The following is a 243,793-nucleotide window of genomic DNA, read 5'->3' as shown; positions in this document are numbered from 1 at the left end:
CTTGTTTTATAATGGGTAGAATCTTATTCCTCTTCTTTGAGGTAGACCTGTCCTGTTATTAGTATGTTCAGTTGAGGGTTGTAGATCCCTGTTCTGCCGCAGTTTGTGCCTTAGTTTGTGGCGCAATGGGTACTCTATGAGGTGTGGCGGTATTGTACCCGCAGTTTGGGGGGGGTGTTATGGTGGATAGTATCCACTGTTTTTAAGTTTTTAAGAATGTATTTCTTTAACTTGCATTCTTTGTTGTTTATGATCATTATAAGGGGGAGATGAGTATAGTAATTTTGTTGTTTTATGCATCCTCCTTTACACTCATTCGTATGTTTCACAATCTCCATGCATTTGATTGTTATGATCATTATAGCAGGCGGGGTGATGTATATTATTTTGTTGTTAATGCATCCTCCTTTGCTGAGATGTGTGTTTTATCACCATCACACATTTTGAATGTTTTCGATCACTATAAGGGGGGAGATGTGTTGTAATGTACTAATTACTCAATGCACTCTCCCTACAGAAGTTCTCTGCCTTGCTGCTCTGCCTATGATGAGGTCATATAGAATGTTGAGTGTGTTTGTATTGGAAGGGAGAATCAGTTGGTGTGGAAGGGCTGAGCAGTGAGGAGGCTGCTCCTGGTGGGGCACTTTAAAGGATCTGACTGACATCTTGTAAGCTGTAACCAAGACGTGATCTCATGAATAAAGCTGTGATCCCATTCTACATCACTTGTTCTACGTATCATTCATCCTTGCAACATAATACAAAGGCAATTTTTGATATACCCTTGTGTGCAGTTTCTTTTGTGGTGTGCCTAGTGTGTCGCTGCTGTATGTGTGTGTGTGTGTGTGCTGCGCAAAACGCATTACACATTGTCTCTGGGATAAGCCTGCTCTGCCAAGCTACCAAGGGGGTGAGCAGGGGTTATCTTCTTGCCCTGACTAGAATGGTGGTTTCAACCTAGCTTAGGCGCATGCCCTAGCCAACCAGAAACCCATTTCTGACACCTGCATTACCCATCTAATAGGCCCCTGCAAACAAAAAAAGAGAGGCCTCCACAAAGCCTAGACGGCGATGTTATCCTACCAGCCTTTCGGCTCTAACTGGGTACACTTGCACTTTGTCTTGTTTTCCCATCTAAAAATGACCTCCATGCTTACATGCATCTTTTTGTGTCTTGTTGGGTTTCCAAAGCGACCAGATATAGAACTAGTCACTCCCATAGCTCAACCAAACCTTATGTGAGAAAGTCTCATCACCTCCATAGCCTTCTGAAGAATGTCCCCACATAGGGTCTTCACCGCATTACAGTTGCTGGAAGAGAAGAATATGACCTGAGAATTCTTTCTCCATTCAGGCTTCTGACACTAAACTTCCTCCCTCGGTGATCATTCAGTAATATTCTCCAGGACCAACCTCAGCAGAGACAGCGGATTCTCTAGACTAGATCTACATGATATCCATCATCCATCGCCGGTGAAGATCCCCATATACAGGGAGCATCCACCTCTAAACACACACTAAGCAACAGACTGGAAAGCAAAATACAGCCTAAGTGAGTGATCCCTAGTCCTCAATGGTCAATAGGTGTCTGTCCAGGAGTCAAGCAAATCGGGAGGCATTTGTGGGATAGCTTTTATGGGGAAGGGTGTTTAAATTACATCTTTTTTTCTATTTTAAGACGATGGGTTGCCTTTCAGAAAAGGTGGAACTGCCCCCTCGATTAATTATATTTTGAACGTGGAGAGAAAGCTAGTAAGGAAGTAATAGCTACTATCTATTCACCTACTCTTCTTACAACACTATCTGTATGTAATAGAAAAGTAATGGAAACAGAAAATACGAGTGTTTGGTAGTTCCAGGTAACACAATAACAGGGAATTACCATTTAATAGATCAGAAACTCCTTACACAAAGTTAATGAAGTTCTAGAAAATGAACACATTTCCCTCAGCAAATCAAACATTTTGGGGCAGATTTACAAGGCCCTTGCCCCACTTTTGCGCCATTTTTAACATAGGAAAAGTGACGCAAAAGTGGCGCAACGGCCTTGTAAATCTGCCCCTTTGTATTTAAATTTAATCAGTGTGAGCCAAAGGAAGAAAATAATAGAACAGGGTTTTACAACAAATGAGGAAAGTGTGAAGTAAGACAAAAGAAAAAGTGAGAAACAGATAAACAAATTTAAGCAAGTGTGACATCGAACTAAAGGGTGAAATGGAAAAGGAGGGAAGAAAGAGAGAAAAAAGAAAGAAACAAAAAAACAACGAAAGAGAAAGCAAAAAGAAAGGAAGGATTAATAAATGAATGGAAAGATGGATGGAAGGGAGGGATAGAGGGTGGAAAGAAAAAGGAAGGACGTTGGTCGTGAGTCAGTCAGAGGGAAAGGAATTTTGGAAAAATATATAAATAAAAGGGAAGAAAAATAGAAAAGAACAAAGAGAGAAAGAAAAAAACTAAAGCAAACAAAGTACGCCTATAAAAAAACAATAGGGACAGAAAGGAGAGTAAAAGTGGGATGGCAAAAGAAAAGAAGTGAATAGCTGATGACCGTAAAGAAGAAAATATATCATTCAGGCATGCGGTGCTGTACCTAGGAAGCCCCTGAGTTCCATATCGACTGTTCCCAAACATTAATTCAATAACAATCGAGCTGTTCATAAGTTTCGAAGAACGAACTAAACAATGGTCCTTCTTTAGCGGGATGCACAATGTTTTTAGAAGTACATTTCATTAGAACTTGGCTCAAACCGCTCTCGACGTGCAAGGTGTTGTCAGACTGGAAATTCTAGGTATGAGTAGAATTTGGCTTTCGATCACGGAGCTCAGTCCTGTTCTCGCATGTTTACCCAGCCTCGCTCCCCGTCTGCCTGCGAGCTACGCCGCTGACCACTCCTTCCATGAAACTTTGACCTAGTGTACCGTGAAAACATTAGCATAGCTGCTAATGTAGTCACACGGAAGTGAGGAGGCGCTCTGCGGATAATACCGAGGGTACTCCCTGTTACTCACAGACAGGAGCTGGAAATGAACTGGAATGTGCTTCATTCATCTCCTACCCGTTTAAAAGAGTTTAATTAATCCGTGCCCTCTGCGGAATACAAGGATCAAACTGAAGAGACCTTTTAATTATTACGTGATTTTTTGTTGCTTAGAAATGGGATCTACTGGAAGTGAAAATATTGAACTTTTTCAGCACAGCGAAGAAAACTCCGAGGCCAAATGTGATGTCACCGATTCCATACTTCCCGGAGATGAGGTAGGACGCGGAACCTGCTCTTTAAATAGCGAAATGTATGTTTACGTAGAAGCGCCGGCGGAAAATTGTCTTTCCTTTCCCTCAATGGATTTTAAAAGAACACGTTCTGGACGCTTCAGGTGCTTTTTCACCGGTCGTTAATTGCGCGACGACGTGCAAATGACGCGAGAATACAATGCTTACTAGCTCTCTTCTGATTGAAGTCTCACTCCTATTTTATCCCCCTCACCTGCATTTGATTTTTATAGGAGCCAGCCATTCCATGAATGATGTCACAATATGTTTCCAAACTCAGGCAGGCGTCATTTAGCAAAGGAACATTCTTGAATGCTTATTGTTGGTGATACTTTTTGCTGTTTGGCCAGTTGAATACAACTATAACTTTCTCTTCTATGTAGAGGAGCCCTTTTAGGTTGATGTGTTTTGGGACATTTTCCCTACCATGTTCAAATGTAAATTTCTGACACTTTCCTTAAGGTACACACAGTCCATGTGTGTGTGTGCTGGGGGGGGGGGGGTGGAGGGGCGGTAGGAGGGTGTGATTCATTATTTCCCTGCTGTAAAAGAGCGTTAGCACATATGATTTATTTTTCTTCTTTCCTGTCTAGAAAGCCTGTCCTCTACACCCCTTTAAAAATTCGGGCGATGCTGCCCCTTTTTCTACCGCAAAAACAGGCTTTATTTATTTATTTATTTATCTACGTGATCAAATTACATGTATTCTACTGTTGGGAAACTGCCTGCAAGAGATGTTGGAATGCCCACCAGCCATCAGCTGTCAGAACTACCTACTCACTGCCGAAATCGGCTCCGGCAGTGAGTGGATAGGTCTGATGGCGTACTTGCCTCTAAGCAAGCGACACTAGGTCATTCCCACTGTCCTCCCTGCCGAGAGTTGTTGTTGATTATTGCCAACCCCAAAGGGGTCAGTCATCCAAATTCAAGTACCACACTGTAGGTTGTAGGTTTGGTTAATCAGGGTCACATTACCAGACAATCAACCACTGTGTAGATAGTTTTTTAGAACTTTGGTCCTGACAAATTGCTACTAGATATGAGGACTATTTAGACAAGAAACATGTTGACCATTTGACTTTGCGCCATCCCTGAAACATTATTTCTGCAGTGCGCCACCCTGTTTTTAATTGGGTTGGAAGACTTGTGGATTAAATACATTTTTGGGAGAACTTCCATGTCAGTTTTTAAATCACCACTAGGAGCACTCACTTGCATCACATTACCCCCAGGTCCCTCTAGTCCTCGTCCCATTCCTAACAAAGTGGAGATCACTATCTCCGCGACAGCAAAAAAGAACAAGAGCATGCTGGGATACCTACCCCATTCCCTCCTGCTGGGAGTACATAATCGGTACCAGCCCAGCAAGCAGCCTGTTCTTTTTTTCTGTCTTCCGACAGAATGGGACGTGTTTGCTGTCTTACCTGTGAATTTCTTCCATGGATGTCTCGTCGGGCTGCTGGGTTGTCCTCGACATCCTGTTCCACGTCTCCTGGCCTGCTGGGCTTGCTGGGAGTCGCGTTGATGGGTGCCCGGCCCTTTGCGGCTGGGGCACAGTTTCTCCGGATTTCTTCCAGGTTACAGCGTGCGTCTTCCTAAGGCTTGACCGGACTGGAAGACGCGCTGATGAGGCTGTTTTGGGGGTCCAGGGGCTAAGCTGGGCGGTGCTCCTGGTCTCCCTGCCTGGCTTGTTGGAGTACTGCTGGCCTTCTTACCTGCCTGTTGCCCCTGCTGTTCGTGATGTCGGTGCAGGGGCGGGCCGAGATGGGAGCCGGTGTTAGGACGGTTGCTGCAGTCCTCTTCCCCGCCTGGCGCTGGTGTCCTGGAGTGCGCCTGGGCTGGCTCTTGGGGGCAGGGCGCTTGTGGTGGGCTCTTCCTGCCCGCCCCTGTGGTGAATACCGCATAGCGATTCCGCTTTTCTTCGCAGTTGCCTCACAATTTCATGTTCCTCTGGCTTTGTGGTCTGTGCTTTGCCTGGCTGGGTCAGGCTGTGCGCTGTGCGGCTGCTTCGGCTGTCTTGGCTGGGGGACCTGCTCGGCTGCTTCGGTGCTATTCTCACCTTGCTTACTGCTGGCGCTCTCATTTTTCCTCGTGGGTTCTTTGGGTTGTTGCTGGTGCTCTGGGACCCGGTGTCCTCTGGTCTCTCCATCTGCTGGTTGATTCCTGTTAGGGCCTTTCTGTGCTGGCTTGTGGCGCTCCCTGTCCCTGCGTGCTGGGTTGGGGCTTTGCGTGGCTTTCTGCGCTGTGTCTCTGCCTTGCTTCCCGGTGCCGTGGAGGGGGCTGCCTCTGCAGGTTGTGGTTTCCCAGGCCTCCTGGCTTTCCGCTTGCTCTGCGCTTGTTGCCGGGTGGCGTCTGGGCGGGGGGTTGGGGGACGGTCTCTGTTTGGTGGTGTTGGCCTGTCCCCATGGTAAGTGCCGCATAGCGTGTTTCATTCTTCCCTGTGCTGTGCTCTTCTGCTGTGCTGTGCTGCGCCCATGGCCCCCTGTTTTCCACTGCTGGGGGTGTGCCGGGGCTGGCAGGTGCTGTGGGCTTCTGCCCGTTCCCCTGTGTGCGCGTCTGCTCTCGTGGGCTTTTTGTTTTTGGGCAGGGTTCGGCCTGGTTCGTTCCTCTGGCCTTTGGGCTTCCATCCTTCCTGCCCTGCGTGCTTCTGTTCCCCCTGGTCGGGCATGGTTGGTGCACTGGTTGGGTGTCCGCCTTGGTTGCCTGTTGCCCGGCTTCTTCCGCCTTCTGCTTGTCCGCCCTGTTGGTTCCTGCCTGTTCTTGTGGGTTCGGGCCTGGTGCATGCCTGTCTGGGTACCTGCCTGCGGCTCCTGGTGCTGGGCGCTCCTTGCATCCTCCCGGGGGTGTTGGCTTGGCCCGTACTCGGGGTGCCTTGTTTCTTCCTGCCCCCCTGTGCCTGGCCGGTGCCTTGGGCTTCGCTGTGTGGGGTTTCCTTGCCTGTGGCCTTTCCTCCCTGCTGGCGCCTGGTCGTGCCGGCTGGGCCCGCTGGTTCTCTTGTGTTCGCTCCTCTTCTCCCCTCCAGTGTGCCCTCCTGCCCGGGCTGGTGGGCTCCTTCCCCAGCAGGTTCCCTGTGGGTGGGGTTCGTGCTGGTAGCTGGTCGGGTTTTGGTGGGCGACCGGCCCCCCGATCCCACCCCATCTGCGGGTGCGGCGCATCTGCTCTTGGGCTTGGCCCCTGCTTGGGTTTGACTGGGTCACTTCTTGCGTCCTGCGTCGGGCCCTTGGTGCTTCCGGACTCCCTGTTTCTTGGGTTCCGTTGTTTTTCCGGGAGGGGGGGGGCTGTTCTGCCCTCCCTCTGTCCTGGCAGGCCTTGGCCTTGGTTGGCTGTTGGCTCCAGGGCTGTCCTGGTGGGGCCCCTGGTGGGCTTTCTGGCTGGGGTTGCTGCTTGCCTCTTGCCTGGTGCTGTGTTGTGTTGCACTTGGTTGGCTGGTGGGGTTTGGTTTCCTGTTGTGGTTTCCTTTTCCCCTCTTGTGTCTCTTTTTGTGGCTTGGTGCGCTTTGGGGTCATTTCCTCTCGCTGCAGTTCCCTTTGCTGCCTGTGGTGGCTGGGTGTTGTGGGTCTTCCTTGGCTTCTGCCTGGGTGGCTCCTTGGTTTCTTGGGTGCACTGCTTCTGTGCCCCTCCCTGTCTGTGGGTTCGGGCTGCCCTGTGCCCTTCTTTCTTGCTTTGTGGTTGCTGTTCCTGGTGTCCTCCTCGCCGGGCCTTCTATTGGTCTTGGCCGGCGGGTTTGTTGGTGGAGCTGCCGGTTGTGGTCTGGTGTCGGATTGCCCTCTCCCGTGCGGACTGCTTTCGGCCTGTGGTGTCTCTGGCCGTTGCTCTTGCTGGCTCTACGGGGTTGGTTTTTCCCTTTTTGGGTCTGTTCCCATGCCCCCTGGTGGGTTGTGCGCCTTTGGTTTCTCCGGGCTCCTCTCCTTTGGTTTGTGGCTGCCTGGGGTGTTCCGGGGTGCTGTTGGGGCCTCGACTCTGCCTCTGTTGGGTTGGTCCCCTTGCGGTCCCTGTTTTTGGCCTCCCTTTGCAGGGTCCCTGCCTGGGTCCTTCCCTGGCCGCTCGTTCTCTGGTGCATTTGGGCCTCTTTTTTGGCCTCTTGGTGGCCGGTGGTTCTGGCCCTGGTGGTCTGGGTACTGGGTTGGTCCTGTGTCCTTTCCTGTGTCACTCCTTTGCGCCTGGCTGGTGCGCTGGGGCCTTTGTGTTGGTTGACGGTTGTGGCTTGCCGGTCTCCCTCTCTGTCTTCCTGCTGCTTCTCCTCTTTTGGTGGCGTGGCGTTAGCTAGCTTCGGTGCCATTCCCTGGGCCCCTTCTTGGTTGTGGGTTTTTGGGCTCTACTGGCGCCGTTTTGGGGTCCTCCTGGCTGGCTGGCCTGTCGGTTGTCCGGTTGGCTTCTTGGGTCTTTCTGGGCCGCCTGCGTTGTTGGGCTGTTGGCCTCCTTGCTGGTCCTACCTGTTTTCCCTTCTTGGAGTTCGGCTTGGGTGGTTCCTTGGTGTCCTCCTGGCCTGTGGGTCGGTTCTTAGTTGGTGGCGGTTCCTCCTTCCCGGTTCTGGGGTTTGTTTCCCCGGTTCCGTGTTTGGCCCTTGGTTGTTCTCTCTTGGCTGTGCCCTGGCCGTGTATGGAGTCTGCTTCAGGTGGCGCTTGTTGCTGTCCCTGGCCTTGTTTGGGCGGGTTCCTGGGTTTGTGCCCCTGTGTCTCCTGCTATTGTGGGTTTGCCTCGGGCCTGGCTGCTGGCGGGTTCCTGTGCCCCGGGTTTCTTCTCCCGGTGTGGCGGCCCTTGCTGCTGCCGTCCAGTGTCTCTGCTGGGGTCGTAGGGTGGTCTTTCCTGCCTTTTGGCCTGCGCCTTCTATTGGATTTCTGTGCCTCTGGTTCCCTGTTGCTGCGGTTGTCAGCTGTTGGTGGGGAGGTGGCCTTGCTTGGGTTCCTTGGCCCCTTTCTTCCTGGTTGTTGCTCTGGGTCGGTGCCTGTTTTCTTGTCTGGTTCCTCCCTCTTTGGTCTTTGCGGCTCTGCTGGTGGCTTCCCCTGGTGTGTTGAGGTTGGTCCTGTCGTTGGTCACGTTCGTTGTTTCTCTGGCTTTGGCGTGCCTCTTCTGTCTCCTCTTCCTTTCCCTCGCCTTTTGGTGTGATCGTTTGTGGGTTGGTCTGGCTGTCGGTCGCCTTCTTCCCTGCTCTGGGGGTTCGCTCTGTCTTGCCCTGCTGTGTTCCTTCCTGGGCCTTTGGCCGTGTCGCCCTTTGCAGCCTGCTCTCATACGCTCTTGAGCGTTGGGCCGGGATGTCCTGTTTTGTCCCTGATGGGGCAGCTGCTTGGTGGTGCCTGGGGCTGTGGGCTTCTCCCTTGGTGGTTTTTCTCCGTGGTGGTTTTCCCTTCCTGGCTGGGTTGCCCCGTTGGGGCGCTTCCGCTTCTCCGGGGCTCCCTTCCCCTGGTGGCTCAGGGGGGGGGGTTGTCTTTCTGCCCATCTGGGTGTTCCCTTGGGGCTTAGCTGTGGGTGCGGGGCCTCGTTTGGGCTTGCCTGGGGGATCTTGTGCTCGTTTGCGGTCCTTTCTTGGTCGTCCCCCGCTTGTTTTGGGGTCTTGGCTCTGTCGGCTTGGTTGGGGGCGTGGCTGGTTGTGTGCTCCTGCCTGCGTTTTCTTGTGGGCTGCCTTCTGCTTCGGTTGGGTGCCGTTTTTCTCGGTCTGGTGCCCCTGGCTTTGGTGGGGTTCCGGAAGACCGGGTTCTCTGCTTTGGTATTCTCCACTTTGTTAGGAATGGTACAAGGACTAGAGGGGCCTGGGGGTAATGTCCTATTACTTACCGGTAATCTTCATTACTCCTGGTCCCATTGTCCTCGTCCCATTCCTTACTTCCCTTCCTCCCTCCCTGGCGGCCGGCCTTCCGGTTGTTGGCTTAGTATTTTCAGGCTGCATGCTGGGCTGGTACCGCTTATGTACTCCCAGCGGGAGGGAATGGGGTAGGTATCCCAGCATGCTCCTGTTCTTTTTTTCTGTCGCGGAGATAGTGATCTCCACTTTGTTAGGAATGGGACGAGGACAACGGGACCAGGAGTAATGAAGATTACCGGTAAGTAATAGGACATCCATCTACACACCAAGGCCCCATACCCACAAGGCACCCAACTGCAATATAGAATAAAAGATCTCCGGCAAAGAGACCCTCATAGGGAGCCCGTCAGGTATTGCAGCACCGACCTGACAAGGAGCCCTATGATGAAGCATGACACCCTGCCGGGTGTGTGAGGGCCTTAATTCCAATAGGAGGAATTCCCCATTCCTCCTATAACTTTTGGACTGTGGATCACCCAGTCCTGTTGTCCTCTCCCTCTCCCCTTCTTAGGAACTGCATACCTTCTTGTATTGAGTAATAAAACAATCACATGTCTTAAGACCACCAATCTGTTTTGATTATTTTACAGAGTATCAGTAAAATCATTGATATCTACTGTATCACTCAATATTTGTCAGATTTAGTGTTCAAGTTGCATCAACGCGTTTCGGTGGATTCCCAATATTTAGAGACACCTTCTTAAGGATGAATACGTTACTCCCTCAATTCAGTTTAAACCAACAACAATATCTACACGGAAAAACAGAAGAATAAAAATCAGCCCAATACATTTCTATCAAAATGTGTGTGCACCCATTTTATAATTATCTTAAATCTTACAAATTACTGTCTTTTGGTCTTACAACCTTAATAATAACTGATATGGATAAAAATCGACCATCAGTTACATAGTGCGAAGAAACCACTTAGGATGAAGATGTGCTAAACACAGATGCTGTGTTAAATTATGGAAGCAAGTTAGATTATGAGAACTCATTACCGGTGGGCACCACCGAATCAATTCTTAATAAACTTCAGGTGACCAAATCTAAGTTGCTAGGGAATTCCTAACCTGGCAAAAGGAGCTTACATTTCCAGAGGTGCCAGAACTCAGTGTGCCACTAGTTAACCTGGAGAGAGGTCAGCAGAAGAATCAGCACTCAAGATTACCTTTGAATTGATTTCCTTACAGCAATTACTGTGTGGTCAGAATCAGGCTGTCTAATTCCATGCATCCATTAAACCGACTGTTAATGCTTCCGAAACTGTTGCCCTACAAACCTAACAACCCACTATTGCATTATAAATAAGGCTTCCAGTTTTCAGTTTTTACTGATTTTTACAGATAAATACAGACAGAAAACAGTGTATTTCCTGTCTGTAAGAAGCGGAAAAATACAGAAAATTGTGCTTCTTGTGAGTGACTTGCCTTGTTGTCCTTAATAAATTCCAGACCATCTGCTAAGCAGATAGACACCATGGAGATTTAAAAACAGAAAAAGATTCCCTTAAATACAGGCATATTTTAACATATATTTGTATATAATGTTAATAGTTAGCTGTTGGTGTACTGTTTTGTTATTTTTGGCTACTTAAGCTGCTAGAACGTAACAGGCATCTAAGTATGAGTGCATCTCTATCAGTGAAATAAATGTGGAAATATACAATTTTATCATTCCATTTATTCTGAAAACATAAAATAAATCTGGATAAATACTAATAAAATGGCGAAAAAATAAATATGGATAAATACAGACTGAATTGTGAAAAAAAAAATACCATAAAACCAGGAGCCATAATTATAAATTAATAACAATTCAAAAAATAAACATTTTAACTTATAAACTATAGTACAAAAAAATTATATGATATAGACTAACAGTACTGTTATAACCTGTTGTGTTGTGTGCATCTTCCTTATTACTATTCTGTCCCTTGCTGCTCAGCCATGAGTGATGTCACTTAGAATGTTGGGTGTGAGGGACTGGTGGAGTTGGCAGTTGGAAGAGATGGGCTGAGCAGCAGGGAGGCTGCTCCTGGTGGGGTTTCACAGAGGGCTTCACAGAGGGTTTTACCTGGGCTCTACTGATGATTTACTTGAGGCTTTACTTGAGATCTACCATCATATTTGATCCTGTAACCTGCCTAATAAATATACAACCTGTTCTACGTTACCTGGCTACCTGATTGATGCTTCATTATTACACTGGCGACGACTGGAAAGAACCTACTTCAATGGACTATGGTTTCTGATGCTTGAAGGATTTTCAGGAGAAAAGGAAAAAAACTTCAAGAGAACTTTCAAGCTGGTTTTTGAGAAAACAGATGTTGCTGATGGAAACTGTAATGGAACTGGGAGTAAAGAAATGTAACTTGCTGTGTATTTTCAGGAAGCTGACACTCAAGCCCCACCAGTGACCACTCCATCGGTCGCCCGAATATGTAAGTGTCAGTTTCTTTCTTCTGTACCGTGTGTGATGATCAAGAGATTCTGATACAGACACTCCTAGTCATTTGTGACAAGCTTGAGGAATGAGACTGTGTTTAAAAGAGCTAAGGAACTATTGGAATATATTAAAGTACCTGGAAAAAAGGAAAAGGAAATGTAACGGAAACGCTCTACCAGTGACCATCATGCTCGTCCTACTGTTCAGGTGCTAGTTCCTGTTGCCTGCCTGCGAGAACCCTAAGGATTGATGAGGTGTTTGACAGTAGTAATCTGAGGCTAGTCGTGCCTCGAAATCTGCAGCCAGCGTGTACATCGATGTCTTTCATATTTCAAAAGTTGGGGTTTGATTTTGTTTCTCAATACGTTTGCCTGGGGTGTTTGACGACTTTAATCTGAGCACAAGATTGACAGCAAGCATGGAAATCTACAGTGTGAAAGGCGGTGTACAGTGTTGCTGCCTGAGGAGACTTGCAGACATAGACATAGAGGTACACCCTGGTGAAGTGTTTTTGGCATTTTTCACATCTTTATTTGGGGTTTGAGTTAAGCCTGTGCGAGACTGTGGCCATTACGAGCACGCACACCTCTTTCATTCTTATGCAAATATAGCGCGATCAGCGTTTACTGTTGGTACGGTTGGTTCGTTTAACTTCTCTTTTAAAAAGCTGGGGCGCATGCTTCAATCAGCGCGTGGACACTTACCGACATCTGGGAGATCGCGCTGTCTCTTCGCTGACGTCCTTGACTTCCATGATGATGGTGGAATCTTCTATTGTGCTTCCTAACGGTGTGTGCACTGCATGCACAGACGAGCCGTGAGCCATCCAGCCCAGCGTCATGTGCGTGCCGCCATCTTTGGTTTACCTACATTGTACAGTTGGTTCTTACTTGCGTGTGAGATCGTCGTGGGATCATCGCGCAATCTTCTGTGGCCAACCATGGTGTTCCTTGCAAATTCACTTCGTCGAGGGGCTGAAGAGGGGGCTGACGAGGTTATCTGCCGTTGGAATTGCTGAACTGTATCTTTGTGATTTCATGCTCATTGCTCTTTGTTTTGATCGACTATTGAGGTACTGTGTCAGAGATATACTCACTTCCAACGTTGTACGAAGTTGCTGGTAGTACATAGTGCACAGTTGAGGTGCGGTTTTTGACACTGATTGGGTTAAACTTGCTGCACACCAGTGTTTTGGAGGGCGGCGGTTGCATGTAAAAGATCGTTATTTTTATTCCTGCAATATTGTTTTGTGGGGGTGTGAATGAGTGCCTCTATCCTGTGGGGTTGGTGTGTGTCTCCGTTCTTGTTCAAGGGTGTTGTGTCATGTTAGTGGCTGGTGAGTACCCATTGTTTTGGTAGGGTTGTGGAGCTGTGTGGAGCGATGTGTTCAATTTTGAGGTGTTTTGGGGGCTAATTGCCCAGTTCTGGATCATAGGGGGTTGTTCCCCTATTTCTGAGTTTAAGGGAGGTGTTTTTCCCCTATAGGGTGACGTTGTTCCCCTATTTCTGTGTTGTGTGATGGTGTATCATAGGGAGGTTTATTTTCCCTATTTCTGAGTTTAAGGGAGGTGTTTTTTCCCCTGTAGGGTGACGTTGTTCCCCTATTTCTGTGTTGTGTGATGGTGTATCATAGGGAGGTTTATTTTCCCTATTTCTGAGTTTAAGGGAGGTGTTTTTCCCCTATAGGGTGACGTTGTTCCCCTATTTCTGTGATTTGTATCATAGGGAGGTTTATTTTCCCTATTTCTGAGTTTAAGGGAGGTGATTTTCCCCTATAGGGTGACGTTGTTCCCCTATTTCTGTGATTTGTATCATTGGGAGGTTTATTTTCCCTATTTCTGAGTTTAAGGGAGGTGATTTTCCCCTATAGGGTGACGTTGTTCCCCTATTTCTGTGATTTGTATCATTGGGAGGTTTATTTTCCCTATTTCTGAGTCTTTGGGAGGTGTTTTCCCTTTTACGTTGTTCCAAGTTTCTTAGGGTGGTGAGTTCCCCTATTGCAATTACAATGTTCTGTGTGTCTAAGGGAGGTGTATTCCCCTATAGGGAGGTCTGATTCCCCTATTACGCTGTTTTGGATTCTAAGGGAGGTGGTTTCCCCTATGGGGTGGTGTGTTTACCCCATTGCTGTTCATTTGTTGGTGGTGTTTTCCCATCTAATTAGTTTCCCTAGGGAGGGGGATGGGGTTCATTATTGATGATTTGATATATATTTACTTGCATAATGAATTTTCTGTTTAGTATTTTGGTGATATCTTGATTTTATGCATTTGTATCTTTATGCTTAGTTTTCGTAAGGAAGGGAGATGTGTTATAACCTGTTGTGTTGTGTGCATCTTCCTTATTACTATTCTGTCCCTTGCTGCTCAGCCATGAGTGATGTCACTTAGAATGTTGGGTGTGAGGGACTGGTGGAGTTGGCAGTTGGAAGAGATGGGCTGAGCAGCAGGGAGGCTGCTCCTGGTGGGGTTTCACAGAGGGCTTCACAGAGGGTTTTACCTGGGCTCTACTGATGATTTACTTGAGGCTTTACTTGAGATCTACCATCATATTTGATCCTGTAACCTGCCTAATAAATATACAACCTGTTCTACGTTACCTGGCTACCTGATTGATGCTTCATTATTACAAGTACTAACACCTAAAATGAATATTTAAATTAAAATATATTAACCGGTTCGCTGCATTCGTCGGCCAACGGCCGTCGTGAGCACTACCTCCGTAGTGCTGCGGACGTCCGTTGGCCGACGCGGCCCCGCCCGCGCACAGAAATGCCCGCACCGCGGCGGATTTTTCACCGCAGTTAACGGGTTAAACTAAAAGCAATATTTTTAAGTTAACAATAATAAATAAAACAATTCTATTTGAAGTATTGTATAACAAAAAACAATATTCTTAATGACAGCATTCTGTGACAAAATGTTTCTGTACTAACAATATTTTTTACACAATATTTATGTATCACAATATTTAAAATTCCAATTTTTGTCCAAACACCCCAACAATCAATGAAAAAAAGCTTCAGGACCATATAGATTGAGCAGGCTTGTATGCTGACCTAAATTTGTACCGACATATAAGCATTTCAGATATGCCAAGCACCAGACATTGAGTGGTGATAATCCCACCTCCCCATGGAGTAGAGACCGGCAGTATGGGTGTTAGTTGGGCCTTGGAGTCTGGCCAGACCGCTGAAGGCCAAGGAATTTATATATGGGTGAACCTCTCGACAGGCGAGGGCTGATTGGGGCATCTGTTGGATGCTGTGTTTTTATATGTGTGTATCTCAGATAATGCTGCAATGTTCTGTTCTTTTTATGCTTCTTGTATTCTACATAACAAATGCTAATAAAGAAAAGTTTTACAAAAAGAAAAGAGATGCTGAGCATGGACTATACATTTAGGACCCGGCTGTAGTACTACTTGTAATTCTATCACAGACGCAAGCAATTGAATGGCGTGGAGACTAATTAGCAACATTACTTTAAGGTGTTCATTCACCAGAGTGGAAAGATTGACTGAGAACTCTCATTACGTGCTAGAGTTCATACCTCCAGCAATTGGCAAATATTTGAGTAGGCACAGTGACTGCCTTTCAATGATTCAATTTTCTGATCATACAAGAGGGGCCATGGACTAAAGTAGTGCAAAGACTGGTCATCAGTGTTACTTGTATGTAACCTTACCAAAAATGCCAGAGACCGAACTGGCACATAGACTGACCTAAAGTATAGTCTATATGTGATCAAACAAAAGGCCAATTACTGGATGGCCATGGACACTGCACTGCAGGAGTATACACATGTAATGATTACCAAAGAGACCAAGGACCAAATGATGTTGCAGGAACTGGATTGCAGTCCTACATAGATGAGATGATATGAAAAGGTCAGTGACTGAATGCACATGCAAAATGCAGTGCACTGTTATGTATAGTTGCTCATTCACAAGTTGACAAAGAGTGCATTAACATGGACGTTAACGCTTATCATCACCCTCTAGAAAGAGGCTAATGATTCACGTACTACAATTCTTTAAGCCTCAAAGGCAGTAGAAGCTCAGCATTCAGTGAAAAAAATGGCTGCATCTCATTAGAACCATTCATATACTAATTTGTATTGATGAAGAGATAGGTGCTTAATTCAACAATCCAGAGCCCTGTTATGCCGCCAAAGACTTCCCATGGTATCATAGAGAGGCACCCACGGGCTGTGTTGCAGATAATTTGCACTAGTGCAAAGAGCAGTACAAAATCAGTTTGCTCTATTTTCCACATGCTGGAAGTAGGTGTGTGGGGATGCTGCAGAGTCCACATAATAAACATGCCTAAATTCAGAAGGTGACTAAGCAATAAAGATGCCTTTGAATGTTATTTTCATCCTCTCATATTTTCTATGCATTCAAAGACAGACATCACATGTCAGGCTATTTCTTCTAACAAACGGCTGCTTATTCTGTCAACATGTAGTTTGCTGTTTACTCTGCTGTTTTTTTCTGTCAGCAAAGTCCAAGGATTTTGTAAAGTGAACTATCTGACAATCTTGCTTGGGTAAAGGAAGAGTGAAACGAAAGGCTGTAGGATGTCAGTTTTTCCTCTAACATACATTTAAAAACCTGTAAATGAACAGTGTAAATATTTCGAAGCAGTTAGGAAAGCACAAATTAAACATTTTTTTTAATAATTTTGTAAGTGTGATAAAAACAATGTTTTTAATATGATCAAGTCAAGATGCTTTATTTGGTGATGTGCGAATCATAAATATTTTCTGAAGCCCAATTTCCACACATTATTCTTTGTTAGTTATATAGCTTTATCAGTACAACTACATGCCAGTGTGAATTCTGTTGCCACTGCAATGAAAAATGTGCTGTTTATAAATGACTCTGCACTACTACATATTTGTGACAGTGAGCTCCAAAATGCACCACCGGCTGCATGCCATTTATGACAATCTCTGAATTCAGTCATTTAACTTTAATGATATCGCGCCCAATCCGAAAATTGTTCCAGCATCACTGCCCCAGTCCATATTAAACGACATTTTTTCACTACAGCAAATGTATAAAATAGAGGAGCCCGTGAAAAATAGGAACTATCTGGAGTTGTTTCACATTCTAGGGTATAAACAATCTGGCTGTCGCCTAATTAGAAGCACAAAACCTGCCCTTTTAACATTTTATTTAAAACGTGGCTTTCTGGGAATCCTAATCTATTAATGAATCCTATTAAAGAATCATAATCTATTAATGATGCTATTAATGATGCTGGACATGTCTGAAGCACCTCATCTATACCACTCTGTTGAAAGAGTGAGCGAGGTGGGGTTGGTGTTTGATGTTTAAGATGGCTAACTTATTTTGGTGCGTTGCAGGGCAAGGATTAACTACTGAGAACATGCATATTCATGTGGAACCCTTTCACCACCTCCTGATAGAACTTGAGGTAGATTTCAAAATCAGAAATCTAAACTGGCTCAGACTCAATGAAGCAAAACCAATTGGGATGATGGACGGAGTGCTGAACATTGCAAGCACTCACCACCAGTCAACTGATCTGGGTTTAATCCATCATCATTCTTTAGCTCACTCTGCCACCCCAGTTCAGACATGGCCATATGCAAATCAGTCTGACCCTGTGCCTCATGGGAACAGTCCAGCCCGAACTGCCAAGCCATGTCTTCCCTGGACCGGAAACAATTATCCTGGGACCGGTTTCTGGCTAATCAGCCGTCATCAGCCAGGCTAGCTTGAATCCAGTGGCAAAGTGAGCAAGGGACCCACGTCTGGGAATACCCTGCCAACTTAGGGCAGCAAAGCAAAACCAATGGGGATGATGGACGGAGTGCTGAACATTGCAAGCACTCACCCCCAGTTATCTGATCTGGGTTTAATCCATCATCATTCTTTAGCTCACTCTGCCACCCCAGTTCAGGCTTGGCCATATGCAAATCAGTCTGACCCTGTGCCTCATGGGAACAGTCCAGCCCGAACTGCCAAGCCATGTCTTCCCTGGACCGGAAACAAGCATCCTGGGACCGGTTTCTGGCTAATCAGACGTCATCAGCCAGGCTAGCTTGAATCCAGTGGCAAAGTGAGCAAGGGACCCACGTCTGGGCATACCCTGCCAACTTAGGGTGAACAAAGCAAAAACAATGGGGATGATGGACGGAGTGCTGAACATTGCAAGCACTCACTCCCAGTCAACTGATCTGGGTTTAATCCATCATCATTCTTTAGCTCACTCTGCCACCCCAGTTCAGACATGTCCAGATGCAAATCAGTCTGACCCTGTGCCTCATGGGAACAGTCCAGCCCGAACTGCCAAGCCATGTCTTCCCTGGACCAGAAACAAGCATCCTGGGACCGGTTTCTGGCAAATCAGCCGTCATCAGGCAGGCTAGCTTGAATCCAGTGGCAAAGTGAGCAAGGGACCCACGTCTGGGCATACCCTGCCAACTTAGGGTGAACAAAGCAAAACCAATGGGGATGATGGACAGAGTGCTGAACATTGCAAGCACTCACCCCCAGTCAGCTGATCTGGGTTTAATCCATCATCATTCTTTAGCTCACTTTGCCACCCCAGCTCAGACATGGCCATATGCAAATCAGTCTGACCCTGTGCCTCATGGGAACAGTCCAGCCCGAACTGCCAAGCCATGTCTTCCCTGGACCGGAAACAAGCATCCTGGGACCGGTTTCTGGCTAATCAGCCGTCATCAGCCAGGCTAGCTGAATCCAGTGGCAAAGTGAGCAAGAGACCCACGTCTGGACATACCCTGCCAACTTAGGGCGAACAAAGCAAAACCAATGGGGATGATGGACGGAGTGCTGAACATTGCAAGCACTCACCCCCAGTCAGCTGATCTGGGTTTAATCCATCATCATTTTTTAGCTCACTTTGCCACCCCAGTTCAGACATGGCCATATGCACATCAGTCTGACCCTGTGCCTCATGGGAACAGTCCAGCCCGAACTGCCAAGCCATGTCTTCACTGGACCAGAAACAAGCATCCTGGGCCAGTTCAGACATGGCCATATGCAAATCAGTCTGACCCTGTGCCTCATGGTAACAGTCCAGCCCGAACTGCCAAGCCATGTCTTCCCTGGACCGGAAACAAGCATCCTGGGACCGGTTTCTGGCTAATCAGCCGTCATCAGCCAGGCTAGCTTGAATCCAGTGGTAAAGTGAGCAAGGGACTCACGTCTGGACATACCCTGCCAACTTAGGGCGAACAAAGCAAAACCAATGGGGATGATGGACGGAGTGCTGAACATTGCAAGCACTCACTCCCAGTCAACTGATCTGGGTTTAATCCATCATCATTCTTTAGCTCACTCTGCCACCCCAGTTCAGACATGTCCAGATGCAAATCAGTCTGACCCTGTGCCTCATGGGAACAGTCCAGCCCGAACTGCCAAGCCATGTCTTCCCTGGATCGGAAACAAGCATCCTGGGACCGGTTTCTGGCAAATCAGCTGTCATCAGCCAGGCTAGCTTGAATCCAGTGGCAAAGTGAGCAAGGGACCCACATCTTGGCATACCCTGCCAACTCAATGAAACCAAGACAGAGTTTTAGATTGGGGTTATCACTTATGCCTAAAACAGGGAAGATTTCCATATGACCCTTTCAGAGTAGTTTTAATGGAGATTCCCATGAAGAGCAGACTTTAAAAAAAAGTTGGAGTGACATTGGGATATCACCTGTCCATGAGAGGCTGCAGAAGAGCCAGAGGTGTCATAGGAGCAAAATCGGATTATAGGCACTACTTGATTGCAGCCACCAGTCAGCAAGAGCATAGTCAATCTACTTAAACATGTTGATACTCGCAAAAGCTTGTAGAAGATAATTTTTTTTTTTACAGAGTTTTATATAGCGCGAACTTGACCCGAAGGTATCGGATATCAGAGCGCTTTACAAGAGCACCAGTTGCGTTACATGGGGACACATTCATTTTTGTTAGGCACAGGGAGATTGAGTGATTTGCCCAGAATCACAGGATGTTCAGCATCGTTGCCAAGACTCACACCCGGTTCCCCAGATTCGAGGTCGACCGCCCTAGCCGTTAGGCCACCTCTCCGGTATCATGTAGAATCCATTCTTTTAGAGTTCAAACTGTTGCTCATACAAGTGGGGAAGCTCTGCACTTTGCCACCCATGGCGGTCCCTGCCTGTTTCGCCCCGCAGCTGAGCTGAAGAGCGGGCGGATGGTGGAGGGGGGTGCTGGCAATGTTTCCTGCGGCGTTTGCTACCCCCAAAGAAAACTCTGGAAAGAGCATTTGCCGCCCCCAAAACTAGTGCAGCAGGTGGCGGACCGCACCCCCCCCCCCCCCTTGCTACTCCACTGCTCATAAAGTAAAGTACAGAAATGTTGCCAATTACTTAAAAACAATTTCAAATATGCCAACCTATAAGGTCCTTGAGATCCACAGATAAAATACTGTCCATTCTTCGGAAAACCTTGAGAACAAAAGCAAGTGGTAGCTTGTTCTGTACCAACGCTTTGGAATGGCTTCCGGGTAGGCTAAGCAGAACAGAACAATTTCTTCACTATAAGAAGCACAACTTTTCTGGAGGTATTTCTTTTACTTCACTGTGCTTCGCCACAAGTGCTGTGTTGCCTCTTCCGGTGTACTGTGCTGTAAAAATGTTTTAATGATGAGACCCCATTGCTCCACATACATAGTACACTTTTTTATTCATTAATGATTTTAGCCGAGTCATAGATATTGTAGGTAGCAAACAAAAACTGTAATCCTTGATCAGCTCTTTCCTAATAAAAATATAGCAAAGACTTGTTGCATTCTTTTTGATACTTATGTTAGGAAACAATGAAATAAACTGATTTTGCTTCAACTATAGACCCATTTTTCATATATGAAAAATGGATACAATGTAATTGTTTTACATCTTGCTAAATAAACAGTGTACGTTTCTGCAATATGTGCCCTCGTTCAAATGCAATGTAATGTAATGTAATGTCCCTATTTCCAAAGAAGTAACAATGGTGCAAATGGATTATCCTACCATGTTGAACCTTTTCAAAATGTATATTATATGGCGCCTTAAGTCTGCCGGCATAGAGCCAGTAAGCTCTCATGAGCATGCCCAGTAGAAAAACGTCACTGTTTCTTCTGAGACGCTGAGAATTACACCCCAACCTACTTGTATGTTCTGCTCACGAAGTCACTTTGACAACTGTCTCCTTAAAAAAAACTTCTTCAGTATAAGAGAGTGGGCTGCAGACCAGTGAGGAGGCATAGCAAGTATTAATTGTAGGATAATGATATTGGTGGGAGACAGTGTTTACAACGCTGGCAGTACCATGCAGGTTCATAACAACGGGGTCGTTATAACAACTGCGTTGGTACTACACGTGCCTTTACATCGCAAGACGTTTCAACGACTTGCGCTAAGTGGCGTGCAACACAAGGGAATGTGTTGGATTTTAAATCCAATACCTTCCCTGCTGTTGCGCTAACTGGAGTAGGAATAGTAATTTATACTATTCCTAAGTCCAACGCGCTACCTAGCACAAGTCATTGAAGCGACTTGCGATGTAATGCCACGCGTGGTAACAACGCGGTCGCTGTAACGACCGCGGTATTACCTACCGCGTGGTAAAAGGACACTTAGTAACGTCATACATTCATATTGGTTTTATTTCTGATGTCCACCCTGGACAATGTCGCAAACCCACGACCTGATTCACAAAGCCTTTTCTAGGATGAGTAAGCATGTCTTACTCCTGGAAATTAATGAGCACAGCACGCCTAAGGAGGTGTAATACACCACTACTCATAGAGAGAGCTTTGAAATCAAGGCCGACCTCTCTCAGTTATGACGGTGAGCGTGAGATAAAAGGCAAGAGTAGAAACCTAACAGGGATGTGGTGAGATTACTTACCACCCACACCCTTTCCACCAAATCTCTGAATTCATCAACCCACAACCATGCAGCTACCCATTTATGCAATAGTAAATAAGCATTCCACATCCTGACACCAACGCAGCCATCCAGCTCCGCGCATTCTCATCTCTTCATCCACCACGCATGCACTCATAAACGAATGCATTTATCAATACACTCACCCACACTCGTACATTAATCTGTCCCTGCATTCAGACCAGTGCGTTCATCCATCCACCTATTTACTCCATACACTGATCTATCGAACCACATTAATTTATTCAACAGCCTATGCAGCTTTTCACCCAAATCATGTATGCATCCATCCATTCATCAACACATACAACCAAATCCATCACTCTACTCATTCATCTATGTACTCATCTGCACTCATATATTCACTAATATATCCCCATCCATTTGTTAGTTCTTGTATGAATGTTTGTGTTTTGAATGCAACTGTGTATGTGTCTCTTTGGGTATTTACTATGTTTATTATTAGATTGGTTTGTTTGCTTGTAGCTGTATTTTGTTGTGAGCCTCTTTTTTCATGCATTCACAGCAAACGTATTGACTTTGGCAGTGCAAGTTCAAATCTAAATTTATTTTCTTTGTGCGAACAGCACTAGCTCTGTAGACATGTTCCAGGAATGTACGATCAATAATGCAGTCAGTGTTTAAACATTTTTAAAAATATAGAAGGGTATACAAAGATAACAGTGTCTCTTCCTGTATTGATAGCCAAACCTGTACGTTTGTGATAATCACTTCAAGAAATGCAAGATTTGATATTTTATCAACAGTAAAAACATCTGCACCATCTCAACAATGTGGCAAGGAATTGTTTTCATCCTCAAACAAGAACAGGCTAGCGCAGCGCTTCCCAAACTTTTTAGCACCATGAGCTAATTTTTGAGCAACAAACTTTTGCAAACCTCATAGCTTTAATGAACATGAGAGGATGTGCTGTTTTAATGTAATTATAGCAATTCTTTGTACCGGGCACAACCTTGACCACGCCCTTAGATATCGAACTATGGGCAAGATATTGATCTGTCCATAAAATTTGCAGATGTTGAATTGCACTGGAACATATTTCAGAGTGGGATGCTGGCCTGTGGCATCAGTTCTACAAAATCTTCTGAAAAATCCTAGTGTTAACAACAGTGATTGTAGCAAATAAAAAAAAAACCTTCTGAAATTAGTTTTATATACATTACACAAGGTTAGATTTATTTTATTTTAGGCACAGAAGAATGAGTGATTTATCTAACACCAGGATTCAAACCTGGTTCCCCAGATCCAAAGTCGGCAGCTCTGGCCATTAAGCCATATCCATGTCTTTCGATTTATGTGTGAAAGTTATACACACGTGGTATGGTTGTGTATGATCAACCATAGTGAGAACATTCTCTGTTGAAATGGCTTTGTGAAGTAAAAAAACAGCAGCACAAAATATTGGAAGGTTCACGCGGCGTCTTGCTTGGGAATACTTGCAGGGGTTTGTTTTAAAACTGAACGAAGAGACGTAGTTCAGCACCTTTGCACGGTGCACAAACAGGGCTAATCATTTTAAATATTACATATAGCTTACATACAGACAAAGACCCAAAAAGAAATCCGCTTGTGATCCACCGGTGCGTCACGACCCATAGTTTGAAAAATGCTGGGCTAATGTGATTTCTACTTGGGTTCACATGCCTTAAAAAGATAGAAGAAATATCTTCTGCTCCACCATTCCTTGCAAAGCTTTGTGAAATCTCTAATAGTTTAGGCTCTGCCTAAATGCAAAGTATTGATAAATAAAATTGTATCTCACATATTTAAATATCTCACTGTTTTCCAGTTGAAGTGTGCACTGTGGACATGGGTGAAATAAATACCTGTGCGCCAATGCCATGCAATGTCTTTGATCAAAGTTCCACCATATGTTTAGTTTGTACAAGCAAATGAATGTACAAAACAGTTTTTGAAAAATATTGGTTGAAATTTGCAACCATATTGTTGCAACCACTGTGGAATTTTCCAAACCGACCATGGAACACCAGAAAATGCGGAGAATAAATGGCCTGTCCATCCAACCATAGAGGTTGCCTTGAAGAGGCTGGCATTGTGTTCAATTTGCAAATTGTGACTCTGGTCCCAAAATATTGGTATCAATTTGCAACCAGTATATTTGCGAGCAGTGTGGAATTTTGTGAACCATCAGGAAACTCGAGAAAATGCTGAGAATGAAAGGCCCACCCATCCACCGATATTGGGTGCCAAAATAAGGCTGACATTCCCAACACCCCTTCTTAGGTCTCGCTGAACCAGCGCGCATGCGCTGCTCGGGGAGACATTTACTATATGTGTTTTCAAAGTGCTACCCACATGATTTTGCAGGCCTGAAGCTTGAGTGCACGATGGCGTGCACGTGCACAGCTGCTGCTCGCACTCCCTCCTCCCTTTTCGTCAGCTTTAATCAGGCTCCTCTGCTGCTGGCATTCCCCCCTCCCTTCTCGCCCAGCCCTTCTTGTCACCTCGGCTTGCACTCACCCCTCCTTTTCTCCCCTTTCGGCCGCTTTCGGGCCCTTTGATGTTCTCAGTGAGCCACGCGGCCAATGCTTGTTATTATAGGACTTGTTTTTAAAACCGAATAGGTGGTATTGAACTACAGTGTTGTATTTTGGTACTGTTGTAGGCATGCTACTCCATTATAAGCTGTGATCAACTTATATTTTGGTACTCAGATCTGTATTTTACTGCACTTCAAAACCCATAGCTCTGTCTTCTTGAATAGTGGCTTGAAAGTGACACGGTAAAGCAGTCTGTTACAGTTGATGCTTGTACTTGTGGTTTGCGCAGACCTGTTCTGGTTTCACGTCTCTTCTGGAATTTTTTTTCTTCCGTGAAGTGTATTGTGAAAGACAAAAGGTGTTTATCAACTGTGCCTGGGAGAGCTGCAATCTGAGCCTGGCACATCTCGCCACATGCAATTTCCCAGATATAAAAAATGCGTTAGGCTGAAATTCAACACTTCTCTTCAACCCCTCCCTTTGTGTACATTTTAAATGTCTGTGCTGCCGTCGTACGGCTAGAGCAGCCAATTTAAAAGGGAGCATCAGAACATGTGCTTTTGAGAGATTTCAGGTGCGGATATTTCTTTTTTAGTAAAAGGCGACAATATTTTTTTTGCAAATTCTTTAAAAGGCAACATGGCATGCTGTACTGTAAATGTCACATTGATGGAGCAAGTACTTGGACGTAACTGTATATAGATCTGTGCAGACGGGTAACAACATGGGTGGCACACGAAATTGCTACAATATATTGAGTTGTCCAAACCTCCCCTTCTATTCCAGAACGCACCCTTCCCATCAAGTACCTTATTAATGCAGCGCTCTCTGCGTGCTTATAATCATTTTGTTGGCCGTATTGGTTAGAGGTGCGTGCATAGTTAAGTCTTACATCCCCAGTCTCCTGGTGCTAAAGTTCTTGATATTTAATACATACACACCTTCCGTTTTCAGAATCCATGGCTGGTGTTTCCTGTGTCAAACAATCATTTTGTGATGTAACTGTGAGTCGGTCGTGAGCACGGACTTGTGAATTTCTCTTATCTCCACCTTGATGAAGGACTTTGATGAAGGAGTTTGGTGGAACATTTCGCCATATACTTTGAAGTATATGGCTTCCTCCCCATGAGTCATGCATGGGTAACTGTAATTACTGGTGCTGGATGGGTATGATACTTTGTGATTTCAACTCTTGACCATTTTTATGGAGTTCCTGGTAAACCTGTTTCAAGGTTCGGGAACCTCTGCTCACACCAGGAACTTCGGGTTTCGAAGTGCAGGCTTAATACTCAGAACCATATGTTAGCGATCCAATGTTTAAGTGCGCTTCACAGAGGCTCATAAACGTTTTGGGGTCGGTTGAGGAAGGGGTCATTGCTAGATGTTTACTTGTCAGGTATCACCTCGTCAGTTGTTGCAGTATCTCATCCATCAGAAAATGACACTGTTTCTGATAGCTGATGATGCTCAGGAACGATCTTTTGACATGGCTACTTTATTGCTTTTTGTAGGGCGCTTGCACTCATTAGTAGCATTTTACAGTGACTGCGATGTAACATGTAATTTGCATCCACCGCCCCATCCTTTACAGTGATTGCTCTAAGTCACACATAGTGTAGTTAATAGCCACTGCAAAGAAATTGTTCACAAGTTGCTTTACACAAAGTGTTATTTTTAGCTTTTGCCTACACAGAGCTTGCAAAATCTCTTGTGGCAGCAACAACAACAAAGCAAGCATTGGCATAGCCAATAGGTCTCGCCTTTGGGACCTTATAAGTGTTTAGTTATCCAGCACAATATCCTTGGTGCAGCAACATCAAGTGTTGCATGGATAAACACTTATAAGGTCCCAAAGGTGAGACCTATTGGCTATGCCAATGCTTGTTTTCTCCTATTCTGAGACGAGGACTTCAGGAAAGAGGAGGCCCCTGCCTGGTTTCGCAAAATGGCACAAAATCTTTTTTTCCTAATTAACTTTCCAGCGCTAAACTTGTTTTGGGCTGGAAATAACATTTGCGCTGCTTCGCATTACTTTGCGCCATAGGGGCATACCAAGGGTGGAGCATGGGCATCCCCATGCCACCACCCAAGGTTTCTCGTGCTAAACCCAATTTACTAAAAACAGATTGGGTTCAGCATGAGAAAACTGAGCCCTTTTCAACAAGGCGCAAGGAAGGAGAAATGCTTTCATTTCTCCTTCCTTTTCCGACTTTGCATGCGTGCTGCACTGTGCAGCACAAATGCAAAGTGGGAAAAGCTCTGCATTGTGCCTAGAATAGTACTTTGTACAGGAAGGCTACCCTTCCTGTACAAAACCTATGCTACACTCATCCTAGCGCTGCGACGCCAAGGTGTGTGCCTGGCGCACGGCAGCTGAAATCAGCGCCAGCGCAAGCGAAAGGGAAGGACAGAGCCTTATCTTTAAAAATATGGCGCTCTCCTGCTCCCTCCCTGTCACGCAACGCAGCGCAGCCTTGCGGGGGGCTACGCTGCGTTTCGCTACTTTTTTGTAAATCTCCCCCAAATGTCCATCCCAATATAATTTCTTTTTTTCCCCTTCGGGAACTAATTCCTCTTTCCCACTCTCTGGGAAGCCTCAACATCAGACTTATGGTCTTCTAAATCATCTCTTTGATTACGGCCTACAAGGCTGGATTTATCAAGCATGGCGGCTATAGTCTCTAAAATTAGCTGCCTTGGTCTTTTGTCAGCCAGAGGCTTTGGTGGGAATTTCTTTCTTATCTCAACGGGAGAAGGAGCTGTCAATCTGGAGGCAGAGAAGGAGAAGGAGGGATTCATGACGACACCTCTTTCTATGGTGCCTCCCCAGTTTTGCCGAAATTCAACAAAGCAGCATACACAGTGTTAGCATGAGCGGTAAACAACACATGGAAAATGCAACTTACCTGTGACCTTTTAAATATGAGAGGCTTCCTTCTGTGCTGCCCATCTGACCCGAAGTGGAACTGCATGCATGTGCGATTTAGTAAAGCCATGGCTTATGGGTTAGAATGTGACACTATTGCTACCAAGCACCTCTCCTCTTTGCTAGCAATCTTAATCAACACCAAACACTGCCTCTACTCTAAATCGGAGGCCCCACACCTTGTAAATAATGATGCAAAAAAATTTGTTGAAACGCATTCAAGAATCTATAAATGTAAACCTTCCACAAAGATTTACCAGTGGGATCGCTCCCATAATCCCCCCTAGGCAAATCCCACAAAGCATGTCCTCTAAAGGAAACAGCAGAGGTTCGAGACAGGCATGGGCCTCTTTCTTCCTGGAGTCCTCATCTCAGAATGACACTTGAAAAAAAGGAGGATGATGGGAATTACAGACTCTGTATGGAACCCAGGATGGGTGGAAGGGTGAGGCTTTCATTCTTTGTATTTCCTGGAACTTCCTGTCTCAGGGAGGCAGATTCACCTCGCAAGCAATGGCTGTGATCAGGACGAAGAAGGAAGAGTAAATGGAGTCAATTGCTCCCAAAAGCAAGGCGGGTGTAGATGGGAAGAATTCCAATAGCAAGGGGGGGGAGGGATGGCTGGCAAGTTAGCGGGTGGTGCAAGAGCCCCTGGGTGGATGGGAGGTATATCTGCACTTCTACATCGGCCCCCAGTAGTTTCTGATTGATCTTGATGGCCACTGCAAAAGTGGCAGCTTTGAAGATGTGTGTTACAAGTGCACAAGGTTAGCACATCATGGGAGGTGCCCCAGTCCATAGTGAAAGGATTAATTTTAAAGCACTATGCCTGGAGCACAAAGCTCTTCGTTTGACCTGAATATTTTCGAAAACTCTTTTCCTGGCATTCACCTGGTCCCGCTTAGATCAAGCTCTGCTAAACTAGTGGTCGGCATCGAAACTCCTTCTCTTCGTCCAAACTTTGGAACTCCTTGCTGTAAAATCTAAGATCTCAATCTAATTTACTGCATTTCAGGAAAATGTTAAAAACCTAGCTTTTCACACATGCTTATAAATAATGTTTCTATCTCTGGTTAGCATTGTTTTGGTTTTTGGTTTGGAATGCTAGCGCCAAGACGCCCTCCGGTAATTGCGCTATATAAGCTTTATTTACATTACATTATGATAGCGCTACATGTGCGCCAGCGCTATCAGTATTACAGAAGGCGACGCGCAATAGTCTGCAGCCCCTTCTGTAATCCCATTGTGCCGCAGGGCACACAAAGCAGGCAATCACACCTGTTGTGCCCCCGGGGGACAATGTATAATACGGCCCCCAGAATTGTTCAAGTCAAGTAGCCACTGTGCTAAGCATAAAACTGCTGTTAAACATACCTACTTTTAGAGGAATCTACTGCCAAAGACTGGGTAATCTTGTACAGTGTACCCAGCAAGCTGTATCACTTCTAGGTGCTTTCTACATGAGGAAGTGGTGATGGTTAGAAGTGAAGAACCTTCATTTTCTTTCAGCCTGCGAGGAAGTTTCCCTCCATATAGATATAAACAAAAAAGTTTCTTCCATTGTCTGTGTGTGAAAATTACCACGCAGCATCCACTTGTGTAGATTTTGGTTAGCGGGAACATCCAGGCCTGTGGTGGTATATTTTTCTGCTGAGATATTTAAGAATTTGGCCATACATTTGCTTGTGATAGAGGAAGAGACTTTAAAAGGCTAAAGTGAGCTCAGGTGAGAATATACAGGTTAGGTAATGAGAAAGTGGATTAAATTCACCTCACCATACAGAGTAAAATGCACCTCTCCTTTTCTGAGTATGCTGAGTTTCTGAATAAAATATGATCAATGCTTATTTACTTTTTAAAATGTATTCATATTGTCTAAAAGTCTCTTCGGGGCAACAAAGTGAGGCAATTCATAGCCCAAGACTACTGCCAGGTATCTGAGAATGTCCTCTTATTATTTTAGAAAAACAAACCCAGGAAACAATTCATGGATCTGATCAAACAACGCCTGCTGAGCAGTGTGCTACCTTTAAAATGGGATGAGGCAAAAGTTAATTACTCCCTAAACTGCCATATGTCTCCCATTGTGCTGTTGTCTTAGCTGCTGTCCGTACAACGCCACATAGGATGCTTTCAAGCCAGGGTGTCACATGGCCTCTCTCTTTTAGGGATTAAAACGTAGATCCATTTCTCCTTGTTGATGGCAGATACATCTAACAAAATGTGAATGGTATTTGTAATTAGAGTGGGACCTAGATTTGGAATTTATGCTGCAAATCGTAGAGTGATATGGACATATGTGCCATGATGTTGGTCATCTTAATGTTAGTCTGGTTTTAGGGTAATGGTGAACATCGTTTGGATACTGTGAATAACTAAAGCATGATGGTACCCATTTCTGGCAAAATGATGGTCCTGGCATAATGGCAGTAACAAAGCACAAAGGTGGTAATTCTTGGCACAATGAGGACACCCATGTCATGATGGTGCCTACCCCTAGCAAAAGCTGGCTATGGAAAATAAGGGACTCTCCAGCGCAATGTGGACACCCATGCAAAGGTGGTACCCGTGTCTCTGTCATACGACTGTCACTATCATAATGGTGGCAATTCTACGCATACTGTGGGCATCCAGGACATAATGGTGCCCATCCCTGGCTTAATACGGCATGTGGAATAATGGCATTATTTTTTGGCATAATGTGGAGATCTGCTGCAAGATGGTTCCCGCTTTGCTCTAATGCAGTTTCTATCATTGTGATATTCCTTGGCATCTTGTGGGAATGCACTCATGCCCACTGCCACTTAGATGGATATAAAGCTATAATTGGCTGTTATTAACAATATTTGAAAGATTGAGAAACAGAGGCCCCTCACATCTTCCGAAGTTGATGGTAAGCCACAGGGGGAGGCTTTGCAACCATTTCTATCTCATCTATTAACGTGTCCACCCACACATTGATTCATCACTCCCTTCACACTCATTCATTCATCCATCCATGTATTCACTCCTCCAACCATTCATCCAGCCCTTGAGTTATTCTTGCATTTGTCCTCCCATTAGCTCGCAGAACCTTACCCAAAATCTCACCAATCAATAAAGAGGCATTTTTAATTTAAAAAAAACACTGCAGATTTGAGAATAGTGCTCTTTTCCCTAGAGGTAAAGATCTTAGCAATTGCAAGTCTACAGGAGGGGTTCTGGGACCCAAGGAACAGTGAGCCCTCTCTACGCTGGCATTGGCTGTGAAATACTTGCAGTTTCTTTTTTTAAAGGATTTTAATATATTTTACCTGCTGCCAAGCTCAAATATATTTCTAATTCCGGTTAGGCTAATATTGTGACATGGTCGCCCTCATTCTGATCCTCCTCTCTTGCTGGTTCTGTTTGATATAATTTTGAATCACATACTGCTGACCGTGTCTTTCAAGCACACAGTTCTCTGCCTCCATTACATGAACCGCAGTAAATATAATTTGTTGCTGCCTACATTTGAATTGTGCTCCCAGAGCATCCATCTTCCCAGCTACTTTATGTCTAGGCCGTTCTTTACTAGTATGACAAAGCTCAGAACTGACCTGCCACCTTCCTTTTGTGGCAGCCAATTAACCTGGACTGGTTTTAGCACACAGATAGGGAAACAGACAAAATAACTAACATAGCAAACACAACAAGATGATGTACAGAGGGATGAAACTTTTCAAACACTCAACCCCAGTCAAGAGATCTGGGTTAAATTTATCATTCTTTTGCTCACCATGCCACCCCGTTTGGATCCAGCCATATGCAAATCAGTATTGACCCCGCTCCCCATGGGAACAGTCCAGCCCAAAGTGCCAGGCCAGATTCTGTCCGGTTCCGAGGTATCGCCCCTAATAAGCCAGGCTAGCTTAAATCCAGTGTCACAGCGAGCAAGGGACCCACGTCCGGGCATACCCATGGCCACTTGCGGCGAACATAGAAAACACAAGAAGGTGATGGGCGGAGAGCTGTCACCCCAGTTTGGACCCAGCCATATGGGGAACAGACAAAATAACTAACACTCACAGTCACGGTCAAACGGGGCGTTCTTCGATTCTGTGGATGTGTGAAGGGGCTTTCATATGTAAGAATGACTATGTATTATCTTGCATGCATTATTCATTAGGAAACAGCTTGGCTGGTGTTATTATATGGATCACATCCCAAAATGTATGGCTGTCTGGTTCTAATCAGTGAAAGCAGTTTGACCGCTAGAATAAATTATATTCATTTCTGTAATTGTTGAGATCATAAATGTCAATAAGGTGTTTGCTAACACGTGCTTTAACAGCAATGTAACTGTTATTCTTCTGATCATTGGCCCTAACATTCTCTATAGGCGCTTGCTGTGTGTTTAGAGTCATTGTATACACTATGATTCATACGAACCAGAATGTCCCCACATCAGGCAAGATCCTAAAGGGGTTCTATGAACTCTACCAGGTTATGTGAAGACTTGACTAATGCTGCAACCCACATTCAGGGATTTTACCAAGCTAGCTCACTCAATCACAAGCTTACAGTGCTAAAACATTTGGGTGTTGTCCTCCTAATCTGCCACATGCTGAAACTAAAGGTAAATCTACTGCTATTGTTAGACAAGTTACTTTTTTGTGAGTCAAGTAAGAAAACTAATTGGGCTTATCCATTTCTTAAATATGTGTCCATATATGATATTCTCGGCAGACTATAACATCCTCACTGCTCCTTAAGACGGTTCTTCCTGATACATCATTATATAATTTCATCAACATTATCAAACCCTCAATTTAGATCCAATATTGTATTATCATATGTTTTCATCCAAAATAAATGTTATGCAATTAGAATTCAATTGGAGAGCATCCTGTGGAATTCTTGAATCACGAAAATTCACTGCCTAGACAAAAAGAAAGCTGTGAATTCCTAATGAAAGCTAAAACAATTTGGTTATTCAGAGTAATTAGTGGAGCAGATACTATTATGTATTTTCCAAAAGAAATATTTTGTTAAAAAAAAAGTGCGAAATAAAGGTTTCTGAAATTTTGGGGCCGATTCTCGCTCGGAAGGGCTCCGATTGCGATCCGGCCATCAAAAATACGAGCCGTACTCGTGTTTACAGACCGACTCGTACATCTGTACAAGAGAGCAAGTACGATGCGAGAAACGCGAAATCGCTGACCGACTGGTTTCCGGGTCTGAACCGCTCTGTACGCTTCGTCCGTAAGCAAACCGTGCCGTGCAATGGAGGCGAATTCTGACCGAACCAGTATGATGCACGCGTCCGACAGCCGGATCGAGATGAAGTTTCCGGCTCGCAAAACGTCCGTGTAACGGCCTTTGGGGGTCCGCGTCGGATCCCCCGTCACCCGCAGCCGTACGACTCAGACACAGGAGGAGACCCAAGGGTCTCCCCAACACAGGCATGTACGGTATGGATGACACCGACGCGTACCCACTGTAGGGGGCACCCTTGTGCGAGACGTACCCATTCAGTCAATGGGAGCCCATGTACGCGTCGTACAACTGGCTCCCATTGACTTCTATGGGAGTCCGACCGAATCGAGTCCGGCAGCATACATCAATTGCAATCATCTCCTGCTCAGAACCTTGAACAGGATACTGTCCTTGAACTACCAGAAGCCCCCTACAAACAAGAGATGGGGGACCTATCGTCATAGTTTCCACAAAATATAGAAACCAAAATCAAACAAACTTTGGAGCTAACCCCACAGCTGTTTAGATCTCTTAGCGGAATCAACCAGCTCGATTCTGGCACCCAAAACACATATAATTCTTACACTAGGCAGCCTCAGAATCCCCAAAACTAAGAAATCTTCAATACATAACTGCCAAAGCCCTACTATGCCAATCATCTAAAATGGAACTCCAAATAGATTTACTTCAATCAAAAGCCTGCGCCTGGCGGATCTGAACAAAAAAATGGACCACATCAAGAATATGTATCTCACCACTGTTCTTGGTCCTTTGCAGCAATTATTATTATTATTATTTTTTTTTTTTTTTTTAAACCTTTATTCTGTAAAATCATTGACACAGCTATTCAGCCGACAACCCGGAGGTACGGCAGCTTTAAAAACACAACACATGCTAGCGTCAACATTCCAATGACAGAAGAATCAAAGGTTCTGTTTTAAATAAACACAAATCCAAACCTAAACACAAGCAAGGCGATGAGTACCGTAAGCACCAGAAGGGGTTCTCATCAGGGGAGGCGAGCCCCATTTCGTCTAACAGGCACAGGTCTGTAGTAAGGGAAGGGAGGAGAAGTCAGAGACTCAAGAAAACATACACATATCAGCAAGAAGTTCAAAGCCGGAAAGAAAGCTAAGGGAAAAGCTGCTCCTCGGGCGGATCCGGGTCCGGGGGCAGGCATATGCCCCCTCTGTACTGGTTCCAGCGCCCCCATACAGAATGCCATTTCCGAGGGTGCCCTCGAGCACAATACACTGTCTTCTCCCTAAACATGCTCCAATCCATGTTTTCCATCCATGCTGTCAATGTAGGAGGCCCAGTAGAGCCCCACAGACGAGCAATGTCGCGCTTGGCAATCATGTTACCCAGGGTCACCCACTGAGTCTGTGCCGTGTCGTGGTCAGTAGGACCCCAAACATTCAGAAGACAACACCGCGCCTCAGGCTGCATGACGATGCCCGTCACCTCCCCCATCACCTTGTGGATGCGCCTCCAAAACTCCATAATCGCACCGCATTCCCAAATAATATGTAGGAAGGTGCCCACCATACCACAGCCTCTCTTACATAAGCCCTCCTCAGAGAAACCCATATGGACCAGCCTGGGCCCCGTCACGTAGTACCTATGGAGTATTTTAAGCTGCACCAACCGCAGGCGCGCGGGGATCGCGACCTCTTTGGGAGAGGAAACTGCGTACTGGCAGTCCTCGTCATCTAGTTCAAGTCCATCCCTGGTCCATTGAGCACGTAACCCTAGAAGAAGATCTGCCCGAATATTAATAAGTTTCTTATAAATGAGCGAGATCGTACTCTCTGGCATATGGCCATCCAGGATCCGGTCCTCCAACGGGGAGGACTCGGGCACCTTCTCCCCGTCTACAAGAACTGACCGCAAGGCGTGGAACACTTGAGCGTATCGGAAGAACTCCTTGCTCCCCAGCTCATACTCCTTCTGCAGCTCCTCGAATGATTTTATCCTACCCTTAACCAAGAGGTCTCCAACCCTGGATATGCCGATCAGGTCCCATTTCTCAAACCCTTTTGTGTGCCAAAGCTTACCCAGAATATCGGAGTCAAATAGAGGGGTGGCGAGGGTAAGCTTACCCTTCCAACCCAGCGAATCCGTCGCAACCTTCCATACATGCACAGCAACCCTAGTGGGCCCCGTTAGGGTTAAGTCTGACGACTTCGAATACAGCGCTCTGGAGTAGTTACCCCCACGTAGCAACCATCGGTCCATGGCGAAACCAGGGCTCAGCGCCGGACCATATACACCATGGTTAATCGCACTCAACTGGGTAGCCCAATAATAACGTCGGATGTCCGGAAGCGCAATACCCCCGTCGTACCACGGAAGCGTCAACTTAGCAATCGCTATACGCGGACGCCCTTCCCACAATAGCGCGCGCTGGTGGCTTTCAACCTCGCGGAAGTAACTGGCCGGGACCCAGTCAAGAGTATTCTGCAGGGCATAGAGGAAACGGGGAAGAGACATCATCTTGAACAGAGCTGCACGGCCAAGGAGGGAAAGCGGCAACCGCCGCCAGCCCGCCACGTCCCGCCGCAGACGCGCCAAGGGAGGGAGCAAGTTCTTCTCGTACCGCAAGATGGGATCGATGGAAATATAGATCCCCAAATACAAAAAGCCCTGCTGGGCTATCTGGAGCGGGCAGTTGCGCGGGACAGGCGGGACATCACCACACAGGACATACAAGTAGGACTTCCCCCAATTAATGACAAGACCAGAGTTTCTACCAAAAGAAGTCAAGACGTCACAAACCACAATCAGAGATTTCTTAGGCGAGGCGAGGTATAGCAGAATGTCGTCGGCGTAAAGTGAAATACGGTCTTCGTGGTCAGGCGACCAGCGAATCCCACGTATGTCCGGGTGCCATCGTATCCACGCCGCCAGCGGCTCAAGAGCAAGAGCGAACAATAACGGCGACAGGGGACAACCCTGCTGGGTGCCTCTCCGAGCTCAAACGGTGCCGACGCCCGCCCGTTCACCACGACGCTGGCGAGAGGTCCCTCATAGAGCAACCTCACCCAGCCCACAAATCCAGGCCCAAAGCCGAACTTGGCTAGCACAGCCCACAGGTACACCCACTCCACCGTATCAAAGGCCATCGTGGCATCGAGGGACGCCACCACAGCCGGCTCCCGCATCGTGCCCGTCCTGGCAATCACACCATGAAGGCGTCGAAGATTCAGTGCAGTGTTACGGTGCGGGATAAAGCCCGACTGATCCGGGTGGATCAAGTCGCCAAGCACCCGGACCAGGCGGTTAGCAAGGAGCTTAGCAAGGATTTTCGGCTCGGCATTGAGAAGTGATATCGGCCGATAGGAGCCACACTTGTCACGGGGCTTACCATCTTTATGTATTACCACGATCGTCGCCAGCCGCTGGTCGAGCGGAAGAAACCCATTCACCCGCGCCTCCACGAACATGGCGCGCAGGTGAGGAGCCAACTTATCCAGATGAAGCTTATACAGCTCAACCGGCAAACCATTTGGGCCCGAGGCCTTACCGGAGCGCAACGCGCGGATGGCACCAGCCACTTCGTCGACAGTTATATCACCATCGAGGTCATCCCTATCAATGGCAGAAAGGCAGGGCAGAGCGATATCCCGCAACAGGTCACACGAATCCTCAGTCGGCCTATCCGAGACCGAGGTGTATACCGTGCGAAAATGGTCCGAGAAACACTGAACTATACCGTCAGGGTCAGTAACAACCTCTCCCCCATCCGTAGACAACTCCGGCACCACTCGATTGACACGCTCTTTTTTGTCCAGCCACGCCAGCAATTTCCCGGCCTTATCGCCGACATCATACAGTCGACCCTGCTGTTCCCTATGAAGGGTCTGAGCAGCGTTCGTCACCAGATCCCTATATTCCCGTTGCTTCAGACTCAAATTATGCAGTGTGGCCGGTGTAACATCCTCTTCCAAGGCCACTTCCAAGGCCGCTATCTCGTCCTCTACTTGCGTCACCTCGGCATCTCTCCGCCGCTTGGCAGCCACTACCAGGGAAAGGGCCTCCCCTCTCAACACAGTCTTAAAAGCTTCCCACAAGGACACCGCAGATTCGACTGAACCCTGATTCTCTTGAAAATAACGGTCAACTGACTTCAGCAACGCACTGCGCAGCTTGGGGTCACGAAAATATCAGGGGTTTATGGGAGCCACCCTGCCCCCCGCCACCCGGACAATATTCAAGCGGACCCACACCGGTGAATGATCAGAAATGCCCCGGGCCAGGTGCCTAGCCTCAGATACCAAGGAGGCATGCGCAGCCAGAGTGAGCAAGTAATCAATCCGGGAGAGACTCCCGTGGGCCCCGGAATGGAAGGTATATTGTCTCTGAGTGGGGTGCCGTAGCCTCCAACAGTCTACCAGACCAAAAGTGTCTATAAAATCGGGAAGCCACTTCTGAGCACCCCCGGTGTCCCTGGGCGGACACCTATCAAGCATTCCAGAACCAACCGCATTGAAGTCTCCTCCCACCACCAGCGTCCCTTCGGGGAGTTCCAACAAGGCCTTGCCCAGATCAGCAAACGTGGAGGCCTCCAGGGCAGGAGGGACATAAACAGAAACCAATACCAACGTTCTGCCCTCCCACCTCCCCGCCACAGCCACAAAGCGCCCCCTGTCATCAGCAATGGTGGAATCAACCTCGAATGGTAGGGAAGCTCTAACAAGTATGCCCGCACCCCTGGAGCCCGAGGAGAACCCCGAGTGAGCAATGAATTTATAGCCCTTTCTGTTGAGTGCATAACACGTATTCCCTATAAGATGGGTCTCCTGCAGGAGGACCACATCTGGCGAGGTCCGTTTCAAGAATTGCAGGACTATCCCCCATTTAATACGGTCCCCTAAGCCATTAACATTCCAGCTGATTATGCTTAAGCCCCTATCCCCCATCCCCGAACACAAAGAGACCTCCACCCCCCCCGGAGAACCATGATCGGACAATGCTGACAACAATTGCTACGCCTTGCAAGAAAAGAAACACACCCCCCAACAACAACCCCAACATCCCAAATCCCCCCCCCTCCCTGCACCCCTGCGTCAGCTTACAAAGCCCCCCCAACTTGCAGTGTGCCTGTCGCCCTATCAAAAACAAATCTACAAAAAGTACCCCAAGGGAGGAAAGAGCTCCTATCTCCCCCCCGCCGCCCTCTCATTACTGCAGGAAGGTGCGAGTCACTGTCCGGGGCTGAGTCAATACGTGCCAACACCGGAGGTATCACTTCTGTCCATCACGATCGCCTTCCGCTCCGTCCACGCTGTCCCGGCCGGGCCGCCTCCGAGGGAGCGCATCCAACCAGTCCCCTGCCATGTCCGGTGATTCGAAGAAGAAAGTCCGGTCCTCATACACCACACGTAACCTGGCGGGGAAAAGCATGGCATACTTCAGGTCCATATCCCTGAGCCGCCGCTTCACCCCCAGGAAACTCTGCCTCTGTTTCTGCACCATCTGGGTGAAGTCAGGATAAAAACTCACAGAGGCGTTCTGAAAAGGGACCGGGCCTGTCACCCTCGATGCTTGCAGGATAGCGTCTCGATCCCGAAAATTAAAGATCCGGGCTACAATCGGTCTCGGGGGGGCTCCCACCTTAGGCCGTCCTCCAGGCACTCGGTGAGCCCGCTCCACCGCAAAGAACTTGCTGAGGCCCTTAGGCGCGAGATGATTCACCACCAAATCCTCGACGAGTAAATCCACAGAGACATCCTCTGAGGTTTCCGGGACCCCAATAAGGTGCACATTATTGCGCCGGGCCCGACCTTCGAAGTCCTCGAGCCGGCGGGCGGAGAGGTCACTCGCGGTTCGCAACTTACGAACCTCAGCCTGAAGTTCCGAGACATCGTCCGCTAGACCAGTGGTCTTGAGGCCCAGGGACTTGACCCGCTCGTTGGTTTTGCCCAGGTCCGCGCGAATCAAGTTGACATCGATCAGAATCATGTCCACCTTGTGCGCCAGGGTCTCAAACTGTCGCCCAATCGAAGATTGCATCCCATCTATCGCCCCTTTGATATCCTGCAGCGATAGCTCCGAGGCAGGGGGTGAATCGGCCTTCTGCGCTTCCAGCGACTGTCCTGATCCACCGGGCGACCCCTTCTGCTGGGCATAACGATCCATATTGTTGGATTGGGTATAGCCTCCCCGCCGGGTAGTCTTAGACTTCGACCTGTCCGCCTCCGATTTGGTCGACATCCCGAACAGTAGGACAATCAAGTGCCAAAGGCCGTCCCTCACGCAGCTAGAGGCAACAGGGTCAAATAGGACTACCACAGTCAATCAGGACCGAATGGAGGTCCTCCAGTCAGAGGAGGATATGCGTGAAGCGCTCCCAAGCCAGAGCAAACAAAGGGCGAGAAAGCGAAAGCGAAAGTGCAGCGGCATCCGTCCGTCAGTTCACACCTCCTAGGGCCGCTGTTGTTCAATTAGTGGCCGGGCATCCTGCCAACGCAAGCCCCTGGCATCCTTCGGAGGTAGGCCGCAGTCTTCCGCCACGCACAACTTCGGTCCCCGGTGGGCGATCCTCGCCCGGACAGCGTCAGTCGCCCCAGCTGTGACTCATCTGCAAGATTCCGTGCATGAAAATCAGGATTTAGGACAGGATAAGTGCCGGAGGGCGCGAGGGTAGCGGGAGCTCCGGGCTCACGTGGCCATCTTGGTCAAGCGCTAGGCTCCTCCCCTTTGCAGCAATTATTGACCAGTGGGCAACCTTAATGGCGCTTCTAACAGCTTTTGCGGATTTAATCGTAGACACCAGCGGACCTCCTCCAGCAAGACCTTATTCAAAACTTATCTGCCCTGAATCAGCTACTGAACCCTCTGACCATCGAACCAACCTACCAGACAGTCCCCTAAAAACAACAATCTCTCAACCACCTACTACCGAAAACTCTGACTTCACCCCTAGACACCAGGCACAGAACTTCCACCCGGCCACTGGCAGAGGACGGGTCAGAAGGCTCATCGAGTCCCAAGTGGACAGAAGGGACACTCTCCCCCCGAAGTTAGAGCATGGCGTTGTTGAGGTGGCTCTCACATCAAGAAATTATGTCAAAGGCCACCACAACATTTCGATTAGGGGCAACATACTACACCTACTGACACACACACCCTCACTGGCCCACATAAGATTGGCGGATCTCGCCTGGGTCAGATTTCAGTGTCTACCAGGAGACACCCATGGCGAGTCCATCCTGGTCAGGTTGTTCCAGCAGCCACGCCAGACAGCAATGCTACCGGAAGTTAACCAAATGGCAGATTGAATTGAATTGAATTGAAAAGAGATTTGTATAGCGCAGACTGCCACCCTACGGGTATCCTGGCGCTTCGATTGAGGGAGTACTTCACTTCATTGGGGGACTGAAATCAAGCACTGGCCTCAAGACAGTTACCCTCATGTCCTAAATACTGAAGCCCAAAAGCCGCCAACTTACTCCATCCTAAAGGGCACCGAAAGCACCCGCACAGGCAGCTACCTCTCCGATAAACCTCCCCAACACGTTTACTTGAGAATTACATGCTCTTCAGACCGTTCTCTCTGGCAAACCTGATTTTCAAAATCACTTCGGACTTGTAATCCTTTCAAGGCTACCATCTCTCTCGATGGCATCCTCAAAGCGTCTAGACACAGCTTTGGTAGCTTCCAGAAAGGCTAAAACACATCTAACCACTATTTCCTGGAACGTGGCAGGCATCCAGAAACTTGCTAAGACAAATTCAGTACTTAATTACCTTTATAATAGCGACATAGTTTCCCTGCAGGGGACCTGGGCAACGGATGCAACAAAACTGCCAGGATGCTTTGAAACACTTACCTCGGCCACCAGGCATAACATTTTTGGGCGAACAACTGGGGTCCTCTCCATTTTCATCAAACACACTTGAAGGGTGGATGCCACAGTAATTTTATTATCTTCACCCAGAATACAAGCCCTTCTTAGCAATGTAATAAAAAATAAAAATCAGTCGTCGCAACTGCTTTTAGTTAACTGCTATGTAAATCCTGTATTGCACCAGAAGAATCAGTTCAGGCCTAAATGACCTGGCTGACATCATCGCTAAATTTGACCAACCAAAGCATTTCTGTGCCAATGTGGAAAAAGACAGTAAATTTACCGAAGCCTCATATGTAAGAGACATTGAAAGGCTCTAACACAAACCTCACTTTACACATCTGGACGCTTCTTACATCAAGGGGAAAGCTCAACCACATTTTAAATATCCCCTACGTCCTCAGTCTCGAAATAAAATCACATTTATGAGGTTTTAGTTCTCACTGACTTTAACACACTTTGGGCACGCAGGGATGAGCAATTATCTCGCAGGTTATGTGATTACCACCTTGAATCTTGGCAACGTTTGTTGTGTTGCTGTCCCCACTTCACCAACGATCGACGCCACCTACTAATTCCTCTCTGCAAGGCAACGACCTCAGACGCTGCAGGGAAGCATCTGAATTGTGCTTCACCAATAACACTGCTCAAACACTCGCAAGGCTAGGGAAACATCATTAGAGCCGCCCTGTATTCAGCCCAGTCCAGTGAGCAGAAAACCAACAGGAAGGGCAACAACTTTGGGGAAGACTAACTAAGTCCTGACTAACCATCCCCGAAAAAGGAAACTTCTCTATTAGAACCACATGTGATTTCCTTCTAGGGACCACGTCCAAGGGCCTTACAACAGGCCTGTCTTGAACTATCCATCATCCTTTGCCATCTCTTCAGGGCTATGGCAGAGCCAAGTCACCAACCCAGTCAACAGGCATACCAGGATGCACACAGTCCAGCATAGAGAGCAGAAAATGAACTGTGACATCCAAGGTGAAGAACATCGAAGCATTGACTGGAAATCGTCATTGAAAGAGCCATATGTGAATTCCTCTCAGGTTCTCGCACTACAGTTCCATAACAGGACTGCTCCGATTACTCACCACCCTGAACCATCTTTGTGTGCCCACAGCGACATTAGGACACTGGAACAGTTGAGAGGCATACCCTGACGTACTTTCTCGCTAAGCATCTCGAGCCTCACAATCGCACAGGGGCCGACCAGTCTGCACATTGCACTTTCCACCCTATCCCTTTTGTGATTTTAGACGTGTTTTTTGGAGCACAAACCCGCTAATATTTTATGGTCTTATTTTATTCTCCTATCTTAAAATATTATCTGAAATATTGTTAACAGGATAATGTGCTCTTTTAAAAAAATATATATACTATTGATTGTTTGCTATATTCATTTACAAAGTCATTATTAAGATTGTTGGTGAATTAGTATTGATGGGCAACCGTCTAACCCGACCGCCCACATGTAATGATTTTAATTAATCAAACATTAATAAAAAAATAGCAGACAATTATAGCAAAAAGTTTATAAAATTAAATATTTAGAAATATTTTTATGGCAATTTAAAATTGTTGAAAACTTAGATTAAAAAAATATTGCAATTGTATTTGTTAGAAATGGGGGTCTCTAGTTCACAAGGGCTTGCACCTTTGTCCAAATAGGGACCCGTGTTCCTAGTCAGGGTAAGGGAGTTACACTCCTAAAATAACCCCTGCTCACCCCCTTGGTAGCTTGGCACGAGCAGTCAGGCTTTTCTTAGAGGCAGTGTGTAAAGCATTTGCACATAACCAACAGTAATACAGTGTAAGCACTACAAAAGGACACCACACCAGTTTAGAAAAATATCCAATATTTTTATATACTTAAGACAAGACCAAAACGATAATAAATCCACAATACAGTACCAAAAATCTTCAGTTATCAAAATAACCTTGTAAAACAGTTAGTTGAAGTCGATAGCTCCATCCGGGGCTATCACCGAGTCGTGAGTAAACAAATCCAAACAGTTCTGGCTGACCACGGTGTCGTGGGCCAGCTATGGCATCGGGAAGACCCTCAAACAGTACCTTTCAGAAATGCAGGGCGTCGATGACCTTTCGCTGAGCTTCCGAACACCCGGTGTCGGTATGCGTCAGTTCCGAAGGTCGGTGCAGGAGTCGTCGGGCCTTCGAAGTCACACGCGTTGCAGATCGAACTCCTCTTTGCTGAAGTCAGGAGCCCTGGCGTCGGAAGGCGTCGGGTGCTGCGGTACGAAGTGCAGCGGTGCGGCGTGCGGAGCCCTCAGGTCGCGGTGCGAGCAGCAGCTCGGTGGCGGCATCAGGAGGCATCGTCAGTGAGACCAGGGTCACGGTGCTGGCAGGTCGTCGTCGCTGCTGAAGTGCTGTAGTCGGCTGACGAACTGCAGTCGATGACACCGGCGTCGGAAGGCCAAGGCTGCGGTGTGGGATGAGGGCGGTGCGTCGTGTAACTTTACTAGTGGTGCCCTCGAACCACGGTGCAAGCAGCGGCGTCGATTCCGGCGTGGAGCGGCATTGTCGGGGATACCAAGGCATTGTCGTGAAGCGAGGCGGTGCGGCGTGCGGTGCCCACAGGTCGCGGTGCGAGCAGCGGCTCGGTAGCGGCATCAGCAGGCATCGTCGGTGAGACCAGGGTCGCGGTGCGGCACAGCGGCGGTGCCCTCCGCGGCGCCTTCAGGACACAGAGTCGGCAGCGGCGTCGTAGACGGCATCGAGCTCTTTAGTCTTTGCTGTTCCTGAGACTTCTTGAACAGGAGGTAAGCTCTACCTCAAGCCCTTGGAGAAACTCACAAAAGTAGATTGCAGAAAGTTCAGTCCAGTCCTTTCACTGCCCAAAACAGAAGCAGCCACTGTAGGCGAAGATAGCAAGAGCTTCTCCAGCTCTTCTTCTTGGCAGTCTTCTTGATCCAAAAGAGTTCTGAAATCTTGGGGTCTGGGTCCCAATATTTATACTAGCAAATCCTTTGTCCTCTGAAGGCAGAGGGTCCTGTACCTAGTTCAAACCAGTTCTGGGTGCATTCTGCCAGTGTGCACCTTCTTCCTTTGTCAGTGTGGGCCAGGGTCCTCAGACACACCACAGGAGGTGGAGCCAGCATTGTGGAAGGCAGGCACAGCCCTATTCAGACCCAGGTGCTACTCCTCCCACCCATTTTCATGCAGATAGGTCTGTTCAGCCCTGTGCTGACTGGAGTCTCCCCCAGCCCCTGTCACTCACAAACCAGATAGACAATACACAAGCTAGTAGAGGCAGGCTGGATGGTTAGGTAAGAAAATACCTACTTTCTAAAAGTGGTATTTTCAAACACAGAATGTTAAAATCATCTTCACTAAAAGATGTATTTCATCATTCTAAGTTCAGGCATACTAAACTCGAACTTCTACCATGTTCCCTGGGTCAGTTAGGATTATAGGATGATAATCAAACTGCCCATTCTGGCCTATGGGAAACAGGTAGCCTTGCAATAGTGAAAAACGAAGTAGGCTGTAATTCACTATTAGGACATGCCACACACACCAGGGCATGTCCTACCTTTCACGTACAATGCACCCTGCCAACAGGGGTACCTTGGGCCTACCTTAGGGGTGACTAACATGTAGAAAAGGGAAGGCTTAGTGACTGGCATGTGGGTGCACTTTCCAAGTCGACATGGCAGTCCCAGACTGCACACAGACTCTGCAATGGCAGGCCAGAGTTACACTTTATGGGCTAGTTGCGTGGGTGGCACAATCCAGTGCTACAGCCCACCAAAAACATTTGATTTTATGGGCCCTGGCACGCGCAGTGCACTTTACTAGGGACTGACACATAAATCAAATAGGCCAATCATAGAAACACCAATTCATAACACATTTTACACAGAGAGCGTATGCACTTTAGCACTGATCAGCAGTGGTAAAGTGCCCAGAGTCCTAAATCCAACAACAGCAGGTCAGGAAAAAATAGGAGGAAGAAGCAAAAGGTTTAGGGATAACCTTGCAAAAAGGGCCATCTCCAACAGTATTTAAAAAATGTATTTTAAGTTTATAAAATTGATTTAATTATTGTTTATTTTATGGGTGTTAATTTTAGAATAATAGTTTTCATTTTATGGTTCGTAGTTTAGGAATGGTATTAAAAAAATGACAAACATTTTAACTAATAATATTGATAAAAATATTTTATTTTCTATATATAGGTTTGCAGTTTAGGTTAGTTTGCTTTTAAATAAAACATATTTAATTGTATAGTTAAAAAATGTGTATAAATATGGGGTACTGATTGAGTATTTTAATTGATTAAATTGTAATAATGTGTTTGAAATGTTTTATACTGAAGAGGATATTGTAAATTTCACCTCTTTAGCGCCCAACACCTTTTTCAAATAGACTTAGATTTGAGTGGGTCTCCTTTTAGGGTCCAAGACCTTTCCCAGATTGGTTTAGATTGGAGTGGGGTTAGTAAATGTCACCCCTTTAGTGTTCAACACCTTTCTCAAACTGGTAAAGAATGGAGAGGGAATAGTACATGTCACCCCTTTAGTGTACAAAACCTTCCTCAAAATGGCTGGATTGGAGTGGGAATAGTAAATGTCAACCCTTTGGTGTCCAACTGTTCCAGAGTCTGGTTCTACCTGTGAAAAAGCTTCTTCTACCCCAGTTAAAATTCTAAAGTATGGAAGTTGTGAGAGTTTGGGCACCCGATCAGCACAGAGCTGCTAGGGGTGTTTTGTTGAAAACTATGTCTGAGAAACTCAGGGGCAGGGGCATAATTGTGTAGTGCCTTATAGGCAATGCAAAGTGAGTTTAATATGACCGCTCACAGGAAGCTAGTAAAGCTTCCAGATTCCAGGGAAAATTGAAAGGGTATTTAGGCAAACCTAGAGTCATTCTGGCTGCAGCGTTTTGTACTGTCTGAAGTTTGTTAGTATGTTTTTCCAGCAGGTTCATGTAAAGGCCATTACCATAGTCTAGCTTAGATAGCACCAGGGCTGTGATAACTGTATTTGTGGTGTGTGCAGGGAAGACTTTTCCTGATCATCCTGAGGGTGTGAAAGGAGGAGGAAACTACAACCGACACCTGAGTGCCATAGTTGCTTGTTATCAATGAGTATGCCCAATTTTTTAGGCTTGGGCACTGAAGTTGGGGGAAGTCCTAACTCAGCCGGCCACCAGGAAAGGGACCAGGCATGAGAAAGATTGCCAAAGGTTATCACCTCCATTCTTCCTGAGCTAAGCTTCAAACAATGTCCTCTCATCCATGAACTGATTGCTCTCTGACAGTCCTGGAAGGAAGAAGACTAGTATCGTCGCTGAAGGCTGACACTACTAGTTGAGTGTCATATGTGTAGGAGCAGAAGTAGGAGGACGTGGAAAGTCAAAACTGTTGTTTAGAGTAGACATAAATGTTAAAAAGTGTAGGACTTAGCAAGTATCCCTGAGAGACCCCGCAAGGAAGTGGAAAAAGGGAGGACCTCAAAGCAGCCTAACGTCACAGATTGATTCCTATTGGACAGGAAAGAAGTCAGGAGGGACAAGGCATTGTATTTAACACCTAATTCAGCCAGATGATTGATTAGGATCTTATGATCAACCGCATCAAAGGCTGTTGACAGGTCGAGGAGGATAGGAGCTGCAGAGCCTCCTTTATCTAAAGCAGCTCTTATCTCCTCTGTGGCTTTGATAAGGGCTGTTTCTGTGCAATGCCAGGTCTGAACCCGAACTGAGTCGGGTCCAGGCGATGGTTTTCGTGAATTAATTGGTCAAGCTGCATGTTCAATATTTTCTCCACAATTTTAGCTGGGAGGGGAATGTGGGAGATGGGCCGGTAATTGTTAGGGTCTGTTGAATTCAGGCTGGGTTTCTTTATTAATGGGAGAATAGAGGCTTTTTTCCAGATTGAAGGAAAAATTATTTGGGAGAACATGGATTTAAATATGGCTGAGAGGTTGGTTGCTATTACTTCCGGTGACAGTTTGAGTATGTAGGGGGGCAAGTGTTTTGTAGAGAGCCAGATTTTGAGCTGTTAAGGACTTTGGCAATGAAATCAGGGGTTATACGGATGAATTTGGTGAGAGAAGCATAGGATGGTTTTTCATAAGGGTTACGGTAGTTGACCTCTACCTTAAAGGAGTTATTGAAGTTCTGAAAAATGGTGTTGTCTCTGAAGCTGAAAGCCAAGCTGTCACAGAAATCTTGGCTTGGAGCAACCAAATTGTTGCTGGGGTGAGAGGAGAGTTAAGTAACTACTTGAAATAGCTTCTTGGTAAACTTTGAGTCTGATTCTATTTGCTGGGTATAGTAGTTGCTTTGTTCTTTAATTAAGACATTTTTGTACGTTTGTCGGTGAGTTTCTCTTGCATATTGTAATGCCTGCGCCAGCATCTTTCCTGTCTCCAGCAGGCTTGTTTCTGTAGTCTAAGCACCTTGGAAAACCAGGATGCTGAGGGTACCATTCTGTTTGAGTGAGAAATTTTAGGTGGGGCAACTTTAGAAAATGTGGAGGTGATCTAGTCCACATTTAGGAGGGAGCGATAGATATTCAACATGCCACCATTGCTAGTGGTGCCCAACAGCAAGCGCGCCTCCATGAATTATATTCAGGTAGGTCTGAGCGGCCCGAACAGTGGGTGGCAAGTGCATGCCTGACCTGCAGGTACTTATGGAACAGTGTATGTTGAAGCTATAAAGTAGTCTGTAGTTCGGAAAAGGAATAAATGTGGGCTCCCCTCCAAATGTCGTCCAAGGACGAGATGCCAATCCTGTCCCATTGACCGAAACCCTCCAGCTGGGCAGTGTGGCGCAGTCAATGTCCGCTCTACAGGGGGTCTGCTGCATAAACTTGTAGTCCCAATTTGTGAACCGGAGCGCCGCCCACTAGTAGAAAAACTGCATTCGTGGGCTCAAGCATGCACGCGGGACAGAGGCTCCCGTAGAGCTATCCTAGGACCCTGTTCAGGCCCAATGAGGCCAATGTCACACAGCAAGCTGAGTCACTCCAACCCCCGATGTCTTCCAACTACATCGCCCCATCAAAAGTTGCCTGACAGCATTTGTCCCGAGCGATACACGGGGCCTGCCCCCACCAAAGGAAGGTCCATTGAGTAACACGTTGTGTTGCTGGAACCCAGAATTGGGACTTGGAAGGGGTTGTTTTGCTGGGCATAGAGGTGTTTTGGAAGCAGCATCATCTTAAAGAGGGCCACACTGCCCAGGATGTTAAGCGGGAGACCGGACCAGTTTTGAAGCGCTCTCCTTGCATCTGCGAGCAGGAGAGTCAAATTAAGGGTGTGTGTAAGCTCCTGCAGGATTGATATGTAGACCCCCAAATATTTAAAACTCAGGCGCTGGGTGGAGATAGTGTACAGCCAGCTGACCAATTCCATGTTCCCCCACAGCGGGATTAGGAAAGACTTTTGCAAATCAGTACGGAGGCCGGTCGCCCCCTCTAAGACCCCCAAATTATGAAGGACCCAATGCCCTGACAGCTTCGGAAGTGACAAAAAGAGGAGCACGTCATCGGCATACAGAGCTATCTTGTCCTCAGTGCCCTCTCCCCACCTCTACCCCCATGCCAGTGCATTCTGACAGATAATTTGGGCCAAGGGTTCTATCACCAAGGCGGAGAGAAACGGGGAGTGCAGACATCCCTGCTGTGTGCCTCTATGTATTGGAAAGGGGGCAGACAGATCTCCATTAGTGAGGACCTTAGCGGAGGGCTTCTTGTAAAATCACTACTTTGTGATATCCTGGGCCGAAACCCATGTAATGCAGAACCAGGTCCAGATAAGACCAATCCACTGTGTCAAATGCTTTCTTGAAATCGACTAGCAAGAGTGCACAAGGATCAGATAGTTTATGACGGTGATCGAGCGCCACATCAACATGTTGGATGCAGTGGGGGTGCTGGTGTTGGGAATAAAGCTGCATTGATCTGCATGAATGACCTTGGGCAGTACATGCTGCAGCCTAATGGCCAGGTTTATTTTTAACACCTTCAGTAAGCATTTACAAGCAAAATGGGCCGCAAGGAGGCACAAGTGCCAGAGGGCTCCCCCTTCTTGGGGAGGACCTCTATGGTGGCCACGTCTAGCTCAGGAGGAAATAAACTGCACTGTTCCCCTTTGGCATAAAGGTTCATCAAATGGGGCGTAAGCAGGGAATGATAACATTGATAATATTCCATTGGGAAGCCATCTGACCCCGGGGTTCTACCGGTGTTCAAATCTTGTATAGCCGCCTCTATCTTGTCTACCCCCTGGAACACCAGGAGTATGTATAAGTGTATGCCCTGAAGGAGTGGGTCGGTGCGCTCCAGCTTCGGTCGTGTGTGGTGGGCATACACTGCCTGAAAATAGGCAGCGAAAACCTCTGTTATACCCTCCCCACTGATGGCAAACTGCCGAACCCCCATCCCTTATGCCAGGAATTATCCATGATCACATACCCCAGTAGCCAACCAATGCAGTAGTTTTCCATGTTTGTGGCCATATTCGTACACCCACTGGGTGGACGCCTACCTATACTGTCTAGCCTCATCCAGCACCAGTTGGCACAAAGAGGCTTTATCAATGTTGAGTTCCTTTGTGAACCCCCTCAGGGGTATTAGTATTCGGGTTTGCAGATGGAGCAACTCCTTGTTCTTAAGTCTGTCTGCCCTGCAGAGATAAGATCTAGGTTTATGTTTGCCCGCTATTTGGGTGAGTTTATAGCTTTGTATTAATCTATGTATGCTAACTTTCTTATATCTTTTTGCTGGTTTGTGATAGTTGTTATTTTCTCTCAGTTTATCGCTTTCAGGACCTGAGTTTTTCTTGTAGAAAGTCTATATACAGATATAGAAGTTGGGCGAGTATTTTATTAAATGTTTGCTATTTAAAGTTTTTAAGTTTAATTAGAATTATGTTTTAGTTTAAATATAAGTTCTACTCATGGGGTTAGGTAGTTTTTGAAACATGTACATTTCTTCTGTAATGGTCTGGTGGAAGCATTCGGCAGAGTTTCCTCATGATGCAGAGTTTGTCATTTTTGAAGTAATTAGTGGTATAAATTAGTGTGCCTTTTATATTGTTGTTTAATTCTTTGTTTGATATTATTGGCTAAAGTGGTTTCTAGTTAAATTTTATTGGTTAGTTTAGTTTAAGTTTGAATATTTTTGGGGGCGTGACTTGTGAGTGGACGTGTGAGCCCTGAGCTCAGCGCTAGCCTGGCCATTTCTCCGGGGAAAAAAGGTGATCCCGATCAAACCTGGGGGCGCACGAAGAGGACCTGCCCCCATGAGACCGTGGGGCTCCTGGATCTCCCACTGGGACACCTCAGGAGTGACGCCGAACGCCAGCTGTGGAGGAGTGGACGGGCCGGGTCGGCCCAAGATGGCGGCTCCTGTTGCCGATGCGTAACTCGGTAGCGAGTACACGACTGCAGCCTTGAGTTAGGGGTCATCGCCCCGGGCGGAGGCGGATCGTCCCCGCTGGTTGCAGACAGTCACGCGAATGAGGGAACCCCACTGGGAGGCACCTGAGGTGGCTGGACGGGATCCGTATTTGGGCCTACGGATCGGGAGTATGCAGATGCAGCCCTGAGTTGGGGGTCGTTGCCCCGGACTGAACACTGACCCGCGACCAGGGAGCCCTGCCGTGAGGTGCCTGAGTTCCGCTGGGCATGCTCCGTGAGTGGGTCTCTGGACCGGCGCGGGATGCTCCCTGTTCGGCGGCGGGTGCGGAGATACAGGTGCTGCTGCGCCGCGAAGGTAGGTGCTGCCGGTGAGATCCGAAGAAGGGGACAAGGACAGGACTAGTGGAGCAGAAGCTGCTGCAACTCCGGGGGTCAGCGGCGGGCTGCTGGGTCACTCATAGCTCAGCACTGGTTCCCTGGCTGGGCGCGGGGACTCCTACGTTTGCCCGATCCCAAGGTGGGGCAGATCGCGGACAGCGCCCGCCTGCAGATGGACTAGGCTGGCGGACAGCCCCGGGAGCGGTACCGCCCACACTGCCTGGAAAAGTGTCCTTGGCCCCGGTGCTTGGGAGCGGGTGCAGGCGGGCCCCCTTCATTGCTGGGAGGAGACTGTGTGATTGTGGTGGCCTGTCAACAACACCATTGTTGGCCCTGAGAGTGGAGTGGGCCATTCTGGGCTCTGGCCTGAACTGTGAATACCGGAAGGGTGCCAGTGGGACCCGTGGGATGGTGTGCGACCCTGGAGTGGTGGGTACCAGCTGGGCAACAGACAGTTTCCTTCTCACCTAAGATCCGCCGCACCCGAGCCCAGGCAGGGGGAAGAGGGATACCAGTCATGGGGAAACCACGGGGAAAGCAGATTGGTCCCCCCCCAGATCTAGAGGGCGGCACGATGGACATAGTGGACACCAAGGTGACCCTACATCAAGACATTAGCACGGTGGTGGCTGGTCTTGGTTTGTTTCACGCCGAACATGCTAAGCTTTCTGAGCGGGTGAAGCAGACGGAATCATCCCTAGAGGTGTTTGCACTGGCCCAGCAGGTTCTGTCGGTTCAGGTGGACGAGCTGACCAACAGGGTAGGTCAACTTGAGAAACGGGCAGAAGACTCAGAAGGGCGCAATCGCCGAAACAACGTGCGAGTGGTGGGCCTTCCGGAAGGGGTGGAAGGACAAGACATGGTCAGTTATCTGGAAGCATGGCTGAGGGATGTCGTGGCGCCTCAGGGCCTTTCTCCCTTCTACACCCTGGAAAGGGCTCATCGTGTCCCTGCTCGGCCACCGGTGCCTGGCCGACCGCCATGTGCAGTGGTGGCCCGGCTGCTCCATTTCCGGGACAGAGATTTGCTACTTAGGAGAACGCGGGAGGCTGGTCCTTTTCTCGTTGAGAACAGTAGAGTCACGCTGTTCCCGGACTACACGTTGGAGGTTCAGCGACGCCGCTCCTCCTTCTTAGAAGTTAAATAAGCTTTGCGGGAAGAGGGGGTCCAATACTCGCTGATGTTCCCTGCACGGCTCAAGATCATGCTCGATGGGATGACCCACTTCTTCAAGGAGCCGTAGGCAGCCTGGGACTGGGTTGAGGCCTACCACACAGGGGGTCCTTCACAGCCTCGTCAGGAGCGTAGGCCGTCAGGGGCAGACCGCCCGGGGAGACGATTGCGTAAACGTCAAAAGAAGACGGAACTCAAGAAGCCGAGTCCGTCCCAGACGGCAATGGAAAGAGCCGTGGCGCTGGAAGATGTCTCCCTCGTGGTGCGATCTGGGGCCTCCTCTGTGGGAACGGGCTCAGAAACAAAGTATGGTGAAGACGAAACTGACTCGGATGCCTCCCGGACCACTGACGGCACGCTGCCTATAGTGACTCCACAGCTTTCGAATGACATGTAGGGCTGTTGGTTTTAGAGAGTGAGAGACAGTTTCCTTCCTGCTTCCTCTCTCCTGCCTGTTTACATTGTGGTTTTATATCCTTTAAGATTTGACTGGGCAGGATCGAGATTTGAGATCACTCGGGCTTCTACTAGATGTTGGGGGTGACTTGGGGAGGGGGGGTTTCTCTGGGAGGGCGCTCCCGGTTATGGGTTGGAACAGACTAATAAGGCTGCTGCCCCGTGAAGATAGTCTTTTGGTCGCTTTGTTGGTTCCCCAGCACGCTGCACCCCTCGCAGGTCCTAGCGCAGTTAGCCTTGGATCTTTCCGATTTGGTGTGAGTTTTTCACTATGCGATTTGCTTGTGTGTTTGGGCAGCTGACCGTTGTCAGTCCGCTCTTGGGATGAGGAGATGTTTTGATGGGATTTGTTGTTCTATGCCAGGAGGGTGTTTACAGTTTGGGGAGGGGATGGGAGGTGGGGGGTTTTACATACGGGATTGATGGCTGCATCCACGGATAGCCCAGACGGGATTAAGGTTATGACCTGGAACATTAGGGTCATGGGATCTCCAGCTGAGTGTTATAATGTCTTTAATTATATCAAGAGACGGGGGTGCAAGTTATTTTGCTCCAGGAGACCCATCTCACTGACAGGGAGTTCTCCAGCTTGAGGTGTAGGTGGCGGGGCCAACTCTTCGCTACGACGTACTCGACATTCTCCCGGGGAGTACTGATAAGGATTAGGCCAGGGGTGCCCTTTCAGCTTACCTGGAAAGTAGTGGACCCTGAGGGGAGGTATGTCGTTGTTTTGGGCACTCTGAGGGGCAGGAGATCACATTGGGCAGTGTGTACAGCCCCAACCGAGAACAGCTCCCCTTTCTAAATCTGCTGTCCGGGGTGCTGGCTGGGTTTTCCCATGAGACTTTCCTACTGGGAGGCGACTTTAACTGTGTTTACGATATTCAGTGGGATAGATCCACCCCTCTTCTGCGGGGCGCCTTGGTGGCTGCCACCGCTAAAGGGTTAAGAACCTGGGCCACGGGTTGGGACCTTCATGAGGTATGGCGACTACATAACGATGAGCGTATAGAATATTCCTATTATTCTTCTCTTTATGACCTACACACACGCCTGGACATGTTCTTTTGTTCTGCCACTTTGTCACCCATGATGACTGGCGCCGAATATCTTGGCAGATCCCTTTCCGACCATAGCCTTTTACTTGTTGGATTTAGCCCGATCCTGGAGAGAGCCCCATCACTGCTAGATGGCGAGGGGTTCCGTCAGGGTCTTTCCGAGGCCCTAGCTGACTATTTCTCCGTCAACCAGGGAACTGCAAGCTCTCCCCTGATAGAATGGGAAGCATTTAAAGTAGTGACACGGGGGTACTGCTTGGGCAAGACTGTTGGCATTCGACGATTGGTCACCCAGGAATTGACAAATTTAGAGGCCCAAATCCTGACACTGGATAGGGAAACTGCGGCGACGGTCCAGAACCTTGAGAAATTAGTGGAAGTGAAGAGCCTTAACAGTGCTACCTGGGATAGATTGAGAGCCCTTGACTTTAAACAGTTTCAGGTCACACAGGGGGGCAGAGCTGGTAAACTACTGGCTTGGTTGATCAGACCTGAGGGTAGGGGCTCACCCATAGTCAGCGTCACAAACCTCCGAGGTCAAATTCCCTCCTCCCCTACTATGAGTCCCTGTACGGCCATCCCAGGGGGAAGAGTTACAAGCCTATTTAGACAAGCAAAGACTGGTACAATTAGACCAAGATGACCAGGATCAGTTAGCCTCACCTACCAAGGCGGGCGAGATCAGGGCAGCTATTTGGGAAATGGCAAGGGGGAAAACACTCATGCCGGATGGCCTCCCAGCAGAATTTTAGTACCTATATGGATATTCTTGCTCCGCAGTTGGAGCACATGTATGCCACTGCACTCTGTGATGTGCGCCTACCACCCTCACTTCGGTAGGCGTTAGTGATCCCTCTGCCCAAGTCTAAATTGGCTCATCCTGGATTAACGGAATTCAGGCCGCTATCTATGTTGAATACTGACATAAAAATTTTGAGTAAAGTCTTCACCCTGAGACTCCTACCCTACATGGGCCGACTGGTACATGTAGACCAGAGTGGTTTTATCCCCTCCCGTTCCACGTCCAGTAATCTGAGAAGATTATATCATGTTATGTTTCATCCTGACTTGCGAGATTATCCTGATGCAGTGGTAGTGGCGATCGATTTGGAAAAAGCTTTTGACACCCTACGCTGGGACTTTTTATTTGCAGTAATGGGCGTTTTCCAGCTGGGAGATGGATGATTGCAGTGGATTTGTCTGCTCTATGGAAACCCCACGGCATGTGTGCGAACGGGGACCACGATCTCGGCATAATATCCCATTCATAGGGGGACCCGGCAGGGATGCCCCTTGTCGCTGCTGATTTTCGCTCTTGCTATGGAGCCTTTGGCGGCGAGAATGCGGAGGGAATGCGAGGGGTTGGGGATAACGCTCAGTGGGTTTCCCCACATAATTTCGCTTTACGCAGATAATGTGCTGATCTATCTACGGGACGGGACTTCAGGGGTCTGCCAAGTGCTAGCCATCCTTAATGAGTTTGCCGCTATGTCCGGTCTACGGGTGAATGGGAAAAAAGTTTGTATTCCCGTTGCACCACGCCATGCCTAGACCACTGAGCCTACCGGCTACCCTGGCAAGGGCACCTGTGTCTGTTAAATATCTGGGGATTCATGTATACCATACGCAGGCAGACCTGTTTGATGGAAATCTCGGAGGCACCCTGAGGGCTTTGCGATCACAAGTGGCATTCTGGCGCACTATCAAATTGCCATTCATGGCTCGGCTGGCGTTATCGAAAATGATTGTTCTTCCCCGCCTCCTGTATTATTTTGTTACTCTTCCAGTATTAATACCGAAATGGTGGTTTAGGGCGTTGGATGGGCTTCTCAGAGATCTCATATGGGATGGCGGCCGCAATAGAGTGTCGTTGCGGACCCTATGCCTCCCACCTACGGACAGAGGTTTGGGGGCCCCAGACTTCAAAGCGTACTATTTGGCAGCCCAACTCCAATGGTTGGCAAGATGGTTAGAGGGTAGAGACTTAACTACGCTCTCTCCTTCTGCTGGGGCATTGCATATAAGGTTATTCCCCAGGCTTCTCAACCGCTGCCAGAAGATATCTAGTATGGGAACGCTGCTATTGGTAGCAGTGAAGTGCTGGGACAAATGTGTGTCCCGTTCTCGGGAGAGACAGCTGTATGTCCCGGGCCTTCCGCTTGTGGGCATTCCTCAGGCAGGGCTGGGTCCCCCCCTTACCCTTACGCAGCGGCAACTACTGGGCTGGGAGGAGGCAGGAATTCGTACGGTGGGCGAATGCTATAGAGATAAGGAGTGGCTCCCGTTGGCTGATTTTCTTACTTATCATGAACTTCCCCTGTGCCAATTCCTGAACTACCATAAACTCCAAGGGGCGGTGTCGGAACTTTGGGGTGCTGCCACTGGCGAGCCGGATACCGACCCGGCACTGGAAGCGGTGGCGACTCTGGGCTCCGCGGGGCACCTGGTACGTTGGCTTTATAAAGCCATAAGAGACCTGGTGCCTAGGTCGTTGCCGGGTTTACGGGAAAGATGGGTGGGACTGCTGTTGCGATCCTTGACAGATAGAGAATGGCAGAGAGTCTTAGCAAGCCCGAAGAAGGTGTCGAGGAATACGGCCTTTAAGGTCCTTCAGTTCAACATCCTTCACGGGACCTACCTTTCACCACATCGGTTGAATGTGGTTTACAATAAAGACGACCAAGCCTGTGCTAGGTGTTCATTGGGGAACACGGACTTTGACCATATGATCTGGTCCTGTCCGATGCTCTCAAACTACTGGAACAAGATTGTAGATCTGGTTAATGTAGTGCTGAATCGCACTTTGCTGTGCAGCCCGGAGGTCTGTCTTTTGGGCCTATTTCCGAAACCTAAATCCCATAAGTTGGGGCACAGGTTTGTAGATCTGGCCTTCCTCCTGGCCAAGGAGAGGACTGCACTTCATTGGAAAGCTAAGACACCGCCCCTGGTTACCACATGGGAAGCGGATGTCACTTGTTGGGTCCGTGCGGAGGAACGGGTACTAATTTCTGAGGATAAGATTACTAAACGGCGTAAGCCATATGCGGAGCTGTGGGGTGATATCGCCAGGTCGTGGGACACTCGTCATGGATCAGACCGGGACCGGGGCCCCTAGGGTGATGGGACGGAGACTAACAAATAGGTACACACATAAAGGTTGCCCCGAAAGCTCTGCACCACCTGCTCTAGGCGGTGGACTGGATTGAACCCCCTCCAAAGTCCCCCCCCCACTACAATGTCGGCACTTAACTCGTTTCATACAATTGAACCACATGCACTCCTGGCAGCTATAGACTATTGATTTATTTTTTCTTTCTTGTACTATCTTTAGTTAAGTTTATTTTCGAGTTCGCGTTCAGACAGATTCTCTTGGCTTGTAATGTGGCGATCAAGGATTACACATGCTATTGATTGCAATGGAAATGATCACACAAACATTGTAAGATCTACATTGCGACACTTGGTATGGCGACACCCCGTCCCTTGGGCGACGACAATATCTGTGCACTGTGTTATGGTCTTATGTAAAAGTGTATGGTGATTACTTCATCCTGATGGAAATGTATCTAAGTAAATGGGGTTCGCTGACATGCTTTTCGACAAAATTTTATAAATAGATTTTCAAAAACAAAAAAAGTTTGAATATTTTTAATTTGTTCATTCCTTCTTTGGTAAACGCTAATTTATGTATTATTTTGTATGCATGATATATTTAGGTTGTAGTTTAAATGTTTGTAGTTCATGTTATTATTTTTGGGGTGATACTGTTGTTATTTTTGTTGTATATGTTTTGGGGGTGAATATTTAAGATTTTGTTAATGTGAAATATTTTCATTCAATTTAAGTATTTGTATAACAAATTTTGGTTTTATTTGATGTAATTGTTTCATGTAAAAAAGTGTTTTTTATATATTTATTAGTGATTCATTAATTAGGTTTTTTTTTACAAAAAATAATGGGGTGACCCGGTGTCCCTCAGAACCTGGGTATACGTATTATATGAATACAATGGTTCTGTCGGGGAAGTTTCAATTGCTTTAGGGTGTTCACAGTATAAATACATTACATGTAACACATATCCATAAGTAAATATAACAAAACACACCCAAGCTGAATTTTTCAATCGGTATTATTTTTAGAAAAAAGGAAATGACAAATAAACAAGGCTACAGTTATACAATTGACAAATTTGTGAAGAAAGAGTGACATGTAGTGGTAAGTACAGACGATACACTGTAGTATGACAGATAGAGAAATCACAAAAAGGTTATTTTAGGGGGGATACAAATTTTGATTATGTCCATATGATTGATCACATATGCTTCATCATCATGTGTAAGTTAATTTTTGAACTGAAGCGTTGTGTAGACTCATAGTATGCGTCAACGTTTCGACCCTATGTAAAGCGCAATATTTAATACGCGTCACGGCGGGTCTTCCTCGGGACAGGGGGGTAGGTGTGTAGCCTATGGAATAAAATGAAAAGCTGATTTGGGGGTGTGTGTTTAAAAGAACAGAAAATAAATGGATGTTCCATTAGGTAGTGGTGCTTACCCTGAGCAGAGGGTCATGAATCACTGCGCATGCGTTGGGTTTCTTAGTCCAGCAAAAAACGATTTAGACCTATGGGGTGATAATATAGTTTATAGAACTCCCAAGGTTGTGATAGCTTAAAGCGCAAGTTAATCACGGAGCTGTGAAACATGGTATTTATTGAGACAAGCCTTAAATGAAAGCAAGTCACAACGGTAAACAATTCTGGCATTTATTTAACCAAACCAACAAGGAATGGAAATATATAATTAATCATTCACTGAAAATGCCAAGGTTAAGTCTAATTAGAGGTGAAGACCTCCGCGCATAGGCAATGCTATTCAAAGTTATTTAAACATGTTGAAAATCCTGGGGCAAGCCTTAAAATGAAAGCAAGTCACAGCGATAAACACTTCTGGCATTTATATAGCCAAACCATAAAATAAGGAAAGCTAATTAATCATTACTACAGAAGCGGAGGTTAAAGAGGAGGTCAGTCTATTTAAAAGTGAAAATTCGAGCATAGACAGTGCTTTTCAAAGTTAATGAAACGTACCTCAAAAGATATAAGAATCTTGGAGGTCTGGGAATAATTTCCAAGGGTTAATCTTTATGAGCCAGTCGGATGATTTACTGCAACATAAGTGAAAAGGAAGGTTTTAAGAAGCGAAGAGCTTCTAGAGGTGGGCTAATCAAAAGATAAGAGCACTTTAAAATGTGAGCTTACCACGATCTGGTGGATGCACGTCTCTTCCAGTTCTCAGTCTGATGCAGTACTGAGGCTGGAGACAAAGGCCTGTATTTAATGACAGATTGACGTGCCTGCAACGTGCACGTTATCCCGTGACGGTGAGAGCAGGGAAAGACAACACCTGTGCTCTGTTACCCTGGAGTCAAGGGATGTGGTGTAAATTCTGAATGGTGCATGTGAAATGCTCACACATACTCAATTAAGCAGGAGTCAAGGGATGTTGTGTAAATTAAATAGTGTATGTGAAAGTGCAGGCATGATAATCAACGTCAAGCTCACTGTTCAATATCACAATGACATGTGTTTAACAATGGTCTAACACGGATGAAAATTATGTCAACAATTTAAATACAGTCCTGCCAAACATTGAGAATAACATCATTGTTCAATATATGAGTAAAACATTTAGCATAGTGACATGTTTAAACAGATGAGAAAACATTTCAACAACTTAAATAGAGTTCTGCCAAACATTGGACATAATTAATCTAAAAAAAAAAAAAAAAAAAAAAAAAACAATTCAATTAAGTAGTTCAGCGGAATGTGTGATTACATGGCAATTCTATTTCGTGACAACAGTCTAAGGCAATTACGTAGAGGAATTGCGTATATGTACATCATGGCACATGGAAAGTGGACTAGAGACCTTAGTTGAGATTGCGCAATTTACAAAAATGAATCAGATTCGCCTGTTGTTTTCTAGAGAGCTAGCGTGTTGGTAGATAGAGTGAACCCGGTTGGATATAAGGTTCTACAGTCTTATCATTTGCTTGTATGTCTCCTCCTGTTCGTTCAACCCGGTTTTGACTGAGTCTAGCAGGTGGATCCATCTGCATTCTTTGAAATTAAGTTGTTGGAGTATGCTGCCACCCCTGGGATGTACTGTGGCCTTTTCAATTACCCACCATTGTAGGTCATCTGCAGTGTGGTCATTTGTGGTGAAATGGTCAACCAGGGGAGCTCCCTGGACATTGCATCGGATTCTACTTTGATGCTGCAGGATCCTGGTCTTTACTTTTTGAGTTGTTTGACCCACGTAAATTTTTTCACAGGGGCATTTAATGGCATAAATCACATTGTGACTATTACAGTTACTGTGATGTCGCAAGTGATATGTCTTTCCCAGGTGTTGAAAGGCAGTACCCGTTCGTGTAAATTCACAGGCCTTGCAAGCACTACACTTGAAATGTCCGATTAGTGGTGGTAGATTAAGTTGTTGTCTCAGGTCTCGTGGTTTCTCGGTTTCAAGAAAGGAACTTACTACATAGTCTTTGATGTTTTTGGCTCTTTTAAAAGCAAACATGGGCTTCTCCTGTATCCCAATTTCCGTGCTTACCAAATTCCAGTATTTTAGTAGCACCTTCTTTATTTCATGACTGCGTGTGTTGAAGGTGGTCACACATACCAATTTCTGAGTATCTTCTGTGTGTGGTTGTATTTCTAGGAGAGTTTCTCTGGGTCGATACCAGGCTCTTTTCCGCGAACGATTTAGAAGGCCCTTGGGGTAACCACGGTCCCTTAGTTTCTTTATGAGAATGTCTGTTTCTTTGTAGAAGTCGCTTCTTTTGGAACAATTCCGCCGTAGTCTCAGGAATTGACCATATGGTAAGTTGTCCCTGAGGCATCTGGGATGGTGTGAATCGTATTTCAGGGTGGTGTTTCGCGCAGTAGGTTTGGTGTAAAGTGTGGTGAATAGTCTTCCATCCTCATTTTGTATTGTTAAATCCAAGAAATCGATGGCCTGTTTGTTATGGGTCATGGTGAATTGTATATCAGTTGTACGCGCGTTGAGCCAGGTCTTGAATTCCATTAAGCTTTGTTCATTTCCTGTCCAAACCAAGAGCACGTCATCAATATAACGCTTCCATATAGAAATGTTATTTAGGTAGGGGTTGGTTAAATCGTACAGGTAAGTGTCCTCGTAGTCGTCCATGTATAGATTTGCCAGGCTTGGCGCGAATCCAGCTCCCATAGCTACGCCTTTGCATTGCAGGTAGTAGGTGTTTTGAAAAATGAAGTAATTTCTTTTCATTGCGATTTTAAGTAGATCTACCAAGAATTCAGTAGGAATCCAGACAGGCGATGGTCGTTTGTCAAGCGTTCTTCTTATGACCTGGATGGCATGCTCTTGGGGGATGCTTGTATAGAGTGACGACACATCGAGTGTGGCCAGGATTTGAGTTTCTTTATCGTAAGGCTGATTTTCCATTATCTGTATAGTATGCATTGTGTCACGAAGAAAGGAGCGTGTCTCTATTACAAATGGTTGAAGAAAGCTGTCCAAGAACTGATTGAGGGGCTCGAGGATAGAACCACAGCCTGATACAATCGGTCGGCCAGGTGGATTCTGTAGGTCTTTATGAATTTTAGGAAGAGTGTAGATGGTAGGTATTCTGGGATCGGTTTTGTTCAAAAAGTTATATTCGTGTTGTGACAGAAAGCCTTCTGTCAATCCTTGCTGAGTGAGTGTTTGAATGAGAGCGCTAATTTCCAGGGTTGGGTTTTTTGTTATTCTTTGATAGCTTTCAGAGCAGCTCAATTGTTTGTTGATTTCAGTAATGTAGGCTTGGGTGTTTTGTATTACTACAGCACCGCCCTTGTCGGCTGCTTTGACTACAATTGAAGTGTTTTTATTCAGTGAATGTAGTGCTTGTCTCTCATCTTTGGATATGTTGTGTTTGATGTATTTTTTCTTGTTGAGGAGATCCATTATTTCTTCCATTACGATCTTTTCATATGCAAGGATCTTTTCACTCATTTGGTGCGTGGCAGGAAGGAACGTCGAGGCTGGCCTAAATTCGGTAGCTGATGTACGTTTGGTCCAATTATCATTATTCTTGAAGTAGTATTTAAGGCGTATTTTACGGAAGAATTGCTGGAGTTCGAGTTTGATATTAAAGTTGTTCGGAAAGGTGGTTGGAATAAATGATAGACCTTTACAGAGTATATCGTATTCACTTTGTGTCAATATGTGGTTAGAGATGTTAATTATGGGATCTTTTGGATTAATTTGAGTTGATGGTCGGTGTCTAGTTATTTCAGGTGTTACGTTTCTTGTATTAGTGTTTCCTGGTATTGGTGAGTCTTCGCAGTCATCAATGTTGTGTCCTAAATATTCAAAGTTGGCATAATCTTCATCTTCAGTTTGTTGCATGTCTTGTAATTCTGTTTCGTCTATGGTTATATCCACTAGAGATTCTTCCGGTCCGTTGGTGTCGATGGTCGCTAAGGGTCCAGCTGGTCGAGTGACGGCCAAGGTACTGATCTCGCCCAGAGGTGGTAAGGATTCTTGTATAGCTTTGGTAGTTATGGTAGTTGTAGTGTTGTGTTCAATGCGAGTAATCCGTTCATGTTCTTGGATATAGGAGTTCTTTGTAAGTTGGTGATTGTCTTTAACAGTGACTGGTGACTTGTGTAGTATATCAAATTGAGGAAGTACAAGTTCAAGTTCTAAAATGGTCTCTCCCTCTATCACCACCTGTAGGTCTGTCTTCTTGTGTTGATCTCGCCATGGTTGTCGTTCCTCTGGAACCTTACTCTTGTGTTCCCACGTGGTCTGTTCTGTCCTCGGTTCCATCTTGCTGGTCTGTCCCAGTTGGTGTCCCTGTTCATCCATGTTTGCTCTCCTAAAAAAGGAACACTGCCTTGTGGGTCGTGGAAGCGTTGTCCCTGTTGGTCCTGGAAACGTTGTTCTTGCTGGTAGGGTCTGCTGTTTGTACTTGTGTTCAGTCTTTCACTTCCACTATCAGATCCGCTTCCAAACGATGAGTTGGAGAGATTTGCGTATCTGCGGTATCCTTGCCTTCCCCGGGTGGTGTAAAAACCTTGTGCGTCCTGCTCGTAGTGGTTCTCACTTAGGTATGGATAGGTCAATTTTTTGTCATATGCTCTGATGTCTTTGCTGAGTTTGTCAAGTTTTTTGTTGAGAGTGATGGAATTGAATTCTACCAGTGTTTTTTCTGCGCGTTCTAGGGCTTCTTTCGCGTTTGTGACTGTTCTGTCTTCCAAGATCTCTCTTTTGAGTTCCGCGATTTCCTGTGCAAGTTTTTTAGCGTACTCAAGGGCGGTCTCAACCCCCAACACCATCCAGTGTCGGGAGCAGTTATTCGCAACAAATGAGAAACCCTCTCGGAACTTTGGGATTTCTATGAAGATTGCGGGTTCGTTTCTGACCTGCAAGCCTTTTGGAATAATGTTAGCTTGTAGATATTTAGTTAGAAGGTGACCATGTAGGCGAGTGCGAATTAGTTTCTTCTCTAGCCTCTCTAGTTTTGAAATTTTTTCATTTAGTGTTGTGTCGAGTGGCCCAGTTCCTATTCCTAAGGGATTGAACTCGCTCTGTTCTTGGATTAGTTTAGCTATATAATCCTCACTGTATGTAAGCGTTTCCCTGTCTGACATATTATGACAATTTAAGACAGGGTATACTAGTTTTGAATATATAGAAAAATTATTTTAGAAAAACCCTCGCAGGTAAAGACCTGCACTGGTATATTTACAAAAAATAATGGGGTGACCCGGTGTCCCTCAGAACCTGGGTATACGTATTATATGAATACAATGGTTCTGTCGGGGAAGTTTCAATTGCTTTAGGGTGTTCACAGTATAAATACATTACATGTAACACATATCCATAAGTAAATATAACAAAACACACCCAAGCTGAATTTTTCAATCGGTATTATTTTTAGAAAAAAGGAAATGACAAATAAACAAGGCTACAGTTATACAATTGACAAATTTGTGAAGAAAGAGTGACATGTAGTGGTAAGTACAGACGATACACTGTAGTATGACAGATAGAGAAATCACAAAAAGGTTATTTTAGGGGGGATACAAATTTTGATTATGTCCATATGATTGATCACATATGCTTCATCATCATGTGTAAGTTAATTTTTGAACTGAAGCGTTGTGTAGACTCATAGTATGCGTCAACGTTTCGACCCTATGTAAAGCGCAATATTTAATACGCGTCACGGCGGGTCTTCCTCGGGACAGGGGGGTAGGTGTGTAGCCTATGGAATAAAATGAAAAGCTGATTTGGGGGTGTGTGTTTAAAAGAACAGAAAATAAATGGATGTTCCATTAGGTAGTGGTGCTTACCCTGAGCAGAGGGTCATGAATCACTGCGCATGCGTTGGGTTTCTTAGTCCAGCAAAAAACGATTTAGACCTATGGGGTGATAATATAGTTTATAGAACTCCCAAGGTTGTGATAGCTTAAAGCGCAAGGTTGTGATAGCTTAAAGTGTGTTTTGTTATATTTACTTATGGATATGTGTTACATGTAATGTATTTATACTGTGAACACCCTAAAGCAATTGAAACTTCCCCGACAGAACCATTGTATTCATATAATACGTATACCCAGGTTCTGAGGGACACCGGGTCACCCCATTATTTTTTGTAAATATACCAGTGCAGGTCTTTACCTGCGAGGGTTTTTCTAAAATCATTTTTCTATATATTCAAAACTAGTATACCCTGTCTTAAATTGTCATAATATGTCAGACAGGGAAACGCTTACATACAGTGAGGATTATATAGCTAAACTAATCCAAGAACAGAGCGAGTTCAATCCCTTAGGAATAGGAACTGGGCCACTCGACACAACACTAAATGAAAAAATTTCAAAACTAGAGAGGCTAGAGAAGAAACTAATTCGCACTCGCCTACATGGTCACCTTCTAACTAAATATCTACAAGCTAACATTATTCCAAAAGGCTTGCAGGTCAGAAACGAACCCGCAATCTTCATAGAAATCCCAAAGTTCCGAGAGGGTTTCTCATTTGTTGCGAATAACTGCTCCCGACACTGGATGGTGTTGGGGGTTGAGACCGCCCTTGAGTACGCTAAAAAACTTGCACAGGAAATCGCGGAACTCAAAAGAGAGATCTTGGAAGACAGAACAGTCACAAACGCGAAAGAAGCCCTAGAACGCGCAGAAAAAACACTGGTAGAATTCAATTCCATCACTCTCAACAAAAAACTTGACAAACTCAGCAAAGACATCAGAGCATATGACAAAAAATTGACCTATCCATACCTAAGTGAGAACCACTACGAGCAGGACGCACAAGGTTTTTACACCACCCGGGGAAGGCAAGGATACCGCAGATACGCAAATCTCTCCAACTCATCGTTTGGAAGCGGATCTGATAGTGGAAGTGAAAGACTGAACACAAGTACAAACAGCAGACCCTACCAGCAAGAACAACGTTTCCAGGACCAACAGGGACAACGCTTCCACGACCCACAAGGCAGTGTTCCTTTTTTAGGAGAGCAAACATGGATGAACAGGGACACCAACTGGGACAGACCAGCAAGATGGAACCGAGGACAGAACAGACCACGTGGGAACACAAGAGTAAGGTTCCAGAGGAACGACAACCATGGCGAGATCAACACAAGAAGACAGACCTACAGGTGGTGATAGAGGGAGAGACCATTTTAGAACTTGAACTTGTACTTCCTCAATTTGATATACTACACAAGTCACCAGTCACTGTTAAAGACAATCACCAACTTACAAAGAACTCCTATATCCAAGAACATGAACGGATTACTCGCATTGAACACAACACTACAACTACCATAACTACCAAAGCTATACAAGAATCCTTACCACCTCTGGGCGAGATCAGTACCTTGGCCGTCACTCGACCAGCTGGACCCTTAGCGACCATCGACACCAACGGACCGGAAGAATCTCTAGTGGATATAACCATAGACGAAACAGAATTACAAGACATGCAACAAACTGAAGATGAAGATTATGCCAACTTTGAATATTTAGGACACAACATTGATGACTGCGAAGACTCACCAATACCAGGAAACACTAATACAAGAAACGTAACACCTGAAATAACTAGACACCGACCATCAACTCAAATTAATCCAAAAGATCCCATAATTAACATCTCTAACCACATATTGACACAAAGTGAATACGATATACTCTGTAAAGGTCTATCATTTATTCCAACCACCTTTCCGAACAACTTTAATATCAAACTCGAACTCCAGCAATTCTTCCGTAAAATACGCCTTAAATACTACTTCAAGAATAATGATAATTGGACCAAACGTACATCAGCTACCGAATTTAGGCCAGCCTCGACGTTCCTTCCTGCCACGCACCAAATGAGTGAAAAGATCCTTGCATATGAAAAGATCGTAATGGAAGAAATAATGGATCTCCTCAACAAGAAAAAATACATCAAACACAACATATCCAAAGATGAGAGACAAGCACTACATTCACTGAATAAAAACACTTCAATTGTAGTCAAAGCAGCCGACAAGGGCGGTGCTGTAGTAATACAAAACACCCAAGCCTACATTACTGAAATCAACAAACAATTGAGCTGCTCTGAAAGCTATCAAAGAATAACAAAAAACCCAACCCTGGAAATTAGCGCTCTCATTCAAACACTCACTCAGCAAGGATTGACAGAAGGCTTTCTGTCACAACACGAATATAACTTTTTGAACAAAACCGATCCCAGAATACCTACCATCTACACTCTTCCTAAAATTCATAAAGACCTACAGAATCCACCTGGCCGACCGATTGTATCAGGCTGTGGTTCTATCCTCGAGCCCCTCAATCAGTTCTTGGACAGCTTTCTTCAACCATTTGTAATAGAGACACGCTCCTTTCTTCGTGACACAATGCATACTATACAGATAATGGAAAATCAGCCTTACGATAAAGAAACTCAAATCCTGGCCACACTCGATGTGTCGTCACTCTATACAAGCATCCCCCAAGAGCATGCCATCCAGGTCATAAGAAGAACACTTGACAAACGACCATCGCCTGTCTGGATTCCTACTGAATTCTTGGTAGATCTACTTAAAATCGCAATGAAAAGAAATTACTTCATTTTTCAAAACACCTACTACCTGCAATGCAAAGGCGTAGCTATGGGAGCTGGATTCGCGCCAAGCCTGGCAAATCTATACATGGACGACTACGAGGACACTTACCTGTACGATTTAACCAACCCCTACCTAAATAACATTTCTATATGGAAGCGTTATATTGATGACGTGCTCTTGGTTTGGACAGGAAATGAACAAAGCTTAATGGAATTCAAGACCTGGCTCAACGCGCGTACAACTGATATACAATTCACCATGACCCATAACAAACAGGCCATCGATTTCTTGGATTTAACAATACAAAATGAGGATGGAAGACTATTCACCACACTTTACACCAAACCTACTGCGCGAAACACCACCCTGAAATACGATTCACACCATCCCAGATGCCTCAGGGACAACTTACCATATGGTCAATTCCTGAGACTACGGCGGAATTGTTCCAAAAGAAGCGACTTCTACAAAGAAACAGACATTCTCATAAAGAAACTAAGGGACCGTGGTTACCCCAAGGGCCTTCTAAATCGTTCGCGGAAAAGAGCCTGGTATCGACCCAGAGAAACTCTCCTAGAAATACAACCACACACAGAAGATACTCAGAAATTGGTATGTGTGACCACCTTCAACACACGCAGTCATGAAATAAAGAAGGTGCTACTAAAATACTGGAATTTGGTAAGCACGGAAATTGGGATACAGGAGAAGCCCATGTTTGCTTTTAAAAGAGCCAAAAACATCAAAGACTATGTAGTAAGTTCCTTTCTTGAAACCGAGAAACCACGAGACCTGAGACAACAACTTAATCTACCACCACTAATCGGACATTTCAAGTGTAGTGCTTGCAAGGCCTGTGAATTTACACGAACGGGTACTGCCTTTCAACACCTGGGAAAGACATATCACTTGCGACATCACAGTAACTGTAATAGTCACAATGTGATTTATGCCATTAAATGCCCCTGTGAAAAAATTTACGTGGGTCAAACAACTCAAAAAGTAAAGACCAGGATCCTGCAGCATCAAAGTAGAATCCGATGCAATGTCCAGGGAGCTCCCCTGGTTGACCATTTCACCACAAATGACCACACTGCAGATGACCTACAATGGTGGGTAATTGAAAAGGCCACAGTACATCCCAGGGGTGGCAGCATACTCCAACAACTTAATTTCAAAGAATGCAGATGGATCCACCTGCTAGACTCAGTCAAAACCGGGTTGAACGAACAGGAGGAGACATACAAGCAAATGATAAGACTGTAGAACCTTATATCCAACCGGGTTCACTCTATCTACCAACACGCTAGCTCTCTAGAAAACAACAGGCGAATCTGATTCATTTTTGTAAATTGCGCAATCTCAACTAAGGTCTCTAGTCCACTTTCCATGTGCCATGATGTACATATACGCAATTCCTCTACGTAATTGCCTTAGACTGTTGTCACGAAATAGAATTGCCATGTAATCACACATTCCGCTGAACTACTTAATTGAATTGTTTTTTTTTTTTTTTTTTTTTTTTAGATTAATTATGTCCAATGTTTGGCAGAACTCTATTTAAGTTGTTGAAATGTTTTCTCATCTGTTTAAACATGTCACTATGCTAAATGTTTTACTCATATATTGAACAATGATGTTATTCTCAATGTTTGGCAGGACTGTATTTAAATTGTTGACATAATTTTCATCTGTGTTAGACCATTGTTAAACACATGTCATTGTGATATTGAACAGTGAGCTTGACGTTGATTATCATGCCTGCACTTTCACATACACTATTTAATTTACACAACATCCCTTGACTCCTGCTTAATTGAGTATGTGTGAGCATTTCACATGCACCATTCAGAATTTACACCACATCCCTTGACTCCAGGGTAACAGAGCACAGGTGTTGTCTTTCCCTGCTCTCACCGTCACGGGATAACGTGCACGTTGCAGGCACGTCAATCTGTCATTAAATACAGGCCTTTGTCTCCAGCCTCAGTACTGCATCAGACTGAGAACTGGAAGAGACGTGCATCCACCAGATCGTGGTAAGCTCACATTTTAAAGTGCTCTTATCTTTTGATTAGCCCACCTCTAGAAGCTCTTCGCTTCTTAAAACCTTCCTTTTCACTTATGTTGCAGTAAATCATCCGACTGGCTCATAAAGATTAACCCTTGGAAATTATTCCCAGACCTCCAAGATTCTTATATCTTTTGAGGTACGTTTCATTAACTTTGAAAAGCACTGTCTATGCTCGAATTTTCACTTTTAAATAGACTGACCTCCTCTTTAACCTCCGCTTCTGTAGTAATGATTAATTAGCTTTCCTTATTTTATGGTTTGGCTATATAAATGCCAGAAGTGTTTATCGCTGTGACTTGCTTTCATTTTAAGGCTTGCCCCAGGATTTTCAACATGTTTAAATAACTTTGAATAGCATTGCCTATGCGCGGAGGTCTTCACCTCTAATTAGACTTAACCTTGGCATTTTCAGTGAATGATTAATTATATATTTCCATTCCTTGTTGGTTTGGTTAAATAAATGCCAGAATTGTTTACCGTTGTGACTTGCTTTCATTTAAGGCTTGTCTCAATAAATACCATGTTTCACAGCTCCGTGATTAACTTGCGCTTTAAGCTATCACAACCTTGGGAGTTCTATAAACTATATTATCACCCCATAGGTCTAAATCGTTTTTTGCTGGACTAAGAAACCCAACGCATGCGCAGTGATTCATGACCCTCTGCTCAGGGTAAGCACCACTACCTAATGGAACATCCATTTATTTTCTGTTCTTTTAAACACACACCCCCAAATCAGCTTTTCATTTTATTCCATAGGCTACACACCTACCCCCCTGTCCCGAGGAAGACCCGCCGTGACGCGTATTAAATATTGCGCTTTACATAGGGTCGAAACGTTGACGCATACTATGAGTCTACACAACGCTTCAGTTCAAAAATTAACTTACACATGATGATGAAGCATATGTGATCAATCATATGGACATAATCAAAATTTGTATCCCCCCTAAAATAACCTTTTTGTGATTTCTCTATCTGTCATACTACAGTGTATCGTCTGTACTTACCACTACATGTCACTCTTTCTTCACAAATTTGTCAATTGTATAACTGTAGCCTTGTTTATTTGTCATTTCCTTTTTTCTAAAAATAATACCGATTGAAAAATTCAGCTTGGGTGTGTTTTGTTATATTTACTTATGGATATGTGTTACATGTAATGTATTTATACTGTGAACACCCTAAAGCAATTGAAACTTCCCCGACAGAACCATTGTATTCATATAATCATTAATTAGGTTGGCAATGATATTCTAATTAATATTGTGTGAATCAATATTTTTGATATATTATATTTATATTTAAAGTTAATGGTATTTTTGTAATCAATATTTTTTTTTTCAATAGTTAAAAATCGATTTTTAACAATGATATTTGTGTTCTCAATGCTTGTTGTTTTAGTAGTTAAGTATAGGAAGTTGATATTTTTATTATCAATATTTAGCTTTTGATATGTATGTCTTTCAATACTGTATGCATTGATATTATGTCAGTGATCAATGAAAGTTATTAGGTAAAGATGACACATACGTTTTGAGCATAAGAGGAAGAACAGAAGAAAACAGGGGAGAGAACAGAAGTCAAAGGAAAGAAAGGAAGAAAGGCCTTACTTATTATGGGATTTGCGTGAAATGAGAGGCCAACCAAGCAGATAGCTATAAATAGTCTTGAAAGAAAAGAGTAGGGTACCACACTCCGAATCATCAAAAGTAGTGCACTCAATATTCTCTGTAAATTGCACTGATGTTCCGTGGCACTAGACGCTTGTTTTGAAAACTACCAAGAATAAAATATTTAAATTAAAGACAAGAATAGTTCATCAAAAATGTTACCAGGACAATATAGGATGTCTCATACTACAAATGGCAATGACCTTGTACGGATAAGATGATTCCACTCTGCACCGTTTTTGTGGATCACTCCAAAAGTAGCTGAGATCTGGAAGTCAGTAATCAGTCAAATTAACATGATCTTTGGGAATTCTTTGGAAATAAATCGATTTTTATTATTTGTAGTAATGACATAAACAACAATCTTCCCAAGGCAGATATGTAGAATTGTCCATTTGTCTTGCATAGATGCACACTGCGCAGAGCACTGTGGTAGATGATGCTTACTTCTCCTAATCACGCTGACTTGATGAGTGCTTCTCAGTTACACGATAGAGAGCTTAATAGATTCCTAGTATCACTTGATAGATTGTGAAAGACACCTGGAAGGAATTCAGGGAGCATCTAAAAATATTGTGGCATAGGTATCAAGTGCACTACCCACACCAGAATGTTGTACATACACAAAGCTGTATCCAAGACTTGAAAATTGATCAAACAGGGATAATCATTGAGCAATTTTAACTTCTAATATTATGAAACCTGAATATAGGGAGATATTTCCGATACACTTTTCACAAGGATTGCAGTGCACTATATTTTGACAAACTATAATGCTTGTTGACATTTATTGATGACTAGAAAACAATATATTGTTTACACACACATGTGTAGTGTGTTTGCAAGCCAATGTATTTTGCATGGGGGGGCATGCCATAATACAGCTACTGCTACATGTTCAATGCAAGTCGGCATGGCATTCTTCCAAACCTGTATGTTATGGATTCGAATGCTTTCATTTCAGAATATAACAAATTCAAATCAAAGCATTGTACAAGTAACCCAAAATACTACACATAGAAACAAGTACATAATTAGGATGAACCAATGTATTATGGGCCTATTTATGAGAGCCTTGAGCCACTTAGGCAAAACGTAAAGTGGTGCATACATGACGCAGGGCTCTTATAAAGATTTATGAAGACACGCAAAACCACCCTGCATGGCTTTGAGTGGCCTCATAAATCATGATTAAGGCAACACAGCGCAAATCACTGTATCGCTTTACTCTGTGCCCGGGAGGCATTCAATGGGCGTTGTGGTGGGTTTTCCCACGCAACACCCGTGGAATTCGACGCTAACCGAGATTTACAAAGTGATGTAAATCTGGGGAATGGTCAAATCCATATGCCTCCAGAGGTAGGGTGTAATGAGGATATATGTTTATTTCTCCTGGTTTTTTCCTCTTTTCATGTGTGGTGCATTCTGCAGCACACACAGAAAGAGGAAACGCATCGTAGAATTGTATTTGTGCAGGGAGATGTCCCTTCCTGCACACCATTGTGCTAGCGTTCCGACGTTGGCACTAGGCAGCCAAAACGGCGACAGCACTGGCAGAAAGGACAGGAATGCAGTATATTGCTTAAATATGATGCATTGCTGCACTTTCACTTTGGCGTAGGGCAGCACAGCTAGGTGCCTTGCTGCACTGCCCTATGCAAAAATGCCATAAGTTAGGCCCTATGTCCATAAACCTGTGTATTACACATGTGCACCGATGTGTGAATCAGGCATACCAGTCTTTTATACATGTAAACCTGTGTGTTTTTCATACCAACTAGTAAATTATGATGGGACAACAATACATTCTGGGCCATATTTATGAAAAGGTTGCATTGCTTTTGCACCATGCAATGGAGTGCATGCATGATGCAACCCTTAAATGCGATTTATTATTCAGCCACGCAAGGCCACCTTGCATGGCCCTGAGTGACTTGACCAATCGAGAGTAAAACAATACAGTGCAAATTGCTGTTCTGCATTACTCAGCCCCAGGGAGGCATTCAACAGGTGGTGCATGGGTGTTCCCACGCAACACCCATGGATTTCGACGCATTTCCTGATTTTCTATAAGTGGTAGACTTGGTAATGTGCCAAAACTGCTACGCCACCCCAGGTGAGGAATATCGAGGAGAAATATGTTTATTTCTCCTCACTTTTCCTCTCTCTTTGTGTGCTGCAAATGCCTCAGTGAATTGTTTTTGTGCAGGAAGGTGCGCCTTCCTGCACAAAAACAATCCTGCTTACAACCCAGGCACCCTTGCACCATAGTGCAAGAGTGCGTGCGTTGGCAGTAGGCAGCACATTGTGCGCCAGTGCTGGGAAAAGGTAGAAATGAACCTTATTATGTTAAATATGTCTAATTCCTAGCCTTTTCATGTCACGCAGCAAAGTGACTTGCTGAACTGCGCTGGGTGACATATTGTTAAATATGCCCCCATGAGTATAAATCAATATGATACACCTTATACACTGTAAATTATATACAAACAATTGGGGCATGTATGCCATCCACAGTATTATGTATATGAATCATTACAATATGAGGATGAATCACTGCAGTGTGCTTACAAACCGATACATTGTGCAGACACACAATTATGTTATGCATACACACCAGGAATAATTTTACATGTACCAATACACTGAATCAGCAGAGGAGTTTGAAGGTTATATAAAACAATAGGCTTGGATATAAACTGATGTTCTGTGTGTAAAATCACACACCTTAAACTATCTGGTTTCTCTCATAAGTCACTCTTCATGATAAAAGCACCAGTTGTTAATCTGTGCATATTGATACCCGGAGCCAACGCTATTATATGGTACTTGGAAACCAAATGAACTGGATGCAGTACAGTACCCACAAGGACACATGCAATATGTTTCAATCAGTGCTTAATTTGAGCTGGAGCTTTCCGGTACTGAACACCGGCACCTAATTGGTTTCCGGTGCTCGGCACCGGCACGTAATTGTCATCACCACACTTCAGGCAGTCTGCCACAAGGTGGCACTGCTCATGTAATTTAGAAAGGTGCAGTATATCAGCTGTTTAGAGAAACAATATACATTAAAAAATGACTAATACCTGCCTCCCCCAGCCATTCCTTTACCTATGGGGACCTGGAATAATCTTTACTGTCGCATTTACATGCGAGAGAGAGGGTTAGTAGTTGTTTTGGTAGTGATGACAGGGGCGATGGGTGGTGCAAGCTGCATTGGCCTCCTGGTCAGAGCCCTGGCACTTAATATTTTACAAATTAAGCACTGGTTTCAATAAGGCACCATTGTACTAGCTGTCTGAAACACAATGGGGGAGATTTACTAAGCTTTTGCACCATGTTTGCGTCTCAAAAGGGACGCAAAATGACGCAAAATCTTTTTTTTGTAATTTACTTTCCAGCGATAAACTTGTTTAACAAACCTACAACAGCTTTTGTATAATAAAATTGTATTTTATTTCTGCATTTAAAGGAAAGAGTGCCGCTGAGACAGATTGAAGTAGTGCCTGGAAACAATGAACAATCTCATGACATACATTCAGAAAAATGTCCAAATGGGGTAAGACAAAGTTATAAATATTCATTGATTTCATAGTTTTTTCTGAATTATAGTCATTTTTTGTGTGCTGAAACAGCAATTTGTCCCTAAATGGGATATTCTGACCAAGGAGCTGGGGGCATATCACTCTTATCAAGAAGCTAACTCGGAAGATGACCTTGGAGAAGGCAGTTGTCACAAGGCTATATATTTTGTAGGTATTGTATCCTATTAAACGAGAGACGCTGCCAAGTGGAAATCGATATATACACCTGTATTTGGTCTAAAAAGAACACATTCTGTCTTTTCTGCACATTCTACTTTCTGCATGAAAATTCTGAGGGGAAAGAGCCTCCGAATCCCGAGTGTGTAACATCACAACATCTCAGGGTGTTCCCAGATCCACACCAACCCGAAGACCACCCTCAGAGGCACCCTGATCTACCGACCCCCTGGACCACGCACACAATTCAGCGAGGACATCGCCGACTTCGTCAGCCCGCATGCCCTCCCCTCCGCTGACTACATCCTCCTGGGAGACCTCAACTTCCATCTGGAGAACAACAACGACCGCAACACCAGCACCCTGCTCGACAACCTCGCCAACCTTGGACTCAAGCAACTGGTGTCCACCCCCACCCACCTCGCCGGACACACACTCGACGCAGTCTTCTCTTCCAGCACAGACATCGACTTCAGCCACGCCACAGAGCTTCAATGGACGGACCACAGCTGCGTCCACTTCACCTTCAAGAGAACGACGACCCACCAACACCAGCAACAGGCCGCCCGCAGAAGCTGGAACAAGATCACAGCAGACCAGCTCGCCACCTCCCTGAGCCAGCACCCTCCTGCCAGCTCAGCGAACCCCAGCCAGGCCGCCGACAACCTCACGAAATGGATCAGCAACTGCGCAGACGAACTCGCCCCACTGAGGACCCCGCCTAGCAGACCCGGCAGCAAGAAGGCCCCATGGTTCACCTACGAACTCAAGAGCTCCAAGAAGAACTGCCGAGCCCTCGAGAAAGTCTGGAGAAGGGAACCGACACCGGACAACAGGACCTCCTTCAAACTTGCCACCCGGAAACACCACCAGCTGATCCGCGCCGCCAAGAAAACAGCATTCAAGGACCGGCTGGACAACAACGCACACAACTGCAAGGAACTCTTCAACATCGTGAAAGAGCTTTCCAACCCCAGCGCAAGAAACAACGACATCACCCCATCGCAAGACCTCTGCAACTCCCTTGCTTCATACTTCCACAACAAGATCGCGGACATACACAACAGCTTCAACAACCAACCAACGCACACCATGACCGAACAACCACCCCCCACCGCCACCCTCCACGCCTGGACCCCGATCAGCACCGAAGACACCATCCGCACGATGAACTCCATCCACTCCGGATCACCGACCGACCCCTGCCCTCACCACGTCTTCAACAAGGCCGACGCTGTCATCGCACCCCACTTGCGAGACATCATCAACACATCCTTCGACACCACCATCTTCCCTGAGAGCTGGAAACACGCCGAACTCAGCGCTCTACTCAAGAAACCAACAGCGGACCCCACCGACCTCAAGAACTACCGCCCCATCTCGCTCCTCCCGTTTCCAGCCAAAGTCATCGAGAAGACAGTCAACAAGCAGATGGCCGCCTTCCTCGAGACGAACGGATCCCTCGACCCCTCACAGTCCGGCTTCCGAGCCAATCACAGCACCGAGACCGCCCTCATCGCCGCCACCGATGACATCCGAGCCCTGATGGACAATGGAGAAACAGCGGCCCTCATCCTCCTAGACCTCTCCGCGGCATTCGACACGGTCTGCCACCGCACCCTAGTACGGCGCCTCAGCAACATCGGAATCCAGGACAAGGCGCTGGAATGGATCATCTCCTTCCTCGACGGAAGAACACAGAGAGTCCGCCTACCACCGTACAAGTCAGAGGCCTCCGAAGTCATCTGCGGCGTCCCTCAAGGATCATCTCTGAGCCCCACCCTCTTCAACGTCTACATGAGCCCCCTCGCGGCCATCGTACGCAAACACAACCTCAGCATAATCTCCTAAGCCGACGACACCCAGCTGATCCTCTCCCTGACCAACGACCCCGCCGCCGCCAGAGCCAACCTGCACGAAGGGATGAAAGAGGTAGCCGAGTGGATGACGACCAGCCGCTTGAAACTGAACTCGGACAAGACGGAGGTCCTCATCCTGGGCTCCTCACCCTCCGCCTGGGACGACTCCTGGTGGCCTCCCGCCCTGGGCACCGCACCCAAACCGACAGACCATGCACGCAACCTGGGCTTCATCCTGGACTCCTCCCTCTCCATGACCAGGCAAGTCAACAACGTCTCCTCGGCGTGCTTCAACATCCTACGCATGCTACGGAAGATCTTCTGGTGGATCCCCACCGAGACCAGGAAGACTGTCACCCAGGCCCTCGTCACCAGCCGACTGGACTACGGCAACGCCCTCTACGCCGGTACCACCGCCAAGCTCCAGAAAAGACTCCAGCGGATCCAGAACGCCTCAGCCAGACTCATCCTCGACATCCCACGAACCAGCCACATCTCCGGACATCTGAGAGACCTTCACTGGCTCCCCGTCAACAAAAGAATCACCTTCCGCCTCCTCACCCACGCACACAAAGCCCTACACGACCAAGGCCCGAGCTACCTCAACAGCCGAGTCAACTTCTACGCTCCCAAACGCCACCTCCGATCAGCCACCCACGCCCTCGCCGCCGTCCCCCGCATCCGAAGAGCGACTACAGGAGGAAGGTCCTTCTCCTACCTGGCCGCCAAGACCTGGAACTCCCTCCCGACCAACCTGCGCCTGACCCAAGACCACCTCTCCTTCAGGAAGAAGCTGAAGACCTGGCTGTTCGAGCAGTAGCGGCACCCCCCCCCCCCCCCAGCGCCTTGAGACCCTACGGGTAGGTAGCGCGCTTTATAAGTGTCCTTGATTGATTGATTGGTGTCATGAGCATCAATAAAGCCAAAGCTCTGGCCTTTTTGTATCTGAAAGTGCTTCTTCATTGATAGGGAATTTTGTGTTTGTGTGGTTGTGTGGATGGGTGAAAGTGAGAATGAGTCAATGTGTGTATGAAAGAATCGTTGAGTGTATGGATAGATCAATGAGTGTGTGACTGAGTACATGGATGGGTGAATGGGTGAGTGACTGGGCGCGTGGACAGGGGAGTGAATTGATAAGTGAGTGAGCAGCAGCAAAAGAGAATGGCCTCCTGCCACCATTAGGTGTGTGACCATTGATGCATTTACTTATTTTCCTACCCGTTCATCTATCTTTACACTCATATGTTTATCGAGTGATTTAACCCTTTTCTCACTCACCTATTCATACATAGAGGCTCTCTGTCACTCGCTCACATATTCTTTCTCTCTCACCTACTCATGCAACCAGTCACATCCATTTATCCATACTCTCACCCATCTATTCATTCACCTATCCTTTAGCTCTTTTTTGCATTCAACCAACCCCGAATCCACACCACACACACACAAAATCACAAATCAACGAGGATGCACTTTCACTTAAAAGGCCAGTCTTCATGGTTTTGCCAATGATTGTATGCAACTGAAAGTGAAAGTGAATTTTTGTTTGTGAGAAAGTACGTGAATAGGTGAATGAATCGATGAGTGCGTCCACAGATGTATACATTAGTGACTGAGCGCATGCATAGATGAGTTAATGAATAAATGTATGAATGAATGAGCAGGTAAGTGCATGACTTGATGAACAGGTGAGTTCATTGATATAGATAAGTGCATTGAAGGATCAATGGTAAATGAGTAAATACATGAATGGATATATGGGTTTATATGGTGAAATGGAAGATTGATAGACCTTGGTGTCTTTTTGAAGAATACTCTTCGTGATGCAATGATCAGTACCGCTTGCCCCCTTGCCAGTGCTATACTGACTACATCCTGTTCACTCACCTTAATCCCATTCTGCAAAAAGGAATTGCACCTAGGCTCAGCTCCTCTGAATGTGACAGAGAGCAAACACAGGCTGAACTGCGCCTGGAAGAAAAAAGGTGAGCAGCGGACTCCCTCTACCTATCAACCACATCTGAGCATCAAACACTAAGAGCAGCCTGCACCAAGCACGATATGTGATGTGCCCATCACTAAGGCCCACTATTAAGTGAAAGTTAAGTTCTGATCCTAGCGCACTGGTCAGTGTATGGAACACCTTCTAGTTGCTTGACACGATTCATCACTTCCCAGACGTCTGCTATCCAGTGGTAGAAATCTCTTGGTTGAACCTGAGACGCAAAGGGTAGAAGAGCGTATAGTCAAGCCTTTCCCACCCATACATACACACTATGGAACTCCTTACCTGAACAACAATTATGTTATGGCTTGCTTCTGCCTTTTAAGAAATCCTTTAAAATGTACCTTTAATATTGTGGTCTAAGATGTATGATACCCGGATTCCCTATTGGTTGTTCAGAATGTTCTGGTGGTTGTATGTCTTTTGGCTTGTGTGAAGGTAGGTCCAGCTGTGTTTGTGTAGGGTTGGCTGTAGACGTATTAATGTCTGTGTGTGTGGGGGGGGGTAAATGTAGTAATATGTGCAATCTGTGTCAATGTATATGTGAATGTGTCGGTGAATGCACAGCAACAAAGCCAAAGCTAGTGGATGTGTTAATGCTTGTTGGGAGGTTATTCCTATGTTCATAGTAGAACAACAATTCTTAAAATAAAACTGCTTTTGATGACAGCACTATATATAAGCTATGACATTAGATGGTGCTAATATTTAACCATGTTATTTGTGTCTGTCTGTAATTAACGCTATTGCTTTTGGAAACACGGGTGAAACATACCTTCATCCTCCTTGTTGTTTAAGCCTACATTCTACTTACCTCTATGATAACAAAATAAACATGACTGTGAAAGGCTCTGCACCTTTTTGTACAATTACTGCCTTTCAACACTTTAAGAAAAAATGTGTTTTTTGCTACAAGGAAACTTTTAAAGTGTACACCACGTGTGTCCAGATTCCTACAGTAGAGTTCTTGGCTTACTTCGTAAATAGTCGAACTCGCTGACAAAACACTTTTTCTCAGAGAGATTCCACACAAGATGAATATGAATATTTCAGCTTGAGCTAATGGTGCTTGTGCTTTGGTGTGCGGCATCTATGGCAGCTCTGACCCAGTACATTCTACACATGGCCATCCAAAGGCAAGGTGAGGGAGAAAGTAGACCCACACGTAATCCCATTACACAGATGGGCATTAGGAGGATGATATATAAAAAACATCTATAAGGAATGCAAACATGAAATCAGAATGTTGTCTGAGAGGGTTCCTAGCTTTTCAACCACATATGTGACAATTTGGTGCCTGGTCCCCTCCCCTTAAGGGACAAGAATATGGGATACCTGTAGCAGTGTTTGGCATAGTAGATTAACTTCATCTCTTGTAAAGCCTCTTCATCTGGTCTTCCATTCATACACACTCTCTGTACTCACTCTTTCACCATCTGTTCTTTCTCACTACTATACAATTGGCCCTTGGACAATATGAGGCAATCGTTTGATGACAAATGGACAAGTTCCTCAAGAAGTCTTTTGGAAGGTCTGAAGTGAAGTGAATTCCATTATCTGCAGTAAGAATCTTCTGTATGCCTTTGTTATAAAACACTTCCTTAAGAAACTCAGTGTTCACATTAGTGGTTGCATTGTATACACATTTCAACTTGACTTGATTGGAATGATAATGAGTACCAGTGTAATTATTTTTAGGGAAACACTTCCTGTCTATGGAACCAGTTATGTCCAAAGCTACTTGAACCCATGGATAAACAGGTACCCCTACAAGCGAAAGGAATTTTCTGACAATTTTAAATTTGTCACTGCAGGACAATTGTAGCAAGACAATACTTTATTCTCAACTTGAGAGTGTAACCCAGGCTATCAGTAACATTCCCTGAGTTTTGATTTAGTCATGCTCCTTCCTAGATGTCCCTCATGAGCCAGATTAAGTGACTTTCTTCTTCTTGCAGGTGGTGGGTCTAGTTTGTTTCATCTGTTCATTTTTAAATTTCACTAACCTTTTAAACAATCAAAAGTATCCCCATGTTTTGTAGGCCAACCCTTATAGATTCCATCACAAAGTTCTTTTACTTCAGTGTCATTCCTCACACACTTTTCCATTCACCTTCTTTCACACCTGACATGAACTGAAAGTATATAATCTTCTATCACACCTTTGTCATAACTCTGTGAATCTAAAGACATATGAGAAAGGCAATGACTGCTACATTCTCACAACCTGGGAAACTTTTAAAGTGTACACCACGTGTGTCCAGATTCCTACAGTAGAGTTTTTGGCTTACTTCGTAAATAGTCGAACTCGCTGACAAAACACTTTTTCTCAGAGGGATTCCACACAAGATGAATATGAATATTTCAGCTTGAGCTAATGGTGCTTGTGCTTTGGTGTGCGGCATCTATGGCAGCTCTGACCCAGTACATTCTACACATGGCCATCCAAAGGCAAGGTGAGGGAGAAAGTAGACCCACACGTAATCCCATTACACAGATGGGCATTAGGAGGATGATATATAAAAAACATCTATAAGGAATGCAAACATGAAATCAGAATGTTGTCTGAGAGGGTTCCTAGCTTTTCAACCACATATGTGACAATTTGGTGCCTGGTCCCCTCCCCTTAAGGGACAAGAATATGGGATACCTGTAGCAGTGTTTGGCATAGTAGATTAACATCATCTCTTGTAAAGCCTCTTCATCTGGTCTTCCATTCATACACACTCTCTGTACTCACTCTTTCACCATCTGTTCTTTCTCACTACTATACAATTGGCCCTTGGACAATATGAGGCAATCGTTTGATGACAAATGGACAAGTTCCTCAAGAAGTCTTTTGGAAGGTCTGAAGTGAAGTGAATTCCATTATCTGCAGTAAGAATCTTCTGTATGCCTTTGTTATAAAACACTTCCTTAAGAAACTCAGTGTTCACATTAGTGGTTGCATTGTATACACATTTCAACTTGACTTGATTGGAATGATAATGAGTACCAGTGTAATTATTTTTAGGGAAACACTTCCTGTCTATGGAACCAGTTATGTCCAAAGCTACTTGAACCCATGGATAAACAGGTACCCCTACAAGCGAAAGGAATTTTCTGACAATTTTAAATTTGTCACTGCAGGACAATTGTAGCAAGACAATACTTTATTCTCAACTTGAGAGTGTAACCCAGGCTATCAGTAACATTCCCTGAGTTTTGATTTAGTCATGCTCCTTCCTAGATGTCCCTCATGAGCCAGATTAAGTGACTTTCTTCTTCTTGCAGGTGGTGGGTCTAGTTTGTTTCATCTGTTCATTTTTAAATTTCACTAACCTTTTAAACAATCAAAAGTATCCCCATGTTTTGTAGGCCAACCCTTATAGATTCCATCACAAAGTTCTTTTACTTCAGTGTCATTCCTCACACACTTTTCCATTCACCTTCTTTCACACCTGACATGAACTGAAAGTATATAATCTTCTATCACACCTTTGTCATAACTCTGTGAATCTAAAAACATATGAGAAAGGCAATGACTGCTACATTCTCACAACCTGGTAAACGTTTTATCTTGAAGTAAAATCCATCCAACATTAACTACTGTCCAAAAATCCCAGAGGTGGTTTGGTCTTAACTCTTGGAAGAGCAAACATATGTTATTGGTTCGTGGTCTGTCCTTATCACTAAAGGGATTGACCATAAGAAAAGCGTAGAATGTTTAACTAGCTAGTAACATGAGAGTGCTTCCCGCTCTATTACAGAGTAAGTGGATTCTGCATCTTTTAATGTGGAAGCAAACACCACTACTTGTTCCTTCCTGTTCACAACACGTTATGAATGAGCACTTTTTTGCTTGCTTGATTGGTCAGAATAATTCTTCTTTATGCCTCAAAGTTGTTAATGGTAGAGGTAAGGCAATATCCTCCTTTACTCCCACAAAGGCCTTTTTACATTCGGATGACCGATTAGAATGCACTACATTCCTAATAAGTGCCTTTCTCAGTTCTACTTTGACTGAGTAATGTTTTACGAACTTTGCATGAACTCAGCAAATCCCAGAAAGGAATTACTTTCTTCCTTACCAGATGGCGGGAAGAGCTTTCATCAATGCCTTAACCAGGTTCAGCTTAGACTTGGTTCCATTACAGGATGTATGACCTAAATATTCAACTGACGCTATATGAGTGCAACACTTTTCCCTTCTAATTCTGATACCTGCATTTTTTAATTTCTGTAATACTGACCAAAGAGTATGTTTTTGGACTTCTTCCAAGGTACCATAGCAAAGCATGTCATTCTGATAACAAAGGACGCTGGGTTCCCTACGTAATATGTTCTGCATGATCCATTGAAAAAAGGCAGCTGCTGAAGTAAGCCCAACAAACATTGTAATGTACCTGCATGCACCAAGTGTAGTTATATACTATATCAGTCAATGTGAACCAGATGCATTTCTACACTTGAGGGTGTGCTGAGGCTAAGTCAAGTACACTAACACAAGAAGTATCCTTGACTTGCCTATTTAGGCCTACTACCCCTCTTAGGCCATAGGCCATCCACCAGGACTCTCCAGCCATCTCTGTCTTGGGCTTTTCTTTCAATCTGACCCCAGGTGTAGCCCATTTCCTTGCAGTCAGCCTCAAGCCCTCATACCAGGTGTTTCTTGGGCTTCCTCTTTTCCTTTTTCCGTAAAGGTTCCAGGTCAGGGCTTGCCTGGTGTTGTTTGACACGGGCTTGAAGGGGGTGTGACCTATCCGGCCACAGCATCTTTTCATGATTTTTTAATGGACAGAGTGTTGGGAAGTCTGCTGCCATAGGTTGTTGTTGCTGAGGGAGTTTGGCTAGCAGATTTGGAGGATATTTCTCAGACAGGTGTTGATGAAGGTATTGACTTTGTTGGTGGTGGTCACTGTTGTCTTCCAGGTTTCTGCTTCATACAGAAGGGCCAATTTTACGTTGGTTTTAATAAGCGTGATCTTGGTTTGCCCTGTTAGTTTCTTGGAGCCCCAGCTCTTCTTTAGCTGAAATAAGGTAGCCCTTACTTTGCCGATTCTTGCCTTGATGCCGGCATCTGTGACGCGCTGCTTGTTTATGATACTGCCCAGGTAGGTAAAGGCCTCAACCCCTTCCAGTGCATCACCTGCAAAAGTGACTGCAACTGTGCTGGGTGTGTTAGCCTTCAGGATCTTGATTTTTTCCCTGTGGATGTTGAGGCTAAGTTGTGCTGATGTGGCTGCCACATTGTCGGTCTTCCCTAGCGTCTGTTGATGGGTATGAGAGAGTAGGCCCAGGTCGTCTGCAAAGTCCAGGTGGGTAAGCTGCGTCCAAGGTGTCCACTGGATCCCATTTCTTCTTCCTGCTCCTGCTGTGGATATCTTCATGATCCAGTCTATGGCCAGCGGGAAAAGAAAAGGCGAGAGCAAACAACCCTGGTGGATTCCCGTCCTCACTTAGAAGGCTTCTGTGAGTTATCATCCATGGACTATCTTGCAGGTCATTTCCTTGTAAGAGTTCCTGATGGTTCTTATGAGTTTATATTGCACACCGTAGTGGGGGAGGAGTTCCCAAAGGGTCTATCTGTCCATGCTGTTGAATGCCTTTTCATAGTCATTGAAATTTACATAGAGAGGGGGGAGTTCCATTCCATCGACTGCTCACTGATGATGTGCAGTGTTACCATCTGGTCTGTGAAGATCTATCTTTGTGGAAGCCGGCTTGCTGGTCTCTCAACTGTGCCTCAACTTGTTCCTTCATTCTGTAGAGGATAACTCTCTTGAACACTTTGCCTGGGGCTGATAAAAGAGTTATCCCACAGTAGTTTGCGCAGTTACTTTGGTCTCCTTTCTTGTGGATTTTGATGAGATATCCCTCCTTGAAGTCTGATGGCACCTTTTTCTCTTCCCAGATCCTTCCAAACAGGGGTTTGAGAATGTCTACTGATGTTCAATTGTCTGCCTTCAGTGCCTTCGCAGGAATGTTATCAGGTTCCACTACCTTACCATTTCTCAGAAGAAGAGAGAAAGGAAAAGAAAGCTTCAGTCAACACCAGCTGAACAAAAGCAGAAAAAGCGAACGCTCAGGGCAAGGACACCTGACCCAACAATGAAGCAAAGAGAAACTTAAGAGCAGACAAGCGAAGATTCATCGATGGCCTTGTCACAGATGCCCAGGCACCCTATTACGAATAGGGTGCACTTTTGTTGTTTGCACCATGGCGCACCTTCCAAAATATGCACCCTGCACAAACAAGGAAAGTGCACCATACTAGAAAGAATATGCTGCACCAAAGGCAGTCGCAAACTCATGCTACCCTGGAAGCAGCACATTCAAGTGAAATATGGAGCAGCTGTTTAAAAGCTGCTCCATGTTTTGCTGTGCAGGCGGAACACTTTAAGGGGATTAGAGATCCCCTTGTGGACGGCTGCAGTGGGATGTCTGAGGGGTCCATGGGACTCTGTTTCTCCCCCAACCCCATACAGCTGCCTTTTGAAGACACACTGTAAGTGAGACATATTTTTGTGGTGCACTGAAAGTGTGCCTCTTAAGGGCATGTTTGCCTCTGCGCCGGCGTCGGTAATTCAGTGTGGGCACAGAGGCAAAGTGATTCCCTCATATGCATGGGGCACATCCCCATGCATAATATCGCTGGTGCAACATGTGCACCAGCGCTAACTGTATTGAAGAATGGGATGCACAAACCTCTGCGGCTCCTTCTATAATGCCATTGTGCCCCGGGGACACTCAAAGCAGATGTATATGCTCGTTGCGCCCCTGGGGTTCAATACGGGTCCAGAAAGCAGCAAGCCATAGAAACTTGAAGGAACTCTATGATATAAAGAGGAAATTCTCCAGCAGATACAGCTAGCCAAAAAGTCCTGTTAAAGACAAAGCTGGGAAGATAATCATGGGTAATGAAGGCCAACAACAAAGATGGGCGGAGCTCTTAGAAGACCTGCTGAACCAGCCAGTGCCGCAGTCTCCACCAGGTAGACAGCCAGTCGACAGAGACTAGCCAATTGACTGTAGCAGACCACCCAAGGAAGAAATACGGCAAGCCATCAAATATCTATCCTTGACTAGACTCAGCATATCTTGTATTCTCAGTAATGGATATTTTTCTACCTTAATTTGGTTATTTAAATCTCGAAGATCCACGCACAGCCTGATATCAGAACCAATGGATTAGGAAGTTATGAGGCCAACCATTCTGAACCGTAAATGGGTTCAACTATACCTTGTTGAAACAGCCTGTTTAATCTGAGGGGTTCATACATTAAATGTGGAATATGACGAACCTTGTGTCCCACATGTTTTGCATTAGATTTTAACTTGATGCAATGGTGTTATCCAGATAACAACCCAAATTGATCAGTTCATACCTATGGAAAATCATTACCAACACCTACCTCCTTCCCATAAAATGATTTGTGAACTGGTAATACAGGATCTTGTTGGTGTCTCCCCTTAACAAGATAGATCAGGTTTCTGCTATGTATACTTTGCATGCTGTAGACCTCCTCTTGAATGAAATTTTCATTTGAACCATTACTTTCATGGATATTGGTTCACCATTCTAGCCCCACTGTTTGATATCTGGATGTTCTAACTCAAGGAAATTGTCACAGAATAATTGAGAAAAGGTTTGACTGTTTAGTAACGTATAGAGGGAGAAGAATCAGCAAAACCTGTAACTATTCTTCAATCCAACATAATGTCACAAGGACGTTTTCTATGTCATAATTTTCAAGTATTTGAAACATCAGTTTCCTTTCTTCTTTTTCACATTGTTCAAACCATGTTGATACTTTTGCTAACACAATCTCTATATACACATGCAAAGTGGCCTTTCTTGCCACACTTGTGACACATAGCATTCCTTGCCCGACAGTTGCTGTTATTTGCCAAATGGTTCTTAATACCACATCCGTAGCATTTGTTCCATTCTTTAAATTGGGACATTTTGGAATCAGTGTTGCCTGCATTACTGTACCAATATTTATCTTTCTTGAAGTCTTTAACTCTCTTTTACTCACTACGGTGTGCACTCTATTATGCTGGCTATATATGCTGGGTCTTTTAAATTTGGATTTTTAGATAATAGTTTATCTTGTATGTGCATTGCTTTTACATCATACTAGTTGCTCTGAGATAAGAAAATTACACAAAGCTCCAAAATTTAAATTTTGCAAGTCCCTTTTCAAAAGAGCTATATATGCGTCTACCTATTCATTGTAACCTTGAACCCTGGCTAAAAATGATCTATCCAAATTGATTTTCTAGTTTTCTCAGAGCAATTTGATAAGCATCCAATTGAGCATTTTGTCCCTCTCTTCCAACTTTATGTTGGTCTTGTAGTTTCTCAAAAACCTTTCTTCCTCGCACCACGAAATTGTTTAATAAAACATGTTGTTTTCATAGTGGCTAACACATTTCTCCTCATTTGCTATATGATATGATTCAGAATGGTGCACCTTTTATTTCCATAGAATGATCGGTTCACCTAATCATTTTAAAACGGAGGAGTTTGTCACATGCTTGCTGTAGACATGTTCCAAAAAAGAAAAAAAAAGAACAATAATAATACTTCAATAACTTCAGTTAGTAAATACAGCACAATGGCTGAAACTTAAATTCTGTTACTTCGCACACAAAGCATTTCGTGCAGTTACCTGCTATATGTATAGTGATATATACTGCTAGTGATATTTAGTGGAAGCACAGAGCCCAGGTATAAAAGCTGAAAGCAGACCAATAAAGAAATGTGTGCAATAAGTACATGCTCTGCACTGCCCTCATTTACCTTCCTACATGTGAAGAGCAAATTCTTAACAGCAGGGCTGGAAAGGAGGAGAAACACATGTGCTGAAGTGAGATCACATTGGCAAAGCAGGCTCCAGCTCACACTCACTGGTAGAAAGATGGTAACTTCTGTTTATCTGGATACTAAACTCAGGAATACAACAAGCACCATAGATGATGTTGCAGTAATCCTCCATGTGCTGGGCCACTCTCCAATCTTCATCTTCCCACTTGTGTCACACACAACAGTACTCTGGAGTTGCTGGTGTTCCGTGACACAGTGGTGGTGACTGGAGATGGACCTCATTGCTCCTCCTCAATGTGAAAAGAGGAAAAATGCTGCCACTCCTGTTGACTGGCATGACTTCACTGAATGACTGTCCTGTGGGATGACTCAAAATGTACATGATATTGCCAGCAAGGTAATAGCTGAGGGAGTCAATTCTATTGCCCTTCTCTATGTATAGAGTCTGCTGGTCTAATCCAAAATATCAATGAAACTTCCACCAAAAGATTTTTTGAGGGCGGCTTATTGACACATTGTTTCTGCAAGTGGAGCAAGCCAAGTCTATATCCAGGCTTATACTCAATACACGGGAGCTACATTTTCTTTAGTTGATCCTGTCACACTTCCTGCACTGAACTATTTATTTAGGGTCATTTTAAAACTTTCTAAAATTGTTTGATGTGTTACACTCTTGCAGTTCAACTTGGATATTGTTCAATACATTCACTATCCTTTCCTTTCCATACATGTCTTATGATTCAAGCATTGTGGTCTGATATCATCATCTCTAGTTCTAGGATGAGCCCTTTAGTGCATAAGGCACTTGACCAGGATGTCCATTATACAGGAACACAGTGCAGATGAAGGCAGAATGAGCTAGAAGGATGTGTGTAAGAACTCCTGATTTCTCTATGGTGTTTGTATGTGTGCCCTCCTAAGACAGTACCTCAAAATGCTGACACCTCTTCAATGAGGGACACATCTCCTGATCCTATTTTTTTTAAGTTGCTGTGTTCTTGGACAACTTTATTCCTCACTGTTCGCAATAGGAAATAGCAGTTCTCTTGCGGACTGGTGAGCTGCCTGAGAAGCTCTACATTGTGACTTTACACCGATGTTTGCAGCGCTATCTGCAATAGCCTGGGATACTATGGCCCAATTACGGTTGCCCCGATTAACTGTGATATGTGCAGTAACTCCGGATATCGCAATTACAGATTGAGTGATAAGCGCCACACGCCTGAATACTGTTCAGCAGGTAGTCCTGTCAAACATTATCAGAGGAAAATGCAGTAAGCACCAAATTCTGTAATTTATGCCTTATTTTCAGGGCAGTAATCATATTTGTGTGCTATTTATCACACTGATATGGTCCAATCCCTGCGGTTCTATCATGTGTCATCAATATCACATACTGTTCCTGGATGTCATTAAACTGGACCTAAGAGTCACAGCAGCATCTTGAGGCAGAGGCGCAGCCAAACACCTCCATCCTAAAACTATGCACTTGAGATGCATTATGGGTTTCTTTTGATGTAGATTCACTACTTGCAGATAACACTGATGATTTCCTCAGCTGACTTTGGTGCAGTTGCAGGACATCCAAGCAGCCAAAGTGGCATTGTAGGTTTCCTCTAATAGACCCTTATTACAGACTCTTGATTTGGCTAAGCAGCCTAAAGTGAAACATGGCAGGCTCTCAGTGTCATGCAGAGACTACCATCCTAAAAGTTGCAACCATTAAGCATGGTGTGGTAATGTTCACCTCTTTCTGAGACTTGGTCTTCTTCAACAAAGGACGCCAAAAGTAACTTAAAGCAGAAATCAGCATCCTTGATAGGGCTGCACACTTCGTACGGTTCTGTATCAGGGGTAAAAAAACAAGTTACCATTACTGTATGAAAAGGAGCCATCTACCAAGTTGGAGAAAAAATGACTTTTTCTTATGTTTCCACCAGATTTTGTTATTTTTATTGACCTAGATTGTTGCTGTCTTACCCATCTAGGCAGTGAGTGGCTGGAAATCAACTCAGACTAGATATGATTTCCCTATAAAACGTGGTAGCTAATTTGGGCGAACTAACATATCTGTCTTTTGAGTGTGTGCAAACTGTTCAAGTGGCATAAAAGGGGAATACCACATGGAGACCACTGCAAAGCTTTCAACACACATATGTGGGACTGAAACCCAGTATATGGAATAAAATGTAGCCATGCTACACTGAGAGAGAGTCTCAGTGTTGGAATGTGAAAATATACCTATTTATGACATTCCTATGGTAGATCTTGTTGGGATTAGGACCTGCACGGATATCCACTGATGTCAGTCCCAAAATTCCTACCTTTATGCGCAAGAAACATAAATATGACCCCATTCCCAAGTCTATAACCAAAGGAAAGGGATGTAAATAGAAAGACCTATTCTGAACTAAGGAGGTATTGTGGCTGGTCGGAATGTTTTGTCAAATGAGGGATTGCATAAGAACCTAAGGCCATATTAGTGCAAAACATACCAGACCACAGGATTATAGATAGTTAATCAGTTCCCCAACCCAGTGTATATATAGCACAAGATTCTTTTAGATTTCGCCTGCTTCTCCACAGGTACAGAGGCTGCCGAGCTCAAGTTTAACCAGGGCACAGCCATCACAGGAGAACTGAACACCTCAGCATAAAATATTAAGGGCTTCATTTTTGAGTCCCCTTGCGCACCGTAACATTACTTTGTGGCGCAATATGCCCCGGAATATTTACAAGGCAATGTAAAGCCACTTTACGTGGCTTTTCATGGCCTTCTAAATATGTGCCCCTTTCATGCAGAAAACTGCATGAAAGGGGCATTCCATTGGTGTTGCTGGGGCATTCTCATGCAACACCCAGGGAATCTGAAGCATTCTCAGATTTACAAGAAGTCGTAAACCTGGGAATGCATCAGAATCTAGCGCTACCCCAGGGGTGGCGTTAGGGAGGTGCAAAGAGGAGAAGATTTTCATTTTTCCTTGTTTTTTTCCTTTTTCTATGTGTGCTGCATTCTGCAGCACAGAAAGATAGAGAAATCGCATAAGGTGTCCCTTCCTACACAAAATCAATCAGTCCCGCAACGCAGGCACCCTTGCACCTGCGTTGCTGAATGGCAGCCTATTGTGTGCCGGGGAAAAGGACAGGAATGCGCCGCATCCCATATATATGGTGCATTCCTTCCCTTTTGTTTTGACGTAGGGCATCGTAGCAATATTCCTTGTACAAAAGAAATACCATTTGAGGCCCTGAACATGAGGAAAACCAAGGACCTCTACAAAACAAATGTGCAGGACGGAGAAATCCAGCTGGGAAACTTACAGCACACAAGAAGCTGAAAGGCAAGCACCCTCATGCTGATTCTTCTTATGCAGACCTGGAACCTTTCTTGTGGTATCTCCTACTTGACCTGCGTGTCTTCAGTGTCTCACAGTATTGTATGCCCGAGTATCCACAAGCTGCCCTCCACCTCTTCATAGACCTATCACTGTTCTATTCTTCCACCTGATGCATGTTGCTAGTAACAATTTTGTTTGAGTTTCGTCTGAATCTTTCTGATCCTGGCATGAAGGAGAGTGATTACTTATAGGTCTGACATTAAGTAGTCAGCTGTAGGTGTGCCTAGAAGCAGCAAGACTCAGATGCATGGTTCTAAGATTTAAAAAAAAGGATAGATGCTGTGCTTCCTTATCTGTGTCAAAGCAAAACTTGGCCGGAAGTGCACTTTGGTCAACATCTAATATATAGCTCTGAGCAATTTTCAAATGCCATTCGTGAATGAATGATTAAATGAATGACAAACTTATATAGCGTGAACAAATACGTGTGAAAGTTTAGCTTGAAAGCAGCTACATACCCCACCCTCTCCATAGTTTACTAATTAGGGACAAAAAATACTTTGATGAAAATTCCTTTTATTGCAAATATCACATTATTGACTTACAGAAATGTTGCTACCTGTGTTCCTTAAATCGAATTGAAAACCAGTTTTCCAAAACTACTACTGATTATAATCTTACAGAGCACCAGTGATTACTTTTTGACTCATCTTCCCAGCCTGGGAATTAGGTGGGAAAAATGCAAATGGCTCACAAATAGAAAGCTCCCAGAAACAATGATCTTCCTGTCTCTCTGGCCTGCTCCTGCATGGCAGCATTCCATTGGGGCACAATGTTGGTGATTAAATGAATAGACACACCAAGGACTGACAGGTCAGCATTTCCTTATATTTAATAAACACCTGGAATAGGATAGAGTAGGTAAGGCCGCAGACCCACACAAAGAAGCCTTATTCCTTTTGTAACATGTAATGGAAACAACTCCAAGGAATTCCGTGGCAGGAAGGGATCTCAAAGACACCTTTACACCGCACCCCACCCCGCACCACCACTGTTCAGGAAAGTTCTGGCATAGGCTGACTTTTAGCAAAGCTCATGAAATCCAGGATGATAAGAAAATCAAGACAGTGGTATTGAATTCCTTTATGCCTAAGGAAGGCCTATTGACTGATCAAGCTTTCTTTTATAATCTTGAACACCAAATTCCACTCTGAGAGACAAGCAAGGTTGAAAGGGGATCAGAGCTTATGCAGGAGTGTCTACTGCTGTGAATTAGTGGAAGATTGGTTGCAAAGAAGTAAGATTCCAAAGGAACAGGGTCAGCTGTGTAATTGTCAAGAAATCCAACTGGGCCAGTTACGGGGTACCCATGGAACACTCCTGGAATGTCTGTAGACCAGTAGCGGTCCGTGGAGGGAGTTCCGTGGGGCGGTGAGGCGGGGCAGGGGAGGGGCAGGGTGGGGAAATGTAAACACCGGAATATAGATGAACGGAGGTAAGTACACATTTAAATAAATAAAACGAATTCCTTTGCAAGCGCTGCATCGCATTTTGCCCCACCCTGCCCATCCCCCGCCCCGCCTTACCGCCCCACGGAACTCCCTCCACGGACCGCTACTGCTGTAGACAATTTGGGCACCAGAAAATAAGACAATTAGCCTTTGTGGCTTGGGACAAGATGCTAAGCCTCAGTGGCTGCTTTTCCCGAGTTTGTCTTACTTGGAGCAGATGAGTAGGATGATCGAAAAGTTACTTTGAGACCATGAAAACGAGATGTCTACCTTTGTGAAATCCAGTTCCAGCATTGGCTTCTAGCCTTGGCCCACTAAAGGATTTCAACCTCCAAAAATTCTTCTAAGGGTGAAGGTAAAACTGTTCGCCAGACAACCCGCTCACCCTTTTCTGGCCCCAGCAACATTATGCCTAAATACTAGTCCTCCATAGAACATTAGCAAGGGTTGAATCAGCAGCCTCTCTTCAACCTCGTACCATCACCGGCCTACCGCAAAGAATTTTGAAACTGTAAACAGTGCACCCTTGGGTAACATTAACTTTATAGCTTCCAGTTGGTTTCTATTGATTTCTCTTTGCTAGCCCTTAAAATGTGTGACGCCTGCGCTACTAAACCAGTTCTAGTTTATGGAGCCTTTTTAATCATTAGATGTAATCCTTTTTTCCATTTGAGGCATATTTATTTCAAAATTTTTGTTTATGGTGCTCTTGTTATTTTGTAACCTGAATGAATTATAGAACATTTACGGCTGATCACACAATTCTTCTCAAGAGAGGCATTTTGTTCAGTGTAGCGTCCACCAACTACACAACATGGTGACCTTTGTGGCAGCTTTTCTACATACGTGAGGACAATCTAACTCTGGCTTTAAGGGTGGGATCTGGCTGACGAAATCTCCTCTGCCCCACGCTAGCCACAGGTGCTCAGTAGGCAAGGAGAAGTATCAGAGCATCATTTTGTGCTTCTCCACGTTGAACTGAAGCTTAAGTCATTGCGGCGTTTTTTTAAAAGGTACATTTTTTATGTAAGATAGATAAACAGATAGATAGACAGACAGACAGACAGATAGACAGACAGACAGGTAAACATGAAGATAGATAGATAGATAGATAGATAGATAGATAGATAGATAGATAGATGGATGGATGGATGGATGGATGGATGGATGGATGGATGGATGGATGGATGGATGGATGGATGGATGGATGGATGGATGGATGGATGGATGGATGGATGGATGGATGGATGGATGGATGGATGGATGGATGGATGGATGGATGGATAGATAGATAGATAGATAGATAGATAGATAGATAGATAGATAGATAGATAGATAGATGGATGGATGGATGGATGGATGGATGGATGGATGGATGGATGGATAGATAGATTTGCTTGATAGACTGAACAGATGCTGCAAACTATATATTTCCAGTCGAAATGTAATGTAATGTAATTCATTTAAGTATGGGACGTAACGTTTTATCATGCTAAGCAATATGGCACTCCAAAATATTCAAACATTACAGAAATATCAGTATTTCATGCACTGTTATTCTTATAAAATATGAAGTATTGATGCCATGAAGCATTTAAATCGCAAAACGTTAAATTGGTTTCCTTTCTTCATTCTTAGAGGCAAGATATACGGACTTTGTGTACTAAACCTGTCTATCGGAAATGTACCCTCTGGATGGCCACTGCATCTGTATTTTTAACCGTCATCTTTGTAATTGTCATCAGTTTAATTATGTATTCAAGTAAGTACTTTGCAACGCTTCAGAACTTACAGTTCTTTGAAGAATATCCTGATGCTGCAGGTAAAGGCTGAAATGAAATGAAGAGTCGTAATCTTTTCACTACCTTACTTTGTCTGTGTTTCTCTGTGTTTGTGTATGTGTGTGTGTGAATGCATGCCTTTGTGTACCCAACACACGTGCCTAGATCTTTTCACGTTTTTGACCCACAGTAATAATAATTGTAACCGAATAAAACATTTTTTTAAAGAAGCATTCTAATTTATATATATTCACACATGTATTACAACAGCGCAAACCCCAAATTCCAGGTTATTACTATAGTATAAGTTACCTACCAAAAATACTCCTGTCTTTTTCCTCGACTGCATCCTCTACTTATTGCTGTTCTACAAAATCCACACTTCATGAGTAGATACCAAAATGAGGGAGAAGCAGGCGCTGCAGGGGTGCTGGAGCAATTTTCGGAGTGGGTTTGCTGCCATCAATGTTACATCAGTGAAGTCATAGGGTTTGTGAACAATCCAAGCGTCACACAAAGAATAAATATAGCAAATAACCCACGCCCGCCAATTCTGCAAAAAAAGTGATCTTGGTGTAGTATGTAGCCGATGTTGCGTTCTGGAGCTCACTGTGGGAAATATATTACTAAAGAATGGTGTGGTAGCACTCTGTAATTTACTGACAGCACATTTTCCACTGAAACGGCCACAAAAATTGCACTGACATGCAGTTTTACTAATAAAACTATAAAGGGGACAAACCATAAAGTATGGAAATTGGGTTTCAGCAAATATCTATCATTTGTACATCACCAAGTAATGTGTCTTGATTTGTTTTGATACTGTGGCACCCCAAGCACCCCTACTTCCAGCGCCTATGAGACGCTGTGGGAGTCATTGACGTTTTGATGACAAAGGGCCTGTAGCAGTATTTACTTCTTGCAGTCAATCCTTTGCCTTAAGTGAAGCTCTCAGAATTCCAATATTCTGTTACAAGTTTCTGTAAAAGCAAATGGGCAAATTGAATAGGCTCTGCCTATTCACTCAGTGAAAAACAATGGCCAACATTTGCTTTCCCCAGTAAACATTTCCAGTTCAGCACAGGGATACAGCTCAAACCGTCTGTTTGTAATTTCCTCTTTTTATAATCCGTCTACAATAGACTTGCACTGAAGCGCAGTACAGTTTTTCTTTCTCTCATATCTGTGTCCAAATTGACCTGATCTGTAATGTCACAGTCTTTGTATGAGGCTTCACATTTGCATAAAAACACTAGAGGGTATCTGTTCCTTAGGAAAAAAAAGTGTGCATCAGGATGGTCAATGGCAGAGGGGTACTTTCTTTTTAGGAAGAAGTGCCCTCATACACCTGTGAGGGTTTCATGCTTCATCATCGGGCTTAGCTCCTTGTGGAGTCGGCGCTGCAATACCCCAAAGGGCCCCGCAAGGGGGCTCTTTGGCGGAGGTCTTTTAAATACAGCCACCATGGTGAGTACGGGTGTGTAGGGTAAGTGAAATGGTGGATTAAAACTACCTAAGGGGTACCAATAGATATATTTAATCAAGGGCCCTCCTGGTATGAGTAAAGATTTGTGTGTAAATTGTGCTTCTAATTATGAAGAATGGCAATCTATCAATATGTGTTGGTCAGCATGTTTCACGTCTCAAGGGTTCAGGAGGGATCCGTGGTGTTTCCTCAGGACCAGAAAACTATAAATTATTATAGGTATCCCTATCCGTAATCAGTGTTCTGTGCGTAGATTTCTGGTATCTAACGATTACCGTAAAGAGACTAAGTAAGGAGGTGAGTCAAGCAAATACTTCAATGAGTCAAGCAGGTACCTACATTGTAAACCCCAAATGGGGTACCAATCCAGCCTGAAAAATAAAACAAGCATGAACATCTGATGTTCTTTTGTAAAAGTTTGCACACACACTGTGATGCTGTCACAGGGATTGCTCAATGGCATTGATGTGTAATGCATAAATAAAAGCATGCTAGGAGTGAAATGCATGACTCCTGTGGTGCATATCGTGGTGTAACACATCCCAGTTATTTTGTCAAGTGACAGTCTGTGTATTTTGACAATATAAAAAGGCTTTAAGAAAACAGACACAGGCACACAAAACACTTATAAGGTGAACCAAGGTAAGGGTAGGGATATTATCTTGCCCTACAATGAAGGAAGTTTTGCACCTTGGGTCGAAAGCAGATGACTGCCTCTGAGCTGTGGTGGAAATTCTAAAAAGTTGAGTATAGGACAAAAAATCAAAAGTCGAAGCGGGCGTCCCGTGGAGAAGTGTTTGGTTCCCTTGGAGGGTAAAACACTTACTTTGATGATTGCGGAGTCCAGTATATTCATCTACTCTGCATGCTGCTCGACCGGAGGTGCCTGCAGCCTGGGTAGGGGTGCCATTAAATACACTGCTGTTTCCCCAGCTGCGATCAGTCTTGTTGTGCAGAGCCGTGACCGCCAACATGTAGTGGCGGTCATGTGAAGCGGCTATAGTGTTGCTGGTGTTGCTGGTTCACGGTGGCGGCCATAAATTCAGCTCCCGATGTTCGGGTGTTTGGCCTATGAACAGGTGTTCCTAGTGAGGCAAGAGGGCTCATATGTTTCTGTCGCAGGCAATTGATATACAAAAACTTTGTCACAGGGCCAGTATCTCATTGAAAAGATTACGGGCTGTGCATATGTGAGGAATAGAAATCCAAGTGTGCTGGCCATATTAGAGATGGTTAGACTTAAAGCAGGGTGTTGTGTATATATGTTTATATTTCTTTTCATGATAGAATCCGATACACAGAAAAAATGACCCCATGGTTCTCCAATGTAATCTACCAGGATGGAATTGGTAAGGAGGGGTATGTGGTAATGTGTGAAGAGATGTAGGGCCAGATGTTCAAGATGATTATGCATGCGCAAATGGGTTTGCGATCCCGTTTGCGCGTGCAAAATCACTGTTGGCCATGTACAATTCGTAAATAGCGAGTCACAATTTATTTTTGCTATTTGGAATTAGGAAGGGGGGCTCCCTTCCTAATTCCGTCCGCAATGCTATGTGTGAATGTTGAATGTTTTGTGACCGCAATTGAAGTCGCAAAACACTCGCAAATTACCACCCTCTTCAAGAGGGTGGTAATGCAGTCGTAATTTGGAAGAGGTCCCCAGGGGACACCTTCCACTTTGTGACTGATCTAAAAATATTTTTTAAGGGCAGGCAGTGGTCCCAGGGACAACTGCCTGCCCTTAAAAAATTAAACAAAAACATATTATTTCTGCATCCCGTTTTCCTTTAAGGAAAACGGGCTGCATTTAAAAAAAAAAAAAAGCTGCTTTATTAAAAAGCAGTCCCAGACATGGTGATCTGCTGAGCCCAACAGGCCACCATCCCTGGGAGGGCTGACATTCCCAATGGGCTCGCAAATTGCGCGAGGCTCATTAATATTAATGAGCCTCGCATTTTTCGAGCCCATTGGGAATCGCAAAACAGTGTAATAACACTGTTGTACATTTCATTTAGCGCCTCGCAATTTGCGACTCATTGTGAGGCACTAAATGAAAGGGTCCTACATCTGGCCCGTTATACCTATATGTTCACATTTGTAAAAATGTATCTTTATTTTGACTAAAGTTATTTCTTGACTTTTAGTCCAGTGTGCATCACATCCTGAAATCAATTAGACAACGCCACCTCATGGATTAAAGCAATACAAGTTAGGATTCTGTTCCTAAAATAAAATATGAAAACAAAATTCTTCTTCATTATATTGCTAATTCTAGCCTATCAAATGAAGAATGTCAATCAAATGTTGACTATTTTAACAAAAGGCACTCTGTCAATATTTTGACTGGTCTCCTTTTAACCCCTTCGACGCGCATGACGGAACGGTTCCGTCATGGCCCCGCCCGCGCTCAGAACCTTCAGCGTGGCGCGGAAATCCACGCCGCGCTGAAGGGGTTAATCCTGAAGAAAACTAATGCACCAGTCTGTGAGAAGTTGTAAACAAATGTCTTCTGTGGTGCAACCTATAGGAACAATTATATTGCTGCCTCCTCTTACTTCTGCACTAATATTTCACTAATTTGTATCCCACTATCCACTTGGCTTAATGTTGTTTGTTGCCAGGTTAAGCAGTGGCGTAATACAAAATGATAGCAAAAGACACACAATTGAGGGACGTAATGGAGAGCAAATCAAAACATTCACCCCCAGTCAAGAGATCTGGGTTAAATTCATAATGCAAAATGATGGCTCACCTGTGCAGAATGTGATGAGGGGCCCGAGTCTCTCACATAAGTCAGATATTCATTAGTCTTGGGCTGAATGGGTGTCCCCTTGATGTGATTGGGGTCCCCTAGAGGTTTGGAGGCACCCTGCATTGCAGGGGCTACAAGGGCCTGTGTTACACCCCTGAGGTTAATGTTATACATAATGAAATTTAATGTTCTATTGGGGAAGGGTCTAAAATTATTAATTTGAGCATTGGCCATGACATTTGCTGATGCGTTGGTTGTAATGACGGCAACCACAGTAAAGTTTGCAAAGTCGATTTGAAATTTAAACTTTCGTCTGGTTGTTCATGTTACTGGGTGGAATTTAACATTTGAGGTCTTCCTTCACTCAAAGGACTGGACTCTCATGCAAAGTATTGCTTCAAGTTTTTCCCAATAGATGCTTTCAACCTGCAGACACTTGCAACGTCTTCATGTTACAGCTGTTATATCAAGCACCCGGCTGAGCAATATTTAGAGTGAAGGATATCACCCACACAACTAGCTCAGTCATTCTTTCACTAACTTTGCCTTCTTGATCAACCACTTCTCTTTGGGGGATGTGGCATCTCTGGCATACCTTATCACAAGGGACAGATGAAACATGATCCGGCTGTCTCGTTCCAAATTGTCTTTCAGTAAAGCAGCCTCCATTTTGTGAGTTCCAGTACCATCCAGCTTGATTCCCTTTTCACCCTTATGTGTCTTTTAGATCCCATTTGCTAGGCAAGAGGCTCAGCCTTGCCTTAAAGATGACTATGAGTACATCTTGGTGTTGCTTGAACTCTGCAAAGTGAGAAACACTTAAAATTTACAGTGATAAGGAAACAATATTGTGAATACCGTGGTTGACCAAGGTAATGAAACACATTGCGAGAACTGGAGAGTGACTTGCAAATTCTACCGACAACCCCCACTGCAAATTAGTGTAACTAGGATTCTTAACAGATGCCAAAAACAACCTCCAACAGACTTTTATTACCTTACCTGAAATGTGCACTGCCATAAAGCATCAGTAGAGTGCAAGCACCTTCTTCTGATCTGCAGTTTTCTGCCTCACTTAGAATGAGATTTTCACGAGCCCCTCAAGCCTGTGGAGATGTTGTGTGAGTGAGACATGAGAAATAACTCACCGGCATCCCACCATCCATTTCATGGATTATAATTCTCCTATCTCTTGGCTGTGGTTGAAAGAAATATTCATCTCCCAATACGTTTGGTCAGCCCTCTTCATCCATTGGTCTGTTCAAGAATCAATCACATTTTGCTTCCACTCACCAGAGCATTCAGCATGGGGCACTAGGGCAGCCCACTTCAGCAATTATTTCCTTTGACTGTGAGTGATGTAATTTTGCATGTGTACATTCACCTAGAAGTGGTCCATTTCAGTGTCAGGGCTGAAGTGCCAATCTCTGCATTCATTTATGCTTTTATTTCATTCTTCTTTGTGCATATATTTTTTTTAAATGTCCCCCCCACACTTTTTTAAACCACAGCATTTTTATTTCTTTATTATTTTTTCTCTTTGAATGTCTGTTGCATATGTTAGGAAAAAATCAGGCTTACCAAGTCTAGATTTATTGGCTTTATTATTTTTCAGTAGGAAATACCTTCTGGCATGCAGCATGCGGGCATTTTTGGTGGAAGTTTATGTTTTAGATACTTGCAGATTCTACGCATTTATTTTACGAACATATAAAATGTTCCTGTTGTTCCGAAAAACAAAGTATGTAACATATTTTCAAAGAAAAAAGAGGCTTTTTTATGAATACATGAAAACAGTAGAAATGTAGGTTTCATATCTCCATTTCAGATCAGAAAGTCCCACGGCACTCACATCCCGAGACTTCAACTTTCACACGATGTAATGCTTACATTGCAACCACCAATTTCCTGCTGACATTGATTTATAGGTCAGCATGAAACAAGAATTTTCACCTGCATTTCAGACTTCTGGGGATGGTAAGACACAAACTGAAGTGCTATTAAGTTCTACATGACAGTAAGAAGTCAAATCTTTATTTCTGCTGCCGCAAACCAGCGCTCACAACGGCAAAACGAAACAGCAAAAATACTATACCCTTTTAAAAGTACAAATATTGGTCCATATTTACTGAAGCAGCACAGCGCAACAAATAAAGATGCTGTGCTGTATTGCGTAAATGTTAGAGCAGAACAGAGCCATGTTTATTAAGATGTGGTGCTGCTCCGCTTTCTCCCTTCGCTGGTGCCCTTTTGGCTGTTATGCGCCAATGCAGACACCCTTGCGCTATAGTGCGTTGTGCTAAACACAGATTTTGGGCAACTTCTAGCACAAAAACGATGCTTTAAGGTGTTTCCTCGTTTGTATGAGTGCTGTGTAATGGAGCACACAGGCAAAGTGGGAAAGAAGAGGAGAAATGAAAACATTTCTTATTGTAATGCCTGTCTTAAGGAAGCACTGGATTTTTGTGCAAATCTGTGTCCACAATTCTTTGTAGATAGGTATTTGCATCAACATCCATGGAATCTTGCATGGGAACGCCTGTGGCCCAACCATGGATCGCCCGACACAAAGTAACACAAGACAGCACTTTGCGCAGCTTTGCGTTACTTTTGATTACAATCCAGTGCAAATTGTGATTTGTGTCAGATTGTAAATTCCACCACTACGATTTGCATCAGATTTGCATTAATAAAGTACAGCAAACCCAACACAAAGGGGCAGATTTACAAGCCCCTTGCTCCACTTTTGCCTCACTTTTCCCATGTTAAAAGGGATGCAAAAGTGGCGCAAGGGGCTTGTAAATCTGCCCCAAAGTGTTTGTAAATCTAGACCATGGTACGTAACAAAAAGTTTGTGCAATGACCACATTCTAGGCACATTGTATAATCAATCAATCAATCAAACATAGAGTGTAGAAAATCACCTGTGAGTGTCTCGAGGTGCTGGAGATGTTGGCTGCTACGTGGTGGCTTTATCGTTCGAACATCCAGGTCTTGAGTTGTTCCCTGAATTGCTGGAGCGACGGTCCTGAAGTGCAGGGGGGAGATCGTTCCATTCCTTGGCTGCCAGGTGCGAGAAGGAGCATCCTTCGCTGTTGGTTCAATGGATCCGTGGGGTGTCTGAGAGGGAAAGGGATGCGGATCAAAGGTGTCTGGTTGGTTGGTGGAAGGTCAGCTGTTTGTTGATGTATGTAGCAGCTTTGTTGTGCAGAGCTTTGTAGACGTGGATCAGTATCTTGAACTGGCATCTCTTCTGAATCGGGAGCCAGTGTAGTTTCTTGAGATGGTGTGTGATGTGGGTCCTTTTGGGTAGGTCGAGGATGAGTCTTGCTGCTGAGTTTTGTATTGTCTGGAGTTTATTCAGGAGGAGTGCAGTGATTCCTACATTTCCTTAAAGGAAAACAGGATGCTTTACAAAAAGAAAAATGTGAAGGTTTCCTTTCATTTTTTAAGAGCAGGCTGTAGTCTGTGGGACCACTGACTGCTCTTAAAAAATGCTCTTATAAACATTCACAAAAGGGAAAGGGTCCCCGTTTGTATTTGTAAATGGGTTACCACCAACTTCAAGTAGGTGGTAAAATGTGAATGTTTTGCGACAGCATTTCGGTCTCAAAACATTCATACATACTGATGCGATTCGGTATTAGGAAGGGAAGCCCTAAACACTCCCCTTCCTAATAACAACCCTTAATTTGGGTTTGATACATGTGAAAAGCCTTTTCTGCGATGCAAATGGGCCGATTCTGCTTATCGACCCGTTGTAACCTCAAAAAGTCTTCATACATGTGGCCCTAAATGTTTTAGAACCTTAATTCGATAGCATAACATTCATACATTCCATTCAGATTCGGTATTTGGAAGGGACGCCCCTTCTAAATACTGAATTGCAAACACAAATTGCGATTTGGTTAATTGTTACTGAATCACACAATTTTTGTTTGTATATTTGTAAAATCATTTTTGCAGTCATCAACAGCTCTATCAGCCGTTTCTGACTGCAAAAATGCTTCGTACATGCGGCCCAAGGTGTCTACCTGTAAAGTGCAAAATGTCTACTACTGGAAGCCGTGCCAAGCCCCACATATGTTCAAAATCTGGCCACCTATGACCTCTCAACACATTAGGTGGGTCATATACAAACTCATAAGATCAATGATGAATCGTTTTAGCACAAAGTAGGCCGCTGACCATGAGGTAGGCTATAAGGTACTTATGCTACAACATTGGACTGACATAAAAAAAAAAACATTATTACTACTCAACGATCAATTCCATCTTTCTGGAGCATGCTAGTGAGGGATCGGGTGTCGGTCGATCTGGCATGCTCAGGCTCCACATGTGGTAAAAGGCAGTCGGCATTCCACCTCTCGTCACTAGGATTAACTGCTCGACTCATCGGGTGCCTGCTTCATGTAGTTTAGGAAGCGAGGCGTTAACTGGCTGCAATCTCCTGTCAAACACGTTTCCACCGCCACCTTGCATGAACAAACATACAATATTCTTAAAAGAGGTTTCAGTCAAACTGTTCTCAACTGTAACAGTTTGGGGCAAAAGCAAACAATGGGTGGAAAGGACTACACAGAGGCATTACATAGCCTGCATGTTCTATCAGCATTGACCCCAATTCTTCCATATCAATACCCGAGGAAGCAAACCCAACCTATATCTCATCAGCTCCCTCTGTTTTGTTGAGTGCCATTGCTTGTGTCAGATAATGTTGTGTGGTGGGCGGACTATCGAGCAATATAGCCAGGGTGGCATGGGATTTTTTCGTTCAACTCCTCCAGATCTAGGTGAACAGAAGGTAATTCAGCCTGTTTGTATAACAAACTGGATTTTATTTTACAAAGCAGCTTGGTCACCCAAATTCTTCCACAGCTAGTTCTTGCAAGCCCACCTCTACATGCGATTTCCAGGGGGAACAGTCAGTTGTTATGATGAGCTATAGTAAGTGTTTTATTGAGTTAGAGGTGGCCTTCATTAGTTTTGTGCAATATGTCAAAAATGGAGAGTGTACCAGCAGCTGATAGCTCATTAGATTAAATTTCAATCGGATCTGAGCTTGGGAAGTGGCAACCGGCTATCGACATGCATGATGAAAGTACTGCACTGTAGTTTGTTCAGGAAATCAGCAGGCTTGCTTTAAAAGGCTACTATGCTGTCTAGCAACATGGCAGTTAATTTATATTCTATAACTTACGTATCCTGGAAAGGTTCTTTAGCAATTGTGCAAATGCTGTACTCAGCGATTGCGCAGCACTTTGAAGAGCTTGTTTGTGGGTGCTAAACCAGCCTTGTTCGTCAAACTACACTCCCAGATACATATAGGAGGTAACGCTTTCTATTTGTATGGAGTCAATGTGCCAGGCTCTCCTTTACTTCACCAGACAGCCAAAGGAGATGATCTTGGTTTTGGTGGTATTTATCTTAATCTCATTTACCTGGGAGAAAGTTGCTAATTCTTTTAAGGATGTTAGCAGCCCCACTGCCGTCCGGGTTAAGAGTATTATATCATCCACATATTGTAGGATCTTCAGGGGGCATCCTGACAATTTTGGGGGGCAGGCTCTTGCTGACCCAAAGGCCCTCTCCATATCAGCCAGATAAAGATTAAAAAGCAATGGTGCTAATATACAGCCCTGTTTCAGACCCTTGTTCAGAAAAACTTTCTTTAAGGTACCCATTTCGATGTTAGTTTTATCTTAACTCCGGTACTGGCATACAGTCAGATGATTGCTGTTGTCATGGAATGCAGAATGCCGCATTTGCTTAATTTAGGCCATAACTCTCCTCTATTGATGTTCTTGAATGCTGTGGTGAAATCGGTGAATGCAGCGTGTAGTAATTGGTCCTATTCAGACAAAGTTTCATATATCAGTGGGGCCAGGGCTAGTATGTTGTCTTCAGTACTACACCCTATCTGAAACCATATTTGAAAATATGGGATCAGTTGTTTCTTGGTTGCCAATTGCTCCAGATCTTTTAGCAGCTGCTGGCATAGCACTTTCCTTCCACATCCAGGAGGGCAATTAACCAGTAATTGTGTGGGGATTTTTGAGATTCTCTTTTTATGTATTAGTACTATCGGGGATCCCCTTCAGCTGTCTAGGATGGAGTTTGACCAGAAACAATGGTTGTAGAGCAGAGAAAGCATGGAGGCACATATGGATTGGGCTTGCTTAAAAATGGATCTCAGGATCCCATTGTGGCCTGGAGCAACTTCACTTCGTATTGATTTAAGAGCACTTTCGACTTCATGGCTGGTCATAAATTGACCTTCAGCATGCAGTTAGTCTTGATGAAGAGTTGTGTTTACTATGTTGAAGGGAGCAGACTTAATGGCGCTGTTCACATACAGCTGTCTGAGGTATCACATCCCAGTTGCATGGTCAATGTTCAATGCATAGGGCTGCTTATAATAAGAAAAGGACTGATTGACTAATATCCAGAATCTCCTGAGATCTATATGTTTTACAGCCTCATGAAACTGCATCCAGTATTTTTTCTCTTTTTCCTCTTTTCAGAGTTACCATAATGTTTTCTATACTGAGCTTGTATTTTGAATAGCTCTCCTTTGAATGTCACATTATCAGGATGGCGTCTACTTTTTCTTAATAACTCATTAAAATGATTTTAAGATAAATCAGCTCTCTGTTCTTCGGGATCGTGCGAAGGAGCATGGTATTGGCGACTGAACCATGTGGCTTGTGTTTTGTGGAAGACTCTGTGGTAGGCATTCTGACCAGACCTTCCAAGGTGGACGACACTGAGTCATGGGGAGCACTCTGGTATTATTAGAAGAGAAATATCACTCCTTAACTTGCTTCACCACCTCAGACACACAGTCTGAGCCATCTAAACACCACTTGATTTTCCCTATGGGCACAACTTCTGCCTCCGAGCCAATTATAATTTGACTAGGGAGACACTACCAGGTCATGGAAATTAGGAAGCAAAAAACACACACTTGATGGATAGAATGCAGAACAAATCAAACACGGACGGGTATGCCCAGATGTGGGTCCCATGCTGTCCATGCCACTGGAATCAAGCTACCGTGGCTGATAAGGGGTGAAACCCCAAAACCGGTCATAGGATGCTTGGTTCAAGTCCAGGGAGAACCTGGCCTGGCAGTTCAGCTGGACTGTTCCAATTGGGCTCAGGGTCAAGACTGATTTGCTGTCAGGATGTCAGCAGCACAAGGTAAACAGGCAGGCCACTAACCTTAAGTAACAGCCAGCAGGGACGACAGCCTGTAGAGAGGCCTCCCTATTCGCCCAGACACTACCTCCCACCAAATAGTGAACACTTGTATGGAGGGCAGCGCCTCGGGGAACAGGGAAGAGAGTATCCGATCGGGATTTGATGAGGTGTTTGGTGGGAGAAAGTCTTGGTACCACACGGCCTTGAGGAGGCTGCAGAGGGGTAGAAGATAAGCATTAATACCTTACAAGGCATACACTACATCACAGATATGACTTTCCCTGGTAGGGTTTACTCCAAACTACTCACAATATTTTAGAAGGTGATCGCTAGGGTGTCTGGGGTTCCACTCCCTTCGTGGGTTGCATGCACCACATGCCAAGGGGCAAAGTAAGCGTCAGGGAGTTAAAGGAGTTCTAGTGTGTGTTGGTTGAATTCCACCGGGCTGTTCACACCACAGCCAGTGTGTCGATAGCAAGTGTCAGATCCGTTTATTGCCCAACCACCACCTCTCTGTCGAGGAGTTATAATCCCTTACGATACAAGGGTACAATGAAAAGAGAGCGTTCTGGCGCTTAGCGAGTCTGTGAGGCAAAACTCTTAGAGCGTTTCTAAGGGCGCAATGAATCACGCCCTCAGCGCTCCTTACCTGTCTCCCTGGAAACGGTCCGCTTCGTAAGCAGCGAACGGGTAGGGTTCCGTATTCCGAGGCGGGAAGGAAAGCGTCCGCCCTCGGAATACGTAGTAACGCCTCCCGCTGCTCCTGCGGGAAGGAAAGCGTCCGCGCACAGCGGAGGCGTCAGGTTCGAGATGTCCCTGAATCCGGTCTGAGCGGGAAAGAAAGCGTCCGCGCACAGGGGAGGCGTCGGGTTCCGGATGGCACTAAGTCCGGGCTTGAGCGGGAAGGAAAGCGTCCGCGGAACGGTGATCGAAGCTCTGTGGCCAGGACAGCGGCAACGAAGCATCGGCGAAGTTCCTGGTTCTGGTAGGATTATCAAGCACTGACCATTGATTGAGGTGGAGCTTATATAGAGGCAGGTCGTTTCATGTTCCCGCGCGTTTCTCGGCGGTGCCCCGTGGTGTTATGGGAGTTGTAGTGCATTTGGATTGTGCACTGCTCTCTTCTTCCTCCAAGGGTCCGAACAGTTTTATAGGGGTGGTGGCGCACTCGGGCATGTCTGTAATAGTGGAGTATCGCTACAGAACCCCCTCTCAAGGACCGCCGACCCGGCGGGCGACCAGGCTTGCCTGGATTGTTCCTGTGAAACTGTTCTAGTAAGTCAGGGCAGTGGAGATTCTGTATGGGTTCCCATGTCCTGTCTTCCACCCCATACCCTTTCCATTCTACCAGATACTGTACTCTCCCTCGCACCAATCGGGAATCCAAGAGTTGTTGGACCTCATACTCTTCTTGGCCATCTATATCTAGGGGTGGAGGCTTGTCTGGCAACCTCACGGTAGAGGGGCAGGGTTGGAGAAAGGACACGTGGAACACAGGGCGTATGTGCCATGCCGCGGGCAAAGTTAATCGCATGGCAACTGGATTAATCACTCTCTCAATACTGTAAGGACCGATATATTTGGGCTTTAATTTTCCCACACCCTTTAAGTGTAGGTTTTTTGTGGCTAACCATACTCTGTCCCCTCCGTGATACTCAGGTTCTCTCGTTCTCTTCTTGTCGGCAAAGCGTTTCTGCGCTGCGAGGAGATGTTGTTTGGCGTCGAGTAGGACCGCTCTAAGGTGTTCATGATGCTCCCTTATGCTCGGAAGGTTGGTGGTAATAGGCCACTCAAGGGGAAGCATGTTTGGGTGGTATCCGTTGAGACAAAAGAAAGGGGAGCATCCCAATGTGGCATGGTCAGCATTGTTGTACGCGAACTCCGCCATCCATACTAATGTTACCCAGTTTGCTGTGTTCTGTAGAGAAAAACCCCTGAGATACTGCTCCAGAGTCTGGTTGAGGCGCACCATTTTCCCATCCGTTTGGGGATGGTAGCTGGAAGAAAGGCACGCTTCTATTCCCATAGTTGTACATAAGGCCTTCCAGAAGCGGGAGGTAAATTGAGACCCTCGGTCTGTGATGAGGACGCTGGGAATTCCATGAGGTCGAACTACGTGCTGTAGGATCAAAAGGGCTAGTGCGGAGGAGGTAGGTAGTCCTGTCAATGGTATGAAATGGCCCATCTTTGTCAAATGGTCCACTATTACCAGTATCTTTGTGTATCCTTGGCAGGGGGGCATTTCCACAATGAAATCCATGGACACAGTATGCCAAGGTCCAGGAGGGATAGGAATTGGTTGAAGCATTCCTGCTGGTTTTTCATGTCTAGCCTTCCCTTGGACACACACAGAACAGTTCTGGACGTATTCCTTGGTATCTTCCTTCAGCGATTTCCACCAGAAGGCTCTTTCCACACAGGCGATCGTCTTGCGGATCCCTAGATGTCCTCAGAGGCTGGAATCGTGTGCCCACTGTAATACCTGGAGCTGTAGGTCAGGGATGGGCACATGTAAGGCATGGAAGTGGTATAGTAAACCAAGGTTCATGGTCCTATGGTTGGGGTTTGCTTTAAGCCACTCTTGTTCATCTATACCTTTTACTGCGGTTCTAACGTCTTCTACAAAGTCTGTCGTTGATAAGAGAGCGATGGACTGTTGCCTGAACACTCCTTCCGCCAAAATCAACGGGGTCTCGGGGACGTTCTCAGGTGTTTCGTTCTCCGTATTCATACTACGTGAAAGGGCATCGGCTTTGCCGTTTTGAGGCCCCGGGCGGTACTTTATTCCAAAGTCGTAGTCCGCGAAGAAAAGAGTCCAACGCAACTGGCGAGGGGTGAGGGCCTTGGCGGTTTTCAAGAACAGCAGATTTCGGTGATCGGTGTAGATTTCGACTGTATGATGGGCCCCTAACAGATAGTGCCTCCATTCCTCGCACGCCCTTTTTATCGCCAGTAACTCCTTGTCGGTTATCGAGTAATTAACCTCACTGGGGGTGAGTTTTTTCGAGAAATACGCCACAGGATGTATTTTTCCGGTTTGAGGATGTCTTTGGGACAACACCCCTCCAAGTCCGGGAGGCGTCTGTTTCGACTATAAAAGGGAGTTGTGTGTCTGGGTGTCGAAGGATGGGGGCTTGTGTAAATCGAGTTTTAAGAAGTTGGAAGGAATTTTCTGCTTCCTCGCTCCAAATGAACGGCGTGTTTTTTCTCAAGAGACTGGAAATAGGATGTATTATTTTGGAGAAATCTTTAATGAAACGACGTTAGTAATTAGCAAACCCCAAGAAGCTCTGCACTGATTTTACATGTTGGGGGGTTTGCCACTGGGTGATGGCCTCGATCTTTCCTGTTTTCATTTGGAAGCCCTGGGCGTTGATAATATACCCTAAAAAGGCTACCTCTTGTACGTGGAAAAAACACTTCTCCAACTTTGCATAAAGCTCATGCTGACGTAGTCTGTTGAGGACTTCTTTCACATGATTCACATGGTCATGGAGGCTCGATGAATAAATGAGAATGTCATCTATATATACCGCGCAGATAGTATCCAGTAATCCCCTCAGCACTTCATCCATAAAATATTGTAAGGCTGCCGGGGCGTTGCAGAGCCCAAAGGGCATCACCTTATACTCGAAGAGTCCAAACTTTGTCCGGAAAGCTGTCTTCCAATCATCCCCACTCTTTACTCTGACTAAATGATATGCTCCTCGGAGGTCTAACTTTGTAAAATAACGGGCTCCTTTGAGCTGATCCAGCAAGACGGGAATCAAAGGTATCGGGTACCTGTTCTTCACAGTTATGCTATTTATAGCTCTGTAGTCTATGCAGGGTCTCAGCTCGACACAGTCTTTCTTCGGTATGAAAAAAAGTAGGAAGAGGCTGGTGAAGAGGACGGGACGATAAAGCCGGAAGGAAGGTTCTCCTCCAGGTAGTTTTTTAGATACAGTGTCTCGGGTTCTGTAAGTGCATACACTCTACTACACGGAATGTTTGCTCCTGGTATTAATTCAATGCGGCAATCGTATTCCCGGTGAGGAGGAAGCTGTGTGGCCGTCTGTTTATCGAAGAGAGGTCGGTATTCTTCATATTCTTGTGGCAGTGTCCGGGTGACAGAGATCCGTTCTTGTGTATTAGCTATCGCAAGAAGGCAGGCTTGGGTGTCGGGGGGACCTGTTCCACGAGGGTGGTTTTTTATGGCAGTTCTTTGCGCAGTACGCTGATTCAAGGGACACTGTTCTCTCCGCCCATCTCACTGTGGGATCATGGAGTGTCAACCATGGCATGCTGAGGATGAGACGGAATTGCGGGGCATCTATCAGATCGAACTGGATGTATTCTTGGTGCCAGGCGTTGAAATGCATTAACATGGGAATAGTATGCGATGTGACTGGTCCTGAAGTCAGCGCGGATCCGTCGACCGCCTTTACATATTCAGGTTTTTTCTTCGTCTCCCAAGGCACTCCGATGCTCAATGCATACCCTTGATCCATGTAATTTCCCGTTGCACCGGAATCCAACAGTGCATCCACCTCGCGGGGGTCGTCAGTGGAGACCCACAAAGTAACATTGACACAGAGATGCACAACCGCTGGTTGCAAGGTATTGGCTAGAACTAAAGAGATCGGATTTCGTCGTTCACCCGAACCAGTGATCTCCCTCTGGCACGGGCTCTTCAGTTTTCCGCAGGGTCTTGTATTCCCATCACGGCTTGCTGTCTCGGTGACGACGCCCGTTTGGGCTGCTGGGCTCTGGCTCTACATTCTCGAATGAAGTGTCCTCCTTTACCGCAATAAAGACACAATTTCATTTTGCGTCTCTTTTACTTTTCCTTTTCTTCCGCGAATACCTCCTATCTGCATAGGTTCTGCCCCATCTACCGCCTTAGGATGCTCTTCCGTGACTTGTTTAGGTTTAGTGTACCAACCTCGTGGGTCGCTTCTACTCTTGTCACCCTTCCGTTCCTGCAACCGGTGATCTAACTGGACGGTGAGGTCAATCATTTCCTCACAGGTGGCAGGTAGCTGCACTACCTGTGCGAGTACGTCCTTTAGTTCACCCCTCAAACCCTGATTGTTAGATCTGGGGGTCTCTAGTTGGCAGGGTAGGTACCACTGTCCAAGTAGGGACCCTTGCTTCTAGTCAGGGAAAGGGGGATACACTGTTAAGATAACCCCTGCTCACCCTCTAGGTAGGTTGGCCTGAGCAGTCTAGGCTATCAAAGGCAATGTGTAAAGTATTTGTACCAACACTCACAGTAACACAGTGAAAACACCACAGATTTACTCCACACCAGTTTTAGAAAAATAAGGTATCTTTACTAAAAACTTCACAAGACCAAATATTACAGACAAACCAACATATACTTCAAAAGGTTACTTTAAAGATAGTTCAAGAGTTTGCAGAAAGTACTCCAGGATGTCAAAATCAGTGTCCTGCACAGTGCGACTCTCAATGCACAAAATGCGACACTCTCGTGCCCAACAGTACCTGTAGTTGCGATAAGGTTCCCAAAAGCTATAACAAGGAAGATGGCAAAGGCGATGCGATGCTCCTGAGATCCTGGGGAGGCTTTGCAGCAGCCCTGCTTCACGCAGCAGAGGTGGATGCGCCGGCTCCGATCTGTAGGGGGAGGATGCGATACCTTTGGCTTTCGTTGCGTAGGTTTCTTAGGGGGAAGCTTCACGCACAGGTTCGATGCGACACTCTTCGATGTGGTGCGATGCGTGGCGCAGCGTTGACTTCCGGCGCCGCAACTCTCGATGCGCCACGGAACGGGACTCTGCGTCGACGCACGCAGTGATTGGAGACTTTTCACGCACCGGCAGTGGTGCGGCCCGCAAACTGGTTCTGCGACAACCCTCGCAATGGCAGGAAGCTTCACGCTTCGGGACGATGCTCGACGCACTCGGCGATGCGGAGACCCTGCGTGTTGCGATGGTGCCGCGATGATATTTTCCACGCACTCTCGTCTTGCGACACGCAATCGGATGATGCGTTGGGTACCAGTCACTCTTGTTCACGCTTCTGCTTCCCAGCTCCCAAACACAGCAAAACGACCTCCTGAGGCCCCAAGACTGGGCAAGCACTCCAAGGCAGGTCAGAACTCCTTCAGCAGAGTTCCAGGGGAGCTGGTGGTGAAGTCCTTTTGTTCCTGGGACTTCTTAACAGGGAGCCAGCTATTCTCAGGCCCTTGGAGATCAGAATCAAAAGAAGGGGACACAGCAAAGTCCTTCCCCTCTCCTTGGCAGCAAAGCAAAACAGCAAGCAGGCAGTCTTCTCCTCTTCAGTTTCTTCCAGCTTTCTCCTTGGCAGAGGTTTCTTCTTAGTTCCAAAGTGATCTAAAGTTTTAGGTGTCTGGGGTCCTCTTCTTATACCCCTCCAAGTCTTTGTCTCTTGTGTTTCAGTGGGGGGATTCCCCTGCTCAAACCGGTTCCTGGGTGTGCTCTGCTCTGGAGCACCTGGTTCCTTTCAGAGTGAGGGGCAGGGTCGTTAGACGCTCAGCAGGAGGTGGAGCCTTCTTTGTGCCAGCAGAGGCAGAGTCCTCAGCCTGGCCAGCAGGGGGTGGAGCCAGCTTTGTGTTTGTCAGGGGCAGCCCTATTCAGACCCAGGGACTACTCCTCCCACCCATCTAAAGCAGATCTCCCTATTCACCCTGCTGCTGACTCATCCAGGCTCCTGGAGCCACCTAGCACATCACCTGACACCAGTCAGCCAACCAGCACACAGGCACACAGGAAGGTTAAACAGGAGAATAGCTACTTTCTAAAAAGTGCTATTCCCACACAGTGAATTTAAAAACCATCTTGCTAAAAAGATGTATAATTAAATTCTGAACACAGAGATACCAAACTTGGATTTTCTATCTTGCCCCTATGGGAAGATAGGCATGTAAACTAGGCCTGGGCGAAGCACTACGCTACGCTCGCGAAGTTTGCGAAGTTCGCGCTACTTCGCACTACGCGAACTGCACGTAGCACAGTGCGAACACGCGTAGCGTAGTGTTGCGTAGTGCTGCGGTCATTTTTTGCTTGCTCGCGGTCCTCAACGTCAAGTTGGCGACCGCGAGCAAGCAAAATGACATCCTGGCGAGACTTTTTCCTTGTTCGCGATCGCGAGCATGGAAAATAAACCTCCCGGCGAGATTCCCAACGCGAGGAGGTCAGGTTTCTCATTGCGAGGGGTCGCGTATGCTCGCGACCGCTCGCGATGAGAAACTACCAGTTCGCGTTGAGAAAGCTGCCGCTCGAGTAAAAATCTACTCGAGCAGCAGAAAACTGCAGCTCGCACTGTGCAAGATGCCATTTTCAATGATTGCACAGTGCCGGTTGCTTGTCCGCACTGTGCAATCATTGAAAACAACATCTTGCACAGTGCGAACATGTTACTACGCAGTTCGCGAAGTGCTACGCGTAGCTCGCGTAGTGCGAACTTCACTTTGCGTAGCTTCGCGAAGTGCTACTTCGCGAACTACGCCCACCCTTAAACAGCCTTCCCCATTCTATCCTATGGGCAAGATAGCCTCTCAGCAGTGAAAAACGAAAATGGCTGTAATTCACTACCAGGGCATGTTACACACCTCAGTACATGCCCTACCTTTCAGATACACTGCACCCAGCCCAGGGGGGTACCTAGGGCCACCATAGGGATGCCTGACATGTACAGAAAGGGAAGGATAAGGCCTGGTCAGTGGGTGCACTGGCCAGGTCGACATGGCAGTCCTGGACTGCACATAGGCACTGCAAGCAGGCCTAAGACATCATTTTAGCGCTACTCCTGTGGGTGGCACAATCAGTGCTGCAGCCCACTAGTAGCATTTGAATCACCAGCCCTGGCACACGCAGTGCACTTTACTAGGGGCTAACAGGTGAAACAAATATCCCAATCATGGATAACCAATCAATATAACAATTTACCAAGGGAGCACTTGCACTTTGACACTGATCAGCAGTGGCAAAGTGCCCAAAGCATCTAAACCAGCAAAATCGAAATCCAGCATAGCATCAAAAATACAGGAGGTAGAGGCAAAAAGTCAGGGGTAACCACGCCAAAGATGCCAGGTCTAACACGTGTCCCCTCCAGCTGAAAGTGGGGAGAACTACCCACCCTCTTGGGAGTTCTCATCGCTAAGGCGGAAAAACCTGGACAGACCATCAGCGTTGGCGTGTTCTGTACCGGGGCGGTGTTCCACCGTAAAGTCCATCCCCTGTAGGGAAATGGACCACCTCAACAGCTTAGGATTCTCACCCCTCATCTGCATCAACCATCTGAGGGGCCTGTGGTCCGTCTGAACCCGGAAGTGAGTCCCAAACAAGTAGGGCCTCAGCTTCTTCAGCGCCCAGACCACAGCAAAAGCTTCCCTTTCAATCGCACTCCACCTCTGTTCCCTGGGAAGTAGCCTCCTACTAATGAAAGCTACCGGTTGGTCCAAGTCCTCATCATTGAGTTGTGAGAGCACCGCTCCCACTCCATGCTCAGAAGCGTCTGTCTGCACTATGAATTCCTTGGAGAAGTCAGGCGCCTTGAGTACAGGTGCTGTACACATGGCCTCCTTCAGGGCATCAAAAGCTTCTTGGCAGGCACTGGTCCAAATCACTTTCTTCGGTAACTTCTTGGAAGTTAGTTCTGTCAAGGGAGCCACAATGGTGCCATACCCCTTGACAAAACGGCGATAGTACCCGGTGAGTCCTAAGAAGGCTCTCACCGCTGTCTGGGTTTTGGGGGGTTCCCAAGCCCGGATGGTATCTATCTTGGCTTGTAGGGGCGCCACCTGGCCGCTTCCTACCTGGTGTCCCAAATACACCACCGAACCCTGCCCTATCTGGCACTTACTGGCCTTGATAGTGAGGCCTGCACTATGCAGAGCCTTCAACACTGCGCAGAGGTGTTGCAAGTGTTCTTCCCAAGTGGAGCTGAACACAGCGATGTCATCCAGATATGCGGCGCTGAATTGCTCCAGCCCGGACAGTACCTGGTTGACCAGTCTCTGGAATGTGGCAGGGGCGTTCTTCAACCCAAAGGGCATGACACGGAACTGGAAGTGCCCCTCTGGCGTTGAAAACGCAGACCTCTCCTTGGCCCCATCAGTTAAGGCAATCTGCCAGTACCCAGAAGTTAAGTCAAACGTACTGAGGTAGTTGGCAGCTCCCAACCGATCCACGAGCTCATCAGCTCTGGGGATGGGGTGTGCATCAGTCTTCGTGACAGCATTGAGCCCACGGTAGTCCACACAAAACCTAAGTCCTGAAGTGGCACCTGGTGCAGCAGCTTTCGGTACAAGTACCACTGGGCTAGCCCAGGGGCTGCTGGAGGGCTCAATCACCCCTAGCTCCAACATCTTAGAAACCTCCTTCTTGATGCTGGCCCTGACCTTGTCAGCCACCCGGTAAAACTTCTGTTTCACAGGCATGCTATCTCCCGTGTCCACGTCATGGACACACCAGTTGGTGATACCGGGGGTCAGGGAGAACAGAGATGCAAACTGACCCAACACATGGCGACAGTCCCTCTGCTGTTCTGGGGTCAGGGTGGGCGAGAGGACCACTCCATCCACTGACCCATCTTGCTCCTTAGCTGCCAGGAGGTCAGGAAGAGGATCGCTATCCTCCTCCATACCTGCATCTGTAGCAAGTAGCATTGTTATTTCAGACCTCTCAAAATGGGGTTTGAGGCGGTTCACGTGTAGGACCCTCATGGGGTTCCTGGGAGATCGCAAGTTGACCAGGTAGGTCACCTCACTCTTGCGCTCCACCACCTCATATGGCCCAGTCCACTTGTCCTGGAGCGCGCAAGGCTCCACTGGCGCCATCACCCACACCATCTGCCCAGGTTGAAATTCCATCAGAGTGGTATGCTGGTCATACCACCTCTTCATCTCATCCTGGCTGGCTTCCAGGTTCGCCTGAGCGAGGGCCCGGAAGCGCTGTGTCTGGTTGCGGATGGCCAGCACATAGCTGAACACATCCTGAGGGGTTTTCCCCGGGGATTTCTCCCAACCCTCCTTCACCAGACTGAGAGGTCCTCTAACAGGGTGCCCGTACAAAAGCTCAAAGGGACTGAACCCTAGAGACTTTTGTGGTACCTCCCTGTAGGCAAATAATAGGCATGGCAAAAAGACGTCCCACTTCCGTCTCATGGGCTCTGTCAGCCCCATGATCATGCCTTTCAGGGTCCGGTTGAACCTTTCAACCAACCCATTTCCTTGAGGGTGGTAAGGAGTGGTGAACTTATAAGTTACCCCACACTCCTCCCACAGAGACTTCATATACCTGGAGATGAAGTTGGTACCCCGGTCAGATACCACCTCTTTGGGGAAACCCACACGGGAAAAGATCCCCATCAACGCACGGCCCACCACCGGGGCTGTGGTTGTCCTGAGAGGGATAGCCTCCGGGTACCGGGTGGCATGATCCACCAGGACCAGGATGAACCTGTTGCCTAAGGCGGTCCTGGGGTCCAGTGGCCCCACAATATCTATTCCCACCCGCTCGAAAGGGGTGCTCACTACCGGAAAAGGCTGGAGAGGGCCTTTGCATTTTCCTCCAGCCTTGCCACTTGCCTGGCAAGTCTGGCATGATTTACAAAAGGAAGCGACGTCCGTCTTCATCCCAGGCCAGTAAAAGTGGGTGGCAAGCCTTTGTCGGGTCTTGTCCTGCCCGAGATGTCCTGCAAGCGGCACGTCGTGAGCCAGACCCAGTAGGAAGTCTCTGAACCCGGCGGGTACCACCAGGGTACGTGATCCACTGGGCTCAGCAAACCTAGGCTCACTGTACAACAAGTCATTCTCCCAGTAGAGAAAAAAGTTCTTCGGATCAGCACCTGCTGCCTGGTCTGCAGCCTGGTGCCGCAGACCTTCAAGAGTAGGGCATGTCTTCTGCGCACGGCAGAACTCCTCTCTGGAGGGACCACCCTCTTGCTGCCAATGGGTCAGCTCAGGTATGTCTCCCAGTTCAGCAACCTGTTCCCCTGTAGGCTCCAGGGCATCCCCCGTAGGTTCTGCTCCTTCCTGGACCGTGGGAACAGTGGGGGTGGACGCACCACGCCCCTTGCCCTGGCTCTTTCTGGCAGGGACCTGGGCCACTGTTTCAGGCTCCAGGTCGGCTTCACAACCCTGTCTGGCTGCCATGGACCGGGTGGTCACACAGACCCACTCAGGCAAACCCAACATCTCCAAATGAGCCTGGCGTTCCACCTCCTTCCACGGGGAACTCTCCAGGTCATTACCTAGCAGACAGTCTACTGGCATGGATGGACTCACAACAACTTTGAGAGGACCTGAGACCCCCCCCCCCACTCAAAGGGAACATGTGCTACCTTGCAAAGGCGCACAGAGTTGTCAGCTGACACTACTGGGTGAAGTACGTCTGGAATGATCAGCTCCTCAGGGACCCACTGACACCTGACCGTAGTCACACTGGCTCCAGTGTCCCTGAGTGCCTCCACCCTCCTCCCATTGATGGTCACCCACTGCCTGTACTTCTTAGTGTTATCAGGGACAGGGGTTTCCTGAACCATCTCTGTGTCTCCTAAAGAGACAAGGGACATAACTGCTAAACCCTCCAAATCACTAGAAATTAAATCCCCCCCAAAAGCTACACTAGCTATCCCCGGTGTTGGAGCACCAGTGGGTGCCTGGGATTTCTTGGGACACACAGGAGACTTGTGACCCAATTCCTGACAGTGATAACACTTAATGGGACCCTTGTTATCCGACCTGCCCTTAGGGGGCCAGGTTGGTTTGGGTTTGGACTTGGGGGGCTGGGACTGGTTACCCTGGGAACTATTTTGGGGCCCTTGTGAGAACTCCTTTTGGTTACCCTTGTCCCCCCCACTCTTCTGCTGGGGACCCTGCCCACCTTTGGCAATGGTACCCACAATTCCTCTGTGGACCCTGGTACTGGTCCAGCGGTCCGCCTCCTTAGCAAGCTCAATGGGGTCCGTCAACTTGCTATCTAAAAGATGCTGGCGCAGCTCTGGAACACATAGACTACTCAAGTGCTCCCAACTAATTAAATGTAACAATCCCTTATAATCAGTTACCTTGCTGCCCTTCATCCAACCTTCCAGTGCCCGCGAGTACAGATTCACACACTCCATCCAAGTCTCAGACTCTTTCTTCTTGGAATTTCTAAACTGCAGTCTATACTGCTCTGGAGTAAGTCCATACCTGAGACATAGGGCCTCCTTCATATTGGGATAGGTCATGGCACCTGCTAATTCTAAGGGCTCTAGAGCACTCCTCCCAGAAGCCTCAAAATGTTTCCACAGGCCCGCCCCCCAATGCTGTTCAGGCACCCCATTCATCCTCAATGCAATTTCATACGATGTGAACCAGGCATAGATATCCTCACTCCTATTGTAATTCTGTACTAAATCCTTGGGGATATATACTTTACCCCCCTGCACTGGCTGTGCACTGCCACCATTTGAACCGGACTCCACCTGCTTGGCCTTGATGTCCAGTTCTCTCATGCTCACTTCATGAGCCAGAAGCAATTTCTTCTCTTCCAAGGCACGGGCATTCTTGCTCTCCTCCGCCGCCTTGTCCTTCTCTACTTCCAATTGCTTCATTTTCATTTTCATCATTTCCATTTCATGGTCTCTCACCCTTTGATTCTCCTCCAGCTCCTCTGGAGTGAGCCCCCTACTGGAATGGGAGCTGCCAGCCCTTGAGACTGGTCTGCCCACAGGCAGATCTTGGGGAACAAAACCATCCTCTTCATTTGCATCACTTTCCTCTCGGGCCTCCCACCAGGCCTTCAAGACTCTTTGTAGCACATCCTTTCTAGCTCCGCATTTCACAGGGCAACCAAGGTCTTTGCAGAATTGCCTGAGCTCCTCAGCCTTGTACGAATACAGATCCGCAATGGAAAACTCCAATTCTGCCCTCTCACTTGTTGCCACTTGAGACATGATGCTCTTGAAGAGTTACTCAAAAGTAGGAAAATACAGTATGTGGTTGTCTATTGGTCTGCACTCCTAGTGATGTACACCAATTACTGTGGGTCAAGTACAAATACAAGTTCAATCCTCACCGCTGACCACCAATGTTAGATCTGGGGGTCTCTAGTTGGCAGGGTAGGTACCACTGTCCAAGTAGGGACCCTTGCTTCTAGTCAGGGAAAGGGGGATACACTGTTAAGATAACCCCTGCTCACCCTCTAGGTAGCTTGGCCTGAGCAGTCTAGGCTATCAAAGGCAATGTGTAAAGTATTTGTACCAACACTCACAGTAACACAGTGAAAACACCACAGATTTACTCCACACCAGTTTTAGAAAAATAAGGTATCTTTACTAAAAACTTCACAAGACCAAATATTACAGACAAACCAACATATACTTCAAAAGGTTACTTTAAAGATAGTTCAAGAGTTTGCAGAAAGTACTCCAGGATGTCAAAATCAGTGTCCTGCACAGTGCGACTCTCAATGCACAAAATGCGACACTCTCGTGCCCAACAGTACCTGTAGTTGCGATAAGGTTCCCAAAAGCTATAACAAGGAAGATGGCAAAGGCGATGCGATGCTCCTGAGATCCTGGGGAGGCTTTGCAGCAGCCCTGCTTCACGCAGCAGAGGTGGATGCGCCGGCTCCGATCTGTAGGGGGAGGATGCGATACCTTTGGCTTTCGTTGCGTAGGTTTCTTAGGGGGAAGCTTCACGCACAGGTTCGATGCAACACTCTTCGATGTGGTGCGATGCGTGGCGCAGCGTTGACTTCCGGCGCCGCAACTCTCGATGCGCCACGGAACGGGACTCTGCGTCGACGCACGCAGCGATTGGAGACTTTTCACGCACCGGCAGTGGTGCGGCCCGCAAACTGGTTCTGCGACAACCCTCGCAATGGCAGGAAGCTTCACGCTTCGGGACGATGCTCGACGCACTCGGCGATGCGGAGACCCTGCGTGTTGCGATGGTGCCGCGATGATATTTTCCACGCACTCTCGTCTTGCGACACGCAATCGGATGATGCATTGGGTACCAGTCACTCTTGTTCACGCTTCTGCTTCCCAGCTCCCAAACACAGCAAAACGACCTCCTGAGGCCCCAAGACTGGGCAAGCACTCCAAGGCAGGTCAGAACTCCTTCAGCAGAGTTCCAGGGGAGCTGGTGGTGAAGTCCTTTTGTTCCTGGGACTTCTTAACAGGGAGCCAGCTCTTCTCAGGCCCTTGGAGATCAGAATCAAAAGAAGGGGACACAGCAAAGTCCTTCCCCTCTCCTTGGCAGCAAAGCAAAACAGCAAGCAGGCAGTCTTCTCCTCTTCAGTTTCTTCCAGCTTTCTCCTTGGCAGAGGTTTCTTCTTAGTTCCAAAGTGATCTAAAGTTTTAGGTGTCTGGGGTCCTCTTCTTATACCCCTCCAAGTCTTTGTCTCTTGTGTTTCAGTGGGGGGATTCCCCTGCTCAAACCGGTTCCTGGGTGTGCTCTGCTCTGGAGCACCTGGTTCCTTTCAGAGTGAGGGGCAGGGTCGTTAGACGCTCAGCAGGAGGTGGAGCCTTCTTTGTGCCAGCAGAGGCAGAGTCCTCAGCCTGGCCAGCAGGGGGTGGAGCCAGCTTTGTGTTTGTCAGGGGCAGCCCTATTCAGACCCAGGGACTACTCCTCCCACCCATCTAAAGCAGATCTCCCTATTCACCCTGCTGCTGACTCATCCAGGCTCCTGGAGCCACCTAGCACATCACCTGACACCAGTCAGCCAACCAGCACACAGGCACACAGGAAGGTTAAACAGGAGAATAGCTACTTTCTAAAAAGTGCTATTCCCACACAGTGAATTTAAAAACCATCTTGCTAAAAAGATGTATAATTAAATTCTGAACACAGAGATACCAAACTTGGATTTTCTATCTTGCCCCTATGGGAAGATAGGCATGTAAACAGCCTTCCCCATTCTATCCTATGGGCAAGATAGCCTCTCAGCAGTGAAAAACGAAAATGGCTGTAATTCACTACCAGGGCATGTTACACACCTCAGTACATGCCCTACCTTTCAGATACACTGCACCCAGCCCAGGGGGGTACCTAGGGCCACCATAGGGATGCCTGACATGTACAGAAAGGGAAGGATAAGGCCTGGTCAGTGGGTGCACTGGCCAGGTCGACATGGCAGTCCTGGACTGCACATAGGCACTGCAAGCAGGCCTAAGACATCATTTTAGCGCTACTCCTGTGGGTGGCACAATCAGTGCTGCAGCCCACTAGTAGCATTTGAATCACCAGCCCTGGCACACGCAGTGCACTTTACTAGGGGCTAACAGGTGAAACAAATATCACAATCATGGATAACCAATCAATATAACAATTTACCAAGGGAGCACTTGCACTTTGACACTGATCAGCAGTGGCAAAGTGCCCAAAGCATCTAAACCAGCAAAATCGAAATCCAGCATAGCATCAAAAATACAGGAGGTAGAGGCAAAAAGTCAGGGGTAACCACGCCAAAGATGCCAGGTCTAACACTGATAGAACAGAGTGGTCCTTTTCTCTGGCGGCCAATCCGTTTCCACCACCAGTCTATTAAAGGAGGTTATGTAGGATAGTAGATCCTGAGATCCTTGTCGAAGGGTCAGCAATTCTCGATCAAGGGATAACATGTGCGATTTGCGATCAAATAACTTCCTCATGGCCACACAAAAGTCAGGGAAGGAATGCAACACGGGATCATTTCTTTCCATTAACGGTATGGTCCAACTGGCCGCATTCCCCCCCATGTACGACATCATAAAAGCTGTTTTCGCTACATCACTTTGAAAGACTGTGAGTTTGCATAGAAAGTGGAGTCTGCATTGATTGAGGAAGGTTTCACATTTCTTCGGGTCTCCATGGAAGCGTTCGGGAGGTGCCAGTGGAATCCCTGTGTTTTGTATCACGTGCACCGTAGGGTTCGGGCCTGAGGATGACGATGAAACAGGAGGTACCACAAAAAACCCACCCTCACTTGCGGTGACTGATACAGGGGGGGAACCACCGCCCCTGGAGGAGGAAGGGTGGCTTCACGAATATAGGAACCTATCCCAGGGCCCCTACGTGACTGTCCGGCCACCTCTCTACGCAACATGCTTATTTCCTTTCTCAGGTCCTGGTTTTCTACCCGGGAGGTCTGTACTTCCTGCTGAAGTGCCGTAAGACTCTCCAGCAGGGAGGATAAGACCGCATTGGTGTCCATCGTCCAGGCCGGTCTTTTAACTTGGGCTTGACAATCTGTCAGGATGTCAGCAGCACAAGGTAAACAGGCAGGCCACTAACCTTAAGTAACAGCCAGCAGGGACGACAGCCTGTAGAGAGGCCTCCCTATTCTCCCAGACACTACCTCCCACCAAATAGTGAACACTTGTATGGAGGGCAGCGCCTCGGGGAACAGGGAAGAGAGTATCCGATCGGGATTTGATGAGGTGTTTGGTGGGAGAAAGTCTTGGTACCACACGGCCTTGAGGAGGCTGCAGAGGGGTAGAAGATAAGCATTAATACCTTACAAGGCATACACTACATCACAGATATGACTTTCCCTGGTAGGGTTTACTCCAAACTACTCACAATATTTTAGAAGGTGATCGCTAGGGTGTCTGGGGTTCCGCTCCCTTCGTGGGTTGCATGCGCCACATGCCAAGGGGCAAAGTAAGCGTCAGGGAGTCAAAGGAGTTCTAGCGTGTGTTGGCTGAATTCCACCGGGCTGTTCACACCACAGCCAGTGTGTCGATAGCAAGTGTCAGATCCATTTATTGCCCAACCACCACCTCTCTGTCGAGGAGTTATAATCCCTTACGATACAAGGGTACAATGAAAAGAGAGCGTTCTGGCACTTAGCGAGTCTGTGAGGCAAAACTCTTAGAGCGTTTCTAAGGGCGCAATGAATCACGCCCTCAGCGCTCCTTACCTGTCTCCCTGGAAACGGTCCGCTTCGTATGCAGCGAACGGGTAGGGTTCCGTATTCCGAGGCGGGAAGGAAAGCGTCCGCCCTCGGAATACGTAGTAACACCTCCCGCTGCTCCTGCGGGAAGGAAAGCGTCCGCGCACAGCGGACGCGTCGGGTTCGAGATGTCCCTGAATCCGGTCTGAGCGGGAAAGAAAACGTCCGCGCACAGGGGAGGCGTCGGGTTCCGGATGGCACTAAGTCCGGGCTTGAGCGGGAAGGAAAGCGTCCGCGGAACGGTGATCGAAGCTCTGTGGCCAGGACAGCGGCAACGAAGCATCGGCGAAGTTCCTGGTTCTGGTAGGATTGTCAAGCACTGACCATTGATTGAGGTGGGGTTTATATAGAGGCGGGTCGTTTCATGTTCCCGCGCGTTTCTCGGCGGTGCCCCGTGGTGTTATGGGAGTTGTAGTGCATTTGGATTGTGCACTGCTCTCTTCTTCCTCCAAGGGTCCGAACATTTTTATAGGGGTTGTGGCGCACTCGGGCATGTCTGTAACAGTGGAGTATCGCTACATTTGCATATGGCTGGGTTCAAACTGGAATGGCATGGGGAGCAAAAAAAACGATGGATTTAGGCCCAGATCTCTGTACTGGGGTGAATGTATGACATTGTTCTGCATTCTTTCCATCAATTGTTGTTTTTGAATTTTGTAGTATCCTGCATTTGTTATGTATTGTATTTTACCATCCCTGCTCAGCCCAGTGCATCTGCTCTGAACACAATAGAATGTTGGAGTCTGATGAGCCTCAGAATGTTGGGACACAGAGAGGTGAGGTGACAGTTAGACATGGGCTGAGCAGCAGACAGGCTGCTCCTGGTGGGGCTCTTCTTCACAACTAAATCTACCTGTTTTTCTGAACTACTCAAATTGTTATCTTCATGAATAAAACATCTTGAATTCACCTTACCTGCGTGGACCTCCTAACTACACATTTGTCACCCCGAGTGGGATGGGTATGCCCAGAAGTGGGTCCTGTGCTCTCCATGCCACTGGAATCAAGCTATCCTGGCCTGGTGAGGGGTGAAACCACAAAACTGGACCAAGGATGCTTGGTTCCAGTCCTGGGAGGATCTGGCCCGGCAGTTTGGGCTGGACTGTTCCCATTGGGGGCAGGGTCAAGACTGATTTGCATTTGGCTTGGTTCAAACTGGAATGGTATGGGGAGCAAAAAAACAATGGATTTAGGTCCAGCTCTCTGTATTGGGGTGAATGTATGACATTGTTCTGCATTCTGTCCATCAATTATTGTTTTTGCATGAAAATTAGGAGAGCATGATCACTCTCTACCATGGGAACAATCTTGAAATCCAATGTGCTATGGAAGTTGGAGATTGCAAACAATGAATTAAAAAATGAGTGAATCCTTAGCTTTGTAGATTACTTGCAAGAGCTTCACCCTTTTTCCCCCTCTTCTGGATGTCTAAAGTTTTCTGCTGAAGATTCCAATATTGGCTGTCCACATCATGACGGTTAGATTAGAGTTGTAGTCCCCCTGCACAATCCCTGTTTCTTGGGGATCTTCTAACATTAAATCTCCAAATGTGGCCAGAATGGCTTCTGCAGTCTTTCTTTTTTTTATTTAGTGAGGATTCAGGTAGACATTGTAGATGATTAAAGACTTTACTTTCCTGTTATTGTCTCTGCCGAATTTAAGTTTTAGCAGAAGGATATCCTCTATATCCTTACAGAGGATGAGAGGGTTCTCCATTATTCTGTTGTGTATGTATATTGAGACCCCCGCCGGATTCATGGCCACCATATGCTCAGGAGACACCAGGCCTAAAGAACTTAGAATAGTCAGCTATTGGAATTGAGTTCAGAGCCCAGTTTTCCTGGAAAGAAATCAATCACCTAAATTATCCCCTGCATTTCAGGTATAGTACTCAGACCATTTGCTCCCCTGATGTTCCATGAACATAAAGTAATGTGGGAGCTGTTTCTGGCGTTTACAGCGCTAGGAACCTTTATGGAGCACTGCAGGAAGCCAAGACCACTGATCGCCAGCATTATTTTTAATTATATGGCTCATTCTGAAGCCCTCTCTTATGGGGCTATGATAGTGAGAGACCTGTCTCCGAAAACTATAATATGCGCACTATTGGCGCCACTTAATATTGCTGCAGAAACACTGCAGACTATGTGAACACAGCGGTCTTCATTCGGAGTCCACTGGGTACGGGAAGACATTTGTTCAAAGATGCCGCAGCGGTTACTCCGTGGGAGTGGAGGAGCATCACTCACTCACCAGCACTGCTGGGCAGAAACCGTCAAAAATTAAATGGTAATACAATGGTTTCACTGGAAATCCTGTGAGAAATTCACCAAGGATGTCCCTCAGTATCACCTAAGATCTATCTCCCAGTCTTGTGCTGTTAAATGTTTTGGTAAATATTTTGAAACAGATCTCCTCTCTTGAAAAGAAAGAATCACACCATTTGCTGCAAAAGTATATATTAATATTTTTGTCTCACAAGGTTGTAAAAAAATGTCCTGCCCTTTCGTTCTCTCTGTTGTGCTTCCCCCTGCAGTGTTACTCCTGGGTATATGTTTTTAAGCACTCGATCTTAAATAGCCCTGACATTGTACAACTAGGCATACCCACGTTCTCGTTCATTCTCAGAAACCTTTTACCTTGGAAATCCCACATTCTTTGCGCTAAAAAACGAATCTAAAAGAAATTTCATTTTCTGCCGATAGGAACGATGTGCCCTCGCAGGCAACGGAAGCATTTCTAACACTCCGGTTCACTTCTAACTCGGATAAGAGCCACTAAAAGCAGCCGCCGAACTAATAAAAATAGTCCGACCAGAGGAAATGCTGCTTATTGCAGACAATGCCACCCCAAGGAGCCAGCTTGAGGAAATTGGAAATGGGTCTCTAGAACATATTTTCAAAGATTTCCGTATTCCTGAATAAAATTTGTAGTATATGAAAGTTGAGTTAGGGGCGTAGCTTCCATAGGTGCACCTGGTGCACCTGCACCAGTGCCCGGAGTCCTGGGGGGGCCATCTGAACCCTGATTATTGCTGTATTTTATAATTCACACAGCAGTCAGAGGGCCTATTTCCTTGAGTCGCTGTTTCTCATATCAAGCGGTTTCTCACTCCAGACTTTATTATTCACCCTTTAATGTTCAATATTAGGAGTTTGCTTTTACATTCCGAAAGAAGACCCCAGGCACCCGGGCTCCCCCGACTAAGCCCGTTTGAATTGTCCTCACTGGCTTGCTTTTTTCGGGAAGGAGGGTTTTTCTGGTGTATAAACTCAGCTACAATATTTGAGGTTTGAAATACGGCTGGCCGTAGACCCTCAAAACTATCCATGAAATGGGGCGAGAAGGAGGGATGCTGGTGCTCATCCATGGCCGTATTAGGGAGAATAGACCTTGTGACCCTGACTGCCCACATTGGGGGTGACAGGCCCAATTAAAAGACTAAATGTCCTGTATTCTGTTGATGGGAACAGATGTGCCGAGTAAAGGTGCCCCCACATGGGAGTTGGTACTAAGTATACCCACTTTGTGCATCCCTGGGGGGTGGGCAGGAAGGCATGCCCCCGGACGCCTACAGACCATACAGAGAAGGCATGGTATAGAAGAGCAAAGCTGTGAGCATAGAATCTGCAAAAGGAGACAAAGCCTGGTCATTGTAGCTGACACAGTCAATCACCCAAAAAAAACAAGCATTGGCATAGCCAATTGGTCTCGCATTTGGGACCTTATGTGTTTAGCCATGCAACAGTTGCATAACTAAATACTTATAAGGTCCCAAAAGCGAGACCTATTGGCTATGCCAAGCGGCTGTGCAGCCGCGAAAGTGAAAGTAATCGCGGTAAGGCGCGCGCGCCCGCGCACATGCACTGTAGCTCTAGGCTGGCCTGGTAGCACTTTTTGGAGCCCTCTCAATAAGTCTCGCCAGACCAGCGCATGCGCTGGGTCAGGCGAGCCCTAAAAACAGGATATGGAAAGAAGCACACCTCGGTGAATGAAAACTCCTAGCAGTAATGGACAGATGATGAACAGCTTCCCACTAAGTGCTACAGCTGTCCTTAAAGGTTTCCCCACACTAGACTTGAACAGAAGCCCACTGTCTCTTACACTAAAGTAAAAAAAAAAAAACTTTTAAGATTTTTGATTAAAAAACACATTTGGCAGACTTTATTAATAGATGGTAATTATTTCTTAAATTGAGCCAGACTATATGATAATCATTTTCAGCTGCTTAGAGTAGAGAGAAGTGACAAAAAAAGGGACTTAATCATGAGGGGTTACCCGGCACTGAGAGCTTGTTTTTATGAACCTGCAGTGTGCAAAGTGAATTCCTTTAACGTGATATTTTTCTGGCACGATCTATATTAGAGAAGTGGCTGTGCAAATGTCTGCAGCCTCTTCTGTAATACCAAAGTGCCCCAAGGGTTCTGAAAGTGGGCGCACAAGCCTGTTACACTAGGGTGCCTGCGTTGACGGGAAGATTGTTTTTGTGCAGGAAGGGACCCCTTCCTACACAAGATAATTTATGGCGTTTTACTCCTTCTAAGTGTGCTGCAGAGTGCAGCACAAATTGAAACAGAAAAAAAAGGACTACTAAAGGTATTTCTCCCCCTGGGAGGCGTTAGAACCTGACACAGTCCTAGGTTTACGAAACCTTGTAAATCTAGGAATGTGTCAGATTCCATGGATTTTGCGTAGGAACACCCACAGCAACACCCGTGGTACACCCCTTTCACGCAGAGTAATGTGTGAAAGTGGGTCATATTTACTAGGCCATGAAAAGCCACGCAGTTTGGTTTTGTGTGGCCCTGTAAATATGGTCAGACACACTGCCCCACCGGAGAGTCAAAGAATGTGACGCTCCAGTGACGCACGGGGCTTGTAAATATGCCCCATAGCTCTTTATTTTAGCACTGAGACTGCTGCTCCTGCTGAGTCACTCTGGTAGTCGCAGGCTGCCCCACACAGTCATGGAATCTAAGGTCACATCACAGTGGGGGAGAGCAGCTGCCCGTGGTTGCAGCTAAGAACTGAATGTTGTAACAAAGGAGGCCTTTGTTTTGAAGAAAATAATTGGAAACGCAAATAACCAAAACCCATAAATGTGTATTATTCCAATCAGTGTGAAGCAGAGCTTTGTTCTAGTGAGCTGAGTTTTTACTTTATAATAATGCATTCCATGGTGACAATTCATCTTTCTATAATTAATAAGAACGACTTTCAAGCACACCATAGGTGGAAAGTACGCAGGAAGGGTCTGCCGTTGGGAGGAACACTGTCTCCCATAACACAAACATACTGACATTTCATATGTTGAGTGTCGCACAATTGTACTCATGAAATGTTCCCCCCCTCCCACACACACACACACACACAGTGCCTGTGCAAAAATGCACATGAACTGTAAAAGTAACATTCTGGAAGAACAGGCTGGGAACCCAAAAAATCCCTGGCATCTATTTTCTATCCAGTCCCGCACCCTTCCGCCAATCCCACTCTTTCCATCCATACAGTCTCTCTCTCTCTCTCTCTCTCTCTCTCTCTCTCTCCATCTCTCTCCATCTCTCTCTCTCTCTCACTCCTTCCTGTATCTTCCCCACATTATTCCCCCACTGTACCTGCTGCAATAAACCCTGGAAAGCAAGAGAGTCGTTTTTAAAGACCACACAGCAGTCCTGTGTCTAAAAAAACCAGTCTCCAGTGGCTCCAACTGTTCCACTCAAAATGCAGTGCCCTTCTGAGAAGTGCTTGCTTTCTTTCATTATGAGTGTCAGCACACTGTGAGGAGTGCATGCACATTTCCACTGAAAAATGTCCAGTTTCAGTGCAGTGCCTTCTGAAACATGCATTTACTGTCCAGTTCATGCAGATGTCCTGGTGCTACGTGTCTGTGCTGTTCTATGAAAGCTACTGCAGGGTGCCGGTAGTAGGTCCTGATGCCATTCAATTAGAAGTGCAGTGGCCTCCTGAGAAGTGCCTGAAGTTTCATGTGTAAGGAGTCACAACCTAACAAGAAGGGCCTTCTAGCCATCTACCTTAACTCTAAGCATCAGTAGGTGTGTAAAGAATGGATACTGCCCCACAAGACCCTCCTGCCATGTTCAAATAGCGTCAGTAACGGGGACTCCCAGGCATCAGTCTGCCAAACCAGCTCTAATTTCCCTGCATTGGCTTCCTATGAAGAAAAGGATTGATTTCAAAGCCTTATGTATTGCCTTTAGGGCTTTACACTATTCTGGACCAGACCACTTACAGCACCAGTGTCGCTGGTTCATCCCAAAAAGAAATCTTCACTCCACCAAAGCCAATCTGGTTGACGTCCCGAAATTCCGGCTACCTAGGCGGGGAGGTGAGTGATGGAGCGTTGCTGATGCAAAAATTGTAGGGGTGCACCATATTCATTGTTAGTCAGCACCCGCATATAACTAAGCATGTTATCCAAGAATAATAGAAATGTATTCATTGAAATAGAAAAGTAGAAATGTAAACAAGCCTCGAGAGAAGAGAAAGGCCACCAGTTATTCTGAAATGCATTGGTGTATGTGTAATGCTTAGTATAATAATGTCATGCATTAAGAGAAATTAGGTCATATTAGAAGAATGAAAAAGGTAGTTCTCTTACTAAAATGAGACGAATAAATTGAATTAGTAATCTTACTATGTTTAGTTTGAGGCCTAACCATGTATGTAAAGTGAAGGCCTTCGTTTATTTTAGCCATGTTTTATTAGGACGACAGGATTTTAGCAAAGCTTAAATTGCAGTGAATTGTGAAACCTCATGATGTTAGGGGTTTTTTCTGTTCAGCGTTTGGCTGCAGGTACAAGGCCATGTAGCTCGTTAGTTAGAATAAGTCTTTGTTCAAATGGAATGGAGACAGAAGGAGTAGACAGGAAGGGAGTGGATTGGAATGTAAAGTTGCAACTCCTGGTACAGAAAAGGCCTGGGACCCAAGGTCGAATTCATGGAAAGGAAGATGAAAGGATCCAAATGGAAATCTACTGGAGGAAGAAGCTGCCTGAAGGGGTGTGCTGAAGGGCGTGTACAGCTTTTTGGGGTTTTGTATTAGGGACAGAGCCCCGTGGGTTGAGCAGACAAGACTTAGGAGAGGGACTGGAAGGAGCATTATAGATCGAGCTCTCATATGGTGAAGACTTCTTAGGAAGTTTCACTGCTGACACCTTTTATACGATCCTCACCTGGAAGGGAATGTTGAGTAGGGATGTCACCTTAGAATAGAGTAGGGACAGTAATGATTTGATTCATGACTTTAAACTTCGATATCACAATTGCCATAGGGTACTTGATGCTTTTGGAAGCTGTAATCCTGTTTATCTTTAGTCGTATGCGGATACTTCGTAGACTAGCATTTGTATTAGTCCCCATTTATCTTTTGTGCCTTGTATTGAGGTGCCTATATATTCAGATGTTTTTGCTGATAATAAAAGGTCAACCTCCCAGATTATGAGTCTTCCTTTCTGAAATGTCAAATTGCGGTAAATACGATTTGATAATTGTGTTTCTTCCCTCTACGCTATTCTGCAAGTAAAAAGATCCTGGCGACCTGAGTAGGTTCTTGTAGATAATCAGATGAGATCAAGAACCGGCGTTCCCATGAGTTTTGTTACCTCCACGTCTTACCTGTGGAATACCCTACCCACCCACTTGAAAAACTTTTCTGAATTGTTTCCATTTAGGAAGGCCCTCAAGACCTGGCTTTTTATCCTGTAGTCATTGTCTATAATGGTAACAGGCATTTCCTGTTTTCTCTTTTTCTAATCTATCATCTTTCGTATCAGGTTTTAGCGCATAGACACCTTCAGGCATTAGTCAACGCTTTTTAAATAAATAAAATAAAATCAATACCCAGCACTGTCAACTACACGAACGCCATTTGACCCTTGGCGAAAGTCCTGTGCATGGAACCCCTCAAAGTGAGTGATGGCAACGATCTTATGATAGTGCCCGCACCCCTCATCCCTCCGTGAATAATATTGTTGTCTAACTGATACTCAATGCCAGCTTGCTTACAGGGGCAAAATCAATGCTAGCTAGCAAAACGACAACTCACTTCTAGTAACATGCACATGGGCCAACTCGTCATGTGAAAGGTGTTCATAGGCAAGCTGCTAATGGACATGTGTAATAATAGTAAATAAGTCCAGTAGCCGAGATGTGGATAGATGATGAAGGTTTATTGATCTAGCTCCAGATGTAGATAAGTAGATAGAATGAGCCCCACCAGGAGCAGCTCCCTTGCTGCTCAGCCCATACTCCCAACTGACACTCCACAACCAGGCATCCCAACATTCCATTACCTCACCATGCACACCAGCATTCCAAAGCACATTCACACTGGCTGAGCAGCAAGGCAGAGAAGCAGGAAAGATACATAGCACTGAGAACCAGATACCACAGCATGATACCTTGTCTTATGTTGCAGGCTGATCATGCAAATTCTGCACAGATAAATGTACGTTTGGCCCTTTGTACCTTTTGCACTTGAAATCGGGCTCTGGGATTCTTTGAGGACCAGTCCCTTCGTTTTATCTTGTGCACTCTCTCTCACTGAAGCCTGGTGATACATACTGTGCACTATAATTACAAGTGTCTTCTTTAATTGCAGCAATTTATTCAGATGACGATGGGTATGAATCATTAATAAATGGAAGCTCACAGTATTATACTGGGACACTCAAAATCAGTGATCAGTGCACCAGTTCAGAAGCGCTCTCTGAACAGCTTACGGAAAGGGTAAGTCTTCATATGGTTACATTTTACTCCTTTTCTACTACCGATGTAAAACGTGTAATACACCAGCTTTCCAAGTACCAGAATGTAGCGTGCACACCAACAAAACAGCTAATAACTAGCAGGTGTAATTCATGTTTTTTACACCCTTGGCATTATGGGCTTAATGCGTCATTCATTTTTAGTCATCATTGTAAAAAACAATTCATGCATTTCTTGAAACGTACTCCACTTTATATGCAGCTCTTCAGATGAATGTACCATAAGGAAAAGCTGGGCTGGAAACAGTTCAGTTTTACTGCAAAATGGCTGACTACCTGCATAACAACTCTGTGAGGGATCTATCTGTTAGGCCCGCTGGCCAAACTTGTACCACTATGAAGCATATAAATACAGTGTATGTGTTTGTGTGTGTGTGTGTGTGTGTGTGTGTATATATATATATATATATATATATATATATATATATATATATATATATTCACTGAAAAAAACATAGGTTTCAGACACGTTATAGTTAGAAATTAGCATTTAAAAAACCTTAGAAATTCACTGAAAAAACCATAGGTTTCAGGGACGTTATAGTTAGTTGGACATTTCTCTTATAGAAAACCATAGAAATTCCCCTGTTATAGTTCGTTCAGCTAACTATAACTCGCGCACCCGCAATGCACTACTGATGATGTCACATATTACATCAATCATGACATGGTCAGTGACATCACTGATAACATCACTGATGACCCCGGGGACTCCATCTCCCAGTCCTGGCCTCTCCGTTGGGGACCATGGGGGGAGCCCCAATTTCCTCACGGTCCCGCCGGCTCCCCGCCTCCTGTGGGAGCCGGCATTGCTTTTCCACAAGGGGAGCTGCTGACATACAGCTCGCCTTGTGGAAAAGCAATCTGCTTTGGATTTTGGAAGTGAGAGCAGGAAGCCTGCTCTCGCTTCCAAAATCCAAACCCGTGTTTGCTATGACAGGGCGGGAGCCACACGGCCTCCATCCTGCAATAGCAAACAGCAGTGTCCTGGGGGTGGGCACCCCGGGACACTGCCGGAGCCGGCTCTGGGGGGTGGAGGTCCACAGGGCCATAAAGGGCTCCAGGAGGGGGACCGCGTGGCCCCCCTCCCTACCATTGCAAAGCCCCGGGAGGTGGTGGTCCTAGGGGGGTCAGGGTGTTTCTACCCTGCCCACTTTTCTTGTTTTGTAATGTTTTTTCTACTGTTTTCTTGTGCCTCCGTTGTACCGAGTCACAAGATGGCTGCCAACACGTCCTGGTTTGGAGTGTTGGCCGCGAATTAGAATGAAGCTCGTGGTCGGGAGGGTCCACGAATCCACCGCGGCCATAGATATCGAAACGTTTTCTTTTTTACATTTCTCAGGAACTACTGAACGAATTTACACCATTTAACAAAAAGGGTTCTTTCTGAACCAAGACCTACATTTTTGCCAAATTTGGTGTAATTCCGTTCAACAGTTCGGGCTGTAGCTTTGTCTAAAGTTTTCGATGGAAAATTACATGGGGAAAACGTGTTTTGGGACCCCTCTTTTTTCTCGGCCCCCGCTTGACGAATCACCCCGAACTTTTAAGACAAGAGCTGACCGGAGCGGGTCAATAGTTTTGAAAATTCCACGAAGATTCGTCAACCGGCACCAAAGTTATTGGGAAAACAAAAAACGCTTTTCCTATGGAAACCAGGTCCTAACTATAACTACCAACTGGCGACCGCCAGTAGGTAATATATATATATATATATATATATATATATATATATATATATATTGCAGCTCCCAAAACTCTCGTTAGTCACACAGAGTTAAGCACTCATAGGAGGGGTTCCGTATCGATTATTCTTTTATTTCATTGGTTTTTCGGCAGAAATCAAAATAGCAAGACAGACGCGTTTCGAATAGATCTTCATCAGTGTCTCGATAGCAAGACCGCGCGCCTACATTTAAATACACACGCTCTTGGTTGGTAGATGAAGTTCCCTTCACTAGTGAGGGTCTTTAGGGGCCAACTAGTTCACTTGTTACCTCCAGTAAGCCCCACACAGTGGGATTGCTGAGAGGTCATCAGAGGCCATGCCCCGTTTCTCCACCACCCTGAAAAACATGCCTCCTGGTGCACTACTATTTGGGGGATGGAGTCCTCTTGCCCCTTGAGGGTCCCTGGAGGCCAACTAGCCCCCGTGTTACCTCCAGTAAATCCCCCACAATTTCAAAAAACAAAATGAACTGCTCCTACCTGATCTATATGGTGTGTGTGGTTAGCAGTCATTCAGGTGCTCAGTGTTTTTGGATGCAGCATCGTTTTTACTGTCCCTTCATTTCACAAATATTTCAGCCTGATAATATTTTCTGCTAAGGGTCATTTGTCAAGCTGCTGAATGATGATGCCAATAGGATGAAATGATAGGCTCCGATTATTATTATGTTTGGCAGTATTACTAGTAGTGGTAATGCCATACCTCCAATAACACTACACAGTTACACTACCATAATAAATTCACTGAAATTGTTTTTTGACTGAAAACTTCAGTAGCATGGACCACTTTCTTGTCAGTCAGTGAGCTTATAGAGCTTGCATCTGTTATTATAAGCATCCCTAAAAATGTTGCCATATCTTCATGTTGGGTGGTGCCAGCCCAGCTATTCTTAGTTTTTATAGAGAAAAAGGAGATTCTGTGCAAGAATGATGCTGGTTAGAAGTAAACGGATAGGCATATTCATTATTGAGTTGCCTCACCCTTGACCCACTCAAGGGGGCGCAAGGGCGATGCAACTATGTCAGATTTATCAAGCCATTCAAGGCCACCGTGCATGGCCATGAGTGGCTTGATAATGCTAGAGTAATTTAAAGCAAATCACTCTGTTGCATTCCTCTGCCCCAGGGAGGCATTCCATGGGTGCAGCGTGCGTGTTCCCACGCATTCACTCACTGATTATGGCGCATTCCCAGATTTACCATTACTGATCGACCTGGGAATGTGTCAAAATGCTACCTCTTTACTCTTTGTAAGTGAGCTGCATTCTGCAGCACACAAAGTAAGAGGAAAATGCCTGAGAGGATTGTTTTTGTGCAGGAAGGTGCCCCTTCCTGCACAAAAACAATCCTGCAAGGGAGCCTGCATTAGCGTGAGGCAGAACATTGTGCGCCAGCGCAAGGAAAGGACAGGAATGCGGTATTTAATGTTAAATACAGCGTATTCCTGAACTTTCACACAGCACAGCAAGGTGGCTAGCTGCATTGCGTTGTGTGAATTCTTGATAAATCTGCCCCGGAGTATCAAAAATGTGTGGAGTGTGCAGGAACAAGTTGGTGGAAAAAGAGTCATGTGTAGGGCTTCAGACCTCCATTTATCTAGAAGTTTGTCTGTTGTGTTAACGACAGGGGTTGTCCAAAACACAGTGCTTCTCTATGTACTTGTTGATTACAAATACTTGCTTTATCATTAGAAATTCTACACAAATAAATTGTTTAGAATCTGGCCCCTTTGTAAAATCAAGACCTCCTGGCAGATTCAGACAAAAAAATGAATAGGCATTTTAGCAACATTTCTGAAAACAATACTGAAAATACGATCCAAGAAATATAGACTTTCCTGAAGGAACATGAAAGAAGACAGCATTGAGAGTCTGAAAAATACAGACTAGGAAGTGAAATTGGGGGTTGATCAATAACAAAAGTAGGCCAGCACCCAAGCAAACTGACATTTTGCCAAAAACTTAGTTCTAAAGAAAGCCACTGTCTATAAGTCTGAGGGAGTTGCTTCATGGCCTACCAGTGTAACATGGGGAATCATGACAAAGTTTCATCACAGTCACCACCATTGGTACTAATAGTATTGTAAAATCACAGTACCTGTACAATAGAAGGTAAAGACACCCAATGATGATAGGTAAATTGGACAAGAAATTATAAAAAAGAAAAACCAAGTGGTGGTGTTGAAAGGGGCATGTGTGGCTACATTGTACTCAAAGATCTAATCACTTGAGTCCATTATTTACACAACCGTGCATTCGATTTACATGTGTACATACACAAATGCATTGCTGTATAATTTTATGCGAAGGACAATGTGGCCGAATGCAGGAATAACACAAAAAAATATTGTAGGAAGCTGGCTCTGTATATACTTTACAAAAGTAAGGTATAGTGTGCACAGAGTCCAAAAAAAAATCCCAAGAGGCTTTACAAAGGCTAAAGTAGATAATACTAATGTTCTCTTTTGTGGCAGTGTGGGCAAGCAGTTAGGCTTATCAGAGGGCTGTGTTAAGCACGTGTTGTGCACACTCAGGCAAGAAGTGATTTCACACACTCAATGACTAAATCTGAGACCAATGGTTTATAACAATAGTACATTGTTACTTTTATTACTAGAACCAAAGAAACTTAGTTGCAGGCAAGTACAGTTTTCAAACTGGCGATACTTTTCAATGCAGCAAATGAATACTTAGTGCAGGACTTCAGTTCAGCAAGATAGATACAGTTTTTAGAAATAGCAATACTTCACAGATCAAGAAAAATATACACTTCGTGCAATATTTCAAATGAGCAATGTTATCCTATGGGAGGAAAACAAGAATGCATTTTCACAGGTAAGTACTTTACTCACAAACCCAGTCTTCCGGGTTTTAGGTCAACGTAGGGCAAGGTTCAAGTAAGCACCAAGTTTGCACTCCCAGCGGCACTGGGATGGCTAGGTGCGGAGGTCAAATTCGGAGTTGGGCGCCCAATGTTTACCAATGGAGAAGGGGTCACTCAAAGTAGTGCCAATTATATGAATGTAAAGTGGGGTTGGAGTTCAACCTCCGGTAGTTAAGACAAGCACTGGGGGGGGGGCACAAGGTAGCACCAAACATGCACCCTCATTGGCACAGAGGCAGCCGTTTGCAGAGTGCCAACTTAGCGTCGGGCACCCAAAACAAATCAATAGAGGATGATGGTCTTGAACAAAGGCTGCAGACTCGGACCAGGAAATGGTATGAAGGGAACCGGTGGCTGGGCAGGTAAGTTCAGAAGTTGAGGGTCACCTGGGCACCATTGGTAGGGCTCCCCAAGCCCTGGGGACTGCGGGTGCAGGGGTCTGCTTGGATGTCGGAAAAGCCTTACTGGAGCCGGTCGCGGTTAGGGAGTCCTTCGTGTTGAGGCTGCGGACATCATCGTGGAGTCCAGGAGGGGTTAGCCCACTGTGGAGTCGGACTCTGGATCACAGGGGAACCTCGCTGGGACCAGTGGCCCACTTGGACTCTGGCTGGAGGCGTTGGGTGCACTGGTGGATCAGAAAGCAGGGTCACAAGTCACAGAGGCATTTCTTGGAGTTTCTTGTTGAACATGGACACTGTTGTTGGGAGTTCTGGTCTTTGTTGAAGGCAGCAGCCCTTCCAGAGGTTTTTGGAGGCTGCTGGGCTGTGGGATGTGTCGTCGGTTTTCGCTAGGTCTTCAAGGGCTGCAGACAGACCGGCAGGACTGGGGCCAAGTCAGTGGGTGTCTTCAGTCTTCCTCTGCTGCACAGCTCTTCTTTGTTCTCTTCCTTCCTAGGTCATCAGTAACTAAGGATTAAGGTTCAGGGGTGCCCCTAAATACTCACTTTAGGGATGATACAGGGCCTGGAAGGTAGTAGCCAATGGACTACTTATCTCTAGGGTGACCACACCCTTTTGTATGTCCACTCCTAATCCTATTGGCAAGAGTCCTCCAAAACAACATGGAGGATTTTCAAAGGGGGGGGGGTCACTTAAGCTTAGGACATCTTAGGGGTAGTCCTGGCTGAGAGGGGATACATCTCTCCTGCTTACTAATTTTCTAACCAACATTGCTGTCAAAAATTGGGGCTTGGTCAGGGGGGGCGGGCATTTTCACTAGCTAGGGAGGCCCTGGTCAGCATAGCAAAGGATGGAAAGTGATTGAGGCTCATCACCTTTCAATGCTGTTCCCGCTTGAGGGTAGAAGTGAAGCACCTCCACCCAGTGCAGGCTTTGTTTCTGACTCACAAGAGCAAAAGGTTCCCACCTTAGGGGTTCAGAAACATGTCTAGAGGTGGCAGGCTGGTGTAGACCATTCAGGCACACATTAGTGGGTTGGTAGGTTTTCAGGGGACACCTCTGAGGTACCTACTGAAAAAAAGTGCCAATTCTAAATCATATACCCCATATTCAGGAATTAATATACACATTAGCTCAAAGAATAGACCTTGTCTAGCCTCCAGAATAGGTGCATGTATATTTCTTTTATATCTATGAGCGAAACTTCCCAAATGAAATGGCTCTTGGGCTGCAATATGCAGCACAACTGAAATATTTGGTGTAAGATAAGAAATAGCACACATCCCTTCCCAGTGCCGTGGAAGCACCTTGTATGCTTTAGTGCTACAAATAAAATACATACCGCCCTGTAACTGTGCGTCCAATGTGTGATATTTACTAAGAGGAAGGCCTGCCTCTTCAGGAAAAGTGCTTTGAAATTGATCACACCATTTGAAATCATTCCATGCAGAATTTATAAGCATAACATTTGCCCACAGTGCCATATATGAGCAGCGAGCTGACCATAAGGAATATTCTTATATTTTAGAACTCACATTTGATGCACTAGCATAATCGTTAGTTTGCTCAATTAATGGATCGTATAGAAGGTGTCATTAACAGTGTCTCTCCATCTACAGTGATCTTCCAGTATTGTAAAGTGTAGTTCACTTGTTTCCCTTGTACCTTAGCTATCCAGTTCCTACTTACTGTCTGTTCCTTATATTCCAATTACCTGTGGTATCATCAAATTCCAATATGTTAGGACATTTGCTACCTTTTAAATGTCCTACATATCGGGAAGCTGGGTTACAACCTGAAACATAAAGCTTTATACATACAGGAGATGCATTTTCCTTGGCATGATTGTCCACTGTTGATGAAACGCTTGAATATTTGGCAGTATGGTACAACATGGGTACCATCCAATCCTTCCTTTGCCACAATCCCTACATTGTACATGATGCGTCTTTTTCCTTGCACATAATTTTGTTTAGGCACAGGTGTCTCATATGGGCCAAATGGGTCGCTGGGATTTCTGGATAACTCTCTACAAATCCAGCAATTTTCAAGACCTAAAGCCTGGGCTACTTTCTCATGTACTGTAATGAGGGGATGGTCAGCAGGTTGTTGCAATACAGGTAGCACACACATAGGTAAGGTACTAGAAAATATTGTTTGCACTATGCGATGCATTTTCTTGAAAGTTACGGCGTGTCTTTCTGTCTCAGTGTTCCAGGGTTCTTTCTCTAAGAATCAGTAATAAAAATGCTTGCAGTGTGCTGTCATCTGCTTCTCCTCCTGGTCCGTAGTCATCTTGTTCGGGGCGGTTTCACGGACATGCCCTGCGGTGTCCTCTTCAGTCTATTTTTCAGCAGGTGCAGACCATCACCTTTTATCGAGACTGCATTGCATGCTTTACTCAACAGCATCTTTTGGTGTCACCGTTCCTGTGACAATTGATGATAGGCCCTCAGCATTGTTCTTCAGAATGGTCTGGTCTGTCTCCCTCTAGCCCGTTATGTCGCGCTGCTCCACGGGTGGCCGGTGCTCATCCGTTATAGGTACTCTGCCTCAGGCGTTGTTGGGGCAGCTCTGCATTGTGTTCCATGCAGACACTCCAGAAGTTCCTGCACCTTTGCCACTGTCCGCGTAACCAGGAGCATGATGTGGGGTCCATTCCACCTAGAACTAAGAGAAACATCTTTTATTTTTCTCACCATGACCATGAACATGTCCCCAGGTTGGGATGCTGTGAGAGGCAACCTAAATCCAACGGACATATTACGCCCCATCAGTACCTCATGGGGGAACAAGATAGTTGTTCTAGACGGTGTCCCTCTTATGGCATGCAGCACTAAAAGAGTACAACAGGCCATTTCAGGCGTGTTGCATCAGTTGTCTTTGCTAATTTCATTTTTATTGTGGAGTTCATTCTCTCCACCTGGCCTGAACTTTGGGGGTGGTAAGGGGCATGCAGTTTCCACTCTATTCCCAAACAGTCACACATCTTGTACTCAACAGCACCTTTGGTTCAGAAGATGGCACTTGAAATAACCTCTCTTCCTGTGGTCCCAGCTAAATGCTTACTGCAAACCCTTCTTTTCCTACATGTAATGTGTGCTCGAACAACTCCATTGTCCAGTAGAAATGTTTGTCTAATATGTAGGTGTACCATTCAGGCATTGACCCTTTGAAAAATGCTGCAGTACAGTGTGCAGGCCCAGGTACTAATGTCAACTGCACTAAATGAGTGACCAGGTCACTCTCAATGTCACAGCTGTATTTAAAAAGTTCTTGAAACACGTTGTCATAAACATCTCTGTGTAACAGAGTCCATTGGTGATGTGTTGGTTGGGGAGAGAGACAAGACAGGCGGTGCACATAACACAGAATCCTTTATTTGCAAGTAGTAAGTGCCTTACTAGCCAATTCTAACCTGTCCTCAGGTACTTGTAAGTAAACCCAATTTTGTGAAAAATATAATGTTGCATGCAGTTTTACAGAGGAGGTCTCTCCCCAGCAAATTGATGGGTGCATCTGGTGACAGGAGAAACTGAAGGGTCAGTGTGAAGTCATCAACAGAAACTGGTAGGGGTTCTGACAGTTTATCATGCATCATCATTCCATTTAGTGCTATAAGTAATGACTGTTTCACCACTACTAGGACTCAACTTTTTTCTTACAGCTGATGGGTTGCACCACTGTCTATTAGGAAATCAATATCTTTACCTCCTACCTTATTTGGAAACATGGGATTCCCCTCAGGTGTACTGATACCTTCATCATAAAGTACTGGGCTCTCGTTTCTGCAGTTTGTCCCATCTCTCTCCACGTGGTCCTATGCTGATCCATGGTGCTCCTGCAAAGAATTCCTAAGGGTGGGCTGAGTCTGTTTGAGGTCTCTGAGCATGGGTGATGCTGATGGCTAGACCTCATTTCTGTCATACCTGTCATTCCTGTTGTTTCTATAATTTACATCATACTGTTCACTTCTCTCATTCCAGTATCTTCTGCCTCTATTACTTTCACAATTTTGTCCCCAGTGCCTGTACCTCCGGCAAGCATAACACTGATCCCTCCTCTTGCCTCTTCTCTGGTATCCTTGTCTAATATCCTGTCTATGCTGTACCCCCTGATAGTACATTCCCTCTGGCTCCTCCTCTCTTTTGTACTTGCTGCAACATCATTCCTTTGTCATTTTTAGTGGTGTCCTTCCTTACCCTGAAAAGTCCATCTCTTTCCCTGATTATGAGAAGGGTGCACAACTCTTGATATCCTTTAGTAGACCAATCAGGGTGGCGCAGTTTACAACTATAGGCCACAGAAGTTAACAATCCATTATAAGTGTCTCGGTAGCTAATACCTTATCTGCCTCTGGTGTGCACGGTACCCCTGCACTGTTATCCCATGCTTCATTGTACCTTAAGATGTAATCAGCCACTAACTCCCCTCACTTCTGCAACGTGGCCATGACTTGAGAAAAATCACAAAGTTTGATAGCTAGGCCATTAATTGTGTCCCTGATAGACTCTAGCCAATTTATCAATCTATTTTCTGTGACATCCATATTATTAGTCAGTATTGTTCAGTCACTTTCCTGTGAATTTGGAACGCCCTTCTTACCAAAGACCATCTGCTACCATGTGCTATTTTTAATAACATTTCTACATCTCGAGGGAGGGGGCTAAAGGCAATGCATATTTCATGAAGCCATTCATAATATTTCACACTGGCAGAAAGCGAGTCAGGCATGTCCTCAGTCATCTGAGTTGCCTACAAGGGGGTCCATGACTTTAACATGACTGTCTCCCCCAACTCTATTTTTGGTGCAGTTATTTTAGTGTTCAATAGTATTTCATCAGTAAACGACTTCTCACCCTTTCCCTTTAGTGCCATTGTGCGTGACCGTGTATGTATCAGCTGTTCCCTCTTATCTATCTTATGCTGGAGCTTAGTCATGGAGCATTGTATTTCCTCCCTATCAATGTTAACTTCTTCTTGAAACTCATCTGCCTCCATCCTCAGGTGTGCCAACAGCTTGCGTTCCTCCTCGTTGTTTTACTCTTCTGCACTCAGCCCCAAATCCTCCCTCAGGCAAAAAGTGGAAGTTTGGTCTGGTGTTTCAAAAGCATGTGGCATGTCCCCTCCAACTGATAGGTGCCCATTCAGGATTGGTGCTGTTAAAGAATATAACCTTTTACAAAGCATGCGATTACAGCACGTTCATTACAACAACCACGTTGTTACATCTCAGTACCATTAACACGCAAGTTTTTACAACGACTTGCTCTAGGGGGCGCGCTGGACTTAGGAATAGCACAATTTACTATTCCAACTCCAGTGTATGCAACAGTAGGGAAGGTGTTGGAATAGTAAATTATACTATGCCTTAGTTTAGAGCGCCCCCTAGAGCAAGTCGTTGTAACAACTTGCGTTGTAATGGTACTGCGATGTAACAACGCGGTCATTGTAACGACCGCGTTGTAATCGCATGCATTGTAAAGAAGGCATTGTGATAGCTATTTCCAGTTCTAAAACTGCCATCTTTGGGGCTAGTTGGCATGTCAGATACCCTGGTTAAATCACCTTCCAGGGATATATGGAAATAGGGGACAAGTGATAAGCTTTGTTTTGGAGCCAGTACCTGCTTGTGTGTGTTGTAGTGTATTGTATTGTATTACACACTTATATAGAGCTGACTGTCACCCTACGGGTATCCTGGCGCTTTAAACCTAGACTGATGGAGTCAACAGAAGCGGGCCTGAATGTTAGCAAGGAGCATTACTCTCATTCCTGGGAAATAGCCAGGTCTTCAGACTTTTTCTGAAACCTAACAAAGAGTTAGCTTGTCTTATGCTCTGGGTTAGCTCATTCCAGAGGCGTGTTGCTGCTGTTCCAAAGGCCCTACCTCCCATCCTGGATTTCTTAAATCTGATAGTTGTTGCCAGATTTACGCTAGAAGAGAAAAGGTGTCTAGTAGGCTTGTACCAGGTGAATCTCTCCTGCATGGATAGAGGGCCTGTGCTATGCAACGCTCTGTATACCATGCATAGGGACTAAAACTAACTCTGTCCCTAATGGGCAGCCAATGGAGGTCCCTCAGAGCCATGGTGGTGGAGGAGCTGCGCTGCCTATTAAGTGCCAGCTTAGCTGCTATAGACTGGACTCTTTGCAGCCCCTGCAAGATGTATTGTGGAGCACCCAAATACAAGGAGTTGCAATAGTCCAGTCTGCACAGAATTATGCTCCTCACCACCAGGGGTCTAGCCTCACTGGGTATAAGTGGTAAAATCTGCCGAAGTGCTTTTAGCAAGGCAAAGCACACTCAGATTGTTTTATTAGCCTGTGACAGCATTTGAAGATCTTCATCAACCAAGACACCCATGTTGCGTACTGTTTTGACTGGGTGCAGGGGGTCATCCTCCGTGTTATTTCGTTCACAGTGTATGCAGGGGCCTGAAAGTATTGGGTAAATTGAAGTTGCTGGAGGAGGGGCTGAGAAATGAGGTGGAGGCAGAACAGGCCCTGCAGAATGGATGCTTTGTCCCAATATTGGGTGACTGTTCTCATTGTTGTCTCTCCCTGTGACCCAGGAATTAAATTCACGATTTGCATACACTCTCTGTCTTTTGCATTCTTTTACAGTAAACAACAACATTTCCTCCTCAGTCGATGTGCTACTAGTTATTTGCTCACTGTCTGCTCCTTCCCCCAGTTTGGCATAAAGGCCTTGTTGCTTGGAGGTGATAAACAGTTTCTTTAACTTATTTATGTAAATATTCACTTGACAGTGTGTCCAAATACACAGCAGAGCAGCAGCCCTTCTAGAAGTAGTGACATTTGGTATTGCTTTAACCCTGTCTACTTCAGCTGATGAAAACTCACACTGTAGCCATAGAGACAAAAAAATGATGTTCCGTTTGCACATAGTTACTTAATTCTAATAAAAATTGGCTATTAGTTGTGGGACAATCCTTTGCTAGTTCTAGTTCCTTTTTATTAGGGTGTTTGCACTTACAGTTCACCACTGCTATTGCAGAACAGTCTCTGTACTTAGTTGAGGCATTCCCCTAGCTTTTCTTTTTTGAAAGGAGAGCTTTATTTTTAGCAATTGAAAGCCACCGCTGTAAGCAATCTTTTACATAGTGTGAATCCCATGATGGGTCACCCCGTAAGTGTGTAGTCTCTGTCAAGTGTTTAATATCATCTATCTCAAGAGACCCAAATCTAGGCCACCACCCTTCATTCCCTTTCAGACTAGCGTGCAAAAAGTTGTTATATATTCTAAACAATTCGTATGTTTTACAACCTGAGCTGCAGTGCTATATGATGGTAATTTAAAATCCTTCTCTAATGAGAGTCACAATTTATGTGCCTTTTCCATCATGCAAGGCCTTACCACCTCCATAGTTCCTTCAGACATGCCGTTGCTCATTGTGCCCTTCACTCACAATTTTACAACATATAAGATAAACAAATGTGTCTCCTGCAAGGAAAAAGTTGGGAGGTAGTGGATAGGGAGAGTGGAAAAAAAGAAAAAACAACTGTGGACCACTCAGAGACACCACATAAAACACTATTTTTACTCTAATGCAGCAATTCACAATTTTTCATTTAATTCAAATACACATTTTCAAGGAAACATAGCTGGACATTACTCTTAAAGATCAAAATATAATTTAAATACAGCTATTGATCCATGACAGAGCTGTGCACATTTGAAAATCATGTCCTTGTGTTTCGCGCCAGCTGATAGTGCATGCTTCCCACGTTACACTCTTGGAGGGTTTTGTTCTTCATTCCCCCTGCTTCTGGGGTCATAAATTATTCTCAAATCAGGCTCTCCTGCAGTGGATTTAAGAGGCTCCGAAAGCCTCAGCCACTTACAATCAATATATTGATACAGAGAAAAGTCACAATTCCCTCTTCAGTCTCCTGTTTAGTTTAAATGCCATTTAATTCCCTGTTTTACTAATAATATGTTCAAACCAAGGTATTCGGCTTTACTTACCCACGAGTGGCATTCATTCAATGCACACATCTTCTGACACCATCTGTTAAAGAAATAAACCTTCCAACCCTCCTCAGAGTGACTCTAAGAAAACACAGACACCAGGCAGGCTCCAAAACAGATGAAATGTATTTGCAGCTACCAGTGCTTATTGTCATGCCAAGGCAGAAGTAGATGCACATACCAGTGTTACGTCTTGGAACAAGCTTCTTCAGCCCTGAGTATGACTTTGTGAGTTTTTTATACATGTTAGAAAGTGCTGTCACCAGCAGAAAACCCCAGAATGGGATGCAGTCCACATAAAGGTAACACAAAAAATAGAATTGCCATGCAAGCACAAGATACAAAGGTGCAGTTTTTGGAAAGAGCACAGGCACTGGGAACCTGGTTAACAGGAACCCAGTGAACATATAGGTCAATTGGGGTATTCTGCTTCTGGTGTACTGGGGCTTCTGTATTGCAGAACCTGAAACTGGAGATCAAGTCCTCCTTTCAGGACTTGACTCTCAAGGTAGTGAGGGAGAGCTGTCTAAGGATGACTTATGGAGGTGCTGTGGTCTAGAATCTCAGAAGTCCTCAATGCATCAAATAACACTCAATAAATCATTGCCCAGACAATGGTTTTTGATGCAAAATGAAAAGGAAAAGAACTTTAATACACTCACAAATAAATACTGCACACACAATTTAAAAATGGGGCCTCTGAAACTACATGGGATGCAAAGTGCATACCCTAGAAAAAGGTCACAGTATGCAAGTAATTCCCTAAATCTAGAGTAGATTCTGATGCACCGAACCACTTGTTTGAAACAGGTCCCAACCCCTAATACTACAATAGTCTCTATATAGTCTTTAGCAAATCATAAAAGATATGCAATTAAGCCTAGAGACAAATCACTTCATGTTGTACAGTACATAAATACTACTATTGCTTCTACTACTACTACTACTAATTTTAATAATAATAACTGTAAAATACCAAACCATTATTAATATTCTTGTGTTATTTGTATCAATGCATGTCAAATACAAATAGGGTGCCTATCGTAGACTTTGGATTAGGGTATACACTATATTGTGATTTTGTTTGCAAAGAAAAAGATACCAGAACGTTTCCTAATGCCCAGTGAGCATTTGCAGTGCCTGTATATGCATGTGTTTCACACTATTTGGGTTCCCTCATCATGTGTTCCCTAGGAGATCCAAGCACTGGATATAATATGTCTTACATGTAATATTAACATACTTAGAGGTTATCAGCCAAGTACACGTTTAAGGCATCAGGATTGGTATGTAGAAAGTAGTTAAAAATGTTGTGTTTTTTTCTTTGTTGATGTAATTGCCATTAAAAGTGTATTTTTACTTAGGGCTCTATACTACCTCCCTGAACTTTTTTCTGATGTTTCCGGCTACTGATAGTAAAAAATGGCCTGCTTATAGTATTGCAGTTTTACCTCTGTCCATCAGTGCGGAAGAGGATGGTACGTCCGTCACCCTGATGGACAGAGAACTGCTATATTTAGAGGTCACTGCCAGCCCGGTGGCGACTTCTGTGCATTCGAAGGAGCAGACTGCACAGCAGCTTCTGTGAAGGTGCTAAACGTTTAGTGCATGGCTGCCATCTTTTAGGTAGCCGTAACCCAAATGATTTAGTTTTCACAAACAACCCCCAAAGCAGAAGTTTGTTTATGGAAAAAAAATGAAAAACTCCTATACTCACACCCTAGGAGTCTTCTCTCAGGGTGCAGAGGTCATTCATTTTTTACTGTTTGTAGATAAACCTGGCAGTGATGAACAGGGATAAAAGGACGTGAGACCATCTGCTCTAAATACGACAGGTGGTTTGATGCCCATACTCCAATGAACCCTACTCTGTTGGAAGTTGGAGTAAGTTTTATGATGATGAAACCAGCTTTGGGTATTGCCATCGGAAAACAGACAGTCTGCCCGACTCATAATTGAGCGAGCCGACCAATGATTTGGCTGAAAGGGTATCCGTTATGTTTGTGACCGAGCCCTCTGTGCACCAAACTCTAAATGGAACCTACAGCCATCACTAGCATTCCAGAGCATGACCTTTTATATAGTCTGCGAATTCTAAATTGTGCCATTTTATTCACCTCTCGATTTCCTTTTTACAGTCTTTTTGTGTCAGATTTTCTTGATATTGAGACAGGGGCATAACACAGGCCCCTGCAGCCTCCGCGATGCACAGAACTCAAGCCTGAGAGCTACCGATTACATATGGAGCGGGAGGCCCTCCGTATACCTTGCAGAGGGGCCCCCTCAACTTTTGTTACACCACTGTATTGAGATGGAAATATTTGAAAAGAGATGCAAGAACAGTTGTATCCTACAGCTTTGTTCTGATTGAGATGTTGTTGTGTGGGTGTTGCTTTTTGTAATAGTCCGTGAATTAATTGATGGGGCAGTCCTTGGCTTTGTCATGTTGCACAGGGGTGGCCCCACAAACAAAACTGTCAGATGGTCTCTGAGTGATCAGGTCACAAGTGTGTTTGCATTGCTAGGTTAGCTATTGTGATATGCCAGTGACAGTCTAGGTTTAATGTTTAGCTCTCCAAAAGTGTGAGACCTATGGCTTCCAAGTTGTTGTTGAACTCTACACCCTTCTTGTTGTCTAGGATGTCCATTACTAGTTGACAGAGTAATGTTTCACCAGCATATCCAGAACCATTCTTTCTTGATCTGTGCCTATTTGCAATTTCTAAAAATGTAACTCTAAATTAAATAGGACAATAATGATCAATTGTGTATTTGTTCCACATGTTGAAAGACAAATGGCAGGTGTATCTTTAATGGTGATTTGTACAGGTATAGCTAGGTTAGGTCTGAAGCTCATTTTTTCTCACTCTCAAAATTTCCTGCTGAACTATTTGCACCTTTTTTATTTTTGGAATTTTTTTCTGTCTCCCTGATTTTATGTGCTCTGATAGCTGCCACCTAAACAGATTATATATGGGCTAAAGTACCCCCTGTCGTTCATCAGAAAGATATTGCAAGTCACTGAGGACTTCCATAACCATATAGAGGAACGAGGCCAAGGGTTGAGTTCTTTTATAAGGTTATAGAACTCAAAGGTGACTTGCAGTATCCTTACTATGTACACCTAGGGGGTACTTTATCCCATATAATACATAGTCACAACATCACCTTTTCCACAAACCACTTAAGACCTTTCTGTGTAGCTCCTTCCTATGAAAGAGTGCGCATGTTTGCAAACATGAAGAATAAAAATAAAAGCTGTAGTGTAAAATTAAACACATCAAAAACCTGTTAGATATTTGTTGCAAACAGATAGTAGAAGCAGTTCAATACATGCCAGTTTTTTTTTTAATGAAAGTTGCCGTAGCTCGGAATATATGGAAACATGCAGAAATATTCTCGCTTCTCTCAAACTATCTAAGGAGTGCAAAACATAAACATGTTCTCTCTGCTTGTCATTGTAGCCTAGAAAAACAGAGCAGAAGAAAGAAAACCAATGTTTGTTTTTCGTTGCTTTAAACAGCTGCTTCAATTATGCTCTGTGGTCTGACTTGCCTTGAACCTTGGCTGCTGGCTCTGACCACAGGCATTGTGATGTCAAAACTCAACTAAAATCGCTTTTAATAGTTGAGTTCCTGCATTGTTTCTTTACAACCCACAACTGGGTGTGTCACAAGTCGCCAATTAGAAAGAAATTATAGACTGCCATTTATACAGGGATTAGTAAATTTGTAGATTTATATAGCGCAGTTTATTACCCATGAGGATATCCAGGTGCTGTCCATGCGCATTGGGAGATTAAGTGAAATGCTCAGAATCACATGATGTTGTGCCGACGCCGAGACTCGAGCACTGATCTCCAGCTCCTGAGTCAGCAGCTCTTTCCGCTGCACCACATCCTCCCCCTTACAGATTACAGAATCCCACACTTGTTCAATATAAGGATAGTGCAAGTCACAGAGGAGTTCCATAACCATATAGAGGAATATGGCTGAAGGCTGAGTTCCTTTATGAGGCTATGGAACTCCAAGATGACTTGCAATATCCTTATCATGTACACCATAGGGTACATTATACCATATCATACAAAGTCACACCATCACCTTTCCCACAAAACACTTAAAACCTTGGCGTGTAGCTCTTTTATATGAAAGGGTGAGCATGTTTGGAAACACAAAAAATATAAATAAAACCTCTAGTGAAAAATTAAACACATCAAAAACCTCTTAGATATTTGTTGAAAGTAGACATTAGAAACAGTTCAATACAGGTCAGTTTTTATAGAAAAAAAGCTGTGGCAGCTCAGAATGTGTAGAAACAAGTAGAAGGATTCTAGCTTTTGTTAACTATCTAATGAGTGCCAAAAATAAACATCTCTGCTTGTCATTGTAAGCTAGAAAAATAGAACAGAAGAACGTAAAGCAACATTCAGTTTTTATTGCTAAACAGCTGCTTCCATTATGCTCAGTGAGCATTGTGACATCAGAAGCTCGATTGTAATAACTTCTGACGTCTTTTCATTATAACCAGCACCTGGATGCATCACAAGTCACTGATTGTAAAGAAATAAGAGACAGGTGAATATACATGGATTACAGAATCCCATGTATTTATAAACAAGGCCACTGGAATTATGTGATTCTGCAGCCATCGCTTTGTTCATATAATTATGGGTGTACCTCATTTGCCACATAAACCTTTGTCTGCTGCATAATCTGCAGATTTAAAAAAACATTCTAGCTCAAATGAATCAAAAGTTACTAATAATGCATCAATATTTGTTCACGTGCATTAGAATGCCCTTTATAAAGGTTAACTGGTCATCTTTCTTTTGTGTATTTCTAAATTTAGTTGATAAACTGATAATAATTAGCTGAAATCTTTCCCTGAAATAATACATGATTACTATGAAAACATGTTCTACATTATGCAGCATAATTTGCCTTTTCCTGTGCATAATTGATTCACCTCTGCAGCATAATTTGGTGCAGTCCTGCTGCATAATTCCAATGTCCCTGATTATAAAACATTTATTCAGTGGTTATTCATGTCTCACTGAAAAATGTCGAGCTATCTCTTTTTCAGGACAGTAGTCATCAAACCTCTGGGCTCCCTCCTCCTCACACTTAGAATCCAGCTGGGGTCTCGATAGACCATAGTGCTGAATACTGGGTTCAGGCACTTCTTGGTGAGTCAGAGGCCAGCCTGGCTCTGCTATACCTACCCAAGACCAGCACGAGTGTAGCAGTCTAGTTGTTCCCCCTTAAGACTGCCCCCATAGCCCGGAAACACACACACACTTTGCAGCACTCTCTGGCCAGGCATGGCCAGAGAGCTTAAATAAATGGACGGAGGTCGTACAGGACTTCCGGCCCATACAGTAAACTAAGTGTGCACATCGTTATTTATGGGTCCTGTATGCCTGCGCAAACATAGCAAATAGTCAATCAATCAATGAAGCTTTACTCGATTAAAAATATTAATCATAAAAGCAATAACACATTATGTAAGTACAATAAACATAAATAGCTACATTAACAATTGATTTCTTGATTTAAAAATGAATTTAAAAAAAGTGCTGACGGAGGCTACAACATATGGGGAATCTAACATTTGTAGGGCTAAAAGTGCTGGGCGACATTGCCTAATACCAAAGGATTTCAAAACCGGTACAATCCATCTTTTCCTGGGAATGGTATAAAACTTACATAAAAAGACAACATGTAATGTGGATTGAGTAGATAGGTCATCACATGGGCAATTACAAAGATGTTTGGACCAATCATTGCAAGTCGGAAAACTTAATAACCTATGGACAGTTCCCAGACGGAAACGGACCAATAAAAATCTATCAAAGTCACCAGTAACAATTGATAAGTACGGTTGAATAGAAGAACACGTAGAGATCAACTGGTGTACCTGTACCGAGATCTTTTCTCTTTCAGTAATCAATCTACGGTCATTTAAAAAGTCCAAACACAATTTTTTCAAGTCCTTTTTCGCAATTGAGGACAAAGAAGTGGGATCTTCATAAAATTCACAGCAGTCCATGTTGCAGAAAAAAGATTTAATGTAAGCTAGCCATTTTATCCTTGGGACCCCATCCAACTTAGAGACATCTGTGATTATTGAACGATTCAGGGCCAGATTTTCTGATGTCCAAATCCTATGCCACTGGAGTAGTGGTTGTATTTTAATGATGTCTTCAAGAAAGCCAATTCCCAGTTCGTCGTGGCATATATATGTTGAAGTAGAGGCAGGAACTCCCAGTAAGAACCGTAAGAATTTATTTTCTACAATCTGCAGGGACGTAGTGTCAGCAATCCCCCAAAGGCCTGCACCATAAGTGGCAACAGAAACACACTTTGCCTTATAAATTTTCAACAACTCAGACGGGGGCCTCCTGCCAAGCTTCTTACTAAAATTATGCAGGGCAGTTACCGTACTAGTAAACAGGGCCCTTCTGGTTTTTATTGCACGTTGCCAGCTAAGTTTATTATCGAATAAAATACCCAAATAAGCAAATGATTTGGTGTATTCTATCGGCTTATCATACACAAACATGGTCTTTGGGCCTTTCCTGACGTTACTACCAGCAATCATGGCAAAAGTTTTAGAGACGTTAATAGTAAGCCCCAAATTTGACATAAATTTTTCAAAAGAGAAAATTACTCTTTGCAAAGCGAGTGGGGTACGGGCCATTAAGACGGCGTCATCGGCATATAACAAAGCCGGAATAGTTCTTGAGTCAATTTGGGGGAGGTCATGGCAATTTTGTACTAGGTATGGCCCTAGGCCATTAATATATAGATTAAAAAGGAAGGGAGCAAGGACGCATCCCTGTCTCACTCCTTTTCCTATGTTAAAATCAGTTGTACATTGACCCGCCATCCCATATCGAACCCTCGCCTTGGCCCCTGCATATAGCTGTCTGAGGAAGTTAACTAAAACAGTATCCACCCCAAGCCCATCTAAAATTTCCCAAAGCTTGGCATGTACAACACAATCGAAAGCTGATGATAAATCAACAAACGTTAGGTAAAAATTAGCCCTTTTCGCCTCCGAATACTTAGCCATTAAAAGGTTTAAATTAATACTCTGGTCCACAGTTCCCATGCCCTTGCGAAAGCCATATTGAATATCACATAAAATTCCCCTGTCCTCAGCCCAATCCTGTAATTTGTTTAAAATGACTCTGCCAGCTATTTTCATTGAGGAGTCTAGCAGAGAAATCGGTCTATAACAGGCCGGGTTATCTCTATCTCCTTTTTTAAAAATTGGGACTAAAATTGAAACCAGCCACGTTGAAGGTAGGGGATTTTCTACGGAAGCATTGAAGAGTAAAGTTAAGAGTGGTCCCCATAGTTCCATGTTTGTTTTAAAAAGATCAGCAGGTACGCCGTCTGGGCCTGGTGCCTTGCCCCGTTGAGTCGACCTTATGGCCTCAATTACTTCCTGTACATCGAAAACCCGGTGTTTCTCGATTTGAGGTCCCTGGGGCAAGGGCATGTGTGGTTGATGCCCTGAGGAACCCAAAGCAACAACAAGACAGTCGTAAAGTTTGGTAAAGTGACTAATCCAATCACTTTCAGGGATTGCGATCTCGATATTGGCTCTATCTGAATTAAGTAAAAAGGGAGCGTTGACAGCCTTCCAGAAGGCCGCCGAGTCCTTCAACAAAGCTGCCTCATGTAGTGCCGACCACATTCACTTTTTTAGCTCTAGTTTCCTGTTATTCTGAGCTATTTTATACTCCCTTCTGGCATTCCTGATATTAATATTGTTTTTAGGTTTAGTATGTAGGACAGACTTCAACTTTGCGTGGGCTTGAGTGCATAACTGGTCAAACCAACCGTGCTTCACAGGTTTACTTTTGTTGGTTTCAACAAAGAGAGCGGTCTTAATGGTTGCAGTGATTATAGAGAAATTATCCACTATAGAACTTTTATCGGCCTCCTCGTTTAGGCAAAGCAGGAAATTTGAACGACACACAGTGAGTACTTTATTCAAAAGATCTTCGTGGTTCACACGATCCCAACTTAAGGCATAGCCATTCTGCCTACTAAGATTAATATTATCAATATTATTAATGTTCGGACCCCTTGGTCTTACAATTTGGCATTGTGTCAGAATATTAATGCTTATAGGAAAATGGTCACTTAAGGCCATGTCGTGAGTACTAAAATTCTTTAGTCTAGAGGAATGCCTATTGGACATCAGAATAAATCTATTGTGGATAGGACACCACGGCCATTGAAGGTTGGGGAAAAGTCAATCATGGGGTTAGTTAACATGTTACAAAAACCCAGGTCGGTAGTTAGCAGTATGTCATTAAATAAATCCCCTTGAACCGTATGTGCGAAATGCGAAAGGCAATCTTCGTCATCATAATCAAACATTAGGCCACAAGTCCCTTTACCTGTGTGTTTACATAGGGAGCAATTAAAATCACCCCCCCATAACGTAATTACATCCTTGTCCATTGGATCTTGGGAGCTCTCCAAACCATTTAACAAAGATTTCAGAATGCTTGCGAGGAGATTTTGTGGAGAGTTGTTATAAAAATTAACAATGATCATCTTCACATGTTGGACACAAGTTAGGCCAATGATTTGGTAGTGAGGGTCATCCCAAAAACTACATTTGTCATAGTTCACAAGATTAGAGATATAAGTACAAAGACCTCCCCTTGCTCTTCCGCTAGAAGATGGGACAGCTGAAGTAAAAAAAGTTCGGTAACCAGCTAAATGAACAGGCTCTAATAGCCAGGTTTCTTGTAAGCAGAGGATATCGTAATTCCTTGTAAACTCCAACCACAAATCATTATTAGACTTCGAATTTAGCCCTGCAACATTCCAGTACAAAATATGAAGACCCTCATGACCCACTCTGGATATATTGTTGTACCCCCGACTTCCAGGGCCCGGGTTTACTAACTGTGTCATTGAATGTGGGGGGGTTTGAATATCAGTAATGGGCCCTTGGCCCTGGGTCGTGTTATTATCTGTAGGAGGAATTATAGGGGTCATGAGATCAGGACTAAAGCTATCAATACCAATCGGGAGGCCAAGCCCAACACAAATAGTCAAGCTCCACATTGGCGACGAAGGTGGGCGCCCCTGCCCAGTGTATGCTGTCTCCCTACCGCTGTGCACAGCTGACCAGCACTGCTATCCAGGTGCCTGCTCCCCGCGCCGAGGATCGTCGCACTCCCGCCGACTCCGGGAGGCCACACGTGGGCGGCAAGCGTCTGCAGCCGCGTCCTTCCTGGATCATCACCGTCCAGGTACCCGGCATATGTCCTCGCATCGCCCGCTGGCTCCACTGAGCAGGTCTACGCTCGCACACAACACTGCCGACAGCATGTGCTCGTGCACATCGTCCTGCCGAGGCACTCTGGCTGTCCCGTTCTGCCTCACCAAGATACGTCACGCCACGCCACCTGCTGGCCCAAGGTGGTTACTGCATGCTACAATCACCCTGTGCATCGAGGCTGCTTTTGCTGCTGGGAGGTGCTGGGAGATACCCTTGCACATATCCTGCTGCCTGCAAACTGTGCAACCCTGCATGTTCCCTTCCTTATATCTGAGGGGAGGAGAGAGCTGGCCTGCTGTGGGTGCAACCCATCACCCTGACACTGTCTCCAAGCCCCCCTGGGGTAGGAGCCTCTGAAGCAGCCTGATAAGCCAAGCGCGCAGCGCCTCTCAGCGCCGGTGGACATCATCTATTTTGCAGAGAACATCACTGGACTGACAACGCCGAGGTGCCAGAATGTTGCTCCCTGCTGCGGCAGCCGCGCCTCCAGCCCAACAGAACACGCCTCCTGCACAGTAAGTGCCACAACACGCGCAGATCACAGCACTGCCCCCATTCAGTGAACTCATTCATCTTGCGACAGCGTCACCAAGGTGGACAATCTGGATTGGCAAGCTCAACAACTACTTCACCGCCACTCGTGAGATGGACGGTGCAGTGAAAAGGTCGCTACTGCTCCATTTTGGGGAAGAAGAAATATACAAGCTGTTTGCACATCTCCCGGACACCGGTGCCCCTAACGATTATGACAAAGCAGTCAGGGCATTAAATGCCCATTTTGACTCGCAACTTAACCCAGATTACGAGCGTTTCAAGCTCCGTCAGGCGTGTCAGAGAGAAGGGGAGACTATGGACGCTTTCCACACTCGTTTGCGAGAATTGGCCAGTACCTGCACGGACGACGACCAAAATAAGGAGGTAAGGGCCCAAGCAATCCAAGGGCGCCGCAACAAACATTTTCGGACCCTCATACTGCGACAAGCAGGAATCATCCTGGAGGACATTCTTATCCTAGCACGGTCGCATGAACTTTTAGATGCCATAGCCACAGTCATGGACGCCGCGCTTACCCAACAAGCAGAAAAGCCAGTAACAATAAAGACTGAATGAGCGGATGCAATACGCACCCCAGCCAGAGGCACCCGAGGACGATGGCCGACCAGAAACCCGCGTGGATCGCGCTGTGGCTACTGCGGGAATGAAGAATACCCACCTGAGGAATGCCCTGCACAAGGCCGGACATGCTCCAAATGCGGCATCCCCAATCACTATGCAAGCGTCTGCAGAGGAGGGGCCCGAAGCAGAGGAGCCCGTGGAAGACGACCGCCATCCAAGGCAGTGCGACAGTTATCACTCGATGAAGCGGACAATTCCAAAGCAGCTAAGTCGCCAGACAATCGGAGGCAGTACCTAGAAGACTCATCTACGGAGGACGAGGCTGAAGCTTACATGATATCATTCGCAAGTGATCTAAAATGAAGACGGAGACCCCAACCGGCGTGCGCCATCGAAATCACAGGATCACCAGTGACGGCTCTAATCAACACAGGAGCGTCCGTAAATGTAATGGGCTGTCAGCACTACAAGCAACTGAAGCCGAAACCTGTATTAACCTCGTCAAGTGTGAAAATCCTGACATACGGAAGCCAAATACCGTTACCTCTAAAAGGGAAGATGATGGTTCAAGTCAAGTCAGACACGCACGAGGTCGCCACGACATTCCACGTCATAGACCGAGAAGCAGACATCTTAGTAAGCAGCCACGCAGCAGAAGACCAGGGTCTAGTGACATTCACCAACGCAGTGAAGACCCTGGAGGCCGACGACATACTTGAGCTGTTCCAACAACTCTTCAAAGGTCTTGGGTGTATGAAGAGAAACCCTGTAAAGCTGCACATTGATAAGGCGGTAAAACCCTACGACACCGTCGCATACCTTGCCATCTCAGGCCACTCATTGAGCAAGAGCTGCAGAATCTAGAACAGCAAGGAGTGATCGAAAAGGTCACAGGACCGACGCCATGGGTGTCGCCCATGGTCATTGCTGAGAAACCGAAGCAGCCAGGGAAAATACGTCTCTGCATTGAAATGCGCATGCCGAATCAAGCAATAAAGCGAGAGCGACACCTCACCCCAACGGTCGACGACATACTGGCTGATCTAAACGGATCCCGGTGGTTTTCCAAACTCTATCTCAACGCGGGATATCACCAGTTGAAGCTTGCGGAGGAACGCAGATATATTACGACTTTCTCAACTCACCTGGGGCTACGCCGCTACTAAGGATTAAACTTTGGCATATCTTCGGCAGCAGAAATTTTCCAAAATGCAGTCCGGGAAATGCTGTCAGGGCTTCAGGGAGTTCTCAACGTCAGTGACGATATACTCATTCACTCAGCCACACTCGAAGAACACCATCGCCGTCTCAGGGCCACTTTGCAACGCCTAGTTGACCATGGTGTGACCCTACACCGGGACAAATGCCAATTCTTCCAAAAGTCCATTGAATTCTTTGGCTACGTATTCAGCCAAGATGGAGTGCAGGTAGACCCCAGGAAGTCGCAAGCTATCCAACAAGCACCAGCACCCAGCACGGCGTCAGAAGTTCAGAGCTTCTTGGGCATGGCCACATACTGCGGACGGTTCATACCCAACCTTGCTACTGTGGCTGAACCTTTAAGAGCTCTCGCCAAAAAGGAGGCCGTGTGGAAATGGGGAAAAGAAGAAGCATTCCAAAAAGTAAAGTCGACCCTGTTGAGCAAAACCACCATGGCCTATTTTGACACTGCCCAGCGGACAGAAGTAGTGGTGGATGCAAGCCCCGTAGGATTGGGAGCACTCCTCGCCCAAGAAATAGTGCCCGGAAAGTGGGTTCCCCTTGCCTTCGCAAGCAAAGCGCTTACACCAACCGAAGCTTGTTACTCCCAAATTGAGCGAGAAGCACTAGCCATCAAATGGGCTTATAATCACTTTCATCTGTATATCAGCGGACACCCTTTCAAGATTGTAATTGACCACCAGCCACTGCTTCCTCTGTTCAGAGGCACCGCTCCACACCCACCTCCCAGAATCGAAAATTGGGCAATACAATTACAGCATTACCAAATGGAAATAGAATACAGACCCAGAGCCAAAAATCCTGCTGACTTTCTGTCCAGGCACCCGTTAGATGTCCTTCCAGGCAGCACCAGACAAGAACAACGCACCGAGGAATACGTATGCATGCTGTCTCAATGGGCCTGTCCACGAGCCCTTACCGTAGAGGAGATAAAAGCAGAAACGGACAATGATGCAGTCCTTCAAAAAGTACTAGCAGCCATACGCAGTGGGTCATGGAAAGGTTTCCTCCAAGGCATCACAGGATGGAACGAACCAGACCAAATCCGGCTAGGAAAGATGTGGAGGGTCCACGACGAATTAAGCACTACCGACAGTGTTGTTGTACTTCGAGGGTCACAGATCATCATCCCGGTAGGCCTCCAGGAACGAGCGACCGTTCTAGCACACGAAGGACATCAAGGTACAGTGAGAATGAAGTCACAGATGCGAGAGAAGGTGTGGTTCCCTGGTTTAGAAGCAGCCGTAGATGCCGTTGTAAGACATTACCGGGCCTGCCAGCTCACCAGCAACCCCGAAGCACCAGCACCAGTGATAACAGAAGATCCAGCATCATCCCCGTGGTGGTGGGTGAGCCTAGATTTCGGGAGCTTCCCAGACGGAAGGGTCACCGCTGTCCTAGTCGACAGTTACACAAAGTACCCTATTGTAGAGGTAATACCGTCCACATCATTCAACCATCTGCAACCAGTGCTCGAGAAGGCATTCGCTCTTTTTGGACTGCCTCAAGTCGTGAAAACCGACAACGGGCCACTGTTCCAAGGGGGAGAGTTCAAAGAGCTGCTAACGCAACTAGGAATCAAACACTACCGCATCACTCCACAATGGCCTCAAGCCAATGGTGAAGCAGAACGCTTTATGCGAACACTAAATAAAATCCTTCGGATATCAGCAGCAGAACAATCTGACCCAGAAATGACACTTCACCGGTTCTTGAGAGACTATCGCAGTACCCCACACTGCACTACACAACGGTCGCCGTGGGCCCTCATGCTGGCCGGGCCCCGGCGAGACACCATTCCAGTGGCTGAGAACTGGACACCCGAGCCATACAATCCTGTTGATGCACAAACTCGACGAAGAACCACTAACAATAAAGCTAGCAGCCGGAGAAGAGCACGGCTGAGGGTCATAGCACCTGGATGCACCATCCTAGTGCACCACCGTCGCGGCGGAGGGAAATTCCGCACAGTATATGAGCCCGGACTGTGGACAGTATTGAACATTAACGGAACAGCCCTCACCGCCAAGAAGGGAGGAGAGATCATCACCCGGAACATCTCCTGATTTAAACAAGTACCACCAGACGATACCGAGCCGTTGCACCCCAGCGGACTAGGTGATGAGGACCCCAAAGCGGCAGTCTGTCACCACAATCTGACAGCGCTCAAAGCCAGGTTCCCGAAACTTTCGCTCCAACCCCGGATGGTGGACAACCTAATATCATGGAAGCACCGCCAGCCGCCATCCCGATGAGAGGTCAGCGAGATGCACAAGGCTGGTACAGCTTAAGACCAAACCCTAGGCCGAGTAAGAAACTGGCAGACTTTGTATGTTGACCCATCGTTGATATACCCGTTGAACACAGTTTTGGGATGGGATGTAGCAGTCTAGTTGTTCCCCCTTAAGACTGCCCCCATAGCCCGGAAACACACACACACTTTGTAGCATTCTCTGGCCAGGCATGGCCAGAGAGCTTAAATAAACGAACGGAGGTCGCACAGGACTTCCGGCCCATACAGTAGACTAAGTGTGCACATCGTTATTTATGGGTCCTGTATGCCTGCGCAAACATAGCAAATAGTCAAGCTCCACAACGAGCACCGTGACTTTCTTCCAAGATGGTAGTACAATCCTAACCCAGGAATGCACTGGCATATAAATAATCCAGCAGGAATTGTACATTCCTAACTGTACAACTGCACGGCCACTACATATCCACACACCTGCATTACTGGGCTAGTGCTGTGCTCAGAGCCTCTTTATATTAAAGTGCTGGATATTACAGGTTACCTGTGGTGACTGAACTTTACTGTAAACACTCTGATAGCTCCTTTCACATGGTGTGCTAAAATGGGCCTGTAACGGATAATCATTTTGTCGAGTTTTCCTTCAAAGGGCAAACAAAAATCAATGTTGGTCTGTCCCCTAGGGGACATAACTAGCATAACTAGCAATAAGGAGTTGGTGCATTAGCACCGGAGGGGCGAGGAGTGTGAGGGACTCACTGCATCCCAATCATTATTGTCGTTTACTACCTCAGTACCATGCTGGGGTCCAGTTTTTATTGCTTGTTTTAAACCCCATACCAACCTTGCTACGTCACTGTTGGCCTTGCTGCCATCTATCAGAGCGTAAGCATGTGCAGTAAACATTGCCCAACAATATGGACAGGTGATGACATTACACCGTTACTAATGCAGCTGTACCACATGGGAACTCACTGTTGCACACTTGTCATTGTCTGCTTCTTGTGCAATTGTGTTCTGACTGTGTTCTGTTTTTTAGATCTCGGATGTATATAAGACCTCACCAGCCCTTGGACATTACTTTACATCTGCCAACGTTATTTCCCTGAGGTAAGAAATAGGAATCTATACAGATAACATGTAAACAACAGACTTCTAGGGGCAAAGTGTGAATTTACGGCAAATCTTGTCAGTGTGCTTTGTCACTGAATTTTTCAGCGTCTGTACCGGGGTCATTACGGTTTACAAATCGCTTAATCTCCAGTCAATTCAAGTGTTTAACATTCCAACCATTGAATGCTGGAAGCCAATATAAGCAGCTCAAAAACAATTTACGTCAGGATTCATGAAGGATATAGTGAAAAACAAACACAGATTAGGTGGTATTCAAAAGATAAAATAAGTTGTTAACGAACAAAAAAACTTTCACAAGAGAGGTACGCAACATAGGCTTTAGCGAAAGGTGGTGAGTGGAATATAAAGTGCAAACCTGTGCCAGACATGTTACAGAAAAAGAAGACGAAAGCCCTCATGACGAGCGGCCCCGTGAATGGATCACACCTCATGAAATCTGACTCTGACGAGTTGGAATGTATTGGGTGCGATACATTCTAGTCAATGATAACTTTTTAGGGACTATTCGATGTTGGTTTTTACTGCACCACAGTTCTCATGTTCTGTTAACCCGTTCCGTGCTCATGACGGAACCACGCCGTCATGAGCCACGGGCGCCGTGTGCTCATGACGGAGTGGTTCCGTCATGCTGCGGCCGTTGGCGGCCGCTCCGCCCACGCGGCGCTAATTCCCCGCCTGTGCGGGCGATTAGCGCAGTGGGTGGAGTCATGACGGAACCACTCCGTCATGAGCACAGCTCAACCGTGACTCATGACGGAGTGGCTCCGTCATGAGCACAGCGCCACCGCACTGCCCACAAAACCCCCCCCCCCCAGCGCTGTGGCAGAATTCCTGCCGCAGCCAAGGGGTTAAAATTATAATGTATGTGGCAAAGCTGTTATTGCCACATTTGTAAACAAGCATTTAAAAGCCATTCGATGTGGCTCTTTATAGTGCGCTTCAGTAAGACACAAAGAAGAGGGCCGGCCCCACGTCTGCAATAACAGTACAAACTTCTCTACGTCAAAGAAATGGTACAGCAAAGACGAGGATGACCACTTCACTCCAAGTGATTACGGACATTGTCTCCAGTCCTGAAATTTTCCAAAAGAAATTATTCAGTTCAGCTGTTACTCTAACTAGTCCAATGGAAGCAAAAAAAGACTCCAACACCCAGGATGCATAAGGATATCACAAAAAAGTTCAGGATTGGAAACAGAGACCTAGAGGGTTGATGGTCATCTTCAGCACCGACAGCAGCAGTCGAGCTTCCTCACTGCATGATGTAACACCCTAAGTGCCCAAGGGTATGTCCAGATGTAGGTTCTGTGCTCACTGTGCCACTGGAATCAAGCGAGACCCGACTGAAGAGCCCCATTCAAGGCAAACCCGGTCTTCGGTTGGTGGTGTTCAGGTGCAGGGAGTACCTGGCCTGGAAGTTCATGCTGGAGTCTTTCCATTGGAGCAGGGTCAAGATTGATTGCAAATGGCTGGGTCCAAACCAAGAAGGCATGGTCTTCAAAAGAACGGTGGGTCGACCGCTAACCCCAGTGATTGCCAGTGGCTAGACTTACTGCAAGCGTTCCTCCCATCACCGTTTGTGTGCCTGATGTTGGATTGTTAGTGCATTGTGATGTAGTGTTCTTCAAAGAGGTGAGTCTTAAATTTAGGTGGGCGAGTCAACAAATTAACGGGGAGAGCCGAGCCAGAACCGAGCTGTGGGTCTGGCTCGAAACTTAGAGTCCATGTACGAGCCCTGAAAATGCTTGCTAAGTAAATCATAGAACAAACATCATGTAAAATATGATAAAATCTCTTTAAAGTTCTAAACTGTTTATTTCTTTAGCATGTGGAAACGTGGACCTTAATACGTCACATTATAACACTGCACCGAGAATTACTTTATTAAAAGTGGTCATTTTTAAACATGAACATTTAGTGAACTAAGAGGCAAGACAATTGTCAGGTAAAACCTGCACTGACTCAAGAATATTACATTAAATTATGTTAAGGCTGTTTACTCAGCTTTTTGTGCACCGTTCAGCAGTTTCTATATAATATGAACTCTGCCCGAAGCTTTTGGAGCACTTTACATAAGCACCCGTTACATTAGACAGGGTCACCCTTCTTTGCTTATAGAGATGGGGAAATAAAGTGATTAGCCAGAAACACAGGATGTTGAGCGGTGCTGTGACTTGAACCAGGTTCCCCAGGTCCAAAATCAACAGCTCTGGTCCTCACGCCACATACAGAGTACCAGGAGGGAGGCAGAAACCACATGTAAGCTCGGCTCGTTATGGGCTTGAGGTTCCAACAGGACCTCGAGCAGAGCCAGAGCCAGGCTTCAGGCTCGAGCTTGTTGTTTCTTGCCCACCCCCAGGTCCAACTCATAATCCTCTATTTGTTGGCCAAACAGATACTTAAATATAAAGAGGTCTAAGTATGAACAAACATTGATATCCTGACCTTATAAACTATGCTTAATTACACCTGCTACTTCCCCTTTTGAAACGGCCTCTGCCTTTGTATACCACCAGCAAGATCAGTAGTGTGACACAGCTGTGTTTGTTATACTTCTTCACAGGATGTTACAAAAGGGTTTATGCATACACCAAGTCTAGATCTGCAGCACTCTAGATGCACTTTCTATATACATTTTATGTACAATATTTTGAAACAAATCATTAACATAGTTGCATCTTGCCACTCATAAAATTGATACCGTGTTGTCCTAAAGTGTTAGTAATTGTGAGCACTTGTGACCTTTATTATGTACATGCCACTGTTTTAGATATTATTACTTTAAAATCTACTACATTAAATACTACTGTTGCATTTATTGCTCATTCCAATTGCGTCTCTGCGTGATATACTTCATATTCCTCTGTATGTTCTACAGAAATATTGCTTGGCTGGCAGAAACGCCTTTTTATCGATGAATGTAACAAAACATGCATGTATAACCACAATGCCATTGAAGCTTTACAGAGACGTATTTCCATCTTTTTGCAGTGAGGATAATAACATTGCCACATATCATCTGCAGTTTACAGTACCTCCAGGAGCTAGTAATTTTCTCAAGTACACAATGAGCGAAGAATTTGTCGGTGGTGTCCTGCGACAGGATGTTTACGATCAAGAACACACTGATTGCAAACCAGTGTTGCTTGATCCATCTTCAATTACTCTGTCCTGTAAGTGTCAAAAATTATTTGTATTTAATACACAGTAAAATGTTAATGTTTAGTAAATCATAAATCGCCGCCTTGAAGAAAGAGGAAAACCCAATGAGAAAGTAATTATAAATATTTCCTACCTGTCCAGTGTTTGCTCCTCTTCTTTACCACATATTTCAATTCCTTTGTTCTGTATCAAATGCATTTTCTATCTCCTTTGGCTCAAATCGGCAGTGGCTGTCACATACTGATCCCATGAGCATGGCCTTTGGAGGAGACACTGATTCATCAAGGCTACATTTCATCTAGGGCATGCATTTTCCTTTTATGCACTCGTAATGTGGCATATTGTGCTTCACAAACGTACTCCAGAGTGTGTGCAAAGTGGCCCATATTTAAAATATTACCTATTCTCTCAAGATAATTCTATGTTGTTTCAGCTGTCTTTATTGCTTTATGCTGTCTTACCTGACTCCTTGATACAAGAAGCATCTCTGCACCCATTCCCATTTGCACTGCCACAGATTCCTGCACCTTGATATCACAGGGATTATCTCCTACCTGACAAACTCAGCTCACATGCCCTATTGGGGTGACACGCTCCACACATTATAACCACCATATAAGATCTTGAGCTGTTCTGGCCAGGCACAAGCAATGGGGAAGGATGCTGTGAAGAAAGTCATTGTGTATGCTGTGCAGACACAGAAAAGGGCCTGTGAACGTTTTCATCTTTCTGCACAGAAAGAAATCCATGATCAACCTTGTATATAAGTCTAACAGCCTCAGGCCACCACATATTTAAGGGTGGGGGTTACAATACGAACAGCACAAGTTCACGATGATACATACCCAAGTTTCACAACCCAGCTGAATACTTTACATACAAACCACAGCCATATTCAACTCAGAAAACATTTATTAAAGAAGAACATACGAACTGCAGTTTATAGCACGCCAATCTGGTGTCAGTTATAGACTAGTCATTGACACCATAAAAACCACTCCAGAAGGTGGATACACTTGCGGTGGTCAATTCAATGATTCAAAGACCATGATGAACAGCTTTCTAATAGAGAAGAAAAAGATAGGTTTTGCATCACTCAAAGCTTTCAAGGGAATTGACCTTGAGATTTCCCTCACTACAGAAGAACTAACCTTGCATTGTGCTAGGATTGCGACTGCTCAAAGAATAAGACTGCTTGGGTCGAACTGGCTCCCTCAGACATCCAGGAAGTTTAGGCATCAAGACAAAGTCCGCAGAAAGAATATTGCATCTGTCAAAACAGTAGCACAGGCAGGCTAACAGAACCCTTGGTCAAGTCTCTACAAGAAAGGTGAGGCCAGAAAGGGTCCAAGATTGTTCTGGGTCTCTGTGTTCAAAGTACAGTGCCTCGTTGTCATTGATAAATATGCCCAGTACAAGAAAGTTAAATAGTACTAACACTATGGCCACTGCTGTCATCATGGATCTGGACACAAAATGCTTGATTTTTGATATTGCACCAGCAGTTAAATAAATCTGGCAGTGCAAAAAAGCTTCAACAGTTTGCCAACTATTTAGGTTTCCAGCAATGGAAGGGTAATTTTGAGGCCAATATCCAACAAAATTGTCTTACAATTAACCTAAACCATTGAGAAAGCAACTCAAGTTACGCAGATGACAAAATCATCCCTCAAGCAAGCTCTCTTTCAAGAGCAGAGTGACTAACATAACTGTGTACTTACTGCAACCAAGTGTTTCATCGTTATGATGCTTGGTTGTGGTATGTAGGTATGACTTTCAGACATTTTGAGCCAAGCCTTGATCCCATTATGTTGCCTTGCAGCTGGATGGCAGTCCTGAAAAGGGATTCCCTTAGGAGTCAAGAAGTCCGATCCGTGTGTGGATGATGGCATCCTAATAAGATGGCTCCATCCCATTTCTCAATTTCCTGAGCTCAGAGCTCCATGATCACTACTGCAAGGGATGGCAAAAGGATCACGAGGATTATGTGTAACTTCCAAGTTTTCAAGGTGGTGTCTCCAGCTTACGGGACATAAAAAACAGGAACTAATGTAGTCCAGCAGTGAGAGGTTGCATTTCAATACTTCCGATTCCTCTCCCAGCAATTATATTTTGACTTGATGCATTCAATGTTCTGAAAGAGGGATTGGGGCCATTTTGTAAGTCCAAGTAGGATGCAGCGTCCTCATTTCTTGGCAATGAGATACAGGTTAATGGGAGGAAAAAGGATATGCTTGGTAGAGCAGGAGAGGATCACTATGAACAGTTCTCAGATTCTCACCAGAGCTTTAAGTTAGGTTGCCCAGTGTGCTAGTTCCAAGTTTTAGGCGAGTCATTTTTGAAAATGATTAAACAGTTCATTCGACATCCAAACGCCTAAGTGCCTGTATTACATAAAACTCCATGAGAGGGGAGGTTTGCCAATCTCCTAAAAAAAGAGACCAAATAGTGGAGTGGCAATTAAATGCAGTTCTGACCTCTCTGACTGATCTAGGCAAGGTACAGTTTTCAGTGAACTTGCTTATGGATTATATGTTTTAAAAGGCATATGTTCCCAAAATCTTTTGTCAAAACATAATGGTTTTTAGAAAAATTGATCATCCTCTAACCCTAATTATTGCCAATGCCACCTTCAAATTTCTTTTATCATTCCTTACAATGTATCCCAAGTGTACTAAGTCAAAATGCCTCACATTTGCTTTCATCCATGCTTTTCTCTTTTTAACTTCAAACATTTGTATTCTCCTGTTGATATCAATAATATTTTCCTTCAACCTTTACTATTTAACTAATTGTAATACATTTACATGTATTAGTTGATCTTCATTTGATATGCGCACGAATAAATGCTTTATATGGTGGTTCCTTTTTCACTGTAATGAAGTCAATGAGCATTACCTTTTGTTCGAGATACGTCCGGTTGTGGATTCTAACATCTGTTACATCATCATCTACTATTCATATAGCGCCATTAAATAGCACCTTTGGTTGGTCGTGTGGAATTCTAAATTGGAGAAAGTTATTCCTTAATGACCTCATTACAGTGAATAAGGAAACACCATAAACAGGATTTATTAGTGCTGGTTGCCCCACTTTCAGTCTCTCTATAGTTTCTCTACAGTGTACTGTAAAAAGCCCCGAGAAATTCAAGCAGACAAAACACTTGTTGGCTGTGTACTTTGAGCGGGCACGACATAGAAAAAGATTAATTTCTTTCCTTTTTGGTTTTCATCCTTTGTCTGATCTTTGCACCAATTGCCTATATACATTGCAGAGTTGTATAAGATTTGTATATTGCTGTTACTTTGGGTTGTATCCAGTAGATTGGTGCAATGGTCCGATGACTTTTTTGTTCTGGATTTTTAATAGCAATTCCTATTTTTGTATTTTAAATTGAGTTTTGTATGGACAGTCAACAATGAATTCATGCTACATACATTGTAATATATTGTAATACCATTTGTAACTTTTTGTGTGATTTGCCTAATTGGGAGTGCTCTAGACGAGCCCTACATATGCTCATATCTGCCGAGAAAAATTGTTGAATAAACGACTTTCATACAGTATCATACATAAGGGCCCAGTAAGAAGATGGCATGGTGTAGTTATTAAAGATTTAAAGAGAATTATTCTGTTGCCATTTCATATCTTATGTTTTAAATTGTAATTTTTTATTGTAATTTCAGTTTTAAGGCGAGAATAAATGAAGAACCGAGGAACACGCATATTCTTCACAACGGGAAGAAAGAGCATGATACCAAAATGTCTTTCAACAAGGAAGAATACGTTGTGCCTGTCAATAATTACACTCTTACATACACTCTACAATGGTGCCTGAATTAAGACTTTGCATGGTGGTGTTACATAATATGCCCTACCTTTCTGAAATCACTCTATTTGCGTAATATGAAGTGTATATATTATATGCATATACTTGCAAAAAACACATCAAATCTAAAAAGATAACTTCTTATGAGGAATATTTTCTCATTGTTATCAAGAAAAAAACGCAACCTCCTTGTAAACTAGCGACCCTAAATATAGCTGTTTAATATACAATTATTATAGAAAATAAGCGTTTGTATGTGTTGTGATATGTTATTTATACACAGTATGAAATACAAGATACAGAAACCTTGGTGAATATTTAACTCTAAACCAAAAATATACATATATCTTGTTGTGCCAAAGAGTATTCCAAAAACCCGTAGTGTTTGTGAAAACAATTATGTTTATGAACGACCAAATTTAATTTTTATGTGTATGTGTTTATATATCTATATAGAGCAAATATTCTTATCAATAACATCTAATTAAAATGAAGTAAAAAATAACAATCTACAAAATATCAATAAACTAATATAACATGATACTAGAAACCCATATCTTCAAGGGCATCAAAATCCAAATGCTATGCATACGTTATAAGAATAGGCTGATCCTTCATGTGTTCTCTTTTCTTCTAAAAGTGGTCAGTTTGATGTTTAAAACTGTGGACGGTTAATAAAATGTATACTCAATTAAACTAAAAGGACCTTTGCAGAACCTGACTAAAAAACGAAAAAAAACACTAAACAATAATGAAGAGTGGCGTTTTTGGGAACTCCAATGGAACAATGTTAAGCTATTTAGGCAATCAGGATTACCTATCAGTGTATCTGCGGTGTGTAATGCTCTATCTGCTCCAGGCCTTCTGTGGATCCTGGTACCGGTGCTCTGTTCTTGTCTTCCTACCTGAAATGAGAAGGTGATGCAAAAGATGTCAGGAAGAAGACATGATCTGGAAAGTTTTGGGACCTGATTCACCGGAGAGACTATTATGGCTAGAGTGAATAAAACAAGTTCTTCCTTTAAACAAAGGATGTGCCCAATATAAGTTATGGATTAATGCATAGCCATTAAAGGGTATATGTTACAGCAGCTCCACCTCAGTCAGTTTCCCAATACTTAACTTTTTGTATGGTACAACATAAAGTAAGTAGGAAAACATAGGGTTTGCTGAGATGGGCACTGGGAACAATAATGACAAGTCTCCTGCCTCTTTACTTGCTTAGAGCAGACTCTGCAACAACAACATGGTTTCTAGCTGCTGCTGAAATGCCGTCAGCAAAGTGTCGATCCTGCCGTCTTGCCATGTCCTCCACAGCATATGAAGTAGGGGCTGCTGCTTCTGTAGCAGTAACACTTTCAATGACGGTTTGAAAATCAAGGTAAGGCTTGGGTCTTCTCATCGTGATATGAGAATAAACAACATATGCATTGTTTGTTGCCATCTGGATCAGGTGGGCATACAGCTTCTTATACTATCTGCGGATTTCATGACTCACGTTGTATGGCTGAAGAATCTGGTAATTCCTATTAACTCCGACCATGTACTTGTTGTAATTAAGTATGCAGGTGGCCTTGTGAACTTCAGCCAACTCATTCCAAGCCATCACGGAAGAATTGCTATCATCATGGGTTGTAGTGAGCATGTACAGATCACGCCTATCAGAGAACCTGACTGCAAGCAGTTTGTTGGAATGCAACTAAGTTATCTGGGATTTTTGGGGCTTCTTACAAACAAGCTCCTTCTGGAATCCTTTGCGGCGACATCAAACTGTGCCACATGCCAAAGTGGCAGCTTTGTACAGCTCACTGAACAGCTCTACTCCAGTATAGAAGTTGTCCACAAAAAGTTTGCAACCTTTATGAAGGAGTGGCTGGACAGGTTCCCATACAATCTTTGCTGTGACTCATAGTGTGGAAGGGCATTTTACAGAGTTTAGAGAGGAGTCCTTACCTGTTAACACTCTCAAACAGTATACATAGCCAGTAGAGCTCTCAAACAGCATGTACAACTTGATTCCATAAGAAGCTCTTCTGTTCTGTATGTACGGCCTGAACAGCAGCCGCTCTTTGTACAGTATCAAGAACTCATCAAAGGCTATATTCTTTCCATGAGTACAAATCTCTGAAAATCTTGCAGACATATGTTCCACGATAGGCTGAATATTCAACAAACTGCCTTGGTCTGGACAGTCCTGGGGCAACGCAGCAGCATTATCATTGAAATGCAGCATACGCTGCAATAGCAAAAAACTATTTCTGCTTGTGTATGGTGCAAAGAAGGGTGTTACTGAAACCTTGAGAGTTGCCCAGTAGAACTGCAAGCTTGGTTTGTGCACTATCCCCATTTTGAGGGAAAAGCCCAAAAACTTCTTCAACTCCTCAAGTGAAGTGGAAGTCTATTGGTGTGCCCTAGAATGAGGGCAAGAGTGCCTCCATTCTTCCTCAAATATTGTCTGCATGAAAATGTGTTTACTGCACAATTTTCTCAAGGACGTCAACATCCAAAAATGGATGTGGTCAATTGGCAAAAAATTTACTGACTTTACATCCAGCATCTCCAGTATATTAGGGAATTTGGGGCTGCACTAATTGGGGGCTGCCAAGAGAGCACTCTGTGCTTGCCGTCTCACGTGCCTGCTCTCTGGGAAGGTCTACCATGCTATGGTCGCGCCTCTGCACAAATTGTGCTTGCGATGGGATGTCACAACTACCAAGACCATGATCCTCAGAATCTCTGGAGGGTGAGTAATCGAATGGAACTCCACAGACTGAAAACTCACTTCCAGATTCGGCTTCATTTTCCTCTCCCTCAGATGCTGTTGCAGTATCTGATCCTGCCTCAAAGCTGTCCTCCATTACTTGAGTTAGGGTCTTGGCAGCAGTCATCCACAGAGACACCATTTCTACTGACTATCTAAAACATTTGTTCTTAAACACGGCTGTACGTAGAAAGCAGAAGTATGGGGCTAAATCAGTGGTGGCTGTGTGCATCTGTGAAATGTGTGCAACACAAATAAACAAAAAATCGTTTTGCTCATTTGATGCAGCTGTAGGTTCTCCAAAGACACTAAAAAAGAGAAACAAGATGCAGTATAACTTCACCTTGCCACATACCCAACACTACAGCACAATTCAAAGTACAAGGAGTGAGACCACTCCAGTCACTGTTCATTTAAAATGGCACTGGCATGCACCAGAGACAATTTTTAGGGAGGAGACAACTGAAAAAAACATATCTTACTCAGACAGGACCAGAATCTAGGCTTGGGCACAGCAATAAGTGGCCCCCATCAGCAAATGTGAGAGCGAACAACCATTAGCAAAGCCAAAAGACTGGCAGATATCACCAGATATATTTGACATTGCTCGTTTATTCATGGCTTATGAAAAACTGTATTGTTGCTGGAGCTGCTGGGCCACTGGCAGTATAAAAATAATTTCCTGAAGGCAAAGATCTCAAAAAGCACACATTCAGATAGCAGCCCCTGCAACATTGTGTGCAGGTGTGCTCCTTGTGAAGTGAAAGCTCAGAGTGCTATCACTAACAGTGAAGTTAACCAACAGCAGAAGTAGTCAAACCCATTGCCTCATGCTGTACAGGGTGGAAGAATAATGTGAGCGAAACAACAGACCAATCGATGAAGAGGGCTGTTCATAAAGCCCTTACTAGTATTTTCTTGAAATGTGTTTTCCACTTGGGGCGCCCAAATAGGCCCCCCAGAGCAAATCACACATTTAAAAATATATATATATATATGGGCCCAAAGGGGGTCAACCCATCTTTTTTTAAATGGATATTTTCCCCTGGGGGGGGGGGGGGGGGGGGCGGCGCCATTGTCCCCTTCTCCCAGTGGCATCACACTTCTATAAAATATATTTGGCCCACATGTCGGAAGGGCCAACCCCCCTGACTATTTCATTTTCGTTTTTACTACGTGATTGTGCCCCTAGGGGGAAAACACTTATTTTTTATGGTCAATGGGCAAACACCCATGGGGGCACTTTTTGGGAATAACACAGATCTCTGGGGGCCTAGTAGGGTTACTGGTTGTGGATTGCGGTGCAACTGCAATCCTTAACCGGGAAACCGTTTCTGGAAGGCATTGTTAGAAAGGAGAGACTAGCAGACATACTTACAAAAGCCAAGCTTGAGTGACATAGGAAGCTTTAGGTCTGGCTTGAACTGGTAGACCTATTGTTTCCAGTGTACAGAAAGTGACCTTTAGGTCAGCCTTCTTCTATTGGTTTGAGGCGTTGTAAATTACTCTTTAAATTAGCCCAAAGGAAAGAAGAATTTCACTCTCACAATATGCTCTGGATCACTTTGTTTATCATTTTGCTTTAAATGATGTGGATCCATTGTAGAACATTATTGACTACTTTAAACCTGAAAGCACATTCAAATATCACACATTCTGGATCTCATACATGCATTGCAAACAGAAAACAATCCTTTTTTCGTTTTTAAGTGCAGTAGGCTTTTATTAATTAAACAAAAAGCTTTTCTCAGGAATGAAATGTGAGGCTGACCTTAAGATGGCCCCTTATTGTTTTTAGGTCGAGCCTGTAGCAGCGCGCATGCGGTGCTCTGGCGAGACTTTTTGTAAGGGGCTTTGAAAAGCTCACCACACGCTTGTGCGTGTGGTTTTGTTTTCGTCACAGGCTATTGGCTTTTGCGTGTGTCTTTCTAAAAAAGACAGCACGCATTTGGGCAAAGGCGGGTGCATGTCCTGCCTTTGCTCCGCCCACGGCCTATTGCTTGCGGTTACCCGCACAGGTGGCATCTGTTTGCAATTATCGTGCCCAAACGTGTGCGCGATAGTTGAAAACAGATCTCTCGCTGTGGCGCGTGCACCACTTGCGGGACGCTGCAGTTGCTTTCATTTTTGCCGTGGTGTCGGGCCAGTTGGGTCGGGTAGAGTGGACAGGATTCAACAGGCTTCTGGCACACCAGGCTATCTATGGCTTACTGATTCTCAGCAATCAGACTCCGCCGCGTGTCCCTTCTACTGTGGGAAATTTCAGGGATTTCAGCTTTGGCAGGCGTAGGGTAAATGGGCGCAAACGTCCTGCGAGCCTGTCCCATGTGATACTGGTGACTGTTTAGGGGGGCTAAGAGTGGCTGCACAGGTGGATGACTGTGATCGTTATAGCTTTTCTACTCCCAGGGAGGTTGCAGCAGCCTTGGGAGCTAGCAGGAGAGTCGTTGTATGCAAATGCACGCTTTGCATAGGCCGGCAGCCAAAGGTGGGAGCGGCGCACAGAGCTGCTCTTCCTTACGCTGGAGTGCCGTGCGTTAGACCAGCCCACTCCGCTTATGCTTCCAGGGGAGGACAACACAGCTACATGACCGAGATCTTCCCCATTGCCTGAGGTTACATGGTTGCGTGCACTGTGCACAACACTACAAGTATCAGTAGTATATGTCCACATGGAGAGGTTTGTGCTTTGCACAGTGAGGTCTGTCCAGCACATCACCGCTACACTTGGTATTGTGTGCATTATTATTGAAGGGTGACTTGCCTCCTTCACACATACTTGGTTCCCACATCTCTCAACATTCAGCTATTGTGTGGCTGAGAGGCTCACCTCACCTGCAGAGCTGAGGAGCGGGCAGGTGCTGAGGGACAGCTCGTTGGCAGCCCTGCTTGGAGGATGGTGAATCTAGAGTCCGCGCTCTCAGGAGCTGGAAGCGACGCGAGGTGGAGGACCAAGGCACTTTCACCTCTAAGCAAGTCTTATGGGGGAGAGGAGAACTGAAATGAGGCAGTGTGTATCAACCTACCACTGATGTTGCGCACACACTATTTGACAATGCTTTAGTGACATCACTTGCGACCTCGTGGTGCCTCTCTGACGTCAGTACGCGCACATCGACCATGCGCTACCAAACTACAACTGAGGTTGTGCACACTACACTGATGGTGCACAACTAGTCTAGGACCAATCCACGTGTCATTTAGTGTGCTGGCCTCTGTGAAGTCATCTCTTGCTAATGTATGCACTGCTTCACCAGCGAGCCTAGGCAAATGGCGCGTGGGCACCAAAGTCATCACTTAGTGTGCCGCTTCTCTACTTCACCATATTGCACATCTGTTTGCTCACCATTCTGCTTGTAATCCGGTGCACAAACATTTTAAAAGTGCATCACTGGTATAACTACCACGTGCATGGCTGCCTCTCTGACACTGATCACTGTCCCAGTCTCACCCACTACCCTCACCCCCGTATACAGTGCGTCAGGCTCGCGCACCCCGCTCCTCTAACAGCGAGTGTGGCAGCTTCACAGACTGCCCCTGCTCCCGGTACCCTAGGTGTGTCTCCACAGCCACACTTCGGAGTCCGACCTCGCTGGGTCTTTCTGCCTTTCTGTTAGATACATTCCCTGACACACTTGTACGAATATCATCACCACCTCGCCGCTCCCCTTTTGACATCTCCTGTGCCAGCTTCACCCATCTCCTTGCACAATCCCTGTTCTGGCTTCTCTGTAAACGCGTTGAGCAATCAGCATGCCAGCCTCATCAGCCCACTTGCAAAATCTGTCAGCCATGCTCCTGTTGCATACGTTATGCCAATCTGATTGTGCCCAACTCACATACCCTGTCATGAATCATAATGCTTCTAAGCACTTACAATCAACTGTGAGACAAGGAGTGATGGGGGATATATTGGTTGGCCCAAAATCTCACGAGTGAAACTTGAGGCGCACTCAGTCCCGTGCAAGTGTCAAAAACATAGCAAGGCTCGCCCTGGAAAGAGAAGTGTGAGAGGAGGTGGAAATACAAACATCAGACAGCAGCGAGAAAAGCGCAGACAGGAACAATGTAACCTGCATTAGGACAAAGAAAACAGTCAAAAGGCAAGCAGAAACACCCCTCGTATGCGCTCACACGGATGAGCGCACACACAATAAAACCCAGCACGGGCACGGAGCCCAACCCATGTGCAAGCGTCTCGCAGGCAGCACGCATGTAGAGCCCGCACACAGAGAACATGCACTGCACAGGGTTCTTAAGTGCCGGCTACCTGTGCTTAAAGAACAATTGCTCATCTAGTATGATGAAAAGAGTTCCAAAAGAAACAAGCATTTGCAATGCAATAGGTCTCGCATTTACGCAAGTTTAAGCTATTGGCATTGTAAATGACAATGCCTTTTTTTATGTTTAAAAATACAAAAATAAAAGGCATTGTCATTTGTAATGTCGATAGCTCAAACTCGCGTAAATGCGAGACCTATTACATTGCAAATGCTCGCCTCTTCCTGTGACATGCTTGCCAGTCCATTCCTTTATTTTCAGTGCCGAGCATCCAGCAGCCCCTCTTATGCACTTGCTGGTTCGCTCAGATGGTATTCACAGTACCTAACAACCACCCTCTATGGTATTGTTTAATAAAAGCTATACAATTCCAACACATAATCTTGAGATCTTGACACTGTAGTGCCTCACTGCAACCACTACCACTACTATTAATTCTACCGCCACCATCAGCTCTACTACCACAACTTTTTATTGTATTTGTAAGTGTTGGAGCATTCTGTGTTTGACAGTGGTGTGTGTAAGAGAAATGGTGATGTAGGTGATTGCTCGAGATTGTGTGTGCTACCAGTATTAAAACAAGCATTGGCAAAGCCACTAAGTCTGGCTTAGTGTGATAAACTCATGCAAACAGTATTTGTGCATGCCTGTCTTTCTATACTTTCGCACACTAAATCGGAGGTATTCGCTTTGCCAGTGCTTGTTTGAATTGTTGGGCATTGTGTGCCCCTGACACATTACCCTTAGCCATGTCCTTGCTTCATATCCCCCATGACAGCCAGGGCATTCATCGCACACAGAGGTAGGTGCAGCCACTCTCAGGAGAGGAAGTGACGCTCTTCAGTGGCGCCTGCTCGTGCCAGGAGAGGCTTTGCACTCCACCCTTCCCTGTGCTGCTCTTTTTAACAAAGATGGAGAGAATCCATCCATTGCCCTATTAGGTTGGCGTGCTTCCATCACCTCCAGATCAGCAGCTAAGCCTCCTTTCCTACTTGTTGATTTAATTTTAAACAGTATATCATCATGCAAAAGATAACGGGGATGTGGGTTTTCTGCTTTTACTCTTGGGGTCACAGACAGCAGAGCTTTTTAGACGGGTAAGCACTATCAGGTACTCAGCAGCTGCACTTCTTTAATTTGGAAGGGATGGTACCGGCACTTCCCAGCACTACTCCTATGCTTTTAACGGGAGAGTGCCAGCAGTTCTCAGCAGCAAACGGGTAATCTGGGAAAAAGTATTGCTAAACCGAATCTCTCCTCTTGAATGAGTTCACAGTGAGACGCTGCGTTACACATTTATTTAGCTAATGGCAGTGACAACCAGAGCGGTGGTAGCTCAACTCGTTCTCCTCTGATCCGGCTGTGCACACACATACACACTGGGATGCGCCAGCTAGGTGGAGCCTGGCACTACCTGTTAGTCACAAAACAAAGCCGGAGTCTGTGTGAGTGCTCGCTTCCTAGTACCAGGCCGCACAGTATAACCAATCCCAATGTTATTCAATTCAGCAGAAAAAGCATCGGCTTGTCTGACCGTCTCTCGGCTTGGAAACCCAGCGCTCAATCAAGGCACCTCAGTCTCTGTCCAGCGACTCAGAGATGGCTTTTAGTCAGAGAGGCCCTGGGTGAAACCAAATTTGGAGGCCCCTCTCACTAATCCTCTTTAATTACTTATGGAGTGAAAACTTGGGAGGAGTAGAAGGAAAGTGAAAAAGGCAAGATTAAAAAGCGTCATAAAAAGAAAAACAAATAGAAAGCAGAATAGGCGCCAGCAGCCTTCAAAAAAAGTGTTTAAACACACATTTCTTTGGACTGAGGTGGGCCTCGGCCCACCTCAGGCATGCTAAAGGCTGGCCCTGCCCGGCACTCTCACACAGGCAGGATGTCTTTCCAAGGCCTAGTTACTCATCCAGACAGACATGCTCACTTTAATTCATGTCATCAGAGAAAAGCCCAGTCAATCGTGTGCATTCATGTAGCTATGCAACAGGAAGGTCATGTTACCTTCAACAGGTGATACCAGAAGCTGTGTTGTAGCCCAGGGGGGTGGCCCCTGTGTGACACAGAAAACGGATGAAACTGAATCTCAGGCTGCAAATAAAGGGGAACTAGATAGAAATAAAACAATCAGCAGATATGAGGCAGTGTGTTGGGGTGGTAGGTCTATGCCCAACGCACCCGCTGATGGATTGCCACTTGTGTGGAGGTCCCCAGAGAGGGCACCTATCACCCTTTTTGTCTCAGTTCATCTCCCAACTTGTCTTCCTGGGAATCAGGGGATGGGTTGCCAGAGTCTAAGTTCAGAAGCTCCAGTGTGCCTCTAGCTTCTCTTCTGCGTCTGGGAGATGAGGGCACAATGGTAGATTTAGCATCACTTTGTACTGCCACAAAGTCACGTCAAGTGGTGCAAGGTAGCTCGAAATGTTGGTAAAGTATTTACTTTCTAGTGCAAGACATTTTTGAGCTGGAAAAGAGCCCTTACAGTAACACAATTACTGTTTTGTGCTGGATGGTGCTTCTTTGCATCAAGGGGGCATCCAATGGGTGGTACATGGTCTCACACTACCACCCACGTTTTTTGACAGAAAGTCCAATCTACTAAAACTGTTAGACATGCCCTTGCACAAAAGAAACACCTGCTTGAGGAGGTGCCAAGTAGGAGAAATCTTTTAATTTTTCTTAACTTTTCCCATATTGCATATGTGCTGCAGTTTACAGCACACATCCAATGAGTAAAAGGTTTGTCCAGGCATATTTGTTGGTACTGGAAAGCTACTCTTCCACTACAAAGCCTATGCTAGACATCATGGACACACCTTTGCACTGTGGTGCACATGTATGCATGTGACGCAAGGCAGCCTGATGGTATGCCTGCAATGGGGAAGACAGAAGCACTATATGTTAGTAGATGTGGATCAGCGCTGCTCTGTTCACCGAGTCAGTGCTGTTCTCTCTCACCCTAGTGCAATGCTGGTAATGGTAAGTTTATTGTTTAGTTAATAAAAACTGTAACAATTTTCGGATAATAACATCAAATAAAATTAAAGTATAAAAAAATGCATATTATTGTAAACTAAATTTCTTATTTTGAACAGTGCGCATTTGAGTTCGCGATCAGTGGAGTTCATATGCATCAAAATGTTCTTGATTTTGCATCATAGACTCCTAGAATGTCGGAAAAAAGTCAGGCAAACTTCATTCTTAGTATAGGATGATTTAATGGGTTTAGTTAATATTTATTTTGATTATTCGAAGCGCACTTTTTTATCTGTCAAGCTCCGCGTAGTCAGGAAGATCGCAGTTACAGTAAACAAGTCATGGCCACTGACAGTGGCTAGGGCTTTGGAAAGCACGCTCCTAGCATGACTTAATGTGAATGAGTTATTTGATGTGCAAAATGAATAATTAGCTTCACCAACTACACTTTTAACTTTACTTTGCTTCAAAAGTAAGAAACATGACAAGTTATTTTTGGAGATTGGATACGTTGAGTGATCATTTGTTCCACTGACAAAAACGTAACTCCGCTTACTACGATGACCTGTGCTGTATATAATTTCCATATGGAAAATAAAATATATAAATACTCCTATTGGGCTGCAAATTTCAAAGCCGGATCGTGAAGTCTGAGAAATGTTATCGCTTGCTGCTAATTTGGGGGTCTGACGGTTCTAGTGCAATGCAGTGCAGCAGGGTTTGGTTGCTGGGTTGTATTGATTTTAAAAAAAAATAAACACGCACCACAGTGTATTAACATGTGTGACATTTGTAGTAATAATGTTGGCTATGCAAGCAACTAATGCTCCTACATTTTGGACGGCAATGACTCCCTATTGTGGTTTTTGTGTCTGGTTGAAGGAGTATCACAAGGAACTGGTTTTTGAAAGGATGCACTGGACTATCAGTGACAGCCCTGGATGCCACAGTGCACGGCTGCCCGTGAGAAAGCTCGGGGCAACCTCAAGTGCAGTGGTGTAGGAAGGGGGTGAGGTGGGTGCAGGCCGCCCCGGGTGTCACCACTGAGATGACACCCTGCTCACTATTTACTCTAAAACGCACTAAAAAGCACAAGGAATGGCCACGCTGCACAGACCTGCTGGTAAAAATGAAACAGCCACAGCATCAAAGCCTCCGTGCAGGCCCAACAATCACCATCCGCATTAGAAGATTTGCCCTCCAATTGTGTGCACAGACTTGGCGATTATCCAGGCTCGTGGCTAACAAAGCACAGGCTCCCCCTGTGTCTGACTGCAGTCATCTGCTGATGGCTGACAGCTGTGTGGCACATGAGAACGCTTTTGCATATTGGCTTCCACGGTTAGATTGCCTGAGGGGGGCGACAAAATGGCAAAAATATGCGTTTTAAACACATATTTTTGACACTATTTTTGCCATTTTGTCAAGCCGGGGGTAACAAGAAAATTTCCGCACCGGGTACCACCTTACCTTGCTATGCCACTGCTTAAGTGTAACACTTGGGGAGAGGATGTGGTCCGTCGGCTTAAACTGCCGACTTTGGTGCAGGAAACCAGGGTTCGAGCCTCGAGGTCGCGTTCACATCCTGTGATTATGGGCAAAGCACTTAATCTCCCCGTGCCTGAATATGTAATGTAAATACGGTGCTCATGTACAGCGCTCCAATACCTTCGAGTGGAGTTCGCGCTATATAAAAGATGCAAAAAAAAACCAAGCATTGGCATAGCCAATAGGTCTCGCCTTTGGGACCTTATAAGTGTTTAGCCATGCAACAGTTGCATAACTAAATACTTATAAGGTCCCAAAAGCGAGACCTATTGGCTATGCAAAGCGGCCCTGCGGCCGCGAAAGTTAAAGTGATCGCGATCGCGATCACGATCAAACATCAAAAGCAGCCATGTGGCAGCGAAAGCAAAAGTAATCGCGGTAAAGCGCGGCGCGCGCGCCCGCGCACATGCACTGTAGCTCTAGGCTGGCCTGGTAGCACTTTTTGGAGCCCTCTCAATAAGTCTCGCCAGACCAGCGCATGCGCTGGGTCAGACGAGACCTAAAAAATACACTGTTTGCTGGTGTCTTAATGTTAGCTAACGTGTAGGGCCCATCACTCAAACTCTCTGGGTTCAGCTGAGGTGTAAAACCCTCCGGGCACCATGGGGAAAGTCTGTTGGAGGAATGCGTCACGCTGGGTCGTCACCTCCACAAAGGATTTAATTAAGTGGGGGGGTATTTATATTCCTCAACCCCCACTGAAAATCTTGATTCTAAATAGGCTAATTTGAAATGGAGTTGCATATAGGCCAAGCAAGCCTGGGTTGGCTGGCTCCTAAACACAGATGGCAGCACTTTGTGAAGGATGTTCGAGTTATGTGAAGTAAAAATATCAACAGTTTAACCCTTGAGTAGTTTAGAAGGTGTTTTGAGGAGGTATAAGTGAAATGTGACTTTTCATTTTAAGTTTATTGATTCTTTATTTCATATAAACACAAGCATTAAGGAATACGTGCAGATGTAGAAAAAGTGCATGGTAGCCAAGTAAAGTAGCATGTTTTTGTAGAGAAAAAGATGCATGTCCACGTTACACCATTCCCAATTAGAGTGTGTACACTACCATTTAAAAGTGCACTATTGAGGGTGCATTTTGTTATTACAAAGTGAATCCAAGGGAGGACAGGTCTTGGACGTAGTGTCCATAGTGAGCATATTATGAAATTTCCCCACAGGCAGAAGCTGTAGCGGAACTAGAATGGCCTGGCCACATGTTATGTTATGTTATGTTATGTTAAGCACATTTATAGCATGGTTGCCCCAGCAACGGGGCTAGCAGACAGGTGGCCAGAGAAACAAGCATTTACAATGCAATGGTCTCGGCATTGTTAAAGTTAGAGCTATTGGCATTGCTCATGACATTCTTTTTGTTTATGTTTTTGTTTTTAAAACATTTAAAGAAACTGCATTTTTATTTACAATGTCAATAGCTTAATCACTCTCAAATGCGAGACCTATTGCATTTGCACCCACACACAGAGCCACACACCCAGAGCCACCCACACAGAGCCACTCACATAGAGCAACCCACACACAAATAGATCCACCCACAGAGCCACCTACACACACACAGTTACCCACAAAGAGACAGACCCACCACGCATAGAGCCACATACAAAAAAAGCCACCCACACAGAGCCACCCACACACACACAGACCCTCCCCCACACACACAGAGCCACCCACACACAGAGCAACCCACACACAGAGCCACCCGCACACACACACATAGCCACCCCCACCCTCACACAGAGCCACCCCCACACACGCAGAGCCACCCCCACAAACACAGAGCCCCCCCCACACACACAGAGCCACCCCCACACACACATAGAGCCACACAGTAACCTCAAAATTTAACACATATTTACTTTTTGCTGGATCAACTGACAAACCCCTCAACAGGCTCTATGAAGATTAAGATTTCATGAGTAATTATTTTTTTTACAACAGGAAGTGAAGTATAATTTGAAGGGAGCCAGATCCTAAATCTGAGAGAAAAATATATCCTGTTTTTTATTAGAATAACTGGCCAGACGCTGCTCTTAACATGGTTTGGTAAATAGAGCTAACCATATTTGAATTTAAAATTAGAAATGCTAATTGCGGACTGCTCCGGTTTTATTACTGCAGTTGCAGAGTGAAGTTCAAAGCACCAACGCAATATGTTTTCGTATTGCTACAGGAGCCCTGGTAGACATTGTGACACCAGCAATGCGTATAAATCTAAAAAGATTGCTTTACATAAAGAAACGACACCAACATAGCTTCCTATGAAGGACACGGGTATAGATAGATGTACCTGGCCTATAAACACACGAGTGTCGGTGGGAGCACACGCGTGTGCACGCGATCACACACACACACACACACAGATGAAGCTCGATGTGCAAAGGATGGCGGCAACAGGAGATGGAGACAGGAAAGTCATCACCCATTCAATCTTTGGCTCCTCACCGAATAAATCATTTTTGCTACACAATGAAATATTCATTCTCCGTGTCCATCCAATACTTGCCCTGTTGGAAGGGGCAGTTCAAGGTAACACCTGGGGGTGCTCTGTGTGCCAATTACATCCTTGGCATCACTACTTACATTTATTTAGAACAAGCACATGGCATGTTCAGGGTTGCTAGATGGCGCTATGTATTTCAACAACTGCATATCCAGTCATTAACTTTCATTTTCGAAAATTTGGTAGCACGATTAAATTAGTTTAACACTCAGAATAGATTGCTTAATAAAATAAAATAAAAACTGTGCCTAAAAAATGGAGATTTTAAGCTGTGAAGAAATCTGTCAGCGCTAACTACACTGCACCCGAACGGATCGATGTTATCAGGGTTTTTTTCCCCACAAGAAAAGACGTTTTAAAATGATGACAGTTTCACTTATTTTCATTCCCTGTTTTGTAAGAAATTGAATTTGTTTCCTTTTGGCATTTTAAAAAATATAGTTGAAGGAGCGACACTGCGCAAGCGCAGCCTTCGAGCCGAGACCTAAACATCGGCAAACCTATATTGCATCGAAAAACAGGGGGCGTGTTGACCAAAAGAAACATTACAGGGAGATTGTTAAGATATGCAGTTAGCTCTGTTTTATAATAAAGAAACGATACGATCGGAGATTCCGTTTGAAGTACGAGGTTTGCTTTGGATAAATAAAAGATGCGGGTGCCAGAGCTGTCTTTTTAGAGCAGGAGGCGACCACCCTCCGGGAGAGGCGTGGGCCAGCATGGCGGGGCGGAGGGGAGATTTGGGGCAAGTTTAATAGTAACCCAAAGACACTGTACTGGGTTAAAAGGGGGCGCAGCGCAGATCACTGACACTCGAGGAGGGGTCAAAAAGGGTGCTTTGTATAAACAGGTGCACATCACAAAACCTTCCCAGTAGACTGCCTTACACAACGAAAACATCATGTTGTCACCCATTATTTCTAGCCGTCACCCCTAAAACCCGCTCCACACATAACATACCCAGAAAGCATCCAAGTCAGCGCCTACTGCACTCTCGCGATTGCAACACTTTGAACTTCCCCATCTTTCCGTTTCACAGTGAATCTATTAACGTCTACTAACCTTAACTTCCAATGACGTAACTTTTAACTTCCTGCCTCGTTCCGATGTGAGCTTGTGCACACCGTCGTCCCTTTCATCACTTCGAAGTGGTAAAGGATGGGGTGACGGGGTCGGAATCAAGATGTGGGTTTGTGGAAAAAACACTGGATGGCCACAGCAGAGTGTTTGCGCCCCGGAATCACAACGCTTTGTTTTCCAAAATTGCGAGTTTTTCGACACTTTAACTCCCCCCTTCCTCCGCATTAATTCCTCTTTTGAAGTTTCCTTCTTGGTGAATTGTTATTTGTTTTTTCTTTCACTCGCTGGGTGTAAGCACGGGGAGGGCCCCGGGGATGGGAAGGTGATGCCTGCTGAAACTGAAAGAGGAAGTTGTCTCTTGGCAGATACGAGCCTGCCCTCCGGGCGCCTGATGTCATGGGGAATTCTGCGCCGGGCAGCAACCAGCACCACCCCGGAGCGCATCTTTATAAAAGGGACGGCCGCGGCCTGGACACCAAGAAGCCACGACTGGAACAGACATCAAGAGAAACTTAACCGTGGCAAGACAAACGTGCAACTTAACGCGCAACAAGAACAATTGGCAGCTAGAAGATAACTTAAAGGGTAATGAACCAATAAAGACTCCCCAGAGTGCTTTGAGGCGACACGTCTGAGTAAAAGCACTCGCCCCGCATGACACTGCCAACACTACCACAACAGTCTGCCTCTCTCTACCCCGAAAACCTGATCTAAGGGAAGCGGTGGGACAGGCTTCCTAGAGCTTTCAATGACACCTACCTCAAAATGTAGGGTGGCGACAAAACAACCCTCGAAGCGAGGAGTGAACATCCAAGCTCATCTGAAGAGACGAAAACACGGGGGGCGCTGGTGTGGGGAATGCCCATTCTGTGGAGCTGTCGCCCTCTAAATGTCATCTTTAAATAGAGGGCTTCAACTCGGATTTAAGGCATTGACGGAAGAAGGGTAGATGTTCAAATTCGGAGGGGGAGAGGACGCCATTTACACCACTGCCTTTCTCCGAGGCGAAGCAGAAATGCCTCGGAGAAAGGCAGCGGCGCTTTCGTATTCGGGGGCGTGTTCTCCTCTTGCCATTGGCTGGAGGAGATAATTAGAAAAGTTGAAAAAAACACGCCCCCGAATCCGAAAAGGACGGGGCCTGTTCGGAGTGACGGACCTCTTCTCCAATGGCTGGCCAGCATTCAAGAGGCCAGCCAATGGAGAAGAGGGGAGGGTTCAAGCCCCTCTTCTCCAAGTCATTATGTCTCGCGAGCGAGACTGCGCAAGCGCAGCCTTCGCTAGCCGAGACCTAAAAAGGGCTAGAATAGATGGAAGAAAAAAGCCAGGTTTTAATCAATTCTCGAAATGCCCAATGATCTTGTGTGCTCCGGGCAGCAATTGAAATGGAGTTCCATAGGGCAGGGGCCAGAGCCTTGAAGGAGCGCCCCCCTGCACTACACCTGCGCACACGAGGAGTGCAAGCCAGATGCAAGTCACCAGAGCGCAGAGCTCCGATGGAACATATGAAGTGCAGACCCCCTGCAGAATTAGGGGACCCTGGCCATGTAAGATCTTATGTGTGGTGCAGAGAGTTTTAAACTGGGCTCTGTTCAATTGGCAGCCAATGAAGTTGGCAGAGAAGATTGGAGGTGTGACAGTACTTTGGTAGGGCAAATAGGATGCGTGGCGCAGCATTCTGTGCCCGCTGGAGTCTTTTAATTGCAGTTTTATTCACTCCAAGTAGGAGCCCATTACAGTAGTCTAGGCGCGACAGAACTACAGATTTAAAAATCATTTGGCGGATAGAAGCATCAAAGAACCCCAGAATGGGTTTTAGGCAGTGTAAAAGGCCAAAACATGTACCTTCCACTTTTTTAGCGTGAAACTCAAATGAGAGGGCATTATCCATCAGGACCCCTAAGTTCTTAACTGCAGTTTTCAGTTGGGGAGGGGTGCCCAGAGCCGTGGGCCACCATTGGTAGTCCCATTTATGGGTGTCACGGCCTACCAAGAGCACCTCAGTCTTGGAGGAGTTACGTTGTAAATAGTTGTTCGCCATCCAATCCAAAATGGCCAGGACATCTTCACGGAATTTCTGTTGGTCTTGATCAGGATTGTTGGATAAGGAAAATACAAGCTGGGTATCGTCGGCCTAAGATACCATATTAATGTTCCGTGCTTTGGCCAGGAGGGCCAGTGGGCAGACATACACGTTGAACAATATAGGGCTCAAGGCAGAGCCCTGGGGGACACCACAGCTGAAGGGGTAGATGCTGGACAAGTGGGGAGGGGCATAGACCTGAAAGAAGCGCTTAGATAGAGAAGACGCAAACCAGACCAGGACCTTGCCTTTGACCCCGATCTCCCCTACCCGTTGAAGCAGAATCTTATGGGAGACGGTGTCAAAGGCTGCACTGAGATCAAGTAAAATCAGTGCCGAAGTGTTGCCCTCGTCCAGCGTGTCCCACAGCTGCTCTGTGACTGCCAAAAGAGCAGATTCCGTACTATGTCTGTGCCAGAACCTATTTTGTGATCTGTCTAAAATCTTATTAGCTTCCAAATATTTGGTCAGAGTAATGTTAACATGGGACTCCATAATCTTAATCAAATATGGGAGCAGAGAGATTGGCCGAAAATTCTCCGGCAGGGAAGTATCTAATGTGGGCTTTTTCAGCAATGGAATGACCATAGCATGCTTCCATGATTTAGGGATCTCTGCTGCCAGGAGTGATCTATTAATCAGTTCCCTGCCCTCAATCATAAGACAGTCATGAAATTTCCTAAAGATGTCTGGTTTTATAGGATCGTCAGGAGAACCTGATATGACCTTAGCTACCAGGACATCCAAGTCTTTAAGAGACATGGGTGGCAGATCTTGTAGAGAGTGAGGGAGGACTGGCGAAGCAGAGATAGCTAAAGATTTGGAGGCTCCCAGCTTCGTGCCGAGTGCACTGTAAATGCATTCTACCATATTGATGAAATGCCTCGCCAGTGATTCGCATTGCGAGTTAGTGGATATGGTATTGTTAGTGCCTGCCGGGGATTTTATCCTATCTTTCATAAGAGAAAAGATAGTTTTAGAGGGGTTGGGGCTCGACGAGATCAAGTTGGTGAGAACGAGGCTTTAGTCTATTGAACTAGTTTATTGTAGGCTTTAATTGCATTCCTATAGGTATTTTACGCAGTGGCATCATAAGTACGGCTCCAAGCTCGTTCCAAAATTTTACAGTTTTTCTTTTCCGACATCAAGGTGTTGTTGTACCAAGCGTGAGTTTGCGTGCGCTTAGCACCGACCAATTTCTTCAGAATACAATGGTCAAGCGTGTTGTTAATCCAGCTCCTGAAGGCTCTGTCAGCTGCCTCCAAATCAGTGGACCATTCTGGGCAGGACAAGTTTAAGGTAGATACAAAGGTTGCCGCATCCAATTTGTGCAAGGGACGCTTCATGGAAGACTGGCAAGGGGTCTGCATGGGAGCGTCTACAATACAGAGCATGGAAATAAAAAAGTGATCCGTCCAGGTCAGAGGGAAGGGTCTGTTAACTTCCAGAGACTGGAGAATCGAGAATATCGGATCAAGTAAGTGGTCTTCAAGGTGTGATGGTCCCTCCACTAACTGAGTTAGTTGGCAGGCATCCATGCCTCCCAGGAAGTTGGAAATCTCCTGGGAGTCAAGGCGTTCCAGATGTAGATTAAGGTCCCCTATCATGTTCAGATTGGCTGCCTCTAGGACAAGAATAGAGGCAGTGTATGCTAAGGCTTCTTGAAAAGTCTTGGCTGGGACTGGAGGACGATAAATAAGGAGCCCAGTAAAGGTGAACTTGTGTGGCATGGTGATTTTAAACAGAGCACTTTCACAGTCTGGAATAGTCTGTAGGGAGAGAGCACAGGAAAAAGCAGATTTAAATATGACCGCTAGACCTCCCCCCCATCCCACAGGTCCTATTCTGTGTATGCCTCATGTAGTCTGCAGGAAGGGCCAGGGCGGGAATAGTCACAGAATCCGTGGTTGACCAGGTTTCCGTCAGAAATACAAATACGTTGACATTGTTTTATCTAGGGAAGAGGAGTGAAGCTTTCCATTCCCATTAGCAGTTGTAAGGCACAAGTCCTCACTGAATTAGACAATTAAAAACATAAAGAGGTTTTGGCAAACATGGTGACTCTGAATTTCCTACGTATATTAGAGACCTTGGAGTAGCAACCATGGGATTTTTGAGATGTTCTAATCAACACTCCCATATTAAAGAAGGAACACAGGAGGGTGATGGCTAGGCAATCTTTAATGTTGAAAGCTAGTTTTCGACTGACTGCAGGATTATTGTGTTTCTCAAATTATGAACCAATACCACCACTTCTGGCACAGAAAAACTCTAGTTAATTGCAGCAGGGAGCAGAGATAGATGACAAACACACATGAGACGAGGTCAGTTTGTGGAGATCAACTTATGGAGTTGGCAGCCAGAGCAAGAGAGCAGCTAGTGTGAAGTGACACCTGGGATCTGGGCGCTGACAAGAGAGACGACCAGAAGAGCTGGTTTCCAAATTCTCCAGAAAAAAGGCCATTTCCTAGGCCTTAGAACTAAGCTGGGAATTTAGTCTAGCACGAGTCACTGAAGCGAGAGAAAATCCCTACAGCCTCAAATAGGTAAGCACATCGCAAACAAAAGTAGGGAAAAATAAAATGCCATGTTGATGTACACGTTCTAGGCTTATACTGAATTGTTTTTTTTCGGGAAGAAGGCTGTTTTAGTGAGTTCTAACAGGATAAGAAGGTAATAGTCACTAACTTCCATTCTTAAAACACACATGCAAAACTTCACACAGAAGGTAACCCATAAAAGCATTCCATGAATAAGGATCGGGCACTTCAGAAATCTCAGTGTTTAAGAACTTATCATATGGAGTTCTTCTAAGGCATGCGATTCTGTGGTGTCACTCAATAAAAACTGATTTAAAAATTTCCACTTATTCAGTAACACCAATTAGGGTGAAATAAAAAACAAGCTGAGTTTAATTGTGATTATTGTAGGATGATGTGCAAGAGAAAGTGCTAAAATGTGCAAATATGGTTTTATCTACAAGAATTTAATTTCTCAGTTTCAGGCTCCTCTCGTATTTTTCGCACACTATGCCACTCTAGACTAAGGCCCCACCTTATGCAATTCATTACTGGCCATGCACCTCATAAGAACAATCCATCCCGAACTGCCAGGCGAAACCCTCCCCAAAAGGGAAGATAAGCAACCCTAGACCAGTTTAGGCCTTGCTAGGCCTCCTTAGTGAGTTAGGGCTTGAATTCTGTGGCACAGTGAGAAAAATTACCCACATGAGGGCATACCCTTGCAAACAGTCTATACATTGGCAATCACTTATGGGTTGGAATGCTGCTGTTGGATAAGTCCCTTTCATGGTAATGGACCCTTGCCCTGAAGGTCCAACTGTACTGATGACTGGATTTCCAATGCTGATATTTAGACCGCGGGGAGTGCCCAAAGTGCTATCCCCATAGTGGTGGAAGGCTACCGCCAACACCATGAGTTAGGCAGCTTGAGTGCAGTAGTGGGAGCATTCTGCGTAGTGATCAGTAGGAGTGAACAGATCCTTTTTAAACTGTGTCACTGGAGTGAGGCCTATAGGCTCACTCCGTTTTTAAAGTTCCACTGCTGTGGGCTTATCTCACCGTTGGCCTAGATTAGGTTGGTGTGCAGTGCTGTGCAGCGCAGAAGTGGTGTATCTGAGCTAGGTGTGCATGCCTGGGAATTGTGCAATACAGGAATAATGCAGTATTGAGTAGTGTGTGCATGGTGTATACATTCACTGGAGGTATACATGCCTAAGAGAGGTACAGTACCTGAAGGATGTAGTGCAGTTCAGTGTGTGTAGGTTAAATGCATGTAGTGGGTGTATGTGTGCCTGCGAGTGGTACAATAAATGAAGGGTACAGTGTGTACATTTTAAATGCATATGTTGGATGCATGTGTGCCTATGAGTGATACAATACATAAACAATACAGTGTTAGGCAGTGCAAACCTGTTAGATGCAAGTGATGGATGTATGTGTGCCTCTGAACGCTACACTTCATGGAGGATACAGTACTATGCAGTGTGTGTATGCTGTATACATGCACTGGGTATTTGTGCGCCTGTGAATGGTACTACACATGGAGGAGGGCCCTGGGTTCTATTTTGGAGACCCAGTCCTGCATGGTGAAACAAGGAGAGGAGGGAGAGCGATCACCCCAGATTTATTCATGAAGTGCTACATTACTGTGAGCCGGGTGGGATACACACTGTGGAAGGGGAGGACCAGGCCTCCCCTGCACACTTCAAAGGATGCTATTTGATTCAATGAGAGGTCAGAAGAAATGGGCCTGGGCACATCTCAGGAAGAAGATGGTGCTGATAAGAGAATCATAAAGAGTAGGGCTGGGGCCCTGGTCTAACCTTCTGATGCCCATATCACTGTGGGTGACATCCAGGTGTGAACTCTAGCCACTCCCACAGCCTGTTTTGGGGGACTATCAGCTTAGGAGACACGCCTGGTGTGACAGACTGCTTTTCAAAAGGAAGTTGGAGCAGAGGAGTGTGTACTTTAAAAGATTCAGAACCCAACAGGAAACATAAAAAATTCAGACCCTAAATCACATTTAGTACATGGAAATAGACTTTAAGAAGGGAAAGTGGAGACCCCATAAATTGTCATCTGCCAAGCAGCCAGATGGGATGTGTGAGGCAGGGAAGCTCTGCAAGACTTCTGCCTATGACAAGGACTGGGGGACAAGGCCTGCTGGTCTCCATGATGGGTGAGGGACATTACCCAGGTAATCCAAGACCACCTGCCCTGGAGCACCAGTGCCTGCCTGCTTGCAAAGATCAGTGTGCCCTGTGAGGAGGAAGAGAGTGTTGGAGGGAGTGAGGTCCATTGGGGAGCCCTGTCGAATGGACTTCGATGTGAGGTGTGAGGAAAGGGCTGCTTTACCGATCGGGTCTTTGTTGTTGTGCAGGACTGAGTCCATGGCCCCGTATTACAGGAGGCTGCCGCAGTGAAGATAAAAGTGTGAAAGACTGTTATACAGTGAGGGCGGAAGCCTTGTGCAGTAGCAGTGCGGCGACCCCGTATGCCAGGAGGGGCCTCAGAGGAAAAGGACTGCCTTGCAGTACGGGCCAAAGTTTTGTGGGTTAGCGGTGCGGGGCTCCCAGATGCTAGGAAGGGCCGCTGTGGATAACTTCACAGTGCTATTCATGCCCGAGCCGTTGGCAGTGAGTTCCAGTAATCCCGTATGTCGAAGGGAGTCACCAGCAGCACCAAGAACTGTGACTTGTCCTTCCCCCCTGCTGGAAAGGTAAGGATGCTGTGGGAGCACCTGTCCACCCTCACATGGGTGAGGGATTCAAGATAGGATCTTCATAACCACTCCCATCAGGAACCGAAGGAACAGCAGGGCGCCGTTGGTCGCTTCAGAAGCCTGACCTGGAAAATCTGCACCCAATGACTGCTGCCACTTGGGTTATGTGCGTCTGACTTACCTGAACTTGGCTGCAGCCGCAGTGAGTGCCCGCGGATAGGGCGCACTCCAAAACGTAAGACGCTCCACACCTGTAGGTGCGGTGAAGACTTATTTTGGACGTCACAGCCCCAGGGGAACTTGCTGTTAATTTAAGCGTCTTTGTGCTGGAACACTATTGACTTTAAATCAGAGTTGTAGTCGACTCTTGAGACTCGGACTACTAGTTGGACATACCCTGGATGTTACCAGTAGTGAATGCGTAATAACCACGATCGCTAAGGTGAGGTGTAAGTGGGACAGGTAACCACCAAAGAGACACTAGAGCTCTGACCTAAGGGAAGGACTGTGAAATTGTTGGTGAAGTTCGTATTTTTCCTATGTGTGGGCAATCGATAGAACTAAAATACTTCTCTTTATTCATAAAAGTGAGATTTTGGCTGGACAATGATCTACTGCTGCTGCTGTGCGCGTTTTGAGTTGTGAGCCCGAGTTCACTCATTTGTATTCACTCTTCTCCTACTGAGGGAGCCCTGGACTACTCAGACCACGCATACCCTCAGAGTCAAGTGCAAAAGTGGTACTTGGCCCAGTTACTCAGAATCCATAGTAAGCTGGACACCAGGAAATCAGCAGTAAAAAGTGTCAATCACCACTGTTAGGCCCAGTAGTCCCTGCATACACCATGGTTCTCTGAAAGTGGTTCTGACAGCTACTCAGAACGATTGCAAGTGGTTAGACTATTTGCAAGTATACCCAGTCGTTGGTCCCTTGCTTGCTCTGTCACAGCATCCAAGCTATACCTCAGTGGCAAGGCCTAATTAAGCCAAAACCGATGCAGGGTTGCTTGTGGAAAGGGCCTTGCCTTGGAGATTGGAATGGATTGTTCCCATGAGTATCATGGTCAGTACTGATTTGCATAAGGTGAGCCTCCATCTAGAGTGCCACAGTGAATGAAAAATTATGGGTCAGAACACTACCTAGATTGTTTGCCGTGGTTATACTAATAACAAGTATTCCTTCCATCACCTTATGAGTGTTTCATACACAATAGTTCTCTACCTGCTATAAGGGCATGCTTGGCGCACCCTCCAGATCACAGAACAGGTTCTGGATCTCATATTAGCAGGGACAGGCCTGGGCCACTGTGCACACACTAGATTTGTGTGACACCTGGGCCAAAATAAAGCTCAGGATACCACTTTCACATGCATTGAGGCACTAAGGCCATTGGTACATGCCCCCTCATCATGCAGGGGGCATTTCTGCCCCTAACAGAAGGTATTTCTTTCCTATGAGCTGCAACAGGGTATTGTACTGTAGCACTTCTGTGGCACAGTCCTTCCACTTGTTGAGGCTCCAAAGGGTATGTATGATGGCCAACTAGGAAACAACTCCATTTGTTGTATATAATTACAAAATGGTGATGGTTATAGTGTCAACTATAAGTGCAGTGTTGGTCTGGAAATGTGCTCCGGACTTGATGCAGTGGCATGTAGCAGCGTGTTATGCATGACGCACAAGTTACTACTCGTGTAACGATATATCTGTAAGAGATATTAGTTAGTGATAGATTCCTTACCTTAGAATATCCCCAGACGTCAGACTGGATCTGGAAAGTTTTGCTTGGCAGTACCCCTGCGCATCAGTAGGTGGTGTCGTGCAGCTCCGCGTCCGTCACTGGCGTTGTAAGCGCCGAGATGACGCCGCGGGGAGTACTTAGGCGCTACACATGCGCGCTGACGTCAGTTCTGTACACGACTTTCCTTGCCAGGAACGCAGAGCCATGCAAGATACTGACCATTGGTGCAGAAAACTACGGCCCTAAGAGGGATGACCTTAACCCTAGTAACCAGTTCGCAGAACGGGGAGGATGGGTGGGGAGGTAAGGAATCTATCACTAACTAATGTCTCTTACAGATATATTGTTACACAAGTAGTAACTTGTGCATCTGAAAGAGACACGTTAGTGATAGATTCCTTACCTTAGAATAGATACCCCAGCAATACCAACTCTGGTGGTGGGTCTGCGAACCAGATTACACCAGAAAGTCACGGAGCACGGAACGGCCAAAGAAGCCGCTCTCTCCGGACTTGACTGTCAAGGCAGTAGTGCTTGGTAAACGTGTGCAACGAGGCCCACGTAGCTGCCTGACAAATGTCCTGCAAGGGAACGCCGCGTCCCAAGGGAGTAGTGGCTGCCGTTGCCCTGGTGGAATGGGCACGCAGCCCCACAGGAGGCTCCTTCTTAGCCAACGAGTAACAGTCCTTGATGCACAGAACGACCCACTGAGAGATGGTCCGCTTGTGCATGGCCCAACCTTTTTTGGCGCCTACGTAGTGTCATGGTTCCGCCACCCGCTACTCGAGGAGGAGGGTCAGCGGTCTAGCTCTTGCGGGTCGACAACGGAAGGCCGAAAGACTCACTTCCGGTTGATCGCGCACAAGAGCCGGGAACTCCGGCTACTGACCGCTTTGAATTCAGGTCATCGCCCTGGAAGGAGAGACGCCACTCCGGAGAAGACGAGTACCCGCCGACGGAAGGACGCAGCAGCGGACAAACTACGGTTCAGGTACTGTCTTTAACCAAAGGCGCATCAAGGACAGAAGAACGGCGGTCCTTGCCGTTTCAACTCGTAACTTTGCTTCCACGGCACACAGAAGGAGTGCAGTGGAACGGGGGTTCTTGCCCTCTTTATAATTTGCGCAGGAGCGCTGGTTTTGTTTTATGTAATTTTGGTTCACCCATTGCCCCAACAGGATTGGGCGCGTTATTATTTGCGCAGGAGCGCTGGTTTTGTTTTATATAATTTTTGTTCACACATTGACCCAGCAGGATTGGGCTCTACCTCATTTGCACAGGAGCACTGGAATAGACTACGGAGGCCAGCTGCTCGCCCACCCTCGCACCAGGTAAACCAGGGTCTCATAAGCACGACACAGGACAGAGGAAGGAGAAGGAACGAGCAGAACGCTAACGGTGTTCCCTTCTTTCCCTCACAGCGTGTGTCCAGCGCCATCTAGACCGTGCGCCTATCTGGCTTCCACCCCGGGTACCCCCTTATCCTAGACGGAGCTGCACCTCGACTAGGGCAAGGCGGGGAACGGGGTGGTGGTTCTTGTCGCCTCTGCAGGAACATCCCACCCAGCTGACGGTAAGTCGTGGGGGGAACTCTGACAGAATTCAAAGCCCACGCAATACCTCCTGCCCGGGCGACATGGGTGACCCTGAGATCACGCTCCAAGACATCGCAGCCATCCTGACGACTATGCAAGCGGAAAACCGCAGTCTACGGCAGGACATCACAGCCTTGCAGACACAAGTGGCGGATCCCGGTACCGGACCATGGGGTCAGTACCCCACGTCGAGAGTAATGCGGGAAGGCCTGTTACGACCGGCCATATTTCAACCCGGTGGTTCTCCCTCTGCTCCGTCGCAGGACACCTCCATCCAGGTGATAGCCCCGCATACCGTACAACTGGCCCCTCCTGAACGCTTTTCTGGTGATTGCACGAAGTACAGCGTTTTCGTGCACCAGTGCCAGTTGCATTTCATGGCCCGTGCTACCGCTTTCCCTGATGATGCTTCTAAGGTTGCCTTTATCCTCTCTTACATGGGAGGCGATGCATCGCTGTGGTCCATACCCTTGGTAGAGAACGATGACCCGGTGTTATACAACTTACCTGCCTTTAGAGACACCATGTGTCGGATGTTCGGCCGCCACACCTTCGTACAAGCGGCGGATAACGAACTCCTAGGACTGAAACAGGGGACCACGGACCTGCTCCACTATGTCACCACCTTCAACAGACTGGTAATAGACGCCCAATGGCCAGAGTCCAAGGAGGTATCGGTGTTCTATAGGGGTTTGCGGGACGACATGAAGGATCTCCTGTCCCAGATCCCGGACCCGCCAGACGACATCGGCTCGTTTATCGATTTAGTAGTGAAACTGAACTTTAGGCTACAAGAACGAAAGACGGATCGACTCAGAGGCGGGGACCCCCGAGTACTGCAACAAAAGGAGAAGAACACCAACGAGGCAGTAGGCAACCCTGGAAGCAACCCTGATACACCTGAACCGATGCAGATTGGAGGGATTCGGGGAGCCCTGACCAAGGAGGAACGAGAGAAGAGACGGCGACAGAACCAATGCCTGTATTGCGGCAAAAGCGGTCACTTCGTACGGGAGTGCCCCGTGAAACCCTCAAAACCGAGGCCCAAGAGACCCTTTGCGCTTCCGATATCTAGAGGAGACTGGTCGGGAAACGAAGAAACCCAGTAAACGGAGGGGTCCTGCTACTGGGTTCATCATCCATCAGGATACCAACCCCAGGCAACGGCGTCGGTTGCCGTCATTTCGGTGTTGAGGTCACCCTACAAACACGATCAGGCCACGGATGGCAGGTGACAGCCCTTATCGATTCTGGAGCTACAGGCAATTTTATCGATAACCAGTACATGGCTAGTCTAGGGATGACAGGGGTACCTAAGAAGACGCCGGAGGCTGTGAAGGCTGTGGACGGGACAGACCTTACCTCCGGGCTCATCCGGTTCCAAACCGAACTTCTCGAGATGTCGTTCCAGAACAGCCACACAGAATCCATTACCTTCGATGCCATCGACGCACCGCAATTCCGCCTGATACTGGGTCTTCCATGGTTGGCAGCCCATAACCCACGGATCGACTGGGTATCCAGGATGGTGCACTTGGATTCGGAGAGTTGTTTGTCTTATTGTTACCCCCGGTCGTGTACTCCCGGCTCATCAGGTATACAGGCTCACGTATTGCCCCTTACCAATACGGTCCTATCCGTTCATGAAGCGATACCTGAGGAGTATTTGGACCTAGCCGCGGTGTTCGACAAGAAAGGGGCAAACACCTTACCCCCGCATCGCAGCTTCGATTGCAGAATAGACTTGATTCCTGGCTCGAAGCTGCCCTGTAGCCGCATCTACTCGCTCACGGAAAAAGAGAACGAACACCTCCGTATGTATCTGGACGAGTACCTACGCAATGGGTTCATCCACCATTCAAGATCGCCGGTGTCGTCTCCCCTCTTTTTCGTGGCAAAGAAGGAAGGAGACTTAAGAACATGCATCGACTTTAGAGCGATGAATGCCATCACGGTAAAAAACAGGTACCCGTTGCCTCTGATCACGAACCTGTTAGAGCAAGTAAAAAACGCCAGCATTTACACCAAGCTGGACCTCCGGGGGGCATACCATCTCGTCAGAGTCCGAAAGGGAGATGAATGGAAGACCGCATTTCGGACCAAATACGGCTTATACGAATACCAGGTCATGCCTTTCGGACTCTGCAACGCCCCGGCGGCTTTCCAGTACTTTATTGACGAGGTACTGAGGGACTTCGTCGATCGGTTCTGCGTCGTCTACATCGACGACATTCTGATATTTTCCGCTACCCGAGATGGACACATCCAACACGTACGCTCCGTTTTACAACGACTGCTACACCATGGGTTGTACGTTAAGTTGGAGAAGAGCGTCTTCCACACCACAGCCGTCGAGTTCCTAGGACACGTCATCACCCCAGAAGGGGTTACCATGGATACGAAGAAGACGGCAGCGATTCAACAGTGGCCATCCCCTACGTCCGTGAAACAGGTACAACGGTTCCTAGGGTTCGCGAATTATTATCGTCGCTTTATCGAGGGGTTTTCCAGAATCGTCACTCCCATCACTCGTCTTCTGGGCAAAGGTGTCCGCTTCGACTGGACTCACGACGCAGAACAAGCCTTCCGAGCCTTGAAGACTCGGTTCTCTACGGCCCCCATCCTGTTACATCCGAACCCAGAACGGCCGTTTATAGTTGAGACCGACGCCTCCCAAGACGCCCTGGGCGGGGTGCTGTCCCAAAGAGATACCAATACGGGCTTGCTGCATCCTGTGGCGTTCTACTCAAGGAAACTCCAGCCGGCTGAGCGGAACTACACGGTTTCCGACCGTGAATTACTAGCCATAAAGGCCGCCTTCGAGGAATGGCGCCACCACCTCAAGGACGCGAGACATCCCATAACCATATTCACGGACCACAGGAACCTCCAGTTCCTCCGTTCAGCGAGGGCCCTGACCGCCTGGCAGCTACGGTGGACCTTGTTCTTTAACGAGTATGAGTTTCACATCACCTACCGACCTGGTAAACACAACGCCAAAGCGGATGCCCTGTCACGACTCACAGAAACCGAAGAAACCACGCCTGCTGACATTCCTACCCCGATCATCCCGAACCATTGTTTTCTGGGACTGGTCCTGTCTTCGGGTTTCTTATCCCAGCTGCACGACGACCTACAACAGAAGGCCGCCTCGTCATGGATAGGGGAGCATAAAGGGCTCACCGCTGCAGATGGGTTTCTCTACCAGGGGGACAGGTACTTCCTGCCTCTACCGAACCTCCAACAAAAAGCCCTGTACATGTGTCATGACCACCCTCTGGCCATTCACCCTGGCCATCAGAAGACGAAAGACTTGCTGTCACGACATTTCTGGTGGCCCACCCTCGATACCGATGTACACGCCTATATCGCGCGGTGTGCAGTCTGCGCTCAGGGAAAAGTATCATCTCAACCCTCGGTGGGGTTGTTGCAACCTATTCCTGTGCCTCCGTACCCTTGGCATACCATATCTATGGATTTTGTGGTGGACCTGCCCAGAACAAAGACAGGATACACCACCATCCTCACCATCGTGGACCATCCCCCAAGATGGCCCATTTCGTCCCGTTGGAGAAACTACCCTCGGCGGCTACCTTGGCTGGGATTATCCTACGCAACGTGATACGTTTACATGGCATTCCGTCGGTGGTGATCACGGATAGGGGCTCCCAGTTCGTGTCTAAGTTTTGGAATGAGGTGTGCCGCATCCTGCACATGGATGTGCGCTTATCCACGGCGTACCACCCGCAAACCGATGGACAGGCCGAGAGGACCAACCAGACCATGGAGCAGTACCTTCGCTGTTTACTCCTGTCCGTGGAGGACGACTGGTCTGAAGTCCTTTGGCTGGTGGAATTCGCCTATAATAACAGCAGACATTCCGCAATCGGCATGTCTCCGTTCTTTTGTCTTCATGGTCGGCATCCCAGAACGGCCCCTTGGGAGGACCCTTTCGCCAGTCCTTTGCCCACTGTTTAGGCGTATCATGGGTTCCTTCGCGACCTGTGGCAACAAGCCAGGTTTGAGCTGGCTAAAGCTAAAGAAACATACAAACTATTCGCGGACCGGCACAGACGAGCCGAGCCCCAGTTCAAGGAGGGTGACAGGGTATGGGTATCCCTACAGCACATTAATGCACATGGTTCCAAAAAACTGTTGCCCCGGTTTGTGGGGCCCTATGTCATTGCCAAAGTGATCAACCGTGTGGCCATGAAGGTGTCACTGCCTCCTCACATGAAGTGCCATCCGGTTTTTCACGTTTCTCTCCTGCGGGCTGCTCACCCGGATTGTGTTACCTCCGCTCCTCCTCCTCCTGTTCTTCGTGGTGACCACATCGAGTACGAGGTCCGGGCCATCCTTATGTCCTGTAGAACCCGGGGCCGGCTTTTCTACCTGGTGGACTGGAAGGGTTATGGTCCGGAGGAAAGGTCGTGGGAGCCTCTGTCGCATGTCCGCCACGCCTCCCGGCTGGTTCGAGCCTTTCACTTGGGTCATCCTGCCTGTCCTCGGCCTGCCACCCCGGTGTGATCCGCCAGCTGCCAGGTGGGGGTCCTGTTTGGTGGTGGGTGCTGTCATGGTTCCGCCACCCGCTACTCGAGGAGGAGGGTCAGCGGTCTAGCTCTTGCGGGTCGACAACGGAAGGCCGAAAGACTCACTTCCGGTTGATCGCGCACAAGAGCCGGGAACTCCGGCTACTGACCGCTTTGAATTCAGGTCATCGCCCTGGAAGGAGAGACGACACTCCGGAGAAGACGAGTACCCGCCGACGGAAGGACGCAGCAGCGGACAAACTACGGTTCAGGTACTGTCTTTAACCAAAGGCGCATCAAGGACAGAAGAACGGCGGTCCTTGCCGTTTCAACTCGTAACTTTGCTTCCACGGCACACAGAAGGAGTGCAGTGGAACGGGGGTTCTTGCCCTCTTTATAATTTGCGCAGGAGCGCTGGTTTTGTTTTATGTAATTTTGGTTCACCCATTGCCCCAACAGGATTGGGCGCGTTATTATTTGCGCAGGAGCGCTGGTTTTGTTTTATATCATTTTTGTTCACACATTGACCCAGCAGGATTGGGCTCTACCTCATTTGCACAGGAGCACTGGAATAGACTACGGAGGCCAGCTGCTCGCCCACCCTCGCACCAGGTAAACCAGGGTCTCATACACACGACACAGGACAGAGGAAGGAGAAGGAACGAGCAGAACGCTAACGGTGTTCCCTTCTTTCCCTCACAGCGTGTGTCCAGCGCCATCTAGACCGTGCGCCTATCTGGCTTCCACCCCGGGTACCCCCTTATCCTAGACGGAGCTGCACCTCGACTAGGGCAAGGCGGGGAACGGGGTGGTGGTTCTTGTCGCCTCTGCAGGAACATCCCACCCAGCTGACGGTAAGTCGTGGGGGGAACTCTGACACGTAGCCAATAAAGAGTTGGTGCTGTGTGCGCTTCAGATAGAACGAGTGCAAAAACAACAGTTGATGGACAGAATGCAGAACAATGTGAACAATGTCATACATTCACCCCAGTACAGAGATCTGGGCCTAAATCCATTGTTTTTTTGCTCACCATGCCATTCCAGTTTGAACCCAACAGATAGAACGAGAGTGCGCGTTTCGGGTCCAGACGGTGGAGCCTCTCTTCCTCTTTTGAAAGATGCGGAGGCTGAAAGAAGGTGGGCAAAGTGATGGTCTGCCCTATGTGGAAGGGCGTAACAACCTTCGGCAAGAATGAAGGACGGGTCCTTAAAACCACCTTATCCGGATGAACAGAAAGGAAAGGAGGTTTGGAAGAAAGGGCCTGGAGCTCACTCGCTCTTCTGGCAGAGGTGATAGCAACCAGGAAAGCAGTCTTTAAGGTAAGAAGACCCAAAGGACAGTTGTGAAGCGGCTCAAAGGGAGCACACATCAAGTAAGTCAACACAAGGTTCAAGTCTCACTGGGGCATTATGAACGGAACTGGAGGGAACATGTGTGTAATGCCTTTCAGGAAACAGTTAACAACCGGAGACTTAAAAAGAGAAGGCTGATCAGGAAGCCGGAGAAAGGCGGAGAGGGCAGAAAGATAACCTTTGATAGTGCCCAGAGCAGAGTACTGCCGGGAAAGCAGGAACAGAAGAACTTCCGAAAGAGGGGCAGAAAGGGGATCCACAGCCTTCGCTATGCATCATGCCACAAATTTGTTCCACCGACAGGCGTATACCGTTTTAATGGAGGGACGCCTGGCTGCCAAGATGACATCACAGACTTCGGGAGGAAGATCGAAAGCTGTCAACTGTCGCTGCTCAATCTCCACGCATGGAGGTGGAGGCTGGACAGGTTCGGGTGGAGGACCGTCCCCTGCTGCTGTGACAGAAGATCCTCCCGAAGTGGCAGTCGGATCGGGGGATCGATCGCCATGCTGAGTAGCTCGGGATACCAGTATCTTCGTGCCCAATCTGGAGCCACAAGGATGACTTGGGTCTGGTTGCGCCTGATCTTCTTCAGCACTCTGGGCAGAAGTGGTATAGGCAGAAAGGCGTACAACAGACCGCAGCTCCACTCGCGACGAAAAGCGTCGCTGAGCAAGTGCCGCCTTGGAAATTCCAACACGCAGAACTGATGACACTGCACGTTCTCTTCGGTGGCGAATAGATCTAACCAAGGCTCTCCCCACTGCTGAAAGAGACCTTGCGCCACGTCCGAGTTCAGACGCCATTCATGGTCCATCAAGCACTGGCGGCTAAGTTCGTCCGCCCTGGCCTTCAGAGAACCTGCCAGGTGTTGAACCACCAAGGTAATGCCTTGACGTTCCAGCCACGTCCAGAGGCGCAGAGGGTCCACGACTCCACCCCGCCCTGTTTGTTGCAATACCACATGGCAGTGGTGTTGTCCGTGAACACCTGCACCACACTCCCCCCGGACAGAGGGAAGGAATGCCTTCAGTGCAAGACGGATTGCCCGCAGCTCCAAGAGGTTGATATGGAGCCGGGACTCCGCCGGAGACCAGAGATCTCTGATCTCCGCCTCTCCCAAGTGGTCTCCCCATCCCAGGAGGGACGCATCCGTCACTACTGTGTGCTCCGGTTGGGGAAGGGAGAGGGATCTGTCCTGGACCCAATCGCGATTCTTGAGCTACCACTGCAAGTGTCGTGCAGTGCCCTCCGAGATCTGGACATGGTCGGACAGGTTGCCCCGATGCTGCGCCCACTGGAACTTCAGGTCCCATTGCAGATCCTGCATATGCCATCTGGCATGGTGCACTAGCAGGATGCAGGAGGCCATCAGGCCCAAGAGCCAGAGGGTCACCCTGACCGAAACCCGGGACAGAGGCTGAAAGATCAGAATCATAGCCTGAATATCCCAGACTCACTGCTCGGGAGGATAAACCCAAAACAGTGTCGAATCCAGAACCACTCCGATGAAAGGGAGCTTCTGAGAGCGACTCAGGTGCGACTTCGGCACGTTGATGGAGAACCCCAGCAAATGCAGGAGGTCGGCCGTAGTCTGAAGGTGGGTGATGACTGCCTGGGGCGAGCCCGCCTTCAACAACCAGTCGTCGAGGCAGGGGAAGACTGACACCCACGACCTGCGCTGATGAGCTACAACCACTGCCATCACTTTCGTGAACACCCGAGGGGCGCCGGTAAGGCCGAAGGGGAGAACGGCAAACTGAAAATGCTCCTGGCCTACCGTGAACCGCAGGTAACGCCTGTGGGCAGGCAGGACGGGAATGTGAAAATATGCGTCCTGCAAGTCCAACGCTACCATCCAGTCTCCAGGGTCGAGGGCAGTTAAGACCTGAGCCAGAGTCAGCATCTTGAACTTCTCCTTCTGGAGGAAGCGATTGACGTCCTGGAGATCCAAGATAGGACGCAGGCCCCCTTTGTCCTTCTTGGGGACCAGAAAGTAGTGGGAATAACAACCACTCCCTACTTCCGGTCCAGGAACGCACTCGATGGCCCCCTTTGCCAAGAGGGCCGTGACTTCCTGTCGGAGAAGAGCCAAGTGACCCCCGACATGCAGTGGCACCGAGGTGGCATGGCAGAAGGTGAGGACTGAAAGGGAAGGGAGTAACCGTGGCAGATTATCTGCAGCACCCATTTCTCTGATGTAATCTCACACCAGTGAGGAAGGTGGTGGCGGATCCTGCCACCCACCGGCGTGGGGTGCTGCCTGAAGCTCAGGTTTGGAAGGTTTGGAGGCGGAAGCAGCTGGGGTGGAGGTGGACGGACCCGCACGCTGGTTCCCCGCCCCGCCCCGCCCCTGCGGGAACCGCTACCCAGGCCGCGCTGGGGCTGGTTCTGCACAGACTTAGTAGAAAGGCCCAAGGACTTGGCCGTAGCCCACGAATCCTTAGAGCGCTCCAGGACACTGTCAGCCTTGTCGCCAAACAGGTGGGTGCCATCAAAGGGCATGTCCATGAGTGAGCTTTGGACATTGGGTGAGAACCCAGTCGAACGCAACCAGGCGTGACGTCGCAACACCACTGTAGTAGAAATCGCCCTGCCCAATGAGTCGGCGGTGTCCAACCCACACCGAATGGCCAACTTAGCTGCATCCTTACCCTCAGCAATTGCCTGTAAAAGGACAGCCTGCACCTCCTCAGGACACTGAGGCAACACCTGAGCAATGGCATCCCACACCGCGTGGGAGTAGCGGCCCAACAAGCAGGCGGTGTTTACCGACCGCAGCCCTAAGCTGGCCGAAGAGAACAACCGCTTCCCAAACTGGTCCTGCCTTTTATAATCCTTATCTGGCGGGGCCGAAGGAAAAGCACTCTGAGATGTCGAGGCCTGAATGACCAGGCTCTCAGGCGTAGGGTGAGTAGTCAAAAAGGAAGGTTACCGGGTGCCGGTCAGTGGTGCCTGGCGACGTTTTTATCCACCGGGGCCCCCATGGCCAGTCTCGACCGAGTGCCCAAGAGGACATTGGTAAGGGCGTCATTGAAGGGAAGCAACGGCTCCGACGAAGTAGACGCTGTCTGGAGTACCGTGGTGAGGAGGTTGGTCTTGAGGGCCACTGTGTGGAGGTCAAGATTGAGGGCCTGAGCCGCCCGACGGAGGACCATCGTGTAGGAGGCACCTTCCTCCATCGTAGGCGGGGGGAGGCGAACCCCGGGTCAGAGGAGACATTGAGGTCGCCTGCCTCCTCCAAGTCGTCCACCCAATCCTGCTCGGAGTCACATTGCCGGGCAAGAGGATCCTCGGACCCTTCCCAGCCTTCGTCCACCTCTGGCATAGAGGGAGCCGGTCACGGCGACAAAGCCAGAGCCAGAGGAAGAGACAAACGGCGTCGGGGCCGGACCGGCGCCGTCTCCTAATGCGGAGCCCAGGCCGGAACAAAATGGTCCTGGAACCGGGGCAAGGGAGGAATAAATGGCACCCAGTGTGGCACAGAGAGTGGTGCCGAAGGTGAAGAATTGGAGCCTGAGGAGCGACGGCTCCGGTCCCACGAGCGGTCACGTGAACGACCCCTGGACCCGGAGCGCCGGCGTGACGAATGCCGGACCTCCAGCAACTTCCGATGACGCTCCCGCAAGGCCTTGGGGGCCATGGCTCGACAATCCCCGTCGGTCTCCAGGCAGTAGAGGCAAACATCGTGGGGGTTCGCCACCGACATATTCTGGCGAGAGGCCCCACAGGACTTAAATCCGGGCATCCCTGCGTGCACCAGGAGAAAAGAGAGGAGGCAAAAAGTCTCAAAATAGTAGTCAAAAAGTGACTAAGGTACGTGCTCAATCCGGATCTGCGCTTGCTGGCGCGGAAAAAGAAAGAACTGATGTCAGCGTGCATGGGTGGCGCCTAAGTACTCTCCGTGGCGTCATCTCGGCACTTACGACGCCAGTGGCGGACGCGGAGCCGCACGACACCACCTACTGATGCGCAGGGGTACTGCTAAGCGAAACTTTCCGGATCCAGTCTGACGCCTGGGGATATTATAATGTAAGGAATCTATCACTAACGTGTCTCTTTCAGATACAATATGCAAAGGGAGTGCAAGTGACTGCTGCATGCAATGAATATACAAACCAAGGTAACTTGAAGTCTGCACTGAGTTATGATTTTGGGAGGAGGACTTTCTTGCTTTTCTGAATTGCCTAATGGTTTTGATGAGGCTTATTCTCTTGCATGTGTGTACAGAACAGGGGCTCCTCCCATGAATAGAGTATTGCATTTATTGGGAAAGCGGCTACAAATAGGAGACATTTTATTTGATGTTTCATTTGGATCAACTGCACTGTTTCTAAAAAGGCAAAACAAAGCATTTCTGAGTTCCTCTGTGTTTGCTTCACTTACTGAGGCACTATATCCTTCGCTCTCCGTTTCCTAATGAAGATATCAAGGTCTGGCTCGTGAATTTACAACCAAACTTCCTAAAAACTCAGATGCAATTTGAAGGTTTCACTCTGATTTACTAAATGTTTTAATTATAATATGTTACATTTCTGGCAGTTGAGAAATCCATTTGTTGTTCTCAAAAGTGGCTTGGGTATTGCCGTCATGTTTTTCAAAAAGCACTGGGAAAGACAACATGTCAGGCCATTGTAAGCATTGGTATTGTCCACAAAAGATCTTCGACAACTGGCCACTAAAAGCTGTCAGTAAATGGGAGTGCAGGCATCAAAGAAGGCACAAACGGGAGTGGGGGGGGTTGGCGAAAATTCATGTACTGCGTAAAGGGGGGGGGGGGGGGCACGGAAAAAAATAGTGTTGAGTAAAGTGGCCAATAGCCTCAGAAGTGTACAAATTACGCCATGGCCGTCAGGAGGAGGAACTAACAAATCAAAAACCAATCAGGAGGCAGCATTTAGACTGTAAGCCAAACAAAAAAATGGGCGGAAAGTGGGCAGAGCTTACGCGAAGCTTCCCAGCTATAGTATATACAACATGCCTCGCAAAGCGAACAGCGTATGCGCGCTGCAACGCTAGGCGAGACCTAAAAAGCAGTATGAATAGCTGTGATGGAGAACCCTGGCAGTGCTCCTGTGCTCAACTCAGAAGTATACTTGCCCTCTTAACACATTTCAATAGTATAACATAAAGGAACAATCTAAAAAACAACATTCATACATAATAAATTAACCCAAACACAGAAATGAGGCATTGAGAAAAGTACCGAAAATAGTGGTATATTTATACAAAAGAAATGAAATGTAACATTTGTATAACCTTCTGAAAGAATTTAGTTATAAAATCATCTTCATAAATTATCAGACACAATTTGATTATAAGTACAGCTTTTCTAAACCACAGGAACATCAGACATATGCAGCCATGGTGTTACACTGCAGCCAAATCTATCCGATACTTCATTGGATTAATTTTCTTCTGTTTGTAGAAACATGCTTCTAGCCATCTTGGTTTAACCAGAATGTGTTTCGAATTTTCCTGCAACAGGCGATTCAACTCCTAAAATGCACCAATAAAACATAAATTATATGAATTATTGTTCTGTTAGTAGTTTTAATGTATAATTGGGCCTGCATTAAAGAGCAGATAAAACAGTTTTAAAAATACCATAAACCTTCACAAGTAAAAGCAACATAAAATGTTGTAGTTTAGCACTGTCTGAGGAATACTGATGAGAATAATTTGCACATGGGAAGAGTTATAGGCCACCTGTCGCTTGGTACCGACTATATGCAAAGCCTAGTCGTTTTAAATTCCAACTAGATGTAATTTAGGGAGTGTGGTGCAGAAAATGATATGCTAATTAGGTGAAGTCCACACTTGTCGGTATTCATAAACATTTAAAAATGCAGTGCTCCTGGAAATATCTTTATTTAGATCAGGAGCCTTTGGGTTTGCTGTACCTATACAAGAGAAAACACACGTTTACACAAATGGTAATAAGAAAAACACATCCCTAAAGTGGGTAACAATGTCTTCAATTTTAAAAAATGCACCTTGCAGAGGTGACCAAAAGGCAGATTTTTCAGGAACAGATAAGCCGAATGCCCAGGAGAGTTGGGTGTGTTACTGATTCTATCCAGCCGCCCCTGCATTTCCGAAGCATCATCAGCCTTACGTGAAAGCTTTAGATTTCCCAATTAACAAATCCTGCTCTATAATCTTATATGAGCATTCCAGTAGTATGTGGAGGTCAAAACAACAATGAATTCGTTTCACAGTGCAATGACGTGGTCAATTGGGCAGAGGTAGCAATATTTTAATATAATTAAAATTAAGCCAATGAAGAAAGTAAAAAGAAAAAATAATTTGTCACAAACATGGACAGGTTAAACCTACAGCAAAAAATGTTGGCAAAGTTAATGGGCCTCACTTATAACACTGGAATTCAAATCTATTGACTTTAAGTTTCACTGTGCAATGACGAAGTCAACTGGGCAGATAAAGCAATATATTAGTTTAATAAAGGCAATTAAGATAGTTAAAAAAAATCATTGGTGTCACAATGATGGGCAGGTTAAACCTGCAGTAACAAATATTGGCACAGCCAATGAGCCTCACTTATAGCACCGGAAGGCAAATCTATTGACTTTTGTCAATGTATGCCTAATCATTATGACAACAGATATAGGAAGATGGCTGGTGGCATGTACGGCCATCCTGGAAAGGTTTAAAAATCATTCTAAGATAGCTGCTTGCTGTAGTATCACTGGTGAGCTGAGAAAGAGCTATATGGACAAGCAGATTCTGTGGAAGGGTTTTAAATAAACAGAGCTAAGGTGGAAAAAGGGAGACGGGTGAAGGAAATAGTCCCTCGTGCACAGCAAAGCAAGGTTTTGACATCAGCAGCAGAAGGGTAGAAGTTATGGTGAGCTGGAAATGCTCCTCTGGGTCGGACAAACACAAGAGTAGGGAGGAAAGCCATGCAATCAGGAGCAGGCAACAGAGATAAAACAAGCATGCCACAGAATCATGAGCAAGGGACTGTTCCAAAACCCACTCTAAGTGTATTACTAAAGTACATTGCTAAATCAGTATGAAGTTAAAATATAACAAGCATTTGCAATTCAATTGAACTCGCATTTATGATAGTTTGAGCTACTGGCATTGTAAATGACAATGCCTTTTATTTATGTGTTGTTTTTACAACAGATAAATAAAAGGCATTGTCATTTACAATGCCAATAGCTTAAACTCTTGCAAATGCAAGACACATTGCATTGCAAATGCGTGCTATAAAACTTTTTTTTTTTAACGTTAGGAGAGAGTGTGTCCTGCCTGCAATAGCAGGCAGGACAAAGCTATTTGAGAAAATAGTGCTCGGAGGCTGTAATTAAAGCCTACCGAGCCACAACACACGTAACAGGGGGTGTTGCCACGGGAGATAACAAAATGAGACATGGCCGTACTAAGGAGGGACTACTAAGCCTTTTGACCAATGAACAGCCACAGTTGACAGTGTACAATGACACAAGCCAATAAAAAAATGTGGGCTGAGAGTGGGCGGAGCTTCAAGTCCCTACCTCAATACAGCATGCCTTACAGAGCAGACCATGCGCTGCCCAGGCTCAACCTAAAAAACAGTTCTCTTTTGACATAGGGTAATTATAACGTATTATTCTACCCCAGTATACTTTATACGGCTGCGTGCAATTGTATTGCATAGTACTACCTATCTCACACATTAGTTGATGCCAATCTGTCTCAACATCATAAGCATATTGTACTCCCTCTAAAATTATAACTATATGCATCAATTCAAACACTAGAAATCTATACTTTTTTTTTTTTTTTACTTTTATCAAAATAAATATTTTCAATTATTTCATAATTACCATCTATATTCATTTAGTAATCTAAACATATGAAACATCTACCATCGATATACAAAAATATTGTGTTCATATACAAACTGACAATTGTATGTGCGACAGTCTTTTAAGGCATCTTGCGATTTACCTATGAATGAGCCGTTCTAGCTCTGTAATTGTGTATTTTCATTCCAAAAGCATTTAACATGAAAATATCTAATGCATATCCCCTGCAGTACTATAAAGTGGGCAACTAGGAAGAGCAAAGCATTACGTAAATGAATTAAAACTGAACTAATCAAACGATTAACAACTTCTCATTCAGGTATTTGAACCGAATTGGTATTCAATAAAATGCAAAAAACAATTCATATTTACATAAAGGTATTATTTGAGCGTCGTATTATTTAATGTGGGAAAAAACGTCACTCGGTTTTTTCTTTCGATTTCACACACAGTGAGGCAAAAGATAGGGTAGGAAAGTGGAGAGAGTGTGTGAGCGGATGCAGAGTGCGTAAGTGGATGTGAGGCGGGAGTCGGTTGGGCTGAGGAAGTGCCTAGATGCGAAGCCTTCTTCCCGGGTCCTAGGGTAGTCGGCGATGACTGGGAAGCATCTGTGTGCTTGTGTGTGTGAGAAGGGGTACGGTCATTTACCACTAACGAGTTGTGGCCTCAAGTACAACTAACGTTCCAGGGGTTATGAAGTCGAGCAGTCAGAACTTACAGCACCAGGTAGTAAAGGGTTTGGAACTCAGACACTGCGTGACACAAATAATTAAAAATACTCGAGGTCCAGCCAGAGTTACATATTTGAAAAATAACAGAGCGTTATTTATCTATTTAGGGACCGCTTTGGCACTCTATTAGGGCTCATGTCATCAATGCCAAAAGGAGCACAGAGGGGGCCTGTGTCAGCCCGCTTCATTCACTGCTTGTCTGGGAGAGGCAATCCCGGTTTCAAAAGGCCTACACTGCTCGCAGTCAGTGACAGAATCACGCTGGATGCAGTCCAGTCTCTCGACGGAAGCTCAACATTTGATTGGAAAGCAGTGTGGGAGTAACCCTGCAAGAGATACTTTATGTTTGCAGTTTACATTTCTAGAGCAATGTGTATATGCGTAATTATCAGTTTTTGTAAAAATATCTTCCCTCAGAGCTTGGATCGTCTTTTGTAAGACAACATATTAAGGAATTGGCGGTGCCCCTGACTCACACCAGCCATAGAGGAGGGAATGTTTATCACTAGAGGCAAGTAGTGGATACAAGTTGAAAAATAGAGTGTGTGCTTAACCAGAGCCACTACTGGTGCAGCCGATGGAATGTCTCTATCGTTTGGGCTTGAATGTGGTGCTTTATGGAAGAAAACAAGCACGAATTTTAATTCTGAAGGAAATATTCAGTAGAGGATTATCATGAGACACACCTTTCTATGCACCCTGTGTCGCGCTCCCTGACTCGACTCCCCAGACACATACTTTATTTCTCTTCACAGATACAGATACAGCTCAACTCATTCTCGACATTCTATTGTGATATCAGAGGCCTGGGATGGGATCAGCAACCACAATGTTGTAGCATGAGAGTACCAAATCCAAGGTTCCCTTATCTCAGAACTACCAATTAGTTGTCAAGACTTTCAATTTGAAAAAGTCACCTACCTGACACACAAGTTCCACCATTTAGGGCTGGCAGCCAGGATGTATGGCAGACGCAAACCCAAACTATAAATGTCTAAGCCTATGGACATCCTTGAAGTGGTTATCCCACAACGTTTTGCCTTTAATCCTGCTGGTTTCACTGACTTCCTTTATACTGGCCCTAGGACTCTATATATTTTAAAACTGCTAACCAGTGTTAAAATGCTTGTGCTCTCTCTGAAACATGGTAACATTGGCTTCCACCCAATCAGCACATTTAATTTACTTGTAAGTCCCTAGAAAAGTGGCACTACATATACCCAGGGCATATAAATTAAATTGTAAATTAAGTGCTGCTAGTGGGCCTACAGCGCTCATTGTGCCGCTCACTTAAGTGACCCTTGAACATGTTTTAGGCCTGCCATTGCACCCTGTGTGCACAGTTTAAAACTGCTATTACAACCTGCCAAAATAAATCTTTTGGTACGCCTAAACCTTCCTCTTTAATACATATAGGCATATGCATATATAACATTAACACAGTCCATAGGGCAGGGTGCAGTATATTTTTACATGTCCTGGGAGTGAAAAGCTCTTGAATTTGTTTTTCAGTACTGCAAGGCCTGCCTCTCCCATAGGATAACATTGGGATACCTTATTTCTTTTAATAAGTGATAACTTTCGAGCTGATAGGACTGTCGAGTTTGGTCTCAAAAGAATTATAATTTAAAACCCTCTTTAATGGTAAAGTGAAACTTTAAGTCATAATCCTGAAAATGCCACTTTTAGAAAGTTGCCATTTTCTTGTCCAAATCACTTGGTGCCTGCAAACGTGGGTCACATGACTAGGTGTAATTGACAGTTGGTCTTTGTTTATTGCTCCCAGACACTGAGACAAAAGGGGGATATGTGCTGACAGGATGGGCCATCTCTGACTTGATAGGGGGGTGGAGCTGACACCTACCACGCTAATACATCATAAAGGCTCTGCCTCAGCATACTCACAAAGGGATTCACATTAGTCTTTTGTGCCCCCAGGCAAGCTGGGGCCTGGGCAGGGAAGTGGGAAATTCTGGACCGCTCTGTAGGGTGGAGGACTCTAAAAATTTCTCCCACTTCAAAGTGGGCACCAGGTACAAATATTGGAACCTCAGACCCAACTCTTCAGTACACATACAGACCTGTGGAAGATTCAGAAGAAAGACTGCTGTGCTGCTCTGCTGCAAGAAGGACTGCTACTCTGCTACGCGGCTGCCTGAGTGAGAAGGGCTGGATCTGCATCTTGAACCCAGGACCACCAGAGGGACTCCTAGGGGTAGTTGGCTGGCCTCCTGAATAGAGTCTCAAGGACAGAATAGGCTCCAACCACCTTCAACCCACTACCTGGACACGGCCTGCTGAGAATCTTACCCCCAACTGGTGCCACACTAGTCCTGGACCCCTGGATGTGGGCCTGAAGGAGCTCTGCCAGCCGAGCTGTGGTCCAAGCAGAACTGAAACAGCACAACGCATCGATTCGCAGCTTCGCAATGGAACTGCAGCTGTGCGATGCATCCCCGACGCATGGCATTGCAGCCTTGCAGCTCCTCAGAACCAACGCTGTGTAACATATCCTTGATTTAGAACCTCACATTTGAGCCTCGCAGCTCCTCAGAAATGCAGCTGCAGGAAGCACCCTAAACGCAGGAATTCGCATCTCAAACCGCAGCTCCTCGGAATTACCTCTGCGCAATGCATCCTCAACACTGGCCCTCACAACGCTCCGCAATCAGGATTTAAGTTACTTTGTTCAGCATTTCCAACTTGGTCCCTGTATCCGGCCCGCGCTCTATCGCGGTCAGCCTGAACTTGTGACTTTGTCCTGGTCCGGCATGGCCAGATAACCACATTTGGCGCTTTGTGCTTTTAAGCAATATTTTCACCTAAATCTTTCAAATTGCACATCCCTGGGTCTACTGATTGGAGTTTTACTGTTCTGGAGCCAAATGTATTAAAATCTACTCTATTTTCTAAATTGGTGTGAAGTATTTCTTGTGCTGTGTTTTCACTTTATTATTGAATGTGTTCTGCATAAATACTGTACACACTGCCCCTAAGTTAAACCCGACTGCTTCTTTCTTGCCAGGCTACCAGTGGGTTAGGCACAGGTTAATTTAATTACTTTTTTTTGTGGTTCACCCTGACAAGGATTGTGGCTGTACTTGAGTAAGGCTTTATTCCATCGACCAACAACCCATTTTCTCACAGTGACAATAGCAGTTCGACCGTACAGTCCCCGCACCAGGCAACACACATTGCCCGACTGAAAAAGTTTCCAGCTTCTAGAATGAAAATGTTTCTTACCTTTGGTTATGCTCTATATGGTGGATATTCTAACTACAGAATACTCAACTACAGAATATTCGCAGGTCCCATGCTGGATCCGGCAGTTGTTTTCAGCAATACTCCTCACGCGCTAGTTGGTTGTGCCATATGGCTCTGCGGTAAGGTCATTTCTCCCAAAAAGTGACAAAGTGGAGCAGCATATAATTGCTGCCCATGCAGTGACAAGTTAGTTTCTTCACCTTTGACCTTCCACACCCTAAGACTCAGAGCATTTCGAACAAACTTCAGGTGACAGTGTTCCAAAATGCAGGCAAAATGGTACTCCCATTGAACCTGTCAAGGAAGAAGTGTTTCATGAACGTATGCATCCCTCATCCTGGAAGATGCCCAGAACTGGTGCTGGAGCAAGGTTTTCTATTTAAACCCAAACATCAGTTTATATTTTTGTATGTCATAATTAAAATTACTAATGATTAATTATTAAGTACTAAGTTTTGTCGAGTTTTTTATTAACCAACCTTATTAATGAAAGAATTACACGTGGGAATGCAATTGCATGGCTAAATTAATAAGTGAACTAAGTTGGTGAGCAAATTAATTAAATAAGTGTGGCTAATGTGCTATTTGTTATGTGATTGCGCTTTAAAATAATATGCTTTAATGCTTCTTTATGTCGCAAATGGCTAGATAAATACATACACATAAGGGTATTAGTGGGAATTAACACTGTATAATCAATACAATGTAGTAACGTTGTTTTATGTTTTCTTTTAATTAAGTTGTCCATTTTGGCCTGTTGAGAAAATGGCCGACATCTACAGCCTGCATTTGAGTAGATGAAATATGAAGAGAGGCTTCGCTGAATGTGACCTCGGCCTCTGTCTGAGCTAAAAGTTATGAAAAAGATGACAACTCTGGGATGGTCGCCAAATATCCTTGGTAGAGAACATTTGTCACAAAGGAACATTTTTGATAAACTTGCGGTGGCTTCACTGTGAGTGATACAATTCCGGAGAAGAGCATCCATGGATGTTGCAAATTTAGTTTTGACTTCCTATTTCCGTGTTTTTATTTTTGAGATATCCAAGAGCGGAGATTTTTCTAATGTTGCAAGCTAACATCCTTTCCTGCTCAACGGACGTTTGAAGCTTTGTTTGTAACTTTTAGCATGTTAATTTTTAGTATAAATATAACTAGACTAGAGAGGGTCTAGCGCCACTTCTTCCTGAACTTATGCTCAAGAGGATCGATGCTGACTGACGGCAACTCGAGAGACTTTAATTCTTTGCCGAGAAAACCTGATTTGATTTAGGGAACGACATTTAGCCAGAATAGGTAAATATGAGATTAATGATTTTGCAATTGAATGGCTTTCATATGAACTAATTTAGATAAATCATTCTTGTTTGAATTTCAGTGTCGGGTGGTTATTTCTTTGTCTTATTATTGAGATTTCAAATGTGTTTAAACTGTTTTAATCATGACTCGAGACAATTCAATTTGATTGCATTGACCTCAAATTAGATGCAGATTGATTTAGGAGTTCTCTCTTATATTCAGTGTGAATAGAGTAATAGAATGAATGTTGGTGTAATGGGCCCACCAGCGTATGATGAATGTATGTGCGCATGACTGTGAAATTACTCTGTCCGTGGAAGTAGGGAGAATTTATAAGCTCTGATCTGCAGCACTGGTACCACCTTATAACTGCTGTTGCAGAGGCATTACCCTAGTGGAAGAAGCCTGCAGGCTTTCTGGGGGCTCCTTGCTAGCCAGCACATAGACGTTAATGCAGATATCTGTCCACCTCAAAAGAGTCCTCTTTGGAACTGCCTTGTCTTTCTTAGTCCAAGCGAACCTCACAAAGTTGATCACTGACATGAGGTAAATTTAGAAGCACTGCTCTCTTTTGAGGGGCGTAATAGGCTGAAAAATATTAGCAGGATAATTAACTGACTGACATGGAAAGGTGATTCCACGTTCGGTAGGAAATCAGGCTGAGTCCACAGCACCAGTTTGCCTTGGAAGAAAGAGGGTTGCACAAGAAGCACCTTGAGGCCACTCATGCTGTTTACACAAGTGATAGTGACAAGACTATTTTGATTGTCAGAAGCCATATGGAGCTTTGTGCACATGCTCAAATGGCATCCACATAACAAATGCCAGGACTAGATTTAGGTTCCATTGATGGATGTTGAATGGCTTTGGTAGAACATATGCATAAGGCCCTTCAGAAAAAGCACACTACTGTTGATTTAAAGAGAGAGGGTTGGTCAAGAGAATATAAAAAGGCCAAAAGGAGAGTGGCGCAGCCAGTAAGGCCAAGATGGCAGACGCATTTTAGAAATGCTCTGGACCTCTTCCACCATCCAGACTCCCCAGTTGCCCTCTGCGACCATTCTCCCAGTCCCAGCGAATCCTGCACATCATAGACAGAGGCAGATACGGGAGCGAGTTGTGTGGTGCCAAGATGGGGGCCGCCCTCTGAGTGAAGCTTTATGGCGGCCCAGAGGAGGGGCTGGTCCATGGCCCACACGCTGGGGGACCTTACGGCTGCCATAGGATGCTCGGACAGCCTCCTGAACCCGCTGCCCACAAAGAGGGAGCTGGCAGGGCCACCACGCAGTGCAGCGTCCCACATCGACTTGGGCCCGTCTACACCTGTGATGTCTCCATGGGGCCGCTGACTGTTTCGTGGTTCTTGACCTCTTCCTGGCGATTCAGCGCCCCTTCTTGTGCCCCCCTTGCACAGCGGGCCGAACTACGCTGCTTCCGGACCCTAGGTGATAGGTCATTTAGGGGACTCCATGAGGACACCAGTGGCGGACTGCCCCCCCACCCCACACTTGCAGCACTCTGTTGGTCTGCCGATGCCTGGATCTCACAACGTGAGAAGCCGTGCTGCTCGTGCTGCCCTGCCGTGATTGGTGGGAAGCAGGCAAACCGGCCTCCCCATGAACAGGTGTCCTTCCTGTTTTGGGGTGCTGTCGAGGATCGGTCCCCTTGCTGGCTCTTCTGGAATCTCACCCACGCCACACTGCCGCAGGGGACACAATCCAGCCTGAGAGCAGCTGGGGTCAGTCATCTCCCTCTACTTTCTCTGGCCCCTGGAGATGGGATTCTGCCTGCCCCAACCTGGTAACTTTGGATTCTTCAGATGGTGGTATTCTCCATAAGAGAGAGGTTGCAAGAGTGAGAGTCAGGCCTGTTGACTTCCCCCCTCCGGAGTGAGTGCCTGGCCAGAATCTAAGGTATACCGATGAGGGAGCCCTGCCATCTCATCAGCAACATGGTAAAGGACACTGGAATGACACCACATACATAATCACGCATATCGCAAAACCAGTGAAAGATCATCCCAGATCACCGATCGACTCTGCGAGAGAGCAGCGCTTGGAACCACCAATGTGTCAGCTATCCTCTAAGCTTTCCGATATGTGGTTAAAGCGAAGGTCAGGGTGGTGGGGATGGATGTGGTCCTCCAGCAACAGGAACTCCAGAAAATTGCAGGTAGAGAATCTGAGGCCAAGGGACAGATCTCTCACTTGAAGAGGAGGTCTCAAGAAGTCAGTGGCTAAGTTGGCTACTACCTCCCGTATCCCTGAAGCCAGGGCCGAAGATGCCGAAAACAGATCTCGACAAAACAATCTCTGCTTTGTGGGGTTCCCTAAGGGAGTTGAAACCTCTACCCGAGCACTTTCTTGATGCCTGGCTCAAATCTTGGATCCCAGATGGTGCCCTCTCACTATGATTCATCATAGATAGAGCCCACAGGTTCTTGGCCCCTATCCACCTCCTGGAACCCCCCAGACCTCAGATTTCTTGGATACTGAATCACTAGGACCGAGATGCGGTCCTGCAGAAAGCCCGCAAAAAGAGGGCTCTCTATTTTGACTCAAGTCCTATTATGATAATTCCGGGTCATACAAAGTAGATTCAGACTCAGCGTAAATCCTTTGATGCTGTCAAAGCCGAACCAAGAGACCTATCCCTGCCCTATGTGCTGGTGTATCCGATCTGGCCAAGCTGAAAGTGATTTGTGACTTCTGCATCCAGTTCTTTACGAGCCCTGAGGAGGCGTGGGAGTGGCCAGCTGTGCACCACCAGCCGCCTGTTTGCCGGGAGGACCATGGACCTGAGATGCCCTGGAGGCCCGGAACGTCTGCAGCCAGGAGAGCCTTGAGGCCCCAGGGGTTGGAGACGCCGCAGGGATTCTCCCAATTCCTTTGTAACTGAAGGGGGGTCTCGGACAGGAGAACAGAGATACCCCACCCTAGAGTGACGCCCCCCCCAGGTGACATACAGGAGACTGCGCCTGATGGATAATGATGCGGCTGTAGCGAACTACAGCTTTTTCTTTGTTGCCCTCCCGGGGGAGGGGGTTCCGTTTCTGGAGGGAGACTGGGTCATTGAAAGGTTTGATCCAGGGGCATACCCTCAGACTTAATCTTGATTGATCCTTTGTAGGAGGAGGTCCACCTCTAATGCCTGTTCTTATGATAAACACTGGGCTTGTGAGACTATGCTGGGGTGACAGATGCTACTGGAGTAGAAGTGTGGAGAGGAGGAGTTGGGGGTATGGGACTTATTTTTTTTTGCTAGATTTTGTTTTGATGTTTGTTTTGCACACACTGAGCGGTACACACACTTGCTACAGCCCTACACCCACGCACACTTTTCTGGGGAGCTGCTTGCGGTTCCCCCACTACGACCCTGGATTTGGGTCACCTCCCCATCCGCATGGCTAACTTTGAAGTTTTGACGTGGAACGTCAATGGTCTGCTAGACTGGATAAAGTGCGCAGTAGTCCTCCGCTAAGCTAAAAGAACCTGTCCGACAGCCATGATGTTGCAGTTGGTGCCCATCTTCAGGGCACCAACTGCTCATTCCCCTGTAGGTTGGGCTACGACTGGTCCTACCATGTGGGACACACCAGGAGTTCCAGGGGTGTAGCTATACTCATACACAAAACATTCCCCTTGTCGTTGTCTTAAGCAACCTTGAATCTACATGGCAGCTACATAGCGACGGAAGGCATGCTTGATGGCAAACATATCAACCTTTTCAGTGTTTATATACCACGTCATTTGCTGACACAGACCCTCACGACACTAACAGGGATTGTTTTCGTGTTTCCCCAGAGGACTTCTATCCTTGAAGGAGGCTTCAACGCAGTGACCCGCCCTGAGCTGTATTCCTATGGCCCCCCACCAGGACAGCGAAAGAGAAAGGCATGACAGTTGGGATCCTGGATGGACTCCCTAAGTCTGTGCAACATGTGGCGAGCCTGGCACGTTACTGACACGGAATACACGTACACTGTGGCCTCGACTAAGACATTCTCGGGGATCGATCTCCTTTTTCTCCCAGCCACTGACATGCTCCACTCAACAGCAACGCATATACTCATATACTCCCTAAAGCCATGTCTGACCCTCTCTGGTGCTCGTTTGTCTCGTGGCTCTGGCCCCATCTAGGCACCTGATGACGGCTTAATACCTGGTGTCTCACCGATAAGCGGTTCTGTGAGCACATCCGAACGGAACTTGACTTCTTCTTGACAGCTCAGGTTCAGTGACCTACTCCGGTTCACTGTGGGCAGCCAGCAAAGCCACGATTAGGAGGATAGCTAAAACCTACATCTGCAGGGCGGAGGAGCTCAACAGGGAGGAGCTTGCGGGTCTGGAATCCAGCATACTCACCCTTGATAGAAGCTGTTCTGCTGGGGCTGCTGAGGTGAATCACAGGCAAGTCAAGGTCGGCTGGGCCTCACTGCGCCAGCTGGCGCTTGATGAGGCTCACCAGTGTTGAAGGGCGTCCACTCAGAGAGTATAGGAACATGGTGATAATGGGAAACTCTTCTACTGGCTTGCCATGGGTGGGATGATATTCCAAATAATTCCCAGCATCAAGAATGCAATGGGTCGGTACCTCACCAGTGCTGAGCACATGGCAGAAGCATTCGCTGCCTACTACCAAGCCTTGCACGCTCACCACCCTCGACCCGAGCGGGATTGCCCTAGTCCACTTCTTGATGACGTAGCCTTGATCACACTCACTGCACCCCAAAGTGCGGACCTTGAGTTCGCCATCAGGACAGATGATATAGAAGAGGCCACACAAGACCTGAATACTGGTTGAACCCCAGGAACAGACGGGTTCCCTGAGGAGTATTATTGGTGCTTCTGTTCCATGCTTACGCCTCACCTGGTAAATCTATATTCTGAATCTGAACAACAAGGCTCTTTTCCCCAGAACTGGATGTGGCTATCATAGTAGTCTCCCAAAAAGGGGCAAATGGCCGGCACCTGCGCCGCGTACCAGCCCATCTCGTTGATCAAGGCAGAACTTAAGATATTCGCATAAGTCTTGGCAAACAGATTACTACGGGTGCTGCCCCACAACATTCATGCCAATCAATTTGGTTTTATGCCCAACCAAGGAACCTGTCACTGCAATTGTCAGTCAACATTGAACTTGCCAGTCGTCAAGAGATTACTGACCTCAGCGTGCTCCTCCTAATCGATTTCGAGAAGGTATTTGACATGGTGGTGGACTGGTTCTACTTAGACCAGGTTTTGCATCGCATGGGTCTCAGTCCAAACTACCATAGATGTGTCTGACTCCTCTATAGAGAACCCTTCACTCAGGTCCTTATAACGGAGAGCTCTCCACTCTCTTTCCTATACGCAGGGCCACTAGACAGGGATGCTTTCTCTCTCCCTTTCTCTTTGCTCTGGCTATAGAACCCCAGGCTACAATTATCTGGAGCAAATCTCAGGTGTGGGGATGATGTGGGGGAGGGCACGGAGGATAAGACAGCCCTATTTGCTGATGATGTGCTCCTCTTCCCTCACCCAAGCACAGCTATCGGGCCCTTGGTTCCTCCACATCTTGGGGGTGTTGAAGGAAGCCTCTCTTGGTCCCACTGAAGGGTGAAACAGACTGTGCACAATCCAGGTCCAGCACCTGAGTTTTAAACTCACGCAGCAGACCCCTGAGAGAAGGGGACACTGGCTCTATCATGAAGCCCAGCTTGAGGGGTTTGGTCAGTGGGATAAAATTAGCATTACTTCCCTAGGTGACGTATGGAGCAGTGCTCACATGAGGCCCTTTGCTGAGTTGCAGACCCCTTTTCAGCTTCAAAATGCTCAGTTTCTCAAATATCTTCAGTTTCGACATGCACTGACTGCTCACTGCTCAGACCTTACAGATCTTCCCAAATACAACCCACTTGAGGCACAGTTGCTGATGGGCAGCATCAGCTGAAGCAGTGTACCTAAGACATATCATTCCCCGATACATAACACCCCAGACACTCTTGGGCTCCTGAAACGGGAGGACTGGATCGGGGAGCTCGATGATGCAGACTCGTGTGACGCGCTAATGGCCCATAGAAAGACTGTCATACTGTCCAATCGGCGACTTCTTCAAATAAACTTCCTACACACAACCTACCTGACTGCAACACTCTCCAAGCCCCAATGTTTCCACTGTACCCACTCTGATGCAGATTATTTTTCATGTGGTCTGGCAGTGCCCAGACATTATACCATTTTGGGAGCGCATAGCCGGTACACTTACACTGTTGCTGTGGAGAGATACTGACCTCACGCCCAGGGTGGGTCTCCTGAAGTTATAGGCGGAAGTATGGGTGAATGTACATTGGTAGCTATTGCATCAGCCCTGGCCAAGCACAACATTGCGTGGAAATGGAGTTCACTAACACTAATCACAATTGCGCTATGGCAAAGGGTGATGGATTGGTGTTCCAAACTGGAGGAGACAGTCTACAGAGCACAGGACTGTCCAGGGAAACATGGCCGGATGGGGGCAAATGGTGGGACTACTATGGACTAAGACGTGATGCAATTCCGGAGAACTTATATGGGTCTTTCAGTAGATTCTGCTGTATTAACACAAGATGGTGACTGTTGAGCGAGGGAGAGGGGGTGCACCAGTGTGTTGTTAAAAATGGCCATAAAATGTTGTCAATAAAAAAAGTCTGAAAGGACCAACAAGTGAGCTTTAACTGAGCCATGCTGGACCAATGACAAACAATGCATCAGAAAGTCTGGCCTGCAGAGGGTCTCAATTAACAGAACTACACCTGGCACAGACTTTTCCCAATGCCTAGAATAAATGGATTTTGTTGATGGGAGTTTGGCTGCAAGAATGAAATCTACCTCTTTGACAGGTGCCAGGCTGCAAGAATACCATCTACCACTGCTACCAGGTGGCAAGTCAAGAGAAGTCAAGAGCTGTCAGTCAATCTTCAGGTAAGAGATTCAGGTGAAAGACCCTCCCCTGTAGCTGAGACAGGAAGTACCCATAATGGGGTAACTAGTTTGGAGGTCAAATACTCCCTCTCTTGTCCAGTCCAGGGTTATTAAGATGACTAGTCTGTCCTGACTTTCCTCAGAACTTGAGAGAGGAAAGGCAGTGTGTGGAACATATACAGGAGACCTGTGTCCCATCTCAAACAGAATGCTTCTCCCAATTACCATTTTGGAGGAAACGCCAATGCTCAGAAGCTTTGACACTGTGTGTTCCTGACAGTGGCAAACAGATATACCCAGGACATATGAGACTGACCAAAGGTACCATTGGCTACCTCAGGGTGGGGACGACACTCGTGGACCACCAGCAGATGTGTGCTCAGCTCTTCTGCTCTGGGATTCAGGGAACCTGGTAGGGGGCTGACTACTAAAATGTTTTTCTGCTAATCCAACCACCGCTAGAGCCTCATAGCACAGGATACAGGACCCATCCCCTCTGCTTGTTGATGAATTATCATTTAGGACCTGCACGAGTCATTCCCACCCAAAGAAACAAAAGGTAGCTATGGAGCTGGCTCTCTGCTGCAAATCAGAGGCCCCTAATCTTCACATTCCCAAGGTGGCCTCTCCAACCCACTAATGACACATCCATTACAACTGTGACACCCGGGCGGAGAAGGAAGAGTGACCTGCCAACTGTCAGGCTGGCGCTAGTCTGCCACCACATGAGGTCCGGTGCCATCTCTTTACTAGATCTGGACAGAGTCAGAGAGGTAGCCCTGGTGCTGAGTGTGCAGGTCGAGGAGGATGTGCGAGGCCAAGAAACATCGAAACCATCTCACCGAGACACAGGACTGAGCCTTAAATGTAGGAATCATATCCAAATGCCACGGACTCGCTGCGGAACAGAATGAGGACTTTTCAACACAGGTATTGAGCAAGACTTTAAAGACTGACTCTACAGTAATACATATTTGAAACGGGACCTTTTCTTTTTTATATTAATTTTTCAGATGTCTAGTCTTCACAAAGTATGTTTTTCAAAACTTGTGGGAATAGAAATGTTTTGACTGCAGAACGAAAGCAGCGACTTACTCATTTCAACATACGACCCTCTTTAGTCTGTATTCAAAAATACTTATTTGAATACCGGCTGAAACATTTGTTTCAAAATCATTAGAGCCAGAAAACATAGCAACAAAAAACAGAACAAGGCAACATGGCAAAAAATGTAAATTGCTGAATGAAATAAAAGTATATCGCTGTTTTACAACGTGGTCGAATTACCTCTACTTGACTCAAGTTCTCCACCTTTGCCACAACGTGTGTTGTTTCCATGGTAACGTCTGGATCTACATTTCCATCATATGTACAACATGTTAAGGTAAAAATGATGCAAAATATTTTTTCTAAAAACTATCAGGAATAATCTCATCATGAAAGGCTCCCGTAAATTGCGTACTGACACTTAAACATGCATATTATGTATGTGGCATTGATGACGTAGGAATACTGGAAAAGAGCACACTCTTCATAAAACCTTGTTCATTCTATAAAGGGCCACTCAACCAGTGCTTAAATCTTTTAAGGAAACACAGGTATTTTAAGGATGCTTTACAAAGCAGCAGCGAGGTAATGCTATATTGCCTTGATTCACAAACATTTTAGAAGCATGGCCCAATTTTTAGAACGACAGACTTTCGTTACCCACCTAGCTTCAATAGATAGGGGGCGGGACTAATTTTTTAAAGTATTAACAGCAATTGTTTGTAAAGGTCACAACATTGACCACACTCTTCGATATTGTTCAGTGGAAAAGATATTGATCTGCCCATAAAAGTGTCAGATGGGGATTTGCACTGGGGCTGGAACACTTTTCAGAGTGGGTGCGGGCTGTGCCAATAGTGCACAAAAGATCACAAGACTTCTGAAAAATCTTGGTGTTGAACCAGTGATTTTAGCAAATTTGAGAAACCCCTTCTGCAGCAGAGTATGAGGTTAGGCCTCATATCCTTTTCTGTGTTAAATTGAGGCTAAATGGTGCATTTTGGAATGATATAGCCTTGATTCATCTAAGTCGAAATGCATCACTTTTCCTGATGAAAATAAAACTACGTTGGAGAGTAACCTGCTATGGTGTTGGCTCCCATTGCTTCCTGCCCAGTTGCCACCCAAAGACATTTATGATATGCAAGCAGGTGAGTGGACCTGCACAGCATTGCTCCCAACGCGAGTTGGGTGTCCATTCTGGCTTTTTTTTCCAGTGAGACAAACAGACAGACAGACAGACAGACAGACACACATCACGTTAATAATCCCAAAGTACCAAGTACTGCATGCTGTTGATGATTATAATAATAATCATTTATGTACATATTTTATAGTTTTAAGAAAAATAAAGTATGAAATGTAATTTTATTGTATACTTTTACCGTTTTTTAACCGAAATAAAAGTTCTATTTGGATATTTGTAATCAATACAGGTACTGCGGTTGTGTTTCCTAACATGTGCTCCTGTGGTCCCTTCGCCTTTAGATTTGCTCTACTGATCCTCAGGAAGGGACATTGTTTGTGTGTCTTGCGCTTGGTTGACTTTTGCCGTCTGCTTATTTAACAACTAACCCCAACTTTGGTATTCGGGGACTACATACGTCCAGGATGTCATAGGGAGTGGTGACTTACCGTCAACTTTGCAATCCGCTGATTGCCTCACATTTGGATTGGAACTAGTCCCTGTTACCATATTCAACCTACTCATGTTCATGCTGTCATGAGTCGGTGGGGGCTGCAACTACTTATAAGTCAGTGGCTGCAAAGACGGGCTAAAGTAGAATTCACTGTGGTTTATGCTAAAGGGTTAATTTTGAAAATAACAATTTTTTAGCATCGCATTGAGGCGTACTAGATATTACAACATTATCTGCTAGGCTCTACGCTTAAGATACTTTATTGGGGTTTTTCCCAAGATTGATTTAAATCGGATATACTTATTGTGTGTTGTTGTACAGGAAGTGCCCTGCTAGAAACCAAAATATATTGGTTACTAATTTATATACTACATTACGAGCTGATATACAGAGTTTATAGTGCTGTTCATAGTGGTGTTGGGGGAAGACCCTGCGGACCCACATCATTAAGTGTCGTATCTGAAACACAAGTATCCTTGGGGGGAAGGGGGCATGCAGTGTCACAGACAAAGGGAAGGGGGAACGCAAAGCAACTGAAGCGCCAATCGGAAAGGGGAAAACACCAAAAATAATGAGGAATACAGGTGACAACTGCACAATGGCCGAAATAGATGACCTAATTGAAGAGGTTAGGTCTACGTTGGATGAGAAGGCTAAGGTCTGCAAAGAACCAACTGCAAAAATAACATTGTTCTATGCAAAGGGAGGATGTGGGGGCAGACAATATGGTTGAGTGTCAGGGACCCTTCCCCAAGTAGGACCACCCACCAACATAATTGCAGTGGCTACTGCACAAACATCAGCCAATCTCCCCAGAGAGACAGCAAGTTATACTCCAACAGGGGAAAAAAGGGGGGTGACCTTTGGAATTATTTGCACAAATAGATGCACACCTTTGGCAGATAAGGAGTCACTAAGAACAGCACAGAACAGTGCAGCATAGTGCCAGGGGCAAATCCAAATGATCCCAGTCCAGCAACTTAAGGGCCAAGACCAATAACAATAGAAGACTTAGGCGGGAGTAGAGATAGTCCAACCTCTGAAACCTGTGTACAGATGCAATGATACAAGAGTGAGCCAACTGTCAGAGAGAATTAATATCTTCACCACCGAAGTCTTGTGTCTAAAGGGCTTAGCCAGTTCCCTGATGGCACAATTAAAGGGCTGACGGGAACCACCTTGTGGTATAATGCCTGGAGAGGGGTATACGCGAGCCAAACAACTTCACTCACAGAATCAAAGACCCACATCTATGTATACTAGAACATTGTCCACCATAGCTCAACCACGCCATTAGCCCATTGGCGAAAGAAGCACGATATTCATCATGGCACCCAGAGTGCCACAGCAATAAATGCTACACAATTACCAGATGGGAAATGTATGCATGCCACGTAGCACGACCAAAAACAGGGAAAACTCTGACAAAAAAATATCCAACACACCAGTGTACACACAAATAAAACTAGTAAACATAGAGTGTATCTAACAAATGTCCCAAAGTTAAGGCACTCAAGCTAAGAAGACGGGGATGCCCTTAAAAACAATGTTTTCCATTGGATTAGACATAATTGCCAATGTTTGTCGGTCGGGCGATCAGACATAGTGTGAGCTGAACGGTTATAAAATGGGAATTGGAATAACGGCACAATTGCCATAGTTAATGGCCTGATTGCCATAGATCTAAGATCTAGTGCAATGATAAAATCGATAATTAGGTTTAAGCTGTAGACACCATTCTCTGATGCAGATCACTCAAAGAGAAACCACCATGCTCTGACCAGTGAAGCAACTCACGGCCAAAACATGGCGAACATTGAGGCGGTAGAGTGACTAATCCAACCAACTCTAGCTGATATCAACACCATAAAACCATTATATGATCAGGGCCAAAAGCTGGAGGGAGTGCTAGCTGTAAATGTGGACAGGACCACGCACCAGATAGCACGGAGCAATGGAAGTGGGAAGTCAAATATCACTACTGATACTGAGGTTAGAGTAGATGATGAACTGAATCCCCCTAGAACCTCTCACTCAGATCCTTTAGGCCTGATCTTGTGGGACGTGGCATGGTTAAAATGTAAGTTATTGGATCCTGACTGGCATAAGTATATTGATCGATTCCATCTGTTCCTCTTCCAGCAGACTCGGCTAATAGATCCACCACATAAACTAGGATGCAAAACCTTTCACGTTAACACAATTCCTTCATCAAGTGGTAGGCTGGTCCTATGGATTAAAATTGCACTAAATGCTCATGTTAGCATGTAGGATATAGATATCCTAGGAGTAAGCTTAAGCACAAAAAATAAAACTCTATTGTATCTATTTAATGTGTATATCAGACCGAAGAGAAGCAACTTTGAGTCACAGGTCATAGAGGCACTAGACAGTGCTCTTAAACATATAGCCCCAATGGGACAATTATTATATGTGGCGATTTTAATTGTAAATATGAGCCAATAAATGGCCTGGAATTAATAATGGAGCATAAGGACACGGTGAGAGGCATTCCCCAATTAGAGGCAGGCCCACCAGTACCATGCACGGTTGCAGCTATGCATTTGGTACATTTCATGCTAGAACGCGGTCTCAGGGCATGCAACACCAGGATTAGCTCTGATAACATCAATAACACCTGCTTACATACATTCAAATGGGGCACTGCCCGATCAAAGATAAACTATGTTCTACATAGAATAACAACATGGAATAGGATAGCCGCCTTTAAAATCGATAATGGAGAAGACAGTGATCATCTTCCACTATGCATAGAAATGCTAGGTTGTCTCTCAGAAACAAGATCAATAGGTAGGGATTCACTGTCAGTACAATCGACAATTGGGAACAACCGCAGGACAGTTAAATGGCCTCGCATACTGAATTATCTGGAGACCCAAGCCAATACCGATAGTGCCTTCTCTGAAGTGGTAGGCCCACATGCTGTTCCCACTCCCGTAGGAATGCGAATTATGGATATCCATCAGTCATTGGCAACAAGTCTAAGGCCATACTTAACTAAATTGCCGAACCTGAAAAAAGAGACAAGGGGCCGGAAGAGACCCCCTGTGAAATCTATGGTACACTAGGGAATGCAAAGAGGCTAAGAAGCTCTTACCTAAAGTCCTGAAGACAGTAAACACATTAGTGGTAAGAGAGGCCAGGGCTAGTTATAAAAGAGCACTACTTATGACACAAAGGAGATGGGAGGAGACGATTTGGAATGACCGATTCCAAGCAGCAAAGTCCAAAGACTCGACCACATTTTGGAAAATAGCTGCCCATGGAAGCAAAGAAGCAATTATTTCCAAGGAGCTTATTTGGAGCCTGCCACTTGGATTCGACATTTCACTAAATTCTATTCTGAACCGATGGAGTAGTCCCAAGACCCACAATGGCTCGAGAATGGCTGAATAAATAGAGACAGGGCACATACAACCCACTTCAGTCTAGAAGAAATGGCAGAGGCAATTGATATATTCAAGCTCGGAAGAGCCCCTGGCTTGGATAAAATCCCAGGAGATTTTCTTATACACGATAAATGAGTGTGGGTTCCTTATGTAAATTTGATTAGTATGCAGTAGCATCGGGAGTACCAGTCCCTTCCACAAGGAAAGGGGCTGAAATAGTCCCAATTTACAAGAAAGGGAGCAAGCATGAACTGGGGAACTACAGGCCAATCAGCCTCATAGATGCAATGCGAAAATCTATGTCAGGCAAGTCCTGAATAAATTGAATGATTGAATGTACAATAACAAAATCCTAACACCCTACCAGGCAGGGTTTAGTACCCGTATTGTACAATCAATTACGTTTTCAGGCAATTATGCATCCTGTGGAAATATAACAAAATAAGGGGCAGGCACAAGTACATTTTATTCATAGACTTAAGGGCAGCATTTGATCTTGTTCCTGGTGGTACCTGATGATATCCTGACTCAGATTATTATGCTGCATCAAAGTAACTACGCCAAAGTCTGTTGGGGCCCGCATGGCGACCTTATTGAATCAATCAATCCTTATTAACAGAGGAGTGAGGCAGGGGTGCGTACTTGCACCTACCATGTCCTCACTCTATATTAATGATGTTGTTAACCTCCTCAATTAATGTAGTCACGACTCCCCAAAGATCTGTGAAACCCCTGTCCATTTGTTACTTTTCGCAGATGATACCATTTTGGTCTCACAGACGCCAAGGGGTCTCCAATACGTACTTAATGCCTTCAGCGCATACTGTGCTACACAGGGACTAGAAATAAACATGAGTAAGACCAAGTACAAGGCTATAAAATCCCACAGGTCTTTTAAGAAAAACATTGCAGTTGGCGAGCAAAAATTAGAGCATGTATCAAATTTCAGTTACTTGGGTACTACATTGGATTCTAGATTATCATGGACCCCACAAATAAACCACGCAAAAGCGGCCTGTGTACATAGCTCAAGGGGTAACACTAAGAAATATCCAACATCTACAACAAAAATGATTACACAGGCCTTGGAGATTTACAAACATAAGGCTCAATCAGCATCCATATATGGGGCCAAGTTGTAGGGCATAGCCCAAAACAACTTATTCTGTGCAAAATTAGGTTCATGAGAGGCCTACTAGGTTTACCATCATCAACACCACTAACACCCATGTATAACGATTTGAATGTCAATCAAGCAGATCATATAGTAGTTCTGAGGCCCATGTCCTATTGGATGAGATTGTGGGCAACTAATGAATTAGTACATTACAGAGATTGCCTTAGATAATTGCTTGAACTTGACAGAGCTGTAACTTTACCCTAGTTCAAACATATCCAGACTTGGTTTAGCAAACTTGGCCTACTATCCTATTGGAGCTAACTGCAAACATTATTCCTGAGTTCCAAGAAACAATTGAAGCAAGTATACTGGGAGTATCTTTTGAATACCCTTCACCAAAATCGTAGACTCGGTAGGCTGATAACACAATTCTTCGATGTCAAGCCAAACCAAAGTTTTGAAGAGTTTTTCGATACAGGTTAACCGCACCTGCTGAAAATATTATATCTGAAGTTTTGCTATGAAACTGTTCAAATTAGAGCATATACTGCAAAGTGGAAGTTGCCTAACAACATGGATAAAGGCTCTTATTGCACTTTCTGCACTTTAGGAAGCATCGAAAACATCACACATATTTTGTTCTTTTGCACTGCATATGACAAGTTTCTGAAGAAATGGATTCGTCCTATCTGCAATAAAATGGGGTTCAGGAAGTACTTAGAAGCTCTAAGAGTTGTAAAATATGACACTACTCCCCCAATAGTATTCGGGATGAGTAGATGTTTGCTGTGTGATTCGCATGTGAAAAGATAGGGTTTAAATTTTTTATTCTTATATACGTATTATTTATTTGTTTCAATTAAACCACGTGGAAATATGGGGTTGCCATTTTTCAATGCTATGAATTTATTATCCATTAGTTTGAACTAAATTAAGTCTTATTAATATTGACAGAAGTTCTTATAAATTATTGCATGTGCTAGGTATCACGTTACATCGATTTTACCAAAATGTAGCAAAATTGTATGTATGCTTTTAATGTGTTTTAACTGAAATAAAAGATATTGATGAGATGAGTGGCGGACCCAACCACCCTGTAGCGAACGGAGATCTATTCTTGGTCAGAGGGAAAGAGGGGGTTAAATGCTGAATTCCAACAGACTGGCGTACCAAATCCTCCTTGACAAGACTTGAAGAGAGAATATAGAGCATGCCCTCCTTGACAAGACTTGAAGAGAGAATATAGAGCATGCCTTACTGTGCCCTGTGGGAACAGTAAGGCATCCCATAAGGAATTATGCTCTGGAGGGGCATGGTGTATAACAGAGGACACTTCCAATGCAGAGCTGTGGACAAAGTGGTCTACACAGCTTGTGGCATCATCCATCCAGGATGTGATGACTTTGGCCTATATAAGTTGCCATATGGCCTGCTAATGTCTCGCGTACATTTTTTTACCTAATCCAGGCATGTGAAAAGGAATTGCGAAAACATACAAATATCAGGTTACAAGCAGAAGAAACAACAATTGGGATGTTATTATGAGCAACAATATTTCAGGAGGGTAGAAGAGAGGGTGGTGAGGAATCTGCAGGATAGTACCCACCAAATATATCATTACAGAATGTGACTTTTTAGTCTGATTAATACTACTTCCTGCAGGCTTGTTATCCGTGGAATGAGCAGGGAGAAGGTCAAGTGCTTTCCTTCAGAGTGGAGCACCCGTTAAGGATCCTGCAGTGACTATCTGCTTAAAGCATCCATCTTAATGTTCAGAGTGCCCACTAGATGGGCATCTCCTGGGAAAATGCCCAGTAGTAGAGTCCACTGCCGCAAGAGTAAAGCCTCCCAGCGAAGGGTCGTTGAGCCCACACCACCCTGTTGGTTTATGTAATGAGGGTGATGGTGTTGTTGTGCAACACTCCCCAAGATGTTGTCACAGGCTCGGCAGACAGAGGCATAACTGGAGACGCTTGGAGCCACCTGGTGACTCTAGAGAGGTTGTTAACAGTATGCTGTCCTGTAAGTTTCACATAATTACTGTATGAAAAGTATCTTGACTTTATTAGCTACCCATGTTCCATTGAGTAAAGGTGGTTGTATATGTTTGAAAATTCAATAATATTTATTTTAAAAAAAAATACAAAAACATAAATATATATATATATAGATAGATATATATATATAAATGAGAGTGACTAATTCTTAATACGAAACTTTGCTACGATTTCATTGGCATTCCTTTTTTCTATTTTCATGAGAGAGTCAATACAGTTAATGATATTAGGGTATTGTAATTTCTGCAAGATACATTCCATGGGAAATATCAAAGCTTTGAAATACTCGAAATAATATCTGGTAAGAGAAAAAGCAAATCTATCTACACATTCTGCATATAAGGTGCTGCTTAAAAAAAAAACCTTTCTAGTATTATTCCTAACGTTCAGTGCATGGTTTATAAATCCTCGGTCAGGGCTGTACTGCGATCAGGTAAAATACTGTGTGCCAAAGGTCGTTGATATGTTTATGCCCACTCTTTCAGTTCGGCCAAATCTCACTTGGACCACCATTCCGACCTCTTTAAAACCTTTATAACAAATTTCAAGACCTTAAAAAGATCTATTTTTCATGTTTACCTTCTTGACAGGTAACATCCTCCAACGGTGGTTCATGACATAACAATATACCTTGTGCAGTCACCAAATGACAACAAGAGGGCGTCTCTGAAGACCTCTGCATTTACCTACTGTCAACCTAACTACACAAATCTATGTCAGTGAGTGATAACCACCATCAAGCATCTCCTACAGAGCCTGGCATTAAAAAAATTAGAGCAGTAAAATAAATGAAGCACATTAAAACTATGCCCAGCAATCCATACAACCCTTCTTTTTTATCACTGCTGGAAACTCCTAAAAACCCACCCTTCAGTTACATCAGCAGACACTTTTGAAATGTTCCCTTAAACACAAGCACGGATAAAACACAAGAAGGTGTTATGAACATTAAAAAGGATATGAGATTAAATATCGGCTCAGTTTCTTTTTCTCCTCTTCTGGGATGTTGTAAAAATAAACACTGATTGCATTCATGAAGTTGGGAAGGTTTTTTTCGGTTGTAACCTTATCAGTCAAGTTTTCGAGTTCTGGTGCTGGGGACAAAGAGGCCTCGCTTGAGGATGCGGATGGCTGTGACCTGCCGGAGCTTACATTTCTAGGAAAATAATATCTGAGTCAGAAGTCAAGGGCAAATATACATTTCTCAACAAACAAAAACAATGCTACTAAATTTTAAATGGTTAAAATCATGTAAAAACCTAAACGTTATTTTTCCTAATTCACGATTATGCAGGTAGTTAGCCCCAAGAGGTTATAAAAACAGTCAAATTCAACAAATATTCATAGTTTCATTAAAATACTATGAAAATGGCTGCTCGTAGAAGGAAGCGTCAAGAAGACATGAATGAGCAGCGCAAACCACAACTTAGTACTTTAATAATAGATCATATTATTACACATATATATAGTATTAGGTGTGTAGAGCTCATAGAAAAAAGCTTATTCACTCCTGCTGGTTTTTGGGAGAGGCGCTAAGGCCACTTAAATACGTGGCTAAGTATTTGCATTTACTTTTTTCTACATCATAAAGAAAAGTTAAACAAAGCATGAATGAAGAAATCTAAGTGGCTGAAAGGCTCATAAACTGACGAAGGCCATACACCACAACGCAGGGCTGAGCCTTACATTTGTTAAGTGCAAACTCTAGGAATTCATTCTTAGATGGATTTCCAGTTCAAAAAACAAAGCACCAGAAATGGAAAGGTTGTGCTACATTCTAGTAATGGAATTAGGAACAGCAAACACCACTAGAGGCAAATTATTGTGCATGAATAAGGGCCGGAGCTGAGTAAGCGCATTGGTGGCTTAGTAGGTAGGAGACCGATTGACAGGGTAATTTAGTTATTATGACTGAACAAGTAAGAAAGACTAATTAGATGATTGAATGTTGATAAGTTGAGCGAGTACTTAATAACTCAGTCAAGGGTGAAATAGCCCTTTCCTGCCCCTTTCCTGCCCCTCAAATTCAACTCAAAGTGTTTTCTCTTTGCTCAAGTAACTACTCTGATTCTTGTGCATGGTCACAAACGGGTTTTGTAGAGGTGTCACCTATAAGTAGTGTGTTTTGGGTAACAGGATGAGACCGTGGAAATAAGCTCCGGTCAAAGCAGAGTTCTCATCAGGGTGGTCCTTATCGGCAGTGGCACAGTGACTGTCTGGAATTCGGCCTACAGTAATTACCATTGCCTGAGAATAATTCAAACGTTCCAACCATCATCTTTGCGTTTTCCTCAGTGTGAGGCCCTGGGTTTAATGGGAATGGCCAGATGTGGGTTTAAGTTCTTGTTTTAAAACTATCACTTTTAATAAATACTTCTCAGTGCAGTGTTATAAAGTGGAGTATTAATGTCAAATCTCCAACATATTAAAAAGAATACACTTTTTTAAACATTATCATATTTTATGTGATGCTTCTTGTATGACTTTAATGGCAAACATTTTGTGAGCTCGGCACGCACACAGGGTCTAAGAGCCAACCCATAACTTTGGCCCAGCTCTGGCTTTGCTTCTCTCTGTTAATTTGGCTCAACCACCTCCAATCCACATACAACATATTAAATGTTTCATCCCCACTGCTGCCATGCTTTTTACAACCTGTTCTACATAATCTGAATGCTCAACTAAAGTAACAATGTATGTGGGTTACAGCACTGGTTGTGGTTCTCACTCATTGGCTTCAGGTTGAGGACACCAGGGTAAGCACCCATTTTTAAATGTAATCTTTGAGCATAGTAAAGTAGTAGTTTTAGAAACAAAGAATAACAACCACTACAATTGCAATTGATATGCATTGAGAACACAAACGCATCAGAGGAAATGATCAGTTAAGTTGATCAGCTAAACGTGTCACTGTGTGATGGGCACCAGTAGTTAGTTGTGGCATTCCAATAAAAGCTGTCTTAACAACTCCACAAGGCATAAAAGCGGAGGTAAATGACGAATTCTGAATGAGTACAAGACTACTGAAAGTTTCTTGCCTGTTACCAACACAAATCAAGCATTGGCCTCGACTTGGAATGATTTAGGTGAAATAGAACTGGAATCGTAGAAAGTATCTTTTTAAAATTCCAATTCTATCTAGAAAACAAGGCGTTTTTTCTTAATCAGCATCAACGATGAGGCAATAAACCATCACAAATTCCAGTATATTTTGGATACCATTAGTGCAAGTAGGTATGAACAGTCCGTAATGGCATCAACATTTTCGGTATCTGTAGTCAAACCTCCTGGGTGATTGTAAACATGAGAAATTCCACCGAATTCCAAGTTAATCTAGCATCCTTTTGGCTTCTGCAAAGAGCTTGAACTTGGGAGTTCAAACATGGCACATGTTGAGATTGATACATGTCTGAGAAGACCTACAATTATATTGACTATGTAGTCAATAATGAAGTGCGTAAAACACTTATTGTAATACGTTCTTTTTAAAGTATTGAAATCCAGCAGGTGAGCGACAGAGCACAAGTAATAACACCTGGTAATTGAGGAGCCCATACATTATTCTAAATTCAGTCTACAATATGTCTCCTTCACATACCCACACTGGGTGGCATGTGCTTCTGAGATCTAGCCTTGAGCAAACTAGACCTTCTTTTTCTTAATAAATCAACAATGGAACTATTGAACAGCCGAGGGAAATGGCCGCATAGTAGCATAGCTCCGTCACGCCACTCCCGATAAATCCAGATTGAAATATCTTGCCCCGGCCAAAATCGCGTGTGGTGGCGCCCACCTGGCCCGGGTATCGTGCCTATCGATTGTGCGGAGGACTGCCTCGATCGGAGGAGTTCGTGAGAGTGAAAGTGACCTGAGTGGTGCAGCGGCTCCGGCGGATCTGGTCGAGCCCTGTCGCTCTCTGGCCGTGCGCACTAATCTGCACCTCGGTCGCAGCGTGGTATACGGGCCGGCACCTAGGCTGAGGAGGCCGTGCTGCGATTCCCACATCAGCTGTGTCAGCGGTGAGTGCGCCGTCCCCGCCGCTGGCTCTGTAACTAGCAGATTGATTGCTTGAGTGCCCCGAGTTCTGGCGTGCCCTGCGGGGCGTCTAGGGCCCGCACATTTCATAATTGCAAGACACGGGCTTGATCGGGCCAGCTCTGAAGACATTTTGTGCAGCGTCCTGCCCTGGGTGTTCTTGGGGGCCACAGGAGAAATATCAGCCCTATGCTACCGCATCACGCCCGGCCCCTTACCCACCCTGGGCCTCAACAACGTGGCACTGTGAACCGTGGATGCGGTGCACCCGGTGGTGCCGCCGCATAAAGTAAACACCACAGCGGTCAACCGGGAACAGAGTGTGGGCTTTGAGGCCTCTTATGGACGGCTGGAGCACCTGAGAGACGCGCTACAGCAGCGTTGTAGGGATTGGAGCCCGCGATCATTCAACGGCCCCGGCGTGGGGATTTCTCTTGGGGGCCCTGGTTGTTCAATATTTCAGGCGTGTGGGCGGCGGCTCCGCCCAATCTCAGCGGATCACCATTGCACTTACCAAGAAAATAGCGGCCACATAAACTCTGCAAAGGGGGGGCGGGAAGTCCAGCATTCGCTTCAACCAGGGTTGTCTGGTGTTTCAAAGCCGAGGCTCTCCGATGTGCTGCACGTCGGCCAACTGCTGTTGTTCCCTCCAAGTTCCCAGTTTTTTCTCCCCCCCCCTCTCTTCCACCGGTGTGGGACTTCTTTGCTATAGTGATACTTTTCGGTCTGGGCCCTGCTGGCGGAAACCGACATGCCGGTGTGGGCTGGTACTCACTGCAGGCGGCAGTGAGTAGCTTGCACGTCTCGGCCCCTTCTCTGATATACCTCACCCACCGGCTACATCATGGCAAGCGGCCGCAGTGGTCGAAGTACGCTGCACGCAAAATTGGACAAATTCGCTTGGCAGAAGGGCCAGGATGAGACACAGTCTAACCCCAAACCCAGTGGGGATCAGTCAGACCCCACATTGCAGGACATCTTAACTGCTATAACGACGTTGAGTACCTCACTGGAAGCCCGCATTGATACAGCCGCTACGGAGGTTTCTTTGATTAGACCGGACATGAGGAAAATGTTGGACCGCATCAGTGCCGTCGAAAGCACTACCAAAGAACTGTCAAACGACACAGACCTACTCAAGCGGCATGTGACTGAACTTCAATCTACACAGGAGGCAATGACCCTACAACTCGACAATTACGAAGGCCGCATGAGGCGTAACGACATTCGTATCTTAGGGGTGCCGGAACGGGCCGAAGGGCAAGCGGCTGACCTCTTTGTCTAAGAATTGATACTCCAAAAGCTCCAGCCAAGGGGTCTCTCCAAATGTTTTTCTATTGAACGAGCGTATCGAGTACCCGGGGGTAGGCTCAAACCTGGTGCGCCTCCCCGACCTCTTCTGGCAAGAGTGTTTAACTTTCATGATAGGGATGCCATACTCCAGACGGCGAGGGCGGCCCCACCGCTGGCGATAGACAACAGCAAAGTCACCTTCTTCCCAGACGTCACCCAGTGGGTTCAGAAACAGCATCGTAGCTTCCTGGACGTGAAGCGTGCAATGAGGGACCAAGAAATCAAATACGCTATGCTGTTCCCTGCTAAGCTACGGGTTGAGTCGGAAGGGAAAATAATGGTTCTTCACTAGACCCGAGGACGCATGGGACTGGCTCGAAGGCTGGCGGACTGTTGGCAAGCGTCCCCATAAACCCATGAGGGATAATGGTAATGCTGGCAGACAACACCATCGGCAGCGGTCCCCGCCAGGCGGTGATTCAGTGACGCAAGGTCCGAATGGATAGAGGTCGGTGGTCGGCAAGTGCGAGAGACTGCCCTTTGGTACAAATGACTTCTTGAGCACAAATTTGATAGATGCAGGCTGTTCTAGTATTCACCGCCTTTCGCATGACCTTCAGCATGCTAGGGTTCATACAGGTCCAGCTCTATACGGTTATTGGTTTCTTGTAGCCATGGCACTGCAGTCTTTTGATTATTGATGAATATTATTTAATATGTCTGACTTGTACATTATGGGGTCGAATGCCGGGGATGCTAATGCTCTCACAAATTGATGCCCCAGGGAGTGGGGTTGGATCACGTTCCCGATACTGGGGCGGCAGGCACTCTGCAAGTTGGGGGTGGCGGGTGGTTTTGTGCCCATTATGCAGGGAGGCAGGGTAGGGGGTGGGAGTTGAGTGTTGGGGGGAGGGGTTGTCTCAACTGTTGTATTTTTTATATTTGTGCGATGATAATGTTTGTTTTCTTTTTCACTGATGGATCAAGTTGTTCCGTGCAGTACTTCACCTTCTCTATGGCACAGTATGTCCACATTCAGGGTTCTATTGCATCACCATGGGGCGCACAGGAAGTAATTATGGATGTGTCCATTAGTCCACTAGCAGATTCTATGAATACACAGTCTGATTTCCTGACACATTACATGCCCGCCTACATCCACTACCCCCACTGCCCAGCCATAAGTATATCCTCTGTCTCATGACTCTACACTGCTCACCTACCTATACACAAATGGGACCTCACTTAGCTCTTAAACTCCTTACATGGAACGTTAACGGCCGGGGAGACAAAATCAAGCGGGGCATAGTTCTCTAGTACCTGAAGCGCCAGGCGCCAGATATTGTCCTTCTCCAAGAGACACATTTAATTGGCAACTCATGCGGGGCATTGAATAGATGGGGATATCGTTTGGTCTTTCACTCAGGGTTTACTTTGGGTTCTCGTGGAGCCGGCGTGCTCCTACGCAGAGCATGTCCGTATATGATACACAGGGTTTGGTCGGATGAACAGGGCAGATATGTAGTGCTCTCTGGCACCTGGGAGGGACAGACTCTCAATGTCGTATCCGTATATATCTCCCCTGGGCTGCAGCATCCCACACTGCGAGATCTTGGAGCGCTCCAAGGATCGCCTCCCGCCTCGTAAGGACCGCCCCGGGGGATCTCAATTGACTGAGTTCCCGTCCGCTATGGGCCTGGTGGATATCTGGAGACGGCTTAACCCTACCATCGTACACTTTACATTTCACTCTGGGGCCCACAATAGTCAATCGCTCATTGACCATGTGTTCACTCATGCTCAAGATATACATGTTTTCACTGAATCTAGGTGCCTCGCGCGTGGAGTCTCTGATCATTCTCCCGTCTTCACGACGCTCACACTCGGACTACCCAAGCGCCGCACTACCCTCACTATAAATCCCTGGGTGCTCAAGGTACCCCACATTAAGGAAACACTGCTCAAAGAAGCTGACTGTTATTTTAAGGAAAATGCGTGGTTGGTCACCTCAGCCCGTGTGTTGTGAGGGGCGTTCGGTGCCGTTATGAAAGGCAGAGCACTATTGCTGATGGTTGGACATAAAAGGGAACTCACTAAGCACATAGCGGAACTTAAGGAGGAGATCCTGACCAAGGAAAAAGCCCTGGCATGTACCCCTGATCCAGATGTGCAGCACTCGCTAGCGATGGTTCGCCTTGACTATCAGCAGCTTCTGACAATAGCGGCCAAAGCCAGATATAACACCACTCGTCATAAGATATATGAGCATGGGGAACGGACGGGTAAACTTCTGGCCTGGTTGGAGAAAAAAGAACAAGTATCCAGGTGGGTTCACTCAGTAAGTGGGACCGATGGAGACATAATCACTGATCCCCAGCAGATCGCTGAAACATTTGCTTCTTATTTCTCATTGGTATATACGTCCTCCGAGACGTCCCAGTCCTCCATGGCTGCGGACCTCCTGTCGACTATTAAAGTTGCCTGTCTGTCCACACAAGACAGAGACTGCTTAGAGAGCGACATTACAGAGGCCGAAATTCAGAAAGCAATTCAAGATGTGTGTTCAGGTAAAGCCATGGGACCCAATAGGCTCCCAATTGAATTCTTCAAGCCAATGGCTTCCAAACTCTCTCCCCACTTACAGCAAATGTATACCGAAAGCTTTGACATTGGGGTCCTACCAGACGAAGTTAGGACGGCCTCCATTGTGATCATTCACAAACAGGGCAAACCATCAGATGATTGTAGAGCCTATCGTCCCATATCACTCCTCACGGTTGAGGCGAAAATTCTAGCAAAACTATTGGCCAACAGACTCATCCCCTGTATTACCGAGCTAGAACACCTGGATCAATCCGGATTTATGCCAGGGAGGAACACAGCCTTGAACTTGAGCCGATTGCATGGGGTCCAGGGCAGACGTGACACGATCAGGGAAGACGCAGCTCTGCTATAATTGGACGCATCTATGGCGTTTGATACCATCGAGTGGGACTTTCTTTTCGCAGTACTGACAAGGATGAAATTTGGACCTAACTTTATCAAGTGAATCCAACTGCTCTACGCCCAACAGACCGCACATGTGACAGTTAACAAGCACGTCTCTAGGCAATTCTCATTGCAGAGGGCCACTAGATAGGGGTGCCCTCTGTCGCCCCTGCTCTTTGCCCTGGTGCTAGAGCCATTGGCTGTCTGGGTCAGGGAAGCCCCGGAGATCAGGGGCCTGAGGTGGACAGAGGACCGCGAAGACCGTATTTCACTATATGCGGATGACATTCTTCTATATTTGGCCTCACCCTCACGGTCCCTCTGCTGGGTCCTCCACATATTTTATATCTTTGGCGCCCACTAGGGGTATGCTATTAATTGGACTAAGTCCCAACTCTATGTACTGTGGGGTACACCGCCACACAACCCTAGGGGCTATGACATACCAGTGGCATCACAGGGCTTCAAGTACCTCGGTATATATATTACACCAGATCCGACTTTATTCTGAGTTAAATTTGCTAGTACCCCTGACTCGACTTCCATCAGATGCTAAACATTGGCGATCTCTTTCCTTACTCTCCTGGGACGGGCAGCACTTTCAAGATGTTAGCACTGCCACGTTTCCTCTATGCATTGCAGAAACCCCTATTGAGATTCCTGACACCTATTTTGCCAGTATTGACAGCGTGGTGCAAGGGCTGATGTGGGATGGTCGGGCCCCATGCATAGCCATGAAAAAACTTACGATGGGATGGTATGATGGGGGTATTGCACTGCCCGACATGCTGCTTTATTATCAAGCGTCCCAATTAGTTGCAATCAACAAATGGGTACATGGGAAATACGAAGACCCAAATTTTCGTACAGACCGATGGCTCTTAGGACGGGGGATACAATAGGGCACTTTACACAAACCCACGCAAGCTTAACCTCACGGGACCCACTGCACGCACAGTGGAGGTCTGGCATGGAGTAAATAGGAAATGGGGCTGGCATAATAAGCTTACAAAAGCCACACCACTCTGGGAACCAGACATGCTGGGTCAGCTCAGCAAATGCCCTGGGTTTGACAGGTGGGACATGATAGGCATGTGGGTTAAGGGAAAACTGGCCACTTTTGCAGACCAGCAGACTAAATACCAATTAGCGCAAACTGAGACATTCAGATATTTACAGGTTAGCCAAGCAGTCACAGCTGCCTTACCCAAGGATATCCCTTTACCCGAGTCCTCTCCGCTGGAGGACACGTTGATACTTGACCCTATGCCTAAAAAAGCCATATCCCTTACATATAAAAAGCTGTTAAATAATCGACCATACCCTGTGCTGCGTGTGCGGCAACACTGGGAAACAGACCTGGGGGATTTAGAAGAGGAGGATTGGCGCGATGCTTTGGCTTCTCCCAGAGAAGTGGCTATCCCAATGAGATTGCGCCTGGTCCAATTGAAGATCCTCCATTGTATATACTTAGATGCAAGGATTTTGGTCAAATTGGGTAGAAGGACTGACCCCTGTGCCTTCGGCAATGCCACCAACCGGGAACCTTCTTTCATATCCTATGGGACTGCTCAATCATGCGACAATACTGGAGCAGGGTTACAAAGCAGATGGAGAGAGCGGGTTTTAAGACTCTGAAGGCCTCCCCCTAATTGTGTCTCCTAAATTTATGAGATGCCACGGATTTAACGCAAACAGAGAAAACGTGGGCTTAACCGGGGTGGGCCATCGCAAAATGTAACATTGCGTAAAAATGGGGGGTGGGGGCGGCCCGACCATACGTGATTGGGCGGTTGACATGGACAGGGCAATGATCGCTGAGAAGGATGTATTCAAACATAGCGGGTGCCCTAAGAAATGGGACCACATATGGGGGAAGTGGAATAGATACAGAGGCAATATCTGTTTATCTCCCACAGTTAAATTACAGCGTGAACGACATAAATTACTGGACATTCCTGGTATCGATACTATGCCCTCACCCGGGACTGAATAAGGTGGTTGCTCGATTACTAAGTGCCAACTGGCGTGCGTATCTGTTTTGCACATTTGATCACTTATGTATTGGTTGCTTGGTGGATATACAAGACATTATTATTATGATTAAACGGAAGGGAGTGTAGTGTGTTTTTCGAACGCCATCTGCACTGCAGTGTGTAAATGTGTACTGTGGACCCAACTATTGCTTTATCATTGCCTTATGTTTTTCTTTTCTTTTCATTAATAAAAATTGTTTAATAAAAAAAAAAACAATGGAACTAACATAAGGCAATATCGATTTTTGATCTGTTAAAACACCCAGTCATAAAACAGATCCTTAACTCTCCCTGTTTTTTCATTACAAATAAGAGGGGGATAAGAGACTACCTACGGATATTCTACTCATTTATGTTTTGTCTAAGTATTCATTCAGGTGAGTGTTGCCTGCTTCTGTCAGGTCAGGAAAGTGGCTTTATAGTCGAGTTGCCCCAAGATCAAAATGTATTTTACAATTGGAAGGTATGTGGAGTTAAAAGTATCACTGTGGGGCGTGGCCTGACTGGGAATGTAGCAGGATGCTGTTTGTCGGAGCTCCGGGATCCTGTGGGCCTAAGGCTTACATCTGCCCATCTTCAAGGCCTTGCTGGTGCCCAGACATGTGGTGACGAACTCTTGATTGGATCGGAACCCAGTGTGGCACGCCAACTGTCTCTGACTTCTCTCCATAGCGAGTAGCGTTGCTGCGCCCATCTCTGTGGAGGTTTCCCTAGGGATGGCCCCCTGAACGCTTGCACTAGACAACGGCGACATCTGGTCCCTGCTGAGCCTGGACTATGACGCATGTGGGGGCAGCCCGGAGTGTAGGGAAGGTGAATTACAGTGGACTTGAGGGTGACTGAGGTGAGCAGGATGATGTCCCCTCCCCCTCGGTGTGAGCAAACTGGGGAGTGCTGGGGCCTTGGGAACGGGGTGACCTAGGCACATACCACAGACATTGAGGGGCCCGCCCCCACCTATACAAGTTAATTGACGCTGCATGAATTGCTGGCTGGGGGACTTATATATGCGAGTGCCTGTCTATAACTCGGTCTCTTTCTGCCCTATGCCTGGCTCGCTCCACGCCCAAACATCAGACTGACCCCCTTGCAACCGACTGGGGAGAGGCATAAGACCTGAGTGGGACTCGGGGGTTGCGCAGTGAGGGGTGGGGGATTAGGGGGTTATGTTTTGACACTTGGAGTCCTGGTCGGAGGTCACCTTTGCACACCCAAGCCTTTGGACCAAGCAGTAAAGCCTTGCTGAGGGGCTGACCTGGCTAGGGCAGCACCTGCGTCCACAATCTTTGGACTTTGAGGGAGCGGGCCCGGATCTTCTGCACTGCCTGGCCCTGTCGTGCCCATCTTTTCCTGGCCAGCTTCCCCTCGCTCTGCGCAGCCGGACGGCCCCCCTCGCCTTTGTTCCCTGCATCGATCCAGTGGGATCCACAATGCTCACCATTATCCAGTGAGTAGAGCTCCCTCGGTGTTCCCTTTCCTACCATGCCTCCAGACTTGGGGATAGCAGCTTGGCCTTGATCATTGCCACTAACCCACCTCCTACCTGACACTTTTGGAAAGTTGTAGCCGATTGCACGACTACATTGCCAAGGCACAAAGTCACTAAAGCCAGCTCAGTAGTTTCCCACCACTCCAAATCCATTACAGCTAACATGAGTGGCAATACAGAGCAACCCCTGCAAGCCTCTGAGACTTCTCTTGCCCCCTGATCACACAAGATTACCTAGTGAAGTTCCTGAATAACATTTGTCAGGAGATTAGCTCCCTCAAAACTGACTTTAAGAGCTGTCTCCACGATCGTCACAAAGATGTCACAGCCGTAGGCGACAGGGTGGATGACTTGGAGCGCACAATGGACTCACGAGCTGAAGATCAAGGGATACTTTGGAGCCGAGTTAATGTCCTTGAGTAATAGCTGATTGAAGGTAAAGCAGGAAGACCTCGAAGATCGAGTCGGTGCAACAATATACGTATTAGAGGAGTCCCCTCTGAAGCAGAGGGCGAGGACATTATGACGTTCACCAGGGACCTGTTGGGAGCAATCCGTGGAGGAGCAGAGGACCAACCCTTACTTCTTGACAGGGCACACTGCGTCGCGGCCATGGCCGGACATCCTGATACCCCCCCGGACATACTCACCAGGGTTCACTTCTTCCTGGATAAGGAAGCTATCCTTAAAGTGGCGAGGGGTAAGGCAGACATCATCTTCCGCTGATACACAGTGCAAATCTTTCAAGACCTCTCTCCATTAGAGCTTAAGAAGAGACGAGAATTCAAGCCCATCACAAAGAAGCTGAGAGGTCAGAGCCCACCCCTTCGGATTGTTTTTTCATCGGAATGGTGAATATAAATTGGCTCACTGGCAGATACCCCTCGCACTACCTGTCTGAGACACCTGATGTCTGGCATCCTGCCTGACAGACTGTCCTAAGGAGGAGGCCAGGCCGCAACAATGAAGCACAAACCCTCTGCATTGCAAAAGAGGCCATTATTGTGCACTTCGAAAATATGAAGAAGGAATCTTTGCAACCCGCCACCAGTGATGCATGATCTGCATCGAACACCTCCTCTGTCTAGCCACATACTGCCACCAGGCCACACCGGCCGACTGACTTTTTCACTCTTAAGTAGGACCCACGGCCTGGTGCCCGGGCTACCATATATTCACAGCAATTAATTACATTTGTGAATATGTTTCCCTACAGGGTGCTCTCCTACTGCCATGTGCCGAGTCTACATCCCCCTCATTGGGCTTTCCTCCATAGAGAGCTATGCCTCAGTAGGGATGGGTGGGTCTCCCGACTTGTCCCTTAATGGAGTGGTCTGCCCGGTTGGGCCCTGCTGGCCTCTTTAATCCTCCTGCACTTCAACTCTTCTCCACAAGTCTTCATGCTGTCCACGTTATCCATAGTGGGGTTCGGGGAAGGTGGAGTGGGCTACCTATCCAAACTGCTGTACCCAATGTGGGTGCGAGTCCCTACTATGGCATATTAAACACCTCCACATTGCCATGGGTTCCATGAACAACATCAAAATGTTATCACTCAATGCCCGAGGGCTCAACTCCCCCAGCAAACATTGTCAGACTTGGCGCTACCTTCTGCAGCAGGACCCTCATGTAATCGTTTTGCATGAGACGCACCTACTCAGGGAGGACTGCTGCCGCATGGCTCACCCAAGGTACCCCCATCAGCATTGGCCATACACTGATACTAAAACAGTGGGAGTGGCCATCCTCTTCTTTTTACTCTAAGCTAACCAAAATCACTAGAGACCCGGTGGACAGTTCTTGACACTACGATCGAGAGGGGTAGGAGTGCTCAACCTATACGTACCTAACAAATCACAAGATGTGTTTCTCCAGAAGGTGTTCAAAGACCAGCTAAGCTTTGCTAGGGAGATTTCATGGTGGGGCAATTTTTAACTTGGACCCTAGGACCCTGACATTGACAGCAACCCCATACACTTTCAGGGTACAGAAGCCATGTCTGGACTACTCAAGAAAGAGCTGGCGAACTCTGGGTTGGTTGACGACTGACGTTACATCCATCCAGACGTGAGAGACTAGTCTTTTTACTCCCTTGTACACCTTTCCTATTTCTGCATCGACTATCTGTTCTTTATCCTCTCCATCCTGAGGGGCCTGGAGTCCGCATGGATATCGGACATCTCCTATCACGCACATGTTGAGCTTACCTGGGCACAGTGTGCTGGCACGGTGCACAAACCTCCACGCTGGCATCTGTTTCTCCAACTTCTGAGTGATCCAGTACATAAGGCCTCCATTAAAGATGCCATCATCGAATATTTCATGCTCAACTCCCTCTTGGACAACCCCATCATATGCATTGGGAAGGCTTTAAGGTAACCATACAAGGTGCCCTGTACTCCATCTCCACAGACAGGGCCCAGAAACATGCTTGTTTGAAACATACCTCACCAAGGAGATCCACTCCTTGGAATGCACAGACAAGCAACATCCCACGATGTGCACCAAATGACAACTAGTCATCTTGAGGGGTCAACATAGGGAACCCTAGGTTAACAAAGCTGAGCAGTCACTTCTGCCCTTTAAACAAAAATATTACGATCGGGGAAATAACCTGGGCACTCTCCTAGCTTGCAGATTACCACTAACACGCTCGGTCCCATATCTCCAAAATCTACACGGAAGATTACGATAGAGCCATCACGGAACCAGATGAACAAGGGGCCTTTCGGTCATATTATCAACATTTATGCTCTAGTTGGGAGGGGGCTGGTGGGGGGCAGTAGAAGCTGCCATCGATTCCTACCTCCGAGTCAGCCATTGAAAGCATTTAGACGTCTACTCCGCTAGTGACTTGGTGGAGCTATTCTCGATGGAGAACTCAGCAGGACCGTCTCCTATCACCCTAGCTATTTGCCTTGGCAGCGGAATCTCCGGTTATCCTGTCAGGCAGTGCCAGTCCAGCACAGACACTGCCTTCGGGGGGCAGGTTCGTAAAGTCCTATTATTTGGCAATGATCTCCTACTTGCCCTGACTAAGCTGGAGTCATCACTACCCGCTGTGGTTCAAGCCCTCCATGCATTTGAGATAGTGTCCGGATACAAGAGCAACATGGGTAAATCGCAGGCGCTCAACTTGACCATCCTGCAGCAACACCTTCAACACCTGCAGACACTAGCCTCATTCCACTGGACGCCTCACGCCATCCAATATCTTGGTCTCACCATCACCAACTCCCTCCATATATGGACATGGGCAAACTGGCCTTGCTACCGCAAAGTGATCCTCGAGGACCTCCGGCGATGGAGGCCACTCCATACTTCCTGGTTAGGTCGCATTAATGTGGTGAGAATGAACATTCTTCCTAGACTGCTTTACCTATTCCAGTCTCATGCTCCCTAGGAGTTGTGGCGGCCTCACCTGTCCTAACCTCTAAAACTACTATTGGGCTAACCCCATCTATGCTTAATTTCAGAGTGAGTGGTTAGAGAAAGTGAAAAGCACTGGGTACACATGAACCAAGCGGTGGCCTGTAGGCCACCTGGCTCCTGAAGCAGCTTTGTCTGTGAAGAGCATATACAGCTATACTGACCCAGACAGTTTTAGATACATGGGATAAGTAAGCAACTGGAAAGGGTCTGATAACGTTCCCCTCCCCGAATACTCCCATAGCACGCAATATCAATTTCACGCCTGCGCTCCTTTCGGGCTCTTCTACGGCCTGGGTTAGTGGTGAATGTATCTTGCAGGATCTTTTTCAGAGGTACACTATCAAATCCCTCGAGCAATGCTAAGTCAAAATTTGTCTCCCCAACATGTGACAACATCAATATTTTAAACTGCGCCATTGGGCATTGCACCCTCCCAATGTTTTGGTGGCCACCCGCTCCCTCACAACCTTTGAAACCCTAATCTGCATTTTTGAGGGTAACCTAGGCCTCGTGTTTAATGCCGTACTGAAACATTCCCGGACCCTACCCACGCAATCCGTATCAAATGAAATGGGAGTTTGAGGGCACCCAAAACATCTCGAGGAAACAGTGGGAACTCCTGTAGCGGGAAATTCCAAAAACTCACAGGAATCGGCCTATAAATTAAGCTGCATTGGTATTATACTCCTGCCTGTTTGCACTCTATCTAACCTGTGATTTCTGCCTGTTGTTGGAGGTGCAGAGGAAAGATAGAAGACTTTCAGCACCTATGGTGGGCACGACAACCTACAGCCATATATTGGAAAGAATTTCTGAGCCACATAAAAAGCACCCTGGGCTACGCGATTCCAGCAGATTACTGCACATTTATTTTTGGTTTATGCCCCCATGGCGCAGGAAGCAATGCCTCATGTGGGCTGGTATCTCATACGGCCCATGACAGGAGCGGCGAAACAGCTTATAGCTTTAGCCTGGAAACCCCCACAGCCCCTCCCATAGCGTTATGGTTCACAATGCTTTGGCCCCCTGGCAATGGAGCAATTGGCCAATAAGCTATCTTTCTCCAACAAAAAGTGCACATGCCTCTGGCAACCTCTTATTAACTAAATGTCTTGGCTTGAGTATCTATGCTTCCTACCACCCCGGCTTCGTGCCCTCCATTTATTTGACTAAATGACTGGGAATGATTAGAGGCAATCTCACCTTCATTGATGAGTTATTGCCAGAAGGGGTGCTATCAGTCCCGGAGATGCCTCCCCTCATACCCCTATCCTCCTCCCCATATGACAGTACTATCTCTTTCACGTCGCAGCTGGAGACTTTGTTGCCAACTCTCCTTTTCCTATTCTCCCCTCTTTCCTTTCATGGTTTCATGTTGGGCTAGTTGGCCTTTTAGTTACTACAACAAAGCATACTTGCTTAGGGCTCTGCAAACCTCTCTTTGGGGATCCCCGCCTACAACTCTGGCATAGGGTGGAGCACATAGGCCTCTCATCTCCCACCTCTATGGAAGGAGTGGATACCTTCTGACTCCTTTCCGGGGCATACACCAAGATATCCACTGACACGCTTTGACTTTGTCAGCGGCCGACCGCACCCTTTGCTTGTTTGTAGCCGCTACAGCCACAACACTTCCATATTGTTGTCTATATTATCCATGACATATGCGCCTTTGTCTACACCTTTGTACCTTGCCCAAGTTTGGTATGTTGTTGTATTCTCTTGTAAAACTCAAAAAAACACATTTTGAGTTGAAAAAAAACATCACTGTCAGTGACGTCAAGCACATTATGAAAATCCCAATACTGCTAAAAGAAGAATTCACCCACTTAATGAGAAGCCTCAGTGCTGTTAACTCACGAGTGCCATAAGACAGTATCGTACAAAAATAGCATGATGTAGAGATTACATTTTAAAATTGTCATAGTTAGGCTAGGTTTTAAAGAAGTTTGTAAGTAAGTCCTAGTAAAGCTATGTTTTGTCAAACACAGCATGTCCAAAATCACCTCAATTTAAGATGCACCAATTACATTAATTTGCAAGAACTACATATACCAAAAAAACAGCTCTGAGGATTACATATGCATACCCATTTAAGCAAAGGATGTCTAGTTTGGTTCCATCTATCACTTTGACTGGCTCAGTTACTTGTTTATGAATGCAAGATATATTGTGATGTATATACTGAAATAGTAATCTACCTTACAATGATGCTGATCTTTCTGTCTCCCGCTCTTAGTTTGATGGGAAGAGCATAACGGAGCACAGCAGACTGCGTGGTGTAAGTAGCCATTTGGATTAGTTTTATTCTCTGGAATAATTGGTCTATTTGCTGCCAGGAGTCCAAAATTCCATTTGGTTGTCCATATAAGGATATTTCCTAAACAACAAATTAATGTCTCTCATTCCCAGCCAATGGGTAGACTAATTGCAAGCATCCTCCTATCACCTTTTGTGTGTTTAATGTACCACCCTAAGTGGCAATGGTAAGCCCAGACATGTCTCTTGTGCTCACTGTGCGATTCGAATCAAGCTACAGCTGGCTGATGACTGCTTACCAGGGTGAAACTGGTCTTAGGTTGCTTGTGTGCCGGTTCGGTGAGGACCTGGCCTGGCAGTTCGAGCTGGACTGTTCTCATGAGGAGCAGGGTCGAGGCTGATTTGCATATGGCTGAGTCTAATCTTAGGTGGCGTGGTTAGCAAAAGGACGAGAGGTTGGGATGCTACCGCAAGCCAGTGGTTAGACAAATTGCACGCATTCGTCTCATCACCTTTTGTGTGTTTCTTAGTTATAGTTTTTTTAGGAAATAGATTTTTGGGTTTGCTAATATCGATGGTGCTGTTTGATGAATCATCACAAAACTTCTCATAAAAATTCTCATCCACTGCAGCTCTTTCC

General features: G+C 45.9%; 2 protein-coding genes across 3 annotated transcripts in view; one reads left to right on the top strand and one right to left on the bottom strand.

Annotated features, from left to right (window-relative positions):
• Positions 1-2,797: 2,797 nt before the first annotated feature.
• Positions 2,798-165,294, top strand: C8H3orf52 (chromosome 8 C3orf52 homolog). The gene is made up of 7 exons (XM_085623003.1): positions 2,798-3,256; positions 72,842-72,928; positions 92,294-92,417; positions 129,397-129,524; positions 157,507-157,577; positions 160,593-160,774; positions 164,450-165,294. The coding sequence occupies exons 1-7, from the start codon at positions 3,155-3,157 to the stop codon at positions 164,464-164,466; spliced, it is 711 nt and encodes a 236-aa protein (XP_085479129.1). The 5' UTR covers positions 2,798-3,154; the 3' UTR covers positions 164,467-165,294.
• A 36,204-nt stretch (positions 165,295-201,498) lies between these two features.
• Positions 201,499-243,793, bottom strand: part of CHD1L (chromodomain helicase DNA binding protein 1 like) — a 251,044-nt gene continuing 208,749 nt past the window's right edge. Inside the window, exons 23-25 of one of the 2 annotated variants that reach the window (XM_085623001.1) lie at positions 226,583-226,792; positions 217,635-217,716; positions 201,499-201,794 (exon numbers count right to left, since the gene is read on the bottom strand). In XM_085623001.1, the coding sequence (XP_085479127.1) occupies positions 201,666-201,794; positions 217,635-217,716; positions 226,583-226,792 (421 nt within the window). In that variant the 3' untranslated portion in view covers positions 201,499-201,665. Of the gene's footprint in view, positions 201,795-217,634; positions 217,718-226,582; positions 226,793-243,793 lie in introns of both variants that reach the window. The other variant, XM_085623002.1, reaches the window with a different exon arrangement.

The sequence above is a fragment of the Triturus cristatus genome, chromosome 8 (genome assembly GCF_964204655.1).
Source record: "Triturus cristatus chromosome 8, aTriCri1.1, whole genome shotgun sequence".
Lineage (NCBI taxonomy): Eukaryota > Metazoa > Chordata > Amphibia > Caudata > Salamandridae > Triturus > Triturus cristatus.
This window is presented reverse-complemented; position numbering and strand designations above follow the sequence as displayed.

Bases quoted from the DNA above. Each gene is read 5' to 3' on its own strand.
- C8H3orf52 (XM_085623003.1), top strand. From the start codon at position 3,155: ATGGGATCTACTGGAAGTGAAAATATTGAACTTTTTCAGCACAGCGAA. The intron at 72,929-92,293 runs GTAAGACAAAGT...CTTCATTCTTAG, and splicing joins CAGAAAAATGTCCAAATGGG to AGGCAAGATATACGGACTTT. The intron at 92,418-129,396 runs GTAAGTACTTTG...CTTTAATTGCAG, and splicing joins CAGTTTAATTATGTATTCAA to CAATTTATTCAGATGACGAT.